Source organism: Aotus nancymaae, unplaced genomic scaffold (genome assembly GCF_030222135.1).
Source record: "Aotus nancymaae isolate 86718 unplaced genomic scaffold, 86718_ANA_hifiasm-v0.15.2.pri h1tg000040l, whole genome shotgun sequence".
Classification (NCBI taxonomy): Eukaryota; Metazoa; Chordata; class Mammalia; order Primates; family Aotidae; genus Aotus; species Aotus nancymaae.
Genome location: NW_026988454.1, coordinates 109375675 through 109638855, shown reverse-complemented (window position 1 = coordinate 109638855; position 263181 = coordinate 109375675). Strand labels below are relative to the sequence as shown.

The 263181-nt window shown below is 41.7% G+C and overlaps 8 protein-coding genes, 1 non-coding gene and 2 pseudogenes across 14 annotated transcripts; 2 read left to right on the top strand and 9 right to left on the bottom strand.

The window, feature by feature from the left end:
• Positions 1 to 7090: 7090 nt before the first annotated feature.
• LOC110567126 (glutathione S-transferase A3-like) lies at positions 7091 to 19297 on the bottom strand. Its single transcript, XM_021665460.2, has 7 exons — positions 19138 to 19297; positions 16844 to 16948; positions 13944 to 13995; positions 12939 to 13071; positions 10229 to 10370; positions 8168 to 8299; positions 7091 to 7293 (listed from the first exon to the last, which is right to left on the bottom strand). The coding sequence occupies exons 2-7, from the start codon at positions 16928 to 16930 to the stop codon at positions 7171 to 7173; spliced, it is 669 nt and encodes a 222-aa protein (XP_021521135.2). The 5' UTR covers positions 16931 to 16948; positions 19138 to 19297; the 3' UTR covers positions 7091 to 7170.
• A 17911-nt stretch (positions 19298 to 37208) lies between these two features.
• Positions 37209 to 67812, bottom strand: LOC105709611 (glutathione S-transferase alpha-4-like). Its single transcript, XM_021665458.2, has 7 exons — positions 67752 to 67812; positions 49634 to 49740; positions 48073 to 48124; positions 47040 to 47172; positions 43629 to 43770; positions 40916 to 41047; positions 37209 to 37492 (listed from the first exon to the last, which is right to left on the bottom strand). Exons 2-7 carry the CDS (start codon positions 49718 to 49720, stop codon positions 37370 to 37372), a joined length of 669 nt encoding a protein of 222 aa, XP_021521133.1. The 5' UTR covers positions 49721 to 49740; positions 67752 to 67812; the 3' UTR covers positions 37209 to 37369.
• A 6586-nt stretch (positions 67813 to 74398) lies between these two features.
• On the bottom strand, positions 74399 to 91264 carry LOC105709614 (glutathione S-transferase A4). 2 transcript variants are annotated; one of them, XM_012441587.2, is made up of 7 exons: positions 91202 to 91264; positions 90099 to 90203; positions 83912 to 83963; positions 82020 to 82152; positions 81018 to 81159; positions 79050 to 79181; positions 74399 to 75020 (listed from the first exon to the last, which is right to left on the bottom strand). In XM_012441587.2, exons 2-7 carry the CDS (start codon positions 90183 to 90185, stop codon positions 74898 to 74900), a joined length of 669 nt encoding a protein of 222 aa, XP_012297010.1. In that variant the 5' UTR covers positions 90186 to 90203; positions 91202 to 91264; the 3' UTR covers positions 74399 to 74897. The 2 variants fall into 2 exon arrangements, with proteins under 2 accessions (XP_012297010.1, XP_012297011.1); XM_012441588.2 differs by lacking the exon at positions 91202 to 91264 and having other exon boundaries at positions 90099 to 90528.
• Positions 91265 to 97269: 6005 nt separating this feature from the next.
• CILK1 (ciliogenesis associated kinase 1) lies at positions 97270 to 136615 on the bottom strand. 4 transcript variants are annotated; one of them, XM_012441590.2, is made up of 14 exons: positions 136414 to 136615; positions 133235 to 133289; positions 127921 to 128042; positions 126878 to 126957; positions 115035 to 115167; positions 114143 to 114314; positions 111865 to 112032; positions 109449 to 109769; positions 107795 to 107985; positions 107527 to 107675; positions 105086 to 105214; positions 102006 to 102128; positions 100842 to 100977; positions 97270 to 98715 (listed from the first exon to the last, which is right to left on the bottom strand). In XM_012441590.2, exons 1-14 carry the CDS (start codon positions 136512 to 136514, stop codon positions 98682 to 98684), a joined length of 1914 nt encoding a protein of 637 aa, XP_012297013.1. In that variant the 5' UTR covers positions 136515 to 136615; the 3' UTR covers positions 97270 to 98681. The 4 variants fall into 4 exon arrangements, with proteins under 4 accessions (XP_012297013.1, XP_012297018.1, XP_064217050.1 ...); XM_012441595.2 differs by having other exon boundaries at positions 97270 to 100977; XM_064360980.1 differs by lacking the exon at positions 109449 to 109769.
• LOC135268364 (uncharacterized) lies at positions 136544 to 155352 on the bottom strand. 2 transcript variants are annotated; one of them, XM_064360981.1, is made up of 2 exons: positions 155313 to 155352; positions 136544 to 136686 (listed from the first exon to the last, which is right to left on the bottom strand). In XM_064360981.1, the coding sequence occupies exon 2, from the start codon at positions 136661 to 136663 to the stop codon at positions 136544 to 136546; it is 120 nt and encodes a 39-aa protein (XP_064217051.1). In that variant the 5' UTR covers positions 136664 to 136686; positions 155313 to 155352. The 2 variants fall into 2 exon arrangements, with proteins under 2 accessions (XP_064217051.1, XP_064217052.1); XM_064360982.1 differs by lacking the exon at positions 155313 to 155352 and adding an exon at positions 154652 to 154953.
• A 3581-nt stretch (positions 155353 to 158933) lies between these two features.
• On the top strand, positions 158934 to 159122 carry LOC135268363 (uncharacterized). The gene has a single exon (XM_064360978.1). The coding sequence runs from the start codon at positions 158947 to 158949 to the stop codon at positions 159016 to 159018; it is 72 nt and encodes a 23-aa protein (XP_064217048.1). The 5' UTR covers positions 158934 to 158946; the 3' UTR covers positions 159019 to 159122.
• Positions 159123 to 160597: 1475 nt separating this feature from the next.
• On the top strand, positions 160598 to 195297 carry FBXO9 (F-box protein 9). The gene is given in 12 exon segments (XM_064360979.1): positions 160598 to 160624; positions 164644 to 164733; positions 167261 to 167419; positions 170726 to 170783; positions 172698 to 172797; positions 174867 to 174997; positions 176090 to 176204; positions 193772 to 193890; positions 194069 to 194159; positions 194793 to 194888; positions 195217 to 195236; positions 195239 to 195297. Coding segments are annotated over 12 exon segments (1050 nt in total). The 5' UTR covers positions 160598 to 160612.
• Positions 195298 to 195706: 409 nt separating this feature from the next.
• On the bottom strand, positions 195707 to 196341 carry LOC135268311 (SAP domain-containing ribonucleoprotein-like; annotated as a pseudogene).
• Positions 196342 to 230706: 34365 nt separating this feature from the next.
• GCM1 (glial cells missing transcription factor 1) lies at positions 230707 to 250620 on the bottom strand. Its single transcript, XM_012441524.3, has 5 exons — positions 250489 to 250620; positions 236809 to 237061; positions 234683 to 234795; positions 233510 to 233638; positions 230707 to 231583 (listed from the first exon to the last, which is right to left on the bottom strand). Exons 1-5 carry the CDS (start codon positions 250561 to 250563, stop codon positions 230843 to 230845), a joined length of 1311 nt encoding a protein of 436 aa, XP_012296947.1. The 5' UTR covers positions 250564 to 250620; the 3' UTR covers positions 230707 to 230842.
• Positions 250621 to 252309: 1689 nt separating this feature from the next.
• LOC135268429 (small nucleolar RNA U3) lies at positions 252310 to 252400 on the bottom strand (annotated as a pseudogene).
• A 5031-nt stretch (positions 252401 to 257431) lies between these two features.
• Positions 257432 to 257535, bottom strand: LOC135268529 (U6 spliceosomal RNA). Its single transcript, XR_010336842.1, has one exon. It is a non-coding gene; the product is annotated as a U6 spliceosomal RNA (small nuclear RNA).
• Positions 257536 to 263181: the final 5646 nt, after the last annotated feature.

The following is a 263181-nucleotide window of genomic DNA, read 5'->3' as shown; positions in this document are numbered from 1 at the left end:
CTTGTGGTAGTGAGTAAGTCTCACGAGTTCCCCTGTACACACTCTCTTGCCTGCAGTCATATAAGAGGTTCCTTTGCTCTTTCTTCATCTTCTGCAATGATTGTGAAACCTCCTCAGCCACGTGAAACTATGAGTCCATTAAACTCTTTTCCTTTATGTTACCCGGTCTCCAGTATGTCTTTATTAGCAGCATGAGAACAGATGAATACACTGGATTAACAGGAAGTTTTCAGTGAACGTTCAGGGAGGCCTGACTCATCGTTAACACGGCTTGCTTAACTCCTAGACTGCAGCAGATCCTTGGTTCCCAGGTTGTTTTATAACCTGGAAAAAGAGATGATTTATATTCCAGAAAAAGGCTCCCATACCCTGCATCTGGTGGGTATCTCTCCTTAGCCCAGACCCAGCTACCACTCACCCACCGCTCGGGGCAGTCTGAGCCTTTCCTATTGCCAGGCTCCCTTTGCATGAACTCCAGTCTTGCAAGTGGAAGCCCTGCTGCCTCTCTCCAGCTATTCATAGCTCTTGGGCAGGGTTTCACTCTTAACACTTGATGAGAACAGTCACTTTACACCATCCTGTCACTTACCTGAAAATGCAGACATTTTGCTGATCCTTCTTCAATTCCTTGTTTCTGAAGTATTTGCCTCTTTTAAAAAGTTTTGCTCAAACTACCTAACATATTAAGCAGTTTCAGTGTCGCAAGAAGTGGTGATGGCTTGTAGCAAAAAATATTTAGTCTGATTTTGTCCCTGTGCTAAAGGGTTTAAATCTAGTCAGAAAAACAGGCTTGTGGGGCCCGATGTGGTGTGGTGGCTCATGTCTCTAATCCCAGCACTTTCAAAGGCCGAGGCAGGTGGATCACTTGGGCCCAGGAGTCTGAGACCAGCCTGGGCAACATGGTGAAACCCCATCTCTATCAAAAATGCCCCCCACCACAAAAATTGCTGGGTGTGGTGGCACATGCCTGTAGTCCTAGCTACTAGGGAAGGTGAGGTGGGAGAATCACTTGAATCCAGGAGGTGGAGATTGCAATGAGCCTAGATCACTCCACTGTACTCCACCGTGGGAGACAGAGCAAGACTCTGTCTCAAAAGAAAGAGAAAAGAAAAAAGAAAAATAGAAGAGAATGTGTTCAGCAGTGACTTCACTTTAATGGGTTCCTAGAAATTCCAACCAAGGATCATGATTCTCTTAGCCAAGTAAATCAGAGCAAGGGGAGAAGGCTGCCAGGGTCAGACAGAGCTGAGGACCCTGTCTTTTCTGCCCAGGTGGGCTCCTTTTTTCCACAGTAGCATCTCAATCTGCAGGTTCAGTGGACTTTGCACCCGCCAAATGTCTGCTTTCCTTCAAAGTAGGATCACTCATCCGTATTTAAACATTGTTCTCTATAACCTCTTGCAACTGTCATTTCAATATCTTCTTACTTGGGTGCTATAGTTCTTTCCTGTGAATTCTTTTATAGCTTGCATAGTTCTTATATCTGGATCCAGAAAGAGGATCTCACTGAAACTCCTGATCTTCCTTTTCTTTTTTTTTGTTTTTTGAGACAGAGTCTCTTTTTGTCATCAGGCGCCAGGCTGGAGTGCAGTGGCATGATCTCGGCTCATTGCAACATCCGCCTCCCAGTTTCAAGCAATTCTCCTGCCTCAGCCTCCCGAGTAGCTGGGACTACAGGTGCACACCACCACGCCCAGCTAATTTTTATATTTTTAGTAGAGATGGGGTTTCACCATGTTGGCCAGGATGGTCTCCATCTCTTGACCTCATGATCCGCCCGCCTCGGCCTCCCAAAGTGCTGGGATTACAGGTGTGAGCCACTGCGCCCGGCCCCTGATCTTCCTTTTCTAACATCTTCTACCCCTCAATATTAAACATTTATTCCAGGCATTGTCAACTCTTATACTCTAATGACATCATACATTCTAGTCGGGTGCCTTTCTGTGCTTTTTAAAAACTAGTTGTATGCTCGAGTGACTATGTAGTTCTCCTATCAGGACTTCTAAGTTTAAACACTTTGAGAAGTCATGACGTCAAGTGATTCTCAACCAGGAGAGATTTTACTCCCCTATCCCAGAGGACATTCACCAATGTCTGAAGACATTTTTGGTTGTCACAACGTGGGGTTACGTCGTGCTACAAGATCAAGTAGGTAGAGGCCAGTGACTACTTGAAATGTCCTCTAATTAACAAGGCAGCCCCTGAGCATGAATAATTACCCAACCCAAGTGGGGCCAAGGGTGAGAGACTTTTTCTTAGCTATTTTCTAGGTTTGTCATGAGCTTGTTGAACCCCAGAGAGAGAAGTGACTTGTCATCCAGCTAATTAGTAGCAAAGACTAAATCAGATTCTAGTTTGCCTGACATTCAGAGACTGATTCATTCTAACAGGAGTAGCACTGCTGTACATTTTAGTGGTCACAGAAATTTCTCCAATTTCCACTTTTGAGCTTGCTTGATGTGGAAATTAAATAATATAGAAAAACTTAAATAATAGAATCATGGCAATGGATCAACCAATCCTGATTATCAGACTCAATTTTCTGCAGTTTAAGCAGAATTAATAAAGAAATGGGCTAAAAAAAAAAAGGGGGGGGGCGGGAATGGGACTGTCCCACTAAGTAGACACAGAAGGACTAAAGAAAGAGGAATTTGTAAAGAGTAGGATTTTTGGACAAATGTTTAACTGGGCAAAGGACAAGGATTAATAAATAATCATTGAATCAGGAATGTAAAAATTCACAAGAAGGGCATTCTTGTTCTTAATATTTTTCATCATAAAATTTTCATCATAATTTTTCATAAATGAAAAGTTTTTTCATCATAAATTTATTTTTCATCATAAATTTCATCATAACTCTTGCTATATGAAACTAAAAGTACTACAGTCTTAGATTAACCTGCAAGTGCTACACAGTGGCTCACAAAAGATTTTGCCTGCGATTTGGAGCATAACAACCTTAAAGAAATATTGAAAAGGCAGTGGCACCAACACTTGGCAACAAATCACAAAGCACTTCCCAAAGGAAGTACAAATGCGTGTGATATCTACCATCAAGTTGCAAATTAGAACTGTATTTGGTAGGTATTGGTGGCTCTTTTTTCAGCAGGAGACGGAGGTTTGGAGTAACAACTGCAGACATGGAACTGTGCAGATCTATGTCCTTTTCATGGGTCTTGGGAATCCCAAGTCTGTGATCTAGCCAAATTTCATTCACAACAATTGTGTATTGACTACTTGTCTAGCGAAAGCAACTTCAGCACAAATACCTATGTTTCCTCTGGAACTGCTCATATTCTCAGATTATCTAAAATGAAGCCATCACTTTTTTTTTTACCTTAGATCATTCACTTTTTTCCTATCATTACATTCTCATATCCTAGTTTTATAAATTCTTTATTTTTACATTTCTGTAATGACTATGAACATTATCAGAAACAAAATGAAAAGCTACTAATGTTAAGAAAACCTTGGCAAACAGAGCTGGAAAAGCCATGGAGGTAAGGTTCTCATTCTTTTATGTTGGGTAAGAAAAAAAGTTACCAAAAACATAATCTTGCACAAAGCTTATCACAACATTATACAAAAAACTTCTGCAAGGACATCTGATCAGTAACTGCCAGTTCAAACTTGACCTGGTGTCACCTTTGTTATTAATGTTTGTAGTGAATGATAAGTAATTTAGAACATTTATTTAATCCTTTTCATTTTTTTCTTTGAAAACTTTTGTCTTCCTTTATCTCCTTAAGTACATACATGGTTTACTGTGGTACACATAAACCCATTACAAAACTTCATTCCCACATAAACATCTTTTATTTTAGAGTCTCTTTCTGATTATTAAGTTGACACGATGTATCCAAAAGCAGCTGAATGTACAACTTGAACTCTTATCCAAGCACACAAAGAAGGCATTGATGTGAGTATTATATAGCTCTTTTAAATTGTGCTAAGGATACATTTAAAAGTATTTTTCTAGTGATCTGGATGAGAGGATATGAGGCAGTATGAGATGATTTACAAAATCAGTGTTTAGTTTGTTACAGGCTGTCACCCTCTTGGTTCAACAACTTAATTTAAGGTCCTGATGTGCTTATAAGCTGCATGTTCCTTTCCATAGCTCCCCCTCCATTGAGAGAGGTACAGTCAATTTAGCAAAAAGCCACTCCCACACATTTCAGGGCCACAGGACTGCCTACTAGCATCTAAGAAAAATGGCAAGTCATCCTCTTATCACAAGATAACTAGTTAATATGTTCCTTTTCAAGGTTGGCAATAAAAGTTTAACAAAACATTTCAGCAGATTTGGCTCTTTCCAAGTCTGTAGAAACTGGCTTTTTAAAGACGCTTACTTTTCATGGCTTGGAGGCAAGGACTAAGGCAGATGAGAAACCTCTGCTGGGAGCGTAGCTGGGAGGGGATATCTGTGAAGGGCAGGCCGATGGCACTCTGGAAGGCTTCTCTTACTGGGTTGCCACATAAAATACAGGGAACCTAGGAAAATGTAAAATTCAGGCAAAGAATTAACATCTTTTTAGTATAAGTATGTCCCAAGCACTGTAGGTAACATGATTATACAAAAAAAAAAGTATTGATTGTTCATCTGATTGTTCAAATAGATTGTTCATCTATTTACTTAAGTGTCCTGTATTTTGTCTGCCGAATCTGGCCACCCTATTTGCATATTCTTTCCTCTCTGCATCACTCAAATCACCCTTCCTGACATCTGGGTCTTTGCACATGGTAACTGTCCTGACTGGAAGGCGCTCCCTTCACTTGCTACTGTGTTTTCTCTACCGTCTTCTTTCCCTACGCTGTTTTGACATGATGTATTCAGTACCAGCTTCTCCACTAGACCCTGAGCTCCTGAGGGGAAAGCCTTCTTCTGTTTGATTCCAGTCCTCACGTTCTGGCAAAAACCTGGACATTGTAGGAGCTCCTAAAATAAGATAGCTTTTTAACTTACATGGAAAAATTCTAGCAAATACAAAAGTAGAGAGAATCACATAATAAAGTTGAAAGTACCCATGGCCTGGATTCATCAATTGACAAAAACGTTTCTTCACCTACACCATGCAGTGGGTTATGTGGGCCCCCATGGAAGATAGGTCCATGTCCAAACCCCCGGATCCTATAAATGTGATCTTATTTGGAAAAAGGCTCTTTGCAGATGAAGTTAAGGAACTTGAGATGACATCATCCTGGTATATCTAATAGGTCCTAAATCCAATGAGAAGTGTCCCCACAACATAGAAGACACAGACACACAGAGGCTGAGGTGCTGGAAGCCCCAGGCAGAAAGTAGAGTGACGTGGCCACGATCCATGAAAGTCCAGAAAGAGCCCCCAGAAGCTGTGAGAGTCGGGGAGGGATTGTTCCCTAGAGCTTCCAGGGACCAAGCCAGGCCCCTCCACCAGCACCAGTACCTGATTTCAGACTACTGACCTTCAGAATTTCTGTTGTTTCAAGCCACCTGGTTTATAGGAATCTGTGACAGAAGCCACAGAAGATAATAGCAACTTCCACCTTCTTCCCCCACTGCCAGGGGATTCTTTTGAAGCAAATTCCAGACAGCATATCGTTTCCCCTGTAAATAATAGGATTCATGTCTAGAAAGGAAGAACTACTTGTCTAAACACAATCACATTCTTTTCTTACCATATTAAAATTCTACAATCTCTTAGTTTCATTAAAGCTTCAGCATTCTAGTTTATGTGTCCCATACTCAAGCTCATGGGACAGTGGAGCAGATACAGTGGACCTCAGGTGTTATTAGAGGCTCACTGGACTCTGTGGGGAGCACAGAGGACAGCCCAGCGCTCCTCAGAAGCAACGGGGCAGACTTAATTGTGGGCACTGGAAGGAGCTTGCCAGGCAGGGCTAGCAAATGCACCCAGTCAGGAAGGCGAGAGGCCCTACAATGCTCAGAGGGTTGATTGGGCTGGAGATCAAGGAGTGAGGACGGGTGTGAGGATGCGTTCTGTATGCAAAGAGTCCTCACTGAAGAATTCTGTGATATTCAGATTTGCATTTTAGAAAACCTACTCTGGTGTTAAGTGGAGAAGAGATGAGAGCAAAGTGAAGCTGCAGGTAGGAAGCCTGTGTGTCTGTCTGCTCCCTCAGCCACCTTCGCCAGCTGTGGGAAAGCCACCGTCAGAGGAGGAGAGCTCACTTTGCAGAAGCCCAGGTGTCCTGGGAGGGATTAGCATTATAGGCCCAGTAGAGGCTGAAGCTAGGGAGCGCTCCTAATCCAAGGCACATTGACACACCGGGGAAAAATGATTTTGCATTTAGTTACTTGTATATAATTCACAGATACCATCTGTATCTTGGCAGCCCAGGCCTGAGTGGCACTGAGGGAACTGAGGGAAGGCTCATGCCCGGGGCCCCGCAGAGCCTTAAGGAGCAGAGTGAGGATGAGCCAGGAGCACATGCACTGTGAGGGACAGCAGGGTGGCCTGAGAGCAGAGGGCGGGTCTGCTTGCTCTTCAGTATTTCCTCACCTCCCAGAAAACTGAGGAAGCCACAGCAGATGGAATAGCTGTCTTGAAAATGTGTCAGAAAGAATGCTTTTATCAGACATAAAATGACTGTCCAGGAAAAGAAGAAAATGTCTTTAAGCCATTACCCAGAATGGTAGCTCTTTCCCTGTGCATACCTGAAAATGTCAGACGTACGTTTCTACACCTGACTTTTTAATAAATTGTATGACAAATGTTACAGGACAATTCTTGGAAAAGTCAAACAAACCACATAACCTACATTTCCCCCCTTTTTTTTTAATAGATGAGGTTTCACCATGTTGGTCAGGCTGGTCTTGAACTCCTGACCTCAGGTGATCCGCCTGCCTTGGCCTCCAAAGTGGTTGGATTACAGGCGTGAGCCACTACACCCGGCCCTTACATTTCCCATTTTTACTAAATTTTTAATTTTAAGAAAGAGACAGGATAGGAGGAGATTAGAAATCTGATTTCATATCAGATCCTAATGAAAAGGCTTAAATTTTAACTAAGTCAGCAAATAGGAGTTTTTTATTATTTAATTAGCATGTAAGTGGAAAGAGTTCATTAGCTTCACAACAGGCACAATCAACAGTTAGGTAAAGCACTTTATTGTTGCAAAGCTTTAGAATATTGGCCTTGCATATTCTTGGCCTCCATGGCTGCTTTATTAAAACCTCAAAATCTTCCTTGCTTCTTCTACAGATTTCGCATTTGTAGGAGGCTTCCTTGCGCTGCCAGGCTGCAGAAACTTCTTCACCGTGGGCAGATTGCTGATTCTGGTTTTCATGGCCTGTAATTCACAAAGCACAGCCTCAGAGTGAAGCCAAGGGCTGACATCACCGTTAACACCACCCAGGGAATCTGAGCCCTCCTGCCAAAGACCAAGTGAGTCCCCTCCATCAGCACCATCATGGAGGCAGAAACAGACACCCAGTGAGAAATGAAGAGAAGAGGAAGAACATGTAGCTCGCTAGCATTTTCCCCAAAGACGTCTTTAAGATTTTATTCAATTCAGTCATCCCTATCTTAGCCCTTACATATTAATCCTGTAGATTTGTGGCTCTTGTGTAAGACAAGAAAAAACAATGTGCCTGTGAGATATCAACACAGATCAGTCTCTAAGTAGAAGTGAAAATACGGAGAAAGGAGTTGGAAAGGAAAATAGTACAGAAAATGTTAAAGACGAACCATGGGACCACTTTTTCCCACTGAGAGACACAGTGTGCGGGGCCGTGTGTTGAGAGAGCTGTGCAGAAAGGAGCACAATGTCTGACAGCACGAGCCAGAGCCCAGGAAGGAACCAGATGGAAAGGGCCCTGCTCAGACACACTCTGTGTGGGAACACAAGGACACTCCTGAGATAAAGGGCATCACAGAGAACTCAGGAGCAGACTACAGAGGAAAGGGGAGGAAGATGCTGGGCCCTGGGTCCTTTCCGTGATAAAAGGCAAAATTCATGGGGTAGCATGCCCCACAGATTTCCCTGCTGTAACAAGAGTTTTTTCATGCCTCAAAATTGGGGCCAGGAAACTCATTTTGGAGACCTGGGAGCACTGAAGCCCTAAAGAAGGCTGGGGTCAGAAGATGGCCAGTCCAGAGGCCCAGATACTAGATCCCAAGATGGCAGATGTGGGGCTGCCTCTCTGGGTAGTGAAATGGGTCACCTGCAGCAGAGGGAAGCTGGAGATAAGGCTGGAGTCAACCTCTTCCACGTAGTAGAGGAGTTCCACCAGCTGAATGTCAGCCCGGCTCAGCTTGTTGCCAACAAGGTAGTCTTGTCCGTGGCTCTTTAAGACCTGGAGAATTTGAGGAATCAGATCAGGAACACATGCACAATCAGGCCGGGCCCCTGCTTCTCCCTGAGTCTTTCCAGCCTGACATTCCCACCTGTGTTGCCTAACTGAGCGACATAAAGGTCCAGGCCTTTGTTTATGTTCCCTAATTAAGGGAGGGAGCAAGAATGTGGCTCTGCTTACTCCTCGGTTGGAGCCCAGGCTCCCATTTTCTCTTCTCATTCCACATCACTGTGGCGTCCACACCACCCACCCAGCTTGCCTCTTCCACATGCGCCAGGGACTTAGCACCTGCTACAACATGTTCCGTCTGCCCCACGCCCTCCAGCGTGCAGTCCTGACATTCAGGATGCGGCTCTGCACTCTGCTCTCTCCCTCTCCAATCTCCCTTGGGCAGCAACTCCACCTTCATGACAGCTCTCTTCCCCAGGAGTAGGCGATTTCAGAGTCTTCATTTCTCCCTACGTTCCATAGACTCAACAGCAACCTCTAGTGTGATTGGGAGCCTTCCACAGCCCACGTTCTACTCACAAACATACAATTTTGTTGAATAGAGAATTCTGTATTGGGGTCTAGTAAATTGAAATTTTGCTGGAAAATTATAACTTGCGTATAAGTGGTATCAATTGTTCTGCCAAGTTTATTTTCATAAAATGCCTTGTCTGCTTTCCTCATTTCCTGCTCTATCTCCCTGGGATCTGAAGTAAACCTGGGTGAACTTGAATTCATCATCTTTCTTGCAACATCAGCTCTGACTATTAACCTGCACTGTTATAATCTGCAAGCTGAAGCATCTAGGAGTGAACTACACTGATGTCTGCAATTTACTTTAAAATGCGTTTAAGGCTGGGTGCGGTGGCTCATGCCTGTAATCTCAGCACTTTGGGAGGCTGAGGCGAATGGATCACGAGGTCAAGAGATCGCGACCATCCTGGTCAACATGGTGAAACCCCGTCTCTACTAAAAATACAAAAAATTAGCTGGGCATGGTGGCGCGTGCCTGTAATCCCAGCTACTTAGGAGGCTGAGGCAGGAGAATCACTTGAACCCAGGAGGCGAAGGTTGCAGTGAGCTGAGATTGTGCCACTGCACTACAGCCTGGGTGACAGAGAAAGACTCTATCTCAAAAAAAAAAAAATGTATTAAAAAAAATTTTCCTCTGGGCGGGCACAGTGGCTCACACCTGTAATCCCAGCACTTTGGGAGGCCAAGGCAGGAGGATCACCTGAGGTCAGGAGTTTGAGACCAGTCTGACCAACATGGAGAAACCCTGTCTCTACTAAAAATACAAAAATTAGCCAGGTGTGGTGGCGCATGCCTGTAATCCCAAATACTCAGAAGACTGAGGCAGGAGAATCACTTGAACCTGGGAGGCAGAGGTTGCGGTGAGCCAAGATGGCACCATTGTACTCCAGCCTGGGGAACAAGAGCGAAACTCCTCAAAAAAACAAAAAACAAAAAGCAGAAAACTTCCTCTGCGTCCCACAATCACTCTCTTTTTAAGAAATACTCATCTCTGAAACACTACAATATTCTATGGTTGGGAAATTGTTCTCCTGTCTTCCTACACAAGGTGCCAGAATATTTTCTGGTGGATTGCTTTCATCACGTTCATCTTCAAAGTCTATGTTCCATAGACTCAACAGCAATCCCTAGTGTGGTTCAGGGCCTTCCACAGCCCATGTTCTACTGACGAACATAAAATTGTTGAATAGAAAATTCTATATTGGGGTCTAGTAAATTGAAATTTTGCTGGAAAATTATAACTTGGGGATAAGTGGTATCATTGTTCCTCCAAGTCTATTTTCATAAAATGCCTCGAGAGTCAGAGTGCTGCACTGGTGTTCAGGAAGTCTCACAGGAATGTCCAACCACTATTTTTCTACTGTCCTCTAAACTCAGTGCCCCAAAATGCTGAAGAGCTTCACTTACTTTTTCAAAGGCAGGGAAATAGCGATTTTTTGTTTTCTCTTGAATCAAGGCAATCTTGGCATCTTTTTCCTCAGGTCGGCATAAGGGCAGAAGAAGGATCATTTCATACAAATCTGCCATACCTTCTGTATACATATCAATCCTGAAAGACAAAAACAACCAAAGGGTTAAATGCCTCTTGCTTTAGATTTTATAGGTATATAAAAACCTAAGAGAATAGAGTCTCAGGTGATGGCAAAGTATTTCACCTCCAATGGGTGCTGTTTATATTCTAGATATTATGCTCTGATTTTTGCATGTATTGTCCTTCCTTCCTTCCTTCCTTCCTTCCTTCCTTCCTTCCTCCCTCCCTCCCTCCCTCCTTTCTCTCTCTTGGAGTCTCCCTCTTTTGCCCAGTCTAGAGTGAAGCTACGAGATCTTGGCTTACTGCAACCTCCATCTCCAGGGTTCAAGCGATTCTCCTGTCTCAGCCTCCTGAGTAGCTGAGCACACCCAGCTAATTTTTGTATTTTTAGTAGAGATGGGGTTTCACCATGTTGGCCAGGGTGATCTTGAACTCCTGACCTCAGGTGATCCACCTGCCTTGGCCTCCCAAAGTGAGCCCCCACACCTGGCCGACATTTATTTCATTTTTTTTTTTTTTTTTTTTTTTTGAGATGGAGTTTCGCTCTTGTTTCCCAGGCTGGAGTGCAATGGCGCGATCTCGGCTCACTGCAACCTCTGCCTCCTGGGTTCAAGCAATTCTCCTGCCTCAGCCTCCCAAGTAGCTGGGACTACAGGCGTGCGCCACCATGCCCAGCTAATTTTTGTATTTTTTTAGTAGAGACGGGGTTTCACCATGTTGACCAGGATGGTCTCGATCTCTTGACCTCGTGATCCGCCCGTCTTGGCCTCCCAAAGTGCTGGGATTATAGGCGTGAGCCACCGCGCCCGGCCGACATTTATTTCTTAAATCTACCTATTGAGGTAGATAGATCTCTAAAGTTGTTCTTATGCACATGACCAAATATAGGTACAAACAGCATCAGTGACCTGTTTACAGTCACAGTCATAAGAGAAATTGGTGGAATCACTACCATTAACCACTGATGCTGTGCCGGGATTTTCCATTTCTATTGTGGTTTGTTCTGTGCATAAACTTAGTGTGAGTCAAATGGCCAAAGACCTGCCTCCTGAGTAATCCTAAGAGAGTCCCTGGCACAGCCATCTCAGCCATGTTCCTCGCCCTCTCTCATCATTTTACACCTCCCAGGCCCGCTTCTATGCCCAGTAGTAGCAGTTTTTCCAATTACTCCCGTGAAGCGTAATTCCACAGCCCCCTCCGTGTGCTGTTGCCCGGCTCTGGCCATGTGTGACTTACTTGACACCCAACCTAAAAGATCGTTTTCCTTGGTGAAATTCTTTATACAGTCACAACCAGGACATATTTTAGAAGAACTTTTTTTTCTTTTGTGTTAACTGGGTTTTCCACAGTACTTTTAAAAACAACAGTTTTATTAACATACAGTCACATATTATAGTTGTTACCCATTAAATTATACTATTCAGTGACTTTTAGTGCATTTACAGAATTCTGCAAATATCATCGCACTCTAATTCTAGAATATTTTTATCACCCTGATAAGGACATCTGTACTCATTGAGTATTCATTTTCCCCAAACCCCAAATAGCTTCAGGCAGCCACTAATCTACTTTCTGCCTCTGTGGGTTTGAGTATTCTAGACGTTTCATACACACAATCCTACAATATGTGGCCTTCTGTGTCTAATTTATTTTACGCAACAGGTCCTTAAGGCTCAACTATCTTGTAGCATGCATCAGTACTTCTTTTCTTTTCATGACTAAATATTGTTCCATTGTATGGCTAAGGCACATTTTGTTCCTCCATTTATTGGTTCATGGAGATTTGGGTTATTTCTACTTTCTGAATACCATGAAAATTGCTATTATTTGCACTGTACATTTATGTACAAGATTTGGTGTGGAAGTATTTTGATTCTTTTGGTGATATACCTAGTAGAGGAATTGCTGGTTCATTGGTAACTCTACATTAAACTTTTTGAAGAACTGCCAATAGTTTCACATAGGATGTTATTTGGAATCTGGCAGCCCTATTACGACAGCAAGGAGATCCCATGGCTTTGCTGGTATTCAATAAATCTGGCTGCCTTGACCTTGAATCAATGTGTCAAGGTAACCCCAGAGTTCTGGGTGCCAGCCTCTACTAGCCCTGCTCGAGTTGACCAGTCCATATAATGGGCTGGTAATTTGGGTTCCTGGTTATCATTCTTGGAATTACTGGGACCTGAGATTCAGCCGCTTTGCAGCCTTCCCTCCTCAGTCCTTCATCTATAGACTCCCAAACAGTCTATGCTTGTCCTAAGCTGTTGGCTGGAGTCCAGCCTCTGAAGGCCTGAGCACCTGGATTCATGATTCCCATCCTCCTCAGTTCATGGTTCATCAGTGTTTGGAGATCACTGTCAGGTGCTGGATCCACGGACTGCATCCTCTTCTAGAATCACCCTTGCCTGAACCCACCCCATGTTCACTGTTGCCTCATCTCCATGGGACTCTAAAATACTCGGCATACATGCCCAAGGCCCAGCCTGCTGCTGGTCATGATGCCCCTGCCATGGTCCCACCCACTCAAGGAAGGACCTAAGTTACTCTGTGCTCTCTGTTGATGGAAGAACAGAAAATATACCGTACAGGGCTCTCTCCTTTGTGTCTTTCCCATAGAGGTCGTATTTGCTGGCAATGTAGTTGAGAATGGCTCTGGTCTGCACCAGCTTCATCCCGTCAATCTCGACCATTGGCACTTGCTGGAACATCAAATACCCATCTTTAGAAAGAAAAAAGGAGCATGAAATTTCTATGAATCCCACTCTTTCAGGCTGAAAAGATAATGGTTGAAATGACTGAGGTGATAAAATGAAAATGAAATTATTGCCTGTTAACCTCCAAAATGAAGTAGCATTTTGATTTTAGCTTCCTATAGTTCTTTTTCTTATCTGATTTCTTTTACCTTTTAGCCTGTTATTTCATTTATGGTTTTTATTCCCCATTCAGATACATAGTAGGTCCCTTGTATTTTTCTTGTGTTGATTTATATTCATGATATTTTAGGAAAAAATTGAGACAGGTTACAATGGGAGTACCAGGGAGACGTCATTTAAAATGAGAACTTCCCAGGCGAAGTCTCATGGTGTTCATGACTTTTAAGGTAGGTTCTGAGACATGATTTTATGTAGCGGTCCCTTTCTGTGCTCTTCAAAACCTACGGCATTACCACAATATTACCTTGTCACATGACCCATGAAAGAAAACAACTCAAGGTAATGGCCATATCTATTTCTATTCTTTTCATCTTATTCATGCTCTTGTGTGTCCTTGGATGGGGAGGGCTGTGTGGGATCCCGAGCTGATGACCACAGCTCATTCATGGTGCCTGTAGCATGAAAACAAGGAAAGGGCTTTCTCAGGGCACTGGAGATGCTTCCTCTAGCAAATACTCTTGAGAGTTCTGGCCCTTTAGGTGGAGAGAGTTGCCAGACCTGTTCAGGGAGCCATATCCCTCCGTTTTAACCACTTTCTCCCTCTCCACCACCCCAGCTACCACCCTACATACACTGCACGTCGCCTGGTGCTAAAATCTTCAACTGTACCTTCTCTACTAGATACCCTCATCAGAGGCACTTAGAGACTTGATCTTACCATTTCTTAACTTTTCAAAATCTTCTGCAGATTCTAGAAATTTCTCTTCAAACTGGAAACAGAAATGGTAAACAGGTTCTTGTTAGTCCATTCCATAGCACTGTAGACTTGTGACCTTGAATGGCCCCCATCTGGTACGTAATTTGGAGAACATAAGATTTCTGAGTTTGGCAGGGTACACAGAAGAGGCTGGTCATGGCCGCTTGGAAATTTAGATTAGATCCCTCAAGAAAAGGGCATGGTCAGAACATAAAACTGTTCAATCTTTTTTTTTTTTTTTTTTTTCCGAGACAAGAGTCTCACTCTGTCACCTAGGCTTGAAGACAGTGGTGTGATCACTACTCATTGCAGCTTTGACCTACCAGGCCCAAGTGACCCTCCCACCTCAGCCACCTGAGTAGCTGGAACTACAGGCATGCACCACTACACCCAGCTAATTTTTAGTTTTTGTTTTGTAGTGATGAGGGTCTCGCTATGTTGCCTAGGCTCATCTTGAACTCCTGGGTTCAAGCAATCCTCCCCCATTGGCCTCCCAAAGTGCTGGGATTAAAGGTGTGAGCCACTGCTCCTGGCCTGCTTCATCTTTTAGTTCACTTCACCTTCCCATGATCTCACAAACGTTCATGATTAGGGAGGGAACGTCACTGGAGAAAAGGCACTGAGCCGCAGAGCTGACATCTGGGTGACAGTGAAACAGGGTATCTATTTGTACAAAGATAACAACCTGGAATGGCAGTGTGTGGATTTCTTGTGTGCCTGTTTCCTCATAGGATTGAGAAAGTCTGAGGCTAAAGTCTCAAGCCCTCGTGAAGCAATGGAGAAAGTGCCGTCCTGAGGCTCAGGTCCACACGGAGCTGTGAGGCTGAAGGGCCTCACTGGACTTTCCCTTCAGAGGGCGCCACCTCACCTGGAACCCTCCTTTTCTGCTGCCACGCGAGGGACAAGATCTCCTGAGTTCGTACATGACTTACTCTTCAGGAAAACCCTCAGGCAGTGACTGAAGGACTCTGGTCTGGACTGGGAAGTGTTTTTCTCAGTGACACCTCTAGAGGGCAGCAGTTAGCAGCGCTCAAAGACACTTCAAGCATTTCTTGCTCACTGGAAGGATGGCCTGGTAATGCTGGGGAAACTTGGGTGTTCTAGAAGCCTCTACCCTTCATTTTAACCACGTGTTTTTTTTTGTTTTTTTTTTTTGTTGTTGTTGAGACGGAGTTTCGCTTGTTACCCAGGCTGGAGTGCAATGGCACGATCTCGGCTCACTGCAACCTCCGCCTCCTGGGTTCAGGCAATTCTCCTGCCTCAGCCTCCTGAGTAGCTGGGATTACAGGCACGCGCCACCATGCCCAGCTAATTTTTTTGTACTTTTTTTTTTAGTAGAGACGGGGTTTCACCATGTTGACCAGGATGGTCTCGATCTCTTGACCTCGTGATCCACCCGCCTCGGCCTCCCAAAGTGCTGGGATTACAGGCTTGAGCCACCGCACCCGGCCTAACCACGTGTTTTCTTATCTGCATCCTCAGAGACATGTAGACTGCCTCAGGGTGGGGATTGTGTCTGCCTTGCTTACTGTCAATCCTCAGGACAGAACCTGGCACTTAATAGGTGTACAACAAAATAACTGTTGACTGAATATACTCAGTCTTGAACTGGAAGCTTGTTACAATCCACTCCCTCCCTGCTCTCATTGTGGATTATAGTTTATGCTTAATGACACTTAGTTTCTTATGTATTTACCATTTTATTGTATAAAATTTCTCGTATATATAAAAAATACACATTAAATACAACAGTCCTCTTCGTTTCAATCATCTAGCTGCAATAATTACCAACCCAAACCAGTCTTCCATTTGTATACCCAGCTTTTCTCCTCCTCTGGTCATAATATGAAACAAATCTGAGGTATCGTATTATCTCATCCTAAATACTTCAGTGTGTATCTCTGAAACTTAACAACTATGTTAAAACTAACAGAAATATCATACCTAAAATCACAAACAAAATCACACTAAAAAATTTAACAATAATTCTTTAATATTATCTAATATTCAGTCAATATTCAGGTTTCTAATCGTTATGTGTCATAAATTATATTTTATAGTTTGTTTAAATCCTAATACAAATAAGGTCCACTCATTGTGATTAGTTTATGATTCCTTTAAAAATACATTTTAGAGAGGGTGTGGTGGCTCATGCCTGTAATCCCAGCATTTTGGGAGGCCGAAGCAGGTGGATCACAAGGTCAGGAGTTCAAGACCAGCCTGGTCAAGATAGTGAAACCCTGTCCATACAGGGTTTCAGGTTCATAAAAATATAAAAATTAGCTGGGTGTGGTGGTGGGTGCCTGTAGTCCCAGCTATCCTTGAATCTGGGAGGTGGAGGTTATAGTGAGCTGAGATGCACCACGCACTCCAGCCTAGGCCACAGAGCCAGACTGTGTCTCAAATATACATACGTATGTATGATTGAACAACGGGAGTGTCTTCCTTCCTGACAGCAGGATTGTTTCCACCTGTAACTTTTGTCTGAGCTAGACAGGTCCAACACCAATGTGACTTCACATATATGTGTGTATGTATATATATGTATATACATATGTAAATATACATGAACAAATGTACATATATACATATATGTATATTTACGTGCACATGAACATATATACATATATGTATATATATATTTTAATTGCTCATGTGTTATTTTTCATGTGCTCTTTGATGGACAGATTTTTAAAATTTCATTTGGTAAAATTTGTCCATTAAAAAAAAAAATAACTGGGGATGTTTTTATTTAAGGCCAAAGTACTCACAGGTCATCGAGTATGGAAGTCTCTGCCTTACTAAAATATTTTGATATACTCAATTAGGTCTAACTTAAGATGACCTAACTCAGAACGTACCTCCACTCCAGCTGCAGCCAAGAGCCACCGGATGGGCTCCATTCTGCCCCGTGCATTGAAGTAGTGAAGCTTGGGCTTCCCCGCCATGGTATCAGTCCTTGGTTTCTTTAAAATGAATGAAAGAACGCATGAATGGATGGATGAATGAGTCTAGAGAAGCAAAGTGAACTCTAGTATGTATGATTCAACAAGGAATGTCTTCCTTCCTCACAGCACGATTGTCTCCACCTGTGAGTTCTGTCTGCGCTAGACAGGTCCGACACCAATGTGACTTCACAGGGTCCCTCTGAGATTCTAAGGCTTTCCTGTATAAGACCTTTGTTTTTATTTATTTATTTTTATGTTGGTAATTATTCCAGGCACTAGTGACTTGCGTTATGTTCCTACCTACGTGGTGACATCATATGCCTTATAAAAACTATATGTTCTACTGATATGTCTACCTCTCCCCTCAAGACTTCCCAAATTACAGAGCTAGAAGGGATCTAGCTAGTCCTTCCTCCAGGTTTGTGATGAGTACGTTGAACCCCCAAAGAGAGTATGTGCAATTTGCCAACAAGCTATTTATGTCAAAGTCTGGATTAGAACCTAGGTCTTCTGACTTCCGTTTCTTCCTGTTATGTCTTATTATCGAATATACAGCATGCAGAAGTTATCATTTTCATTTCCCCCAGCCCTCAGACTGTGAGCTCCCAGGAAGCAGAGAAGTTGTCATAGTCTTTAAGCACAGTGCAGTGCATTGCTTAAAGTTCAGCCTGTGCTTCATAAGATATAACATGGCTGGATATCGCAAGAGCAATCCTTTTTTGTTTTTTTTTGTTTTGTTTTGTTTTGTTTTTTGCATTTGCCTCATAGGGCTCACTATTTTAGAATACAGTAGTGTAGAGTAATTAAAAAAACAAACTAGGGCTGGCCATGGTGGCTCACACCTATAATCCCAGCACTTCCAAAGGCTGAGAAGGGAAGATTGCTCATGCTCAGGAGTTCAGGACCAGCCGAGGCAATTAAATAAAGTCTCTATTTAAAAAAAAAATAAAATTAGCTGGGTTTGGTGTTCCACACCTGTAGTCCCAGATACTCGGGAGGCTGAGGCAGGAAGATCACTTTAGCCCAAGATGTTAAGGCTGCATTGACCATGGTCACACCACTGCACTCCAGCCTGGGCGACAGAATGAGACTGTCTCGAAACAAACAAACAAAAAGCACACAAAAAACCAAGCTAGAATTATGACAGTGAAATAACCAATCCTGATTATGAAACCCAGCAATCTGCTGTTTAAAAAGAATTATCAAAGCAACCAAACTCTCCACATAGTATTAATATGACTACGCAAAAAAAATTTTTTTAATTGGGTAAGTGCTTTGGCAGGGTAGCCCAGGATAATACTTAATTTGGCAAATAGAATTTGCAGATAGAAAGAATCTGCATATTCTGCAGGACAGGGAATATGATAGCTGAAGAGGGGGGTGTTATTGTTGTTAGATCCACTTGCTTTACTACCCTAAAATTCCCATACATTTAGCTTCACATGCAATTTTGAGACTTTAAACCCTGTTCACCCTTTGGTCCCAGATGCATTGAACATGAAGGAGAAGGAGGAAGAAGGAAGAAGAGGTGGGAGAGGAAAAAGAGGGGGAGGAAGAAGGAGGGCAAAGGAAGGAGGGAAGAAGGAGGAGAAGAAGAAGGAAAAATAGGATGCTTCTTGGTGCTCAATCGCAAAGTCAGTTATATGAGCAATAAACTAATCTTTGTAAAAATCAGTGATGGAAGTGTAAATTTAGATCCCAATTGGCAAGCATGGATGATTGGTTTCTCATTTGGAAGCATCAGTTCTAGAGGAATACAACCCTCCAGATTTTTTTCTTTTCATGGATTAAGTCATGTTCCCAAATGTGTGACACTGACAACTGTAAATCTAGTGTAATTGTGTGTTGACTCCTGTATGAATCACACACAAATATATCCTTTTTAATAAATGGCTTTACCATAAGCAAGCTTCTGCATGAGACCTGGCACCAATACAGTTGTATTTTCAGATTGTCTACAATGATATCACTCTAACTTTTCTCATATTATCAAATTCGTTGCTCTTGTTTTGCTCTTATATGGTTGAATATTACTTTTCTTTACGGACATGTCCTTCGGGAACTAACAATGCTTAAATTGTCTCCTGAGCACACAGAAAAGCAGCAAGAACATAAAGTACTCACACAAAATCACACATGTAAAATTGTTTCTCTTAGTGAAGTAGACATGAGAACATTTATGAAGATTTTTAAAGGTCAGTACTAACCTAATCAGTCCAGCGGGTCTCTGTGCAGCTCCTCAAGGCCACCTCCTGATGTGTATGCTAGCTGCTTTAATACTATGCCAACTCCTGCCTTCTGAGGGTGGTGGAGTCTAATTGGGAATGGCCACTCCCACACCTCTTTAGTCTCCAGAGTTCCATGCTCTGCTAGGAAGAAAATGATAGCAATTCATTTCAAGGCTATTCATAAATACATGAAAAGAAGAGTTCAGATCTATCTGGCTGCCTCAGAAGGTCACTGGGGACCAGTGTCTTTTGAACACTGCTTAGAGGATCTTGTGAAATAGGCTGCTGATTTATGACAGAGGAGAAAACATCGTGGGGAGAGGAGGAGAGTGTCACAGGAGGGCGGTGTCAGGAAAGGGGACTTGATCAAGACAATAGGGAGATTGCCTTCTAAATTTGTTTAAAAAGACTAAATTATAAATAATGTCACCAAGTTTTATAGGACCAAAGAATCTGGCTGAGTTGTCCTTGCCCTGGGCAGACAAAAGGCTTCAGCTGTGTTTCCTGAGTTCATTTGTGTTTCTAGCCCAAGGCTCCACATGCTGTTTCTTGTTTCAAGCACTCTTTTCTCCCCTGCTTCCAGGCATCCTATGCTTCCTCTATCACGTCCGTCTTTCTACATTCCCAGCGTTATGTCTGCTCTCTCCCTGTTAACTGTGAGCTCCTTGAGACAGGGCTGCCAAGTCTCCATGGCTAACCACAGTGCTTAGCATATAGAAAGGGCTTAATACATGTATATGCAATTTCTAGTTCTCTAATGGAAATTGCCTAACATATATAAATATAGGAAGAACACTACAAAGCTTTGATGAACCCATCACCTTGCTTCAACAATTATCAACAATATTTAAAGCAAATATAGACTAAGCTTTTTTTTCCTCCATAATCTAATGCATATCTTTTAGACTTTTGTGGGGGAAATTATTTATATAAGAAAAAAATTGCAAAACTAGTACAAGTTTCCCAAATACCCTTCACCTAGTGTCCTCTAATGTTAGCATCTTACATTGTGACATGGTAAAATCCCCATAAACTGCATACCTCAACCATACCTCGACTTTCTGTTGAAACTGCTCTCTGTAACCCCAAATGTGACAGGCAAGCAGTCCAAACCCACGCCATCTTGGCCCCTGCGACTTATAATAAGTAATCAAGGTCTGTAATTTCTACCCTACCCAGACAATGTGTAAACTAATCTTGACTTTTGTGAACCACTTAAGTAACAATCAGAGTGACAAAAAATTCCCCTGGCCCTTGGAATGTCCGGAGCCCCTCACCCTCATCTCCACCCAGGAGGTGATTTACGGAATCCACTGGCCCTCGGAATGTCTGAAGCCCCTCATCCCCATCCCCACTCCTCACCCTCACTCCCGAGGTGGTTTTATGGGTATAAAAGGTCTTGACATCCTCCTTTTGGGGCCACGGGTTGGAGAGAGGCGAGTCCTCTGTGGCCGCTGGCAATAAAGACCCTGCAATTTGGCATACTTTTGTCTTGGTGTTGACTTTCTATGCTCGATTCAGTACAACATTTTGGAGGTTCCACAGTGATTTATCTTCATCCATCACCAGACGAAAGCCATCTTAGAGTCTCACCCGGGCAGCTGCTCCCACCTCGGGGACTTCTGGGGAGGTGCCCCCCGAGATGTTCCAGGGCCCCAGAGTTTCGGACCCGTGGAGGATGAATGACTACCTGGCCGACATTCACCTGAAATTCCTCAGGGTCCCGGGAACTCCAGAGGTAAGTCAGGTCTGGAAATCAGAGGACTGGTCCATCGGGGGGCCTGAATCGGGGGACCGGACTTGGTCATTGCAACTCTGACCAGGCAAGCCTACCATGAGATGTCACTGGAGGCTCGGGTTGCCTCACTGGAGGCTCAGATTACCTCACTGGAGGTTCCGGTAATTTAGTTTTCAGTTGTTTTCCATAACCTTGGTGTGAGTGAGAGAGTGAGTGTGTATATATGTAGTCCCACAGCTGGAAGGCTATGGGGCTCGTGTGGGCCTTCACCTGCGGTTCCACAGGGACGTCATAAGGCATAACGGTGATTCATCTCAGGACTGAAAATTCTGAGGTGACCAGGCCTGGGGTTTATAAGGGTACACTGTTGCCAAGACGCTCTGAAACATCCCTCCAGGGACGTGGCTGGGCAGGCATCAGACTGGTCTCCCATCTGGGGGGGCACCCATCCTTTGTCTGTCAATCCTATATGTGGTTCTGTCTTTATTGTAAATTCACCAGTTTTGTTAGACTCCTGTTGGCTGATATACAGTGGTTTAGACCTGTTACTCTTGAGGTGGATAATATTCTCCATTGGCTAAGTGACCGTTGACTTCAAGGAACTCTAATTGAGTTTACGTCCCTGAAAATAATTCTGTTCTCTTTCCTTTTCTTCTTCTTATTCTATCATTGAGGCCTTGTTCTTCCTTTTTTCATGTCCAAGAGAAAATTCTGCCCCCGACGACTTGGATGTAGTTTTTTTCTCTGTCTTAGGGAATCAAACTTTAAATAAGAAACTACCAGCCCTCTTTGTCCATTTAGGGTGAAAAAGGAGTAATTGTCTCTTCTGTCAAAAGAAACAGAGACAGGGAAGGAAAGAGGAGAGAGGACAAGAAAGTAGGGGAAGGGAAGAGGAGAGAGGAGGCAGAGAAGAGAGAGAGAGAAGAGAGAGAAAGAAAGTAGAGGAGAGAGGAGACAGAGACAAAGAGAAAAAAAAATGAGAGTGAGAAGAGAGAGAGATAGGGAGAGAGGAATTTAATGCTTTTTAGGGTCCCTGTGTCAAGGTGACCGAAAGCTGCAGGGGCGGGGAACTCGCAGCTGTCCCATCGGCTGTGAACTCAGTTTTAAACTGACACAAAAAGCATTTTTTTCTTTCTCTGCCGGCCGCCAGCCCTGCCTGGCTTTCAGGCAGGCCACACTGCTTCAGGGTGCAGTATTTGCATCCAAAATATGGCTTTTAAAAAAAGCTTTCTAACTATTCATAGTGCAAGTGACCTGTTAGCACAGTAGTTAAGGCATAAGGCCTGCAACTGCAAGGTTATTGGTTCAAATCCTCAGTGAAGCCAGTCTTAAATTAGTGAAATCCCTTGGGAGAAATTCAAAAGCTGAAGAAAAAAAAAACCAAATGGGGTCATCTAGCTCCCGGCCTTGTATCCCACTCCAATGCATGACGGTCAACTTTAAGGTTGGGTTTTCAGGCCAATATGGGGTAAAATTAACCCCTGGAGAATGCTGCTCTTTACATAAACTAGAATGGCCGTCTTTTGGAATTGGGTGGCCTGACACTGGGACCTAAGACTCAAAAAAAAAAAAAAAAAAAAATTACCCAGGCTGTATGGAAAATGGTCGCAGGAACTCCTGGACAGCCTGACCAGTTTCCATACATTAACCAATGGTTGGATTTGGTCCAACAATCCCCTCCGTGGCTAAAACACTGCATAAAACAGGCTAGACTTCAGGTCATGTTAGCTGGCCCAAAGAAAGCCCCTTCTGGGCCAGCCATTCTCCCCACCCCAGTGGAGGATCAGGAATTACCTCCACCCTACTCAAGGCCCTCTGAACCAGGGCCTTAGCACCCCCCTGGACAGTACTAGTAACCAAACCTTGTCCCCCTGCACACCCACAGCGGGGCTCCACACCCACCAGTAGTCCTTCCTCTCTGAGAGGCGCCCCCAACAGGAGAGACAGTTGGGATTGCCCATTCTTTGTTCACATCCCCTTCTCATCAAGTGGCTTATATAACTGGAAGGTAATAGAAATTAAAGAGAGGGCCGAAACACCAAGTGCTGGCACAAGTTTTATTAAGAGCAAGGGAAAAGCTGCCGGGCTGCACCCAAAATTGGCACACAGCACCCGTGGCATGGCAAAGGGGATTTTTACGGCCTGCAAGCTGGCAGATGCATCCAATGTGAAGGGCTGTGCAGGAAGGGAGGTTCTGGGGAACTGCTGAGTTTAATAGTTCCTGGGAAGGGTTCGTGCTGAGGAACTGCTAAGATGGTGAGAGAGGGAGGGTTAGAAACCTACTGAGATGGAAAGTTCCCCAGGAGGGGATTGTGCTGGGAGGCTGGGGAACTTAAGGCGCAGGCAGGGTTTTACAATGAAGTAAGTTCTGTCAGAAGGCTCAACATCCCCCGTTCTCTGAGAAGCCCCAGGCTTTGACAGTGCTCTTAAATCTGTACTCCAGACTCATCGCCCCACTTGGGACGACTGCCAACAATTATTACTGAGTCTGTTCACCACAGAGAAAAGAGGCAAAATTGGACAAGAAGCCCTGAAAGCCATCATAGGTCCAGGGCGAGGAACAGTAGAAACAAACAAACAAATAAAACCGGGACCGAATTATAAAGGTTTTTCCCTCTACCTGACCCCAATGGGATCCCAACACCTTGGGGGTCACCAGGCTCTGAACACTTTTCACCAGTATCTTTTAGAAGGGGTTTGGGGAGCGGCTCACAAGCCCATTAGCCTCTCCACAGCAGGGACTGTAACTCAGTGTCCGCAGGAGTCGCCGGCTGCCTTCCTTGAGTGTCTACAGGACACTTACTGAACCTACACTTCTGTTGACCCTGAGGCTCCAGAAGATCAGTGAGCCATCAATCTTGCTTTTGTTTCCCAGTCAGCCCCAGATATTAAAAGAAAGTTACAGAAGTTAGAGGGATTCCAGGAAATAAATTTAACTCAATTGCTAGAAATTGCCCAGAAAGTTTTTAGTAACAGGGATACTCCTGGAGCCATACAAAAAAAAAAAAAAAAGAGTTACTAAGGCAGTAATAGCGGCAGTTCAGAAGACACGAGTCATTCCACGAGGGCAGGGGGCCTTGTAAAAGGGTCCCCGGGGTCCCTGGCCCCCATTAGGAAGAAACCAAAGTGCGTACCGTAAAGAAGAGAAACATTAGAAAGAATGAGTGCCCCGAGAGAAAAAGACGAGTAATCACTCAGGAAAAGCCACCGAGGGCTATCTCTTAACCTTTTTGGGTGCTCATTTTTATATCCATAAAATGAGAGTTTGGATAAGAGTCTGGACCAGATGATCCCTACATTTCCTTTGGGCTAATTTGGATCTGCAAGTGATTCAAGCAAGAGCTAAGGCTAGCCAATGGATTGCCTATGCTGTGTGAGGCAGTGCAGGTCTAGGGCTGCCAGGATTTTCCAGTACTGGGGAGAAACAAACTATTTCCCATGGGGATACTGGGTTCATTCTGGACAATTCTGAAGGTTTTAGATCAGTGTTCAGCAGGCCTGAAATCTGGCAAGTGACCATTTGAACCTCTGATTCCAATGTTGGGTAGTTTCCAGAAATGTGAGAGTCCGGTTGAGAGAGAAAGCCACAAAATGACTCTGAAGGAGGCATCTCTCTGATATTTTTAGAAACATATGCCAAGGCATATGCAAACAACAGCCTGGTTTAATCACTTCTGCCTGTTGTGTTGAAAATTCAGCTTGTTTTTTCATATTACGACTGGGAACTAAAAATTACAAATTCATCTCAACAAAGTATTCCAAAGAGAGTGTTTATCTCAATTTATCCCGCTCCCAGTACATGATTCTACTTTGAAAATGCACCATTTTAAACTCTTTAATGATTAAGTTGCTATCTCTATCAAGGCCAACTCCCAGATAGCTTTATGTTGAGATTCACTGTCTGAGCTCTCCCACACCAGATGTGAAACATCACAGAAACTTTCTCTCCTTAGAACAAAATATTTAGAATCATACAGGGTGAAAGAGATCTATCAACCCTAAAGGAATGAATTAGTGGAGATTAGGAGTACTCATCCCTGGATTAACAATATCTATGTTGGAAAAAAAAAAAAAGAAACAGCAAGCTAAAAAGCAAAGCATCTTGGCTGAGAAAATATAAGCAGATGTGATTTTTAATCCAAGCTGCTCATTCTTATTATTTTGAAAGGTTGTTTCCTTAACTAGAACCTTGACCCCTAAATTGCATGCACAGCATTAGCAGTTTGGTACTGGGACTTGCTGATAATTCAATTTTTTTTTTTTTTTTGAGACGGAGTCTCTCTCTGTCAGCAGGTTACAGTGCAGTGGTGTGATCTCAGCTCACTGCAACCTCTGCCTCCCAAGTTTAATCGATTCTTCTGCCTCAGTCTCTCAAGTAACTGGGACTACAGTCATGAGCCACCATGACCAGCTAATTTTTGTATTTTTAGTAGAGATGGGGTTTCACCATGTTGACCAGGATGGTCTTGATCCCTTGACCTCATGATCCACCTGCCTTGGCCTCCTAAAGTGCTGGGATTACAGGCATGAGCCACCATACCCGGCCGATAATTTAATTTTAAAAGCAAATGGAACCTTTAAAAAACCACACTTCAAAATGGACACTTTACTTCTTTAACTTTTTTACTGTTCAACTATTATCAAGTATATAGCTTGTATAATATACCTAGTGAGAATAAAGATTAGATGTACAAATTAGTTTCAGATTTTTTTTTTCACCATTTGGAAAAAATAAATACTCCAGAAAAATTCAACTGTCCCTACTGAGTCACCAAAGCAGGGTGGGGGGTGGGGTTTGACTAGAATGTGTCTTCTTGCCTCTGCTGACCTCTAATGCACAGGAACAGTGTTTTTATTTTTTTTATTATTTTAAAAATTTATTTATTTTGAGATAGAGTCTCACTCTGTCTCCAAGCCTGGAATGAAGTGGCGTGATCTCGACTCACTGCAACCTCTGCCTTCCGGGTTCAAGCGATTCTCCTGCCTCAGCCTCCTGAGTAGCTAGGACTACAGGCACCCATGACTACACCTGGCTAATTTTTGTGTTTTTAGTAGAGACAAGGTTTCACTATACTGGCAAGGCTGATCTTGAACTCCTGACCTCAATTAATTCACCCACCTCGGCCTCTCAAAGTTCTGGAATTACAGGCATGAGCCATCATGCTCAGCCAGGAACAATGTTTTTAAAAGAAGTAAAGAAAACAAGTAAAATGCAAGAAGGAAAAAACAGAAGTACCTGCTCTTTGTGGAATGAATATATAATACCCCAAACATGTTTTAATTAAAAATGAATTTTTAGACCATCAAAACTAACTTTTTGAATGGTGATAGAAATGTACTGTATTCTCTCAAGCAAAAGCTTGCTATAATTGCAAAAATAATAAGCACATTTTTCTTGGAAGCAACTGGAGTAAAAGATCTCATCCTAAATTTGCAAATTGGGAACTGGTCAAATCAGAGCTGAATTAATGGCAGGCCAGGAAGAGATGCTAGCTGAAGAAGGCATTGTGTTGCATTATAAGCGCTGTTCACACCCAGTTCTCTGGAGCTACTATTGGAGAGGGGATGGGCCCAAGAACAGCAAGGCCATCCCTGCCAGGGGTGCTCAAGATCTGATTGTCAAGAGATGGCCAAGGGCCAACCATGCAGCTAGGAACGTTGAGCAAGCAGATGAGTCACATGGCAGGCAGTATCTACATGATGTGGCGAGTACTAACGTCTTCATTTTACAAATAAGGCTCACACAGATAAAGATTTGCTTAGTCATCCATCTCATAAGTGACACAGCCAGATCTCACATCTTTCCAATGCCAGAGTCCATGCTTTCTTTACTATGTTGTATATCTCTCCCCTAGAGTAAAAGGGAAGAAGCAAATTGTGATCTGGAGCTTGAAGAGAACATGAACAAAAGACACCTCTCCTGGAAGTAAGTGAGGGTCTCAAATCTGAAGCAGACAGAGATGTGGGTACAGATCCTATGGTAAAGACAGCAAACAGGGGATGGAAGATGAAAGAACATTCTCACACCCGGAGAGGACCCGAAACTGTGTTTGGAAAGATGAGTGATAACACAAGACAGTGTTGCAAACTTTAATGGGCACACGAGTCACCTGGGGATCTTGCCAAAATGCAGGTGCTGATTCAGTAGGGCTGGGGTGGGACCTGAGAATGCATTTCTAACAAGCTCCAAGGTGCCACCCAGCTGGTCCAGGGCCACACTGGGAGTAATGATTGTGAACCGTGTAAGCCAAATGGGTAGTTCAGACACAAGGGTTCTCTGCAGGTGAAGCCCTCCACACCAGGTGGTGGACAGAAGGTGCCTGTGGACAGCAGCTGAGGAATCACAGGGATCAGTGCTTCAGACACAAAGGCCTGTAGAATGCCTGTGATTTTCTGTTGGTGTTATAGTTCAACTGTGGGTCCTACTGGTTTACTTGGCAAAAGACATACAATGGTACCTTTGACCAGAATTGTTGACCTGGTAGTGTTATCTCTTTTCTATTGACTGAAATGTTTTAAAATTTTTAATTGTGGTTAAACTAGTCATGAGACTGCAGAGTATTTATTTACTTGTAGGCATTTGTGTTAAAGGATGGAGAGGCTCTCACTCTGCCTCTCCTTCTCCAGAGTAAAGGAACTCGTTCCCCACAATTCCACTTTTCAAAGCTTCATTCTTTTTGAATTACAAGGCGCAGGACTGTGGGACCAGACCTAGAGGGGCTGGTAAGAAGCAAATCCCAACTGGACCAGGCCTGAGCATGTATTCAGGAGGAGGGAGGCTTTCCTGCCCAGGACTAGCAATGAGGCTTCTATTGAATGTACCTCTGCTCCTGATTTGAAGGCCTCCGACATCCTATTTGATGACTTAGAGGCAGATACTGTCTTTAGGGCTGCCAGCAAAAGTCTCTGCTCCTCCTTTCTAGTTCTGGAAGGAAAGAGGAAGAACTGCAATTTATTGAAGGTCTGCTGTGTGCCAGGCATTGTGTCTAATCCGTCACTTGATTCACACACACGCACGCACGCACGCAGAAACACACGCACACACACGCGCATTCACACGCGCGTGCACACACACACATGCACATGTTGAAGAAAGAGTCAGAAAGCAGCCTCTGGTTTTTTATTTCTGTTGAACTCATTTCATTTGTGGGAATCAATGTCTTTCTTTAGAGTCTACAGATAAACCAGACTCTTCAAGGCCTTCTTGTCTTTCTTGATGTGGATGCCCTAATTAAACTGGAGATGGTTTTGGAAATTACTAGGTATGTTATTATCTTTTACATGGAAAAGGCTTTGCAATTTCATTCCCTAGAAGAGACTGGAGGGCTGCCCCCCCGCCCCCCGCTTCACCAGAGGTATCGCCACTGTGCCTTTGGTGTATCACCTGATTCAATGAGCTCTGGCTTCCCTTTCAGTCCTGGGGCTCCCCTGTCTGTATTTTTTATACTTCACAGGACACTTTTTACTCCATAGAGCTACTCTCTATTATACTTTCTGAGACGAAATGTAACTAAATTATAGTTTTAAATTCACCCACAAAGACCTGAAAAGAAAAACAACAGAATGAACTAGATTATTGGATCCTTGTTGCAATTGTAAAGGGAAATGGGGGCATTTAGAATTCTGGGAAACAGCAGCTACTTCTAAGTATATATTACAGCTCTGTGAACAGGTGACATGGCTTAAGTAACACTTGAGAAGTCTCCACATCCCCCCTCCCATTTGTACTGGCATCTTTGTTAATGCACAGTCTAGTGACAATGCAGATTCTTCCCTGACTTTTCTCTGCTGGGGTGACAACAGGCACCTGGAGCCAGGCAGACCTGTGCTCAACCTCCTTTCAAGCACTTACTGGCTCTATGATCGTGGAAAGTTACTTAACATCTCTGGGACCTACCTTATAAGGTAGTTGTGAAGATTAGGTAAGAGGTGAAAGCTGCTTAGTGCAAACCTAGGCACAGAGCAGGCCGCCAGTAAGTAGGCTTATTGTTTCGTTAACAATGGAAGAGGCAGTGGAAAGAGAATTTGAGAGTACATACTGAGGAGTGGAAATGGAAAGTGTGAAAAAGATAAACATCAAAAATCAAAATTTTTAATTAGAATTCTTTTCATATATATTTTCAAAAAATTTAAATGAGATCACTTAAATATAGCTAACATCTCAAAATTTGATTTGTGAAAAGTTAATTCTTACTAGATTTTAAAAATTTTATTTATTTATTTAAATCCTTTGCATGAAAATAAATTCAACTTTTGTATATTTGGAATACAATTAGTTTTTTTTTTTTTTTTTTGAGATGGAGTTTCGCTCTTGTTGCCCAGGCTAGAGTGCAAAGGCACAATCTCGGCTCACTGCAACTTCCGCCTCCTGGGTTCAAGTGATTCTCCTGCCTCAGCCTCCTGAGTAGCTGAGATTACAGGTGCCTGCCAAAATGCCCAGCTAATTTTTGCAGTTTTAGTAGAGAGGGAGTTTCTCCATGTTGGTCAGGCTGGTCTCGATCTCCTGATCTCAGGTGATCCACCTGCCTCGGCTTCCCAAAGTACTGGCATTACAGGCTTGAGCCACCACGCCCAGCCTCAATTAGATCTTTAGTCCTTTAGATGATCACTATAAATAGGACCCAAATTATGCAAAAATCATGTAGTTAATGATTTTTGCTGAAGTTAAGAGAATAAATTTTATGGAATAAAAAAAGAGACAACTAATGTATTAATTTGGTTAATAAATATTTTTAAAATTAAAAAAAGGTAATCTAAGTTTCAAAAATGAAATATAATAAAGATTTTTATACTTAAAAGAAAATAGTAAGTAGGGATGAAAGAGGTATGTGCCTCCACAGCCACTGGAATGACTATTGTCTGAGAACTTTCGAAGTCTGGCCAAGAAGCCAACCTGACTCCACCTGGCAGGTCCTGGGGGTGCTGTGAGGGAGAATGGGGCCACACACGCAGATCTACCACCTGGGGACTCTTGAAGTTATCCAGCACCACTACCTGGAAAGCAAACTGCTCCTATGGCCCCTTTCTGAGCCACTAGCCTGGTGGCCCTGACTGGTTAGAATGCTCTCACCTGGGCTGGGCCAAGCAGGGAGATCCTTGCAGGCCTGGATTCTTGAATGTTATCGGAGGCTGTGCTGGGAAACAAGGTGAAATACTCTCTCCAGCTGGCATCTGGATCTTTCTAAAGTCTTGTGCTTTACAGACGAGATCGGGCACGTTCAGGGTGGTATGGCTGTAGACAAAGTCTTGTGCTTTACAAATATTTGCTCTTGCCTCTGGAAGAGGAAGCTGCCTGGGGCCTGACATGAGTAGGCCTGGCTTCTCGCCCTAGTCCTGGTCATGTCTCTGGGAACCTAGGTCCCCAGCTTCTCAGCACCTCAATTTCCTCACCTGTACAAACTAGAATGATCATATGTCTCTTAGAGGGTTATTGAAAGGATTAAATCATATAATGAGTATAGAGTACCTGGAAGAGAGCCTGGTCTGCAGAAAGTGCCCAACATACGCTACTTTTTTCCATGACATTTGTCTAAAGCAATCTCTGTGTGGTGTAATTTCAGCATGAAGGACCCTTTATTTCTGATGCGACCATACCTATTTCCTAATACCTGAAATTCCTCTCAGAAAGGACAAAACTGTTAAAAAATAAATTAATTAAATATGAGGTACAAAGAACAAATTGTTCAGAGAGGTTCCATAAATCTGAGAACTAATCGTGAAAGGGAAGAGCATTGCAGTTAAAGACGCCGTAAAGAACAGACTCCCAGATAGCATCTCAGGCAAAGATGACCACTCCCGTTGGGCCGTTCAGCCCAGGGACTGTGTTTCAGCTCTGCAGATTTTGAAACACAAAGGGACAAAGTGCTTCTGGGGGTAACACAAAAGAAATCTTACTTTTATTAAAAACATCCAAAGCAGCCTTAAAGAGGAATACAATTCTATCACATGCCACAACATAGAGGAGCCTTGAAAATATGCAAAGTGAAATAAGACAAACACAAATATTGTGTGATTCCACTTACATGAGCTACCTACCATAGGCAAATTCACAGAGATCACAACTAGAATGGTGGTCCCCACCAGGGGCTATGGGGAGGAGAAAATGGAGAGCCATTGTTTAATGGGTATAGAGTTTCAATTTGATGTGATGAAAAAGTTCTGGAGATGGAAGGGAACGGTGGTGATAATTGCACAATAATGTCAATGTACTTAACGTCACTTACTGTACACTTGAAAATGATTAAAATGGTAAATTTTATGTTATGTATATTTTACCACAATCACATACATACATAAACACTAGACATATACAAATAGAGGTATCAGTTGTTTAACTGCCCAGAGAATAAGAAGTGCACCTGATGACTGGCCAACACACGCCCAAACCTGGGGAAAACTATGTAAGTGAGGCTGTGGTAAGTATGGAATCCAAACTAGCAAAGTGGCAGCATGCTGAGGATGGCTTGACTCATGAAATGATAAACTTGGGGCCTACCATCAGCCCTGCAAGAGCAAATTCCCAACCTTTCACAGATTGGCAGAGACAAGAAATGGTAACATGTGTGAGTCCTGGGTGTAAACCGGGAGGCTACTCCAGCTTCCCCAAGGGCTCAGATGATTGATACCTTGGCCTTCCACAACCCTTCCAGGACACACAAGCTCTGTGGTAGGAGCCCAGAATATTCATCCTGTGTAAGTGCTAGAATGGTTTGCAAATTCCAGCCCTTCAGCCCCTTTTCTTTGCACACTGCTGTACGAAACTGTTAAGTGAATTATAGCTGACTTTTGCATTAAATCCTGTTTTCTTGAGATCATACCTCAGAGTACTTAAACTGATCTAGGAGTCTCTGAAATTTTCTCCACAGCGCCTTGGTGATATGGTTTAGAGGTGTGTCCCCACCAAATCTCATGTTGAATCGTGATCTCCATTGTTGGCGGTGGGGCCTGGTAGAAGATGATTAGATCATGGCGGTGGATTTCTCATGAATGATTTAGCACCATCCCCTTGGTGCTGTCCTCATCATGGTGAGGGAATTCTCAAGAGATCTGGTCGTTTAAAGATGTGTGGCACCTCCCCCCTCCCTTTCTTGGTCCTGCTCTGGCCATGTGAGGTGGACCCCCTTCATCTTCTGCCATGATTGTAAGTTTCCTAAGGCCTCCTCAGATGGCAGAAGCCGAGCAGATGCCATCATGCTTCCCATACAGCCTGCAGGTAGGAATATGAGCCTATTAAGCCTCTTTTCTTTATAAATTACTCCAGTATCGGGTATTTCTTTATAGCAATGTGAGAATGGACTAATACACTGGGTGAACTCTCTTTGGCTGTTGCTGTCTGTGATGCCTTATTTCATTCACTGGTGAGAGATGGAGCTACAGTGTTAGAAGGGAAATTCTGCTGCACCTTCCTGATTCAGAAAGAAAAAGCCACAAGAAGAGGGCCCGGGAGCACTGTCTTGACATTGAGGGCTCAGGCCAGTGCTACTGTGCAGAAGCAAAATAGATGGGGACCAGAAGATCAGTGACTGCCTGGGGCTGGGAGTGGGAGCAGCAGTTGACAAAAACAAAGACACTTTGGTGGGGATGAGGAGACTTTTCCAAAACTGGAGTGAGGTGATGGTTGCATAAATATGTACATTTACTAAAAATCATTAAACATTGTATAATAAATAAATAAATTATACATAAAAAATGCTGTTTAATCAGGCATGGTGGCTCATGCCTGTAATCCCAGCACTTTGAGAGGCTGAGGTAGGAGGATCCCTTGAGCCTAGGAGGTTGAGACCAGCCTGGGCAACCTAGGGAGGGCCTGTCTCTACAAATAAAAGATAAAATTAGCCAGGCATGATGGCACATGCCTGTGGTCCCAGCTGCTTGGGAGTTTGAGGTGGGAGGATCACATGAGCCGGGAAGGTTAAGGTTGCAGTGAGCCATGCTCGAGACACTGCACTCCAGCTTGGGCAACAGAACAAGATCCCATCTCAAAGAAAGAAAGAAAGAAAAAGAAATGTAACATTTTTAAAAACAAAAGCAAGATTGAGCTATAAACTTAAGATGTGTCCCCTTTAGTGTATGTTTGTTTTACTTTGATGAAAAGGTTTATCAGAAAAATGCCTAAGTTCCAAAGGTGTTATAATTTGAAAGAAAAAAGTTGTATTCCTTGTAAGGTTTCTTTTTTTGTTTTGTTTTGTTTTGAGACAGGGTCTTGCTCTGTTGTCCAGGCTGGAAAGCAATGGCATGATCACAGTTCACTGTAACCTCCATGTCTCAGGCTCAAGCACTCTTCCCGCCTTAGCCTCCCAGGAAGCCGGGTTTACTGCCTGGCTAATTTTTGTATTTTTTGACAAAAATCAAAGACCAAAGAGACAGGGTTTCACCGTGTTGCCCAGGCTGGTCTCAGACTCCTGAGCTCAAGCAATTCTCCTGCCTCGGGCCTCCCAAAGTGCTGGGATTACAGGAAATGAGCTTAGGGAAAAAAATAGATATACAATAACTCATAGCATTAAAACGGCTGCAATGGCCAAGCACAGTGGCTCACACCTGTAATCCCAGCACTTTGGAAGGCCGAAACAGGTGGATCACTTAAAGTCAGGACCAGCCTGGCCAACATCGTGAAACCTTGTCTCTACTAAAAATACAAAAATTAGCCAGGCATGGTGGTGCATACCTACAATCCCACCTACTCAGGAGGCCGAGGCAGGAGAATTGCTTGAACCCAGGAGGCAGAGGTTGCAGTGAGCTGAGATCACGCCACTGCACTTCAGCCTGGGCAACAGAGAGAGACTCCATCTCAAAAAAGGAAAACAAACAAACAAGCAAAAACCAAGGCTGCAAGAACTCTGAGTGGAAACCACATTTTCAAACTTGCCACCCCTTAGAAACAGGAGAGACCTTTTTCCTACCTATTTCAAGTCTTCCAAGCTGAACACCAGGCTGCTGTCAGATATATTTTAAAACCATGAGTCCTGACTTCTGGATCCAGGCTCTGACTCAGCCACTCATTAACTTATGATCTTAGGCAAATTTACCTTTCTCCTCTTGGTCCAATTTTTCCTTTCCCTAAAACCAGGACGTGATCCCCGCTGGTGACAGTATACTGTAGGGTGGTGGTCATGGGGTAAGGCTCTCGCTGAGCCTCACTTTCCTAACTGGAAATTGGGGAGACAGTAGACCTTTGTGGTCTGTCTGCCCCTCTTTTCCCCTCCTCTTCCTCTGGTAATACCAGCCCCACTCTTTCGAGAAACTTCTTCTCCACGTGGTTACTTTTGGCTGCATCAGGACCTCCATGGCAGTAGCAGGGGCACCAAGAAGAGGGTGAGCCAATAACAGAACCAAAAAAGGACCTGAGGCCAACACAGATGTCAGAATGAGATACGGGCCATCCTGACCGTCTGAATGTCCCTGAATTCACACTAATCTTTTCAAATGTGTGTATATATAAACCCCCTTCTTTGCTTGAAAGTAATAACTACAATTTCCCTCTGACCTCCTAAGCTCCTGATAAAGAAAAATCAAAGACCAAAATCAAAGCCAAACTTCTTTCTCTCAATTTTGCTCAGGGCTGGCAGTCCAATGGAAGCAGACCGTCTCTGGTTTGGTCTTATCCTCTCCCTCTAGCCCTGTGCCAAGAAACTCATGCAGCAATCGCACATTTAAAGTTTAGAGAAGGGTCTAAAGGGAAGAGTAATTACCAACATCAAGGGGTCATTATGGAGGTCACTGCTCAGGTTTGAAATCTTTTTACACTGATGTCCAAACAATGACAAACATAGACTTTAATTGAAACAGGAGAGATTTATAGCCACCAAGAAAAAAAAAGAAATTTCCACTTGCCAGAGTGCTAAATGGAGGACTAAGTCTAGTAGCACTGTTTCCATCCCAGTATCTTCTGGAATAAAGGACCAAGGCCCTTTTGAGCCCCCAGCCCTCCATTTTGATGAGTATGTTGGGCTAGATGCTTTCACTTACCCTTCTCTCTGTTTAGAAGTAAGGCTCTCTGGTGACAGGGGTCATCATAGTGGGGCCTTGAATGTTGCTGTGTGCTGTTGGGGTCTCTGAGGCTCACTTTTCCTTGGGCACCCATGGTTACCTCTGCTAGTTTGGGTGAGACCCCAATCAAGAAGCTAGGCAATGGGCCCAAATAAAACCACACGGGGAAGAATTAAGAGATAGAGACTATTACGAGAAAGACATCAACTTGTACTTACTATTGGACAATGAAACATGCTTCTGGCACTGACTGGCTGGCTGGCTGTGTCTGTGGTCAGGTGACTTTGGGGAATTCTGTGAGAGCATGCCAGCATGCCAGGTTGAGGTCAGGCCTAAGGGCTTGTTTTCAAAACCTACGAAGTAGAACCCAAAGAAAACTGACTTGGAGCACTGGGAACTCAATCACACAGCACTTGGCAACCCACGGGAGGCATCCAGGCAAGGAGTAAAGGCCCAGAAGTGGCTGTTTTGAAAAGCAATTCAGAGAAAGGAGGATTTTCTTTTTCACTGAGCCTTTTTTTTTTTTTTTCTGAGGCAGAGTCTCGTTCCATCACCAGGCACCAGGCTGGAGTGCAGTGGTGCAATCTTGGCTCACTGCAACCTCTGTCTCCTGGGTTCAAGCAATTCTCCTACCTCAGCCTCCTGGAGCCTTTTATACTGTTTGAATTATTAACCAAGGCCATGCAATTATAACAAAAAGAAATTGGTTTACAGTTTTGAATCATTAGAAATGAATTTTTCTTTTCCACTCAATTCCTACAAGTTCATATCCTTGGCTTTGCTGGAGGTCAGGGGGAAACGTCATCCCACAAAGAAGCAAGGGCAGGATTTCCAGTGAAAAGCCTCTTCTCCCAGTCCATGTTACTCTCTCTTGTTCATCATCTGGTAGCTGGCTGGCAATGGCTTTCTCAGGGTGGGGACTAAGGTGGGACGACAAGCTGAATGCTAGTTTCTAGGTTGGAATTTGACCACTCTGGGAGCTGGAGCTCAGGTCCATATGGACTAGGGTGGGGTAATGCTGAGTGGCCGGGGTTATCAAAACTCTGTTAACCAGTCTATCATCCGAAGAGAAGAGGAAGAATGAATGGGGCAGAAGGTAGTGTAGGGAATGGTTATGCCATTTAGTGGCCCTGAAGAAATGGCATGAAGTCTGGTGGTCATTAAGTCATTTCACAAGGAAAAGCATGTACCTGGATACACACTCAGCTATTAATTAAGTGTGAAACCTGGGACAGAATGTCCCAGCAGAAGTGGGAGGCTGGTAGAGTTGTGTACTCCAAACCACTGGCAGATCGGAGATACTGCTTCAGACCAGAGACCACCAGGAACTTCAACTGTGCCTACAACATCACCCCAAATAGATGCTACATTACTAAGTCAGGTTTTCCATCTTCCACCAAAGAAGTCCAAATATGGGGCTGAGCTCCAAATTTTACAGTTTGAAACATAATAGATACCCTTAAAGAAAGTGTGTCGCTGTTCGAGCTTGCAGTGAGCTATGATTTCACCACTACACTCTAGCCTGGGCGACAGAGGACCCTGCATCTTTAAAAAAAAAAAGTGGCTGGGTGAGGTGTCTCACGCCTGTAATCCCAGCGCTTTGGGAGGCCTAGGCAGGTGGATCATGAGGTCAGTAGATCAAGACCATCCTGGCCATGGTGAAACCCCATCTCTACTAAAATACAAAAAATTAGCCAGATGTGGTGGCACGTGCCTATAGTCCCAGATACTCAGGAGGCTGAGGCAGGGGAATCACTTGAATCTGGGAGACGGAGGTTGCAATGAGCTAAGATTGTGCCATTGTACTCCAGCCTGGTGAAAAAGCAAGACTCCATCTCAAAAAAAAGAAAAAAAAATGTATCAAGGGTTCGGAGTCTTTTGTTCAGCTATCTTAATCTCCGTGCTACTTGGAATTGTTTCATCACAGCAAAACTCAGTCTTGGGTGGCTCTGTTAGGTGGAAGAGTGTTGTCTAAATATCCACCTTTTTTTCACGGTTTCAGAATGCACATTCTCTGTTCCCCACACATCGCTGTCAGATTTACTAGCATCAGCCAATGTCTAACTCCTAATTTGTCATTTGCCACTTTTTCCTATCCCAAGTACTCAACAATTAGAGTGAGTGTTGGAGAGATCCTTCCCCCCAAATTGTTGGTCCCTCTTCCCTCAGTGGTCCCAATCTTGATGCAGACAGCAGAACAGTGTTAGATGGGGCCCCTACCCTACATGTATCTGGCTCCCATTTACTTATACAGAACATTTATTTCATAAAAGTTGTAGACTACCATCCACAACTGACAAACTTTAAAAAGCCACACACATCCAAATGGTTTTATACTATATTTAATCAGTGTTGCTGTTAGTGGCATGGTTCTTTTCAGACACTTTACTCCAGGAATCTACAGTTTGCTTCTATTATCCTCTGCAGACAGCACATACTAGTGCTGTGACTGGATCATAACGTTTGCCATCATGCAACCTGCTGCCATTAGAACTGCAGTATGTTACTGACAAGGTCAACATAGTGGGCATCAGGGGGTGGCTTCCTCTGACTCCCAGGTTGCAGGAACTTCTTAATTGTAGGGATGTTGCTGACTCTTGTTTTAAATGCCTGAAATGAGAAACAGTAAAATCAGGGCCTCAATAGCAGTCACAACCTTTAAGAAAAATCTCAACTTTGTCATGAGCTGAGAGTGCTTAGACTTCAGTTTATGAAGCCCAGTGTGTTGAATCTATATTAATCCCTCAACAAGTGTTTGCTGGATATTCCTGGAATGGGTAATAATACAATTGCTGACATGTTTAACATGAGTTACATTATCTTACTAAAAAGGCACAATCAGGCAGTACATATCCCTAAAATATTCATATTATTATTAGTATTTTTTGAGATGGAGTCTCACTGTGGTGCCCAGGCTGGCATGCAGTGGCACAATCTCGGCTCACTGCAATCTCCATCTCCTGTGTTCAAGTGATTCTCCCACCTCAGCCTCCCAAGTAGCTGGGATTACAGGTATATGTCACCAGACCTGGCTAATTTTTGTATTTTTAGTAGAAACAGGGTCTCACCATGTTGACCAGGCTAGTCTTGAACTCCTGACCTCTAGTGATCCACCTGCCTCAGCCTCCCAAAGTGCTGAGATTACAGGCATGAGCCACTGTGCCCAGTTATATTCATATTCTTGACCTATCAATTCTTGTTTTAGGAATTATTATAAAGGAATAAGTAAGGGTGTGAGCAAAGAAATATCTATAAGAGGCTGAGTGTGGTGGCTCATGCCTGTAATCCTAGTACTTTGGGAGGCTGAGGTGGGAGAATTGTTTGAGCTCAGAAGTTCAAGACCAGCCCAGACAACATAGTGAGACCCCCATCTCTACAAACAATTTTTTTTAAGAAAAGAAATAGCCATAAGAATGTTAACAGGGGCCAGGTGTGGTGGCTCTCACCTGTTATCCCAGCACTTTGGGAGGCGAAGGTAGGTGGATCACAGGGTCAGGATTTCTAGACCAGCCTGGCCAACATGGTGAAACCCTGTCTTTACTAAAAATACAAAAATTAGCCTAACTAAAAATACAAAAATTAGGCATGGTGGCATGTACCTGTAATCCCAGCTACTCAGGAAGCTGAGGTGGGAGAATCGCTTGAACCCAGGAGGTGGAGGTTGCAGTGAGCCAAGATCACACCATTGCACTCCAGCCTGGGCAACAAAGTAAGACTCTTCCCCTGGCAAAAAAAAATTTGTTTAATGTTAACATGGTAAAAATTAGAAAGAATCTATGTTTCTAAAAAAGGAGACTGGTTATATAAATTATGGTACTTCTCTACAAGGAGTATAAACTAGTAATTTAAAATGCTTTTATGTAAGAGGAAAGAGGAAGGTCCTTCTATTGACAAGTAAAGATCTCTAAAATGCACAGTTTAATAATAATTTTTAAAACCCCAGGGCAGAACAAAATATACACTATTTTCTGTTTTGTGCAAGAAAGTTGGTAGTGGCAAAGAATATCACTATATATTCTGATTTGCTTTTATCTGCAAAAATAAGAACATTGGAAATTATACATAGGATGCCAATAAAAGTGACTATGGAAGCAAGATGGTGGGAGGGAAGGAGTGGGAATGAGACTTCTGAATTTATGCTCTTTTTACATAGCTCTGATTTTTTTTTTTTTTTTTGAGATGAGATCTCACTATGTTGCCCAGGCTGGAGTGCAGTGGTGTGATCTTGGCTCACTGCAACCTCCACCTCCTGGATCCAAGTGATTCTCCTGTCTCAGCCTTCTGAGTATCTGGGATTACAGGTGAGCACCACCACACCTGGCTAATTTTTTATATTTTTAGTAGAGACAGGGTCTCACCATGTTGGCCAGGCTGGTCTCAAACTCCTGACCCCTAGTGATCTGCCCGCCTTGGCCTCTTGAAGTCCTGGGATTACAGGCATGATCCATCACGCCTGGCCATAGCTCTGATTTTTTTTTAAGAAGATGTGATTCTATTGATTAATGAAAATAAAATAGCATACTATTGCAGAAGAATATTTATTGACCTATAAATATTTCATAATAATTGAAAAGAATGTTAAATGCAGGCCACAAAACAATCTTTAGTATAACCCTATTTGGAGGTAAAATGCAAAATAATAAGCCAGGAAATCTCATGCAAATAACGTTTGGCTGGTGAGATTATAGGTCTTTTTTTTTTATTCTCTTCTCCTCTCTTTTCTGTTTTTTGTTTGTTTGTTGTTTTTTGAGACAGAGTCTCACTTTGTCACCCAGGCTATAGTGCAGTAGTGCAATCTCCGCTCACTGAAACCTTCACCTCCCGGGTTCAAGCGATTCTCCTGCCTCAGCCTTCTGAGTAACTGGGATTACAGGCATGCACCACCACATCGGGCTAATTTTTGTATTTTTTAGTAGAGATGGGGTTTCACCATGTTGGGCAGACTGGTCTTGAACTCCTGACTTCAGGTGATCCTCCCAACTCAGCCTCCTAAAGTGCTGGGATTATAGCCTCCTAAAGTGCTGGGATTACTGGTCAATGTGCCTGGCTAGTCTTTTTTCTTTTCTTCTTTTGGTTTACACAAATGTCAAATGTAGCTACATGAACCTGTATTTCTTTTATAATAAGAAAAATTGTTAATTCTTAAACCACAAGATCTGTGGTTACCTATTAGATAAAATGTTTCTCAGGAATTGGAACAGAGGCCGGGTAAGGTCTGGCAGGAGTGGAATTCTGTTGAGGGCTGGGGCAATACAACAGGAGGCTGGCAGTGCCCCCTAAGCAGATGCTCTGAGCAACGGAGGAACTATGTGGGGCCCCAGCACCAGGGGGACTAAAAGCTGGCAGGGCTTTCTGGTAGGACCTGGAGGGAGAAGCAACAAAGACAGACTTGTCGGCTTTGCTTTGTCCAGATGAAAAGTTTTAAAAGCACTAAAAACAGGAAAGTGTTAAATGTTCATGCTAGACATCAAAATAATCAATTCTTTCCCCCGCTCATAAAGTTTTGTTTCCTCGCAGATCCTGTAAATAAGCAAGAGAAAAATAACCAAAATGAAGAAAAGAATGATTTTTAAAACAGTGTTCTTGGGCTGGGAATGGTGGCTTATACCTGCAATCCCAACATTTTGGGAGGCCACAACTAGGGAACTGCTTGAGGCTAGGAGTTAGAGGCCAGCCTGGGTAACATAGAGAAACCCCCATCTCTAAAAAAAACAAAAAAAAATAGCCAGGCATGGTGGCACACACCCATAGTCCCAGCTACTCTGGAAGATAAAGTGGGAGGATTGCTTGAGCCCAAGAGGTCAAATCTGCAGTGAGCCACGATCATGCCATTGCACCCCAACTAGGGCAACAGAGTGAAATCCTGTCTCAAACAAACAAACAACACCACCACCACCCACCACACACACACACACACACACACACACACACACACCAGTGTTCTTAAGTGTCTTTTGATTGGCCTAGAGGCACCTTTTGCTTCAGTCTTTGTTCATTTTTTTTCTGTATTTTGTGTGGATGTTAATATACTACCTTTAGCAGAGGGAAGTCAGAAAGAACAGAAGCATTGAGTTCTTCCACCATTAAAATAGCTTCTAACATCTGTATGTCTGCCCAGCTGAATTTGTTGCCAACAAGAAAATCCTCTCCATGGTCTTTCAAAATCTACAGAAAGAAAAATAATAAAGAATATCAGATGGCAGTAAGAAACCATTTTGTGTGGCTAAACACTTAACGAGCATGAAGCCTTTGTACTGATTCGATTTAATAAAGGATCTTAAAAAAAAAAAAAAAATCCAGTGCTGCTAAGAATAGGATGAAACCAACACTCTAATACATGCCGTAAACTGGCATAATTTTGGTGGGAAATTTTTCAGTGATTGTCAAAGCCTTTTGGGTGGTGAAATGCTGGCACTAGACTCCTGTTACAAACCTGGATGTGGCTAAGTAAAATTGTATCCACCAGTACAGAGAGACACAAAAGTTACAACTAGCTGAAGCCTGGTGGCTATCCCACTAACAGAAACAAGTGACAAATGTGATCCCAGAAGTCCAAACCAGAACCACATAGAAAGCTAATTTTTCACTATCCAGTGAAGAGTGAATATTTAGAAATCTCTCGGGTGCATCTTTGAGTAGCAGATGCATTAAATATGGGTTTACTCCATAAATAAGGAGCAAAGGTAAATTCAGGTGCTCTGTCTCTTGCTGTGATACATACAAAAATAAAAATAAATGTTAGTGTGGATGGGGAAAAATCGCCAGAATCACTGAATTCTATAGTATCTTACATAAAGCAAAGATAAAAACACTTGATGGGATATATCAAATAAATGAAATGGGACTTCTGCTATAGATAAACCCACAATTAAAAATTACACAGCATATAACGAAATCCAAGTCTTCTATGAGACAGAAGCAACAGATTTATAAAAAAGGAGAATTTTGAGCCACAGAGCCAAAAATAAGAGTCGATTCTGTAAAGGTTTAAAAATGTTTTTAAATGTTCAAAGAGATAATAAAAAGGTGTTGTGGGTGAGCAATGACTATCTGGGCTGGTGTCATAATGTTACTTAAAGGATAAAAACAAGGACAAAAAGAAAAATTGATTTATTATTCCCCTTTGAAGATACTAGATAATTCATTTTTTTAAGTGGTCAATCAAGTATTTGTCCTCTTTTCCTACATAAACTACAAACCAGAGCAGTCAAATATCTTATGAGGGGAAGATTCTTCTTATAAAAACTATTCAAGCTAATAAATGAAGAGGGACTGGCAAGGTTAGGACATCACCGTGTTGCATCTGCTCATAAATTGATGTATCTAGGCACTGATCATCAATCTCATGAATATCATAAGAGCAACAACCAGACAATTTGTTTGCTGATGACCTACACAGCACCACCTGTGAAACAATCTGGCCAAAATAATTGAGCCTGACCCTGATCAAGCTTCTACTTCTAACTTAACAACTATTAGGAAACCAGGAGTATGCTGCAGTGAGTAAAAGCCAGACCATAGGAAACTCTAGGATGCAAGATAAATGCAAGAGTAAAAAAGGAAAGAGAGAGAAAGAGAGAAGAGGGGTCCTAACAGATTAAAAGAGGCTTAAGACATGTATTGACCAATTACTATTAATGAAGTTGAGTTTCACCCTGATTTGAATAACTAAATAATTTAAAAATGTTTTTGGAAGTACTGGATTAGGTCATACACTGACTTTAATGCCAGTAGTATGATAAAGCACACTGAATACTACAACTCAAATAATCATCTGACTTATCTTAAACAAAAGGCATTTCAACAACACTGTACATTGTCTTTGGATAATCAGGAGCTTGCTTATCTAGTACTCTAAAGTACTGACCGAATAATTCATTTAATTTAGTCAATAACAAGTTGCTTTTTCCCAAGGCCAAGACTGAGGACATATACGTACAATTCTTTCATCCAGCAGAACCTTATGAAACCTTGTGCTAACAAGTGTTAGCGTTTTCCATGTTGCCAGATGTACTATGAGGACATTTGTTATTAGTATTTACTCCAAAATGACTTCACAGATTTTCCCTTTAAGAGACTTTGTCTTATGGAGGGGTGTGGTGGCTTGTGCCTGTAAATCCCTGCACTTTGGGAGGCTGAGGCGGGTGGATCGCTTGAGATCAGGAGTTCGAGACCGGGAGTTTAAGACTGAGGCCAACATGGTAAAACCCTGTGTCTATAAAAATACAAAAATTAGCTAGGTGTGGTGGCGCACGCCAGTAGTCCCAGCTACTCGGGAGGCTGAAGCAGGAGAATTTGTTGAACCTGGGAGGGAGAGGTTGCAGTGAGCCGAGATCATACCACTGCACTCAAGCCTGGGCAACAGAGTGAGACTCTGTCTTAAAAAAAAAAAAAAAAAAAGAGAGAGAGAGACTTTGTCTTTTGATTGAGCCACAATTAGCCTCTATTCTTAGACCTAAAAAAATACCAGACACAACTAAAGCCAAAGACATCACACCTTGGGCTGATGTCTTAATTTAAAAGTCAGAACAGAAATGCTGTGTACTTTCATTGTACTTGGTATATTCCAACTTCATTTTGTTGAAGGTTCCATAATTTTACCTGTAATTTGTTCTAGAATCCTTTTTAAAGTTTTGATTTAGATCAGTAAAGCTCTAACATGGCCTTTGACTGTATTTTCAGGTATTCACTCTTGAAATATTCTCAGAAACAGAAAATGTCAAAGCCCTGGATCCCTGAAGCCTACCTTTTCAAAGACAGGGAAGTAGCGGGTTTTCGCTTTCTGGAGGATGGAAGCAAGGGTCTCCTGTTTTTCCTCAGGGCGCTGGAAGGGGGCCAGCATTATCATTGCCATCAGGTCCAGGGTGCCATCAACGTACATGTCGATCCTGATAAAACAACCATTTGACCCTCAGGCAGAGAGGAGCTTTTGAGTATAGGGTTCCTAATCCAGCACTTCTCTGGTATAAATAGATGCAGAAGCAAATGATTTTTATTTTTCATCTTAAGCTTCCACTCTCATAAATGATTTCTAGCACCAGAACCAGCCAAGTGCCGAGGACATAGTAGAGTCTCTGGAAATGTTTATTGAATAAAAGGATGTATGAAAGAATTCTTGAACGCCCTTAAGTTGAAATCTGCCATAAACAAATAATTGGTTATCATGGCTTTAAAAACTAAACTCAATGCAGTTTATTAAAACTACAAAACAATTAGTACAGAACATTCTCATTTATTTAGAGAAGACAGATAATTTAACAGGTCTTCTGTTGACCTGGCAACTAAGAAAGAAAAGTTCAATTTCCTAGTCAGGTCAAACAGATGTATTTCTTTCTCTTTAAAGTTTTCCTTTCATTGCCAAGCACTAAATAAATAAACAAACAAATCATAGTATCTATATTGCCATTATTTACTGGCCTATTAGTACATTCCTGCTGTGCTAGTTACCTCTTCAAGGATGTCTTTGTATTCCCCATTACATGCTAATTGCTTAATAAATTTGTTTTAATGGTCGTCTGAGGTCTTTTTGTTTTTAACAGCATATAAAGAATAATGGAACCAGGTTCAGTGGCGTATCTATGGCTCAACTATAGCTCAACTATATGGGAGGCTGAGACAGGAGGATTGCCTGAGCCCAGCAGTTTGAGTCTGGCCTGGACAAAATAGTGAAATCCCATCTCATTTAAAAAAAAAAAAAAAAGGGCCAGGCGCGGTGGCTCACGCCTGTAATCCCAGCACTTTGGGAGGCCGAGATGGGTGGATCACGAGGTCAAGAGATCGAGACCATCCTGGTCAACATGGTGAAACCTCGTCTCTACTAAAAATACAAAAAATTAGCTGGGCACGGTGGCGCGTGCCTGTAATCCCAGCTACTCAGGAGGCTGAGGCAGGAGAATTGCCTGAACCCGGGAGGCGGAGGTTGCGGTGAGCCGAGATTGCGCCATTGCACTCCAGCCTGGGTAACAAGAGCGAAACTCCGTCTCAAAAAAAAAAAAAAAAAAAAAAGGTCTGGCATGGTAGCTCACACCTGTAATTCCAGCACTTTGGGAGGCCAAAATGGGTGGAATCACTTGAGGCCAGGACTTTGAGACCAGTCTGGCCAACATGGTGAAACCTGTCTCTACTAAAAATACAAAAATCAGCAGGGTACAAAATACAAAAATCAGTGGTGCATGCCTATAGTCCCACCTACTTGGTAAAGTGAGGCAGGAGAATCACTTGAACGCAGGAGGCGGAGGTTGCAATGACCTGAGATCATTCTACTACACTGCAGCCTGGGCAACAGAGTGTGACTCTGCCTCAAAAGAAAAAAAAAAGAAAGAAAGAAGAAAAAGAAAAAATTTGATAATATCCTTTCATTGTCCTGTGTGAATGACAAATAATTTTTCTTTCATGTTAGTGTCATTTAGCCCACTGGCTTTAGTCTACTACAGTTTATGCCTAACCCAAAGAAAAATAATATTAACACCATCTCAGGACGCATCTCAGAAAAAACCATAGAGATTTTTAAAGACCAGTTAAAAACTTTGCATCAAAACAATAAGAAACAGACTGCGTTTACGCATTAGTATTTATTTACAAAAGGATCATCTTCACACACTGACATTGCTTCTCTTGCCATATACCTTCAGAATTACAGCTTGGAATGGCTAACCCTGTTTTAAAGATGAAGCTATGGGAAAGCTGGGGTGAGCTGCTACTTGTTATGGACCTTGCTCATTCCTATGTTCTTTTTCTGAACAGTTGAGCCTGGGCTTCTCCTACCGCGTCTTCTGTGTATACTGACCACCCCCACTGTGTCCGTGCTTATGGTAATGACTGTTTAGGGACCTCTGGAAAGGCCCCATGACCCCAAATCAAGGCAAGAGTTTATAGTTGCAAGTCTTGGTTTTGTCTTAAGTCTAGTTATTTTTTATGAAATTAAACTATCCCAGTGAATAATTACCCAATCATTTTCTGCCAGGCCTGGCACAGTGCACAGCACAGCATAGATGTTAATGGTATACAGAGGCCAAAAAATGGCCAAAAACTTTACCCTCTTGAGGTATTTGTGATAAAACGTGGCAGCTCCTTCCATCAATAGATGGGGTCTATTTCCCAGTCTATTTGTGGCTTCCTTTAATGAGTGGAATGAGGTAGAAATGATGAGGTTCCAGTTCTGAACCCAGAACTTAGGAGGGCTGTGTGCTTTCACCCTCGTTCTCAGAACTCTGCCTCACGGCCATGAGAACAAGCTCAGAATGAGAGGATGAGAAATGCATGGTCCATTCATATCCCAGTTGATAGTCAGCCAACAACCACAACCAGAGCTGCCCAGCTAACTACAGACATGAGTGAGTGCAGCCTAGAAAAGTCAAGCTTGGCTCAGATAGGCCACCCAGATACTTGCTCACCCATAAACAGGTGAGCAATAACAAATGCTTGCTGATTCAAATCACTGTTTCAAGGTGATATGTTTTAGAGCATTATTTATAGTCAATAGATCATTGATACAATGCTCAATATGTGTGTGATGAATCAGTCATTTCCACCTTCATGTAGAATACCTTACCAGTTTATTTTCTAAGAACATATTTTGTTAGGAGTGGAGAGAGAACATGAGAAGTTGAATGTGGCCTTCGGGGAACTATGAGTAGTACACAGAAAAGGAGGAGTGTAGTTAATAAGTGGAGTTACTTATTAAGAATAAGTACCAGGTGGCTGGGCGTGGTGGCTCACACCTATAATTCCAGCACTTTGGGAGATCAAGGCAGGTGGATTGCTTGAGGCCAGAAGTTCAAAACCAGCCTGGCCAACATGGCATAACTGTCTTTACTAAAAATACAAAAATTAACTGGGCGTAGTGGTGCACACCTGTGGTCCCAGCTACTCAGGAGGCTGACGCATGAGAACTGCTTGAACCAAGGAGGCCGTGGTTACAGTTAGCTGAGATCATGCCACTGCACTCCATCCTGGGCAACAGAGTGCTACTCTGTCTCAAAAAAAAAAAAAATGAGTAAGTACAAGGCATGCCAGGTATAGCAAGCCATTTCCCCTTTGTTCCATTTGTCATTTTTCCTCAATCCAGGCTGAAAGGTACACCGGAACCAGGTCTCAGTTGGTGGAGAACTGAAAAAGCTTGGCTAAGAATCAAGTAGAGGCATGAACACTGTGGTACCTGACTCTTTCCTTCAGGTCCTTCCCGTAGAAGTTGAACTTCGCAGCAAGATAGCTGAGGATGGCTCTAGTCTGTGTCAGCATCATTCCATCCACTTCAACCAAAGGCACTTGGCCAAAAAGCAGGCATCCATCTGTGGTTTGAGCAAAGAGAGGTTAAGATACCGTTGTTCAGTGGTTACAGTAAATCTAAGGATGGTTCACTTCTATCTGTGATTTTTAGGTTCTATCTAAAGTGATGAATTAAAGACCACAGTTGTTGAGGAAATGGCTACCATTTGCTTCATGTAAAATCTGAGATTCGTAGGCTGGGCACAGTGGCTCACGCCTGTAATCCCAGCACTTTGGGAGGCCAAGGCGGGTGGATCATGAGGTCAAGAGATCGAAACCATCCTGGCCAACATGTGAAACCTCATCTATATATATTAAAAAAAAAAAATCTGAGATTCGTTTGGCAGTGTCATATATTTTGGTGTGATGGTTAACATAATTATTTAAGATTTTCCATGTTTACTATAACTATGTTATAGTATAAGTGCTTCTGGTTCTCAAAGTTTAGGGAGTTGACTGGGTGCAGCAGCTCACGCCTTTAATTCCAGCACTTTGGGAGGCTGAGGTGGGCGGATCACTTGTGGTCAGGAGTTCGAGAGATGAGCCTGGCCAACATGGTGGGTGGTGGGGGGCAGGTGGTGAGTGGGAAGATTCTTAAAGGATTCTTCAGTGAGAGGGGGAGAATTAAACCAAATTAGCGCTGACACATACAATTTCCATTCGATCCTCTTAACCAAGGTCACCGAAAAGACCTATTTGATAAGAGTTTCTGAAGACTAATTGGAGTGGCCTTTGCTGACGCAAATTAAGCTGTGTGTCAGGGACATGGCAAACAGTCAGGCAATGTTAGCAGTCATGCTATGTGCTTGCCTTTTCTAATAGTAGCCATTCTAGAGCTCCGTCTCTTTTACCAAAACAAGTACTTCCTGAAGCAGGTTTCCATTTTGCTCTAAGAAGATAATATTGAATAAATCTAGGCTTACCCTTCTGCAACTTTTCATATTGTTCTCTTGTTTCAAGAAATTCTTCTTCAAACTAAAAAAAAGATAAAGAGACATTATTACAACTTTAAAGTCCTCAAGAAAACAAAGAGATTTTGTTTTTTCTTTATTTTTGCTCCCATTCCTCTTTTTCCTTTTCTTCACCTAAGTTCTTCCCTCCTTCTAAACGCATGTCCTTTCTCCAAATTTCTCGATGATTTTTTTTCCCTTCTCTTTCTTCTTCCTCTTCTGCTATTCTCCCTTCATATAAGGACAAGTCAAATTTCTCTTTAATGCTCATATATTCAGAGAAAGGAAGCCAAAGACCATGACTCAGGTGAGGTTTATTTCATGATTTATTGATGATGTTTCTAAAACTTTTGTGAGAAACACTGATATTTTTTCATCCCCCCAAACCTTGAGATGTGGGCGAGCAGTGTAAGGGAGATATCCCTAAAAGGTCATAGAGAAAAACAAACAAGGCAATGAGTCCCAGCTCTAGAGGAGATGGCATTCAGATAGGGAAAAGGAAGCCTACATTTGCATAAAACAATTCCAAGGTGTTAGACTTTCCGCCGAGCTCAATGAGGAAACAGAGACCGGAGTGAGGAAATTAAAAGCCAATTTATTCAGCTCCCGGGCGAGGTTCTATGGTCCGAGAAGGGGCCAGAGAAGTCGCGCTTCTCTTCTTGCGGCGTGGGGTTTTATAGGGAATAGAGGTAGCTGATTGACTACGGGGGAAACAAAGACAAGGTAGTTCTATTGGGTATTAAAAGACTGGGGACGGGCGAGGTGAACAAAGCGGGGGCATTTCCATTGGGTATGAAGGGAGTGAGCACGGACGAGGGGCTGGCCGAGGATGTACGGGGGAGCTACCATAGGGCAGGCTCTTGGCAGGCCTTTTCAGAATTTATGGCAGGTGCAGGCTGAGATTGGAATGCGGAAATCGGAAAGGGGAGCCTGCGTGTAGAGGGCAAATGCTGAGCAATGTGCTCAGTATGATGATGTAGTTTTTAGGCACAGAGAGAGAAGGGCATGTCCATTCGGCTCCCAAGGAGGCACCGGCCTTACACAAGGCACTTGTGAAAAACCTATGGAAAAGTCAGTGTGGAGGGAATTCAGAGTTAAGGAAATATCCAATGGGGTAGATCTTTTAGGGAGGAGTTAAGGAGTTTAGCCAGATTGCAGCTGGGCCTAACATTCCCGCTGGCAGCCATGAGTACTACAGGCCTGGGTTGCAGAGGCAGAGCTGAAAGACCCCAGAAAATCAGCCGGTCCCAATGGAGAGAACGAGGCACATGTGGGTCCCCTCTCTCATCTTTGTCTTGTGATCCATGAAAATCTTTTCAGCCCCTGTGAAGCTTCCAGAACACCACCTCCCCCCACAGCTCCCCAAATTATCCCTAATCCTATGATTCCCTCCCTCACCTCTTGCAAGCAAAGACAATTGGAAAGGAGAATAATAGATACAGCCGGAGGCACCATTCCGAAGCTTGAAGGGAAAAGGAGACCACTTCATTCCCACCCAAATTACCATCCTTCCCCATCCCAGTCAGGAACCAACCTCCACTCCAGCTGCAGCCAGCAGCCAGCGGATGGACTCCATCCTGCCCCTGCCATGAAAGTAGTAGAGCTTGGGTTTGGCTGCCATGATTCCTGGCTCGGAGTTTTCTAAAGGATTAAAAAAAAAAAAAAAAAAAAAAAGAATTAAACAATGTACTGACAAGCCATATGGTATGTCCCTATTTATAGTAATTCCAAAACAGGTAAAGCAAAACTATTGTTGAGAGATGCATACATCGGAGGTAAAAAATGAAAAACAGCAAGAAAATAATTACCAAGGAAGCAGGATAATGGTTACTTCTAGTGAGGAGAATGGGGTTGTTATTGGGGAGGAGCATTTAAGGTTTCTGGGATGCCAACAATGTTCCATTTCATAAGCAGAATTAGTGGTCTTTATAATTAGTCTTAAAATTGCACATAAATACATTTGCACCCTACTCTACAGATGCTCTAGCTCACAATTTAAGAAAAAGGAAAGAACAAATGAAGTATATATATATATATTTTTTAAAAAACTCAAAGCATATTTTTCCTCTGCTGGAAACACACACACACAAAATCAACACAGAAGACTTTTGTGACCCCAAAATATGTGGAGGTTTCTCCCCACTGGCGAGCAAGCAATTAATTCTGCAGCAGACACCAGCTGAGTGTCCTCCAATTTAATTCCGACACTATCCACCTGGAGATAGCATCAGATCCCAGAGAGTGAGGACTCTGTCCTCTAACTGCCTCCCTTTTGTTAGTCGGGCCTCCAGAACTTCTGACCAATCAGCTTCAAGTTGGGATTCCCACAACCCCCTCTTTGGGTTTTAATTAATTTGCTGGAGCTTCTCACAGAACTCAAAAAAACCCTTAAGTGTACCAGTTTATTAAAAGGCTATCACCAACGATATAGAGAAAGAGACACATAGGGAGAGGTGCGGGAAGAGACGCGGAGCTTCCATGTCCTCCCCAGGGGCGCCACCCTCCAGGAACCTTTACTCGTTCAGCTGTTCACAAAATCCTGGAATCCCGTCCTGGTTTTTTACTGGGCTTCATTACGTAGGCATGATTGATTAAGCCATAGTCCTTCTTCCCTATAGAGGTTGGGGGTTGGGACTTTCAGCCCCAACCCTTTAACCTCGTCTTTGTCCTTCCAGCTGACCAGCCCCATCCTGCAACATCAGTCGACATTAACATACAGAAGACAGCACTGTGGAGTTCCAAGAATTTAGGAGTTGTATGTTGAGAAATACGAAGTTTATGAATATTGATGTGTATGATAGAATATGTAGTTTGTTAGGAAGAACGATGGCAAGGAAAACACCCCCCAAGTGGAAAACCACTTGGGGCATTCCAAAGTGGCAGGATAATGTATAAATATCATATACCAGTTAAACAATTCTTGGAAATATCTGACCCTGACCCCGTGGCTCCCTCATGGAGAATACCTTTTAGTTTGTCTGTAATCAGTGGCAAGCGGGTAACAGGTGCCTACCTAGCATATATTTGCGTTATGAGAAAATACAGAACACCTGTTTATTAATAATAATCACCTGTTCTAGAGACTACCCGGCTCACAATCTGCTCGGGGCCTTCAGCCTGGAATGCTGTCAGCCCCTGAGGCTCTCAGTTGGGAAGGCTGCTGGCCCCTCCCCCCCATAGACCCACTTTGCTGTACTGAGTGCCTGCCTCTCATTGCCTTCAACACTGCCTGGGTGGGGGTCTCTCCCACCGAGCTGGTACTCAGTAGTTGTATGTCAGAAAAGCAGAAGAACACCAAATATGTATTTCACAATACCACAGTCCGCCCTCCCCCACCTTTGAAACCCAATCTTACATTAAAAGAACATACAACTCAAAAGGTATTGCCATATTACTAGAATCCCATTCAATCAGTAATAATTAGTCCAGCCCATCATATTGTACTAATGTCCCCAGAGTGAGGTCACTCAGGTTTGCAGGTTTCCTTTCATCTAGTTCCAAAAGTAGGAGCAAACGTAGAGCTGCACCCTTTCAGACATCTGTTATAATTGAGCTATGAGACCCGTCATCTCTTGATCTGAGCCCCTTTCAAGGTGTTAGTGCAATGTTGGATTTCTCTCCATTTATAATCCACCTATTCATTCCTTTACGCTCAGCTACTTCTCCCCCTCTCCATTAATAACTAAGCTTTTTCACCTTTGGGAGGAACATTAGAATCGCCACTGTGCTGGTCCAGATTGCAGGCAGCAATAGTAGTCTAGCAAGTACCTACTCCTCAGTTGACTGCCATTCAGTCACATAGGTACAGAACTAGTGAGCTATTTCTACTACCAGGCACAGCTGCATTCATTCAGCCCCAATTTTGCTAGATGCGATGAAGGCACATCACTTCCCCATCAGGCCCTTAGGAATTCTGACACAAGGTCTGAAAAACACTGACAGTTTCTTGCTTAGAAATCCCTGCTTCCAGCATTTGTAGTTGCAGCCCCAGTCCTAGGACCATCGCCTCAGATAGGTGAGAAGAAAAATGTTTTTGAGGTGGTTTGGAAAACACAGAAAACATAGTCGTTATACAAGTGTACTCTTCCCTTGGCAAAAAATACACAGGCATGTCACTGAAATGGGGGTTAGTTGCCACGTGTAGAGTCCAATCAAACAAGAGTGAGATCTGATACCAAAAAAGGTGAGCTTATTCCGAAGCTAGCTTGGGAAAGAGGTGCAGATGTCCTGCTGTACCGCCTCACTTTGGGGCAGGAAGTGCACACCTTTTTAAGGTAAGGGAGGAAATGAGCAAGGGCAGGGGAAGGTCCTGCTAGTGTGGTGTCTTACCTATTAGACAGCTGAGTTGGCACCTTCTGGGGCAGAAGCAAGTTGTAAAAGTGGCCAAGTGGGCATGATGTGCCCTCTTGGTGGATAAAAGTTCCAAGGCAATCCCTAGAGGTGAAAGTTCTGTGGTGGGTCTGCTTTGGTCTACAAATTGACTGTCAAAACTCAGGAGAGCTCTGTCTTGAAGCACACAGTTAGAAGAACTTGCCCTGAAGGAATGTCTGGTCAAGTGGGAGTGAAAGGTTATATTTGCATTTCTGAAGGGCTAAGCAGGAAATGGGGAGCCCAAGGCAAAGAACAAAGAAAGAGAGAAAAAGAAATAATTAAACCACCGGGTGGAGTGGCGCAGTGGCTTACGTCTACCTAGTAATCCTAGCACTTGAGGAGGACGAGGCGGGTGGATCACAAGGTCAGGAGTTTGAGACCAGCCTGACCAAGGTGGTGAAACCCCAACTCTATTGAAAATACAAAAATTAGCCCAGGAGTGGTGGGCACGGCTGTAATCCCAGCTATTCAGGAGGCTGAGGCAGGAGAATCGCTTGAACCCGAGGGGGTGGAGATTGTGTAGCAGGAAAGGCCTTGGAAAACGGATCTCCTGAACACCAAATACAGGAGGAAGGAGTTTATTCAACAGGGAGCCTGAGCATAATTTGTCCAAAGCTCAGCTCATCTAACAAAAGAAGGTTCTGCCTTTATATAGGCTTATACTTTAGATATTACAGGTGGAAGAATCTTAGGTTTATAGCTTTAGAAATAACATGAATAGGGTCTCGGTTTACAGCTTCAGGAATCACATATGAAAGGGTTCTGGTTTATAGTTTTAGGACTCACATGGGAAAAGATTTCCGTTTACAGTTTCAGGAATCACATATGAAATGGTTCCGGTTTACAGTTTTAGGACTCACATGTGAAAAGCTTACGGCTTCAGGGATCACATATGAAAAGGTTCTGGTTTACAGTTTTAGGACTCACACGTGAAAAGATTTCTGGTTTGATCTTGTTTTAAGTAAAAATAGTGTCTTCTGGAGAGTTTCCCCAAGACCAAGCCTGCCACCTATAGGAAGGTGAAACAGGAGGCGCCAGTTGGTCAGCCTCTTCTATTGAAATGCAGTGATAGTCAAAGGGGAAGTTGATCTGAGATGGCTGGGTCTCCTTCTTCCATTGCAGTGAGCCAAGATTGCGCCACTGCACTCCAGCCTGGCTGACAGAGCAAGACTCTGTCTCAAAAATAAATAAATATAATGATAATGATAATAATAATTAAACCACCTCTAGAAAAGTGAAGGCACTTGGTTACAGTCATACCAGCATCCTCCCCACACACTCTTCACCAGATCAAACAGAAAAACCTAGTGGGGACACTCCTTTAGTCCCACTCATGTTGAGTGTGAGCTCACACTTGTGAAGACATGTAAGCCAGTCCTTCATGTCTTTATTTCCTTGTTTTAGACAACCAATGTTTTAATTGCCCCTTCCACGTCTCTATCAAAGTCTCACTCTTACATTATGGGTTGTACAGTGCGTTCCTTGGTCTGAAGAAATGACTCTGGCCATCCAAATCCATGCAATATTTTCCGTTCTATTTTTTAATGGCACTCTGAGTATTTTTGTCTTCCACTGAATAACCAAAGCCCACTCCAGGGTTAGTATTTTTTCTTGTCAAGACCCATTTGTAGCCCCCCAGGGCTACTAGCATCAGTCTCACTTAGCTGTGTCCAGGGCCTTCCCACCAGGGAATCTGCCCCATAGTCATCAACAGTCTCTGTCTCTCTTGCTGATAAACAGAACAGTTCTTATTAGCATTGTGTACCTGAGAGGGTAGAAGAAGAGCATGTCTAGATTCAGCCCATCTCTGCACTGCTACAGTACCACCATAGCCACTCATTTCATGGACCCAAGTAGGTGGCTACCTCAAGAGAACACACAGCAATATCTGTTTATCAATTCCAGCCCCTTCCAAACCTGGGAGTTCTTCTCATGGGTATTGACTTGTTCTACTTGAATGCACCCCTCACATTTCCATAGGGCCACGCTCCATATGAGCATCCTTTTCATCGTCCTGGTTTCCATTGCAGTCTTGCCGGCATGTATGGCTAGGCCATTGGTCACCGCTTGTGAGTCAGTAAAAAAACAAACACAGGGGCTTCCGCCACTGTTCAATTCTTCCATCACTGTTGCAGGCTATCAGCCCACTGGGCTGATCCGTTTTTATCTTCTTGGGTCAGAGTAGCAGCCTTCCAAACAGATGTTGCCCATTCACCTTGGAATTGCCATCCACAAACCAAGCCGTTCTCTGTTGGCCAGCTGAGAGGTATTTATAGGGCACTAAATCCAGCAGCTCCTCACACAGTTTGAGTCAGTCCTCGGGGAATAGAAGCTTCCTGTTTGTGAGTACCTCCTTCTTGCATTCCATAGGTAGCATAATCCTGTATAAATCATTTCCATTTTATTATGGAACTCTTTTGGGCCCTGCCATCCCCATTGGAATGTTTTATGTCTCTGTCACCCAAGATAGCATGAGTACTTCAGATGGCAAGACCACTTTATAACTTCCAGTCATAGGGGTAGCTTCAGTTAATGTTCCATAGTATGGTAGTAAATTTCAAGAGAAATTCTCTAGCCCAAAGTCCCAGTAGTCATTGTTGAGAGGTGCCCACAGGTTTTCATCGTAAGTCCCAGGAAATGCTCCAAGTAGGATTATCAAATGAAGAATATGTCCCTACCAGCACTTTAGATTCTACTCTATACTATGTGGGCTTGGACAATCAGACTGACTCCCATTTAGCATGTCCAATTAATGTTGTGTGAGGGGTGGATGTACACATCTTCTGTATTATAGTATTAGGCAGGGCAAACATTTCTCAGTCAGATATAATGTCCATTCCCATAATATAGTCAGGTAAAAAAGATGCAACCATTTCACATGAAGCATGTTCAAACATACCAACTTTCTAATTTGATCAACCCTTTCATTTTTATGTTCTAGTCTCAGGAACATAAAAATTCTCTTCTCCATCTTCAGGCCATTTTACCCTCCCTTGTGCAAAAAGCTTTGAGTCCCAGCCAGGGGTTGAGCCCAGAAACCTGGGCCCTTTTGTCAATCATTACCTGGATTAACCAGTCTAACCATTGCCCTAGGCAATTCCAGGTGGAGTTTCTCATTGTAACCTTTACCTCTTGGATTTTTAAATTTTTTCAAACTGGGGGAAATACAGCAAACTGGTTGAGGGCCCTTTAATGTAGGGGGACCAAAAGGGGCTCCCTTTGGTCTACTCCACCTTTGACAGTATTGTAGTAAGACCTTTGTTTTAACCTCGTCAATTTCCATTTTATTCATTCACTTTTTAAAAATAATCATCTAAAGATTTCTACCCTGCTGGGACAAGTCCCACGACTTTCCCTTTTCTTTGTCTTCTTAATTTGATCCCTATCAAGGTTATCTTTATTTATCTCTTATTTATTTATCATTTATTTATTTATTTTGAGACCGAGTCTCACTCTGTCGCCCAGGCTGCAGTGTAGTGGCATGATATCGTCTCACTGCAACCTCCACCTCCTGGGTTCAAGTGATTCTCTTGCCTCAGCCTCCTGAGTGGCTGGGACTACAGGTGCATGCCACCACACTTGGCTAATGTTTTGTATTTTTAGTAGAGATGGGATTTCACTGTGTTAGCCAGGATAGTCTCAATCTCTTGACCTCATGATCCGCCTGCCTTGGCCTCTCAAAGTGCTGGGATTACAGGTGTGGGCCACCATGCCCAGCCTCTTAATTTTAAATAACCATTTAAAAATTTCCACCTTCCTGGGATAAGTCCTTTGACTCTCCCTTTTACTTTTCCTTGTTCTCTTGTTAACTAAACTGTTTTTATTAGCATCTTTGATTCCTGAGTGACCACATGGTCACCCATGGCATGAAGCAATACTGTGTCGTGCTTGGTTACTAAAGATGAAAGTTACCAGTGGAATTTAGAGACACATCCAACTCCCAAGAAGTTGGTTCACTGGATGAATAAGGAAATGCAAACTAATAAGAAAAAGGCCCAAGAAGGGAAGCTGAGACAGTACATTTGATAAGGCATCTTGAACTCTTGTTCAATTTTGCAGAAGTAAGATCATACGGGTAACAAGAATTTTGCAGAAATAAGATCACCACAGCATTTACCATGACTTGGGTCACAGGCATATTCAGAGGGTGAATATCCTAGTCATTCCATGGTAGTCCCACATGGCTTGCATAGGAAGCGTATCAGCTGCCTCATCTGGGGTGCTCCAGTTGGCATTTATAAGTGGTGTCCAGCAGTCCTGCTTCTCAGGGTAAACAGACCTTACAGTGGTTTTATCCAGTCTTCCAGGCTGGCTGTTCTCTTGGGAATAACCTCCTGTGTGTCTGGATCATATACACCCCCGTCTGCGGTTTTTCAATAGTAAGCTATGAGTCCTGCGGCAACACAAACATGCTCTTCCACTCTGCAGCATTTAAAGCCAAAGACATAGCCCTTAAAGTAGTTACTGTCATAATCCATTTTAGGAAAAGTTCCACAGGAAGCTGAGGATGCCCATCTACAAAATGGAACAATTCTTTCACACTGTGCTCTGGTTTCCATTGTTACTTGGTTTTTCCCTTCCCCTATGTTGACTACCCTCTTGGTAACCACTCAGAAGTACTTTCTATTCCTGCATGATTTCACCCCTGGGCATGGCTCTGAGGCTAGAGGCTGAAGCTCAGACTCACTGAAAGTTTGGTGTAGCATCAGGGTTTGATCCGGCACTCTTTTAATTTCATTTTAGCTTTATAGATAACAATAACCAAGGGATCGAATATTTCATCTTTTTCTTTTCTTTTTTTTTTTTGAGACGGAGTTTCGCTCATTACCCAGGCTGGAGTGCAATGGCGCGATCTCGGCTCACCGCAACCTCCGCCTCCTGGGTTCAGGCAATTCTCCTGACTCAGCCTCCTGAGTAGCTGGGACTACAGGCACGCGCCGCCATGCCCAGCTAATTTTTTTGTATTAGTAGAGACGGGGTTTCACCATGTTGACCAGGATGGTCTCAATCTCTTGACCTCGCGATCCACCCGCCTCGGCCTCCCAAAGTGCTGGGATTACAAGCTTGAACCACCGCGCCCGGCCACCTTTTTCTTATTAGTTTTCATTTCCTCATTCATCCAGTGAGCCAACTTCTCGGGAGCTGGATCTGTCTCTCAATTCCACTGGTAACGTACCTTTAGAAACTAAGCATGGCACAGTGTTGCTCCATGCCACAGGTGACCATGTGACTATCCAGGAATCAAAGGTTCTTCCATCCTGTTTCCTCCCAAACCACATATTTCCCTGAGGCAGGGACATCCTAGCAAATCCCACTTCACTGACGTCAGTTGTTTCAAAAAAAAAAAAATCTCAAACCACTTTCTTCTCTTCTTACACCAACACAATTACAATCAAGACCTTTGTGACCCCCAAAATATGTAGGGATTTCTCTCCACCAGCAAGCACATAATCAGTTCCGCAGCAGATACCAACTGGGTATCCTCAGTTCAATTGTGACACTATCTACCTGGAGATAGCATCAGATTCCAGAGAGTGAAGGCTCAGTTCCCAAAACTGCCCCAGCTTCAGACACCAGTCACAGGTCTGGGCCTCCAGAACTTCTGACCAATCAGCTTCAAGTTGTGGTTCCCACAACCCCCTCTTTGTGTTTGATTAATTTGCTGGAGCAGTTCACAGAACTGAGAGAAACACTCAGATAAAATGATTTCATGAATCATCCTGCAAAAAACAAAATTTTTTTTCTAACAGCAGCAAGGATGTAGGCCTGTTGGGGTTGAAATATTCAGTGAGAACTGAATATTCTGATTTCTGTCACAAGACCTTCCTGAGTGCTGGGACAAGCACAGATGCAGGCCTAGCTGGGATGAGGATTCTGGTCCTTACACGGTCACCAATGAGCTGAGTAAACTTAGACCCAATTCACTAAACCGATGTCCGCCTTCATGTCCTTATCTGTAAGTAAGAAGACACTAGGTGATCTGCAGCCTTATTAAGGAGAGCGTAGTGATAATGGAAGCACGCTGAATGGCACTTTCTACCTCATTGTTGTAAGAGCCACAGCGGCTATTCTGTGAGTAACCTGCCTATCTCACAGCAATACTGAAATCAAACAAGATAAAATAAAGGTAAAGTGCTTTGAAAACACTAAAGGTCTAGACCAAACTAAAGGATAGTTGGGTCTCTTTTCTCACCTTTGACTCTCTCCCCACATACAACAATGTGTACTTCTAGGGAGCAGGAAAAATACCAGCTGGCATAGAGCATATGGCACTGAAGCTCGGTAGGTGCTTTGGAAGCATCAGGGGGAGCCATGGCCTGAGAGAGGCTGTGTGGCCTTAGCTGCCTTAGGGAACAGTCCCCATGGTCCTCAGCCTGGCCAGCAGCTGGAGTGCCAAATGTCATGCCCAGCCCGGGTGCAGTGGCTTTCGCCTGTAATACCAGCACATTGGGAGGCTGAGCCAGGAAGACTCCTTGAGCCCAGGAGTTTGAGATCAGCCTAGGCAACATGGTGAGACACCCCCATCTCTATAAAAAATCTTAAAAATTAGCCAGGTGTTTTGGCATGCCTGTGGTTCCAACTACTTTGTAGACTGAGCCAGGAGGATCGCTTGAGCCCAGGAGGTTGAAGCTGCAGTGAGCCATGATCGCACCACTGCACTCAAGCCTAGGCAACAGAGCAAGATCCTGTCTCAAAACGAAACCAAACCAAATATCACGCCCTCGCTGGGATTCAACTTGAAGATGTTGCCTGTGCTAATAAAACTCACAAGAACGTAAAAAACCAGCGAATTGGTAACTCACTTGATGATGAGAAATTTAACTGTTCACACTCAGTCATATGACAACAAGCCAATCAAGTTCACAAAGTCTTGCAGGTGTTTGGAAGCCATTCTTCCCTGTGACTGTCTTTTTCTCTTTTGTGTCAGATTTACAGTTTAACTCTTAGAGAAGTTTAATTCCTTTCTTGCCACAGTCTTGTCACCCTCTGGGCACCATCAATATTGGGTTGCTATTAAGATTCAGTCCTTTTACATTGACTCTGATAAGATAAAAGCCGCTGGACCATTGACAAGCGATTCCTTACTCAGAGGACTCCCCACCCCGATCTCCACCCTGCTGCCTTCTGAGAAAGATAAAGCAGCACAGGTCCCAACATGGTGGCTCATGATTGTAATCCCAGCACTTTGGGAGGCAAAGGTGGGCAGATCACCTGAGGTCAGGAGTTCGAGACCTGGCCAACATGGTGAAACCCCATCTCTACTACTAATAAAAAATTAGCCGAGCATGGTGGCATATGCCTGTAATCCCAGCTACTTGGGAGGCTGAGGCAGGAGAATCACTTGAGCCCAGGATGCTGAGGTTGCAGTGAACTGAGATGCGTCACTACATTCCAGCCTAGGTGAAAAGAGCGAAACTCCGTCTCAAGAAAACACACACACAAAAACAAAAAACAAAAACGATAAAGCAGCACCGGTGAAGTTCAGTATCAGGGACCCACTTGGAAAATGCCATCTCTCCACTGTCCTTTTAGTGCACAGAGCTCTGATCCATTTGATCCCTCTCCACCTGCTCTGAGAGACGGGATAAAGCTGTAAAGCTGGTGGGGGCTGGTCTGGTTAATTCCTGTAGTTCTGTGTCCCTAAAACCTTTATCAGACCAAATTGTATTTGAAATTAATCATAGGGTGAAAGGACATGGGCACAGGAAATACTGCTAAAACCCTTTATATAGTGGTTCTATTCTGCTCCCCCAGTTAGACACACTGACCGTTGTCCTTTGGTTTGTCCTGTGAATGCAGATAAGGTCACTTCTGGTAGCCTCCAGAAAGCTGTTTCTTTTCTTTCTTTCTTTCTTTTTTTTTTTTCTGAGGTGGAGTCTCACACTGTTGCCCAAGCTGGAGTCTCACACTGTTGCCCAACCTCTGCCTCCCAGGCTCAAGAAGTTCTCTTGCCTCAGCCTCCCAGTTAGCTGGGATTACAGGCACACACCACCATGCCCAGATAATTTTTGGTATTTTAGTAGAGATGGGATTTCACCATGTTGCTGAGGGTGGTCTCAAACTCCTGAGCTCAGGCAATCCACCCACCTTGGCTTCCCAGAGTGCTGGTGCTGGGATTACAGGCGTGAGCCACCACTCTCTGTCATAAAGCTGTTTCTAAGCAGTGGTCACTTAAATTGCAGGCTGGCTGGTCCTTCTTCTGTCTGGTTATTCTCTTAGTGATGAAAACTCTCAGCTCTGGGCTGCCCACAGGAGAAAGGTCCCTAATGTACCACTGAGTGTCATGATTTTCTGACTCCAGATAGTCTGTCTGTCCCAGAGACCTGGTCAAGAAGGTGAGATCGCAATGGCTGTGCTTCGAGCCAGTGACGGTGAAATCTCCCAGATGATAGGAGCGGCAGCAAAACGTCATTCTCAAATGAGAATAATAGGGCAAGCTTCTTGCTGGCATTGCAGAGCCAACACTCAAAGGGATGCAGAGATATGAGCCCTTGGATATGTTGGAATAAACTGGTGGGGTCTGGCAATATCAGACAAGTGAACATGAGTCTGGGTACCATAGACGGGATGCAGTTTTTCCTTTAGGAGAGCTGGAGTCACAGGGTTAAAGGGGAAACCTCTGCTGCTTGGATCATAACCTTTTGAATATGGGTTAATAGCTGCTCTGACTTCCCCAAGGGAATAAACACTGAGAAACCCAGGTGTGGATTCACTCCTGTTCATCTGCTCTCATGCCAAATACAGTACCATGTTCTGTACAATTCTCAAATGGAAGTGATAAGTGAGTGTTAATATCCCCTTCTTTCAAAGGCAGGTGTCTCTGGGCCTCAGGGGCATGAGTCCTCACTATAGCGATACAAGTTTATTCCATCTAAGCCTCAGTCTCCAAATCCTTAAAATGGGGGTGGTGGTTGAACTACCCACCTCGAAGGGTTATTATGGGGCCTGAGGATGGAAGCAAGCAATATGTAAAATACATACTGCACACTGTGCCCCATGTCAAATAGAGTCCTCCATGCCTCTTTAAAGGAATTACACACCGCTTTAGTGTTTTCTAGAGTATCTTGTACTAAGATTAGCTTGTCTGTTGGTTCTCTATGTCTTTTAAAAAACGTTTGGTTGCAAATGCAATTGATATTTTGTAAAAGGAAGCTAACACTATTGTAAATTTGACTTGATATTGCAATAAAAGGTGTGTTAAAAGTAAGATCTGTCCGGGCACGGTGGCTCACGTCTGTGATCCTAGCATGTTGGGAGCCCAAGGCGGGCAGATCACAAGGTCAGGAGAGCGAGACCATCCTGGCCAACATGGTGAAACCATATCTCTACTAAAATGCAAAAAATTAGCTAGGCATGGTGGTGTGCGCTTATATTCCCAGTCACTCGGGAGGCTGAGGCAGGGGAATCACTTGAACCCAGGAGGCAGCGACTGCAGTGAGACAAGACTGTGCCACTGCACTCCAGCCTGGTGACATAGCAAGACTCTGTCAAAAAAAAAAAAAAAAAAAGTAAGATCTGGAGTGACTTTTGCCTTCATTTTGTGATTTATGAGCATAACTGGAGAATTTTCATAGTTTGGTGCTTACGGTAGTGAATTTTGGAATTTCATGTGACACCTTGCATAATTTTCCCCACTCCACTCCTGCCTGCCCCCTGCATGTTCTCAAGGCATGTGGGAGATAGAAGGATGTAAATTTGAGGGCCAGCAACTCAAATGATAAGCAGTTACCACTTCTTGCAAAAATCTCAGCAAAAGTTTGTGTGCCCCATAAATAGCTGGCTCTGGCAAAGTAGTTGCCATACCTGATCTCTCAGCCATGGCTCTATGGGACTCTAAATTAGGCTCTCAGATTGCTTGAACCCAGAAGGCAGAGGTTGCAGTGAGCCGAGATCGTGCCACTGCACTACAGCCTGGGTGAGGGAGCCAGACTCTGTCTCAAAATAAACAAATAAATATAAATAAATTAGGCTCTCAGGAGGCATGATGAATGGATTGAACTAGAGGGTGTCCAAAAAGCCTCAGCAGGACTCCAGTCCCCACCTGAAACTCCTCCTCCCAGGAGGAGCTCTTCCTTGTAGAATAGCTGAGTGTAGAGAAGGGGCCCCATACATCTTACAATCTCATGCCCAGCCAAAAGCCACCTTCTCTCCCTGGATTCTACACTGCAAAATTCTGAGGAGGTGGCAGACTCCTGGAAGGCAGGGTCAGGTCATGTTTCATTCATCCCTCTGTGTTATATTGCACAGCAGCTGTGCAATATATGTGGTGGATACTGCTAATCTACTACTTTGGGATACTAGTTTCTGAATTTGATGATATTTCTGTGTTCATTTTTTTTTCTTTCAATATGAACATTTATTGAGCTCCATTTATTTATTTATTTATTTGAGGCATAGTACCACTCTGTCACCCATGCTGAAGTGCAGTGGCATGACCTTGGCTCACTGCAACTTCTGCCTCCTGGGTTCAATGATTCTTAAGCCTCAGCCTCCCGAGTAGCTGGGATTACAGGGGTGTACCACCACAATTGGCTAATTTTTGTGTTTTTAGTAAAGGTGCGGTTTCGCCATGTTGGCCAGGCTGGTCTCGAACTCCTGACCTCAAGCAATTCACCCGCCTCAGCCTCCCAAAGTGCTGGGATTACAGGCATAAGCCACTGAGCCTGACTGAGCTATGGATAAAGTACTAGGTTAGGTACTCTGGGCATGAAAGATAAATAAGATGTAGTTTCTGCCATCAAAAACATCCAGATTACTATAAGGTACGTCAGAATGAAATAAGTGTTTAATAAAGGTACAATATGGTATTAAGAATTGAACAGAGCCTTTCTGAATGAGTACAAATAGATCTAAATTTGTTGTCTGACCTGTCATCCTTCTCTTCCCCATGGCGTTACAAGCTAAGGGCTTAAACCAAGTCCTTTAATCCTTTTTCCTTGACCTCTAATGAATTTCAACAAAGATTAGGTTAAACCACAGCTTGGTAATATAGAAAACAAAGTTTGTTTATGCTTCAAAAAAAAAACCCACTTACTCTGATTGTTTAAACGTATACTATCCAAGCTTAAAAGAACAGGTGCAATGGAAATACATACCCCATCTGTGGGAAATGAAGAAACAGGGAACACAGGAGCAGTGCCTTCTGGATTTCATCCAAAATGCAAACACTTTGAGAACTCTGCTGCTGGAAGGTCCAGAGCCTTCGAAGCTAAGATACTCAAGCCCATCTCTTCACCTCTGGTTTTTCTGATGCTGATAGTGGCCAACAGGTGTGTCCTCACATGGGTCTTATGAAGTTCCAAGCCATCTCTCAGGGCTTGGAAACTTCACCTGTGTACAGCTTCAACTGAGATGAGCAAGCCGTGGGGCTGCATTCCCCCACCCACAGCCCTCAGTACATATGTAAGGTGGGCTGAGCAGAAAGCAGTGAAGACAGTGTGATGACCTTTGGCTAGTTGGAGAATAGCCTTGATTTAAAAGAAAAATAGACCCAAGATCTTTTAGGAAATGTGGAAGAACACATTTACCCTAACTCATTAATCTGAGTTAGGCTCTGGGTACTGGAAAAAAGACCCAGGTTCAAATCTCAGCTCTCTCTATCTCATGCAAGCAGGTTTCTTAATCTCCCTGAACCTCAGTTTCCTTATTTGCACAACGAGGCTAATAGTGCTTAATTCATTTGGTTATGAGGTTGAAATGAGATAATGTGTACAAACTGTTGAACATAGTGAGGACTCAAAAAATGCCGCATACACACACATACATCTCTAGATTGCAGCAACATTCACATGTAAGAAAAGCAGCCAAACTTGCTTCTGATAGAAGTGCAGAGCATTCTCTGAAAGTGTGATTTTGAACCAGCAGCAGTGGTGCCTGGCAGCCTGTTAGAATTGCAGGATCTCAGTTGAGTTGGAGGCCTGAGCCAGGCCTACTGAGTTGGAGCCTGTGTTTTTAACACCATCTGCTGGAGATTCATGTGTATATGAAAATTAAATTTGAGAAGCTGGGCTACAGTCAAAACCAATAACCTGCCTCTGAGGCTCAGTGTGCAGCCCTGAATTGTTCTTCCCAGGGACTGCTGGGCAGGCATACACTGCAGTATGTTTAAAAGGGCAGCTGAATAAATGAAGTACTGGAGTTTTATGTGCCTATGGATGGAGAAAGGAGAGGGAAGACTGGAGAATTAGAAATTCTTCATGTTAGATCATCTACATTAACCCTTGTTTAAGAGAAGAACACCTAGAATTCAAGGTCCCCCTTCTTTTTTTCCCCACCTTGAGAAACAAGCATTTGTGTTTCTCAAGGTGCGGGAGGTCAGGGCAGTCCAACCTACTAACCAGTACCTCTTGTGGTCTACCCACCTAGGCCAGCCGGACAAGGAAGGATTGGAAAAAGCATAGCTATGCCCTCTCCTCCCTGCTCTGACCCAGGGTGAGTTCCCAGGGAGCCAGAGCCTGATCAGTAAGAAGAAAGAAGTCAGCAAAGGACAGAGGCCAAGGAAGGAAGGAAGAAACAGAGCCACCAGGGAGACAGTCTTGGAGAGATCCCTCGGCCCTTCACTCTCAGTGAGGAGGGCAAAGCACCCCAAATGCAGCCCCACAAGAGGAACTAAGCAGGGGTATACTCCTGTCAAAAATCTTGTATGTAGGAGTGGGAGGTGAGGGTGTCCAAAGTCAAGAGCAACTCCCTCCAGAGTCAGTCCTTGCCCAAGGATGCTGGTTCAGCCTCCAAGCCTTTGTCTCCAAACCAAGTTCACACCAGAGAGCAGCCTCTGGCATGCCCAGATTCAGGGAATGGATGTGAGAGGACAAGGGGCCAATTGATTCTTTAGGAGCTGTCTTGTGGCAACTTCCAAGTCCAGTGGAAGTCCAGCCTTCATCTGCTGAGGTCTCACGTGCCTTCCTTAATCCATACAGCACTGGATCATTGGGGCGTTGCACTCCACCACCAACACACCATGGAGGACACGATCCTGAGCCCAGCTCCTCAACAGTAACCAAGCTGAGGAGGGAGCAGCTTCCCTCAGAGCTGCCCCGCCCAGCACTGGGCCCAGCCAGGGACAAGATGTCTGAGCTGGCAAGGCCCCACTTCGATTCCCAAATTTGACAATGTACCAAATGTGTAGGTTCCAGCCGTGAGAGAGGGTTAGAAAGAGATGTCAGTTTCCTCAACTATAAAATGAGGAATTGGTTTGAAATCAGATCATCTCCTTAGTTTCTTTCAGTTGTAATCGCCTCTTTTTTTTCTTTTTGAGACAGGGTCTTGCTCTGTTGCCCAGGCTGCAGTGCAGTGGTGTGATCATGGCTCACTGCACCCTTAGCCTCCTGGGTTCAAGGGATCCTCCCATCTCAGCCTCCCAAGTAGCTGGGACCATAGGTGTGTGCCACCACACCAGGTTAATTTGCTATTTTTTGTAAAGATGGGGTCTCCCTTTATTGCTCAGATTGGTCTTGAACTCCTGGGCTCAAGCCATCCTCCTGCCTTGGCCTCCCAAAGTGCTAAGATTACAAGTGTGAGCCATCACACCCAGCCATCAAGGGTCTTTATGATCTTGTTTCTCCTCCTGTGCATTCATACTTTGCCCTATGCTCTTACTTGCTGAATACACCTTGGAAAGGCAGCCAGTCTCTTTGCAGTGACATTCTACTGACAATGTGAACAGTCATTCTGGATTATTGAGACAAAATAAGCATGTTTTTCTCAATTATTTGGTTAGGCAAAAACAGGTTTTTAGCAAGTTTTCTGGATAATAAAAATTATAAGGAGCTAATTTAGAAGACTGCCAGTTTTAGCAATATTTTGGGCCAGAATATATCAATTCTAAATCTGTTATCAATAGAAATATCCTTAACCTTTACTTTAGCTTCACTATTTGATCAGAATGGCCTATCTTCATCACAACTAGCAGGTAAGAATTTGTCACTGGAACTAAAAACTCTCCTGGCTAGCCCTGAATTTAAATTTGCCAGTTTAGAAAGATGTAGTATCATTTTTGCTTTAAGTGTATAATACAACAGAGAAAGAATATTTTGAAGTTGGAAGATAATGTTAGTAATATAACCAAGGTTTCCAGTACAGCTTTAAAGTATAGCTTTATTGTAGTTTCAGTATAACTTCAAAGTTACAGTGATTATAAATTATTTCTCTCTGTTTTTCTGACATACGACATGTTAGCAAAAGACTGAACAATTTGGATTTGACATGTTACCAGCAAACATGGTCTCCTACATGGAACCAGCCCTTCCAAAACAGATCTCAACTATTTACATGGCACTTTACACAAACAACCAAACAATATTACTGTGGAGGAGGTGATGGTCACTTATGTTGTAAAATGATTAAGGAGGGAGGTCTATTGCAAGCTTATATAATAAGCATCTTCTCCAGAGAGCCCTATATTTCATTTTCAGAAACTAAATTTCCTTTCAGTTAGACTCTAATGAATTGATTCATGTTTCCAAAACTCACAAGAGATTGACTTATAACTCCAAGACTTATAAACGTATTTAGATGAAAAATATATCTGAGTCAAGAAAGAACTTTTATCTACCCAGGTTTTTGAAACTTCTTGGAGAATAAACAAAGTGAGCCATCACATGGCAGCTCATTGCTGCTGAAAGACTGGGGCGAGTCCTAGAAAAATTTGTGTCAGAACTTTGAGTTCTCATCTTGGCATAGTTCCCTGGGGATGTAGAACCCTGTAGGAAGACCCCAGGGTCAGATCATTTGAATTAAATCTTCCAAGCATACATAGAGTAGATCTGTAGGTGCAGGAAGACTTAGTTTACCCGTTAGACACCATGGCACAATGCGGCTGGAACCTATGTCCTTTTCAACTGGATACAAAATTATCTGACATTTGCTTGTGGTGGAAAAAATGTAGTGGTCCAAATAATACATATTTTTAAATTCTACTAAACATATTATTTCAACCAATCAACTGAAACACCACTTCTTACTTATTTTTGAAATTACATTTAATGTGATGTAGGTGTGGGGATATTTTAATATGTCTGATATTATATATATATTATGCATACACAATAAAAACCTTCAAAAGGCCTTGTCTACTAGTACATTTGCTCTTTTTCATTTACATGAACTACTCTGCAGAAAACAATATCTGTTTATTTTATTCGATAGACGCAGACTTGGAAATAATAAGCACTAAATTAACCACAACATTAAAATCGTTGCTGAGTATAAGTTGAAAATTGGGCAGCAAAATATAACTATCCAACCAGGCCCCAAAAAGAGTATATAAGAATTTCACCACTCACCTTATCTGTCCTAGACTCTTGTCTCCAGGGTGCTGGGGGGAGATTAAGTGAGGGTTTATAACCCTCTCCTTTCCTATTGAAAGCTCCACCCACTCAAAGGATCAACGACAGTCATTCCAATTTGGGTCACACCTCTGGGGTTTCACTTTACATTTTTTAAAATTTAAATGTTTAATAGCACATTGAGTTAACCAAGTAAGAAGAAAGTAATAGTCCACCAGCTCATTCAACAATTGTTTGCTGAGTACCCTTTTCTGCCTGGTATTGTTTTAGGATTTGGCTCTACAAAGGTGGGTATGACAGCATGTCTGCACTTGCGGTGCTTACATTCTAGAGGAGGAAGACAGTCAGGACATATTTTTTTTTAAATGTAGTTTGTTCAAAATAATAGCAACAATGTATTGGATGATTATAACTTGTGTATAAGTTAATGTATGAAAGCAGAATCATAAAGTATAGGAAGGAACAATCAGGAGCACTCTGTTAAGAGGTAGCTGCACTATTTGAGAAGTGATACAGTGTTACTTGAAAGTGGTCAGGGTTAGTTGTCAATATATACTGCAATTTCTAGGGCGACCACTAAAAATATGTTTAAAAGTATAATTGATTTGCCAAGAGAGGAAAGAAAATGGAATCACATAAATCATATAAGCATATGTGATGTTTAATACTGAGTGTCAACTTAATTGGATTGAAGGATGCAAAGTATGATCCTGGGTATATTTGGGAGGGTGTTGCCAAAGGAGATTAACATTTGAGTCAGTGGGCTGGGGAATGCAGACCCACCCTTAATCTGTAGGGCACCATCTAATCAGTTGTCAGTGCAGCTAGAATATAAAGCAGGTAGAAAAATATGAAAAGACCAGACTAGCCTAGCCTCCCAGGCTACATTTTTCTCCCATGCTGGATGCTTCCTGCCCTTGAACGTCAGACTCCAAGTTCTTCAGTTTTGGGGCTCAGACTGGCTCTCCTTGCTCCTCAGCTTACAGACAGCCTATTGTGAGACCTTGAGATCATGTGAGTTAATACTTAATAAACTCCCCTTTAAATATATATAAATTTATATATATATATAAAATCTCCTTTATATATATATTTATATATATATTATATTTTATATATATATCCTATATATATATATAATATGTATATATCCTATTAGTTCTATCCTCCTAGAGAACCCTGACTAATACACCATACAAATGGAAGACAAAAAAAGAAACAAAGGAGGAACAATAGGAAACAGCTACAAACTTGGTAGGTATACATCCAACTACATCAATAATTACTTTAAGTGTGAATGGTCTTAAATACACCAACTAAAAGACAAACACTTGCTGGGTTCAGTGGTTCACACCTGTAATCCCAGCACTTTGGGAGGCTAAAGTGGGTGGATCACCTGAGGTCCGGAGTTTGAGACCAGCCTGGCCAACATGGTGAAACCTTGTCTCTACTAAAAATACAAAAAAAAAAAAAAAAAAAAAAATAGCCAGGTGTGGTGGCGGGCACCTGTAATCCCAGCTACTCGGGAGGCTGAGGCAGGGGAATCGCTTGAACCTGGGAGGCAGAGGTTGCAGTGAGTGGAGACCATGCCATTGCACTCCACCCTGGGCAACAAGAGTGAAACTCCATCTCAAATAAATAAATAAATAAAAAGGCAAAGACTATCACGAGTGTAAGGTTTGTTCTTGCCGAGTTTAAAAGGAAGAAACTGAGGCCAACACACAAAGATCCAATATGAAGGGTTTATTCAGGCTCCCGGGCGAGGTTCTGCGGTCCGACGGGAGGGGCTAGAGAAATCGCACAGACTCCTCTCAGACGTGGGGTTTTATAGGGAGTGGAGGAGCTCAACTGGTTGTGGGAGAACAGGACTACTATTGGGTAAGGTTACAAGCCTTTGTTTGCATACAGGACTTGGCTGCTATTGGTTAGAATTACTCAGCTGCTATTGGCTAGAAAGACTCAGCTGCTATTGGCTAGAAAGACTCGGCTGCTATTGGCTAGAATCACAAGACCCCACTTGCATACTGGGTTCTTTAAGGGAAAGCCAGACTGTGCAAGAAAGGGGAAAAGGGAACAACCCGAGCATGTCCTAGCTTTCAGAAAAAAGGAGGGGGTGTGTGTCCGAGCTCCCGGTGAGGCAACCCGCCTTACAATGAGTAGATTAAAAAAACAAGACTCAACTGTGCATATACAAGCAAACCACTTCAAATATAGAGACACAGATTGGATTGATTAAACAAATAAGCAAGCCAAAGGGTGCTGAGTGCTGTGAAGAAAATAAAACAAGAGGATAAGAAAGGTATGTGGGGGCCAGCCACAGTGGTTCATGCCTGTAATCCCAACACTTTGGGAGGCTGAGGCAGGCGGATCACTTGAGGTCAGGACTTCAAGACCAGCCTGGCCAACATGGTAAAACCCCATCTCTACTGAAAATACAAAATTGGCTAGGCGTAGTAGTGCATGGCTACAATTCCAGTTACTCGAGAGGCTGAAGCACGAGAATGGCTTGAACCTGGGAGGCGGAGGTTGCAGTGAGCCAAGATCGCACCACTGCACTCCAGTTTGGGTGACAGAGTGAGACTCCATCTCAAACAAACAAATAAACAGAAAGAGGTATATGAGTATATGAGAAGCTCTGTAGATCTCATGGTCAGAAAAGGATTCCCTCACGTGGGGATGTTAGTGCTAATGGAATAAGACAGAGCCTGCCATACAATGTTCTGAGGCTTGTTATTTGGGTTGAAGGAATGAAATGCACATTCAGCCATGAGGGAACATCAGCAAATACAAAAGCCCCTGCTGGTTACTGTCTGTTGCAGCCCCTGTCCCGTGGGATTCACTTTCTGCTCTTTTCCATCCCCCAGGGAGGCTGGTCCCTGCAGAACTGCCTTGGCCAGGTGAGGATGGGAAGAAAGTCAGAGTCAGGTGTTTCTTCAGGCACGCAATCTGCCAAAACCTCTCTGAAAGTGTGGTTTTATTCAGGGTCCCCTGACACTTCTGTCCTAGACACCAGGGTCCCACACTGTCCATTTTTCCTCTTTTGTCCCAGATACTGAAAGCTCTGCAACTGCCCCATTTACGCATGGCTGTGCACTTTAACGCTGTTGGTTCACATGTCGTGGCTTTTACTTAGTGAGCCTCATGTCTTCCTTCTGCTCTTTCTTGCACCCTGTCTTACTCATGCTGACTTCAGGTTTAGCCTTGAATGCTCAGCATGTTGATATTTTTTGAGGATAAACGATCCTGTCCCTGACCTCTGACTCTATTATCAAAGTCTGGTAACTTGTGAAAATTGTTGGGGGTAATGGTGGTGATGGTTAGAGGTTTGAGACTAAAGGGTGGAAGTCTGCACCAAAAAGGGAAATCATGAAACTGAGGTAATGCACCTGAGGCAGAACGGGGCAGGAGGAGACTGGTTTCCAATACGGGAAGTGAATTGCACAATTTAAGGTCATGAACCATGAACATGAGAAACATGGGAACCTCTTTTTGTTGGAGAGAGCCCGGTCTCTTGCTTTTCTTTTCTCTAATCCTTTAATTCAATGCAGAAGCCAACCTTCCTCCCTGTTTTTTCCTCAAAGAACCAGATTAGGGGGCCCCCTCGTGTCTAAGAGAATTAAAACCCAGGCCCGGCGCAGTGGCGCACGCCTGTAATCCCAGCAGTTGGGGAGGCCGAAGCAGGCGAATCACAAGGTCAGGAGATCAAGACCACCCTGGCCAACATGATGAAACCCCGTCTCTAGTAAAACAAAAAATTAGCCCGGCATGGTGGCACATGCCTGTATTCTCAGCTACTTGGGAGGCTGAGGCAGGGGAATCCTGGGAGGCAGAAGTTGCAGTGAGCCGAGATGGCACCACTGCACTCCAGTCTGGCGACAGATGGAGACTCTGTCTCAACAAAAAAAACAAACAAAAAACAAAACAAAAACCAAACAGCAAGTACTCGCAAAATGGCTTAAGGTTTATATAGCCAGCCCTTGATTAAAATTATCAGGGAATGGTATTGGGTAGTAAAAATAGCAACACAGTAATACTAAATAGCCCAAATTTGCTGCCATCTCACAAAACTCAGCACAGGTTGAGTAGCCGTTATCCGAAATGCTTGGGACCAGAAGTGTTTCAGATTTCAGAATTTGTTTGGACTTTGCAGTATTTGCATTACACTTACTGGCTGAGTATCCCAAACCAAAAAATCCAAAATCCAAAACGCTCCAATGAAGATTTCCTTTGAGCGCAATATTAGCATTCAGTTACGGATTTTAGAGCACTTTGAATTTCAAAGCATTTTGGATTTCAGATGGTTGCTCCACCTGTAATACAGACCCCTGAGGATTGCAAGTCAAATATCTGGTTACCATGTGTAAATAATCTCTAAATGTGTGTAAAATATTTATCTTCCCTGAAGAGTTTAGAGGGAAGTTCAAGACCACTCTTAGGTGGGATGAATCATTCGAAGGACTTACAGAACTCACTGAAAGCTGTGATACCCATGGCTATGGTTTTAATTAATTATTGATTGATTGATCGATTGATTTATTTTTCTGAGATGGAGTATCGCTCTTGTGGCCCAGGCTGGAGTGCAATGGCGCAATCTTGGCTCACTACAACCTGTGCTTCCCAGGTTCAAGCGATTCTCCTGCCTCAGCCTCTCGAGTAGTGGGGATTACAGGTGTGCACAAACACGCCTGTCTAATTTTGTATTTTTAGTAGAGACGTGGTTTCTTCATTTTGGTCAGGCTGGTCTCAAACTCCTGACCTCAGGTGATCCTCCCATCTTGGCCTCCCAAAGTGCTGGGATTACAGGTGTGAGCCACTATGGCTATGGTTTATTACAGGGAAAGGATACAGATGAAAACCAGCCAAGGGAAGAGGTGCATGGGGCAGAGTCCATGAGGGATCCAAACACAGGCTTCCAGATGGAGTCATGGGCAGTGTTCAGTCCTCCTGGCAACACTGTGTGTCAATACACATGGAGTACTGTCAACTGTAAAGTTTACCCAAGCTTTGGAGTCTAGGATTTTTATTGGGGGACCATCAGGTAGGTAAGGGTGACTGCCCAACAGTTGATTCTCCTGAAAACACTGTGTATCAACACACACGGAGTATTGCCAACCACGGAAGTTAACCCAAGCTTTGGAGTCTAGAGTTTTTATTGAGGAGTCCATCAGGTAAGCATGGCTGACTGCCCAACAGGTGATCTGTTTTCACTCACTCCAGAGCTGAGCTGATACCACGTGACCCAGAGCTCTCACTCAGTATCACACTGCTGGTGTGGTTCAAAGCTCTCACCAGAAATCACATTGTTACTAGCTGGCTGACCCAAGACCCCCAGGCAAAGGAAGACACTCCTATCAGGCCTAGCAGTGAAAGGACTTAGAGACTCCCTTCCAGAAGCAAAGGCCAGGCCTCTGTTGGAGCAAGGTGAAAGTCTTTACCACACACTCCCCATTTTCTTCTTTTTGTTGGCTGCTGCACTCAGGGGCCTTGTCAGGGCTGGGCCTCTTTCTCAGAACAGCAGCCTAGGACAGTACTGGTCCTCAGGCCTGCCTCGGGGCTGCCCCTGCCACCTGGCTTTTGCTTTTGCAGGAATTTGAAATATCAGGGTGATAACAGAGGGCTCACATTGTGTAACTGTGAAGGCAAATCACTGCCTTGATGTTGGCGCTTGCTTTTCCCCAATGAAAACAGTGGGACTTGTATTGATTGCATCAGGCAATGATTATCTCCCACTTGTCTTTTCTTTTGAGCAAAAAATCCCTTCTGTAGTGAGAGATAAGTGAATGAAACTCCATCAAAAACTTGCCTTTCCTTGGTTTTTAAATTTCTGAGTGGTAGATACTCCAAAGGCAGCAATTCTCTCCTTTTTAAAATCACTTCTGCTGTTGACATGTTTATCTCCCCCTATCCTATGCTGAATTCTAAAGCACAGGCTTTGCTCTACAATTCTGCCTCCTGGCAAGTCTGCCTGGCATGTAATAGGTGCTTGATTAGTTTTTTTTTTTTTTTTTTTTTTTGAGACAGTGTCTCTTTCTGTCGCCCAGGCTGGAGTGCAGTGGCATTATCTCAGCTCACTGCAGCTTCTGCCTCCCAGGTTCAAGCAATTCTCCCACCTGAGGCTCCCGAGTAGCTGAGATTACAGGGCATGCCACCATGCCTGGCTACTTTTTGCATTTTTAGTATAGATGGCGTTTCACCATGTTGACCAGGCTGGTCTCAAATACCTGACCTCAGGTGATCACCCACCTCAGCCTCCCAAAGTGCTGGGATCACAGGCGTGAGCCACTGTGCCCAGCTGATGCTTGATGAGTATTTGAGCCATGAATGAACACCTGTTTAACGGCAACATTCTATTAACAGACCATACTTTGAGGTCTGAAATGCAAAAACTTAGAAGTCTACAAATAACCACTTGGGTAGCAAGAAGATAAAAATAATATATATTTGCATTTTCTTATATATGTGCCAAATGTAACTGGAAGGGTACACCAATAACAACTGCATTTTCCTGTGAGAAGCAGGACTTGGTTGCTGCGAAGCACGGTTGAAAAGACTTCCAAGACTTTTTATACTTTTTTTATTTTTGAACCATGCAAATGTAGTTTGTATTTCAAAAAATTTAATTAAAAATTCTAGCAACAAGGCAATGAGCAATGACTCATAAATTCTTTATTTTGGCTAATATTGATTGCATTCATTACTACCATTTTATTTATTACAGCTCAGAGGAGAGTTATTCACTAGTCATTCTGTTGTTAATAAACACTATGAATTAGGAAGACGCTGGAGGGAATAAGGATAAGAGACTAGGATAAGGAGAGCAGAAAGAGGCTCAGGGGAGAACATCAGATCCTGCCGATTCTCGTTATCAAGATGAACTGGCTACAGGACAAATGAGTAGCCTGGTCAGATCTAATTTAAATGACAGCCTCTCCAAAAGGTTTTCCAAAAAAGATCCCCTAACAATTATTTACAGGACAAAAAAGGTTGATATTTCTAGAAGAGACTATCTCTTTGACACAAAAGATCTGACTTAGGACCCAACTTAATACATAGCACCGTTACAGAGCTGGGATCAATTAAGACGTTACTGTGGACAGAGCCATCTCTAGCAACACGTTCTCAGTCACACATGGATGTGTTGTTTTATGGCCTAAAGATGTTGTAGACGGTTCTCACATAAATTTCATCAGGGGGAGGCTTCTTCTTGCTGCCAGGTTCAAGGAATCTCTTAATTGTAGGGATATTACTTAGTTTCACTGTGTACTCCTGAAAAAGGAAAATCCAAAAGTTTTAGGCTAACAACAAAGGTATTAGTTACTATGAAAATATGATTATGAAAAATGGTCCATCAAAATTTGTTTAATAAATAGTTGTTGAAAGATTCCAAGCAGAACTGAAATCCAGCATTTGTTTACCAGGGGTGTCCAATCTTTTGGCTTCACTGGGCCACACATAAAATACACTAACACTAATGATAGCTAATGAGCTGGAAAAAAAAATCCCAAAATGTCTCATAATGTTTTAAGGAAGTTTATGACTTTTTGTTGTGGCACATTCAAGGCTGTCCTGGGCCACATGCAGTCTGGAGGCCGTGGGTTGGACAAGCCTGGGTTAAGATCTGATTTCTATGACTATTTACAATCTGTGTCATCAATCACCTGTATCAAGATCAGGGTTTATGTCAATCTCCAGGTTCACAAAAAGATATGAACTCTTTCCAGAAATGGCAAAAGTAAAAACATACTCAGAATTCTGACACTTAAGGTGAAAAAAAAGGAAAGGAAAAACTCATAGAAAATACCTCAAGTGTATTTTTTTTTTTTTTAATGCTAGTAAAGCGAAGCAATGGGAGTGGAGTAGGAACAAAGAAAGCTGTAACTGGTTGTGATCAATTAGCTGTAAATGCCACTCTGACCAGCCACCTGAAGTGCATTGATCTGTTGGGAGAAAATGCATGAGACATTTAAGTAAAAGTGCTTTAAAAAGTCATCAGATGGTACAATTTATATTTTAAGATTCAGCTTCTTCAGACTTTTTATCCCTGTCAGTAAATGAATCCTCTTTCTGGCTATGTAGAGGAAATAGCCAGTTACATTTTTTTATAGACTCTGGCTTAGATACCAAATATTTATTTAAACTGGAATGGAAGAAAAAAATGTATTTTTCATTCATGGAGTCAAATCTTACCAATTTTCAGTAACTGAGAAGAAAAGCCCATTTGATCTAGTGAAAAATCCAAACTATGTGAAGAAACATATACTCATCATTTACAATTGTTCTAATAAAACCTTTTAAAGCTATTTAAATCATTTATTTAAAAGTGAAGAGGCCATTTTAAATAGCTACTATTTATTGCCTATTATGCACAAGGCACAGCCTTAGTTAAGCACACACACACAAACATACATACATGTCACTAATATTAACAAAAACCCTAATAATGATGCCAATTAATTATATATAAATATGACAATTTGCTCTTTTCATTACTTACTTAAGCTCTACTTATGTTATCTGATTTTAAATAGTATACCAAAATTTAGAAGCTTGTTCCAAAGGATGTTTGTTTCAAGATTTATCTGGGGTTCATAGTTATGTATAATAAAACTTTTGTTAACTTTTTAAATTCATTAGTCAACACAGGCATAACTCTTTAAAATTCATCATAGATCTGGTGTCAGATTCTGAAGTTTTTTAATATTGATGCTCAATCCGATCAGAGATTAAAACTGTATTTATACAGATAACGCCTTGGGGCTTAAAAAAGGGTTGTTATTGGCTGGGCATGGTGGCTCAGGCCTGTAATCCCAGCACTTTGGGATTTAAAAAAAAAAAGGGATTGTTATTATAGTGTCATGAATGGAAAATACCAGTAGGTCCTGGTGCTACAGCTTACCAAAAAAAGCTTGATCTCTATCATTTACCCTCGACTTTTTAGATCTTTTGTGTATATTCAATGAAAAGTACCTTACTGCCTGTGAGGTATGTGTGTATGTATACACAAGTATGTACATGCATGCCTGGAAAGATTTCACTTTTTTTTTTTTTTTTGAGACACAGTTTTCCTGTCATTCAGGCTGGAGTGCAGTAGCACGATCTTGACTCACTGCAACCTCTGCCTCCCTGGTTCTAGCGATTTTCCTGCCTCAGCCTTCCGAGTAGCTGGGATTACAGGCAGATGCCATCACGCCCAGCTAATTTTTGTATTTTTAGTAGAGATAGTGTTTCCTCATGTTGGTCAGACTGGTCTCAAACTCCTGACCTCAAGTGATCCATCCGCCTCAGCCTCCCAAAGTGCTGGGATTACAGGCATAACCCACCATACCTGACCTAGATTTCATATTTAATAAGCTTAGCAGTCTACCTACTTCTAGGTTCGGCATCCCACCTATTAAGGGATATAGGTACTTCTAGTACTTCTAAATAATCTATTTTTCAGAAACCACACAGACTAGCAGAAAGAGTATAGACTTAGATCCCAGACTCCTCTGTGGCTCCCAACTCAGTCATCTACAGTCTTGCAACTTTATGCAGAATGTAATGTTTCCAAGCCTGTAGTTTTCATCTGTAAAATGGAGATGGTGAAGCCCATCTCCTAGGTTATTGGGGTGGGGTTGAGTGGACAGATGAGCAAATGCATGTAAGTGCCTAGCAGACTGACTGAAATAAAGCCGGCACTCAACAAGTAGCAGATCCCTTCCTCTGATTCCCCTTCTCTGCTAAACAAATAATGTTTTTTTAACAGTGCAAAAGAAGACTTTCGGTGAAAAGTATCCTAAGTTCTGAATGAATAAAATCACATTAAAGAAAGTTGATCTCTGTGTCTGCAAGAGTAAATGAAAAAAAAATTGAAAAAAGAAGTATATAAACTATAACATCATAAAAGATATGGTGGTTTATTGTCTTGTTGAAGATTTTTATTCTCATTTTCTGGGTGTATTTATCACACTGGTGGTAATTGCCCTCATTAGTATATCAAAATATTTAATAGACTTGGCAAAAAATTGTTTTAAGTATGTATGTTACTCTGGAGACTTAGTGTGTCTCTCTTGGCTTTTGATAACTTGGTCAAGTATACAGCAATTTGGTCTGTATCAGGGATTGGCAAGCTTTCTCTATAAAGGACCAGTCAGCAAATATTCTAAGTTCTGCAGGCCATATAGTCTCAATCTGATCCATTCAACGCTGCTGTAGAAGCACAAAGGCAACCTTGGCATTATGTAAATGAGTGGGTGTGGTTTTGTTCCAATGAAATTTATGAATACTAAAGTTTGAATTTCATATAATTTTCATGTGTCATGAAATATTATTCCAGAGATATTTTTTCAACCATTTAAAAATGTAGAAATTATTCTTAAGAGCTGTACAAAAACAAGTGGCAGGCCAGGTTTGGCCCAGGGGTTAAAGTCTGCACATTGGAGATAAAAGGCTAAGGTTCACATTCACTGGCTAAACCAGCTATGCTGCTCATTTCTTTATCCTGGGTCTTTACTTCCTCATGTGAATACTGAAATCATCAAATGAGATTTTTTTTTTAAGGCTCGTCTCTGCTTTAAAGTTCTATGATCAATCCTGCCAGAATAACCCTGAGGGATAATTTCAGCCACACAAATCTTTCCTTGGAATTTCTCAGAAGGAGAATGGTAGGAATGCTTTGGGATGATGTTTAGGGTGCTAACATCTCTCAATTGCTTTCAGAGCTCAGGCTTAGAATTTCCTAACTTGAGACCATACTATTTCGGAGAAAGGGGGTCACAGCCTGATGAATGAGATGGTTTTGATGTTGATCTCACCCACTCTCCCATCAGTAGATACATGAGAGCGTGAGAGCACCTCACCTCTATGGTTATTTCTATGGGAAGTCCCCAGTGGCAAACTTCCTGTGTATGGAGTTTTTTTCCAGGAGTGCAGTTATGGAACAAAATTCTGATGGAAATTTCTGAGTTGGGAGTGCTGGCACACGCCTATAGTCCCCACTACTCAGGAAACTGAGGTGGGAGGATCTCTTCAGCCCAGGAGTTCAAGACTATCCTGGGCAACATAGCAAGATCCCATCTCAAAAAAAAAAATCTTTTACACATCAATGATCTTTCAACTTGAAGTATTTAAGAACCAGAAAAACAACTTCAGGTCCTCACTTTCATTTCATTTGTCAAACTTAAAAAAATTACACATACACACACACACACACACACACACGCACACACTCACACTCCCCAAAGCCAACGAAACAATAGGCACTGAAGGGAGGCCCAGGAGTTCTAGGCCAATCTTCTAATACATAGTTTTATTTACCTGGAGGAAAGGAAATGCAGACAGGATATTAGGAATTTTCTCTTCTAGAGCTAAAATGGTTTGGAGTAAAATCACATCTGCAAGACTCAGCTGATTACCAACAAGAAAGTTTTGTCCGTGACCCCTTAAAATCTGTAAGAAAATGGTTTGCATCAGTTATAATGTTCCACATGGAGAGACTTACGAGGCTGTTGAATCAGTGCAGTATCTGAGAAGAGGTGAAACTATGGTCTTGTCCTTAGTTTCATAAATAACATCAATTAAGAGGACATCCCCTATATTTGACAGAGAGAAAGAGACAGAGAGAGAAAGAGAAAGAAAGAGTACAAAACAAGGCATGAAAATAAATGAAAGCATCCTTAAATGTATGCTGTGGGTCTGAATGAGACATTGAAGTGGGGAAGGGAAAATTCCTTATTTTTGGATTTAGCATCTGGTGTTTTCAAAGGATACATCTACTCCAAAAATGTATCTACAGAAATGCATGCAGGAGGCTTGGGGAGGGGTGGGGTGATTTAAGAAGTCTAAGTGATAGATCATCTGCAAGAGGCCCACTCTTATTTCCCAGTTCTGTTGCTAGAACATCAAGACATGTAGTCATAAATGCAACCCAATTATAAAATTAGACTGCCTCTTACATCTCCCAAAACAGAGATCAAAAGCTTGAGTTCATCTTGACTCCCATTCTGAGGGTAAGATATAGGTAGGGGGCTTTATAGGAATCGATTGTGATTAGGGAGAGACAAGGAGTGGTGGCAGCAAAGGGGAGATCCCCTTCACAGTGAACTCTTGGATGCCCATGGGTGTCTGCGCTGCACAAGTGTGTGTGTGACAGGGACTTTGAACACAACTCAAAGTCAAATATAGCTACTGCAGCCAGAGTGGCATAGTATAATGCATCCTGAATTTGTAGTCAGAGGCCACAGTTCCAACCCTGCTCTCAAGCATCCACTGGATAAGCCACCTTGGCTGCTGACCTCTTTATCCTGGGTCTTTACTTCCTCATGTGAATACTGAAGTCATTAAATGAGATTTTTTTTCCTTGAAGAAAAATCTTTTGGTTTTCTGGCCATGTTACCTTTGACAGGTCACTAAATCTCTCCATGACTTCATTTCATTATGTGTAAAAGGGACAACAGTTCTCACCTCACAGGCGTGTTGCAAGAAACCCTGACACAGTCTGGGCCCCTGGGACCTAAGAATGAGAAGTGATCCTTCACCAAAGCACCAGCTCCTTTGTGCCCTTTTCAGACCACATTTCTGCATTATCCTATTTTACATTCACAAAGTGCCTGTGGGAAAGAGATCATAAAACCAAGCTACAGAAACCCCAGAAATTACCTCTCCTTTTTCCTAAATCTAATTCCGTGAAGATGGTCAGCGGAAGCTTGCCAGATAGGCCTTCCCATATTTTCACATAACTCTTCTTTAGTGTTTGCACTGAAACACTAAAAGCAATTCCTCCCAGTTCAGGAATAAAAATCTGAAGCTCAGAAAAGCAGATATAGCAAACAGAGAAAAACAACAAAACCAAAAACAAAAAGAGCAAAGGCAAGACAAATAAAATGGAAATGGTTCTTCTTCTCATATCAAATTATCAAGGAGGATGTCCGCTATGAGATAGCTGTTCAACAACTGTTTGTTGAATGAACGAATGAGGTGGTTTTGGCTTTTCTACATCTTCTGAAGTCTCTGCTGTACCCACACAAGGTGGGCACTTGGTGAATGCAAGGAACAATAAGGGACAAAGGTGGGAAGCCCATACTTTTTCTAGACGTCTGAATCATGCGGTCCTAGCAGAGTCTGAGGGGCTCTAAGAGACCAGCTTTGTGCTGTGGCTGCTATTAGCTCTTAGGTTAGTTAATCCAACTGGGCTCAGCTTTAAGATGCCCTGGGCAGAAAAGGGTGTTTGTGGCAGCTCCTTTGTGGTTGGGTTACTCTGTGTATGTAGGCATCTCTGCCACCTACCTTTTCAAACACAGGAAAGTATCTAATGATAGCCTTCTGGGCCATGTTAACCACTTCCTTTTGTTGATCATCTGGTTTTAAGAAAGGATGCATGATAAGCAGTTCCAGCAGATCCAGCGTCCCCTCTACATACATGTCAATCCTTAAAACAAAAAAGCAGTTGTCTCAGTTTCTTCTCCCTTCCAAGTCATCAGTTTCCACAACTAAGAATTCAGAGTGCTTTGTTCTTTTTTTTTTTTAGCGTGCTGTTAACTCACATTCCTAGAAGCATTTACCTATACCTGTCTCTTAAGCGCAAAGATATAAGGTCAATTCTAGTTGTAACTCAGAAAAAAATCTTTTGGAAATCTGTCACAGATCAGAGAGCTTGACATTCATGAGTGCTCTATTTCTGGGCATCCTACTCCTTCATCCTCACCCCAGAATCTACATTTGGGTCTCTTGGTATGGGTCAAACTTTGTATTTATAAAAATAGTGAATATCACTTATGGAGTGCTCAGAGTGTACCATGCATAGTGCTAAACACTCTCTATCCACTATCTCATTGAATCACATGACACTATGAGAAATGTACTATTCCCACTTTGCCCAGGGTCATGCATCTAAGGGGTGCAAGGACCAGGCTTTTAATTCAAATTGTAATCTAATGCTCTCTCTCCCAGGCCTTGAATGTCACAGAACCTCCTCATTCCTCATACTTAACAATAGTGAATTTGCAAGAAAGGGAAAAAGCAGTATCAAAGCATTTAAAAATTTGAAATCTGAAACAATGACACCCTAGATCTAGTATTCAATTTCTGAATCCAATTCTTTTCTTTTGTTTTACTCAGGCTCTCTCTACTGAAGTTTCAACTGGTCTTTGTGACCCTCCTGGGTTTTTGTTCCCTGATCTCACTAACTATGTAAGACATAAAGTAAATGTGGTGTGCTGCAGGGGGCTGCTAATCAGCTAAGGCATCAGTAAGCTGACAAGTGAGAACACTCAAGAGGGGCCACAGTACAGGGTTCTCTCCTTGAGGTCCTTGCCAAAGAGATTGTGCTTGTCTGCTATGTAGTGGAGAATGCTTCGGGTCTGTACCAACTTCATCCCGTCAATTTCAACCATGGGCACTTGTTGGAACAGCAGGTGGTTACCTAAGAATGGAAGCCCGGAGTTAGAAGTGATCTCTTCTTCCCTGTCCCCTAACCCCTAAAAAATGCTCTGTTGAATGAAAATAAACAGTGGAATCATGGCCTTAGGAAATAGTGTAAAGCTTCTGGATGACAGATAACCTTAACTTCATTCAGGAGAGCAGATTTAGCCATAAAAGAAGCCTGAAGGGGCCGGGTGCAGTGGCTTATGCCTGTAACCTCAGCACTTTGGGAGGCTGAGGCGGGTGGATCACAAGGTCAGGAGTTCGAGCCAGCCTGGCCAACATGGTGAAACCCTGTCTCTACTGAAAATACAAAAATTAGCAGAGCATGGTGGCTGGCACCTGTAATCCCAGCTACTTGGGAGGCTGAGGCAGAGAATTGCTTGAACCTGGGAGACCGAGGTTACAGTGAGCCGAGATCATGCCATTGCACTCCAGCCTGGGTGACTGCGCGAGACTCTGTCTCAGAAAAAAAAAAAAAAAAAAAAGAGGCCTGAAAACTAGCATTGTTATAAACCCTCCCTTTTCATTTTCAGCCCCGGAAAAATGCCTATTCACAGTGATAGGACTGGGGGGAATTATCTTCACTACCGAAGATATTTCTTCAGTCTACACTGGCCAATACAACAATCACTAGCAACATGCAGCTATGTAAACCTAAATTTAAATTAATTACAATTTTTAAATCTTAAAATTCAGTTCCTCAGTTGCACTAGACATACTTGTTGTGCTCAACAGTCACATGTGCCTAGTGGCTACCATATTGAACAGTGCAGAATAGAACGTTTCCGTCACCATAGAATGTTCCGCTGGACAGCATTGTTTTTAGAGAATCTGATCATGAAACCTAAGTAATCAGCTGAGACTCATGTATACTCTTTGGTTTCTATCTGTTCTGTGGCTACAGAACAGTAGCCACATTTACTACCAAGTTTGCTGTCAATGGTGAAAAAAAAAATAACCCACTGTTTTCTTTAACAAACCAGAATCCAACACTTTCCACATACCAAATTCTGGGGAGAGATGTAGGTATAGGGTGCAGCCTGGCCCTTGAGGAGTTTGGGCATTTGGGGGAGGTGAGGGGAGATGGGAGAGGAGTAGTTAGCACATGCCTAGTGACTTCCAGACAGCGTCACACACAAAAGATGGCTTTACAGCCCTGGAGAATTGGTACCACACAAGGGAGCCTTGAATTGGGCCTGAGGACCCTGCTGTTGCTGTGAGGAGGCTGCTCACAGGGTTAATGGGTGCATTCTTTATGGGTCTGCTAGTGGTTCCTGCTACAATGGATGGCAAGGAGGGAGCAGGGCTGACCAGGAATTAAAGCAGGGAGGGGGGTTTGTTGATTTCACTTCTGTATAGTATTTACTTCAGAAAGTCTCCCCATGTAGATGGGGATATTTATCTGCATACTTCAAGCAGGCTAGGATGCCTCAGATAGTGTGAAGGAAGTTATGGAAGATGAGAAGGAGGGAAGGGGCAAGAGAGAGAAAGAAAGCGGGAGGAAGAGACTGGAGGGGAGAGCGGAGAGAAGAAAGGAATGGAGAAGAGTCATTCACTCCCTTCAGCCAACTTTTATGGAACTATTGAATAAGAATTGATTTCCCGGCAATTTCAGCTATTTATTCCCTCTTGCTTTTTTGGTTTTGGGGTACTGTTCTGAATGTTCAGTGTCATCAAATATTTTTGCCCTTCCAAATAGATAGCATTTCTTAAAGGAAAATCAGTATTAGAGACAGTTGGTTCATTTTCATACTCACCATCCTGCAACTTGTGCAACTGTTCTTTTGTTTCCAGAAATTCTTCATCAAACTATATTTTAAAAAAAGAAATGCATATATACACAGTGGAATATTATTTAGCCATTAAAAAAATAAAATCCTGTCATTTTCAGCAACACAGACAGAAACGGAGGTCATTATGTCAAGTGAAATAAGCCAGGCACAGAAAGACAAAGACTGCATGTTCTGATTCATATGTGGGAGCTAAAAAAGTAGATCTCATGAAAATAGAAAGTTGATTGGTGTTTACTAGAGGCTGGGAAGTGTAGCGAGGAAGGGGATGTGGAAACAGTTTGGTTAATGGTACATAAATACAGCTAGACAGAAGAAATAAAATCTAGTGTTTGATAGTACAGTAGGGTAACTATAGTTAACAATAACATAATACATAGTTCAAAATGGTGAGAAGAGAAGAATTGGAACGTTTCACCATAAAGGAAAGATAAATGTTTGAGGTGGGTGATGGATATTCTAATTACCCTGACTTGATCACTACACATGATATGCATGTATCAAAATATCACATGCATCCCCCAAATATGTATATTATGTATCAATTTTTTAAAAAGCTATCCCCAACCTCCAAAAGGAGGTAAATATCATTACAGGTTCGGGACTGAAAATACCAAGTTAAACAGTCTCAAGAAGCAGAGAGAAAGAGCAGTCTTAGCATCCATATCTTGGTTTCTAAGTATCACTGCCCCCTGAAAGGAATTAGGGCTCCTATATTTTTATTCCTTTACTTTCCTAATAAACTTGCTTTTGCTTTGCACTGTGGACTTGCCCTAAATTCTTTCTTGTGCGGAATCCAAGAACCCTTGCTTGGGGTGTGGATTGGGACCCGTTTCCTGTAACATTGGGAAGAAGACACATGCTGATGTCTGCAACTTCTTTGAAATGATTCAGAAAAAAAAAAGGGAAAGGAAAAAGCAAATGAGGCAAAATGTTAACAAATGGTGAATTTAGTTGAAAAACATTCAACTTGGAGGGGTGGGGAGAATCAGGATCATAGGGTAGAGGCTTGGCTTCTACTACTTGCCAGGGTGGGTGCTCATGGTATGAGGAAAGCGTCCTCAGTGCTCCCAGAGATCTCCATCTAACGCTCATGAACAGTAGCCTTGGGACAACAATGCTCAGGACATTTATCCCAAAAGGTGGTCAGATGTGGTACAGGCAGTACTCCTGGGTCAATTGACAATTTGTATCTCAGAGAGAGGCAATTGAGGAATTTGTCCCTGGATATTTGTACTACAACATACTAAAATCAAAAGTCAAAACATCATATTAGTTAACAGAAATAACTAATTATTTATTTATTTTTTCTTAGAGTTCTGTCACCCATGGTGGAGTGCAGTGGCTCAGTCACAGTTCACCACAGCCTCAAACTCCTGGGCTCAAGGGATCCTGCCACACTCAGCCTCCCAAGAAGCTGAGATTATAGACTCAAGCCACCACATTTGGCTCAGAAAGTTTATCTCATATATGCAGGGACAAGGTGTTCAATTGACGCTCCTTGTTAATGGTAGAAGTGGTATAAATCTCCCATGTATCAAGGGGGATTTGCCTGGGTTTTGAGGGGTCTTTGGGCAAATAAAGTTCCAAGCATGGAAGAAACAAGCAACATATAGCAGTATCAATGATGACTCAAATTAAGTGACTGACCAACACTGAAGACTCCCTGAATTAGAACAGGCTGTTTTTCAGCAGGTTATAGTGACCTGCTTACTCAGATGTATGTGCTTCAACTTTAGGTCCAACCTAATCACGGAACATTGAGAATCATGGACTTGTCTGGACGCTGCCAGCTGGTTCCTCCTGACTGTCTCAGATCTATGTGAGCACAAACTTAACTGGCAAAGAGATGGGGAGGGGCCCCCTCCCCACCACCTTTTGGGAATTGTCACTGTAAACCATGTGGTTGCCCTAGGAGAGAACCAATCTAGCTTCCTCCACTCTGGTCTGAGGAATGGGCTCATTCCGCGATCAGCCTGTCCCTGTGATTGGTTTCAGGTAGATGGGTCAGATGACTCATATTATTTTTTTGTTTAACTTATTTGGGGTTGAGTTTTTATTACTGTAACCAAAAATAGTAGGAGGGGCAGGCTAGAATGAAGACAAGAAAGAGAATATTTGACAAAGGATTATACTGCATACATATATAAGACCTCCATTCAAAACCTAAGAAGTAAATCAAGAATTACAAACACAGACCCCTATGGGTATTAGACAAATGACAGACACAAGTGAAGTCGAGCAGGTTCAGGTCCTGGGACCATGAATGTTTTTCACTTTCCTCTTAACAGTTAACAAATACACCCTAAGAGGGGGAGGTGGGGCAGTCCTTATTCAGATCCAACAATTGCGGCCCTGTGAAAGCGAGAACTCAGGATCATCATATCTTCCAATTTCTAAAGACAAGTCAGAAATCAGAATTTGCATATGAAAATGATGTCAACTCATTTAGAAAATTGTAAAACTCCATGTGGCAAGTTATTATATGCAAAAAATAAAAACAACAAACATGAAACCCATAATCCAATAACTCACATTTGCCATCTTTGGAGGTTGCTAGGGTAACAATGCATTATTCTGAAAATCGATAATCAAGAAATTACCTTACCTTTCCTATATGAGCCATATTTTAAAGTAATTAATGAGTGACAAGTACTCTCTTATAAGAGAATCACAGTTCATAAACATAGGTGAAATGATGGAAATTAAAAGAATTGCCATTTTGTAATCCCTAACAATGATGATGACCAATAGCTGCTAAAACCACAAGTTGAAAACAAAATGGGAGACACTATAATGTGTGGATTGGCGTTGACACCCCAGGAACACAATGATGAAGCTCGGCATCACTGAAAATGAGACCACCAGATACCAGGCAGCCCCTAATGTAGTACAATAGAAATGTGTTTGTTCAGAGTATCTCCTCTGACAGCCTGGCAGGAAAAAAAAAAATTAAAGAGAAAGAAAAAAGGAGCCTGAAGTGATCATGCCTCTGTGTCCAGCTGGTAATTTACAGGAAGTACAGAGAATAGAGGCGCATGTTAAAATAAGGGTAGCCTCATTTTGAGGGATTGTATTCTTTTTCCGGGTTCATCAAGGGGCGTAGCTTTAAAGGCAAGAATTTCCTGGTGCCATGCCCCCCTCCCATCTCTCTCCATCCGGGAGCTTCAACAGTTTATGTTTGAATTTCGCGGGCGCGGGAAGAAACTAAAAGTCAATCACTCCAGCGGAAGTTCTAAGGAACTCCTTTCATTGGCCCAGGGTCTTGGAGAAGGTGGGAGTTTCTCCCAGAATAAAAGTCCGAGCTCCCTCACCTGCGCCAGATTTCCAGCTTTCTGGAATCCTCTCCCACACGGTGGGAGCTCCCTCCAGGATTTTCCCCTCTGGAATCCCCATCCACACTCTTCGTGGAAGGCTTTCTCTTCTTTCCTTCTCTTTTCTCTACCTAAATAAAATCACCTTTCTGCAACACTTTTTGGGTCCAATATTCACTTTACTAGCATACGGTCCACCTGCAGTGGCCCCACCGCTTATTCCTTAAGAGGTTGAAGGCCCAAAACCCACAACAGTCACTGGCATCCAAGAAAAAACCTGGTTGCAATTTTACCATGTTACCGCAAGGCAACACTTGGAGGGCAAGTAAACCAAATTCAGAATAGGAGAAACTCTACAGGGCAGTTTATTCCACAAATAAATGGCACTAGAAGCAAACGTAGATATCTAGCACCCAGACCTTGGCTGTTAATACTATTTTCTTTTCTTTTCTTTCTGTTTTTTTGAGATGGAGTCTCGCTCTGTCGCCCAGGCTGCAGTGCAGTGGCTCAATCTCGGCTCACTGCAACCTTCGCCTCCTGGGTTCAAGCGATTCTCTTGCCTCAGCCTCCTCAGTAGCTGGGATTACAGGCTTGCACCACCAAACCCAGCTAATTTTTGTATTTTTAGTAGAGGCAGGGTTTCACCATGTTGGTCAGGCTAATCCCGAACTCCTGACCTCATGATCCACCTGCCTAGGCCTCCCAAAGTGCCGGGATTACAGGCATGAGCCACCGTCCATCTTGTTAATATCATTTTCTATTGAAGAAATTACTGATTTTAGGGCTAGGGCAGGGAAAATATTAATACAAGATGAGCACAGAGCATTTTGTAGTGTCAGAAAGTGCTGAGAACAAAAAAGAGGCCAATCTGAAATCAAAAAAGCCAAACCTGAAAGAGCACCAATAGTGGCCAAAGCTGGAAGAATTTTGGCAATTTAGGTCATTGGACTATAACCTAAAGTATAAAGTCAATATACTTAGGTCTATAGTGATATAAAGAATTGAATAACTGAAGAAATGGGTGGAGACAAATCTTCCTTATATAAAAATTTCAAATGTACATACTACCTCATCCAGGAGGTAGAGCTTAATTCTCATCATTTTGAATGTGGGCCAGACTTCATGATCTGCTTCAGAAGAATACAGGGAAAGATAGTAACTGTACACTGGAGGAACCTGGCAGAGACTACCTTAACCATGTGATCAAGGTTAATATCGCCAGTGACAACTCGTGTTGATATGTAACCCCTAATATAATGAGGTGAGGATACCTCACCTCTGTGGCATTCTTTCCCAAAACCCATAACTTCAGTCTAAACACAAAAAAAACCAAGACGAAAGCAATCAGAGTCTACAAAAATATCTGACCAGTACTTTTCAAAACCGTCAAGATGGGTAAAATGAAGGAAAGACTGGGAAATTGTCATGGATTGTTGGCAACTATGGAAACATAATGAATAAATATAATGTTGGATCCTGGAATAGTAAAAGGACACTAGCAACGGGCTGGGTGTGGTGGCTCACGCCTGTAATCCCAGTACTTTGAGAGGCCGAGGTGGGCGGATCACTTGAGGTCAGGAGTTTGAGACCAGTCTGGCCAACATGGAGAAACTCTGTTTCTACTAAAAAAATACAAAAATTTAGCTGGTTGTGGTGGCGTGCACCTGTAGTCCCAGCTACTCGGGAGGCTGAGGCAGGAGAATTGCTTGAACCTAGGAGGTGGAGGTTGCAGTGAGCCAAGATTGCACCACTGCATTCCAGCCTGGGTGACAGAGACAGACTCCATCTCAAAAAAAGCAGAACATTAGTAGAAAAAAACAGTGAAATCTGAATAAAGTCAATTTAGGTCATTGGATTATAAGCTAAGTTTAACCTGTAGTTTAGTTACTTAGCAATTAACATGCACCAGTGTTAATCATGGTGATGTAAAATGTTACATTAAGGGAGACTGAATAAGGGACTGTATTATTTTATAACTTTTCTATAAATCTGAACTTATTCCCAAATATAAGTTTGTTTGTAAAAAAATGAAGAGGAAACCTACAGATTTTTAAAATACTGAAAGAAACATAACCATTTTAAATATAATATGTAGACTGGAACGAACTATAAACACAAACAAAAAACACCTGTTTGAGACAATCAGACTCTAATGAGGACAAGGAATTGTTTATTTTGTTGGGTGTGATAATAATATTGTTATGTTTTAAAATCCTCATCTGTTAGAGAAAAATGTTGAGGAACTCCCAGATGAAATGTTATGATGTTTGGATTTTGCTTTTACTCCCACAAAACAAGAGGGTGATAGATGAAACAAGATTAGCATAGAGCTGATGATTGCTAAAGTCCGGTGATGCGTGCATAGAATTCATGGCAATGCTCTCTCTACATTTGTTTATATTTGAAAGTTTCCATAATAAGAAGCTAAAACAAAACAAAAGCAGACACACACACATATGCAAGCAAGATAGATACCAAGGCTGCCAGTTCGAAGACACTGAAGTAAACAGGAAATTTACCCTAAGAATGTATAATTAATAAAAGCTCAGAGTAATTGGCAATTTTCAGGTAAATTTCCTTTCTTCTTATTAACAAATATTCATTGGTGCTAGATCAGAAGCTAATAATTAAGTAAAAGTCAAAAGGAAAGTAGACTTCCATGAACTACATTTTATTTATAAAGAGGAATCCCTTCCGGGAAGAGGAATCTGACTCAGTGAAGCATGTCTGTGATTTTGGTGGACGAGAATTAGGACTGAACTCTGCTTCAAAACGTATTTTTCTTTCAAAGCTCTCAAAAGTTCCATGACAAATCTGTGAAGAAAAAGCATATAAGGTACCTCCACTCCGGCGGCAGCTAAAACCCATCTCACGGACTCCATCCGGCCTCTTCCGTTAGGATAGTGGAGCTTGGGCCTTGCTGCCATGATAGCTTTTCAGGCTTCCTGAAAAACAAATGCAGCAGCAGCAGTAGCTACTCGCATACCAGCAGTCTTAAGTTCACGTCTTCAACCCAATGCTCAGGGGCAAAATGAATATTCAGGATTTTGGCACGGGAAACTGTTCTTTATTTTTGTTACTGCATTTTTCCTCACTCAAGAAAAACATACCACCATTTTAAAACAGGAAGAAGAAAAAAAAAAAACCCTTGGCTTTTATATGATTTCTATTTATGACTTCTTATCCTGGATCTTGGGAAGCTGGGGCCATTTGTTGTAAAAACACGTGCTAGCAGTACGGGATTTCACAAATTCAGAACATTATATATTTTGACCTTGAAAATTTCAGCTTTTCCAAATTCAGCTTGGGGGTAAGGGGTGGCAAGCGTCGGAAGGGGAGGGTCGCGAAGGAAAATCGCACAGCCACTGGAGCCTCTTCAAGTATTTATGCTTTTACATGCATCATCGTATTTTATTATCACGGCAACTGGGAGGTGGACAGGCCGAGTACTACTATTGCCTGCAAAACGTGCGTCCATAGTCACGCATGCGGTGGCTGCCTCCCGGGTCCCGCGTGTCCCCCACCCCTACTGGGAGATGAGTCCCGGGTCTTGCAGAATGAGCCGGGGCCAGGGCTTGGCCATCTGAGACTGCACTCTCCGGTGCTCCGCTTCCCCGCTCAGCCCACGCAGGGACGTAGCAGCCACCTGGCCAGGCCCGGGCACGATCCGAGCCCACCTTACACCAATGCATTCAGACTCCGCAGAAGGGGCTTTAAAAAAAATACGCACACTGAGCAAGAAGGACCCCAACCCCAGCCAAGGGGCCCACCTCTGCCCAGACTGAGGCTGGCGCGCAGAGGACAAGAGGGAGAAAGACAAGAGAAGCACTGAATTGGCGGGGGTGAGGGATGAATGCGAGAGTGAGACTCGGAGAGTAGAGGGGAGGGAAAAAAAGAAGAGGGAAAGGGCGGGGAAGGAGGGGACGGCAGGAGGGAGACAGACCTGGTGTCCGCTCGGAGGCCCGGAGCCGCACAAAGCGCCAGGCCAGCTGTCCGCTGCTATGCTGGACCACCAGGCGGCCCTAGCGCGCGGGAGCTAGGCGAGGCTCCGGGACGACCTCACCAATAGAGACGGCAGTATTTAGCATGCCCCACCCATCTGCAAGGCATTCTGGGTAGTGTCAAAACAGCCCAAAATCAAGTCCTTTTCTCTCAAATTTTAGCATTTTAGGAATAAATGATATTTGCTATACTAGTTAAATTTGTCTTTGATTAAAATTTCTTGCAGAAGCTCAAGTTCTAGGTCAAAAAAAAATAACCTAACCTCAGTGAAAAGTTGGAAGTTTCTTTCACTTTATATAGCTTGTGAGCCACTGTAGGAACTCGGATGTGAGGGCGATCTGGCTGCGACATCTGTCACCCCATTGATCGCCAGGGTTGATTCGGCTGATCTGGCTGGCTAGGCGGGTGTCCCCTTCCTCCCTCACCGCTCCATGTGCGTCCCTCCCGAAGCTGCGCGCTCGGTCGAAGAGGACGACCATCCCCGATAGAGGAGGACCGGTCTTCGGTCAAGGGTATACGAGTAGCTGCGCTCCCCTGCTAGAACCTCCAAACAAGCTCTCAAGGTCCATTTGTAGGAGAACGTAGGGTAGTCAAGCTTCCAAGACTCCAGACACATCCAAATGAGGCGCTGCATGTGGCAGTCTGCCTTTCTTTTGACCCTTGAATTTTTAGATGCATTTTTTTTGTTTTGTTTTGTTTTTGAGATGGAGTTTCACTCTTGTTGCCCAAACTGGAGTGCAATGGCGCGATCTCGGCTCACTGCAACCTCCACCTTCGGAATTCAAACGATTCTCCTGCCTCAGCCTCCCGAGTAGCTGGGATTACAGGCGCCCGCCACCATGCCCGGCTAATTTTTGTATTTTTAGTAGAGACGGGGTTTCGCCGTGTCTCGAATTCCTGAACTCAGGTGATCTGCCCGCCTAGACCTCCCAAAGTGCTGGAATTACAGGCGTGAGCCACGGCGCCTGGCCCTTAGATGCTTTTTAAACGGCGAGTACACAATGCTTTCCTAACAGGAATGTCAAGTCCCTCAGGAAATCCACATAACGATATTAAGTGGGCAAAGCACCACATACGGATTAAAATCAAAACAGTAGACCCTAATTTTTCTACTTTTGTGTATACATACATATACATGTATACATATATACACACATACATATTTTCTTCTTTCTTCATCTCAGTGGGACATCTCGAGATTTCCCTTCATTTTATCCAATTTAGAGATAAGTGCTCTATAGCAATGGCCTCAAGACAGCACACCGGCTTGGAAGGTGGTCTTTGGGGTTGGGGATAGTATTTTAAAAAAAAATTTGCTAGCAAGCTAGTTAAAAGATTAAAAATATATTAAAACTATCAGAGCTATGTTATGGAACAATTGCCAAATTGGATTTTAAAGTTTGAAATATATGCCTTCGAAAATACATCTTATTTTTAGAGGCAGCTTCTGCTGTTTCTCAGGCTAAAAATGTTATTTTCTTCACCCACGGGACGCTAGAGAGAATCTTGCTTGAGAAGCCTGTAGTGCTGAACAATTGCAACCGCTAACATGGTCAGATTTTATTTTAAGTAGGTTTCTCCCACCAAAGTGTGGCGAATGAATTGGGGCAGTAGGGGCAGAGAAAGAAACCTGTTGTGTCTGTGTGAATTAAAGTAGCAGCATGAATTTGAAGAATACGGGTAAGAAAAGGTGAAATACTAAGGAGATAGGTGGTAAAGGATTTACAAATCAGGTCGAAGGGAGGAGGAAGAAAAGTCTAGAATGATGCCCTGCCCAACACACACACACACACACACACATACAAAGACACACGTCTGTTTTTTATAACATTCATTGTCATCGAACAATATATTTTAACACACACACTTCTTGTCTATTTTTATAACATTTATTGTCATCTAACACAATATTTTTTATTTATTTCTCTGTAGATTCCTAGAATATAAATTCCATGAGATCAAGGATTTTGGGGTTTTTTTTGTTTTCCTTTTGTACATCTGGCTTAGTATACAGTAGGTATTCAGAGAACATTTGTTGAATGAATGAATGAATGAATGGGCAATGCTTTGGTTTCTAGCTCCATAAAGAGTGGAAGAGGAAGACAAACTTTGTGGAAAATGGGTTGATTTATCTTTTGTTGCAATCAGCTATCCAGCTGGAAATGCCTACTAGTTGAAAAAGCTAATGAGGGCCGGGCACGGTGGCTCACGCCTGTAATCCCAACACTTTGAGAGGCTGAGGCGGGCAGATCACCTAACGTCAAGAGTTTGAGATCAGCCTCACAACTGGTGAAACCCCGTTTCTACTAAAAATACAAAATCAGCCGGGCGTGGTGGCGCACACCTGTAGTCCCAGCTATTCAGGAGTCTGAGGTGGGAGAACCACTTGAACCTGGAAGGAGGAGGTTGCAGTGAGCCGTGATCATGCCACTGCACTCCAAGCTGGGCAACAGAGCAAGACTCCTAAATAACAAACAGAGACAGGCTCTCTAAAAGAAATTTATTTGGAAATAGAGTTTTGCAATAGGAATACGCATGCCATAGTAAATTATGTGTGTATTCAGGGAGGTAAAATGAAACAAAGATTTCTAAAGGACAAAAATGACGGCAGAATTGTTTTGAAATAATTTTCCTTTGCTACAAAGATGAATAACAAGGGTAGTACCAGCATTTGTTTCTATAAGACTGCAATGGCCTTTGTGGAAGGTTGTGGGTTTTATAGTCTTTTGTGAGAATTTGTTGTTGTTGTTCGTTTGTCTTTTGGAGACAGGGTCTCCTTCTATTGCCCAGCGTAATGCAATGATGCAATCAGGGCTCACTGCAGCTTCGACCTTCCAGGTTCGAGTGATCCTCCCAACTCAGCCTCCTAAGTAGCTGGGACTACAGGCTCACGCCACCACATTGGCTAATTTTTAGTTTTTGTAGAGAAAGTGTCTCACTATGTTGCCCAAGATGGTCTCCAATTCCTAAGCTTAAGTGATCTTCCTGCCTCTGCCTCCTAAAGTGCTGTGATTACAGGATGTGCCACTGCACCTGGCTCTTATGATTGCTTTTTTTTTTTTTTTTTTTTTTGAGAGAGAGTCTTGCTCTGTTGTCAGGCTGGAGTGCATTCACACCATCTCGTTTCACTGCAACCTCGGCCTTCCAGGTTCAGGCGATTCTCCTGCCTCAGCCTCCGGAGTAGCTGGGATTACAAATGCCCGCCATCATGCCCAGCTAATTTTTGTATTTTTAGTAGACATGGGGTTTCACCATGTTGGCCAGGATGGTCTCAATCTCTTGACCTCGTGATCCGCCCGCCTCGGCCTCCCAAAGTGCTGGGATTACAGGCATGAGCCATTGTGCCTGGCCATGATTGCTTTTATTAGACATTTAAGCCAAGCACTTGTCTCCATTTCCTTAGTTCCGATTGGTTGAATTATATACCAAATTGCTAATATCTTACTTTTTTTACCCGTAAAAAAATGGCAGTTTCAGATGTCCAATCTTATAAAATAGAGACATCATCCTTAGGGAAACAGGACTGTAGGCGAGCCAGGGTGACAGCCTTTTTTTTTTTTTTCTCTCTGAGACAGTCTTGCTCTGTCACCAGGTGCCAGGCTGGAGTGCAGTGGTGCGATCTCGGCTCACTGCCACCTCCGCCTCCCAGTTTCAAGCAATTCTCCTGCCTCAGCCTCCCAAGTAGCTGGGACAACAGGCACACACCACCACGCCCACCTAATTTTTGTATTTTTAGTAGAGACGGGTTTTCACCATGTTGGCCAGGATGGTCTTGATCTCTTGACTTCGCGATCTGCCCGCCTAGGTCTCCCAAAGTGCTGAGATTACAGGCGTGAGCCACCGCGCCGGGCCTCAGCCTTTTAAAATCAACTCCATCTTACAATGAGAACCCATAGACACAGGGAGGGGAACAACACATACTGGGGCCAGTCGGGGGTTGGGAGGCGAGGGGAGGGAGAGCATTAGGACAAATAGCTAATGCATGTGGGGCGTAAAACCTAGATGACAGGTCGATAGGTGCGGCAGACCATCGTGACACACTGTAATAAACCTACACATTCTGCCCTTGCTATCCTGGAACTTAAAGTAAAATTAAAAAAAAAAAAAATCAACTCCATCTTAAGATGTCTACAGCTGAGGAAACGGCTTAATAATACCTGCAAGGAAAAATTCCTATGAAAGGAGAATGTCCAGGTGTTCCAATATTGCATAATGCTATATGCCTTTAAGATAATTATAGTCATACTTTCACATACTTACGCATGAAAATGCCAAGGATAACTTTCTTTAAATTAACCAAGTACGAATATTTTCCATGCTGTTAGTACATAGACATTGCTTAGCTTACCTTTTAGATAGATAAGAACCCTATTGAAGAAAAAATAAAGAGGAGGCATTCTTCCTCTTGCTTTCTGAGGACGCTCTACTCTCTGAGTAGCTGTCAATAAACTACTGCTTCTCATGGCACTCTGTGACTCACCTTACATTCCTTCCTGTGTGAGATCCAAGAACCCTCTCTTAGGGTCTGGATCAGACCCTAATTGGAGACCATCCTGGGCAAAATAGTGAGACACTTTCTCTACAAAAACTAAAAATTAGCCAATGTGGTGGCGTGAGCCTGTAGTCCCAGTTTCTGGCAACACTCAGTCTTGTTCACCTGAAAGTGTAAATAAGGTAGCAGCATGACTCTGTTATTACACAGGCTTGGGGAGAAATGAAAACTCCTGTTATAATAGTTCTGGCATTTTATGACAGGTATACCCCAAAGCCATTTTTTCCTTTGAAGCCCCTGACATCATCAACCTGCTTGTTCTTGAAGACCCTTAGAGTTATCCTCATTCTGAGACAGTCTTATTCATTTCATCTATCTATTCTACCTACCTACCTACCTGGTACATTTTCAGAGGCCCTGAGAAGTCTTCTTAGCCTCAACCCTTCACTTATCCGCTCAGTAGTAGGTAAAATTGCTTGCACGAAGATCAAGAGCTTCCAATCTCAGTTTAAGAGCTTTGCATACTCCCAGAAGAGGAAAACATTTGTCTTCAATTCAGTCTTAGCTATAAGTGATTAGTGTCAGAGTCTACTCTGACAAGTGGGTTTTCTTATCAGGAAAGATGGTTGAGAGCTTGAAATGGCTTCTTCAGGGTTTCTGAAGGGGCAGCATGAGCCCAATGTGATGCCAAAAAGTTAGACAAATGCCCATGATTACACAGTAAAGTGACCATGTTCTGATGGCGAGAGGCACATTTAGGGATTCACCAATGCAAGTTCGATTGGTAGGTCATGTTTCTACAAAATCCTGTCAAGGAGTCAAAGAATGTTTAGAAAATGAATTTCCTGTGACATTCTTTATGAACTTACGAACTATGACATTCTCATGAAGTTATGAACTTCTTTTGAAGGTTTATGTTGTATATGAGAATGTGCTGTGAAAAGCCAAAAGACATACAAAGCAGGTCAAAATGATGAAATCAGGAACAAGAAACTGTTCCCACCTGCTTTTTTTTTTTTGATACAGGGCCTTGCTCTTTTGCCTAGGCTGGGGTGCAGAGGGGTGATCTGGGATGACTGTGACCTCTGTCTCCTGGGCTCAAGCAATTCCCCTGACTCAGATCCCCAAGTAACAGGGACCACAGGTGCGCACCACTACTCCTGGCTAAATTTTGTAATTTTGGTAGAGACGGGTCTTGCCATGTTGCCCAGGCTGGTCTCAAACTCCTAGATTCCAGGGATCCTCCCTCTTCTGCCTCCCTAAGTGCTGAGATTAGAGGTATGAACCACCACTGCCAGGCACCTAGTTTCCTAAAAGCTAAATTTAAAAAAAACCTCCATATTGCAGGGTAACTCTTCATTCTGCTACTCTTAAGTGTATGCTTCTAATTTCATAGCAATAACACAATACTAAGCATTCAGAAGTTGTAAAACATCAAAGTTCCAAATGAACTAAAATAGGACAAAAATTAGAAAATACTAATGGAAGAACATGAAAACAAAAACAGAACACTCAAATCAATTTTTCTTAAACTTCAACTTTATTTGGAGCAGGAAATTTTTCCTTACATAAGGTTGACATTTTTAAACACCTTGGGACAAACTATTTAAAAAGCAACATTTTTATTTCAGAAGGGTCTTGCTTAAGTGGTTTTCTGCCTTCCTATCTTCTCATTGTTATGAAAACTTGCTTTATAAATAAATATATTGTCAGTTACTCCATTGTAATCAAATCAGGTGACTAATTTCTATCTGTACTGAGATATCTGAGATCAGAAGACTTGATTCAGGTCATTTAAAATTCACATTAGCACAGTGTCTATGAGAAACTGGTAATACAGATTCATGTGATATTTACCTCCAGTCTGTCTTCCTAATGGTTTCCATGAGAACATCCTCACAATAAATTATATAAAAGTACAGTACATTTGGTCAGAAATAGTAAAAATAATTCTAAAAATTAGCTACATATATTAAACAAACAAATTGCTACAGTATGCTTTAAATGATATAAAATAATGAGTATGTCAAACATCTTCTTATAAACATATTGCTTTTGGTCATACACTGAACTGAAATGTACAGCCTAAATTCCTTTTTTTCCTCTTTTGAATGGCACAAAACAATGGCTTGATGGTAGGGAAATGCTACTTCATGAGAAAGCATGGTGCCCATTAACTCCAACAGTACCTGTAGTTGCACTTAAAAAGAAAATAATTCTTATTTTGTGCTGTCTTGATTGTATACAATTTTTGATAACTCCAGAAAATGATACAGTGTTACTTTATTAGATGTATATAGTCCTTTAGGTAAGAGATATACTTTAAAAATTATTTGAAAATCAAGTTTCTTCCTACATAAAACCTATCATACATGAGCTGGGTTGAGGGCTTGGTAATAAATGAAATTTTATTGTAAGATGAACAAGCATGTCAAGAGTAGTTTTATGCAAATGCAGTTTTCCCTGCTCTGCTCGCTCTGCGTGGGCCACATCGGTACCCCCACAGCACACCTTCGTCACTGAACTTTTGTCTCATTTCAGCATGAAATGAGAACCAACCCTGTATCATTTCCTGATGTCCCAGTAAGCTTTCTGGTTGTAAATGAGGTATGGTCCTGATAGGTACAGTTACAGGTACATCATTTCTGTTGGTCTTATGTTACATTTTATAATTCTATAATAACAAAAAATATAGCTAACAAGTAGCATTCATTTTATTTTCATGTAACAGAATCTCAGTCAGAACAAAAACAGAAAGAGACAAAAGAAATGGTTAATATTCCCTTCTATAGTGCATAGCTTGTATACACGATTAGTCCTTTACCCATTTCAGAGAGGGGGAGGAAGAGTCCTTCATAGCATTTGCTAGTTAGAATTTGTTTTTTCAGTCCTCTAGTTTTCTCAACTGCACATCAGCTACTTGACTTTTTTATGAATATGGTTTGGTTTCCCCAGGAAGTTGTCTGCTGGTAAACAAAGGAAAGCATAAAAGGAAGAAAGTGAAGTATTTTCTGAATTTGGGCCCTACAAAAGTATTAGAAAAACAATTTTATAATGTGAAATAATTAAGTAACTAGGTTTTTCAATTAAAAAAGTGTAATGACCTTATATAAGCTAGATTACCAAGACTATGGTATTAAACAATCCATTTGCTCCTCTAAGGAATATTTACAATTTAAAACCTGCTTTCCAGCAAGCTGAGCAAGGTTTCAGATTAATTTACTCTTTATATATAATACAGAAAAGGAAAATAAATTTTAACCTTATAGTAAAGGACTCATCTCTGAAAACACATTTTCTGATGCTTTAGATAATGAGTTGAGAATATAATACAGAAATGAATTCAGCTTCAAGTTATGCTTGCATGTATATTTTCTGAAGCTTTGCTGCCAGCTTGTTAACAGGAAAAGACCACCTATCACATCCACATGTATTATGTGCTTTTCTTATGCCCCTAGGGATCATGGTGCTTGGTCAAGTATATTTTTGAATCAGATTCTCCAAAGCATAAATTACTCTCTGATTTTGGGTTAGGGCCCTTTGGAAGCCATGGTAATTCGTTCAGAATGCAACATATTATTAATATACCAAAGCAATTATTTATCAACTCATTTGGTTGAACCATATGGAAGTGTCTATATTCATCTCACCTATCATTTTCACCTATAAAAATGATCATTACATATGGTTCAACCTGCCATTATCCTGGAACCCAGAACCAACAGAGAGTAGTTTGAGCCCTAAGAGAATATGAGTCAATACACTCTTGAGATTACATTGCATTCACTGATGGCTACATTCCCTCTTGCCTTTAAGGTAACCATGAATGAGGCAAAAGCACCATATAGAGATGGATGAGACTGGACCTTTTGTCTTTTTCTGTCTCCAAACTGGCTTTGTCATTTTCGAAATTGCTGTAAACATTCCTCTCAATGGAACAGCCTCTGCCCAACATATAAAGTTCTCACTCTTGAAAGAAACTACACCAGGGTTAGGAGATCAAATGTGGCATGTGACTGTGACTTCGCAGATGAGTGGAATCTCTACCATAACTCTTTCTGCTCCCCAAATTGTCCTGAGAATTTGGCTAGGATAGATCAGTCATTGACTGCTCCTAGCCAGATCTGGAGAACTGAGCCAGGCGCAAAATTCCATCTCAGTTACTATCATCGAAAACCTTCTGCTGCTTCGATACTTAGTTTTTTGGCCATGCATCTTGGCAGGAATGTAAGTTTGATTGACTGTATTAACCTTTATGTTGAGAGCCTTTTGATGCAGAAAGCTCTCCTTTTATTGGTACGCATACAATTCGATTTCAAAAATAGAATAAATGAGAATATAATAGCATAGTATGATTAAGCCTGGTTTCATTTGATATCTGCAAACACATTAAAGGGTGTTGGGAAAATTTTTAAAAATGTATTTACTTAGTCTTCTTTCATCTGGGGAACAAAAATAAAACAAAGCCAATCATCTAATAGTTCTTTTAGAACAGCAGCAGAGTGGTACCCAAAAACCAAACCAATGACTTATTAAGAAAAGCAGAGGATCACTTTTCTAACAACAGTCCAAGAAAGCCTGAAGTACCTAGTGAGCCATACTTAAAATTTAACCACTTCGTAAATAACTGCACACACTGAGCCTTTATCATATAGCCTTAAATTGCACCCCTGTTGCAATACTGCATTAATATTATTACATTTTTCAAAATCTGTATAAAATACTATCTGGAACCCCAAAGGAAAATCAATTAATCTTTAAAAAGTTCATTACAAAGTTGACTGTATAAAATGCTAAAACATAATCCATATATACAAAATGCTGTTGTTTAAGAAAATAATGGGACCCAGTTTTAGAATAAAATAATTTTATACAAAAAAGCATACTGCATTCAAATCAATATTAAAAAAAAAACTTTAAAAAAGAATATTGACATGTCTTAGTTCAGAATAACTATAAAGTGTTGATTTGCTTTTATGCCCTCTGCACGTCTTGCAGGTAGAACATTAGTCAGCTGAGAAAAAGTGTCCTGCTTCTCCCTATGAAGAGATTCATCACCAAGGCAAATAGTCATCGCCGAGATGCGTACTTGGAAGCCCAGTCTGTCCGGCCATGCACTGGCTGGGCGGCTGGAGGCCGTGGTATCAACCCAGGAGTGCTTCTAGGCTGTGTGTGGAAGAAAGGTCGCCCAGCATGAGGTCTCATGGCCTTCAGGGAAGAATAACCTGCAATGAAAGAAAAAGGCTGACAGGACTGATATGGGGCCAATGCAAGCAAAGTGCAAATAATTGCATTCTGGTGACAAAAACATGAGAAAATAAGGAGTTCAAGAGAAGCATCTTGTCTCGTTCTTATAATCTTCTCTACTGCAGTTAAAGACACATTTTAAAGTTGTCAGGCCAAAAATAATGGCATGATTCTTGGCTCCTCTTTTTTTCATGTCCCACATATAGTTTGTCAGCATATCCTCTTAGCTCTACCTTCTAAATAATTACAGAACCTGGTAGCTTTTTACCAGCTCAACTATTACCACGCTGGCCCAAGCCAGCATCACTTCTTGCCTGGATAATTTCAACATCCTTCTAATTGGATTCCCTGCTTCCAACCTTGCCCCTGCTTCAGTCTAATGACAACAGCAGCTTGGGGGAGCCCGTCAAGATAGCTGTCAGATCACCTCACTTCTGGACTCAAAGCCCTCTGGGGGCTCCACATCACTCAGAATCCATGACAATGTGCTTACAGGCATCTTACCGCCCCTGACCTCGTCTTGCTATGCTCCCTCTCACTCATGTCACTCCCGCACTCTGGCCTCTTTGCTGCTCCTTGAATTTGTCAGGCCAGTTCTGCCTCAAAGCTCAAGCACAGAAGAATCTCCTGTCTGAAAAAGGCTCGCTCATACTGCATGCTTGCTCAATCACCTCCTCCAGGTCTTTACTCAACAACTCCTTTGCAGTGAGCTCTTCTTTAGCTACTCTATCTAAAATTGCAACCTGTACCCCACACTCCAACCCCCATAATCCCTACCTCCTGTCTGCTGTATTTTTCTCCTTAGCAGTAAGTCAGTAAGCATCTGACTTACTATATGTTATATAGCACTTATTCAGCTTACTTATTATCTGTAGAGGGCAAGTCTCATTTATTGGTGGATCCCAAGCCTACAACATGCAGTTGTAAGATGAACAATCATGTCAAGAGTAGTTGTTGAGTAACCATTTGTTGAGTCAATTCATGAATCATTTAAAATAGAACTCACCAGGGGAAGGGTCTGGAATAGGTGCCAGGTGTACCCTCTGCATAGCAGAACCAATTTCTTTTTTCAGAAAAGAAGGGACATAGTTTCCAGTCAGTCCACTAGAACTTGTAGAGCTGGAACCAACTGATTTGCAAAAGCAAAAAGCTCTTTTACTACAAAGACACGGACCCAGGACACCAAAAGGTTAAATGACAGCACTGCAGAGCGATAACAAACTAAGTTTTTACTTTGAGGGAAAATAGCAAATCGTGATAAAAACGAATTCTGAGCCGAGCATCCCACCACGCCTGGCTAGTTTTTCTGACCCTGTCAGGAAGACTGTGAGGGTCAAAGACAGCGCTGCTCCTGTAGGGGGCAACCAAATACAGGGTTGGTTGGCTGTGACATTTTTTATTTCCTTTTGTAAAAGTAGCTTTAGACTGTTCTAAAATTCGCTTTCTTCACTCCATAATATAGAATAGTTATCCTTCCATGTCAGTATATATATATTCTAGAGTATGGCTAAACCATAGTCCATTTAACCATTTTCTTACAGATCAACACACAGGTTATATTAAATTATTTAGCTGTGACAAGTAATAACACACTAAATATTCTTATCCACATCAGAAAAATCAACCATTTTAAAAAATACTAAATACATTCACTTTTTATGTCATTTCCACTTGGGAGAGCTTTAAAGGCAGGGACTGTATGCTACTCATCTTTGTACCATGGGGAGGATAACTCAATGCCTTGCATATAGCAGGCGATCAATTAATATTGGATGGGTGAATGAATATCTATAATTCTTATTATTAAGGCTTGAAGGTACACATGGAATAATGAAGACTGTCATTATTGCCCATTATAGAAATGGAAGTTCCATCCACTAAGAAAAGTCAGTAAGTGGTAGAGTTGCTCTGTTTCCACAACACAGAGGCTTTTCAGCAACTGCTTGAGGCAGAGTGGGAAACACAGGCTGGAATGCCTGTGCGAGGAATTGTGTTGGTCAGCGGGAGTGCATTTCACACTTTGGCGAATGAAGAAAAATGGGAAGAGAATTTGAATAGGTAAGTCACAAAAGAGAAAAAACTTACAGTCAACAAACACAAGAAAAGATGATGAACCCCATTAGTAAACAGGACATGCAAGTTTAAACCACAAGAGGACACCATTTCACACTTGTCAGACAGTACCAAGTGGCATCAAGGATGCAGAGCAACTCCCATATCCCGCTGGAGAGCAGTTTGGCAGTATCTGTGAAGTTGAAGATGAGCACACCCTTTAACCTAAAATGTTGACTCTGATGGCTCACACCTGTAATCCCAGCATGTTGGGAGGCTGAGGTGGATGGATCACCTGAGGTCAGGAGTTCTAGACCAGCCTGGCCAACATGGTGAAACCCCGTTTCTACTAAAAATACAAAAACAACAAACAAACAAACAAACAAAACACCTGGGTGTGGTAGCATATGCCTGTAATCCTAACTACTAGGGAGGCTGAAGCAAGAGAATTGCTTGAACCCGGGAGGCAGAGGTTGCAGTGAGCCAAGATTGTGCCACTGCACTCCAGCCTGGGCAACAGAGCAACACTTCATCTCAAATAAAATAAAATAAAATAAAATAAAGTAAAATGTTGACTCCTATTTATCATACCCAGAGGAACCCTGACACTTGTGCATAACAATAGGGTACAATAATCATCTCAGCTCTCTTTCTAGTAGCAAAAATTGCAAACAACTTACATGTTCATCAAGAAGAGAAGGCATACATAAATCATAGTCTACATAAATAATAAGTTATGGTATTGTATAGATACATATATATGTTATATAATATATATCTCTATAATTGCTACACACATATTTATTAAAATGCATGAAACAGTGATCCAAGATTATGTTCAAATAAATTTTAAAACCTGCAAAACCACACTATGAAGTTTATACAAACCCAAATAAAAACTTGATCAGGCTGGCATGGAGGGAGGTAAGGGGAAGCAGGGAGGATGGGAGGGAAAGGCCCAGACACTGGGCTTTATGTGCATTTGCCAAGTTTAACTTTGTTTGTTTGTTTGTTTTTTTTTGTTTTTTTTTTTGAGACAGAATCTTGCTCTATCACCAAGGCTGGAGTGCAGTGGCACAACCTTGGCTCACTGCAACCTCCATCTCCCAGGTTCAAGTGATTCTCTTAACTCAGACTCCCGAGTAGCTGGGATTACAGGCCCGCTGCCATCACACCTGGCTAATTTTTATATTTTAGGTAGAGACAGGGTTTTGCCATGTTGGTCAGGCTGGTCTTGAACTCCTGACCTCAAGTGATCCACCTGCCTCAGCCTCCCAAAGTGTTGGGATTATAGGCATGAGCCACCTTGCCTGGCCAAAGTTTGACTTCTTAAGCTGAGTGGTGGCTACACAGGCATTGCTATACTATCTCTTTCTTTTTTGTATTCCTTAAGATAAACAAACACCTAATGGATGAGGGCAGGGAGAAGTGAAGCCCAGTTAGCAGTGCAGAGGGGAAGCAGCACATGGCAGGGGCTGCCTGCGTGAGGGAAAACTGATGTGGGAAATGCTTCTACTGTGAACAGGGTTGGTCAGCATTAGGACTCAGGAAATTCATTCATCCATTTAACAAAAAGAGTGGGGAGGGCCTTCCAAACTCTCCACCTTCCAACTAGAAGGGATCTTAATACTGGGTCTGCAGTTGGGTCATCAGAAGGAGGGGATGGGCTGGAACAAGGCAGACACAGCCAAGGGTGACTTCCACCACAGGAGGAGGGTGCCCGCTGCAGCCAGGGCCTCGGCCGTCAGGCCTAGTAGGAGTCTGTCAAGGTATTTTTGTTTTTCCCTTGAGCCAGGGAAGACTATGCTCTACTCCCCAGCTACCCTTGAAGGCAGACTTCTATGGGAGCTGGCCGAGTCCCCAGGGACTACAGCCAAGAAGAGACAGGAGGATAGGGCTGGAAAAGAGGCCTGAGCTTTCAGACCACAAAGGCCCCTGTGCTTCCAAAGCTCGTCCCATGGTTCCCCGTGCCCACCTTGCTGCATCCAGGGAATTTGCTTTTTGCAAATTTGGCGGTTAATGATCATTACTCACCTGAATTTACTTTGCTGATTACTGACACCGTCCCTGAAGATTTTCCAGACAAGCCAGAACTAGACCATGAATTAGGTGGAATAAAGTCCTTGCCTGGATTTGAGAGTATGCCGTTTCTTATATTTATCCCTAATAGAGAAGAAATGATTTTAAAATGCAAAATACACATTGAATCTTACACCAGACTACAAAGATGAAATTAATGCAGAACACAATTTGTCAAAAACACTCTATGATGCAATAATCAAAGCAAAAACTGAGTGTGATGATGTCATCTGACAGATGTCAGAGGAAAGATGTCTCACTTATAGGTGACCAAGAGAGGCCTCTTCCACTTCTACCAATGGATCTGTTCCACATCTTGACCCTCTCGTGCCATCCTGGGCTTTGCAGCTGCTGGACGTTCTGTTCTTCCCCTTCACAGACCACTTCCTTTCAGTCACCTTTTCAGTTTCTTCTCTATCCCAAACCCCCAGCCTCCAACTCTGCAGCTCTCTGCTCTCCTCGTTCTGTCTTGTCCCCAGGGTTCCATCTTCTCACCTGACCAGGACCATCACTACCCTCACATGCTGATGATGACTCTGGTCTGTACAAGGAACTCTCACCGACTGTGGTCCCTCACACCCAAGGCCTCCCAGAGTGAGGCTGCCTTGACCTTGACCTCAGGACAAAAGCCACTTTTCCTTCAGATCACTCCTATTCCCACTGGCTATTTTTCAGAACTGAAAGTTTAAATTCCCCCTTTATCCTTCTCCTCCTTCCTCTACAACCAAAATGAAATAAAAAGCTCTCTGATTCACTCCCTGCTCCTTTCTGCCTGTGGTTACTGTAATTCAAGGCTTGGCCCTTCCTACCACATCACCCTACACCTGTTATCTGAATCTCTCTTCTTCTGGATCATCCTGGGGCCTGTCAGGCCAATCTTCCAAGACCAAAATGTGAATCTTGATGAAGTTTAGCAGTATTTAGACGCCACATTCCCAGACGGTGAGGAATTTCACGCATCAGGAGGGCCTGTCATTCCCACCCCATCCCTCCCTTCTGACTGCACCCCCGCCTGTGCCTCCATCCCCCTCACCTGGATGACAGCTACAGCTTGCCGGCCCCTCCCCTACTCAGCACAGAGGTGTTGATACAACCATATCACTCCTTCAGTTAAAACCCTTCAAGGACTTCTCATTGCTCATGAAGTAAAATCCAAATTTCTTACAAGGCCCCAAAAGATGCCTCATACTACACATTACGTCCCCTCCTTTCTCACCGTGCTCTGGCCACACTGGCCTCTGCCGTTCCTCTCACAGGACAAGCCCGCTCCTGGCTCCAGATCTTTCACTCATTGTCCCCGTCTCCCTGCTGTGCTCTGCCCTCAGCTCTCTGCACATTTGGTTCCTTCTCATTCATTAGGGCCCAGCCAAGTCACTTGTTCAGAGAGGCCCTACCTGACCATGCGTTTACGATCTGTGATTACTGTGTGTCTATTTGTTAAAGTCTCTCTCCCACTGCTAGCATATAAGCTGTGTGAGGGTGAGGATGTTGTTTGCAAAGCTGCTGTATAAAACTGCTGTGTAGACTACAATGTGAAGGAATCCCCCAGAGTTGTGCGACCTAGTGGCTCTGCTTGGCTATTTTGTTTGCAATAATATTCCCAGTGCTTGGCATGTAGTAGATGCTTGATACATATGTATTGAATGAATGATTCACTAATGTTGTAAGTTTGGAATATAGAAAATCAAGAGAAAGGCTTGGGAACCCACCAAACTATAGCACTGACGTTTAACCCCCATATTACTGCCAGGATGGTGTGTCTAAGCTCCTGCCCTGGTTTCCCTATTGGCAATTTCCCCTAAACCTGGTCTGGTAGAGGGGCCTCAGACACGCCACCCAGCTCTTGCCAGTTCCTTCCTCCCTGGAGGCTGGACCCAGTTTCCTATACCATATTTTGTATCTTAGGTGACTATAAAACATAAAAATATGAGGCCTGAGGCTAGGCGCAGTGGCTCATGCCTGTAATCCAGCACTTTGGGAGGCTGAGGCGGGTGGATCACTTGAGGTCAGGAGTTCAAGACCAGCCTGGCCAACATGGTGAAACCCCATCTCTAGTAAAAAATACAAAAATTAGCTGGGCGTGGTGGTGGGTACCTGTAGTCCCAGCTACTCGGGAGACTGAGTCAGGAGAATCACTTGAACCCAGGAGGCAGAGACTGTAGTGAGCCAAGATACCACCATTGCACTCAGCCTGGGCAGCAGAGCGAGACTCCGTTTCAAAAAAAAAAAAAAATGTGAGGCTTGGGCTTCAGCAAATACTTCTGTGATGTGTCCCTCAGTTCTGAAGGGAATCCCCTAATATCTGCCTTCTAAAACAGAACCTTTGTGAGTGATACGTGATTCCAAGGACAGGATTTCTTATCAAAAGTCAAAGTAAAGCAAGTCATTTATATTACCAGGCAAGTATCGAGAGTGCTTCAAATAGTGCTGCTTGGCTGCAGATCTCAGGGTGGGTGTGTCTCGCTGCTGATATGACGTCTGAGTGAGGGCACTGTTTCCTGTGCCCATGGGCTCAGAGGGTTTCAGGTCCAAAACACTCTCAAACCTGAATGAAGAGAGCATGGCTTGGATCAGCATGAGAGACAGCATATATCCTCAAATATGTACCAATAATCTCGCAAATCCCAGCTTCAGTGTGTTTATGAATGTGAGCAGCACACTTGCCTGCAGAGAGTGTCATCACTCTGTCTTTTCTTGTTTTTCAGGTCGATCCTGCTGAGGGATGGACTGAAATCCAAGTCATCCAAGTCAGCCCAATCATCTGAATCCTTTGCTGACCTGGAAATAAGACCCCACCTTCTCCTACTCTTTGGCTTTATCTCACCATTTTTGTGTTCCAGACCAGCTGTGATTTTCTGTGTAAACAAGTGGGGTGGGGAGGGGGAAGCAATACTTGGCATTAATGGAACTCATCCATGAGTAATCTCCATTCTAAACTTCCTCTGCTATGCAAAGGAGGCTCCTGGGGCATAACATTGCTGATCTGAGGGGCAATTGTGGAAAACACATTCCCAATCTTTCTGTCTCACTCATCCTGCACGGATCGCGTCAGCTGCCATCCACTGAAGACATTAAAGTTGTATAAAATAAAGATAAAAAATGTTTAAGATACTTCTCACATACCAGAAAGGTGGCTAGATTCACACACGGTCTCATCCTAGATGAGTTCATGTGATTTCTACTGTTATAAAAATGGATGTAAGAAATTAAGGCTAAGATGTCAGCTTGCCTGCCCTTTTACAGAAATCAATGCAGATAGTGCTTTTTTTTTTTTTTTTTTGCCTTCTCAGTAGATATGGTTACTATCTCTTAGCTATAAAGAATTAGCTACAACAGGACATTTCCATACACACACCACTTCGAAATTGTGTGCTGGAATAAAGTGAACAGGCCAGAGAGGCCGCCCTGATCTGGCAATGTCTCACACCATGGTGGCTGGGAGCCAGCACTCAGCAAATACTAACTGACACAGGAAGTGCCACTTTTTCCTACAAGTGATAGAAAGTTGGCCTCTTCAGACAGCACTGCAAAGCTAGTAAAAAACAGAACCCCTTGTCAGGTTATTATTTTATTAAATCTAACACTCATTGTTTCCTTTTGAAAACCAGCCCAAGAGGAGCAGAAGGATCTGGGCTCAGTTAATAGCCCAGCATTAACAGTACTGATTAACAGCAATAATATGGATAACAATTTGTAAATATTAATATGGTGCTTTTATGCTTTTCAAAACATCTTATAAATATCATGACCTTTGATCTTCATGAACAACCCTGTCTGGTAGGTAAGATGTGCACTATACTCTTCCTTTTACAGATGAGGAAACTGAGTTCACAGGGATTAATGATAACAACTACTAACCTTTACAGAGTTGTAACTAGGTGCCAGGTATTATTCTAAATTCTTTTCAAGTATTAACTCCTTAGTCCTGAAAGCAATTTTAGCAGTTAAGTACTATTATTATCCTTACTTTACAGATGAGGAAAATGAGGAACAGAGAGGCCAGGTAACTTGCACAGGTATCAAGCTATTAAACAGCTGAGATTTGAACCCCTGGCAGTCTGGCTGCAGAGGCCAGCTCCCAACTACTACCCTACAGCTGTCCCCATGAGTGACAATATTATTAACAGGCACAGCCAGAACTTGAATTTAGATCTTTCACTCCAAAGCCACGGGTCTTTTCACAATTCCATGCTGTTGCAAACATAAATCTACTGTGATTAGACTCTGTATATTGAAAGAGAAAATATGTCACACAATAAGTGGGGTCAGAAGAGGAATAAGCAGACACAAAGCTCACTGGTGAATCTGGGCTGCTCACCGACTGGGGATTCTTGTTGTGGAGGGATGGGAAAAGCAACGGGCTTGGCTTGTCCTCCTGGAGATGGCTCGGGTGATCTGTCCTGGAGACCTCTGCTTTGTAGGGGTACGTGAGATGCAGAAGGGGCTGGGTGGCTTGATGTTGTCGTGAAGAAATTCGTGTGTGTGGTTTGGTTGGCGGCTGGGCAGGAGGGACTGGCTTAATATGAGGAGGTGGGCCTGACTTTTCCAGGATGCCTTTCTGTGGTTTTCCTGAATCCTGAGGGTTCTGTGTGGTGCTGCCTAGTGGGTGTCCAACCTGGAAGTAAGGATATCGAAGTGCCTGGAATGACAAATAAGGCTTTAGGAGAAAAGTCTAGCCAGGAAAGTTACTACTAACTTGATTACTGGGCTATATTTCATTGTGACCAGTTTACTACTGTTTCTTAGCCCAACTAGAAAACAGCTCCTGAATTTGTAACACCCCTTGTGATTTTTCTTATCTAAGATACCATAAAATATATGTAATGATTACAACAAAGAATCATTTCTATATAGTAGCCAGTGACACTGCTGTTACCCTGGCTACTTCTAAAAAGCATTCTGGATCAACACAGATCCTGGTTTTGTAACTCATTTGCTATGTGTCTTAAATAGGGTACTTCATCCTTCTAAGCCTATCTTCTCATTCCACAGAAGAAGAAGAAAAAAATAATAAAAAACTGAAAGAGCCGAACATAATGATCCTGGAAGACTCTGAAGAACTGAGTACAAAATAAGCAGGCACATATGCTTTTATCCCGAAAGTGCCAGAAGTGTAAAACATGATATAGTTAAACCTTCTCTATCAAGAATGAAACCTTGTCAGTTGTTCTGGATAAGTGAGTTTTCTATATAGCCAAGAGATAACTTAAAGTTTGGGGGTTTACAATTCTTTCTGAAATATTCCCTGTATTCTCTTGTCTTTTTGAATGAAAGGCATTAAGCATAGCATAATCTTTCTTAGTGAGCCTGGGACAGTTATAAACATCTGTGATTATTATTTGCAAGTGTAGATACAGAGGCAATTAATGGGGATAACCTGGTAGAGGTCCCAGACATTAGCATCTATTATAATTTGAAAGCCTTCTCTGTAGTTGCAGACATTTTTGCAAGTCTTAACTGATTTGGGGGGGTATTTTTAGCTTTTCACACTATTCTTAAAAGCATACATTCCTCTCTTGGTTCCTGGTTACAGAATCTTTTCCTTTTCATTTCTTATAGGCATCCTTTAAAAAATTGCGTTCATTGAAAAGCCGCTTTCCTGCCCTGAAGCAATTTGTGAATTTCACCACCAGGAGTACATTTCTGAGAGCCTTCCAACTCTTGAGCCATCCAAAGTCTTATGACACCAAATTGTGGTTATTTCTTCCTTGAGCTTTTGGAAAATTGCTTTTCTACACTCCTTAACTATTCCTCCAACCATCATCTCCCCTGCTATCACAAATTCTACCACCATATTGGCACTTTCTTCAAATATCCTCACCACTCCTCTTCTGAATCATCTTCTCTGATTAGAATTGGTCACTTATTTGATCCTCTGAGCGATGTAACTGTCAATGAGACAAGTTGAGAAGGGGCCAGACATAACTACCACAATAGGAGGCTTGCAAGAGGCTTGTGAGTGATAAGAGCCCACAGCATTACCACACCTCTTTTGGGTATATTTCATTATTTAAGTCTAAGTGGTTGGGAAAGCAGGAGCTATGAAGTCAGAGAACCTGACTTCATACTTTGGTTCAGTTGGTTGAATTGTAGTTAGTTGCACTATTTGAACTAATTAGTGGATGAGTGATTAGAGCAAATTGCTTAAACTTTCTGAGATTGAGTTTTCTCACTCACAGAACTGAAAACAATAATGCCTGCATCATGGAATCTTCATTGGGTTAAAAATCATATAAAACATACTCAAGCATTTGCACACCGTAAAGTGCTATGAAATGCTAAGTGCAGTTACTCCCCTAGCTCTGCCTCATCTGTCAATCTCTTTAGGTCATGAGTCAGTTGGACTTTACATGATATGAAGTTGCCTTTTAACAACCAGTACCGGCTCATAAACAAACTACTATATAATTGTAGCTCATAGAGAATAGATTTGAAAACATTCTCCAAAGACAGAAAAACATGTTTATTTCCATTTCCATACAAATGGTGATGTATCATGTGAATTATATGCCAATTTTCAAAGCAACTATATTGTTTACATCTTAATTACTTTATACCCAGTAAGTTTCAAACTATTTTAAGTTCTCATACCTTACATAGTAAACCATTAGTGGTATTCTGTACTATTTCTCACACATGATACTAAATATTTCCTACACAATTTGAAGAAATTATTCAGAGTTAGATATGAACTTCATAAGAAGCACACCAAATAGAAGAAAATGGAGGAAAACCTGACTAGCTGTTGGTCGTTTCTTGGGATCCCACTGAAGCATGTCTCTCAGGAGCTGAATTGCTTCACTGCTAGCATTGGGAATCAAGGTCTTTAAGTTATCAGGTACACACTGTGGCCAGCGGAAGTTCATTGCACTTGAAAGTTGGTAGCCTTCAGGCCAGTCCGTCTGAAAGAAGGAAAAGACAGAAAACCTTGCTCAGCCAGTTGCTGTGATATAAGTTTGTATTCTGGTGTGTGTGCCCCAAATGGAAAGGCAACCATGTCCTTACCCACTCACATTCATTAACCACCCACATTCACTACCATGGCACTGTGTGGAATGAGAAATAGAGTTGTATAAATAGAAAGATTACCAAAACCATGAAATCTGGGGAGGAGTGGAAAAGATATCGGATTTGCCAACTTGTTTTATAATCTTTATGTAAGATAGCCCATCTCTTGAGATTCTGGGATTGAACCAAGTTAATATATCCCCAACTGTGTTCCATGAGACAGAGGTTCTGGAAACTGCCAATGAGATATTCTTTGCGGAAAAACAAAATAAAACAAGACATCCTGTTCCTGGGCAAATCAATTTGTGAAACTCTACTTATGATATCTTCAACTTGATGATTCAAGGTATACATGTGGAGAAGACCAGCAGTAAGGAAAGGTGTTTCATCCAGTCTCAAAAGTGTCAAACTTTCCACTTTTCCATGCATCACTTCTGTGGGACACTAAATGCTGGAGTGAATGATGGAAAATGCGAAAGAAATGGTCTTTACGGTTCCTTTGAGTTCTAACACTCTACTATTTTATAACATACAGGCTAAGGTAATTTTTCCCCCACTCTTTTTTAAAGCCAAGTGGCAATATGTATAGCTTTTATCATTCATTCACTTGATAGTTCTGGAATGCCTCCTATATGCTTAGTATTGTTGGAGATCCAATATAAATCCTGCCCTTAAAGGTATTACTGTTCTTGAAAGAGAAAAGAGGGCATTTAATTAAAAACAGAGTAATAATGCAGAGTAAAAAGTGACAAAAGCTGCAAGAGAGGTACAGGTACAGATATGCAGAGGAGAAAGATTCCAGCAGTGGACTTGGGAAACTTTCTTAAAGAAGTGGCATTGGTAATTCATTCAAATGATTTAAAACAATTTTTGAGGATTTAGTTTGTACCAGCAATGGTCCTGGGACCTGGGAAAATAAACATACAGCAAATCTTTGTTCTGAATGAGCTTATGGTCCAGGAAACAACTATTAACACAAATAATTATATTAATAAGACAGAGCACAGCTGAAGATGGGGAGGAGATTAGAGAAACATGAGGAAGAGGATTACTGATGGCCATGTGACAGACATCACTCAGGCAGAGGGTGTATGTACAGAGCACAGAAGCAGGGAAATTCCAGGGCACGCAGCTGTTAGGTGTACAGGTGTGAAGTGGGGGATAGGAATAGGAGTTACGAGGCTGGGCAATGGGGAGTCAACCAATACTTTTATAAGGGGAAGACAGTACCAGGGCTGTCCTTTATGAGGTTGAATCTGGCCACAGACTGAACAAAAAGCCAGGGTGAAAATAATTGAAGGCAGAAAGATGGAGAAGATACCATTAGACACAGGTAGGTGACTGTGGTTTAGTCTGTGATGGCAGCAGAGGACTTGAAAGGACGGGAGCTATGTGAGACATGTAACGTGGCAATATTCAACAGCATTTACCCACCAACTGCTTGGATCAAGGAAAAGGGGAGTAAGAGAAAGACAGAAGGTAAAGCTGAAATTCAGCCTCAAGGTTGGGGGCTCTGGGATGATGATCAGACCACAAACAAAATGGAGAATGCAAGAAGGAAGCTAGCAGGATGGTAAACAAAAGGCAATGTTTCAGACATGATGAGTTTGAGGTGATGGTGAGGGAGTCAGGAGAAAATCCCATAGAGAATTGTAAACATGTGAATGGAGTAATAACGTAGGGAGTCAGGGGCTAAGCATCACGGTCAAGAGACGTCTGAACAGGCATGAGTTGTAGCAATGAGAACCGAGAAGTTCCGCAAGGGAGGTGAGATGATATAGAGAGGAAGGCAGAAGGAGCCATGACAGATGTCATACTTAAGAATAGGAGGAAGAAGAGAAGCCGAATGTGTCTGAGAACATGGGCAGTGGAGAATGACTGAGGTCAAGACAAAGAGTCTAGAATGGGCAGGTGCCCAATGGTGCCAGTGCTGAACAGGGCTGGGCGGAGGGAGCATGGGAAGCTGTTGGCTTTGGCCCACTGGCCTTTGTTCTGTATCATTACCTTTTTTGGTGTCCCCAGCACTTGGCAAATTTTGAATATCATGTCAATTTCACTGGCCCCAGGGAAGAGTGGCCTGAGGGTGTACACCTCAGCCATGATGCAGCCCACAGCCCAGACGTCAATGGGGGAGCTGTAGTTGGTAGACCTCAGGAGTACTTCTGGAGCCCTGTACCTGGAGGAACAAAGGCGAACTGCTAGCTATTGCTTCCACTGCTCAGACATTAAATTAAATAACAATCAGCTCTCAGTGAGGGGATGGGTATGTTTCTATTTTCTCTCTCGTTCACTGTGGTGTAATGGAATTGGGAGAACTTCACAACTGCCGTGGGCTGCTGTTGACAAGTAGTGCGTCTCTCTAGTTCACAATATTTTCTATTGAGCATTTCTCTAAGGAGTCTTCTCTATGGCATCTTTGAGAAACATAGAGAAAGTAAGAATTAGGAAAAAAGAGAAAAAAGAAAGAGGAAGGAAAATCTAAGAGAGAAAGGGAGAGGGAGAAAAAACCTACAACTTGTGTGTAGGCTACTCGGTCATAGCAAACTGCTTAAAATCAAATTCCTAGTGTCTCAAAGTTTTCACAATAGCAATTGGATGGTTTACAGACAGGTCTTTGGAGAATATTTTACATAGTTCTTTTGGGAGACTGTCCTCAGGAAGGCCTATATATAAAATTTTATTTACATTTTAGAAAAGCATAATAGGTTTTCTTTTAACGTGATTTATAACACAAAATTTTAACCTTGTACACTACCAACATATCTATAAATATATGTTTCAGACTGCACTGTTCCTTAGTGAAAAGTTAATGTTTGTGACTTTAATATTATCCTCAGCTTAATGATATCTTTTTAAAGAAGTGCAAATAAATAATTTTGAGAAGAACAGTATTCACCATCTGGTAGATACATAATCTGTATATGGAGGTTTTGATCGGATTTCTCGGGCCAAACCAAAGTCTGCAATTTTCACAAGTTCTGGTCCCATGCAGAGGAGGTTCTCAGGTTTTAAGTCTCGATGGAAGAAGCCTATAGAGACAGTAGAGGAGAAGAAATCCAAATGCAGGTTTGCTTCTGTATTACTCTTTGCAATTGTATTGCTCTTTTCAAAATAGTTTTAATTTAAAAAGTAGTCTGGCATGGCACCAAAGCCTTCATGCATTCATCCCACAGGTAATGTAGAGTCCCTTGAACTTCTCATAGGATTACATTCATTTCCTTTTGCAAATCATTGAAAGGTGATCTTCATGATTTTCTTACAAGAGAGAAAATTTCTTTTAAAATATCAGACTGGATTATAGGCTGAGATAACGTTGCAAAAAGAAACCGTCACTCAAGCGGAAAATATTACTCCTACCCTGACCAAGTTAGACAGAAAGAATTTCAGATTAAAGCCATCGTAAAGGACAACTGTCTTTTATTTTTATTTTTTAAGTGATGAGGTCTCATTGTATTGCCTAGGTTGGAGTACAGTGGCACAATCATAGTTCACTGCAGTTGGGGCTCAAGAGATCTTCCTGTCTCAGCCTTCCAAGGGCAAAAACTATGGTGCCTGGCAATTTTTTTTTTTTTTGTAAAGACAGGGTCTTGCTCTGTTGCCCAGGCTTGTCTTGAACTCTTGGCTTTAAGCAATCCTCCTGCCTCAGCCTTCCCAAGTGCTGGGATTATAGGCGTGAGCCACCATGCCCGATCCAGATAACTGTCTGATGGGAATTGAGAGTTTATACCACAGCAGAAACACAATTATAATTTTTGTTTAAGAAAGAATTTATGAATATAATCTCATATCTGAGATTGTGGCATATGATGCAACATATATTTAAATGTTAAGTACTTATGGCCAGGCGTGGTGGCTCACACCTCTAATCTTAGCACATTGGGAGGCCGAGGTGGGTGGATCACGAGGTCAGGAGTTCGAGACCAGCCTGGTCAACATGGTGAAACTCCATCTACTAAAAATACAAAAATTAGCTGAGCGTGGTGGCAGGCGCCTGTAATCCCAGCTTCTCGGGAGGCTGAGGCAGAAGAACTGCTTGAACCTGGGAGGTGGAGGTTGTAGTGAGCTGAGATCATGCCAGGAGGCTGAGGCAAGAGAATCATTTGAACCTGGGAGGCAGAAGTTGCAGTGAGCCGAGATCATGCCATTGCACTCCAGCCTGGGCGACAGGGTGAGATGCCGCCTCAAAAAACAAAAAAAGATAAGTACTTATTACTTTGCCTCATGAGGAAGTACAGTGGTACATCTGCAGCTCACATGAAAGGCAAAGATAACTCATCACATGGGAAGCCTATCTCAGTATAGCAGAGCTCTGGAGGTACAGGCAGGGGATAGTCAACATGGCAATCTTCCAAGCTCACTCAAACACCCAGTGATTTGCAATATGTCTCTGAAAACCCCAAACCTCCCACTTCCTAAGAGTATCACTAACCCAGACATTCAATGTGGCTCTAAATCCCAATGGGACACCAACACTGCAAGTACAACTCAGCTGCTGCTGCTGCTATTACCTGTTACGTGCTATCATTACAGGCTGAGTATCCCTGATCTGAAAATCCAAAATCCGAGATGCTCTAAAACTTGAAAGTTTTTGAGCACCAATCTGACACTTAAAGAAATTGCTTATTGCAGCATTTTGAATTTCAGATTTTTGGGTTACGGATATTCAACTGGTAAAATATAATGCAAATATTCCAAAATCTGAAAAAATCCAGATTCAGAAGTACTTCTGGACCCAAGCATTTCAAATAAGAGATATTCAATCTGTATCAGTGTTGTGAAAATGGATTCTAACTAGCACATTATGGGAGAAATTAATAGCCATCACTGCAGAACTACGTGACTCCTTGACAACCTCCATGTTGACAATGCTCAAGTCTACATTTCTAATGTACCTTCTCTACCCTTCCGAAGACCTAAATCCCTATTTGGATAGCAACTGGAGGTCACTATCATCCCTATGTTAACTTATCCAAAACCACTTCTGTCCTCTCCCAAACCATCTCTCCTTCCCAAACTTTGGATAAGATTGCTAGATTGCTAGGTACTTTGTGGTTATGTTGGATTCATCCTTCCCCAGTTATGAGATTATGTCGTATTTCTATCAAAATATCTCATATCGGCCAGGCACAGTGGCTCACACCTGTAATCCCAGCATTCTAGGAGACGAAGGCAGGCAGACCACTTGAAGGTCAGGAGTTTGAGACCAGCCTGGCCAACATGGTGAAATGCCATCTCTACTAAAAATACAAAAAAAATTAGCCAGGTGTGGTGGCATGCGTATAATTCCAGCTACTTAGGAGACTGAGGTGGGAGAATCACTCGAATCTGCAAGGGGGAGGTTGCAGTGAGCTGAGATCATGCCACTGCACTCTAGTCTGGGCAGCAAAGCAAGACTTCATCTTGGAGCAGGGCAGGGGAATCTCATATTTATCTCTTTCTGCTTTCTCACTGCCCCCTTCCAAACTCTCATTCTCAGTGCCTATGCCTGCACTGCCACTTTCTTGCAGAGCTTCCTTACTCCATCTTCTCTCCCATAATCCTGACCATTTAAACACTATCTTTCCCTTGTCACTCTGTCATTCACCTACAAAAACCATTCATGATTCTTTTTTATATTATTTAACAGGGCTGAACTCCTTTCATTCTACCTAAAGAGACAGACTTATTTTCCAACACTTATCGATACATGTAAAGCGTGTTCCAATCAGGTACAACTCCTCATTCCGAGTTCGCTGTACAGTCATGCATTGCATAACGAAGTTTCAGTTGATGATGGACTGCATATATGATGGTGGTCTTATAATATTATAATAAAGCTGAAAAATCCATATCATCTAGTATTTATTACACTAAACTTTTAATTATTATTTTAGAATTATACTCCTTCTACTTACTGAAAAAAAAACAGTTAACTGTAAAATGGCCTCAGGCAGGTCCTTCGGGAGGTACCTAGAAGAAGGCATCATTATCATGGGAGATGACAGCTCCCTGCGTATTACTGCACCTCAAAACCTTCCAGTGGGACAAGATGTGGAGATGGAAGGCAATGATACTCGTGACCCTAACCCTGTGTAGGCCTAGGCTAATGTGTGTATTTGTGTCTTAGTTTTCAGCAAAAAAGTTTAAAAAGTAATAATAATTTTAAAACAAAAAGCTTACAGAACGAAGATTTAAAGAAAACATTTTTTGTACAGCCATATAATGTGTAAGTCAAATGTCATTATAAAAGAGTCAAAAAGTTAAAAAAAAGTATGTTTATTAAATAAAAAGTTTCAGTAAGCTAAGGTTAATTACTGAAGAAAGAAATTTTAAAAATCTAGTGTAGACTTGGTGTACAGTGTTTATAAAGTGTCCTAGGCCTTCACACTCACTCACCGATTCACCCAGAGCCACTTCCTGTAAGCTCCATTCACAGTAAGTACCCTATACAGATGTACTTTTTAAAAATCTTTTATACTATATTTTTACTGTACCTTTTCCATGTTTAGATACACAAATACTTATGACTGTGTTACAACTGCCTATAGTATTCAGTACAGTAACACGCTGTACAGGCTTATAGTCTAGGAGCAATAGGCTATACCATATAGTCTAGGTATGTAGTAAGCTATACTATCCAGGTTTGTCTAAGGAAGTGTGCTCTATGATGTTTGTACAACAAAACCATCTAACAACAAATTCTCAGAACATATCCAGTCATCAAGTGATGCACAATTGTATTTATTTCCATTAATAATGTGCTCGTGCTCCTTTTTGTCTACATCAGTCCCTACTTCTTGCCACCCTTCAACACCTGTTTTGAGTTTCGCTTCTTCCATGATGCCATTCTAATATGTTAGCATTCATTAATTCATTCTACCAACAAATTTTCACTGAGCATCTACTCCATGTCAGGCAGAAGATTAGGTTCTAAGGATTCAGAAACAATGCAATGGACATGACTCTTGCCCTCATGGACATAATAGGTCCTGCCCTCTAAGTCCAGTTAAGTTAAGCTCTATCATCTTCAGGTATGTTAACCATTTTTCATGAATTAGATGGAAGCACTTTAAGGGCAGAGGCCACATTTATATTTCTTTTGAATGCCTGGCACAGTAGCAGGAGTATAGTCATCTCATAATATATTCTTGTTGATTGAACATTGAACAGCTTAATGGTAACACATCTACCTGAGCCAAGCATCAGGGTCAACCAGAGAGCAGACCAGAGCTGAAAGGAGGATGGAAGGGAGGAAACCCCATGAGACAGCACTGAGAACTTAGAAGAACAATGACAATGAAGTAGTGCAGGGGACATTGAGGGATCAGCGCTGGTTATTCTTGTGACAGAGGGAGTTGTGTTAGTTGAATGAATGAATGAAGGCAGGAACTCTAGTAGGACTAAATCTATTGGTCAAGGTTGTTTTCCAAAGACTGTCTCTGCTCTAGAGCAAAGGGAGGGTGATTATGATATGGTTATATGTGAAAACATACTAACTGCCATTATCATGGAAAGGAACAGTATTTTAATAAAAGGACAATCGTCTCTGTTCATCATTCTAAAGACAACAGTACTTAATACTGGGTCAAGTTCCAAATGGATAGTATTATACTGTGGCATAATGGAGAATCTGCAAGAGAAGTAGCTGGCTTAGATGGACAAAGTGAACATAATTACAGAGCCTAGAACCCAGTAAACACAGAAGGGGATGAAGGTATAGGAGTGATCAGTTACATACAAGAGGGCATAAGTGAGAGGAGGAAGTACTTCCTTCCCATCATAGGGTTGCTTCTATTTTCCACAATCCAAGGCATTGACAAGATATGGGTTAAACCAGAGACAGGCACAGCAAGTTTGCTATTTTACAGCACATGCATACACGGGTTTGTATGTATACTGTGAAATACATATGTATATATATTCCACTGTTCGTTCTTTATCCTGCCATTGTACTAGTATATACCTAACCAGTACATATAATTCCTTGAAATATCCTAGTGAACTTACTAGTAAATGAAACCAAAATTATAAGAACCAAACTTGAGGTTGTCAACTCAACAAATGCAAAGAGCATTCAGTATCAGTCAAGAATGGCCTTTAAAATTAAAGAAAAGATTTCTGATATGGACACATTTGGATGCTTATTACCAACCTAATTAAATAAAGATTTATTCATGCCCACCACAGTGGTGACGTCTCTAAGGCTTCACCCAGTATAACTGGGTCATTGTGTTTGGACCCTCCATTCTTCAGAGCATCCTCCAGCTTGCAGAAGGCCTGATTGTGTGTTTCCATTTTGGAATTGGCTTAAGAATGTGTAGGGATACAAGCAGTGATTACAGTGATCTTTTGTCAATGCACCTGCGACCTCTGAAAATATATGAATTGTGAGTCCATGGTTTGTCTTCCTAAAAACTCAGGGCGTTCAAAACACTCCAATAAAAAAAAGGAATGGCAGGCATCGTTTTCTTACTGAACAGATGGGAAAATTGAGTCATGGTGGCAGGGGGCGGTAGATGAATTATTCCCAATTCCACCAAGAAATGTGTCATAGCTATTACAGCGTCCAGCTCTACTCTCCCTCTAAATCCATACAGCTAATTTTTTTTTTTTTTTTTTTTTTTTTGAGATGGAGTTTCGCTCTTGTTACCCAGGCTGGAGTGCAATGGCACGATCTCGGCTCACCGCAACCTCCACCTCCTGGGTTCAGGCAATTCTCCTACCTCAGCCTCCTGAGTAGCTGGGATTACAGGCACGCGCCACCATGCCCAGCTAATTTTTTTAATTTTGTATTTTTAGTAGAGACGGGGTTTCACCATGTTGACCAGGATGGTCTCAATCTCTTGACCTCGTGATCCACCCACCTCGGCCTCCCAAAGTGCTGGGATTACAGGCGTGAGCCACCATGTCAGGCCCATATAGCTAAATCTTGATTTGTTGTTTTCGTCCTCTCAAGTCTAGATTAATGGTGTTTCTCCTCATAGACTCCCTTTTTCTCATTTAGTTGGGGTAATTATTATTTCCAAACTTATGTGGCAGTTCCCTTATAATGAGGCCTCTGTCCTGCAGCCCCTACCCACTAGGGCAACTCCCTCTGGCATCATCTAGAACACCCACCACAACAAACTCGTGTCTTCTCTCTGCTCAGTTCATCCTATCATCAACTCGTACTCAGATGCAAGTACCGTGCTCACACTCCAGACTGCGTTCTCTGCTTCCATCCTAGTCATGCTCCTGTAAATACTGGCCACCCCTCCTATGGGCCAAGCTTTATCCTCTCCCTCATTGCTAACTCTTCTTTAATCTTCCTTCCACACTAATGAAATGAGAGGGAGAAAGATTCCGATTCCCCACATATCCCTTTAAGCAGCTTCTCTTTTCACGGGTCCTACTTCAGGCTCAAAACAAGCAGAGAGAAAATGGCTGAGAAAGAAAATTAATTGCGAACAGACTCTAAAAATGACTGATGAAAACTGTATCTGTCAGTTGACATATGCTGTATTTGTTATGCTGTCTTCAACTAGAAGCCTTTATAACAAATTTGTGAATATATCTGTAGACATCTAGCCCTCTGTTAAGTACTGAATAATATAGCAATGGGCCATTATTGGCTTTATACACATGAGATCAATACCTGGTAATTAAAAGTTTAAGATCCTTATGTTATGTAAAGTTACTTTTCATGTCTATTTTAACATTACGTTACTATTTCCTTATGAGTGGCAATTCCGCATAGTGGGTAGGTGTGCAGACCAGCCAAGTTGCCTGGTCAAATCATAATTCTGTTACTCACTTACTCACTGGCTGGAAAGTACTTATCTTTCCTGTGCCTTGGTTTTCTTATCTGTAAAATGGGGAAATAATAGCATCTACCTATTGGGGTTGTTCTGCAGGATTAAATGTGTTGCATTTGTAAAGCTTTTTTTTCTTTTAGACAGAGTCTCACTCTGTCACCCAGGCCAGAGTACAGTGGTGTCATCTTCACGGCTCACTGAAACCTTTGGCTTCTGGGCTCAAGTGATTCTCCTGCCTCAGTCTCCCGAGTAGCTGGGATTAGGCCCAGCTACTATTTTTATTAGAGATGGGGTTTTGCCATGTTGGTCAGGCTGGTCTCGAACTCCTGACCTCAGATGATCCACCCACCTCAGCTTCCCAAAGTGCTGGGATTATAGGCATGAGCCACTGCACCCAGCCTGTAAAGCTTTTTGAGCAGTGCTTGCACAATAATACTTTGTAAAAGCTAGTCATTAACAGTACTACTACTATTAACACATTCTCTCATTTCACCCTCCCATAACCTGTTAAAGTGGGCAGGCAGACATGGCTCCATTTTTGCTAATAAAAATTACATCTGGCTTGTCCCATTGGTAAGGAGGTGGTACTAAAACTCTAATTCATAGCAGGGTTCCTGTTCTGCTGATGTGTGCAATGTGACCTATAACAATAAGCCTACTTCTTCCTCTGGGCTTCTGATTCACAATGAAAACCCTTTTAGCTGGGGTCATTCAGAGATCATGCAACAGCCAAGTGCTGTTATGATAAGAACCTTCCTGTTCAAAACTGTTTGACTTCCAGGAGACAGGAACAGACCTTCAATTTAATTTCAGAGTCCTATATGCCAGTTGAATAACAGAGGGATTTTCTTTCATCCTGGAAGAAAATGTGTGTGCTTATTTTTTCATTAATAACCCTTGGGCAAGGAAAACATCAAGCCACAAAGAAGGCTTTCTCCCCTCTACCACATTTTGTTATTGATGAATCAGATATGAATACATGGAAATAACCAGAGAATAAACACTATGAATTTATATAGCACACTTTCCTGCTGTGGAAACTTTAATTTCACAGATATTATTGAATTCAAACCTACAATGTTTTCATCAAGAAGGCTACAGGGACTGCAACGCATAGAAAGGCAAAGGACTGTCTCAAGGTCATGCATAGCGAGACAGTGAGGAAACACAGAAGCAGAGAACCATCTCTTGGTGCAAAACATTGTCCTCCAGACTACCCGATGCATTTCTATTTCTGGCACGGATAAGTGCGACCTGGATATTTGTAAGGTCAAGTCAGAGTTGAAACAGACCACTTACATTAATTATTTAATTCCTGCAAAGGACATATGCTTTGGCATTGCTCAATCAGCACCAAGTAGAGCTGTGTTTTCATTGCCCGTGGGAGGAAAATACTCAGTGACATGAAGTATGGCCATAGCAACAACCTGCAGCACTGTTCTCCCCTCTCGGAGGAGTCTATTCCCCAGAGGCAGAACGTACCTCCTCACAGTGAGAACGGGCTACCAGAGAAGAGGCTGAAACTCACATGACTAATCTTTGAAGTGCTTTAAGTGCTTTTTTCCATTGCTGAAGAGGAGAGGAATATAGAAGTACATGGGCACTTAACCAAAGTCAATACCATACAAAAACCATTAAACAGTTTCTAAAAATCATCTATCAGTGAAAATGGGATGGGGCGAAGTGCAGTGGCTCACTGCTGTAATCTCGGGACTTTGGGAGGCCAAGATGGGTGGATCACTTGACACCAGGAGTTCAAGACCAGGCTCGCCAACATGGTGAAACCCCATCTCTACTAAAAACACAAAAATTAGCTGGGTATGGTGGCACACACCTGTAGTCCCAGCTACTCAGGTGGCTGAGGCATGAGAATTGCTTGAACCTGGGAGGTGGAGGCTGCAGTGAGCCAAGACTGTGCCACTGCACCTCAGCCTGGACAACAGAGTGAGACTGAAATTAGTATCCATACCCCTTACAACGATTATCATTTTCTTCACCTCTTACTCTCTTGTTCTCTCTGAGCACAGACAGGTTTTCTAATTAAGCATAGCAAATAGGCATAGGCTATTTGAACTAATCTCCATTCAACCACTTTATTGCAATGGGACCTCTGGCAGGTTTTTGAGCCTCTCTGAACCTCAGTTTCCTCTTTTTTAGAATAGATATCACCTATTCTTTCTACCTGATAAATTGGCAAGGAAATAAGTTAACAGATAAAATGTTAAGCTCAAACTAGAACTGGACACCTAATTGCTGAGGAAAGGTGTCAACAAGAATCTCTGGTAATGGCAATGGTGTTGAGGTTAAAAAAGCTGAGGTCTGACCTTCAACATAAACTGAGCCTTCCCTTGTACCTTGTGGTCCGAGTGTCTAATGCATGGAGGGAAACACAGTGCAGAGTTCCAACAGGCTGTTTTGACACAGTAATATATGAATGCTAAGTTATATACTACAGATGAATATTTGTGAGTGTAGGATGAATGCATATGTAGGTATATATGCATGTGGATATATGAACATACAGATGTTTGCATGTGTATGCACATGTCTTGGGGTGCATATGTGTACTCTATGTGTTTGTGTGTGTGTACATATATACCCACACATTTGATTAGGTAGAGGCCTGGACAAAAGGCTACTTTCTGGCAACAAGTATATGGGTCTCAAGAATAACAACAAAAAAGAGAAAGAAGAAAAAGCCAAAGAATATTAACTTTTGTTTAAGTCCACCACTCAGTTCCCAGTACTCAGAAAATAGTCTGAATAACTGAGACATTATCATTGGTCTCTATCTGAAAATGTGCCATCTCTTCTGAGCATCCCATTGAGTTCTCATTATTTTTTTTCCTGAGCTCTTAATCTAGTAAGTAACCTTTCTCCTATTTGTCCCTAAGATACCACGCCAGAAGCTTTTAATGTTTTGCAAATTCCCACTCTTATGAATTCTTTGAATAAAGGACAAAGTGTCAGTTCTACAAATGTCAGTGGAAACAGAGAAAACCTGTACTAGAAACTTTTGACTAGAACTGGTTCACGATTTGACTCAGTCTTGCATATTACATGCTGATTAGTCAGCATGTGCCTGAGGCTGACTAGGATTTGCAGATAGCCTAGGTTTGTCTATGTGTCATTTAGTCTCTAACTATAAGGGGCTAAAGAACAGGCTGGTAATGATCCCAGATGCACTATGCCACCTTCTCCAGCACAAAGTCTTTTCTCCTCACTGCCAATTTACATCAAATCTAAACTATCTACTCAGGAGGCTGAGGCAGGAGGATCATTAGAGCCCAGGAGTCCAAGGCCAGCCTGGGCAACATATTGAGACTTTCTCTTAAAAAAAGTTTAAAAATCTAAATTAGCTCTATTATCAAAGGGCTTCAACCCAGTCTGTCTCCTTATTGAGTAATAAAACTCATTTGTTGGTACAATGGCAACAATATCCTCAGACTGAGAGTAAATGGATTTCTGCCTATGCAAGATCAGCTTGGCCCGTCTGTCTGTATACTACAATGACTTCAAATGACCTCCTGAGAAGACTTCTGGCCCCACCTGTGGATATGTCCATCTGGTGGCTCTGTGCTCACAAGAAGTATTGATCCAACCCCAGCTAGGTCTGTGTCTAGTTAGTAACAACCAGCAAACTCCAGGTAGTTGCTGGAGAATATAACCTCAAACTCATTGCTACTTAATACCTTTCAAAAGCTCAGCTAAGAACAAGAGTGATGGGGGATTTCCAGAATGGTATGTGGTCATCATTCCTTTGGATCCTCTAAATTTCTCCCTAGCCTAACTAGACCATCTGTAGAGCAAATCAGACTGGCCCCTGTATAAATGTTTTCTCTGATTAGGTGATGTATTTGGCCTCCACTGAGGGATATGACATGAAACTGCCCTCTAAAACCCGTAACTCTGCTTATGAAGTCATATTATATACCATCCTCTCTGAAGGGTCCATAAAAAACCTGCTCTCTGGTCTTAGTATCAAGAATAGCTCTGCTTTTCTTGGGCAACTGGTCTGCTCTTAACCTATGTGTGTTGTCACTGGTCATATTTAACATTTTGCATGGTCTGACAATGAACTCACAATCAAATCTTAGCCTGCTTCTTCTACTGAAATAAAACTTGCTGGCGGCTGGGTGTGGTGGCTCACGCCTATAATTCCAGCACTTTGGGAGGCCAAGGAGGGCAGGATCATGAGGTCAAGAGATTGAGACCATCCTAGCCAACATGGTGAAACCCCATCTCTACTAAAAATACAAAAATTAGCTGTGCAGGGTGGTGCGCACCTGTAGTCCCAGCTACTTGGGAGGCTGAGGCAGGAGAATCACTTGAACCCAGGAGGCAGAGGTTGCAGTGAGCCAAGATCATGCCATTGCACTCCAGCCTGGCAACAGAGCAGGACTCTGTCTCAAAGAACAAAAAAACTTGCTGGCATGCATTTTGAGGACTAACCTCACCTCTGGCAATATCCACATCTTGTTTTGCCTTTCTGTCTTTGTTTAGTATGCTAATTTCTAATTTATTTTATTTTCCTGTGTTACATAAATTTTGTTAGACTACTTTTAAATTCGTTTGAAAGAAATTGGAAAATAAATACACTGGAAAAATGAGAAGTCACAGTGAAGCACTGTTAGTGGATCAAACATAATACATGAAACTTCTCAGAATTCTAATCTTAGGTTTCTCATTTAACACACTAGTTAATGGTCAGGAATCATATTTATATCTATAACTCCAAGCTTAATGTTAAAGCCTACAGAACAAAAACATACAGACGTAATAAGTAATGAGGGAAATTCAGAGATCAAGTTATAAAAGTTAATATATTTTAAAATCCATTGTCAGCCTCTCATTTCTTCAACCTTTTCTGGGGAATCAGCTAAAAAAATATTAATGTTTGCTACAACTTCTACTTCATGACAACACTTCACTACTATTTAAAAGCACAACGCTCCAAATCACCTACCGTGTTTGTGAATAAATGCAAGTCCTTGTAATATCTGATACATGATATTCCTTATAGCAGACTCAGGAAACAACTTATTTCTGTATGAGGCAGAGGAAAGCAAAGTTATAAATCAAAGGCCAAAACCTTTGATAATAAATACTAAAGAAAAACAATCATTTGTTTATACAGGGGAGCTACCTTATAAACACCAAATATATTCACACGTGTTACAAAAACGAAAAGATTAAACATTTGATAGTAAGCCAAAAAAAAAGTTTTTCCTCCAACATAGTATATAAAACATCAAAAAATCTCCTCTCTCCATGATATAAACTAAACCTTAAAAAATTTTGGTGAGGAAAATTTGAGTTCTTCCAGATGAAGCCCTTATGCAACACAACGGCTAACATTTTCCTCCTGGCTGGGCAAAGCACACAGCAAACTGCTGTTATTGTCAATAAAGATGGTATTTGCTCACTCAGAGGGGTGCTGTGAATGGCATTCATTTTGCCACAAAGAAGATGTGCTCAAGAGGCTCCACATGGTTCACCTTTAAAGTTCAAAATTACCGTAGCAGGTAAATTTCTTATTAGCCTCCTCTTCCCGGCATGCAAGCACCTGAGCACTGCAGCGAGAGAGGAACTGAAACAAACCCAGGACTTTTCAACAGAGCTCTCAAAATCCATGAAGCTGTGTCCACCTCTGACTTCTAGTTGCTCTGCCCATATGTCCCAGTGGGAATGGGAAACGGCAATGTCTATTACATCTGAGCTTCTTTGGATGAATAACTCTTTAAAACAAGAAAATGACTGCATTGAGAACAGCTTCCCTGGAGCTATCAGAGAGCCCCCAAAGTAGAAATATGGGTGGGCCCCACTCCTAACTGGCAGCTTTCAGCATTAAAGCCCAGTAGCGTGAATGTTAAATGACTGGAGAAAGAATCAGAAGAATGCAATAAGAAAATAAGAGAGAGAGAGAGAAAGAAAACACAAAAGCAGAAAGAAAACACATCTGCTTTGCCTATTTATTTCTATAATAAGATAATGATGACCAAACTGTACCTTTCTTTAATGAGCTGGTAAAGATTCTCCTTCATGTATTCGAAGATAAAATAAAGATGATCATTTTCCCTGATAACTTCTTTTAATTTGACTACGTTGGCATGGTTGAGCTTCTTTAAAGACTAAAAGGCAAGAAAGAAAAAACAAAACAAAAAAATTAAATTAGAGAGAATCTGTTGTTGAAAAAGAAAAGTAATCCTACATAAACTTGGGAAGAAACATCTAATTTTAGAACCACAGAAATGTCATAAATTGTTTTATTGACAATTTAATAAACAGTATATCTCTGAAATAGATAGTAACTTTACATAGGAAAACTACTTCGATGAACTGACTAGAAGGTGTGTATTTGACCAGTAACTGGTATTTCTGGCTGCCCCCAGCAGCAGGCAATGTACCAGGGCTATTTTGGGCCCACCCCCTCCAGATGATGGAATTCAGGCTGTGGAAGTAGCCAGAAGGGAACCAATAAAAGAAGCTTAGATTTTTCTAGCACTGGAGAATGCAGCTGTGTTGGGCTGAGATCACCAGCTAACAGTCTGCAGACACTTTGAATAGGAAATTGTTCAAAAAGACAAAGGGTTGATGGCCTGCTCCTCTTGACTTTTGTCTGACTCGGGTGTTCATGAGGCGTAGAGTGCTCCTTCTTACAATGTGAGTTTGAGTTACAGAGGACCAGGAGACACCTTACTGGAAGGACCCTGAAGTAAGAGGAGAGAAATCCCTCTGCTTCCAAGAACAACAAAGGCAAAAAGTCAGGCAGTGGATGAGGAATGAGAGGGTGGCTCCGAAAATGGTGCGTGGCCTTCCAATTACTCGTGTACTTTTTCTCCTCCCGGAACACGTGCATACATGTGAGTATAGCCATGTGCACACTGTTTTCCGTTTGCATCATTAGTTCTGTCGACAGTGAACAAATCACTTTTGTACTAGTGAGCATCATCCCTGTTTTTGTACAGCAGACACACCCAAAACTGTTGGTTTGTTTGGATAATCAGAATCTGATTGTCTCCTTCATGGAAGCCTCCAAGTGTCACTTTGGCCAGTGAGATGAGTCCTTTAATTCAAATAGCCCTTTCTCATACATAAAGAAGGGAGTCCAATATTAAGTTCTTATCTTTGAATTTCATTAAGAAGAACATTCTTTTTATAAAACAAAGAAAACATGTGAAGAGGAAAGTGTTAAAATGAATATCCTCATCTAGAAGAACACTCAGTGAAAAAATACCCAGGGTTCAGAGCTTGGGAATGTGTAATATGATCAGTTACTTGAAGCAGCTGATAAGAGAGAGGAAATATGGTCAGTGAAAGAGAGCAAAATAAGACTCATTGGAGCTTCCTCTCCAGAAGAACAGTTCCTGCCAAGATACTTCTCTGGCAGGGAATCCTCAGCTGTTTTGGCCAACTGTTTTGGCCAGATCCTTCTAGTATGGACCAAAAGGGCTGATTACTCCCTTTAGTTGGGTTGGATTCTTGGTTCTCCACAAGTAATAAACATAAACATTGCTTAACTTGTAAGTATTCACTAAACTCTCAGTGATCGCAGCTATCTTTTATGCCTGTTTGCTTAAAATGCATCACAAGCAATGGCTAAGGTAGCTAGTGGATGAGCAGCATTGGAGAAAATTCATTCAGAGGAAAATGAAGTTGTTTTTAAAACTTTTCTGCAAGACAATTCTAGGGGTGCCTCCAGCTCTTAGCCTGAAGTGTGTTTGGAGCCATGAATTACTGGCCCAACTCTACAGCGGCTCACAACTCTTGTTTCTAGGTGAGGCTCATGAGCAAGTTAAAGTTCATATTAGTTTAATATAAAAGGAATTAATTTTATGTGGGGGACTTCATGTGACTGGCTTTATGAAGATGTATTTCCAGGAAGAGGCATCTTATCTTGGCTCAGGGAAGGATTCCATAAAAGAGAGAGAGGCAGGTCAGTTGTGTCAGAGTGGAGAAGCAGAAGTAGCAAATGAAGCCTGGTCAACAGTCCAAATGGGGACTGTTTCTCCTCATAGATGAAGCTTTCAGCTGGATATTACCAGTGTTGTCCACATCAGGGACTGATCAACAGTTTCAAACTATTAAAACAACAATGTACTGGGCCCCCAGGGTATCCTGGGGCTTAAGATGCTCTGCTTGCTCTTAAAAGGCAAACAACCTAATTGGAAAGTCAGGACATCGATACAAAATACATGTAATAAAATAAGGAGGATCATATTAAATGTCAAGGGAATGACAGAAAAAAGGACCATCAGAGATGTGTCACGGAGTAATCAGCAAACCCTGAGTGGTCAGTGGGAGCATCACTGGGATGTGACTTAAAGGAAGAGTGACACCCAGACAAGCTCGCTGGGAGGGAGCGGGCACAACAGGAGGGAAGCCCACTGCAGGTAAGGCATGGAAACTGAGTGGAGGATTCTGCGTCTGAGGGATGAGAGATGAGAATCACCCCAGTTTAGTTCTGAGGGAGACTCATCTGGAAGACTGGCTGGAGAAGTGAGCAGGGGGCAAACCATTTGGATGCCAGGTATATACCTGCTGAGCTCTTCTGGTGAATCCGTGGCCTTAAGCAGAGTTGCAGAGGGAGATGCCTGATTCGATGAGGTTGAAAAGTAAATGGTGTGTGGGAAAGCTGCACTGAAGAAAGAAGTTTGGAAGGTAAAGTAAGAAAAGGAAAGAGTTGGAAACTCAAGGGGAGAGGGGCTTGGGAATGTTTTAGGTTAGAGAGAATGGCTAGCACACTTACAGAGTAAACAGAAGGAACGAGTGGGGAAAAAAAAGAGTTTAAAGATATGGGAAGGAGGGGGAAATTATTGGAGCAAGAATCTACAGACATAAAAAATTAATATGGCTAAAAAAACCAAAACAGCAAAGGAACACAGTAGGCAAGATACAGGCAGCCTATGGTTTCAAGATGGTGTCTAGAACCGCATAGTGCCATGTAAGACTATGCTTCTAAGAAAAATAGCACTAGGTGCCATTCCCCCCATGACATCACAGGAGCAGGGATTCCCCTCCCTGCAGTGGCCATAAGGTGCAGAATCTCCCTGAAGTCCGCAGGGTCTTCACAGGCAGACACGGAAATATACAGGCAGGTGGCAATGAGGAGAAAAGAAATGAAGAAGGAACAGAGGCGTGGTGAGTACTCAGGATTTCCCTTCAGTTCCCTTTGCTGCTGGAATGAAGCAGCTGACAGGACACAGGAAATGATGGTGACAAGAGGCCTTCAGTGACCTTCCTTTTCCTTCCCCTTCTGAGTCAGCAGGCATGAAAGAAGGACCTCAGCAAGGAGGAAGGGATGAGGAATCTTGTAAGGTGCCCACTTTCTACCCGCTTCTGCCATCCCTTCCCTCTGTGTTCAGGGCTGTGGCCCAGTGCTGATAAGTCTGTGTGAGGCTCAACAAGCGCGGGGGTGGATGGGGAGGATCCCAGCTGGTAGCCGATCTGGCATCTGTGCAGGCAAGGAAAAAGAGTGGGAGTCGTCTGGTGGTCATCAGCTAGAGGAGCAGTTTCTTCAACGATCTTGCTGAGGCAGTCACTTGCTTCCTAAGATGCTATGTGTCCACAGTTTTTTAAAACTGTGTATATGAGCAATCTCTTTTGCATTAGAACTAATACACAATTCGCTGTACGGAAAAATAAAGGTTTAACATCCAAGCTATGGATATTTCTCAGAACTTCATGTCACAGAGAAAATGTCCTTAGATTATCTTTGTTGTTGTTGTTTTTTTTGTCCCTGATGTTTGTTTTTTTTATATCTGGTGTTTTTGGATCATCTTGAACTTTTATTCTCTACACCAGAGGTTGGGAAACTATGTACCATGGGTGAAATCCAGCCCACCACCTGTTTTCATATGGTCCATGAGCTAAGAATATTTTTGTTGTTTTTGTTTTTTTTTTGAGACTGAGTCTCGTTCTGTCGTTGAGGCTGGAGTGCAATAGTGCAATCTCAGCTCACTGCAACATCTACCTCCCAGGTTCAAGGAATTCTCCTGCCTCAGCTTCCTGAGTAGTTGGGATTACAGGTGCCCACCATAATACCCAGCTAATTTTTGTATTTGTAGTAGAAATGGGGTTTCACCGTGTTGGCCAAGCTGGTCTTGAACTCCAGACCTCAAGTGAGCCACCAGCCTCAGCTTCCCAGAGTGCTGGGATCACAGGTGTGAGCCACCGCACTTGGCCCAAAAAAGATAAAAAATAATATTTTTATAAATGAATGGTTGCAATTCATTGATCAAGGTACACCTGTATAATGGATCTCTTATATCAAATATTTCAATATAAAGAAGTTGAATGTGTTGATTTAGTGATGATAGGAAACATTAACTTTGTTTGATGATAGGGAATACTAACTTTGAACTCCAATTAAGTTAAATATTATGTCCCCTCAAAAAGAATATCATTCTTCTCATTGAAAAACCTGTAATACAGAAAATTATACTATATTATTATTACATTTTATATCTTATAAAAATTTTATGGAAATTTGTTTTTGCTCTTGTTACACATGTACCTATGTAACATCCTCAATGTGACCTTTTGGTCCTAGAAGCATAAAAGACTGACTATCTGGCCCTTTACAGAAAACGTTTGCTGATCCCTGCTTTAGGCTTGTAACCCTACTTTCATGTACAGGACTCCTTTGGAGGAAAAGAAAGGGTGTTTTCCAATATTCTATTAGGTGTTTCAAACAGGGCTGGGCAAGAGGACTAAAATTAGATGAAGCACCACTCCACTGGACAAGGAAGCGAATGTAAAACTTAATGTGGTCAATCTACTCTGACAGAGAGAAAAATTGGAACAAAATCAATAGAAGAAGAGGCAGGGGGAAAGGCAGGGAATAGTGAATCCAGTCAGAAGCCTGAATAAAAGTAAAGATCTGTGCTCCACAATGCTTGACACAGGTGTACCTTGATCAATGAATTTCCTCATGGAAAGTAGAGTGCAAATTATTAGAGCAAGAAACGGAAGTAAGTACTGCAATTATGTCTGGGAAAAATACTCAACAAATAGATTTTCCTTTATGTTAATAATCAAGAAAATAATTAGGCAATAATAATTCACAAAATCAACACATTCAACTTCTTTATACTGAAATATATTGATATAAGAGTTCCAATAAAGATGAAAGCTTTCTAATAACAGTATATGCAATTACATCATAATCTTCTGCTTCAGCTATAATGTTATCATTTGCCTCTCTTTCCAGCATTAGTGAAAAAATTCAAATGAAATGAGTATATCAACTATAAATCTAAGCATGTACAAAGCTATTTTCATCATCCATTTATGAATTATTCCTTGGCATATTAATAAATACCTTAACCTCCCGAAGGTTCATGCATTCCTCCCAGGAATAAAACTTTCTTTTCATTCTAGAAGAGAAGAAAGAAACAAACAGCACACTTATTCTCAGCAATAGGATAAACTTTGCTTTTAGAAAAAAATGCTTTCATTCTGAACCTAATTAACAGTACTTAAAGTGGGTTTAAATTTCTACCAAATATTATACTATCCCAAACCAACATTTATTTTCAAATGGCAGTGCGATCATCAATCCTAAGTCACAAACTTTGCCAGTAGCAGTGGCGTGGTGCAGTTCAAAGAGGCCTGGACTGCTGTCTTGCTCTATACTAACTAGCTAACCTTGCCCTGGAAGGAAATTGCTCAGCCTTCTTCTGTCTAGACCAGAGCTGGCCAGTAGAACTTTCTATATTGGTGAAACTGTTCTGCACTGTCCAGGGTGGTAGCCACTAGACACAGGTGGCTACCGAGCACTTGGCATGTGGCTAGTGCAATGTGGGAACTCAATTTTAAATTTAATTAAATTTAAATGCCACATATGGTTACTTGCTATCATACTAGACAGCAGAGCTCTACGCCTTCTAGTGCAGGAGTTAGCAAACTATGACCCATGGGCCAAAACCTCCCCACCATCTGCTTCTATACAGACTATGAGCTAAGAATGGCATTCACCTTTTTAAATTGGGGTTTGATGAGTCAAAAGAAGAATAATATTTCATGATGTGAAAATTTTGTGAAATTCAAATTCCAGTTTCTATAAATGAAGTTTTATTGGAACACAACCATACTCATTCATTTATACACTGCCTGTGGCTGCTTTCAAACTACAACAGCAGAACTGAGTAGTTGCAAGAGACCATATGGCCTGTGAAGCCTAAAATATTTCCAGCCTGGCCCTTCATAGAGAAAGTTTGCCAACCCCTGGTCTAGAGCCTGAATGGAGAGAAAGAAAACACCATTAGTTAATCAGAAATCCAAGTTTCAAGGTTATATTTTTCAGTGAATTTCAATCACATTGTCTCATTTGTCTTACAGCAGCCCTGTGAAACAGATAAGGACAGCTCAGGAAACTGAGAAACAGAGAAGGCACACGACTTTCCCGAGGTCTCACTGCTGGCCAATAACAAACTGCCCATCTCTCCAGCTTCCTCTGTCCTTATCACTGTCTCCTGGTAGAGTGATCAAATTCTTTATTCATGCCCCAAGTATGATTTAGCCCCTCCTATGTGGTACAGCAGGTGCTTTGTCAGCCACTGGCGAGACAATGATGAGAAAGACATCCTTCATGAAACTGCCATCATGGCCAGAAGGTCGACAATAATTTTTTGTACCAAGTGCTGTGAAGAAAGGAAAAGAGCCTATAAAAGTGAACCTGCCAGGGGCAGTGGCTCGGCCAAATGATGCAGCAATTGGTAGGTCACATTAAACATTTGGGGCTTCATCTTAAAACTGACAGGAAGACATTGGAAGCTGTCTTAGTATGGATTCCTCCAAAAGCAGAGCCTGGGCAAGAACTTGGGTGCAGGTAGTTTATTTGGGAGCTGATTCCAGGAAGCCAGGGCAAGGAGCAGGAGACTCAGAAAAGAGAGGTAGGGAACCCAATAAGGGGTGTATGAGCAAGCCAATACCAGGGTTGGCAAATGGCTCAGGCCTGCTAGGGACCTTTTAAAGAGTGGACAGAATGCACCTTGGTTGAAAGTCTCCCAAGTGCACTTGGGGTGGGGTGCTGGTGTGGGCATAGAGCTGTGTACTACAGCTGCACTGACATCAGGTGGGACTAGGGGATATGTTCAGGCAACACAATGAACATTTGGTCAAATGGTTTTAGCGGATTAAATTTGTATGTTTAAAATAATCCCTTTGGTCTGATATGAATAAGGGAAAAAAAGCCAGGAGCCCTACAGAGGACCTAGTGGTGGAGGCGGTTAAAGGGTAATGGGTTGAATGGAGGTTAGCAGTGGGAATATACAGAGGTAGGTGGATCACATAACTATTACGTAGAATTGATGGGACTAGATGACTAAAGGTGAGGAATAAGCGGGAGGGAAGGCAGGAGAACTCCCAGGTTTTGAGGGGATAGTGTCATTTATCGACGTAGGGAATACTGAAGAAGAAACAAATTTGGGATGACAGTGAGATAATATGCTGAGTCGGAGTGTAGTTTTGGATGAGTTTGAAATATCTGCAGGGCATTCAAATAGAGATGCTGAGAAGGCAACTGGATAGAGATGGGTGTGGCAGTCTCCAATGTGGTTCCCAGAGACTCCCACCTCCTGCTACCCAGAACCTTTTAGAACCCCCTCTCCTTCAATGACTTGCTTCTAACCAATAGAATACAGCAATTTGACAGGAATGTCACTTCTGTAATTAATTTACAAAAGCAAGATATGACTTCCATCTTAGTACAAGTCTCTCATTGCCTTCTTGACTCCCATGTCTTGATGAAGCAAATTGCGATGTTGTAAGTTGGTCTTTAGAGGCCCATATGGCAAGGAACTGAGGGCAGCCTCCTGCCAACAGCCAGCAGGGAACTGAAGCCCTCAGTCCAGCAACCCATAGATCAATGAGCTCAGAATTGGATTCTTCCCCAGTCCAGCCTTCAGATGAGACCCCAGTCTGAGCCAATACTTTGACAAGAGCCTCATGAGAGATACTGAGGCAGAGAATTTAGCTAAGCTGTGCCCAGACTCCTGGCCCAGAGAAACTGTGAGATAATAAATGTGTGTTGTTTTAAACAACTAAGTCTTGGAGAAAATTGTTAAACAGCAACAAATAACAAATACAATGTGTCTGGACTCAGGTTGTAAAGGGCAAGTGGGGCAGGAGGAACAAGACAGCAGTCACCAGACCACCACATGCATGTAAATGACCCAAACTAAGTCACTTAATTTCTTGGGTTTCAGTTTCTTCTCATGTAAAATGATGTTTATTAACCTGCTTGTTACTACCACACAATATGAGAAAATACTTTGATAACAAGTACTAGTGCTATGTGCAAAGTAGTAAATCTAAAGTGGAAATGTTTTTAAGACCTCTAACATGGGTGTTGCAGAGTCAATAATCACCTAACCCACAGAAATCATTATCTAAGGTTCTTCTCCAGGCATCCCACCCACTCCCCTTTAGAACTGTTTCAAAGATGGGGAATGGTGAGGGTAGAGTTAAAATTATCACAGAGTGACAGATCAAACTTACTTTTTAATAGCAATCAGCTCCCCAGACTCAATGCTTCTTCCCAGCAGGACGGAACCGTAGGTTCCATCCCCGAGCTGCCTGATTGTTGTGTATCTATTCATGGTGTGCCTGCTCAGGCCAGACACTCATCTCACGGCCGAAGCGGTTCAGTCCTGCAGCGGTAGCAGCCCTCCCCAGAGTGTAACCAGATTTTTCGATGGCAGCACCAGCACAAAGTATTCAACAGGACGTGACTATCTTCCAAATACATATTTTCAAAAATCAGTCTTCTGCCTGCAGAGAAAAATGAAAGGCAAGGATAAATGGTAAAATACATTTTGAGTAGATGTATTTTTATGAGTCTCAATCTGTGTTTTATTGGAACGCAGTCATATCCACATACTTGCACACCGTCCATGACTACAATCGCAGAGTTAAATAGTTGTGTGATGCTGTATAGCCTGCAAAGCCCAAACGGCAGCAAGTTTTGGAATAATGTTGTTCCATTATAATGTTGATGAAGGAAAAAAAAACTTGATTCCCGTCTGGGGCTGCTGTGTGTGTGGAGTTTGCACATTCTCCCTGTGCCTGTGTGGGTTTTCTCCAGCTGCTCCAGTTTCCTTGCACATCCCAAAGATGTGCACACTAGGTGAAAATCATGTCTACACTCTCCCAGGCCTGAGTGGGTGTAGGGGGTGTGTGTGTGACCTGCAATTGGTGTCTGTCTGGGGTTGGTTCTCACTCTGGGCCCTAAGCTGCTGGGATAGGCTCTGACCACCCACAACCCCAAACTGGAATAAGCAGGCAAATAATTACTTTACTTTTTAAAAAATCTTTCTTAAATGTATGTGTAGCTCACATTTATTTCAATGTTTAATATTCAAAGTGTTTTGGTTTTTATTTAGAAGTTTGGTGATGTTTTTATGACTAGAAATATGCTGTAGGAACTTAACTCTTGTTTGTATCAATTAGCCTACGGCAAAATTGGTTTTGTTTTATGTTGTTTGGCATAAAGTCGCAGTTTCCAAAGAACCTATGGATGAGCTAAGTGAGGACTTAGTGTATTGACCATATGGCCCTTTACACAGTTTACTAACCCTAGGTCTAAATAATGCTCTTTTCTAATTTCTTATACAACTAGAGATACTATGCTTGGAAAGTAAATTTGTCACCGATTCAGAAATAAATCAGCTCCAATTCAATGCTTTTCTGCTGACTAACCATTCTGGGCAAACTCTGAGAGCCAACTGTGGTCGATGAAAATTGCCAGGCTATGAAAATTTCTGCTAAATATACTGTGTTCTGTACACTTGAGCTACAATTAACAATGTAAACATACAAAAGCTAAGAAATGCTAAATTGAAGTTCTCCTGATAAAGAACTTATGTGTGCTCCATGAACTATGTGTGGCTAAGCATCAATGGTATTATTTTCACTGTTAGACATTCAGAAGCTAAAGAAAGAACTAGGAATTCAAGGCCTATGTGTAGGGTGTGCTCCTTTTAAAGTCACTCAGTTTGTGTCTTAAAAATAATGTCGCCGGGCGCGGTGGCTCAAGCCTGTAATCCCAGCACTTTGGGAGGCCGAGGCGGGTGGATCACAAGGTCGAGAGATCGAGACCATCCTGGTCAACATTGTGAAACCCCGTCTCTATTAATACAAAAAAATTAGCTGGGCACGGTGGCGCGTGCCTGTAATCCCAGCTACTCAGGAGGCTGAGGCAGGAGAATTGCCTGAACCCAGGAGGCGGAGGTTGCGGTGAGCCGAGATCACGCCATTGCACTCCAGTCTGGGTAACAAGAGCGAGACTCCGTCTCAAAAAAAAAAAAAAAAAAAAAAAAAAAAAAAAAAAAAATAATGTCACTGATTTTTCATTTATATAATTCAGTCTGCCTATAACAAAGAAACTGTAGTAATAATGTAAAGTGATTACAATGTCTTTAAGCAAACATTAATAAAAGGTAAATGCTGAAATAACAAAGATGTTTTGAAATATGGCTATCAAACTAGTAATTTGAAAAGTCAAAAGATCAGAAAATAATGATTGGCAGGATGTGACACTCTGCACCTAAATCAAGTCTATAAAGCTTCTCCTTCCAGGAGAATTCCAGTTAATAAATGTAGAAGGAAAGAGAGAACTAAGAAATTTCCCTATTAGGTAAACACCACAAAAAGGTTTGTTATAGGCAAAGTTCACTCATGAATGCGAAAATTAGTGGATGGAAGTTTAAGGAGAAACAGCATATTTGCATAGATCCCAAGTATCTAAAGGTACTTATTAACTTTGAAGAGAAAGATGGGAACTTCACAGGGAGAAATCCAGGAGAAACCTCCTTATCAGAGTAATCAAGTTCAATATCGCCAGCAATGACTTTATGTATTCTGGATGTGATGCACTTGAGAAGGGTATGTCATCACTTCTGCAGTTTTCCTGTCAAAAAGCCAGAACCTCAATCTAACCATGAAAAAATATAAGACAGATATCAACTGAGAGACATTCTATAAATAACTGACTAGTACTCCTACAAAGTGTCCAGATTACAAAAGACAAAGACAGACTAAGGAGCTGTCACAGATTGGAGGCAATTAAGCAGACATGCCAACTAAATGCAGTGTGGGATCCTGGAAGAGAAAAGGACATTAGTGAAAAAGTTGGTAAAATCTGAGTAAGATCTGTTGTTAATAGTATTGTGCCAATGCTGATTTCCTGGTTTTGATCATTGTTCTATGGTTATATATTAATACTAGGGAAAACGGGGTGAAGAGTTTCTAGGAACTCTGTACAATTTTTGCAAGTTTTCTGTAAGTCTAAAATTAGTTCAAGATTAAAATTTAAAAATAGGCCAGGCACAATGGCTCATGCCTGTAATCCCAGCACTTGGGAGGCCGAGGCAAGTGGATCACCTGAGGTCAGGAGTTTGAGGCCAGCCTGGCCAACATGGTGAAACCCTATCTCTACTAAAAACACAAAAATTAGCTGGATATGGTGGCATGCACCTGTAGTCCCAAGTACTCAGGAGGCTAGGGCAGGAGAATCATTTGAACCTCGGAGGTTGAGGTTGCAGTGAGCTGAGATCACACCACTCTACTCCAGGCTGGGTGACAGAGTGAGACTCTGTTTTAAAAAAAATGAATTAAAAATATAAGTAAGTAAGTAAGTAAGTAAGTAAGTAAATAAATAAATAAATAAATAAATAAATCCAGACTATGTTCTCCTGAGAGCTGTGTGTGCGCTTGAGAAATCTTAAGGAATATAAAGGTCCTGCCTGATTTCACCACACTTTATCACAGAATCAAGCAAGCTTTTAGAGATCAAGCTCCACTCTATCCACTCTAGACTCATTCCCCTAGAACCACTGTAAGGCCCCTGGATGGACAGGCATTTTCCTTCTTGAAACTCTTCAGAATCAGACTCCCTACAACCTCCTTCAGGAGCTCTTTAGGGTGATGTATTCCATTGATGATTAATAAATATTTATAAAGCACCTCCTGTGGAACAGATCCTGTCTTTAAGCTCTGAGAATACAAAGACCAATAAAATATGGTCCCTTCTTTTAAAGAGCTTAGAGTCTCCTGGCAGAGGATGGGGGTGTGGGTGGGAGGGGAAAAGCAGATATGTACCAGTCATGAATGCAAACTAAGGTATTTCAAGTATGCTAAGGGCACAGGATGTGGAGGGGAATTAAGAAGAAAGTCCTCTTGGTTTCTAGCTGGGTCAATTCCATCTGCTTAGGGAGGGCAGTAAAAATCTTCATAAAAGATTATCTTAAAAAAGAGAAAAGTAGGTATTTTGTAGGGCAAATGGGGTTCTAACGCTCCAAGAAGAAGAAACTAAGAGGGGCTTGAAATTGGGAAGTGGAAGTGGGGAGCTTGTGGAAAGAGTTGGTAGACTACTGTTTATGGAGGAAGCCAGATGCCATTTTTTTAAAATACAGGCTTTGACTGGTTTACTGGAAGAGAAGAAAATGCTATAAAGCAGGGGTCCGTGAACCAGGGGCCATGTTAGGAGCTGGGCCGTACAGCAGGAAAGCAGCGGGTGAGTGAGCGCTGACGCCTGAGTTCGCCTCCTGTCAGATCAGTGGTGGCATTAGATTCTCATAGGAGCGCGAACCCTATGAGTTTGTGAACTGCCCATGGGAGGGATCCAGATTGCCTGCTCCTTAGGAGACTCTAATGCCTGATGATCTGAGCTGGAACAGTTTCATCCTGAACCATGGACGGTAGATTGGATACAAATACTTATCTGTGTTACAGTTACTATAGTTGTAATTACTATCCTGTGATTCAGTAAGAACATAGTTTCATTCTTGGGAAATACACTTTGAAGAATTTACAGGTAAAGGATCATGATGTATGCAATTTATTCTCAAGTGGGTAGAATAAAAATTTTGTGTGTGTTGTGTGGAGAACAAATGGGGTAATATGTTAACAACAGGTAAATCTGGGTAAAGAGTATACTATGGACTGAATATTTCTCCTCCAAATTCACATGTTAAATCCTATCCTCCAATGTGATTGTATTTGGAGAGAGACCTACAAAAAGGTAATTAGGCTACAGAGGTCAGAAGGGTAGGGGTCTGATACAAAAGGGTTAGCGTCTTGTACCTCTCCCCCACACTTCCTACCAAATGAAGACACAGGAAAAAGGCAGCTATCTAAAAGCCTGATGCTTTTTGCAATGGCATTATACTACTGATTCATATCAGTTACTAATAATAAAGCCTTTTTTTGGATAATGTCCCTTCCTCATCCACTTAGATTGTACAATCTCACCAGAAACCAAATCATTTGATCTTGGACTCTCCAGCCTCCAGAACTGTGAAAAAAATAAATTTCTGTGAAGACACCCAGTCTATGATATTATGTTATGTATGGTAGCCCAAGCAGACTAAGACAGGATATATGGGTATTCTTTGTGCTATTCTTGCAACTTCACTGTAAATTAAAAATTATTATAGATTAAAAATTTCAATTATCCCTAAAATGGGAAAAGAAAGGAAATTTTAAAAAGATACAGGGATCTTAAATGTTTTATTTTAGCTTAAAAACAGACTTTAATACAACTTGTTGAGAAGACAGAACACTATCATACACCACGGTTCCTTCATTTCATGATTACTGTATTATGGAATAGATTGGATTCAGGCTGTGTCTTAACCCAAAAACTACATTTGGACCACAGCACAAGCAATTTTGGCTCTGTGTTTATTTTCCCCTTTTTCTTCTTAATGTTTATCTTCAACTATTTTTTTCACATGGCATACACACAGTCCCCAACTTATGATGGTTTGACTTACGATATTTTGACTTTACAAATGGCGCCAAAGCTACATGCATTTAGTAGAAATCAAATTTCGAGCATCCATGCAACTATTCTGTTCTTCATTTTCAGTGCAGTATTCAATATATACAGGAGATATTCAACACTTTATTATAAAATGGGCTTTGCGTTAGATAGTTTTGCTCAACTATAGGCCAATGTAAGTGTTCTGAACATGTTTAAGGTAGGCTAGGCTTACAATGATGCTCAGTAGGTTAGGTATATTCAATGTATTTTTGACAATGATATTTTCAACTTACAGTGGGTTTATAGGGATGTAACCCCACTATAAGTTGAGATGCATCTGTATATGAATTCTCCCATCATACATTATTTCCTAAAAAAAAAAAAAAACACTGTAAATAATGTCAACTAGTAAATATTGTCCTTTTTTTTTTTTTTTTTAAGGAGGCTTTGCCCTAGAGACAATGGGAAGTCAATTAAAGTTTTGTAACTAGGGGACTAACATGATCAGATCTGCATTTTGTAATACAGTTAGAATTTTTTTCTTCATGTCCAACCAAAACTTGCATATTCTAATTTAAGCAAATTTCTTCATGCTTAGTTTTCTGTGGATATTAAGAAGCCATGCCATAAAAATGTCCATGCACATGAAATTAGTAATCAAGCATGTGTCTGTCAGTCTTCTCCTGTCTTAATTACATGACCTTTTCTCAGAGGATGCATTTTCTACTCCTTTAATTACCTTTGGCATTCATCTCTGAACCCTCATACATTCTCCATCTCCTTGATAAACGATGGTGACCAAAACCTAATAGCAACCTCTAATACAGTAGCATGTGGCTTCCCTCATGCTTTTTGCAATGGCAGTATACTACTGATTCATATCGGTTACTAATAATAAAGTCTTTTTTTGGATAATGTCCGTTCCTCATCCATTAGATTGTACAATTGGAACAACGGTTTCCTAGATTATCACTGAGAAAACTATTTGTGAAAGAATTAAGAGCTTCATTGAAATCCAGATAGATTGGGTCATTCATTCAATGCACAATCACCCCAACAATTCCTCCTTGTTACAATCTGTCATATTATCAAGGAACAAAATCTAATTACTCTGGCAAGATATGACTCTCACCATAGCATGGTAGTTACTTTCTAATTTCTTATGCTACTTCAGGTAACTACCTAACAACTGTACAATGGATCAGACTAGTGTCTCTTCAAGCATTGATGGCAGATGGTATAATTTTATTCGAACTTTACTGAGATGCTAAGCATTATGCAAGACTCTTGAGCACATTAAAGATAAGGTTAGAGTCTCTCCTTTAAATCACTCACAACTGACAGATACACAAAAAATGTAGAAACTGCTATGAGAATGCAGTAGAGAGCAACCAACTCTTGGGAGGACAGCAATCTGACACTCCTTCAGAGAAGGGGTAGTATTGAGATGTTAAAGAATGAACATGGTTTTCTTACACAGAAAAGGAGAGAAAGGAATTATAAGTGGAGGAAAGTGTAAAAATGTTGGCGAATACAAGAACTTGGTATATTCATAAGAGGACAGGCACAGCCTATTGTTTCTCACCTTGGTTGAGCACAGAATCACCTGGAGAACTTTTAACATTTACTGATGCCTAGCCCCAGCCCCAAGAAGCAGGTAGGGATGGGGGTTGAGCTTTGAGAGTTCTGAAAGCTTTCCAGGTATAGTGTGAAACTAGGGCTGAGAAGTACAAGACTAGGATAAAACCAATCCAATGGACGGCAGTGGAGGAAATTGTAGGAAATAGCTAAAAATTTAGGGTGGGCCCAATTATGAAGGGGAATGTGTATCATGCGGCAGTTTTTTGTTTTTGCTTTTGTTTCGTTATTTTTTTGAGACAGGGTTTCAGTCTGTCACTCAGGCTGGAGTCCAGTGGCACAAAATCCCAGCTCATTGTAGTCTTAACCTCCTGGGCCCAAGTAATCCTCCCATCTCAGCCTCCCAAGTAGCTGGGACTACTTGGTGTATACCACCAACCAAACCTTTTTTTTTTTTTTTTTTTTAGAAATGAGGTCTCTTTTTTGCCCAGGTTGGTCCTCCCACTTTGGCTTCCCAAAGTGCTGGGATTACAGGTGTGAGTGCACCCGGCCTTATGCAGGAGTTTGATATTTATCCTACTGAAGGGAGTTCTCCAGAGTTGTAGGCAGAGAAATGGCATGAATAAAATCCTTCTGGAGACTACATAGATGTTAGAATACAGAGATCAGAGGCAGAGACTAGTTAGGAGGCTACTCCAATAGTCTAAATGAAATATGATGAAGGCCTGAACGAAGGCACTGGACTGGGTAAGTCTTAGATACAACAGGAGAATATGGGTTTGAGATAGGGAATGTGTACGTATGTGTTATTTGGACAATGTACAGAGATGTGGGTTCTGTTTTCTGGGGTGCTGAATTTGAGATATGTACCAAACCTCTCACTGGAGATGCTCAATAAGCAAATAGCTCTAAGATTGTTTTATTTTTCCCCAAAGAGAGAGTATTATTGGAGTTCTTATTGGTAGCACAGCATTCAGACAAGGCTGATACACTGTATAAGTCCAGGTTACTCCATTCACACAGAACACAAAGTGAAAGGTGCCCACTGGAGTTGTTTAATAAGGCAGCCCTGGGTTCACAACAAAAGATGCAATAGTCCCATCATACCCCTGGTTTACTGCTCCAGATGCCAAACTTCAAGAGAAATATTAAAGAACATAGTGAGAGGTCTAAACGAAAGTACAAGAAGGGTAGTTGAAGAAACACAGGATTCTGGAAGCAAAGGAGATTTGGAAAGCCATGATAATTGTTCCAAGTATACACACATCGGAGAGAAGGGTTAGTTACACTAGGTATGGATCCAGAGAACAGAACCATGACCACTGTTTGAACTTTCTATTATTCACATTAGTGAATTATTTCCCATAACGAAAAAAATGAAGTGGTATTAGCCACACTAGCATTAGACAAGAAGCACCAGTCAGCTCACATATGCACAGTCAAATCTGAGCATATCCTAGCAGGATGTGGTTAAATATACTTGAGATCGGTATTGTTCAGTTATTCATCCTTTTTGTGGTGGCCCAAATAGGATGACTCATGTCATAATCTGAAAGTAAAGAGCAAAAACTTACTGTTGCTCTGGGAAAACAATAGGGCGATGGACAATGCACTAGAAAAAAGAAGGGAGCCATGGTAGACACCATCACTGGTCCACTCCATAGCAATGCTCCCTTCTTGCTTAGTTTACAGAACGCTGATTTTACTCAGGATTTGACATACTCAGCCATAGCAGCCATCCCAGGGCATGAACTATGATAGATCTAATCCAAGCAAAGGAATTCTAATTCTGTACTAAAATCTGTTTAGAAGTGGTGCTATGGCTCGGACTTACGAGATTGAAAGGGAAGTGAGCTGACGAGGAAAGAGAAAAGCTTCTGAGAAGAAATCTACTCCCTAATAAAGACAGTTGACAAAGAAGCTGCATTGAATGTGACTGTGTAAAGCTGTGATATTTAGGGCTGAGGCAGAGATGACTATGAGACATCAGCTGTAAAGATGAGAATCCCATCTGCGAAGGATGTATTCATAGAAAGAGGTTGAGTCCTTGATGACATCAGTGGGCTGCTGCTTGAACCCTGAAAAATATGCCTTTGGGTTTCTTGTTCTACAACATAATTGAAGGTCTCTGTTGAAGAAGTCACTGTTAATCTATCCAGTACAGCTAAAGGCATTCCTGATACAGTGAGCTACACTAACTTAGGTACAAAATGCAAAATTCTCTATGGGAGGTGACAGATAGACCTTTATGGTTAGCACAGTTTTGAAGACTGAAAGAGGTATACAGCTGGAGACAAATTAGAAGTAACTCTCCCTTCCATTATCTGCTTCCATTTTGAAAGAAAGTATCACACAAATAAGATACAAACCTATTGTGGTAGAAGAATGTCCAAAAATGTCCCCAGTATCACTCTGGGTTGCTTGGACAACTAGCTAGCTGAAGCTGGGTGACTTTGTGGAATCTGGTCATGTGCCTGTAACATGGCAGGTGGGAAACATGAAAGGATTCCACCTTGCATGACAAGTGGAGCCCAACATGCGGATCACTCTGTATGTCACTGATAGTGACATTTACTACAGGTGGCCACAGAGCTTCAGTTGAAGGCAACCAAGGCAAGCACAGAGCTCTCAAGCTGAGTTCTTTTTTTCTTTTTTTGAGACAGGGTCTTGCTCTGTCTCCCAGCTGGAGTGCAGCTGGTGTGATCAAGATTCACTGCAGCCTCACGGGCTCAGACGATCCTCCTAACTCAGCCTCCCGATTGGCTGGGATTATAGGCAGGCACCACCACACCTGGCTAATTTTTGTATTTTTTGTAGAGACAGGGTCTTGCTATGTTGCCCAGGCTGGTCTTGAACTCCTGAGTTCAAGCACTCTGCCCACCTCAGCCTTCCAAAGTGCTGGGGTTACAGGTGTGAGCCACTGTGCTCAGCCTCAATCTGAGTTCTAACAGGAAAAAAGGTTTCAGCACTCTAATGACTATTTTTATTATATTAATATTAATACATCCTTCTTTGATACTTAATGGGAGACATTTACATCTGTAGAGTCAGTGCTTCAAAGAAAGAAGCAGGCAAATATAAAAAATTTGATACATGACAAGATATCACAAATCCAGCCTGAAACCTCTGAGTATATGACATTAGCATACAAAGATTTCACAGTGTGTAGACCAGAGACCACACACCGGCAGCATAACATTTTACCCATAAGTCACTCCATTGAGACCTCAATCCAGAAGTAGAAGACAGTTTCTAAGTCAACTCTTGTCTTTTCTATGGTAATAAGAAGCTGAAGAAACATCCCTACCCCTTCAGGTTGGCGTGTGCTCTGCAGCTCACCACAGTCCCTATTCTCCCTGTTGTCACTTGCCATTTTTTTTTTAGCTGCCCTTTTTTTTGTGTGCCTTCATGGCCGCATGTTTTACTGGATGAAAAATATTTCTCTGTTCCTATACCTGTATCAAAAGTGACAAAGTAAAAGCCTGGAAAAAAAAAAAAAAAAAAAAAAACCCTTATACTTAAAGAAAAAATGGAAGAGAAGGAAAATTATTCTTTTTTAGTAAAGAAGAGCAATTTCTCACTCTTTGACAAGCACACACCCAGCTTCCTTGAGTCTTTCATTTTCCTCCTCTGCCCTGACAGCATTTAAATTCAGCTTCTGGTACAGATAGTTAACACTGCTTGAGAAGTGAATGGAATGTAGCATCCTGTCCATTACTTTGAGAATTAGCATATATTTCTAACTCCTAGTATTTCTAAATTCTGCTTTGACTCCAGGAATTAACTTAGATAAATCATTCATTATAACAAATCCACACTTAGCAACCTAATATCAAATATGCCCAAAACGTGATAATAATTTTAGTATCTACTATGTGCATAGTACTATAAGTGCTTTTGCATACATTAGTACATTTAACCCTCATAACTCTACCAGGTAGGTACTATTACTATTATCCCTATTTTACAGAGAAGGAAACTGAGACACAAGTTACATGTCTAGGTTATACAACAGACGTGGCAGAACTGAGACAGGAACCCAGGCTGACTGTACCAAACTTAAGGGAATGGTTTCAACACATCATGAATCTTTGGAGGATCTGAGAATGAGAGGAAGAGAAGTAGTACTTTGTATCTCAAGGCCCAAATATGGAAACCAGTGATACGGCTGCGCTCTAGTTGGCTTCATTCTGCAATCAAACATCAGTGAATCTATTGGAGGCATTAGCAGCATCAACATGCCCACAGTGGAAGCAAAGTGAATGTACACAAAGAGGGACAGTTTCCACTCAGCGCTGACCTGCTGGGCCTCAGGGTGTCTCTTGGTCCTTGGGTTTACTTTCGGTGAATCAGGGCATTGGACTTGCTCTAAGGTGGTTTCTTCCTCTAAAGCTGTGTGATTCTGTGGCTCTGTATGAGGAATCCAGCTAGAATTTGTCTAAGGAAAAAAATGGATAAATGTTTCTGCTTTTTGTATCACGTGAACAAAGGTTAGCGGAGAAGACAGTGCCACCGAAGGACCCTGTATGCTACACATCTCTCTTTCAAGAGACGCACAAGTGCCCCAGTGCCTCGGCCAGGCCCCAACGAACATTAAACATCGATTCCTTCTCTTCCAAGCTCACACATCACATCTTCCAAGCCTCCTGCCCCTACCCACACATGTAGACCCAGAGAACAGCCCTCTCCCTTGATGCTATAATGCCTTGTCCTCACCTCACTGCCAGCCCCTTCCCCGTGGCAGTGACCTGCAGGTGCACCCTCTGCTTCAGCCTCGACACTCTCCGAGATTCCTTCATTCTCGTGCTCTCACTCCACTTGCATTAGCAAGTCCTTAAAGATTATTTGAAGAGCCCAAATTTGAATTTTAGTCTTTGCTATTTATTTTCTGTACAACCTTGACTAAGTATCTCAAAATTCTCAGTGCTTCCATTTTGTCATACACAAAATAAAGACTATTTTATTTATTGGGCCTGACTCAAAGTTTTGAAGTTCTGAAGTGGAAGAACAGTGAATACCAGAGAATAGCTAAGGCAGGCAGGCAGCCTGGGCCCTCCCACAACAATGCCGGGATGACTGAGTCTCAGAGAATCACAGAAAGTTCCCCTTTATACGGTCAGATCAAGCCTTTGGCCTTTGGGTAAGGCTGTACCCAATGAACAAAGAAAGACAGATTTATCTCTCTATCAAAGAGTTCCAGCACACCTTTGAAGTCAATGTTATGATGTTCCTGGCTAGGTGACAATGGGGAAAACCTTCCTGTGATTTGCCCCAATTCCCTCCCCTCAGCTTCAATCCTTGGTGGAAGCAAAGCAGCTCACATCGGTGCCTTGCTCATTCACAGCCTAAAAAACAGAGGCTAGGGGCAGGGAAAATTGTAGTTCATTCTTTAATTTGAAACCTTGATCAATGAATTAATGCCATCAGTTAACATTTTCTAAGACAGGAGACAAAAGATTACATGCAAACTTGGGGTTCTCTAGGAGCTGTGATTTACCAGGCCCACTGACACCATTCAGATCCTTAGGAGGAGCTTGTCTCCCTTCGCATTAATTATCTTACATGGAAAAGATTCTGTTACTTTCATTTATCCTCCTAGGAAAAGTGGATTCTGTGCAAAATCATTAGATGACTCTTCTCATGGTACCTCTGTGTTCCATTTTACCTTTACAGGTCTATAATTACACTTTGTATTCTAGGTTTCAATGTGTCCTAACTTTACAAGAGTCAGTGAATACTGTTAATTTCTTTTTAAAAAGTACTAGAAATAGTGCATCTGGGTTTATATTTTTCTCCTGGACCTAATTCTTCTGCCCCTATGCATTTTAGCAAGCAAATCTTGTAAGCATTTTGCCTCTTGGACTACTGCTTTTTTTCTGCATGAGGAATAGCAGTTACAAAGCCAAAAGGACCTTCCTTACATGGGTCTTGCTTTGTCTTGACCTTGACAGAGGAGTGAATTAAAGATGCATTCAGCTATTGCATCCACTGGATGTTAACAAGAACCAGTTACATGGTGTGCCTTCTTCTATGCCCCAGAATCTGTTCATACCTTTACCATCCCTCTCCCCTTTCACTCCCAGCTTCTGAAAAAAGAACTCCCCCTGCACAAGGTCCTTAATCCCATGAGAAGCTTTCACAGCTCCCTGTCGCTTCTCTTGCAATATCAAAGGTGCTCCTGCCTTGAACCTTAAAAAAAAGTCTTCAGTCACTTGCAGATGATTTTTAAACTGGGACACTTGGTTGGCTTTGGTGAACTGTAAAGAACTGAAGTGAAGGTGAAATGTTAAACAAAAAAAGCCAGAAAAAACAAACCTTTACCCTGCCATGTTTGAAACTGCAGATGAGCTAAAACGAGAGTCCCCAGCTAGTCCCCAGCTTAAAGAAAACTGCCGAGGGTGGCAACAGTCCTGCTTGCCTGTGTTTGGGGGTGGGCAAGATGGGGGACAGTGAAGGTGGGGGATTGACGAAGAGCATATCACATACAAGTTCATGTAGATATTACCTTTCGTGGTATTGCAAAATAAGCAGCTGGACATTACCCAATAATATTTTACCTTTCTGGTTCTAACACATTATCTTTTATGCTAGTTACAAGGACAGCCACATGTTATCAGTATCTCTAAACATATTACAGCACTTTTGACTAAGGACCTAACCTCAGTGTAAGACGCTTTGCTAGCATGTATACAAAAAATGAAAATGCGTTCAAGTAAAGGAAGTAAAGGCTTAATGTAGAAATAAAATAGGGCAGGGATCAGCACACCATTTCTGTGAAGGGCCAGCAAACAGGTTAGGCTTTGCAGGTTCTCCATCTCCCTCACAACTCCACTCTGCCGTTGTAGCATGAAAGCAGTCAAAGACAATACATAAATACGTGGGCATGGCTGTGTTCCAGAACTAATTTATTTACAAAAACAGGCAGCAGGAAGGATTTGACACACAAGCCATAATTTGTCAAGCCCTAAAAATGAGGAGACCCCCAAATAAGTAGAAGCACTTTAGTACTCTCCATAGAACCCTCATTTACCCCTAGGTTTCAGGGCTACATACAAAGCTGTGCTTATCCCTAGAATAGAAGCTCTGTGAGGGCAGAAACGTTGCTATGTTCACAACTGTATTCCCAGAACCTAGAAGAGAACCTGGCATAGTTGGCACAAGTAGGTACTCACAATAAAGATGTGTTTAATGAATTAACTAATGAATGAACAGTTTATGGAGCTTTAAAAGGCAATTCTGACCCTAGGTGATTTTCCTGTACTACCAAATCCACCCTCACTGCCATCCTGTCATGCCCCACTTCTCTGCAAATTGGACAACTGTATTGGAACTAGGGTACCAAAATGATGACTCCTTCTAAAAACCTTTACACTAACTTAGGAAAAAATTTGCTTTTCAACAGGTACGATAACATGAAGCCATGTATATCTTACACTTTTCTCACTCACCTTTGTTTTAGTTAAATCATTCTCTAGTAAATTCTCTTTCAAAGCAAAGGCAATGTCTAAGAGGGCAAAACTATTAACAACTATCTTCCAGGAACCAGAAGTTCATGCAAATGGTAATTTTCGTGATATTGCCAAATACGTAGTTGGGCAATACACGATAGTACTTGACCTTTCTGGTTCTCAGGCATTATCTTTTATGGTAGTCACAAGGGCAGTCACAAGTTATCAGTACTTTATCACAAGTCATGCTTCACCTATAGAAAGGTAAAAAACAACTCACATCCATCTCTCCTAAAAAATATGTGATTCTCATAAGATCTGGGCCATTAAGTGAGTACTAAGAGTTGTTGACAAGGTGGGAAAAGCACTAAATGAAAAGTGAGGCACTATTGTGGCCCTTCCAATTCAAAAAAAGTGAGTTCAGACGACCATCATCTGCTAGGAACTACAAGTTCACACAGATAGTGACTTTTAGACATCGTCAAATATAGTTGGACATTACACTATAATACTTCATCCTTTTGGTTGGGAGGCATTATCTTTTATAGAACCATGATTAGCTACTAAAATCTAGGAAAAATTTAAAGATAAAATATAACTGAGTGCTAATTAATATAGATTTGAATGCTATATGCAATAGGATCCACATTCAAAGCTTAATGTCGAAGAAACTTCAAACCATAGAGTTAGAATTTTTTTTTCTGTAAAGGTCCTTAATGATTATTTGACATCCTCACTTTATAGATGAGATCCAGAGACCCAATGAAGAAGAACAGAATCCTTGTTATCTTCAGAGTAGCACAGCATATTTTTTAAATGTGTAAATATAATACATGTTTTATAGCCAACTAAAGATGTATCAAATGTTCTCCATGTATCCCTTTGTAAAAAGCATATAAATATTTTGCTAATCCTGAGCCCATATAGTTTTTAAAAAGGGGGAGGCAGATGTTTGAAGATGTGCTATTCTCAAACTCAAACACGACTTCACACGTTAACATGTGCTGGATTTGATTTCAGCTTGCACAGGTAAGTTTCACAACGAGACACTCTTCCTATCCAGGAAGACTTCAACTTTCAAAGCACAGCGAGTCAGGTACTTAATGTGCAAGGATACTTCAGTGTCCTTGGAAGAAAATCAGGAATAGAAGCCTTCTGTTTGGGTTGAGTGTTTCCCTAAAACTTGTTGAGTAGTAGTTTTTCCTAACATCGGACAGCACCTCACTAGGAGCAGAGAGATTGAGCGAGGATGCTCAAGTCAACTTTAGTTACCATCTAGAGGTAGACCAGAGCTGCTGCTTTTACTTCTTTGGCTGCAGTCAAAGGCATCTCTGATTTTCTTCCTGCCACAATACTTCCTTGGCATTTTAATGCAATTTGTCCCAGAAAATGATCTGTTTCACCAAATTCTTTTACAAGATAATTTTCTAGAACACATGTGTTGTTATAAGGGAGTTAAAACTCGATTTCAAAGGTAAGCACAACCACAAACTAAGACACAATTACACTATAACCCCAAAACCTGTGTATAAGTCATCTGGCACACACCTCTGTTTGCGCATTCTCCCAGTCAACCACATCAACCATAAACACTGAAGTCCACAGATAGGAGATTTCCAATACTCTAAACATAGGCCCTTCTCAGAAAGCCACAGTCAGCAAAGACCACAGGTGAAAGACTCAACAGTAAAGTGAGATGCTATTCACAGGCTTTCAGATTAACATATACTGAAAGGTCATTACACCCAGATTTCTGCCAAGGAATCACCAGGCAAATACACACACTCACACAGACCCCGCAAGCAGAAAAATGCATTTTATAAGGGTAGACATCAATAGAAGGGTTAGGTACAACTCTAACTCTGCAAGATCCTACAAAATGAAATGGAGGAGATTGCTGCAGGAGCAGCAGCAAAAAAAAAAAAAAAACACCACATTTTTTAAAGCAAGTAGTGTTCTTGGCAAGGTTCAGATGGAAAAACAGCAACAGATCCCAGAAGCAGAGCTGCAGCCAGGAATAACCTAAGCTCAAGCCATTTTAAGTAAGGGCAGGATAATACTTACTAAGGATTCGCTGCATGGTTACACTGGTTCTCTAGGCCTCTAGGCTGAGTGTTCAGGGATTGGATTTTGTTAAGTTACTGTCAAGGGATAAGCAGACCTTTATCACGTATATGCCAGTAAGCACTATAAACCATCTTCATACCACAACAGGGGAGTGAAGCTGGGGGGAAGCCTTTTCCCTATTTTGCACATGAGATTAATACTAGGAGAATTACAGAAGGCCACATGACTAATAAGTGGAGTCATGCCCTTTCCCCTATTCTGCCATACTTCAAAGCCCACGATACCACATTACCAGGCATAAAATATGGTTCCTGCCCTAAAGAGGCTTAAAATAACCTAAACCAATTAGAGATCAATACAGCCAGTATAATGAAGGTTGAACAAGCAAGTATCTTGAGAAACAGAAAGAGAAAATATTATAAAAGAAGTAGACTTAGGCTCCTCTGAGAATAGGTAGGAGTTGCACAGGAGAGTGAAGAGAAGCGGGGGATCGGGGGGTTCTCAGGAAAGCACTATGAGCAGTGACACTGTGGTGGGAAGGAGTCTGGCCCCATTAGCAGGATAGCAAGAAGACCAGGCTGCTTACAGTGCAAAGATGCATGCTGAAATAAAAAGAAGATTTTAGATAGGAAGAGTGAGGCTGATTATGATAGGCCTTGAGAAGTCAGGCATATTATTTCAAACTTGAGATAGTACATAATGAAGAGAAACTGAAGGTTACATGTCCAGAAGAGTGAAGTGATCATTTTAAAGATTACACAGGCAACATAACTCTGAAAAGATCAGAGGGAAACTTCTCATTCATTCATTCATTCAGCAAACATTTAATGAGAGCTTAGTAAGAGTCAGGCTTGGGAGGCTGTTGCAGTACTGCAGGAGAGGAAGGGTGAGGACTAGATTAGAATATAGAAGGAGGGATCTATATAAAACATATTTCAAAGGTCTTGATGACTCATTGATATAGAGGATGAAGGAAATGAAGGAAAATATGATTAAAGATAATTCCAATGTTTCAAGATTAACATAATTTCCACTGTACTAGGAACCTCGAAAAGCAATGAGAATAACAAACAATAAAGTATAAAAAGGGCTCTGATGATATCGAACAGTCAATAAATAAAACTTCTAAATGGCTTGTTTGATGTCCTAGTAGCTCATTTATACTTAGTCTGTGGAGAAGAAACTTCAGTGAAAAGACCTTTTCTTTGTGATTAAATGCTGAGTTCCCTTGGCAAGGACAGCAGGGGTCTGCCTAATCAGACAGGCCCCATCAACCCTCCAGCACACCCCTTCACCATCTGAACCTAGATTGGTTTCATTAGGAAATGTGGCTGCCTCCCTGCTGCCTGACCACCAGTTTTGACTTTGGAGAAGGGGACAAGGCAAAGTGAAAAGAGGGAAATAAAAAGTGGGCAGAGTCACTTAGAGAGTGGGGAATGGTACAAGATGTCATTTTAAATAAAGGATCCCAGTACTGCTTTCCTTTCTACACCTACTTCCTAGTGTTTTAAATTCCTGGTCCTCAAGTATATAGGAAAGCCTTAAAGAGTCATTACCATATTGTAGCATATTGTCCAGAAACTATTTCAAATGTGCATATTTATGCATATATTAACTCCCAGCACAGTTCAGCATATGATTGAGACACAAATTCTTCTTAATAATTTATATGTTGGCTACAGAAATTTAAAGCTCATTTAAAGTTTATATTCAGTAATGGTGCCATTCACTATTGAAGCATACCCTGAAACCCCACTCACTGGGAAATGTGAGAAATGAAAACTGTAACTATCAAACTTCTGTTACTACAAAGAGTGCTCCCGGCCAAAAAAAACAAAAAACAAAAAACAAAAAACCCACAAGCCCCAATACTTTATACCTTAGAGAAGTCCAGTCCCGCTTGTCAAATTCAGTGTGGAATTCCCTCAGCCTAGCCCAGCTCCAGTAAAAGCAGGTCTTACTTAGTTATAAGAGGAAAGGAATATTCTTCTCTGCAGAATGATGCATCAGCTACCTTACATATAAGTCCTTAATATTAGTGTCAAAGTCAAACTTTAAAAGGTTAACATTACAAAAGAATCAGTTGTTATGGAAAATCCTTCAACATCCTTCTCATAACAGCTACTCAGTTTAATGAGAAAGAAATCAGAGCAGAAAGAAATCCAATAAAAAATGGTTGCAAATAAGTATGCGAGGATTTTTGCTCAGACCCCTTGTGGGACAGCCAAGGGCCTAGTCAGGGAAATTCCAAGAGCAAGTCCTCAATGTGCCCCGCAAAGAGGCTTCAAATTGGCTAGGGTCTTCCCCCTCTTTAAGACTAAAAGATAAACACCCATCAAAATCCTCCAGGTTCCGAGTTTTCATGCCAGGAAGGAGAGACCCACATGATCGCGGAAAGAAACTGTAACCCATTAGCCTCTTCCTGCGCCTCCGATCCGTCGCGGGGCCACCGGCCAGGGCTCCCCCGGCCGCCCCAGCCCAGCAGCTACTAAAGTGACAGGTCGCCCGGCAGAAGCCCCTAAACCCCGAACCCCACTTACTGGCGCCGCGAACACAGGCGGGGGCCCGCCCCTGCGGTGAGCGCAGCTCCTCGACGAGCCGGGCGCAGCCGCCCGCTCGGGAACTGGAAATGGGGACAAGCCCTGCTAGGACCGGCTGAGGGCTCCGTGCGGGGACGCCCGCGAGGTCCGGCGAGTCGCACGGGCCGCACGGCGCATGGTAGTGCAGCAGGAACCCGGTCGTTTTCCAGCCTCCGGCAGGAAAACAAACAAAAGGCTGGGTGGCTTCTAGTGGGGACGACCGGCCGCTTTCCCTGGGAAAAGTTACCCTGCAGCTCCCCTCGCTGGCCCTGCGCGTCCCTGCACCGCGTCCCGTTCGCCCTGGCTCGCCCAACTGGGTTGCGCGGCGCAGCTCCGGGCAGAGGGCGGCACTGCTCCCAGGGACCCCGAACGCCAGCTGAGCACAAGGCGATCTCCGACTCCAAACGCACTCCTAGTTGCAGATCGGCTCGATCAACCATCAAGACTTAGAAATGGAGGCTGTCGATGGACGTTCTGAGCACATTTAATTAAAGGTAATCGTTGTAAAAACATTTTTCTGATTTGCAAAAACGTAGCTGAGGTGGCACGACATTGTGAAAGTAATCAATGCCACTGAATTGTATTCAAAGTTGTTAAACAGCAAATTTCATGTTACCTATACGGAAAAATGCGATGAAAACGCACCTGATTGCCTGGTAGCATTCCTTTGAACGCTTAAGAGTTTTTATATTGTTAGCAAGTAGTTGTAAAAACTGGACTCTTATCCGGGTGAGAAACTGACTCTAGTCAGATATCCTCTACACAACAATCGTCCTCCCTCTGTAACTAATTATAAGGAATCTAACACATGTAATTTTATAACACATTCATTTATGTCATAAGTGTAGACATTACCTAAAATCATCCTTATGAGGCTAGAGCGCTTTGAAAAAAGAAGTTGCTTCCAGGTGTCTGATTTTACATTTACATAATTGTTCTAAGCCAACAGTTCTTAAACATTAGCTAGAAGCATCAGAACCACATGGAGGACTTGTTAAAACAAATTCCTGGGCTGCACTCCCAGAGTTGCTGGTGCTAATGCTGCTGGTCACGCTGCCTTAAGCAACACAGATTTAATTAATAAAGCAGAAACCCTTTAACACTTTGTGGACTGTTCTCTGAGTTTACAATTCCCTGCTCATCATCGTATCAGATTTTTCTCACTATTTTTATTTTCGAATTCTACAGACTGAAGATTGTTTTTTACTGAAAGATTCTATACTACGGTCTGAATCCTTTTCTCCTCTTGATCTTGTGGAAGAAACATGCAAGATATAAGATAGTCAAGCTTCTTTAGATTCCCTCTCCCAAATGGAAAAAGGCCATCTGGTCATTTGACAGATGTTTAACATTTGTATCTACCTTTGTTTTTACCTATTTAAAAGCCAGCCCATATGGCAAAGGAAAATGGAAAATCATTATCAGTGGAAAGATAGAGACACAAGAAGGAATCTAACAAGTCATGTACTACTCCCATGAAAAGCAATTTCTAAAGTAAAATGATCAGTTTTAGTCAAATCAAATTGTCTCAGCAGGTCTATGTGGCAAACTGAGGTACTGTCTTAGTCTACCTTTAGCAACAGTCTGCTAGGCTAGTAAGTAGCTTAGATCAGTAGTTTTGGCCTCAGGAAATTATAATCCTGTAAATACAGTATGATGAAAGAATATAACCTTGTAAGGAGGTCTAGTGGATACTGTGGAACTGACTGAAAATAGAAAATTAGTAGCTATGAAACATAATAGTTTTTTAATGCTCAATTTATCTTTACAAATATTTTATTAAGCTTTAATTACTTGCTAGAATAAAGGAAATCATCTGTGCTAATTGACCAAGCTATTTTAAATTAGCACTCAACATTTTAAATGAAACAGATTTGTTCTGAAACTATTTCTTCATTCTCAGTTTGTAAAACTTATTAGCATTCAAGAGTCACATTTATCATTTTATTCTATTATAAATCCTTAGATTTAACCCTTCCTCCCCAGTTTAAATTTCAAAATCCAGTTTTAAGGGGTTCATTGGGAGGAAATTTATCATTAAAATGACTTAAGCCCTAGAGTCTCCTTTTAAACTAAAAACTTACATTTTTGGCCCCTTTTAAACACGAAGGTACTATAGGTAGCTGACTTAGGGTGCAAATAAAATTACACTCATCCGAAGGGTGAAGCTCAATATTAAAACACTGCAGGCGGGCGCGGTCGCTCCTGCCTGTAATCCCAGCACTTTGGGAGGCCCAGGCAGGCGGATCACGAGGTCAGGAGTTTGAGACCAGCCTGAAATTAGCCGAGAGTGGTGGCGCGTGCCTGTAATCCCAGACACTCAGGAGGCTGAGGCAGGAGAATCGCTTGAACCTGGGAGGCGGAGGTTGCAGTGAGCCGAGATGGCCGAGATCGTGCCACTACACTGCAGCCTAGGCAACGGGGCATTTGGGACTTCCTTATTGTAGCTGGTACTCTCTCCCCTCCCCCAGCACTTTCACCTCCACTTCTCTGCCAAAGATGTACTGCATTTTTAATCTCCAGAATAGAATGGATTAGAAGTTTAAACTCTGTAAACTAGTTGAATGTTTGGAACCCTATTAGTTCCCGTCACCAATAGAAACTTTAAAAACTCAGTCAATGTTCGCTAAATGAAGGTAATAGCCTATGAAGGCTGTCGGTTTTCACATAATAGGGAAACTCGTAGTAAAAAAGATTTAAACTGTGGAAAAACAAAGTATCATCTGATAAGTACATTCACTTGAGATGAAATCAGGTAGTTTGAGCTTTAAGAGGTGGGGCTGAGGACCAAGTGTAAGTTCCGGTGCTGAAACCTGAGCGATGGACTACAAATCCCAGAGAGCCTCGCGAGCGCTGTCTCCACGGCACTTGGGTTTCAGGGCCACGGAGTCGAAAGCCCTCCCCCCCCCATTGCATTATGGGATTTGTAGTGAGATGTGCTTTGCGTTGGCTCTTGCTTTCCTCCTGTTGGGCACCAAAGCGCGTCTTTTCCTCAACCTCCAGTTTGTGCTTTCAAAAACATAAGTTGTTATAACAGCTGTGACTGTTGAGAAGTTTCACTGTTTTCCCAAATTCCTGGCGCAGGACTCTAGCCAGAGTCTCCGAGGACTTTGTAGCGACTGTCCCAAGCGTCCAGTTTGATGCTCTTCTGGGCGGCTTGCTTTAGGGACTTACCCCTAAATTTGGGTTGTAAACATTTTTGAGATAATGCTTGTTCAAGTTCGCTTAAGTGTTCACTCAGCCGAACACACGGGTTGGGCTTGAGGTTTGGCGCTCGGGCAGCCTTAGCCCTGCGCCTAGCGCGCGCACACTGCCCGGCCGCGACCCCTCGTCCACCACGAGGCAGCCCTAGGGCTGGGGGGGCCGGGCAGCGCACAAGGACAGCGCCGACACTGCGCATGCTCGGCGCGTCGGCGCAGGGTTCTGCAGCTGAGGGGCAGCTCCGCAGCGGCGTCCGGGGTCTCCAGTGGGGCGGACGCTCGGGTGCTCGCACAGTCCCTCGCCGCGGCTGGCAACGGGCGTCCCTCCACTCCCCGAGTCCCTGGCCGCCGCCGCCACCCCAGCGCGCCCGGATCTGGCCCCCTGCCCCGCGAAGATGGCTGCCGTACGCCGGGCCCGCAGTTACTGCCGCTGCCTGGTGCGCTTCTCCGACCGAGAACTCTGCTAAGCCCCGCTGCAGAGACAGGCAGGAGTAGACACCCGGACACCCGGCACCCCTCCTCCGGGGGCGGTGCAGAGGGGGCGCGGAGAGCCGCCCTCGAGTGCAGCAGGCCGCCGCGCCAGCATGGTAACCTGGCCAGGGGGCTGGAGGGTGGACGCTACGGGCCGGGAGCGCGGTGTGCAAGGAGGGCCCGGGCCTAGGGCTGGGGGTCGGCAGGGACCCTAGGAGGAGTGGGAGTTGCACGGCTGCCACCCGTTAGAGGGCCCTGGCCTGAGAGGGAGTGAGTCGGAGGGCGGGAGGGTACCAACCCTGGTCTCTCCCTAGAGTTCCTTTCTGCTGAGCCTCCCCAGCCCCTGCTGGGCTCGATGTGAGGAGGGGGACGTTTGCAGGACAGCCGGGGAAAATGTCCCTTCTCGGCTCACTGAGTATATTGAACCAGTCTCGGTCCTCTCGAGGGATTATATCAGAAGCATTGAGCATAGACCGAGGTGAGCTGTCGCAGCTTCTGAATTTAGGAGGGAGCCCTGGCAAGCGAAGACACTTGTTGATTGCTCTTCTGCTGAAAAGCTGAGCCCACCGACAGGCCCTGCCTGCACCTTGAGAAGCCCTGAGTGTAGGACGCGTCTGCCCCACGAGGCGTCAGTTCCCTAGGTAGGATGTTGGCAGGCGGTCCTGGCAGAGTGGGGTTGGAGGGTTCGTCTCCGCGGCGTCGGTGTGGTCCAAATGGAGAGACTGAGCTAAGTTGCAGAGTTTGACAGCGTAGATTCCAGGGAACTGTTTCGTACTGGAATACGTAGTTTCTGTCCTGTGCTTTTCTTTGGTTTAGAATAAGTTGTCCATCTGAGAATCTAACCTCTGGCTGGGGCTGAAAGAATCAGGGATGAAATGATTCCAAACGAATTAATTTATAGTAGACTCATATTTATTGCATAAATGAATGGCTGAATTTATTAAATTAATCTGGAGGATAGAAAAGGCATCAAATGCCCCGATTCTAAACTTTCAGAAATAGTTCTCTGACCAAGATTAAGCATTTAGCCTTTATAGTTTGTTAATCCCACCTGTGAAACAGGAGTAACAGGATGAAGACATGGGTTACTCATACACATGAGCTACTTGAGGGTGATATTTAGGTCAAACTCGATTATGAAAAATAAAAGGAAAACCTCCAGATGGCAACTGAGGGCCTACTTATTTCAGGTGGTATTTGAGTTGACCAAATGTCAGCTCAGCCAGATCCCAGATATAATAGTTTGTTTTTGTGATCATACTGTCAAAATCAAAGTAAGAATGGTTTAAAACTCCACTGTAACAGGGAAGAAGAAAGATGCCATCTATATTACACTTCTCCCATTTCCTTTCCTCATCATTCAGATTTTGAGTACTTATCAACCTGGCATAGTGTGATACTAAGGTACATTACTAGATCTTCAATATAACTAAACCTGCAAGGTGATTTATAATAAACTTTTAATCAAAGAATGTCACATATGAAAAGGGACCTCAGTAGATCACCATATCTCTTTGCAGATGTCCCACAGACATGACAGCTGAGGCCTAGACAGGCCTTTACTACAAATCAAGCAATGTGTTTGGCCTTATGGTTACAAAGGTAACTGAGATGTGTTCTTGTCCTCGATGCCTTAACTCTAGTGAATGAAACAACTAGCCTCAGTACAAATGTTGTGATAAAAGTAAGCACAGGTATTAGGGGAACACAAAAGAGGCAATCAGAAAGGTTGAAAAATGCTTCTGACTAAGATGAACCCTGAGCTGCATCTTGAAGGATGAATAGAAATAGCTAAGTGAGGAAGAAGGCCTTCCAGATAGAGCAAGCAGCATATGCAAGCCAACTAGACAGCAGGAGAAGCCCTTGAAGTCCGTTTAGAATGACTGTTAGGCAAGAGTTAAAAACTAAACTACAAAGGATGCCCCACAGAACTCAGGTCCCCTCCCATTACCTGTACTTAGAGTTTACAATAATAAAGCAGACTCTTAGAAGAGAGAGAAATACACTTCTCAGTGGGATTTATACATTCAGTCTTTCATTACATATTTTCCTACTAGTGGTGTTCTTAGTAGGAAAAGCTCCAACTTAAGAGACTAAAAAAAATGTATTTGATGATACATTAATCCTTTTCCATTTTTCTGGAAATTGACCTGAGTTATTGATCTCATATATTGCTTCACAGAGTATGCTTTACAGTGTGCCCAGCATTTTACCATATACTAACTGGTCAACTCTGAAAGGCACCTCTGGTTTGAGTCTGCTTGCCAGAGATAAGATAAGAGGCAAGGCTAATTTATGTTCTGTAATATAGTGCAAGTATGTCTGGTGGCTATGTTAAAGACGTGTGTTAATATAAACACCCCCCACCCTGAAATAACATACAACTAAAATTTGCAAAATTGTAAAACTTACCATCTTTGGAACTAGTAAAATTAAATGGGTTTATTATCTAGCTAACCTTTAAGGTCATTTCCCTGATTGCCACATTTCTTTACACAAAGTATTGAGCAAGTTTCATTTGCTGAAGTCTGTTAGCTAACAGACTGAACTGAGACAACATGCCATTTTTGCTGTAAGGTAGGATTCAGTTTAATTTAGCAAACATTTATTGAGAATGAAAGGATAAAATGAAAGACATCTGACTGAGACCTCTATTAAGCCTCAGGTCACACACAGTAATTCCAGTCTATCTTTATTCCACTGAAGCCAATCCAATATATAAAAATGGGATTTGTAGACAGATAAAATTGAAGGGGTTTCTTTATAAAACATTTAATATGAAAAGTCTTTGACTAAGCAGCTTTCCTAGTATATATAAAACATTAATACACAGAAGTCATGTTTGCATAGAACACATTTAATAACATGCTAGCTGTATAAAAGAAGTGACATCATTTTATGGACTGTATTCTTTTTTTTTTTTTTTTTTGAGACAGGGTCTCGCTCTGTCTTCCGGGTTGGAGAGCAGTGGTGCAATCTTGGCTCACTGCAACCTCCATCTCCCAGGCTTAAGCGATCCTCCCACCTCAGCCTCCTGAGTAGCTGGGACTACTGGCATATACCACCATGCCCTGCTAATTTTTGTAATTTTTGTAGAGACTGGGTCTTGCCATGTTGCCCAGGCTTGTCTCAAACTCCTGGGCTCAAGCAGTCCTCCTGTCTCAGCCTTCCAAAGTGTTGAGATTATAGGCATGAGCCACTGTGCCCTGCCTGGATTATATGACTATATTCTCTTAAGTGATCCATGAAACAAAAACCATCTGCTACAGTCAGGCATGGCCACATAAGCCTGTAGTCTCAGCTTCTCAAGAGGTGGAGCAGAGGTATCTTTGGAGCCCAGGAGTTTGAGGCCATCCTGGGCTGCATAAGGAGACTCTGTCTCAAGAAAACAAAAACTGTTAGCTGAACTCCATAGGACAACTAAATGTTACTGTTTTCTGAAACAAATCTGTGTTTTTAGCCACCCAACGATACATTTTCAACTAGAGTCCAGTGGATTTGTTTATTCTACAGTATTGAAAAAATTGAAATATCAAGTGACATCTGATTGGTGTCATTAAACTTACCTGTGAGGAGGATATCTACAGAGAAGCAATGTTGTATTACATTAACATGAAACATTATAGTATTTTCTGTTTGGGTACTTGTAGAAATTTATGGACACTAAAATTATTTGGGCTTTTTGTGTTAGACTCGATTATGTTTGGAACATCTGTCATAGCACCTTGTCAACTGCATTCTAGAACATTTCTGCTTCCGATGGAAAATACAACATGACCTATGAGGCAGTCTTGCAAAAGAAAAAAAAATCGTAGGAGACTTTAATCTGGCCTCTCAAGATCCAGCTACAATTTACAGGAAATAAGAGTAAGAGGTCAAAGGAACACATTTGTTGACACCTCATAAAATCTAGCTTCTACGGAAAAACGACCCAGTTTCATCCTAAATAAATTATAAGAAAAAAGAGAGGATTACAAAAGGCTGGAGACATAGCAACCAATTACAATGTGGACCTTATTTGAATCTTGATTTCACAAACTGTGAAATATATGTATTTTACATATGACACCTTGAGAAATATGAATATTGTGATTTGGTGTTTGATGCAAGGAATTATTACACTGATAATTATTGAAATTGGATCATGAATACTTGGGGATTAATTATTCCTGTATTTTTCTCATAAAAAGTTAAAAAAAACTTGTAGAACTAAAAGAGAATACCAAAGATGAACCTATTTTAATTCATTTTTTCTAAGAAAAAGTGATAATTTTTTTTCTTTTTTCTTTTTTTTTTGAGACCCTCACCTTGTTGCTCAGGCTGGAGTGCAGTGGTGCAATCTCAGCTCACTGCAGCCTCCCAACTCCTGAGTTCAAGTGATTCTCCTTCCTCTGCCTTTTGAGTAGCTAGGATTACAGGTGCCCGCCACCACGCCCAGCTAATTTTTGTATATTTAGTCTTGACCTCCCAAAGTGCTGGGATTACAGGTGTGAGCCACCGTGCCCAGACATTTTTTTTTTTTTTTGAGATGGGGGTCTCTGTTCATCCAGGCTGGAGTGCAGTGGTACAATCTCGGCTCACTGCAACCTCCATCTCTCAGGCTTAAGCAATCCTCCCACCTCAGCCTCCCAAGTAGCTGGGACTACAGGCACACACCACCACACCTGGCTGATTTTTTGTATTTTTAATAGAGATGGGGTTTCACTATGTTGGCCAGGCTGGTCTTGAACTCCTGACCTCAAGTGATGCTCCTGCCTCAGACTCCCAAAGTGCTGGGATTACAGGTGTTAGCCACCGCACCTGGCCAGAAAAAGTGAAAATAATTTTTTATAGATTATCAGTAGTTATATATATATATATGTTAATGAAGGATTTGGCTTCTTTTACCTAATTAGATTAATTATAAATTATAAATCATTTATGAATAGTAATAGCCTTGAATTGTTACTTTTTATAATACAGTTGGCCCTCTGTACCTGCAGGTTCCACATCCTGGGATTCAACTGTGGATCAAAAATATTTGGGGGGGGGAAAAAAGCAATACAACAATAAAAAATAATACAAATTTAAAAGCAGTATACTACAAGAACTGTATACATGGCCTTTACATTGTATTAGTTATTTTAAGTAACTTAAAGATGACTTAATGTAAATGCCATGTATACAGTTTTTGTAGTATACTGTTTTCAAATTTGTATTATTTTAAAATATATGAGAAGATGTGCATAGGTTATATGCAAATATGCCATATAAGGGACTGGAACATCCAGGGATTTTGGTGTCCTGGAGGCTCCTGGAACCAATCCCCTGTGGGACAACTGTAATTAAATTGATTTTTGGTTGGACAGAACTGATGTTAAGTTTTGGGGGAAAAATGTTAGGATTCACAGTAATGTGAGTACTGTGGTTTGGAGTAGAGAATATGCTTTTCAGACTCATTTTCCTTTGGGAATTAAAAGTAAGGTCTCAAGGGCACCCTACAGCCTTGCTACTCAAAGTGGGTTCCATAAACTGTTGACAGTGTGGATATTAAATAGCAAGTGGCTGAGTGGGCAATATTGATTACAGAGGGCAACTGGTATGTGTATATTCCTGATGTTATTTGGGTTTTTTTCCTTCAGGCAGAAGCTGAGGAAGATTGTCATTCTGATACTGTCAGAGCAGATGAAGATGATGAAGAAAATGAAAGTCCTGCTGAAACAGATCTGCAGGCATGTTTCTTCAATTACATCTTTAATTTTTATTCCATTGTTTCTCATATGCAGAAATTGGTCATAATTATGGGTATTTGTAGGTTATTACAGTTTGCATTGAATTTAACTGCTTCATACTGGTTTATAGAATAATTAAACAATGTGATGGCTTTCTTTGTAAAAAGAAATATCAATAATGGCTGCTTGTAGTTTAACATATGGGTTTTAAGTATTCAAACTAAGGCTTAAGCATGACTCAGAACCCATAATCTTAAAAAGGTTGATGGGTTTGACCACCTAAAAGTTTACAACTTGTGTATAACAAAAGGTATCATAAAGTTAAGAGAAATAGCCAGTTGGAAAAACTGTTTACTATATGTGAGCATAGGGTTCATCATCTCTATATAGAGCATTCATATATTTGGAGGAATAGAGGATAAAAATCTATGAATGGAAAAATAATACAAATGGCTATTAAATACTTGAAGAGATAATTAGCCTCATTGATAATTTAATCAGATTGGTGAATAATGTACATCGATGTCCAGGCTGTGAGAACACTCATGCACTGTACATGAAAATGCAAATTGCTGCAACTTTCTGGAGGGCAGACTGGTGGTATGGATCAAAACGAAAAACATGCATTCCCTTGATACAGCAATTCTACTTCCAGGAAATGAACTTTAAGGAAATAGTGGGGAAATAGTAAAGTAAGTAAATATGCAAGTATAAAGATGTTTAGTATAGCATTATTTATCTGGAAAGCATCATACACCTAAATATTCATCACTTGTTATTAAATAATGATGCATCCATACAGTGAAAACACTACAGCCATTTAAAAGGATGAAGTAAATCTTTATGCATTAAAATAGAAAAAAAGTTGCTGTAACTAGTTAAGTGTGTCTCACTGCACTTGTAAGGTTAATATTTATTTGGAACAGATGGTCTAGTAGACACATGGAATGCTGCTAAAGATTCTGTAGGTCAGAGCTATATGTGTAACATGTTGGAAGCATAGCAACAAAGCTGTGTACAGAATATAGAGAAAAATTATTTTTAAAATATTCTAGATACGGCTTTTTAAAAAAAGGAAGTCAGGAACAACATATGCAGCCCCGTTAGCAGTGGCTGTGTTTGGGCAGAACGTGTAACCCAGCTTGGGTTCCCCAGGAAGCAGACTAGGTGAAGATTGCTGTGCAGGAAGTTTATTAAGGAATACTTTTGGGATCAACACCTGTGGAAAGAAGAGAGGGAAACGAGTGGGCAGGGAGAAGACCAGCTGCAATGCAGTCTTAATGGACTGCTTAGCCATCCTCGAGGGAGTTCTGAAGAGGCAATACCCTTTCACAGCTGACCTGAGTTGCAGACAGAGAGCCAAGCCTTTATTAGCCATTGATCAGTCATCAGGTGGGGATTGAGAAGACAGTGGTTTTGCTGAGGCAATACCCAAAAGGGCTGACAACAGATTGAGGAGACAGTGATTTTGCTGAGGCAATACCCAAAAGGGCTGACAACTCAAGCTGTTTTTCAGCTAGAACTCCCAGCAATTTGAGTAGCAAGTTCTTTATTTCTGAAAGTGAATCTGGGCAACACACCAGAGTCTGCCTTACAGGGGGACTTCACTTTTTATGTGCTTCAAATTTTTCTTTTTTTTTTTTGAGACGGGTTCTCGCTCTGTTGCCCAGGTTGAAGTGCAGTGACGTGATCTCAGCTCACTGTCAACCTCTGCCACCCAGGTTCAAGCAATTCTCATGCCTCAGCCTACCGAGTAGCTGGGGTTACAGGCGCCTGCCACCATGCCCAGCAATTTTTTTTTTTTTTTTTGTATTTTTAGTAGAGATGGGGTTTCGCCATGTTGGCCAGGCTGTTCTTAAACTCTCGACCTCAGGTGATCTGGCTGCCTCAGTCTCCCGAAGTGCTGGGATTACAGGCATGAACCACTGCACCCAGCCTCAAAGTTGCACATTTAAATTTTTAAAATATTTGAAAGATATTTTCTTTCTTAAATACAGAATGTTAATTAAGAGAAAGACTTTGGGCTTACCTACAGAATTTTTGGTAACACTCTGGCTGGGCGCAGTGCATACCTGTAATCCCAGCTACTCGGGAGGCTGAGGCAGGAGAATCGCTTGAATCCAGGAGGCAGAGGTTGCAGTAAGCCAAGATTGTGCCATTGCACTCCAGCCTGAGCAGTAAGAGCAAAACTCCATTTCAAAAAAAAAAAAAAAAAAAAGGAAGCTTATAACTTCAGTCTGTAAGTGATGGCTTATATTTTCAATTCTAATTAAAATTTGGTTCTCCAGTACCATTCAGCTTTTGCTGTATTGACAGAGGTATCTTATGCAAGTTTTCTTGATTCTTTGTTTTGAGTAGAAAGTTATTTTAAACGATTACATGTATTTAATGGATATTTAGTAACAGCTGTTTCTGGACTTAGAATAATAAGTATATACATGAAAGTAGATGTTGGACATACTGATACATTGTTCCAGAATTGAGCTACCCTTCCTTGGTGAGTCCTACTGTGCTCTTCTCCCCTTAGGCACAACTCCAGATGTTCCGAGCTCAGTGGATGTTTGAACTTGCTCCAGGTGTAAGCTCTAGCAATTTGGAAAATCGACCTTGCAGAGCAACAAGAAGCTCTCTCCAGAAAACAGCAGCAGATACCAAAGGAAAACAAGAACAGGCAAAAGAAGAAAAGTTAAGTATTATAGATGTTGTAACAAATTACCTTTTTTTTAGTTTTGGCACATGAAAATTTTCGCTGACACAGTAAGCATTGTAACCAGTCTTTCAGGATGTAAGCACATGACATGTAAAATAAAAATTTTGGGCCAGGCACAGTGGCTCACGCCTATAATCCCAGCACTTTGGGAGGCCGAGGTGGGTGGATCACAAGGTCAAGAGATCGAGACCATCCTGGTCAACCTGGTGAAACCCCATCTCTACTAAAAATACAAAAATTAGATGGGCATGTTGGCGCAAGCCTGTAGTCCCAGCTACTCGAGAGGCTGAGGCAGGAGAATTGCTTGAACCCAGGAGGTGGAGGTTGCAGTGAGCCAAGGTCACGCCATTACACTCCAGCCTGGGTAACAAGAGCGAAATTCCGACTCAAAAAAAAAAAATTTTTTTTTGACTAGTATATTAGTTTATATATTTCTCACAATTTCTTCTAGATACTTTGGATGGTACCACAACTCCTGAATGGCTTTTTTCTCTGTAGGTAAACTATCTTCATTGAGCTGTCTTTTGTTAATTTATAGACCTCTGGGATTCATGTGGTCTCTGAAAGATTGATGTCTCTGAATTTATTAACAGAGCCAAAAAGAAAAAAAAAAAGATTGCTCACATGTTAACATCTTTCCAGAGGTCTTAATTTCATGCAGTATTTTGTTATATTTTGAGTTGATCAGCTTACAATAATGCATTAATCATTTCCTTATTCTGGAAAATTTTGTAATATTTTCACACTGAAAATGCTTTGAATGCTGTCTAACATTCACATTTCTTCTGGTACTTACACAGAGTAGGCACAGCATACCATTTTGTTTTTTATTCTCTTTTTCCATAGAAGCTGCCATCTTTTTACCATCAGATCCAAGTTTGTGTTTTCAATTAGTCATTAAATAATTGGCATTACTCTGATGACTTAAATCTTCTATCTCCTCTTATTTTTTATTTTTAAGTAATTATAGGTCCACAGGTTCAGGCAAGTCCCGTGTACCCTTCATCTAGCCTCCTCTGATGGTAACAACTTGCATAACCATAGTACAGTATCAAAAACAAGGAAATAGTCATTCAAACAATCCGGAGAGTTTATTTGGATTTCCTGGGTTTACAAGCACTTTTCTGTGTGTATGTGTATAAATAGTTGTGTGCAGTTTTATTACAAGGTAGCTTCATGTCGCCAACACCACAATCAAGATACAGAACTGTTTTATAGTTACATACTCCCTTTCTCTAGCTATTCTTAACCACTGGCAATCACTAATCTGTTCTCCCATTTTGTAATTTTGATATTCCAAGAAGTTGTGTAAGTGGCATCATACAGTATGTAACCTTTTGAGATTGGCTTTATTCATTAAGTGTAATTCCCTCAAGATCAGTCCATGTTGTTATGTATCAGTAGTTTGTTCCTTTTTATTGCAGAATAGTACTGCATGGTATGGATATACCCCAGTTTGTTTAACCATTTATTGGTTGAAGGACATTTGTGTTGTTTCCAGTGTTTGGCTATTATGAATGGAACTATGGAAATATGTGTGCAGGTTTTTGCATGAACATAATTTTCATTTCTCTGGGATGAAACCCCAAGAGTGCGGTTGCTAAGTTCTATAGTAAGTGCATGTTTGCTTTTAAAAGAAACTGCCAAAGTGTTTTCTAGAGTATCTTTCTTTTTTTTTTTTTTTTTGAGATGGAGTTTCGCTCTTTGTTACCCAAGCTGGAGTGCAATGGCGTGATCTTGGCTCACCGCAACCTCTGCCTCCTGGGTTCAAGCAATTCTCCTGCCTCAGCCTCCCGAGTAGCTGGGACTACAGGCGTTTGCCACCATGCCCAGCTAATTTTTGTATTTTTAGTAGAGATGGGGTTTCACCATGTTGACCAGGATGGTCTCGATCTCTTGACCTCGTGATCCACCCGTCTCGGCCTCCCAAAGTGCTAGGATTATAGGCATGAGCCACCGCGCCCGGCCTTTCTAGAGTATCTTATAAGTTCCCACCAGCAGTGTATGAGTGATCCAGTTCATTCTTATCAGCATTTGGTGTTGCTACTTTTTATTATTTATTTATTTAAAGACAGAGTCTTGCTTTGTCGCCCAGGCTGGAGCGCAGTGGCATGATCTCAGCTCACTGTAACCTCTACATCCTGGGTTCAAGTGATTCTCCTGCCTCAGCCTCTTGAGTAGCTGGGATTACAGGTGTCCACCAGTATGCCATGCTAATTTTTGTATTTTTAGTGGAGACGAGGTTTCACCATGTTGGTCAGGCTGGTCTCGAACTCCTGACCTCAAGCAGTCCACCCACCTCAGCCTCCCAAAGTGCTGGGGTTACAGGCGTGAGCCACTGCACCTGGCCTTTAATTTTATTAATAGCCATTAATAGAGCTATATAGTGGTATCTCATTGTCATTTTAATTTGCATTTCCCTAATGGCTTATGATGTTGAACATCTTTTCATGTGCTTATTACTTATCTATTAATATATATTCTCTGAAATACCTGTTGATATCTTTTCTAATTGGATTGAGTGTATGTGTGTGTGTGTGTGTGTATACATTTTTTTTTTTTGAGACAGAGTGTCACTCTCTCACCCAGGCTAAAGTGCAATGGCCTGATCTCGGCTCACTGCAACCTCTGCCTCTCAAGTGATTCTCCTGGCTCAGCCTTCAGAGTTGCTGGGACTACAGGCGTGCACCACCACAACTGGCTAATTTTTTTGTATTTTTAATAGGGATGGGTTTCACCTTATTGACCAAGCTGGTCTCAAATTCCTGGCCTCAAGTGATCTGCTGACCTGAGCCTCCCAAAGTGCTGGGATTATATGTGTAAGCCACCATGCCCAGCCGGATTGCTATTTTTAATGTTGTGTTTTGGAAGTTCTTTTTGTATTCTAGATACAAGTCTTTTATTGAATATGTGGCTTGTAAATATTTTCATACTCTTAACAGGCCATTTCACAGAGCAAAAATTTTTAATTTTGACGAGATCCCACTTATCCATTTTTTTTTAATGAATGGTGCTTTTGGTGTCAAGTATAAGAACTCTTTGCCTAGTCCTAGGTCTCCAAGATTTTCTTTGTTTTCTTTTCCTCTAAAAGTTTTATGGGTTTTACATTTAAGTCCATGATCCATTCAAGTTAATATTTATGTAAAGTATGAGGTTTAGATCAAGGTTCATTATTTTGCCTATGACCAATTATTTCACACAATTTATTTAAAAGACCCTCCTGCCATCCTATACTAATTTTTATTGCAGGTTTTCAAAAATTTTTACTTTATATTTTTATAGGCTCGAGAACTCTTCCTAAAAGCAGTAGAAGAAGAGCAAAATGGAGCTCTCTATGAAGGTAAAAATTCAGAGCACAGGATCATATCATCATAACATTTCTGAATAACAACTGTTACTAACCATATTTTTTTAAATTATAACATATTTGGTATAGAACATCAGTTTTCTTAATACATTCTTCCTTCAGTATTCATTGGAAATTGGTTCCAGGACCCTTTTCAAATACCAAAATGCTTAAGTCCCTTATATAAATGGTGTAATATTTACATATAACTTAGGTAAATAGTTGTTATACTGTATTGTTTTTTAAAATTTGTATTTATTTTAAGTATTTTTTATCTGCAGTTGATTGAATCAGAGAGTGTGAAACCTATGCATACAGAAGGCCAACTGTATTTGAAATTGTTTTTTAAAAAATAAAAAATAGAAATTTTTTCTATATAACCTGTCTTTTTGCAAAAAATGTTGCTGGGAAACATGATCATATTGGTAGGATGAGCAAAATAACACTTTCTTTACATTTAGCTTTAGTTATTCTTCATTAATAAAGTATTTAAAAATTGTTCATTTTAAAATATGCTCTTTTTATAGGTGAAAATTACTTCAGATGATGGGAATATAAAGAATTGAGGAAAAAATACACATTTTCCTTTCTAAGTTATAATTTACATATTACCAGCAAAAATATGTGGTAATATGTGTGTCAGCTTTGTGTCTTTTATTAAACCAATAGAAATGTGTAAATAAACTGATAGGACTATTTACCATATTAAGTTTGTAATTACACTTTCATTTTGTGATAGTAAAGATAATAGTTGAGGCACAGGAAAAATCTTTGTGCTTGAATCATTTGAAAATGCCTCAAAAATAACATCATTCAGAGTTACTGCATTTATGTGCAAGTTTCTTCCAGTGATATATTTCTTTAGATTTTAGAAAGGCCTGATTGGTGAAGTCCCTGTGCACCCTTCATTGGTTTGCGAAATTCGCATCTCCACTTAGTGTATGGTAATTCATCCAGAATAATAGAATGTGGCAGAAATATGTTGAATCATAAACTTCTTCAAAGGAAAAAAGAACTAGCCTCTACAGTGCCAAGTTCTACTGGTATATCTCTATGGGGAGAGTTATTGAATATCATAGCTCTTAAAGTACCAGACTAGTAGATTTGCAAAAAAAAAAAAAAATAAGTCTTGAAGGTTACTTAGCTAAATAAGAGGCAGTGGGCTAAAGGAAGTAAAATTTAAAGGATAATTTTAAAAAACAAACTATTCTTTATTCTACTCAGTAGGAAGCATTTAATTTTCCTCAACTCTGTGTCTTAGAAAAGTTTGCTTAGAAGTATTTCTGACCAGGCATGGTAGCTCACGCCTCTAATCTTAGCACTTTGGCAGGCTGAGGTGGGAGGATTGCTTGAACCCAGGAGTTAAAGACCAGCTTGGGCAACATTGCAAGATGTTGTCTCTACGAAAAATTTCAAAATTAGCCGAGTGTGCTGGCTGGCGCATTCCAGTAGCCACAGCTACTCAGGAGGCTGAGGTGGGAGAATTGCTTGAGCCTGGGAGGTGCAGTCTGCAGTGAGCCGAGATCATGCCAACTGCACTCCGGCCTGGGCAACAGAGTGAGACCCTATCTTAAAAAAAGAGAGAGAGAGAAGTATTTTTGTTGGCTATAGCAATTGTATCTTCAGAGCCCAAAGAAAGACAACTGTTTAAAAATCATGATATATGAGAGGGTGAGGAAAAAGATGGGCTAATATATGAGTAAAATACAACATCTTAAGTTTAGGGAAAAGGTTCTTTCTGAGCAGTAAGGTTTGGAAATAATTTTGTGTCACTGAACTACTGTTGCATGTAGAAAAACAGAACTTGGCTGTGAAGAAAGTTACCAAATTAAACCACAGTTAAGGGTAATCAAAGGAAATGACAAAAATGTGTGGTCATAGCTAATTTAGCTTTATTTCTTCTTTTAGCCATCAAGTTTTATCGTAGGGCTATGCAACTTGTACCTGATATAGAGTTCAAGATTACTTATACCCGGTCTCCAGATGGTGATGGCGTTGGAAACAGCTAGTGCGTATATAATTTGATAGACAGTAATGCATAGAGTTTGTTAAAGTTAAGCATCTTTGCCCTGTTGACTCTTAACATAAGAAGATGGTGCTAATTCTGTTAAGCTCTATATTCTTTAGTATATCTTTGTTTATAAAGTTGAAATTTTTTAATTAGGGAAATTGAAAGGTTAACATAGAAATGCACCTTTTAAACAGATATAAAAATAATAAAGTGAAAACGGTTTTAAAAAGCAGTAGTTACTGAAAGGAGTAAATTAAAGGACACATTTCAACTTTCTGAAACCTGTTTGAAGTAGAAAGTTTTAAAATGTAATTAGGCTAAAGTTTGCAAAATGTTAATGATGGTTAAAATTGAGTGATGGGTACATGGGATTTTGTTACACTAGTTTCTTTTGAATACATTTGAAATTTTACATTTTAAAAAAGGCTTCTAATTTTATGAGGAAAATGCTGAACTATAAAAGACATTATTTTCTTAATGTTTGTTAGTAGAACATTAAAACTCTAACATTTATTTAAAAGCACAGGTGCAGAATATATTCCTAAAAGAAATCATGTTTCATTGTGTAGTTGCCACTTGCATCAAATCATGAAGTTGCATTGGTTTTATATGGATAAATATCAAGAAAAATATTTTTAAGATGATACTTTTGAAGCTGTTTGTAAGACAATTATAAAATTGTTTTAGCTTAATTCCAGTGTCTCCCAAAACCCAATTTGCTGATATTAGAAGGGAAGGGGGTCTGTACCCATGAGAGAATGTCAGGTTAAAAATAGACAATACGGAGGAAAAAAAGAGTTTGATAATGAAATATCATATTAGCTATTATATTAATATATTCCCTCTGTCATGAAATAATTGTCACCTTTATTGATAACATATGCTTATTGCCAATGTTTTAAACTGCATATGGTATTAACATGTAAGCTTTGGATGAGTCATATTAAAAACATCCCAAAGAGGTCAATATTAATTGCTTGTTTAAATTTTCAGCTAATAATATTGTTCACCAGATTAGAGTTAACAGTGTAAGGTAGTTCATACTTAAAATGAATCATTTGGGCTTTTTCTAAATCTTCTTTAAATTTGGGTAATTTAGATTCAGCTCTTAGCCAGTTTTATAAATACATGCCAGATGCTATTAAAAAAGATTATATTAAAATATTAAAGAGGCATTTCTTTTCATTCCCATTTTTTTAATACAAACCCAGATGCTATGAAAGTTCTTTAAGGATACAATCTTTTTTTTTTTTAAATAAGATCTGATAAGCCCTAAAAGTTTGCCTTTTTTTTTTCTTTCCTGTAACATGTTTGTAGAAAAGCCATTGAGTCAATCTAGCCTCAACCACACTTAAATTTTATTGTATTATAAAATGCCCTTCCTGGTTTTTCATTTCTTTCTTTTTTTTTTTTTTTTTTTTATTTAAGTCTGCATCACTTGAAACTTCGTGGTTTTCTAACTTCATCATCCATGCCTTTTTGTAAGTCTGATTATCTTTAAGGTTTACTTCAGTAAAAATAGAAAGCTCAGACTTTTTTTTTAATCATCCTTAACTACACATTTGTGTATATTGGTAGATGATTTGTGCACCCTAAGATGTTTTCAAATTAGGTATTTTCCTCTCTAAAGGTAGGCTGATAAGGCAAATCTGTTAGAAAACCCTTGGTAAGTAAGTACCTAAAATGACATCTGTAGATTTGGTTTTTATCCAGTTAGAATAAATTAAGGTTACTTAAAGAACTTACTATGTTAAGATTTTTGAAATCATTTGAAAGTTTTCACTAACTCATAAAATCTCTACTTTACAATAAAATTAATTAGTTAAGTCTCAACACCTATATTCAAAAATTCTAATTCTTTCTGGATAATTACTGAAGCTTTTTTCTTTGTATGGTTTTCCTTTGTAAGGCAGGATAAATTCATCACATTTAAAAATGTTATCACATGTTGAATAAGCTTTAGGTGACTTTTTGTAAAGCAAATTTGAAAATGGTATGAAAAATCAGTTTCTAAACTATACGCTTGTAGACTGAGGCACTTAATTTATTCACCTCCCTTTTTTCAGCATTGAAGATAATGATGATGATAGCAAAATGGCAGATCTCTTGTCCTACTTTCAGCAGCAACTCACATTTCAGGAGTCTGTGCTCAAACTGTGTCAGCCTGAGCTTGAGAGCAGTCAGACTCATATATCAGGTTTGAATACTTGTTTTTTATAACTCAATGAGAAATAGCTTAACCTTAGATTAAAGATTTCCAAATTTATAATGTCAGATAATTTGCCAGATAACTGCTGCTCTAGTTTAGAATATGGCAGAAGATCTAGTTATAATTTGCATATACTAGTAAGCTGTTTTAAAATCTGAAGCAGAACAGTTTTTAGTGCTGTTGTTTAAGGATGTCATACCTTTTTCAGTAAAGATCTAACAGGTGAGTCTGAGTTGTTGAAGTAACCCTAAGAAAACTGGAGGAATACTGGTATCATGAAGCATTTCAGCCATGTTGGACGACTGTCCTGAGACAGCCTGAATGTTTAGAAATTAGTGTATTTTTGGACAAACGTGGTGGCTCATGCCTGTAATCTCAGCACTTTGGGAGGCTGAGTTGGGAGGATCACTTAAGGCCAGGAGTTCAAGACCAGCCTGGCCCTGGTGAAACCCCATCTCTACTAAAAATACAAATAGTAGCTGGGCGTGATGGTGCATGCCTGTTGTCCCAGCTACTTGGGAGGCTGAGGCATAAGAATTGCTTGAACCTGGGAGGCGGAGGCTGCAGTGAGCTGAGATTGCACCACTGTACTTCAGCCTGGGCAACAGATCAAGACCTTGTCTCAAAAAAAAATTAATGTATTTTTTAATATGTGAAATATTGTTTAGTTTGGGGCTTTTTCAGAGAAGGACAGTTGAAAATTTTCAAGGAGATGAAATATGGATAGATGAAATAGATGCCATATGGATCACACACAGATTATTTTTCTAAAACATTTAATATATTTCTAGTAAAATAATCTTAGGGAAAAGGTTGCTTTATATAAAGTAGCTTCAGATCTATACTGAAAAAACAAAGATATTTATGTCTTGATGTTAGGAACCATTATTATTATTTAGTAGCTGAATACATTCTTGCTGTAGCTCTGAGCAATACAGAGGGTATGATTTATAAATTTCTAGGAATGTATACTTGTACTGGGAATGTAGTTGTGACACAGGAATTTCTAGGAATGTATACTTGTACTGGGAATGTAGAATGACATAGAGGAGAGTCACTGAGGGTGATTTTCTTTTGCAGTGCTGCCAATGGAGGTCCTCATGTACATCTTCCGATGGGTGGTGTCTAGTGACTTGGACCTCAGATCATTGGAGCAGTTGTCTCTGGTGTGCAGAGGATTCTACATCTGTGCCAGGTACTTAGTTTTTGTTTTTTAAACAACTCGGGCAACGGTGAAAACAAAGATTATGGTCCTTTGCCAATTTTGATAAAATAACTTGATTGGTGTTTTGAGTTAAAACTTAAACAAGTTTTGCTAAGCTGTACTTAACATAATTTTCTCAAATAACTTAGTTTTTTGTTTTTTGTTTTTTGTTTTTTTTTGAGACAGAATCTCGCTCTGTCACCAAGCCTGGAGTGCAGTGGCGCAATTTCAGCTCGCTGCACCTTACACATCCTGGATTCAAATGATTTTCCTGCCTCAGCCTTGCGAGTAGCTGAGACTACAGGCGCATGCCACCACGTCCGGCTAATTTTTTGGTACTTTTAGTAGAGACGGGGTTTCACCATGTTGGTCAGGCTGGTCTCGAACTTCTGACCTCAGTGATCCACCCACCTCGGCCTCCCAAAGTGCTGGGATTACAGGCGTGAGCCACCATGCCCAGCTTTAATTAGGACCTTTTTAAAGCTGAATACCCCTTTTAAAAGTCATCACAAGGTACCATAAGGACTTGGAGGCCTTGTCTTTAGGTGGAGGGGAGAGGAAAGAATCTGAGGGAAGGGGCCAGAAAGGTGCCTGTTATCTACCCAGAGAGTGATTCTCAGTCAGTCATGGCTTCATGCAGTCTAAAATGCTGGGATTATAGGCGTGAGCTACCATGCCTGGCCAAATAACTTAGAATTTAAAGGCTAGAATATGCTGGGTTTCTAGGGTATAGAATAATATGTAGGACAGATGTAGTAACCCATACTACTTCCTTTGCATGCTAACTTAACTGATTTGGGAAAAGAAATTATATTAGAAAAATATATTTAAGCCATTCTTACAGTAACTGCAAACCCACGGTGGTAATGGTTTAGATTAAAACAGCTCTAGAATTTTCTTGTGGTTAAAAGTTACTCTGTATTTTGAAAATTTTGCTATGTGTGAGAAAGGACTCTATTCAATAAATGGTGCTGAGATAACTGGCTAGCCATGTGCAGAAGATGGAAACTGGATCCTTTCCTTACCTGATACACAAAAATCAAATCAAGATGGATTGAAAACTTAAATGTAAAACCTAAAACTATAAAAACCCTTAGGCTGATCACTTGAGGTTAGGAGTTTGAGTCCAGTCTGGCCAACATGATGAAACCCCATCTCTACTAAAAATACAAAAATTAGCCGGGCATGGTGCTACGGGTCTGTAATTCCAGCTACTCAGAAGGCTGAGACAGGAGAATCGCTTGAACCCAGGAAGCAGAGTTTGCAGTGAGCTGAGATCATGCCAATGCATTCCAGCCTGGGTGACAGAGCAAGACTCTATCTCAAAATAAATAAATAAAATTTTATAAGAAACTTAACAAGCAAAAAAAAATCCCATTAAAAATTGGGTAACACTTTTCAAAAGAAGATATTATGTGGCAAACAAGCATATGAAATAATTCTCAACATTACTAATCATTAGAGAAATACAAATCAAAATCGCAATGAGATACCATCTCACACCAGTCAGAATGGCTATTATTAAAAAGAAAAAACAGGCTGGGCACAGTGGCTCACACCTATAATCCTAGCACTTTGGGAGGCCGAGGTGGGTGGATCACAAGGTCAAGAGATCGAGACCATCCTGGTCAACATGGTGAAACCCCGTCTCTACTAAAAATACAAAAATTAGCTGGGCATGGTGGCGCACGCCTGTAGTCCCAGCTACTCAGGAGGCTGAGGCAGGAGAATTGCTTGAACCCAGGAGGCAGAGGTTGCGGTGAGCTGAGATCACGCCATTGCACTCCAGCCTGGGTGAGAAGAGTGAAACTCCGTCTAAAAAAAAAAAAAGAAAAAACAGATGCTGGCAAGGCTGCTGAAAAGGGAATGCTTACATGCTGTTGGTGGGAATGTAAATTAGTTCAGTCACTGTAGAAAGCTGTTTGGTGATTCCTTAAAGAACTTAAAAGAGAAATTACCATTTGACCCAGCAATCCCATTACTGAGTATATACCCAAAGGAATATAAATCATTCTGCCATAAAGACACATGTACACATATGTTTGTTGCAGTACTGTTCACAATAGCAAAGACATAGACTCAGCCTAAATGCCCTTCAACAGTAGACTGGATAAAGAAAATGTGGTGTATATATATGCCAGGAAATACTACACACTCATAAAAAAGAATGAGATCGTATCTTTTGCAGGCCAGATGTGGTGGCTTACACCTGTAATCCCAGCACTTTGGGAAGCCAGGGTGGGAGGATCAGTTGAGCTCAGGAGTTTGAGACCAGCCTGGGCAACATGGCGAAACCCCATCTGTACAAAAAAATATAAAAATTAACTGGACTTGGGGGTGTGCGCCTATAGTCCCAGTTACTTGGGGGACTGAGGGTGGGAGGATTGCTTAAGCCAGGAGGTTAAGGCTGCAGTGAGCCATGTTCGTGCCACTGCACTCCAGCCTGGGTGACAAAGTGAGATCTTGTCTCAAAAAAAAAAAAAAGATAATATTCTTTGCAGCATCATAGATGAAGCTAGATGCCATTATCCAAAGTGAATTAACATAGGGTCAGAAAACCAAACACCACATGTTCTCACTTATAAGTGGGAGCTAAACGTCTAGCATACATGGACACAAAGAAGGGAACAATAGATACCAGGGCCTACTTGAGGGTGGAGGGTGAGAGGAGTGTGAGGATCAAAAACTACTTATTGGGCACTATGCTTATTGCCTGGATGACAAAATAACATATACACTAAACCCCCTTGACACACAATTGATCCATAGAATCAGTCTGCACATGTACTCCTGAAACTAAAAAGTTAAAAAAAAATTTCTTTTTTGCTATGTGAAGAATAATGCTAGTTTAATATAAGGTCATTTGAGACTAGTCTTTCATGGCCATCTTATATAAAAATATATACTTAGTCCTTATATAGAATTTTTAAAGATAACTTTTGGTCTTAAAATTCAGATGCATTATTTTTAAATAAATGAATTCCACTTGGCATCTTGTACTTTTCATAAAACATTTGAATTTCTTGAAGATTCTCTTTCACAATGCTATTTGCTAGTCTGTTTAACAAGTACCTATTAAACACCTAGTGGATTGCCACTAGGGTCTCTAGCACTGTCGTCAACCTAAATAACAAGCAGAGAGACTCTCTATGAGAAATTTGAGAATAAAACATTGCAATGGGAATACACATGCCATAGTAAACTATTCAGGGAAACAAAGATTTTTAAAAGAAAGAGTGAGGAGGATTACATAATTGTTTTGAAATAATTAATCCTTGACTACAAAGATCAGTAACAAGGGTGATGCTAGTCTGACACTGGACAGGCAGTTTCTTGACCAGATGTCCTAGCAGCAAAAATATTTTTTGTATAAGGTTGTGATGGCCTTTGTGCAAAGTTGTGTTTTTTTATAGTCTTTTTTGTTACCAGGCATAGAAGCCTGAGAACCTTCTCTTCATGGACTTCCTCAGCTCTGTTTCTCAGGGTTTTCTTAACATTAGTGACTCCATTTTTATTTTAACAACTTTCATATTTTCCCCTTTTGATCAATATCTTTATCTGATCAGTCATCGTGTAGTTGGGTTTTGACATCCCATAATACCAGGCTGGACTTATCCTGGTTGCTAGTCTCATCCCATGTTGGGGAAAATGATTAGTGACTAGGAGTCCATGTCAAAACCATTTTAAGCCACAGTTGAGCAAGAAGGGACATTTGAAGGGAATGACTCTCAGGCTGTGTCTACCTGGATTCCATTATTAAGCTTGATTTTTGTCTGTTCCATAGTCTTTTGTTATCTCAAAATGCTGGGCTAGCATTATTGTTCGGTGTGATACTTCATTTAACAAATAACAGATACAAAGTTAGTAGTTAATATGACAATTCCAATTTGCATAATGGTTTTGAGCCATGAACCTAGGCTTAAAGACAACTAATTGAATAGATCAGTGACCATAGGGAATTAGGTGAGATCTTTTATGATCATGTGACCTGTTTTCTTATTTTATATACATGGGTCTCAACTTTATCAGAGGCATTTATGTAGGTACAGCATATAGTACTAGCAATAGCACAGATACTTTTTTTTTGACCAATGGATACTAAAGGATTTCTTGGGTTAGATTCTGTTAAGTTACCAGCAGAAGCTATTGATTATGAAATTTTAATTACACCATTATTCTGTCAAGTGAAAAAAGTAGCATTAAGTGGGGGTAAAAGTCTTATTATGATGTGGTTCTGCTGTCATAGGAAAAACTGTCTACAGCTTTCACAAAAACATCAGCTTCTCCTGATTATGTTTGAATGTCTCTGGTCATGATATTGTTGTGTGGCTCATATATCAGGCATGAAACTTGTTTCTGAAAATTTGAATAGAGGGCTTTAGGAGTAGAATAGCTTTTGTTTTTAGTTGGAGTATTGTAGCCCAATACTGCAGGGAACTAGAAGAATTCAGGAAACAGTTGAGTGTATGTGTGGATAACAACAGGTGTATTGTAGTTTTTTTAAGAAATTTTTTCTTTCCTACATTGGTCATATAGGAATTTCAGATTTAAAAATCTCTTAAGGCTAGGAGGTCAAAGAGAGGCAGACTTTAGACTTCACTTATGGTCTTAAGGTTCTTGGGCCTGCTAGGAAGTAACAGGTTTTATTCACAATAAGGCCCTTGAAGCCAGATATTTTATGCACATTCTTAAATATGACATTTTCAGGCAAAGCCTTGGTAATATAACTAATGTTTCTAATTGTATCCTTATATAAAGAGAGTAGATTTTCATTGAACTTAGGTAAATAAAAATAATACAAATAGTTTCTCAATTTTGGAGGAATCAAGTAGGGAGAAAAAGCAAATACTTCCACCTTTGTTCACAAAAGTCTTCTAAAGTCATAAAGACATTCTCTTCATCAGTTACATCAGTTTTGTGTAATTTTTTGTTTTGCTGGATCTTTATTAACAGTTTTATGAACCCATGAATTTATTAGAATTCGGGAAATTTTTATTGACTCCATTGTTTTTAAAGTTACCAAAAATCTTGGTTCAAGAGTACTGCTAGAGTCTTTTCCATGAACAGCAGTTTTGGACTATAGCTGATTGCAAATGTTTTTAGAGAATTCAAAATAATAATTGTGATGACAAAAAGAATAACCATGAAAAATCTGATGAAAGTTCTCAGTTGACAAGCAAATTTAGTTTTTTCTAGTATACATAGCATTTGAAGATAACCAGAATCATAACTGACAGTGTCACATCAGGACTATTAGACTTTTATATAAATTTCATCTATTCTCTAGAATACTCACATTAATAACATCTATACAAATATAACTTTAGAAAATATTTGACATAATAGAAATCTATAACTGATAGCATATTAGATTTCTATGAGTTTATGTAGTTTTTGGAACATTTATCTCAGTAGCATACCCATAAATGTAACTGAAAGAAGATCTAATACTTAATTAACAATGCCTCCCATACAATTTACCAAGTGAGGCTAATCATTTGATACATCTACAGAATGAGAGATCCATCCTTTGAGGCTCTCCAGGAGCCCAGCTAGAAAATCCCAAAGTTAATTTTAGATCAGAAAGCCTTAATTTGGGATCTTGATCATGGAGAAACCTGCTGGAGATACCATATCAAAGGTTCAAAACATTTGATCAAAAAATATTGCTGGCCACTGTTAACTAATAGTTACTCATTTAATTGTACTGATAATCAAAAAATCTTAAAAGCAGTGCAGAAAGTTACAAGGATGTAAAAGCCTTAATCCTTTTAAAGCTCAGTTTTCTTAAATAACCAAAAACCTAATAAGGACAGCACAGGCATTATATTGATAAAACGTCAAATGTTTTTTAGGCCAGTTGCCAAAAAGATAAATATCTTTGTAGTGTAATTGCTTCTTCTTGTGGGAAACCTGTTTAGATAAATTGGAAGTTAAACCTGATAAAAAGAGTACTTGAATTTAATGAGGGACAGCAGGTATCCAAGGCTATGTGTCTACACTACATTAGAGAGGAATATAAACAAAAAAAAACTGATACCTTGAGCAGAATACATGGCTCTTAAATAGCGTAAGAAGTTTCCTGGTTACGTGGAATGATTCCAATATCACAAAAAGCCAAGAGTACAGAATCAAGTTATACTGGAGGAAAACATTGCTCTTCCAGACCTGTAAGATAAACATTCAAGCTGGACATGGTCACTCATGCCTGTAATCCCAGCACTTTGGGAGGCCAAGGTAGAAGGATTGCATGAGCTCAGGAGTTCAAGACCAGCCTGGACAACATCTCTATTAAAAAATAAAAAAAATTAGCCAAGTGTGGTGGTACATGCCTAGCTACTTGGGAGGCTGAGGCAGGAAGATGGCTTGAGCCTGAGAGATCAAAGCTGCAGTGAGCTGTGATCATGTCACTTTAGCCTGGATGATGGAGTAAGACCCTGTCTCAAAAAAAAATCTGGTGCAGTGGGTTGGGCCCAGGAGTTTGAGACCAGCCTGAGCAACATGGCGAAACCCCATCTCTACAAAAAATAGAAGAATTAGCTGGGTTTAGTGGTGTATGCCTGTGGTCCTAGCTACTCAGGAAGCTGAGGCAGGAGGATCACCTGAGCCCAGGAGTTCAAGGCCGCAGTAATCCATGATCATGCCACTGCTCTCCAGCCCAGATGACAGAGTAAGATCCTATCTCAAAAGCAAAAAAACAAAAAACCATTTCAGTGTCAGACTGTTAATGCAGAGCTAGAACCAGAGGGAAAAAGTTGGAGTTGACAAAAAGGTTGAAGGAGAGAGTTATCACCCTCAACCAAGCAAAAAAATATGCTCTTTCAAGGGGAGAAAGAACAGAAGGCAAAGGTGTATTACTTGCAAATCATGTGCAGGAGGGGTACAGCAAAAGTTTAACTTCTGATATAAATCTGAGAAGTTTCAGAAAGAAAAATTTTACCTTGAGAAGTGAATTTCCAGTCTGAGTGAAAAAGACAGCATTTCCAACCTGGAACCAAGGAAATTAATTAGATCCCAGGAAGAAGTAGAAACTAGTTTTGCAGATGGCTGTTTGATAGGTTTTAGAATTTAAAATCAAAACCTCTTGCAATTTTATTAGTACTAAGAGCAAATACATACTTTAAGAAAACCTCACTGTTCTAACAGAGGACCAAGCTTTTTAGTTTTGTATTAGTACATTTCTAATAGCAAAGCTCAATATTTAGACTTATAAACAATTCTCTTCAATTATAGCCAACTTGACCACACACAAAATTTCTTTTATGAACCTTATCACAACTTACATTGATAACATGCTTGGACTTTCTGCTCTTATATACCTTCCTCTTTCTGATCTAGTCTTTTTACTTTAGGACAAAAATCTACCCTACAAGATTCTGTTTTGTGCAAAATTATTCTCTTTTTAACCTTTTTCTAACCAAAGATATATCTTTGTAACTTTCTTCACATCTCTCTCTCCTACTTACTGATTTATTTCTTTCTTATTCTATATTTTGAAATAAGCTTTAAATAACCTGCAAATTACAAAAAATTCTTCTTTATTTAATCTTGGTTTACATGTCCTAAGCAGTGAGTTTTATTTCAACATGAATGGAAAAGTCAGCATTCAAAATATGAAGAAAAAATAGAGAACTTAGACTATATATTCTGTAGTTGCAGGTTTTTGATAATAATCTGAGCTCTAAATTTTTCTTGATGTAATTTCGCCCATCAGTTTAAAAATGTGCACAAAAATAGGCTATAAGATGTAGTCAGTTGGAATCCCAGAAAACCTGGCATGTTTTAACCTTTGAGAATCCCATTCTGTGACTTACTAATTTCTCGAGGGCAAAGAAAATTCTGCAGATCTTGTCAGGGAATGTCAGGACTTTAGACTTGTGTTTTAGGTGATGGTGACTCCCCAAGTGGTTTTTCTTTTTTTTTTTCTTTTTCTTTCTTTTGAGACAGTCTTACTCTGTCGCCCAGGCTGTAGTGCAGTGGCACAATCTTGGCTCATTTCAACCTCTGCCTCCTGAGTAGCTGAGATTACAGTCATGCGCCCATACCCAGCTAATTTTTGTATTTCTGGTAGAGATGGGGTTTCGTTATGTTGGCTGGGCTTGTCTATAACTCCCAACCTCGGGTGGTCTGCCCACCTTAGTCTCTCAATCCTCAGTAATCCCTGGGATTATAGGCGTGAGCCATTGCACTGGGCCCTCATGGTTTTTAATTAGCCATCTTATGCCCACCATTCAGAATCTTTATTTTTGCTCATGGAAGATTTTCAGAAAGCAGCAAGGGAAAAGAGTCAAACCAAAATAAGAACATTCACAAATATTTTAACCTAGGCATGCAGATCAAACAAAATATTAAACTGAGTGCACAGACAAAATCAAAAGTAAATTGACTTCTTTACTTTTGGAAGACAGGTGGACAGAATGTAAATTCTGTAGAAACCAAGAGTACCCATTCTAAAAAGACACCTTTCTTTGCACCAGAGAGAACTTACCAGGAAAGACAAAAAGTTTATCCTCTCAAAAGGGATGTATGTTCCTTTATTAAGGTGACCTTATCCAAACCAGATCCTAAATGATACCAAAAAGCCTCTACCAAAAGGAAGGAGGCTTAGCCTGAAAGAAGATCCACCAGAGCAGAAAAGGCAAACCGTGGAAGTATAGTGCTTTCAGTTAAGTACTGCACACTGGCTCCAAGAATCTCTGATTCCTTCCGGTAGTGATCTTTTTCAGATCCCACTTCTGACACTTCTCTATGTTAGCTTAAACAATAAACCACCTAAATACCAAATTCCCAAAAGTTATCTGGGGCTAGAGGCGGTGGGAATACACATGCCATAGTAAACCATGTGCTTATTCGGGAGATAAAGGTGGTTTTTAAAGGAAAAAATGAGAAGGATTACTTAATTGTTTTAGAAATAATTATCCTTGGCTACAAGGGTAATGCCAGTTCAAGTTTGCACAGGCAGTTTGCTGGGCACATGTCCTTGTAGAAGCATTTTTTGTATAAGCCTGTAATGGCCTTTGTGTAGGGTTGTGGTTTTTGCAGTCTTTTTTTTTTTATCAGGCATACAAGCATGAGAACCTTATTTTCATGGCCTTTCCCCAGCTCTGTCAGGATTTTCTTCACATTAGTGATTCATTTGATTTTGACAACTTTCATAGTTACTCAATTAACTTGCAATTATATGTGAGAAAATACTATAAAGTAGGAATTGGGCTGGTCTGAGTGCAGTGGTATTTACATCTAATTGATCACAACCAGTTACAGAGTTCTTTGTTCCTTCCCCACTCCCACTGCTTAACTTGAGTAGCCTAAAAACAAAAACAGAGTTGGTTTAGCAAATGTTCAGGAATAAAACTTCATGTGTCATCATAAAAGTAATTGTTAAAAAGCAAACATTTTAAATATACATTTTAATATAAATTTGAAGGGACTTTTTCAATCTGACACTGATGTAAGTAGTTTTTGCTTCATTTACTTATTTTTGAATGAATGAGACAAGGTCTCGTTCTGTCGCCCAGGCTGTAGTGCAGTAGTGCCACCATGGCTCACGGTAGCCTCAAACTCCTGGGTTCAAGCCACCCCCCCTGCCTTAGCTTCCTGAGGAACTGGAACTGCAGGCATGTGCCACCATGTCTGGTTAATTTTTTTTTTTCATTTTGTATTTTTGTCTGGTTAATTAAAACAATTTAAGAGACAGGGTCTTGCTATGCTTCCCAGGCTAGTTTTTGCATCTTTGTAACTGAATACTTAGCTGGCTGTGGTGGTGCACATGCCTGTAGTCCTATCTGTTCAAGAGGTTAAGACAGGAGAATTATTTGAGCCTAGGAGTTCTGGGCTGTAGTACACTATGCAGATTGGGTGTCCACATTAAGTATCAGTGTGGTAAACTCCCAGGAGCTGGGAACCACTCAAGTTGCCTAAGGAGTCGTGAACCAGCCCACGTTGGAAATGGAGCAGGTCAAAACTCCCATGCTGATCTGTAGTGGGATCATACCTGTGAATAGTCTCTGCACTCTAGCATGGACAACATAGTGAGACCTCATCACTTAAAAAAAAAATGAATATTTTAAGTTAGAGATGGAGTTAAAAATATTTTAAGTTATAGCAGAATCATGTCAATTTTTAATACATCTTTTACTTAGCTTTTTGCACTAATTTTTTAAACAAAGTTCTGTTGGTGCTGCCTTCAAAATTTATCTCCAGTCTGATCATTTTACCACTTCTACAATAACCCTTCTGACTCAGCCACTGTTCTGTTTGCTTTGGGTTACACCGTGGCATCCTGCCTGGTCTTCCTGTTTCCACTCTTAAAACCCTGGAGCATATTCTTCATAAACCACCAGAGTAATCCTTTTTTTTTTTTTTAATTGTACTTTAAGTTCTGAGGTACATGTGTGGAACATGCAGGTTTGTTACATAGGTGTATGTGCGCCATGGTGGTTGGTTGCATCCATCACCCCTTCATCTACATTAGGTATTTCTCCTAATGCTATCCCTCCCCTGGCCCTCTATTCCCCGACAGTCCCTGGTGTGTGATGTTCCCTCCCTGTGTCCATGTGTTCACATTGTTCAGCTCCCACTTATGAGTGACAACATGTGGCATTTGATTTTCTGTTCTTGTATTAGTTGGCTGAGAATGATGGTTTCCAGCTTCATCCATGTCCCTGCAAAGGACATGAACTCATCCTTTTTTATGGCTGCATAGTATTCCATGGTGTATATGTGCCACATTTCCTTTATCCAATCTATCATTGATGGGCATTTTGGTTGGTTCCAAGTCTTTGCTATTGTGAATAGTGCTGCAATAAACATACATGTGCATGTGTTAACAATTGATAATTCTTTGGGTATACACCCAGTAATGGGATTGCTGGGTCAAATGGTATTTCTGGTTCTAGATCCTTGAGGAATTACCACACTGTCTTCCACAATGGTTGAACTAATTTACACTCCCACCAACAGTGTAAAAGCATTCCTATTTCTCCACATCCTCTGTAGCATTTGTTATCTACTGATTTTTTAATGATTGCCATTCTAACTGGCTTGAGATGGTATCTCAATGTGGTTTTGATTTGCATTTCTCTAATGACCAGTGATGAGCTTTTTTTCACGTTTGTTGGCTGCATGTTTGCTTTTGAGAAGTGTCTGTTCATATCCTTTGCCCACGTTTTGATGGGGTGGTTTTTTTCCTGTAAATTTGTTTTAGTTCTTTGTAGATTCTGGATATTAGCCCTTTGTCAGATGGGTAGACTGCAAAAATTTTCCCTTATTCTGTAGGTTGCCTGTTCACTCTGATAATAATTTCTTTTGCTGTGCAGAAGCTCTTTAGTTTAATTAGATCCCATTTGTCTATTTTGGCTTTTGTTGCCATTGCTTTCGGTGTTTTACTCATGAAGTCCTTGCCCATGCCTATGTCCTGAATGGTATTGCCTAGGTTTCCTTCTAGGATTTTTATGGCTTTAGGTCTTCTGTTTAAATCTTTAATCCATCATGAGTTAATTTTTGTATAAGGTGTAAGGAAGGGGTTCAGTTTCAGCTTTCAGCATATGGCTAGCCAGTTTTCCCAACACCATTTATTAAATAGGGAATCCTTTCCCCATTGCTTGTTTTTGTCAGGTTTGTCAAAGATCAGATGTTGTAGGTGTGTGGTATTATTTCTGAGGCCTCTGTTCTGTTCCATCAGTCTATATAACTGTTTTGGTACCAGTACCATGCTGTTTTGATTACTGTAGCCTTATAATATAGTTTGAAGTCAGGTAGTGTGATGCCTCCAGCTTTATTTTTTTTTGTTTTTTGTTTTTGCTTAGAATTGTCTTGACTCTGAGGGCTCTTTTTTGGTTCCATATGAAATTTAAGGTTTTTTTTTCCACTTCTGTGAAGAAAGTCAGTGGTAGCTTGATTGGGATAGCATTGAATCTCTAGATTACTTTGGGCAGTATGGCCATTTTCACCATATTGATTCTTCCTAATCATGAACCTGGAATGTTTTTCCATTTGTTTGTGTCCTGCCTTATTTCCTTGAGCAGTGGTTTGTAGTTCTCCCTGAAGAGGTCCTTCACATCCCTTGTAAGTTGTATTCCTAGGTATTTAATTATCTTTGTAGCAATTATGAATGGGAGTTTACTCATGAGTTGGCTCTGTTTGTCTGTTATTGGTGTATAGGAATGCTTGTGATTTTTGCACATTGATTTTGTATCCTGAGACTTCACTGAAGTTGCTTATCATCTTGAGATTTTGGCCTGAGATGATGGGGTCTTCTAAATATACAATTGTCTGGGTGCGGTGGCTCACACCTGTAATCCCAGCACTTTGGAAGGCCTAGGCGGGCGAATCACCTGAGGTCAGGAGTTCGAGACCAGCCTGATGAACAGGGAGAAACCCTGTCTCTACTAAAAATACAAAATTTGCCAGGTATGGTGGCACATGACTGTAATCCCAACTGCTTGGGAGGCTGAGGCAGGAGAATTGCTTGAACCTGGGAGGCGGAGGTTGTCATGAGCCAAGATTGCGCCATTGCACTCCAGCCTGGGCAACAAGAGTGAAATTGAAACTCTGTCTCAGAAAATAAACAAATAATCAATTATGTCATCTGCAAGTAGAGACAATTTGACTTCCTCTTTACCTATTTCAATACCCTTTATTTCTTTCTCTTGCCTAATTGTCCAGGCCAGAACTTCCAATACTGTGTTGAATAGGAGTGGTGAGAGAGGGCATCCTTGTCTTGTGCCAGTTTTCAAAGGGAATGCTTCTAGTTTTTGCCCATTCGGTATGATATTGGCTGTGGGTTTGTCATAAATAGCTCTTATTATTTTGAGATACGTTCCATCGATATCTGGTTTATTGAGAGTTTTTAGCATAAACGTTGTTGAATTTTGTTGAAGGCCTTCTCTGCATCTTTTGAGATACTTGTGGTTTTTATCTTTGGTTCTGTTTATGTGATGGATTATGTTTATTGATTTGTGTATGTTGAACCAACCTTACATCCCAGGGTTGAAGCTGACTTGATGGTGATGGATAAGCTTCTTGATGTGCTGTTGGATTCAGTTTGCCAGTATTTTATTGAGGATTTTTGCATCGATGCTCATCACAGATATTGGCCTGAAATTTTCTTTTGTAGTTGTGTCTATGCCAGGTTTTGGTACCAGGATGATGAGCCTCATAAAATGAGTTAGGAAGGATTCCTTCTTTTTCATTTGTTTCGGATAGTTTCAGAAGGAATGGTATCAGCTCCTCTTTGTACTTCTAGTAGAATTTGGCTGTGAAACCATCTGGTCCTGGACTTTTTTTGGTTGGTAGACTATAGTTGCCTCAATTTCAGACCTTGTTTTTGGTCTGTTCAGGGATTCGACTTCTTCCTGGTTTAGTCTTGGGAGGGTGTAAGTGTCCAGGAATTTATACATTTCTTCTAAATTTTCTGTTTTATTTGCATAGAGGTATTCATAGTATTCTCTGTTGGTAGTTTGTATTTCTATGGGATTAGTGGTGATATCGACTTTGTACGTTTTTTTTCATTTTTTATTGCATCTATTTGATTCTTCTCTTTTCCTTTTTATTAGTCTGGCTAGCGGTCATTCTATTTTGTTGATCTTTAAAAAAAAACTCACTCCTGGATTCATTTTTTTTTTTTGAAGGGTTTTTTGTGTCTCTATCTCCTTCAGTTCTGCTCTGATCTTAGTTATTTCTTGTCTTCTGCTGGCTTTCGAATTTGTTTGTTCTTGCTTCTCTAGTTCTTTTAATTGTGATGTTAGGGTGTCGATTTTAGATCGTTCCTGCTTTCTCTGTTGGGCATTTTGTGCTATGAATTTCCCTTTACCCACTGCTTTAAATGTGTCCCAGAGATTCTGGTATGTTGTATTTTCATTCTCATTGGTTTTGAAGAACATCTTTATTTCTGCTTTCATTTCATTATTTATCCAGTAGTCATTCAGGAGCAGGTTGTTCAGTTTCCATGTAGTTGTGTAGTTTTGAGTGAGTTTCTTAATCCTGAGTTCTAATTTGATTGCACTGTGGTCTGAGAGACTGTTACGATTTCCGTTCTTTTGCATTTGCTAAGGAGTGTTTTACTTCCAATTATGTGGTCAGTTTTAGAATAGGTGTGATGTGTTGCTGAGAAGAATGTATATTCTGTTGATTTGGGGTGGAGGGTTCTGTAGATGTCTATTAGGTCCACTTGGTCCAGAGCTGAGTTCAAGTCCTGGATATCCTTGTTAATTTTTTGTTTTGTTGATCTAATATTGACAGTGAAGTGTTAAAGTCTCCCACTATTATTGTGTGGGAGTCTAAGTCTGTTTGTAGGTCTCTAGGAACCTGCTTTATGAATCTGGGTGCTTCTGTGTTGGGTGTATATATATTTAGGATAGTTAACTCTTCTTATTGCATTGATCCCTTTATCATTATGTAATGCCCTTGTCTCTTTTGATCTTTGATGGTTTAAAGTCTGTTTTATCAGAGACTAGGATTGCAACATCTGCTTTTTTTTTTTTCTTTCCATTTGCTTGGTAAATCTTTCTCCATCTCTTTATTTTGAGCCTATATGTGTCTTTGCACATGAGATGGGTCTCCTGAATACAGCACACTGATGGGTCTTGATTCTGTATCCAGTTTGCCAGTCTGTGTCTTTTAATTGGGGCATTTAGCCCATTTACATATAAGGTTAATATTGTCTGTGAATTTGATCCTGACATTATGATACTAGCTGGTTATTTTGCCCATTAGTTGATACAGTTTCTTCCTAGTGTCGATGGTCTTTAAGATTTGGTATGTTTTTGCAGTGGCTGGTACTGGTTGTTCCTTTCATGTTTACTGCTTCCTTCAGGAGCTCTTGTAGGACAGGCCTGGTGGTGGCAAAATCTCTCAGCATTTGCTTGCCCATAAAAGATTTTATCTCTCTTTTGCTTATAAAGCTTAGTTTGGCTGGATGTGAAATTCTGGGTTGAAAATTCTTTTCTTTAAGGATGTTGAATATTGGCTCCCACTCTCTTCTGGCTTGTAGGGTTTCTGCTGAGAGATCTGCTGTGAGTTTGATGGGCTTCCCTTTGTAGGTAACCCAACCTTTCTCTCTGGCTGCCCTTAGCATTTTTTTCTTCATTTCAACTCTGGTGGATCTAACAATTATGTATCTTGGAGTTGCTCTTCTTGAGGAGTATCTTGTGGTATTCTCTGTATTTCCTGAATTTGAATGTTGGCCTGCCTTGCCATGTTGGGGAAGTTCTCCTGGATAATATCCTGAAAAGTGTTTTCCAACTTGGTTTCATTCTCCCCTTCACTTTCAGGTACACTGATCAAACATAAATTTGGTCTTTTCAGGTAATCCCATATTTCTTGGAGGAGATGTTCATTTCTTTTCACTCTTTTTTCTCTAATCTTGTCTTCTTGCTTTATTTCATTGAGTTGATCTTCAGTGTCTGATATCTTTTCTTTTGCTTGATTGATTTAGCTATTGAAACTTGCGTATGCTTCACAAAGTTCTCATGCTGTTTTTTAGCTCCATCAGGTTGTTTATGTTCTTTTCTAAACTGGTTATTCTAGTTAGCATTTCGTCTTTTTTTCAAGGTTCTTAGCTTCTTTGTATTGAGTTAGAACATGCTCCTTTAGCTTGGAATAGTTTCTTATTATCCATCTTCTGAAGCCTGCTTCTGTCAGTTCATCAAACTCATTCTCCATCCAGTTGTGTTCCCTTGCTGGCCCGAAGCTGTGATCTCTGGAGTTTTCAGCCTTTTTGTGCTGGTTTCTTCCCATCTTTGTGGATTTATCTTCCTTTGGTCTTTGAAGTCGGTGACCTTTGGATGGAGTTTCTGAGTGGACGTCCTTTTTGTTGATGTTAAAACTATTTGTTTGTTTGTTAGTTTTTCTTCTAACAGTCAGACCCCTCTGCTGCAGGTCTCCTGGAGTTTGCTGGAGGTCCACTGCAGACCCTGCTTGCCTGGGAATCACCAGTGGAGACTGCAGAACAGCAAAGATTGTTGCCTGTTCCTTCTTCTGGTGCCTTCATCCCAGAGGGGTACTCACCAGATGCCAGCCAGGGCTCTCTTGTATGAGGTGTCTGTTGACCCCTATTGGGAGGTGTCTCCTTGTCAGGATACACAAGGGTCAAGGAGCCACTTGAGGCAGTCTGTCAGAGCTGGAACACAATGTTGGGAAATCTGCTGCTCTCTTCAGAACTGCCAGTCAGGGACATTTAGGTCTGCTGAAGCTATACCCACTACCGCCCCTTTTCCCAGGTGTTCTGTTCCAGGAAGGCTGATGGGCTGCTGCTTTTTTTCAGAGATGCTCTTCCCAGTGAGGACATCTAATGAGACAGTGCCTGTGGCTGCTGAGCTGTGTTGGGCTCTGCCCAGTTTGGCGTTCCCCGGCAGCTTTGCTTACACTGTGGGGTTGAAAGTGCCTACTGAGTCTCAGCAATGGTGGATTCCCCTCCCCACACTGAGCTTAACCAACCCCAGTTGATCTCAGACTGCTGTGCTGGCTGCAAGAATTTCAAGCCAGTGGATTTTAGCTTGCTGGTCTCTGTGGGGGTGGAACCCACCGAGCCAGACCACTTGGCTCCCTGGCTTCAGCCCCCTTTCCAGGGGAGTGAACAGTTCTGTCCTGCTGGTGTTCCAGGTGCCACTGGGATATGAAAAAAAAAAAAAAAACTGCTGCAACTAATTTGGTTTCTACACAAACCGTTGCCTAGTTTTGTACTGGAAACCCAGGGCCCTGGTGGTTGTGTAGGCACCGGAGGGAATCTCCTGGTCTGTGGCTTGTAAAGACCATGGGAAAAGCACAGTATGTGGACTGGAGTGCAGTAAACAGTCCCTAATGGCTTCCCTTGGCTAGGAGAGGGAGTTCCTTGGCCACTTGTGCTTCCTGGGTGAGGGGATGCTCCACCCTGCTTCGGCTCACCCTCCTTGGGCTGCACCCACTGTCCAACCAGTCCCAATGAGATGAACCAGGTACCTCAGTTGGAAATGTGGAGATCATGCCCCTTCTGTGTTGATTTCGCTGGGAGCTGTGCACCAGAGCTGTTCCTATTTGGCCATCTTGCCCGGTGACCAGAGTGATCTTTTACAATAGAAGCATAAATCATGCTCAGAACCCTCTGGTGGCATCCATCTTATGTAAATAACCACTCCTGCCTACAAGATGCCACCTCACCTGCCCTGACTGCCTCATCGTATATTTCCCTCTGCACAATGCCCACTTTGCCACAGCTGTGTGCTCCTTCTAGCTCTGGCTGCTGCTTGGGATACTTATCCCCATCACTGTGATCACCTTCCCAGAGAGGCATTTCCTGGCCTCCCTGAGATAGCCTCTATTTTCTCATCACCATTGTTTCTGTCTGCTGACTCTTTGTTGGTTGATTTTTGCACTAAGTATACTACCAGAAGCTTTTCTCTCAATTTGCTTTCCCACAGTAAAAGAGCAGGGCGTTTGCCTTGTCCGTTAGTTTCTCCTCAGAACAATGCCTCCCAGATGTTCAACAAATACTTGTTAAATAAAAGATGGCTGATAGCAAAAATATTTATTCCTGTGTATAGGGACTTAGTCTTTATTGATAGTGTGCTTTTATTCCCTAGAGACCCTGAAATATGGCGTCTGGCCTGCTTGAAAGTTTGGGGCAGAAGCTGTATTAAACTTGTTCCTTACACATCCTGGAGAGAGATGTTTTTAGAACGGCCTCGTGTTCGGTTTGACGGTAAGCTGGATTCTGTAGAACCCAACAGAAATAGTGATCTATAATGCTGATTTTGATAAATACGTCCTTTAAATTTTCTGTGATGAACATGAGTACTATAAGCATGTTTAAAGGATACCACAGTAAATATAATGAAATGTCTTAATATGATTATAACTTTAAAAAATTATTTTCTTAGGAGTGTATATCAGTAAAACCACATATATTCGTCAAGGAGAACAGTCTCTTGATGGTTTCTATAGAGCCTGGCACCAAGTGGAATATTACAGGTACAACTGTAGTACACTGAGTGAGTGGAAAATTCTCTCTCTCCATGTATTAGTTATATGGACATCTGTTCTTTGTTGCTTTTGATTGACCTTCAGAATGGCCATCAGCATTTTTATCTAGTACTACAATATAGGAATTGCACTCAAAAAACCAATAGGCTAATATAAATTATAGAATTTCTTCTGGTCTCTTTTAGATTTCTCCCTTGTCTTTTGCCCTGGGTATGCTTATTTGCCTTTTCAAATAGCTTGTGCTTTTATTCTCCACCAAGTATTACTATCATTTAGAAAAAAATAGACATGTTAATGACTGTGTGTTATTGGCTCTCACTGTTTGAAATTGTTGCTTTGGGAAAAGCACAGAACTTTAATAAAACAATATTTAACTTTATTCAGTGAGTGAAACTTAAAAGTTCAACAGTTCCCCCTGAAGAAGATGATAATGTATCTTTGGTTCTTTGTTGCTGGACTAACAGATAGTCATATTTGTTTAGTGTTTTAGCAGTTCTTTAGCCCATGGTATTTTAGTGTTGGTTTCATAGATACGAATAGGCCTAGGTACTGATAGATAAGGACATGTTTTATACTTTGTGTATGGGGTATGTTTTGGTCTCCTTTTTTTTTATTATTTAGGTACATAAGATTCTTTCCTGATGGCCATGTGATGATGTTGACAACCCCTGAGGAGCCTCAGTCCATTGTTCCTCGTTTAAGAACTAGGAATACCAGGTAGTATTTTTTTTTAATGGCTTTCCATTCAGTCTACGTTTTATATGGTTGCTTGCAGGTTAATGTAACCCAGTGCTTCCTTCACTTAATACTAGATGATTTTTAAAGCAATCATTTGGGGACTTGTGAAAAATACCAATTTCTGGGCTTTTCCTTAGAGAATCTACTTCACTATGTCTTTGGAGCCTTGGAATTGAGGTTTACTCAATTCTAGCTGGTTATTTTCAAGTAAGAGTAAATACTGTTGTAATTTATTACTTCTTAGATTACTTAAATCTACCTAATAACTGATTTAGATTCAATTTGTTTGTTTTTGTTTTTGTTTAAGGACTGATGCAATTCTACTAGGTCATTATCGCTTGTCACAAGACACAGACAATCAGACCAAAGTATTTGCTGTAATAACTAAGAAAAAAGAAGAAGTGAGTATATGAGGTGGAATTAATAATTTTCTCATCTTAATAGCCTATTCATTCAAGCATTCTCAATTAGAACAACAACAAAAAAACCCTATCTGATTGTTTATACTGTTATACAAAATGTATATTAACTTCTAGCAATCACTGAAGAAAACTGAAGAGTTTTCTAAAATGTTTTTCTATTTTTATTAACAACATAATCAAAAACAAAAACACAGCTTTAAAGCTGAAACAGCAGTAAGTCAAACTGCTGCTGCAGTTCACGGATGTACCTGGTAACATACTCCCTCATTGCAAGGCAGGACATAGACACGTGACTGTGCATTTAGGTATATATGTGACCAAGAAGAATCAAAGAAATGGAAACACTGGAGAACAGGAATTATCAAGAACTTTTCATCAGGCAATCCCAAAGCACTCTGCTCTTTTCCTCTTCTTTGCCTCTGTATTCTCTGTGGTTCCAGTTCCAGCTGAACTTGTGACAATTCCAAATCGCTTTTCTCATCATCATCAGATTTTCTGGAGATCTGATAACAAACCTATGGTTAACTTGGATAAGCTGAAGGAAGGAGTTCAACTCCTTCCTTCAGCTTATCCAAGTTAACCATAGGTTTGTTATCAGATGACAGCTCTTTTGTTAGAACTGAAGAAATCTCAAACTTATCTGCCCGAGCAACTTTCTTGCTCTCCAAGCTCACAGGTACATTGACTCGTTTGGCCCTCTTTTGCATTCTCTCAGTCTGTAGTATTTCAGATGTGATTTTCACCACTTTCTTCTCTGCTGCCACATCAACAGTTTTTTTAAGGGGTTCTTCCTCTTTGATAGGGAGCTCTATGAGCTTTGTTTCTTCTTCCTCTGTTTCATCTCCCAGTACATCATCTTCGTTGGCCGCTTCTTCAGCATATTCTTCAAGATATGCCTGGAGTCTGTGGATAAGATCTTGCTTTATTCCCTTGGTCTCCAAACCACAAGCAAGAAGTTCAGCAAGCTTCAGCTTTTGGAGCTTCACCATCTTGGTCGCCATCTTCTTACCCCTCCCTCCACCAGGCCCCCACTGGCTGCCTCTAAAATGTGGTTTTTATTGGATCAGCTTGTTTTTTTTTTTTTATCAGATAGTTTCCTTTTCTGGTCCAATGTTTTTTTACATATGAAAATGTAAAGCCAGAATCTCTTGTGAAATAACTAGTAAAATTAAAGCTCAATATGGTTTTGGCTCTTCTCATTTTGAATCACAGGGGTCTTTTCTTCCTAAATTAGCTTATTTAGATAATTCTTTCTATAAGGATATTCTTCTTTTTCTTTTTTTTTTGAGACAGAGTTTTCCTCTGGTTGCCTAGGTTGAAGTGTAGTGATGTCATCTTGGCTCACTGCAACCTCCACCTCTCGGATTCAACCAGTTCTCCTGCCTCAGCCTTCCAAGTACCTGGGATTATAGGCATATGCCACCATGCCCAGCTGTCTATATGGATATTCTTAGAACTTCAGTTTCTACTGGAAATAAGCTAACTTCAGATAATTTTCTTCTTCCTGTTCTTATGAGAGAAAAAAAATGCCAAGCAAATAAGATTACTGACATTATTACATTCTAGAGTGCTTTAAATTGTCTTAACAGATGGGTAATCTAATTTTTTCACAACCTTTCTCCATATGCACTTTTTCAATTTTGGGTAAAACCTGTTATATGTACCCAAGAAGCGGTAGTTGGAAGAAATATTAATATTTACTTGTTACCTATATAATTAATACAGCTTTTGAAGGGTATTTCTCTTGTATGAAATCCCCTTTTCTCTAACATCATGTATCAAGTTCCCTCTGATGACCATTTGGAACCTGAGGAGCAGCAGCCTGAGAGACAGACAGAATTGCTTTGACTGTGACTGTGGGCTTCCTGAAGTCAAAATTGGGGATTTGGAAGGCCTTAGTTGCTTAGGTTTTATCTAATAAAAGAGTTTAGGAACTCCCATGTAGAATGTCAACTTTATTTTGCTATTTTACTGTTATTGCAAAAGATAAGTTCTACTCTGTGCTTTTTGTGCATCCTTCACCAGTTTATCACTTTCCCTCTTAAAAAACTTTGGTTACATAGTAGTTTTACCTCCCTGGATCTTCATTTCTTTAGCTATTAAATAGAAATAATGCAATCATATTTAACACATGAGGTTATCGTGATGATTAACTGAGATAATGATAGAGAAAATCCTGATACTTTTAGAGTAACAGTTTTTAAAGCACTGATACTTTCTCTTGATATTCAAAACAACTCTACTGCCTGCAATATTGTTGCTTTTAGTGTCACTATTGCATAATATTTCTGTAAACATATAGGTTTCATTATAGCTTATGCATCTTTTCTTTTGCAGAAACCACTTGACTATAAATACAGATATTTTCGTCGTGTCCCTGTACAAGAAGCAGATCAGAGTTTTCATGTGGGGCTACAGCTATGTTCCAGTGGCCACCAGAGGTTCAACAAACTTATCTGGATACATCATTCTTGTCACATTACTTACAAGTAGGTGAATGCAATAAAAATAGCAAGCTTACACTATAAATGTATACTTCATATCCAGCTTAAGAATCTCAGATATGTTTCTAATTTTTCAGAGGTAATACTACATTACGAACTAAAACCAATACTACTACAACCAAAGAAAATGGCCCAAATGTAAGCATGCTTAAGGAAGCAGAGCATCTGGAACACTCATATAGTATCCATTGGAATGGGAATTGGTACCACCACTTTGGAAATGAAAGTAGCATTCCATGGGGAGAATAGTACTTAGTCAGCTGTGAGCTGTCCATGCATACTTAAGGCCATTTAAAAATAGCAGATTATTTTTCTTTTCACATAATTTAGTTATTTTTTGCTTTATTTTCATTTGTTTTATCTTAAGGGATCATACACTGATTTAATAAAAATGTAGTTAGGAAAGTAAGTCTACTAAAAAAATAAGATCGCAGATATTCCAAAGCCAAATCTGTTAGAATTCCTATTTAAAACTCTTTGTTCTATGCAGTAGCATTTAACCTGTACAGCATAATTGGGGAACTGAAGAGGGGAGGTATGAGAAAGGAGCCATACAGAAATAAGTAAAACTTAAAAAAGAATCAGGGAAGTAAAATATCAATTCCTGTGAATATTAATGTTAGCTCTTGTTAGATCTGCAAGTATATTGGTATGTGTCTGAAGGCTCTTTGTTCTGATTGAATCCAAAATTCTAAGAGAGAAGTTTTGAGGTCAGCTTCCATTAGCCTCTTTGCTACCTTAACCACATTGTTGAAAACTTTGTCACATTTCTGATTTACAAATAACTTTTCCCTGCTCATTTGGAAGGCCCTGACAACAGAACATTTTTATTTCTCACCTTTGCCTACCAGTTCTACTATATCTCCTTTTTGCTTTTCTCTGTAATGCTGTGGAATTTTTTTTCTACTTTTTAAAGAAACCTGATCAGATATGAAGGCTTATGCGTGTAATCCCAGGACTTTGGGAGGCCAAGGCAAGAGGATCACTTGAGGCCAGGAGTTTGAGACCAGCCTAGGCAAAACTGGGCGACCCTATCTCTACAAAAAATAAAAATATTAGCCAGGCATGGTGGTATGCTCCTTTAAGTTCTGGCTAATTTGAAAGTTGAGGTGGGAAGATCACTTGAGCCCACAAGTTCAAGGCTGCAGTGAGCTATGATCACACCACTGCACTCCAGCCTGAATGATAGAGCAAGACCTTGTCTCAAAAAAGAAAAAAATTAACCAAACCCTGAAGTAGAACTAAGCAAATGAACAATGGATGATTATAGTTTATACTTGACCCATTAGAAATATCTATATATATGATAAAAAAAAAAAGACATTACAATAGGCATTATTTGTAGCTGCTAATTATCACATTGACTTCCATATAATATAAAATCACTTGAATTATCTGCTTTTGTTTATTTCTCTCTTGGAAGGGGAGGATTAAAAGTCAGTGGTAGCATAACTTACCACCTACTTTCCCTCCCCTGTAATTATGTAAATATTAAATAATCAAATTCTCTTCTAGGAATATAGTTCTTCCTGAAACATTTTAACAAGAACCTAATGTCTATACCTTCTGACTTAAAAATTCTACTCTTAGAAATCTCTGAAGAACATCAACATCACATTATTTTAAATTGAGAAATAGTAGACACAACCTAAATCTCCAATTAAGTAAACTGTGGTACAAGCAGACAATGAAATACCATCCTGCCACCAAAAATAGTTTCTGAAAAATAATGGTGTGGGGAAAATGCAAATAATTAAATGAAATAAAAAGCAGAATTACTAAGTTTGAGCTCAAGAAACACTAGAAAATATCCTTCATATGGATCTGTGTGGGTGTTAGAATTGTAAGTGATGTTTCTTTATACATTTCTAAATTTTTCAAGTTTTCTACAATATGCCTATAGTATATAGAATTCCCTAAGATGGATTAAAAAAAAAAAAGGCTAAAGCATATAACACCCTTCCCCAAACACACAAGGATTTTAGTTGAAATTTCCTTGTACTAGTAATTTTGTGCTTTCTTTACAGATCAACTGGTGAGACTGCAGTCAGTGCTTTTGAGATTGACAAGATGTACACCCCCTTGTTCTTCGCCAGAGTAAGGAGCTACACAGCTTTCTCAGAAAGGCCTTTGTAGAGCCTCAAGTCCAGTCCTCTATCACTTTTGCATGAATAGAAGTATATAGCGCAAAAGAGCACCTAAGTTATAAATGTACATATATATATATGAAATTGGAACTTATTTTAAATTGTTGGAGTTCTTTTAAGAAGAGTATAAATTGATTATTTTTTTTATTTAAAGGGATAGTTGATTCTTGGGGTATTTTGAAATTAAGTTGGAATTATAAGTTGCTTAAGCATATTTATGTTGTGAGAAACCTTAATAAGAGGTTTATCATGCCCTTTTTCAAGCAGATTTATGAGCAGATTTCTGTCACATAAGTTGTCTTCTGCCTGAGCATTCTAATATTTAAATGCCTCAGGGGAGAGCTCCACTGGATAAGCATTTTATTTCCCGCATGGCATAATGTCTTTGCACTAAAGGCTCAAAGTGTGAGAACCTTTTCTGGATTTGTTTGAAATTGTTTCACCAATAAAGATCATAAATAAATAAATGTTTCTTTCAAGAAAATATATTTGGGTGGCCTTTTAAAAATAACAGGATATTTAATAAGAGTCCTAGATAGCCAGCAGAGACTTTAAGAAGCATTGTCCCTAGTTGGGTGTGGTAGCATGTACCTGTAGTCCCAGCTGTTTGGGAGGCTGATGCAGGAGGATAGCTTAAGTCCAGGAGTTTGGGAGTTTGAGTTCAGCACAGGCAACATGGAAAGACCCCATCTCTTAGTAAAAGAAAAAAAATCATTTCCTCATTTTATCATTGGTCTTTACATGTAGCCACAGACACTAATCTCATCTAGGCACCTTACCAATACATGACATGAAGTAAGAGTGAAGCCCTTAGGACTGGAACACTTCAACAGGCTCAGCCAAATGACTCATTTATCATTGTTCACAAAAGAATAGTAAAGGATCATTTAAACCTGAGCCTAACTCTTGTTCCAGTATGAAAGTTGGGGGAGAGCACCAGCCACCAAGGAAAACTGTTATCTTTTCACTCAGAGGATTCCCCCTTCCCAGTAACAGTCCTATTAGTGTTTACTTTCAGAGTTTGTGTCTGGTAGACCTATACCTGATTCAGATTTGGTTTTGATGTTTAACCATAGTTAGGGACAAATTCTCATGTATTTTCAGAAATCAATATCTGTAGTCACTGTTACTTTTAATTGACATTAAAAGACGCTTCATAGATTCCCACAATTCAGTATGGGACAGGCTTTTTAAAAAGCGAATACACACCAGGCGTGGTGGCTCATGCCTGTAATCCTAGCACTTTGAGAGGCTGAGACAGGCAGATCACCTGAGCTCAGGAGTTCAAGACCAGCCTGGGCAACATGATGAAACCCTGTCTCTACCAAAAAAAAAAAAAAAAAAAAAAAAAAAAAGCCAGGCACAGTGGCCCACACCTGTAGTCGCAGCTACTCAAGAGGCTGAGGCAGGAGAATTGCTTAAGCCCAAGAAGCAGAAGTTGCAGTGAGCCAAGATCATGCCATTGCACTCCAGCCTGGGTGACGCAGTGAGACCCTATCTCAAAAAAATAATACTACATGTTATGTTAAAGGTGAAAACCATATATCAAGTGTATGTACAGAAGGAAGAGAGTTGGCCAGGTGTCGAGGCTCACACCTATAATCCCAACACTTTGGGAGGCCAAGGCAGGAGGATTGCTTGAGGCCGAGTTTGAGACCAGCCTGGACAATATAGCAAGACCTCATCTCTTTGAAAATTAAAAAAAAAATAAAAACTAGTTAGGCGTGGTGGTGCACACCTGTGGTCCCAGCTAGTTGAGAGGCTAAGGTGGGAGGATCGCTTGAGCTAGGAGGTTGAGGCTACAGTGAGCCAAGTTTGCACCACTGTGCTTCAGCCTGGGTAATGGAGTTGAGACCCTGTCTCAAAAACAAAGAGTTCTTAGTTGGCCTTTTGTAGCAATCTAAGAAGTGTGTTTTTCAAGTTGGAAAAAAGGGAGAAAAGCAACTTGCCTAAGATAAGGTAACTGTTCATGATATGACTATTATTTCTGACATGCAAATAAATAGAACATAGTTAGGACATAGTCAAATATAGCTAGAAAAATATATAGCTAGAAAATATACAGCTAGAAAAATATATTCCTAAGGAAAGTGAGATTTGAGGAGTCCCTGTTGTTCTGCAACCTCCCTATATTGAATGATCTGTTGCAAACGGTGGATACCAAGTTCAAATTTAAAGATTTCTTTGTAAGCAGTAAAGTGACTTTTACTTATTTAGCTTGGAACTGGAAAAAGTAACTTTTTTCTAGATTACATTTTCTGTATATTTTTAAAACATCTTTTAAAAAATACAAAAGGAATATGTATTGTGAGAAAATTAGAAGATACAGATAATTTTAAAATAAAATTAAATAATCTTAACACCAAAGATAACCAGAAGGAAATTTTTGCTATGTGACATTTTTCTTCTGTTCTCTGCAAATCCTGCCATAGAAGCTTTTTTTTTTTTTTAAATGGAGTTTTGCTCTTCTTGCCTAGGCTGGAATGCAATGGCCTGATCTCAGCTCACCGAAACCTCCGCCTCTTGGGTTCAAGTGATTCTCCTGCCTCAGTCTCTTGAGTAGCTGGGATTACAGGCATGCACCACCACGCCTGGCTAATTTTGTATTTTTGTTAGAGACAGGGTTTCTCTGTGTTGGTCAGGCTTGTCTTGAACTCCTGACCTCAGGTGATTTGCCCGCCTCAGCCTCCCAAAGTGCTGGGATTACAGGCATGAGCTACCTCACCCGGTGTCATCGAAGCTTTTTTTTTTTAACTTCAGGAGTGTCCTTCCTTTGCTCTATTAGGACATTACAGAAACCAATACTATGGAAAGCTGACAGCAGTATCTGGATTAACTTTTTAAAAACAATGAAAGCATCTACAAAGAAATTTACAAGAAAAAACCCCATCAAAAAGTGGGTGAAGGATATGAGTAGACACTTTTCAAAAGAAGACATTGATGCAGCCAACAAACATGAAAAAAAGCTCATCATCACTGGTCATTAAAGAAATGCAAATCAAAACCACATTGAGATACCATCTCATGCCAGAGGGAATAGCGATGATTAAAAAATGAGATGAAAGATGCTGGAGAGGATGTGGAGAAATAGGAACACTCTTACACTGTTGGTGGGAGTGTAAATTAGTTCAACCATTGTGGAAGACAGTGTGGCGATTCCTCAAGGATCTAGAACTAGAAATGCCATTTGACCCAGCAATTCCATTACTGGGTATATGCCCAAAGGATTATAAATCATTCTATTATAAAGACCCATAAACACATATGTTCATTGCTGCACTGTTCACAATAGCAAAGACTTGGAACTAACCCAAATGTCCATCAATTATAGACTGGATAAAGAAAATGTGACACATATACACCATGGAATACTATGCAGCCATAAAAAAGGATGAGTTGATGTCCTTTGCAGGGACATGGATGAAGCTGGAAACCATCATTCTCAGCAAAATGACACAAGAACAGAAAATCAGACACCACATGTTCTCACTCATAAGTGGGTATTGAACAATGAGAACACGGACACAGGGAGGGGAACATCACACACCAGGGCCTGTCAGTGGGTGGAGAGCTAGGGGAGGTATAGCAGGGGGTGGGGGGATTGGGGAGGAATAGCATTAGGAAAATAATATAGATGGGGTGGTGGATGCAGCAAACCACCATGGCATGTTTACCTATGTAACAAACCTACACATTCTGCACATATACCCCACAAGTTAAACAATTTTTTAAAAAATCCTTTATGAAAAACTCAAAAAAACAAAGCATTTTACCGAAATTTCATTTCATATCCTGCTGGAACTGCCTGTGTTCAGGAGAGATCCTCATAGGAAATCTGGCCTGAGCGGCATCATGTCTAATTGCCTTCACCTGTCTTGCATTTTCCTCCCAGCCCCCTTCCTACCCCTTAGCAGAGGGCCAGGTAGGAGTGCATGGGGCCCCCAAGGAAAAGCATTAGCCTTGAATTGTCAATCCTAAGCCCTATAATAACCACTCTCAATCTATGGTATTTATCTTTTGATATTATTCTGTGCATCTATTAAAAAGGGGATTATATTGTACATAATTGCTTTGTAAGCTTTCCCCACATAAGAATGCCATATAAACATTTTGTTAAATATTTTTAATGACTTTAGAGTCATTGGACTTTAGGGTCCAACTTTATACTCCTCTTTATGCATGTTGGTTTTCTAATGCTAGTGTAAATGTTTTTGGAATAAACATTCCTATGGCTACATTTTTACACACTTCTTCAATTATTACCTTAGAAGGCTTCTAAGAAGTAGAACCACTGAATCAGAGTGAACATTTTAAAATATCTTAAAATACACATTTTTGGTATATGTATATATACTGTAGATAAACGAAAATAGATGAGCAGACAGAAGAAAATGTAAATCACCTGTAGTCACCTCACCCATTATTCACTTTTTAATTTTAATCGTTCTGGCCTTTCACATATATGTGTGATTTTTCAGTCATACAGTGAAACACTTCCAGTTCTGCTTCCTTTATCTGATGCTTTCATGCTCTGGATCTTGAACCCTGGCCAATCATTTCCCAAGTGATGGATGCTGAGTGTCAGCAACAGCTCTAGGTAAGGTGGCAAGCATGACATATATGGGCTAAGGCTCGAAAGGCTTCTCTGGCTATAGAGAGTCTAATTGGAGTCAGAGCAGAAACAGAAGCCAAGGCAATGCAGTAGAATCCCAGGTTCACAATGACCATCCATCAGTCACTGTGACCAGTCATGATAGCCTCTACATCCAAAAAGTGATTTCAATCTTTGGTTATGCATGGTTCACATTTATCTCTACTGTCTCCTGAAACTCCACTAAAACAGCAGTAAAGAAATAGAAAGGGCTAGGTATGGTGGCTCATGCCTGTAATCCCAGCACTTTGGGAGGCTGAGGCTGAGGGATCACTTGAGTGAGGGCAACATACGGAGTTTGAGGGCAACATAGGGAGACCCCTGTCTCTTAAAAAAAAAGAAAAGAAAAAGAAAAGGCTTAAGCCCTTCAATACAGGGAGAACAGAAGTGCTGAAAACAGACAAGACAGGTTCGAATTTGGAAAACAGAAAGCAGGGCAAGTGGTAAAGTTAAACTTGGGCTCTGGGTTCACGTGCTGGATCCATGACTGAGTTTGAGCAAGTTAGTTAACTCTCCGTGTCACAATAAATTGGTGGAAATATTATCATAGTACCTACTCACAGAGTTGAGATGAGTCACTGATAACACTTCATGTTAATTGCTTAGGACAATGCCTGATCGAGTTGGTGCTCAATAAATAGCAGCCATTATATGTATTATAACTGTTGCTGTTCCAGAGAGATATGAGACCTCAGTCAGAAGCAAAGGAAGCTAAAAAGTGCAAATCAGCCTGGGCACAGCGGCTCACACCTGTAATCCCAGCACTTTGAGAGGCCAAGGTGGGTGGATCACAAGGTCAGCAGTTTGAGATCAGCCTGGCCAACATGGTGAAACTCCATCGCTACTAAAGATATAAAAAAATTAGCAGGGTGTGGTGGTGCGCCCCTGTAATCCGAGCTACTCGGGAGACTGAGGCAGGAGAATCACTTGAACCTGGGAGGTGGAGGTTGCAGTGAGCCGAGATCGCACCATTGCACTCCAGCCTGGGCGACAGGGCACTCCTCAAAAAAACAATTAAAAAAATTAAAAAATTAAAAAGTGCAAATCAACTCAACTGGCCTTCAACAGAAGGTAAAGCACCACATGGAAACAGCAAGACCCTGCGGGAAGGATCCCCAGCCAACCCCCAGAACTTGTTACTAGACTCACACCATCAGGCAGGAAAGTGGGGCTTCCCCTCTAGGAAAGGCATCCTCCCCTGAAAAAAAAAGACCTGCAGATACTGACATTTAGGAATCAACAAAATGGGTCCTCTTCCACACCACAGTCAGCAAGTACCACCTACCCACACAGGGTTTCTAGTCAACATCATAGTGGCTCATTCTTGGATATCAATGGACAAGCAAGGAACACCAGGCATTTGACGAGAAAGTCTAACATGAGTGACAGAGATCAGACTTTTTAAATAAGCAGAGAAAGGGGATGTAACGGAAATTGAAAAATGCAGGTAGTAGAAGGAATCTGAAAAACAAAATTCTATTTCTTCAGGGACATGGAAGAAGAAACAAGAACAAAAGGCTATTAGAAAACTTTGGAAGACAGATCCTTTGAATAATACATATGCAATAGCCACATTTTTAAAAATGTCAGATAACACATAAGATGTCAAAGATGGAAGTTTCCCTAGAAGTTATTTATTGACCAACTATCCCCATGTGGAAGTGAGGAAATGAGGGCTTACGAAGGGTGAAGTTGTTTGCCTCACATGGTAAAACCAGTACCCTCACAAATTAAAGGCATGTATTCATGCAGAGGGCCTGGCAGTTGGAAACACTCAGTAAATTGTAGTCTTAATAATGTTTATTAAGAACTTAGATGTTACTGCATAATCTTACTTATTTGTAAAACCAAAAAAAGTAAAACCAATCGAAGAGAGTAGAGTGGTGGTTACCAGGGGCTGGAGGGAAAGGTGGATGGGAAAATGGAGATATTAGTCCAAGGGCATGTAACATTTCAGCTAGGCGGAATACATTCTAGTGATCTATGGCACTACATGGTCACCGTAGTTATTAACGCATATTTTTAAATGACCAAAAGTGTGTGTGTGTATACACACACACACACACATACACATATATATATATATATATATCTTTATTAATTATACTTTAGATTCTGGGGTACATGAGCAGATCGTGCAGGTTTGTTACATAGGTATACACGTGCCATGTATATTTTAAATGTTCTCATCACAAAGGATATGAGGTGACGGATACGTTAATTCGTCTGATTTGCTCATTTCACAGTGTGTACATGTATCGAGACGTCACATTGTACCCCACAAATATGTACCATTGTTTGTTAATTTAAAAATGCAGAGAATAAAGAACTTATATGTTCAAACCTGGGCAACGTAGACCTCATCTCCAGAAAAAATAAAAATAAAAACAAAATTAGCCAGGTGTGGTGGTGCATGCCTGGAATCCCAGCTATTCGGGAGCCTGAGAGGTGGAGGCTGCAGCGAGCCAAGATCACCACACCACTGAACTCTAGCCTGGGTGACAGAGTCAACCCTGTTAAAAAAAAGCAACAACAAAAAAAACAACAAAAAAAAAAACTTATATGCAAGTAATTGTAAAGCTGTTTAAAAACTTTAAAAGATCATGTGTTACGTATGGGCAGAAGGCTTTATTTTATGTGTTATCTCATTTGTGCTCACAACACACAGGTATTATTGTTTATATTTCATAAATAAGAAATTTGAGGTTAAGAGAGTTTAAATAAACTTGTCAATTTCCGAGTCGTGGAGCAAGGCTAACTCCAGAATGCTTGCTCATGGCCAGAGCCAGTAGTAGGGTCTAGTTCTAAAAAAATAAAATAAAATAAAATAACAAAACTCCAATGTTACAATATTAAGAACTTACAATATAAAGAACAATACCCACTGAAGCTTAGACCAGCGCTGCCCAGTAGAAATATAATTTGAACCACATATGTAGTTTTTAAGTTTCTGGAGCCATTTTTTATTAAAAAGATGAAATTAATTTTAATAATTTATTTTAATCCAATACTATCCAAAATAGTATTTCTACATGTACTCAGTATAAAAATTATTAATGGGGGCCAGGCGTAGAGGCTCATACCTGTAATCCCAGCACTTTGGGAGGCCGAAGTGGGTGGATTACAAGGTCAGGAGTTCAAGACCAGCCTGACCAACGATGGTGAAACCACCATCGCTGGGCATGGTGGCGCACGCCTTTAATCCCAGCTAGTCAGAAGACTGAAACAGGAGAATCACTTCAGAGGTGGAGGTTGCAGTGAGCGGAGATCACGCCACTGCACTCCAGCTGGGGCAACAGAGGGAGACGCTGTCTCAAAAAAAAAAATTATTAATATATTAATAATTTTTTACACTTTAAAAAATTCTAAATCTTTGGAATCTGGAGTGTAATTTACACTTCCAGCACACTTCGATTGGCTTAGCCATGTTTCAAGTGCTTATAGCCACATGTGACCAGTGACTACTGCAATGGACAGTGCAGCCATCAACCAAAGAGTGCATCATCAGAGAGAGAGTCAGTGGATGGTCTGTGCCAAGTTCAACCTCACAGTTTCTCCCCTTGTGTAATTGGCATAGGGACAGGTAAGCCCAGTGGGGAGCTAATTCCCACTTAATTGTTAGGCTCAGTGCCTGTGTATGCTTTTCCTGATTCTACCAGAAGGTGTCCCTTGTCTGTCTCCAAAATATTCCACATCGCCTCTATCCCAACAGTTATCACACTCCATGCTAATTTTGTTTTTACATGCAAATTCCCTCTGTCAAACTGTGTGTTATTTGAGGGCAGGGCCCATTTCTCTTAAATCTCATTCCAAAGCATCTCTCTGGTGTGAATGTGAGATGAAAGAATCCCTGTAAAGCCCTGGACACATTTAATGGGCTCCTGATGCTCTATTGGAAGAAATGAACAAAAGCATGCTTTTGTCACTAGGTGACACTCTTGTCCCAGCCTTTTCGTTTTTGCTCTTATTCTTCGTTGTGTTAGGGGGAGCTGGTTTTCATATTCACAAGAAAATAGGAGCACCCCAGGTCTTTGTCACTGACCTTCAAAGCTGTAAGTGACAGGATCTAAGATGTAAGGTGTGTATATTCCAAAGGAAATCCCATACTGGCAACAGTGCCCTAACTCCTGCCACGCCAACTCTTTAGCAAGTAGTCCAGAAATCTGTTTTCTTGGCCAGTTTTTTTTCTTCTTTTAAAATCTGGCCAGTTTGCCCTAGCTGTGTGAGGAAACTGAATATCCTGCTTTGGAATGAATAGGAAAGGGATCCCGGGATGAGTATCTGGGGTTGGGGTTGTTGAGAGCCAGAAGAGGGGCCAACGTGTCCCCATTTGACAAGCAAGTGGCCTGATTTGTGACTGTCTCGGGAGGCCCGCAGCCCCTCTTGCTGTAGCCTAATGCTCAGTACAGAGTTTTTAGGAGATCACTGTGAAATCCACTCAAGGCTTCCATATTTGCACCTTCTTATGAATCCAGTAAATATTTAGCAGCAGAACTGAGATTCAGAAAACTGTGCAAGACTATCCTGAGAGTCCTGGTCGATCCTGAACATGGTGTGCATGTGTGTGTATGGTGGATTGAAGAAGGATAGTGTGGAGATCGCATCAGCAACACAGGCTTCTTTCTGCTGAAATGGCTTTTCTGTGCCGACTAACTTTTCCTCAAGTCTTGGAAATATATCCAGCCCAATTTATTGTATTCAGGCCAAAGGAGCTGTAAATTGAAACCGGCTATATGGGTAGGGTGATCATATAGTCAACTTATTGTCAAAATCAGGACATTTTTTGGAGGAAAGAGTAATGTTTTTTTTCTAATTGCACTGGAACAGCAAGCATAAACCAGGAGACTCCTGAGCAAACTAGGATGGATGGTCACTATATAAGGAGAGGCCAGTGCCCTACATTCAGCTTTTTGTCAGATGTAACTCAGAATAAAGTTTATCTGTTCTGTTCTGGCTATATTTCTTCCTCAACAGAAGAGAAGAAAATACCAGTGGTGTTTCCTAGTGTACAATGAGTAGAGTGACTACCAGTAGACCTCACTAATTTCCATAATTTTACCAGGGAAATCACTTTGCAGAAGGGTCCAACATATCTATTGCCTTGCAGTGGATTCTGGAGGCCCTCAGAATGCTAATTTCTGCATTTAGCTAACAGAGGCTTTGATATCAGGAGTTCCCAACAGCTTAAAAAAGTGAATCCATATCAGATATCAGTTTCTACTTTTCTCATGATCTGTTCTTTATTTCTGTCTGATTTCTTTAATGACTAGCTAATTTCCTCCAGGCCTGGACCTGTAATCCCAAATTAATGTGGCCAGTTGCAGAGAGAGATCTTTCTTTGCCTTATAGTTTGTATGTCCTTGAAGTGTATGGCTAAAAGCAAAGTCTCCTCTCCTTGCTTGTTCCTCCATCCACATCAGGAGTGTACCTCTGCACGATCTCCTGGAGGACTGGATTTATTCTGAGCACTGTGATATGATATGAAAAGCCAGCTGCATAGTGTGGTGCAGATACCACCAACTGGATCAGAAGACACGAGCTCAGTGAACTTAGCACAGATTCTGACCCTAGTAGATGCTCCGTAAATGTGAGCTGATTCCCAATCAGATCATTACAGTTAACCATTGGAGGGGAGCTTCTGTGCCCTTCTCTACCAACACTGCATCAGAGGAGTTCTTTGCCTGGGTGCCCCCAATTCAGACGTCCACTGGCAGATACTAGGACCATTCATAGCAAGTAAGATCTACCAACACTGAGGCCTCTACAGATCAAGGATCTTTCAGTTATGAATCCTTTAAATCTTATTTATTTATTTGAGACGGAGTCTCACTCTGTGGCCCAGGCTGGAGTAAAGTGGTGCCATCTCAGCTCACTGCAACCTCCGCCTCCCAGGTTCAAGCAATTCTCCTGACTCAGCCTCCCGAGTAGCTGGGATTACAGGCGTGTACCACCATGCCCAACTAATTTTTGTATTTTTAGTAGATAACACGGTTTCACCATATTGGGCAGGCTGGTCTCAAACTCCTGACCTCAGGTGATCTGCCTCCCAAAGTGCTGGGATTATAGGCACAAGCCACCACACCCGGCCAGCCCCGAGTTTGATCACCCACCCTTACCTGCACGTACTTAATCAAAGTGGCTCCACACCTGGAGCCTCCTTTGTAACCTGTAATGATGAAAACTACCCCCAGAGTTGCTGCAGCAATAAAGTACTACAGAGGCCAGTTAGGTCTCAGCACATAATAGGCTCTCCATATGGAATCTATTATTATCTAAAAGGACAGTAACACTTAGGGTCAGTTGAGAAAATAGCTCTATACTAACAAGGGACCAATAACTGGGAGATGCCAGAAATAAGACCCTAAAATCATAAATCTCAAAACAACAACAACAACCCTAAGACTGTACTTGTGACCCATTTCAACTATGTAGTTTATATGAGAAATTCCTTTATGCTACGGCAAGTAAGCTTCAACTTAAATCAATGGCTGGACTTGATCCATCAGTAGTGGTTGTCTAAAGTGTTGGTTAAGAAAGATTCTGCTGCTGAGTCAACTCAATAGGGAAGTGTGTGGTGGCTGACTGATCAGCGATGCCTGCTCTGGCCACAGGATTGGGAAGCATGGGCAAGCATACCATGTAGTTACACTGTGTTCTTCACCCACCAGCAGAGGAGGCTGCCCTTAATACAGGGAAGAATTTGGAGGTCTAGAATAGCACTCCAGCTTTGGGCAGCTTGGGGAAACAAATGCAAGGTAGTGATGTTCCAAACACTGATGCAAATAGGAAGGTTTGGAAGATTGTGGGAAATCTTGACAGTAGGTAGGCAAATTTCAAGGATATCCTAACTCTACTCCGGAGCAGCCCCATAAGAGTAGTCAAAAGGGCCTGGGCAATTGCCTCTAAGAACCAAGAGAAAATTCTCAACATTGGGAAACCCTAAGTCAGTCCAAAGAGCCCAAGTTAAAGCACAGGAGGAGACGGGAAGCACAACGGAGTGTAAGGTAAAATAAAAGCAAATGCCCAAACTTGTCTTTGGAAACATTCGTTTAAGAAGCACTAGTTTGGGCTGGGGGCAGTGGTTCATGCCTGTAATCCCAGCACTTTGGGAAGCCAAGGCGGGTGGATCACCTGAGGTCAAGAGTTCGAAACCAGCCTGGCTAACATGGTGAAACCCCGTCTCTACTAAAAAAAAAATACAAAAATTAGCTGGGCATGGTGGCACATGCTTGTAATCCCAGTTACTTGGGAGGCTGAGGCAGGAGAATCGCTTCAACCTGGGAAGCAGAGGTTGCCGTGAGCCGAGATCACACCATTGCACTCCAGCCTGGGCAACAAGATTGAAACTCCATCTCAAAAAAAAAAAAAAAGAATTACCAGCTTGGAAACTGCCAAAATGGTCGAGGGCAAGAAAGTCTTAAATGTCCCACAAAGTAATGCTCCTTTCAAAAATCTAATGGCCTTCTTGTAATTGTTGAATGACGTCCCAATCATCTATGTCGAGAGCTCTAATCTTGAGCAGAATTGAGTAAGAAAAAGTACAGCCTGGTTCTTTCTTAATGATAGAGTACAAAAGATGACCTTTATAGAGGTCATGGAGATTATAAATAGCAAATTCCTATTCCCAGCCCTGTGTGGCCCGTGCCCCAGCTCAACAAGAAATAGCAGCATTTGAAGCAGACCTTCTGAGTTAGGAAACATAATCCTGAAGAACTTGAAGAGTCAGGAGAAAAGTAAAGATCAAGAGCCTTAACTTTAAGAGGAACAAGTTTTGGAACAGGCTCTTCTCCTACCAAGGCTGTCATTAAGCAGGTTTCTCTTGACGTGAGGACAGCTGCTCGTGTGGCTACTGTGTTGCTTGTACCCCGAGGGTCAGCTGCATGGAGGGGTGTGGTACAGCTCTCCCCCTAATTTCTTTTAAAGTTTTTATTAAAAAAATTTTTTTTCCAAGCACAGTAATTAAATATTGACTGCCAATGTAACTCTGGGGAGTTGTGAAGAATCATTACAGAAAAAAAAAAAATTTAATTTTGGTACCATTCCTACTGAAGTCTTTCTGAGACAGCCAATATTCTTTTCTCTTTTCTTCCTACATTTTCCAATGGCACAGCAGACTGGGAAGCACCCGTGAGTTTTTCAAACTTTGTGGCAAATATTGCCCAAAGGTAGAGTTTACAGAACCTTACTCAGTTGGAAAAGATGTAGGTTTAGACTTGCTTTTTTTTTCCTGTATTTTTTTGGGAACTACATATATTTTTTCTGATACATAATTAAATTAATACATCATTTAGGCAAATACAGAGAGGCATTAAAAATAAATTAGGAATTACCCATAAACTTACTGCCAGAGATAACCTCTGTTTACATTCACTAGCTTAGTATATATCATTCACTAATGGGTACCCGGGTCATCCTTCTCCAAGCGTTCTGTGGGACATTGGTATGTTAGGAAGAGGTTCTTAGTGTCTCCTTGCCACTTTTTCACCAGGAGCAGTACTGGCCGGGTTTGGGATGGGGAAGGCAGAGAAGGGAGACAAAAATAGTGATCATCACAATGCTGAGAAGTGGGGGAACGGGAAGATTTGTGAGCATGGTGCAAATTTAATGCATTATACCTATAGAGAGGGCAACTCTAATGATTGAAAGGGGGAATAATTTGGTGACAATTAGCCTTCTCTGATGTGTTCTGGCAGGTGGAGAAGTATTTCACTGTTTGAGAAACACTGTTTTTCAGGGTTTGAGAAACATTATCTTTCAAGGCCTAATTTCCTCACTCCTCAGGTGTCGAGACCTCTGTTTACACCAGATCAATTGTGCAAAGTTCCCTGCAACCCAGAAATGAAGCAATTATTTCAGACCTATTTATGGCAGGACACGCAGTGAGATTTTGCTGATAGTGCTTTTAAATCTCAACCTTGGGTTCCATCCCTCTGCCTGACCACGTTTCTCTAGGTAATCAGTGACTGCCTGATTTACCTGGATTGATAGGGGTGATGGGGGAATACAGAGGGAGAAATACTCATTAGATGCTGTTCTAAGATTAGCTCTTGTTCCTGATCATTGAAGTAGTCTTTGGAATTCTCTGCTCAGTCCTGGGAAGATGTCGTCAAGGGGATAATTGTCAGAATGGTGCAAATACTGCAGGAGAAACAGTAGTTACACTCACCGAAAAGATAAGGAGGTGTTTTCTAGAAAGATGCCCCCTTTGCAACTGATGATTATTCAAAATTAAAACTACCTCCTTTCAGTTACCCAAGTAACTGCGATTCATTAATGCCTGAGTTGTGGTTGTATCTGTGTGCGGAGAAATTGACCACAAGACTTTCAAGACTTAGAGGACTGAATTGAGGGGTGTCTGCCTCTCAATGAGGAGTCAGAGGAGCAGGGTTTCTTCCTCAGGACTCTCCAGGAACAATAAGGACCATGTGGTGAGATTGGACCCACCTGGATAATCTGGGCTAGCCTTCCCATCTGAAGGTCCTCAACTTAATCACATCTAGAAAGTCCCTTCTGCCACATAAGGTTTTGTCACAGGTTCTAGGGATTAGGACGTGGACATCTTTGAGGGATCATCATTCTGCCTCCATAGCCATGACTTCCTGGACTACATCAACACTGCTCAAACTCTATGCCTCCACTTCTAGGGATCTGAACACAGGTCATGAGTTCAGAGTTTTTAGAAGATGGTGTCACTAGGGCAGATATTAACATTAGCCTCAGCACAATACCAGCATTTTGGCACCCATAATTATACCAGCAAGCTTCATACACCTAGTCTTCCTTCAGACACCTGTAGACATTTGCACTTTGCCACTTCCATCAGCTCCCAATCTCTTTCCCCTGGCTAGCTCAGAAATACATAGCACCACGCTTGACCCTCTGGTAGGAAGGGCTAAAGAAAGGTCCACTCCCATTTTATCCCTTCACTTTCCACCACAGGTAGCAATCCAGATGGATTAGGGTCAACTGGTGTGTCTTCCTATTGGCAAACACCATGGGGAGTGAGCTGTACCAATTCTCTTGCCACATCCACGCTATGTCTCCCCTGACTCCTCTGCAACTCCCTCCCTCCAATTCTCTCCTCATCATATGATACCTGGGACTGTAGACTGGCTTATGAAAAATGTGGATAATAATGTGCAAACAGCTGGGTATGGTGGCTTATGCCTGTAATCCCAGCAGTCTGGGAGGCTGAGGTGGGTGGATCACTGGAGCCTAGGAGTTCGAAACCAGCCTGGGCAATATGGTGAAACACTGTAAAAAAAAAAAAAAATTAGCTGGGTGGTGATGCACACCTGTAGTCTCAGCTACTCAGGAGGCTGAAGTGAGAAGATTGCTTGAGCCCAGGGAGTCGAAGCGGCAGTGAGCGGTGATCACACCATTCCACACTAGCCTGAGTGACAGAGCAAGATTCTGCCTCAAAAATAAAATAACGTGCAAACACACAGCATTTTCTATGTGCTAAGTGCATTATTCACATTAACTCATTGAATCCTTGCAGCATCCTTGTAAAGTGAGTGGAATCACCTTTTCTTACAAGTGAGGAAACTAAGGCACAGAGATATTTAGTAACTTACCCAATGAGTGGTTATGATGGGATTCCCATCCAGATAGGCTGGCTCCAGAGCCTACACTCTATCCCCAATGCTAACACGCCTCTTAACAAATATAGATCCAGTGATAATATTCAGACCATCACTGGAAGTTGAAGTACTTTCTGCTACCTTCCTAAATGTATTTACAGTTTTCAAGAGCACAGAGAGGGATGCTTTGTGTCACGCAGAGGAGTGCACCCTGCCCGAGGGAGATGGATTCAGACTGGGACCCCAGGGGTAAAGATTTGTTCTGGTTCTGCCATTTTGCTGGCTGAATGGTTGTAGACAAATAATAGATCATCTCTGAGTCTCAATTTCTTTATCTGCAGAATGAGGATGACAGTCACTATACCAAGCTCACAAGGTTCTGATGTTGAAGTGTTATTCACTCCCTAAAATTACAGTCATTTTTTTTTTCCTTTTTGTTGAGACAGGGTCTCACTCTGTCACCTAGTCTGGGGTGCAGTGGTGCAATCACATCTCACTGAAGCCTCAACCTAGCTAAGGTAGTATTTTTATTAGAGCATGGCTTCAAGCTTGTTGAGAATGAATCTGAGACCGAGAGCTTATCAGCCCTCAAAGCACAGCACTGGGCAGCCCCTGCCCCTTCTGCATGTAAGGCCACCTCTTTATTTTCATTCACTGCCACTGCCTGGGCGAGGAGCTCCCCACCTCCTGCTTGAACCTACAAAATAGTTTCCTATCAGGTGTTCTGCCTCCACTCTCGGCCCTGCCCAATCAAAACGCTAACCTCAGAGTAGTCTAACTAAGGCACAGCCTTCCTCTGTTATCCACAAGTTGTGACCTTCTAAACTTTCTACAGCCTGCTTTCTCTAGCAAGGGTGATAAACTCCAACACCTATGAAAGTCTGAAGGGCACCACAAATGAATCAGGTGGACCAGGTGTGCAGAGAGCGGCAAGCCGGACCCTGTGTCTCTTTTCTGAAAGGGAAGGGGCTACTCAGCTTTCGTTCGCAGATTCTCTATAAAGCCTGACCTTCCCATTTTTAAAGAGAAGCTGGAAATCAGTGTTGCACGTGAAATGCTGTATTTTTAAGCAAACTCAAATGTAAAGGGGAAAAAAAAAAACACTATACAGGTCAAACAAAAGCCATCTGCAGGATGAGTGAAATCGCCCAATTTTTGACCTTTGGTGTGCAGGTTAAAGCCAAAATCATAAACTTTGCATTCTAAGTCTGACGGGTTTGACACTGACCTACCTTTCCAGCTCTCCTCCTGCTGCTCCTCCAGGTCTGCTGCTAGCCAAGAGTAGTTCTGGTTTCCAGGACACCCAAGGAAGCTCCCTGCTCCTGCCCCTTTGCTCTGCTGGCATCTGGAATGCTCTTTCTCTCACCCTCCCCACCTTCCGCCTCCTTCTGGAAGTTCCACTATTCCACCTGGAGGCTTTCTACAGTTTAACTCCAGCCAATGAATGATTAAATAATTACACACAATCTGTTCCCCCTGGGCCTCCAGGATACTCTCAAAGAGCTCTATTTTACTTGTGCTTACTTTCTAACATCTTGGCCTGTGCCACAACTCAGAAGGCTTCAGAGAAAAATTGTGACTAATTGACTTGTGTCACTTCTCTCTTACTATATCATAAGCAACTTGTCTGCAGAGCCCCCGACTGCCAGCTCCCTGCCCCAGCTCCTCCCACGACCACCATGCCCAGGACAGTGCCTTATAGGTGCCAGATGACTGTCAAGGCTTCTTGAAAGCTTTGGCTCTAAGGGATTAAAGTGGAAGACTGCAGCTGATTAACTCACTGGGTTTGAGTTCTTGGGCTTGCTGCAAGCAGAGCAAAACCTTCCTGTCTCTCTGCAGCCCCTTCTCAGGCCTCTACTCTCTTTGTGGGCACGGCCAGCATCTCTTAGCTGCATCCTGGGTCACTCAAGGTCTCAAGCTAGGAGAGCTGGATGCACAAATCACACCCTCACCCTCCTGGGGAGTAGACCCAGGTGCTGTGGAGAGATGCCAGCATCACCTGGAAGCAGAAAGTTATACCCTAAGGGAGCTGTCCCAAGTTTGACTAATCCAAATTTATACCCCTATTATCTTACAGTGTTAGAGCCATGAGAGGCCATAGAGCCATTTAGACTGAAGGAGGACACTGAGACCCAGAGAAGCATGACTTGCCCAAGGACAAGGTAAAGGTGAACTCTAGATAGGATCCAGGACGTCTAACTCCAACCCAGGAGGCTTTTTTCCACTAAGCCAAAGATTTGCTGCTATTATTTGAAGTGTTCTGATAAAAACACAAGTGAGATATCTCAAGGCTGCATTTTTCGAACACTCCATCTCACAGCTGTGCAAAAACGGGTTGCCGATTTGTTTTTGTCCTTTCTGCTTCTGTGAGCGTGGCATTTGGAGCGTGACATTTGCTGCTCCAGTCGCTTCCCACCTCAGTGTAGTTTCCTTAGCTTAGGAAGATGTGTGGTATGCGTCTATGTGCTTGTCCCTATATTTCAAACTCCCAGGAGAACATGTGTCAAAGAAATACACAAAATGAGAAAATGCTCAATGAGAATTTGCTGCAGTGTCTCTTGGTCTGCTTTCTGTCATAGCTTATGAAGGTTGAAAAGAAATAATTTTTCTCAACCTTCATAAGTCTGTAGTTGGGACAGACTTCTGCAACAAAGGACAGATTAACAAGAGAAGGACAGTCCAGCTTATCAACACGTACAGGGCACATCACATGGGAGAAACCTCAGTGAAGAGTTAACTCAAGGCAGTGTTTAGGAGTCTGGCGTATACAGTATATCTAACAAAGAACAATACATTTCAGAGAAGTGACAAGACAAAGGAAAGCAGTCCTGGCCTTCCAAAGATGGGAAGCTACGGGAAAGAAAATACATGGGCAAACACTAACGGAGGAAACTGCTCACAGGTCCCTCTGGCACCATCTCTGAGCTGATCAAGAGCTGTCTCCAGTAATGACGAATATACATCTTATCTTTAGGTAAGAAAAGAAGCAAGGAGGATGAGAAGACCTTTGTCTCTGTAAATCTCTGTCCTGCTTTTAGGCAAGCAAAGGGAAGACACAGAGCTCCCCTGCATCTTAATTATCTTCAGCTCAGCAATCCTTCATATTTTGAGGAGGCATATTCTGGTCTCCCGCAGTTGACATATTTCCCTGGGAACGTTCAAATGAGGAAGAGCTGCCATGTAAGTCAAGAAAAGACATTTTGGGAGCCTCTCCAAACCTATTCTGGGCCAGGGACTGCCTGGTTTAAGAAAAAAGGGAGACAGAAAAAAAGAAAAGATCGTTTGCACTCACGCTACTTTTTCAGAATAAGAGATTATTCTGTTTATTTTCATGCCCATCACAGGAATCTCTGCTGAAGAGTAAGCCAATGGAGGAAGGGATCCATTGAAGTGCTAAGACAAGGTCATTACCTTCATTTTACAGATAAGGAAACTGAGGCTCAGGGCAACTCAAACTAAGCACCTACTATGTACCGGGTTCTGTTTTAAGGACTATTTATTTACCCAGTTAAGATTTACAGTGACACTATGAGACTAGTGCCAGTATCATCACTCCTATTGTACAAGTGATAAACTGTGGCTCAGAAAGAGCTAATGTTCCAGTTGCCTTTAGAATTTCAGTTGCCTCTAGAATAATATTCCATGTTGCCTCTAGAAGCTCAACACCCTTTACATTTGTCTTGTTAGTTCTCCACAAATTTATCACCCTTTGTTAAAATGGTACATACATCTCCAAGTCTGACCGTGTCTTTGGGATTTTCATTTTATTTCTGTGAGGTACCTTATATGCACATAAAATACGTTTTTTTCTCCTGTTATTATGTCTTTTGTCTGTTTAATTTCCAGGGCCACAGCTGCAGAATTGAAAAGGATAGAGGAAAAAATTTTCCCCTCCTCTACAAAATTTCCTGGCACTTAATCCTATGCCCTTTTCACTTCATGTTGATACCACGCTCCTGAGTTAGCAGTGAATGACGTTTCCCAGATTGCTTTATTCTTAATCCTCATGTGCTCCTTTTACCCAAACCTGGTCTTCTCACAACTCTGTCTGCCTCCCAAAATGGGCTTTATTTTGTGACATGAGGCTTGAAATCTCAGTCTTCATGGCCAGCATCTTGTAGGTTTCTTGGCAGCGTCTTTCAGGGTCAGTAGCCCAAAGCAATCTGTGGCCCATATCTCATCAACATTGTCATGATGTGGCCCAACCAAGGGAAACCGAAAGCCAGAGAGAGAGAGAGAAAGAGAGAGACAGAGACAGGTTCAAATTGTGTTTTGTTTACAATTTCTTAGCAACACAAACAATGCCAACTTTGATGGTTTCTAAGAAATGGAAAACATTTCTACAAAAACTATCATTTAAAGTCAACCTTTGACCTCTGCTCATGCGAAGCATGTTTTCGTATCTAGGCCCAGAATTCTTCACCTCAGCCCAGACTGCCATGTCTTCATCCTAAGCCCTGGCAGCTTCTGCTACTACAGAAGCAATAAAGTCCAGCTGGAGATGCCACAGTACTAGTAGATTAAACAGGCCGAAGGAGATGAGGTGACAACCAATATGCAAAAAGTTATGTGTTTATCGGAACCTTGGGGACACCATGGAATTTAAACATTCTTATTTCCAAGTATTAGAGAGGGGGCTTTGCTGGGCCCTAATGGTGGGACCTCGGTAAGTGGCACTGGATGTTGTGAGCACCCATCTGGCCACAGTGTCTGAGTCCCTAAGCACTGTGTGACAAGTGTAACCCAGGTATGCCTCAGGCTTACCTGCCTGAGTGTCAGTTATGGTTGGTCACTTGGTAGTTACCCTGAAGTCTGCTCCACCTATTATGTGGCATTCCAACTTTCTTCTGCTTCTTAAGCCAGGGACCCCTGCAGGTGGTCAGGAGCTCTATGAGAGTGAAATCAAATTCTTCCACGGCTGGAATATAGGTGTGTACAGATATGAATGAGGGACTTGAGAGGGTCAGGAGGCTTGTGGCAAGTGAGGCTATAGGGAGGAAGAGTGGGGATCCTAGTGGGGAAACTCCATGACTGCTAAGGAATATGGCTTAAAGGCAAGACTCAGCAGCAAGACCCAGGTCCTCAAAGAAACTCTGAGGGCAGCACACCCCAGACATCACTCCTGCCACTGACTTGGCCTTCCAGCCCAGAGTGGATGTCACCAAGACACAAGCATCTCTGCAGTGGGACTTCTCTGGGAAAAGTTGTGTGTGAGGAGAGGGTCTGCTTCTATTCTAGGAGAGATTGCTGAGTACTGATGACCAGGAGCAGGTGGTGAGGTAGCCAAGTGCTGATGCTTCATGCCCTAATGGCATCAGAGCAATTGTTGGAGGTATGCACTTCTCCTCTACCCATTAGCAATGCCTCTTCCTTCCAAAGGCTTTTGACATCATTGAGGTTTGAGGGAACATCAGCTTTGAGCACAACTATCTGGGTCCAAATCCTGGCTTTGTCAAGCTATGAACTACATACTCCTGGGAATATTAGTTCTTTCTGAGCTGCACTTTATCACATGTGCAATGAGAGTGATGATACCAGCACTAGCCTCATGGTGTTACTGTAAATCTTAAATGGATAAATGAATATATAGTCCTTAAAACAGAGCCCGGCGCCAGGTATGGTGGCTCATGCCTGTAATCCCAGCACTTTGGGAGACTGAGGCAGGCGGATGGTGAGGTCAGGAGCTCAAGACCAGTCTAACCAACATGGTGAAACCCCGTCTCTACTAGAAATACAAAAATTAGCCAGGCGTGGTGGTATGCACCTGTAATCCCAGCTACTCAGGAGGCTGAGGCAGGAGAATCGCTTCAACTCAGGAGGTAGAGGTTGCAGTGAGCTGAGATTGTGCCACTGTGCTCCAGCCTGAGCAACAGAGAGAGACTCTGTCTTAAAAAACAAAAAACAAAAAAACAACCTGGCTATATGCCGGGCGCGGTGGCTCACGCCTGTAATCCCAGCACTTTGGGAGGCCGAGGCGGGTGGATCATGAGGTCAAGAGATCGAAACCATCCTGGTCAACATGGTGAAACCCCGTCTCTACTAAAAACACAAAAAAATTAGCTGGGCATGGTGGCGCATGCCTGTAATCCCAGCTACTCGGGATGCTGAGGCAGGAGAATTGCCTGAACCCAGGAGGCGGAGGTTGCGGTGAGCCATGATGGAGTGCATTTTGAAGAGTGCCTGGCAGTGAAAAAAATTTTTAAAGAAGACAGGAGGCCGGGCATGGTGGCTCATGCCTGTAATCCCAACACTTTGTGAGGCTGAGGAAAGCAGATCACTTGAGGCCAGGAGTTTAAGCCCAGCCTGGCCAACATGGCGAAATCCCATCTCTACTAAAAAAACAAAAATTAGCTGGGTGTGTTGGCGCACGCCTGCAGTCCCAACTAGTAGGGAGGCTGAGGCAGAAAAATTGCTTGAACCTGGGAGGCGGAGGTTGCAGTGACCTGAGATCGCGCCATTGCACTCCAGCCTGGGCAACAAGAGCAAAACTCCATCTCAAAAGAAAAAGTCTACCTCCCACTCTTGTTCCCTACCTGCCGAATTCTCCCCTAAACACACATCTCTCTCTCTCGCTCTCATACACACACAGACACACGCACACATACAGACACCATCTGTTTTCCTAGTTTCATATGTATCCTAGTTTTTTTATGCATAATCAATCAAATCGGAACGTAAACTTGTTTTCATTTTTTTTATTCACCATGTAGCTAGCATACAATACATGCTGTTTTTGACCTTGTCTTTTTCTCTCTTGACAATCTGCTCTGAAGTTTCTTTCCATAAGAATATGTTGAGAAGTTTTCTCATTCTTTTCCACAACTGCTTACTATTCCATTCGATGGTTGTATGAAAATACACTTAACTGGTCTCTATCAATGAACATTTGGTTTATTTTTAATCTTCTACCATTCAAAGAACGCTGCAGTGGATAAACTTGTATACTGGTCATTTCCCACATATGCCAATGTACTGTAGAATAAATCTCAAAAGTGGAATCGTTAGAGCAAAGGGGAAATCCATTTGTAATTTTGATAAATATTACCAAACTTCCCTCCCTGTGGTTGTACCAATGAATACCCCCACCATCAATGTATATCAGGGTACCTGGCCACCAGGCTGTATGGTCAAAATCGTGGATTGTTGCTAGTCTGAGAAGTGAAAAAGAATCTTAATGTAGTTTTCCTTTGTACTTCTGTGATTATAAGGTTCAATATCCCGAAAAAAGTTCAAAAGAGATACTGAAGTAGGATATCAAAAATAAACTTGTGTGATTCAGAAATCTATTCCAGGCTAACCTTTAAATAAATAAATAAATAAATAAATATATACATACATATGCTCTATTGTGCAGGTATTTGGTCTATTGCTCAGTCTAAAGTGCAGTGGCACAATCATAGCTCACTGCAGCCTCAAACTCCTGGGCTCAAGCCATCCTTCACCTCGTGTACCACCACACCAGGCTACTTTTTGATTTTTTGTAGAGAAGGGGTCTTCCTGTGTTGCCCAGACTGGTCTCTAACTCTTGTCCTCAGGCAATTCTCCTGCCTGACCTCCCAAAGTGCTGAAATTACAGGCGTGAGCCCGTGCTTGGCCTCCAGGCTAGCCTTGAGCACAATTACTTGCAGCAGCAAATACCCCTGCCACCTCTTCTTCAAGCAAAGACTGCCTTGAAAATTTTTCCCAAAATTGAAAAGAAAGGCATCTGGGAACTCCATCCACCCCCTCACACACACACACATACAAGGCAGTATTGCCTGGTTTGAAGACTGAAGTCTCATACTCTTAAATAACCATTACTCATACTCTCTCTTAGGCATCCTTCTAAGTTACCTCCTTGTATCTCACAGATCAGTTTCCTTGTTTGTTAAGTGAGGAAAACAACATGTTCTTCATCATCATTATAAGGATTAAATAATTATATAAAGCATTTGGCCCAAGGTCTGCCACACTCCACACTTTCAATAAAAAAGTATCGGAATATTGAACCTCCCGTCCCAACCTCCATAGAAACATTCAGCATCTCAAAATGGAGTTTCAACAGCTCAGAGACTTGAGTTCCTCAAATGAATGTTCTCCAGCTGTCTTATGTTCAGAGCAAATACCAGTGGGTCCAAAAAGCCTGGAAAAAAACCAGTCCTGGTCTATCGAGGGCACGTGAAAACTTGCTCTATCTAGTTCCCTGGACTGACAGGGAACTAGATACAAGGTATTTATTATCCTCAGAGAAGAGGATAGCAATTCTGTTTTTGTTGTACTCACAAAGAGAAAAATGCTGGCATGAAGTCCTACAAAAGGAAGATGAAGAAACAACCCTCAGCCTTTTACATCTTCCCCTCCATCAGCCCCCCAAACCCTACGTTTCTAGATTACCATCCAATTATCATTTTATTTTAAACCAAAAGGAACACAGGTGCTCTGTGACAAATCAAAAATCCCAAGGCATAGCAGGGAATGTTTAGATTCCAAAATCACTTTTTCCTGGCAAGGTAAAAGACAGCTAGGAAAAGAACTCTCTGGAGATGTATCTTCTCTCCTGGTTAGAAAAAAACTGTTGTGGAAGTGGCTTCTATGTAAATATTGCAGAATGAGCAAATAAACCACTGAAATCACCCAGGGACTGACACTTTCTCTCTTCCCAGGACAATGCTCTAAATTTGAGGGAAGGATTCTAGTCAGTATCTGAACTTATATTCCTTCTGTTTTGAACATCAGAATTGAAGTTTAGAAGTTGGTTCTCGTTTTAAAATTTGTCCCGTCTTTTTTCCCCTCTATCACGACATATAATTGTTTAGCTTGTACTCTGTCTTCCCCAGTCCTCCCCTCTCCCTGCTTTTGAAGGTCTCTTTCTCTCTCACTCGTCCCAGGAACTTGGGAGGACCCATTTGACCACCAAGACAGCATTTCCACCTACCAACCCAGCCCAGATGTCCAAGTCCAGTTTAGCTTTGACCCCTCCTGGTGGACTCTATGGCAGAGGCAGGTGGACAAAAGCAATGACTGTTAAGGTGCCACCTGGGGTCAAGGCCACTTACAGTCTGGCAGCACCTCAGCCAACCGTCTTCACCCCCATCCTACCCCATTGATGAGGCCAGGAATATCTTCTCCCTTGCCTCTCAGCTCAGTCCTCTCCATTTACCCATTTCCTGATTAAATAGTACCCACAAGTGGAAGCACTCCCCTAAACGGAGGACCATTAGTGCCCTTGGGATCAGCTAATATGTCAGTAGTTTGTAGAAAAATACTGAATAGTAGCACAGCTGTTACTATTTGTATATAAACACAAATGTTGGCCGGGCGTGGAGACTCAATCCCAGTGCTTTGGGAGGCTGGGCGGGAGGCTCCCTTGAGTCCAGAAGTTTGAGACCAGCCTGAGCAACACAAAAGACTCCTTTTTCTACCAAAACAAAACAAAAACTCTCCACAAATGTTATTAATCATATGCAACTAACAACATAAGCCATTAAAAATATTTGTGACAAATTTACATTAAATTCGTCTAGTGATTATTTCATTTTTGTTGAATTTTTCAATAAAAAACATTTGTACATGGTAAAAAAAAATACGACAGTACAGCGTTTATACCAAAAAGTACGGCCCACTCAATGCTCCCCAAGACACAGCAGATTTAAACCTTTTCTAACTTTGGTTTTCTGCGGTAACTCTGATATTCTAAATCACATGCTTATTCCTCAATTTCTTATCAAATCTAGATCTCTATTGAATGCCCAGGATAAAAAATGAGGCTTTAACTCACTTGCGTTGTTACTCCTTTCCCTGCCTCTACCTTCTCCTTCTTGACTTTTTGCAGTCATATGCTGTTGTATGATTATTCTCCATGCCTCTGCTGCATATATTTGCAACTTAAAGTAACATTAAACCACTGTTTATTATTCTATCCTTAGTCAGTGTCTCTTGATTCCCTCCCACACAAAGATGTGTTGATCCTACCCAAATCCTCTTCCACGTTTTTTCTCTTTTACCTCTGTCAACTACACCTTTACCACACTGACATTCTGTGCTGGAACTATTATGGGGTCTTCTGTATTTCATCTGCAGTTAAATTAAAAAGTTGCAACCCGATTATTGTGTCTACAAAAATAGCTTAGGACACGGCTACATAGCAGCAAGGGCCATCTTTTCTTAACTGTGGCTCTAAAGTTTACAGCATCAGGATCAAATGTCAGACAGATGGTGGCTTTAGATCTTCACCTCCAAAATGCAACAACAAAAAGTACTTAATTCTAGGGAACAAGTACCCTAAGAGAAGCCTTAGTTCCCCTAGAATAGTTCATTTAACTTCTCTTGAGACAAGTCTTACTTTTATTTTTATTATTTTTTGACCGTTTTATTCCCTGGGATGCATGTTTGGGTGAAGTCCTAACTGGCAGCAGTTGATCTGCAGAAAGACTTTTAAGTATTGGTCCTGTTTCTGGTGACCATCTCTTCTCATTCCTACTCTTCAGCTCAGTGACATCAGCCCACAGCTTTTCCAGGGTCCTGCCTTTCCATTTCACTTCTTTGTGACTCCTCATTATAGGTCAATATACACTCCATCCACTTCTCATCTCCCAGAAATTTGTTGACATTTCTGATGCACTTATTATGTTCTCTTGGCTCATTTGTTTTTATACTTCATTACTGACATTTAAGATCTCCAGCAAAGGCATACATTTGGTCTGCCACCATAAGCTAAATAATAAATGACTTTTTATACTAAATAGGCAGTGAAACAAGTCCCTACTTTGGATATCTTATTCATACTACATTTTTATTAAGATCAGAATAATAGTTACAACAGTGGGTTTTTTGTTGTTGTTGTTTGTGTTTTTTTTTTTTTTTTGAAATGGAGTCTTGCTCTGTCACCCAGGCTGGAGTGCAGTGGCATGATCTCAGCTCACTGCAACCGCCACCTCCTGGGTTCAAGCGATTCTCCTTCCTCAGTCTCCCAAATAGTTGAGACTTCAGGTGCACACCACAACTCCCGGCTAATTTTTGTATTTTTAGTAGAGATGGGGTTTCCCCACCTTGGCCAGGTTGGTCTCGCACTCCTGACCTCAAGTGATCTGCCTGCCTCGAACTCCCAAAGTGCTGGAATCACAGGCATGAGCCACTGCACCTGGCCCAACAGTTGCTTTTGATTGGGCTTTGATACTTCTTTACATCTGGGCCATTCTGAGGCAGTTATACACACAGCCTCTCTAGGAGCCTGGCATTGAGCCAGGTACTAAACAGGAGATGATTTACACATACAAATCAAGACGGTATCAAATGTAATACATTTTAGTGCTGTAATAATATCCATGTTCCCATTTTATTTGCCTTTCATATTTTTTTTCTTTTGTTTTTTTTTTAAGACAGAGTCTCACTCTGTTGCCCAGGCTGGAGTTCAGTGGGATGATCTCAGCTCTCTACAATCTCCACCTCCCAGGTTTGATCAATTCTCCTGCCTCAGCCTCCCAAGTAGCTGGGATTACAGGCATGAGTCACCACACCTGGCTAATTTTTGTATTTTTAGTAGAGACGGGGTTTTACCATGTCAGCCAGGCTGGTCTCAAACCCCTGACCTCAGGTGATTCACCCACCTCGGCCTCCCACAGTGCTGGCTCACAGGCGTGAGCCACCATGCTCGGCCCCTTTTATATTTTCCTATTTGTATTTTATCTTAATGTTAACAGATTTGAATCCTTACAGTCAGGTGTAATATCCTGTAACATTCTCTAGACCCAAGTGTGGTTCTTGCCCTCAGTCAATGCTCACTGAACAGAGTGGATGCAATTTTGCCTGGCAGAGCAGCCCACACAATCACAGTGCCCAGGATGAGGGCATTCTTAGGTGCTCCATGAAAATTTGTTTAATATAATACCCATCTGAAAAAAGTTCCAAAAAGACAACCAGAAAAAAGAAAGAAAAAAATATTTTTGAAAAATATAAGAACACATCTAAGAACTAAAAAATATGAATTATTATATTAAAAGCCTCAAGGCCTTATACAATGAATAAGAAATGAAAAGGCCCATCCCAAGGCTTATTGTCATGAGATTTCAAATAACAAGACATAACAAAACTATCTAAAAGCTCCTAGAGATAAAAAGCAGACCACATTCAAAGGACCAGAAATCTAAATGACATCCAGACTTCTCAACAGCAGCTCTGAAGTCTAGAGGACAGCGGAGCAGTAACTTCAGATTTTTGAATGAATTTTTTTTTTGAGGCAAAGTTTTGCCCTTGTCACCCAGGCTGGAGTGCAATGGAGCGATCTCGACTCACTGCAACCTCCGCCTCCCGGGTTGAGAGATTCTCCTGCCTCAGCCTCCCCAGCAGCTGGTCCTACAGGCGTACCCCACTACACCCAGCTAATTTTTTGCATTTTTAGTAGAGAAGGGGTTTCACCATGTTGACCAGGCAGGTCTTGAACTCCTAACCTCCGCCTGCCTTGGCCTCCCAAAGTGCCGGGATTATAGGCATGAGCCACCGCACCCGGCCATTTTGAATGCAAATTACTTTCAACCTAGACTTCTAGTCTCAGGTAAACTCTGTGCCAAGCTAAAAAACAAAAACAAAAACCAAGTGTATGATTAAGACATTTCCAGACATTCAAGGGCTCCAAAAATCCTTTCTCAGAGAACTAGTGGGGAGTGTGCTCTATCAAAACGATGGAATACACCAAAAATGAGAAAGATACGAACCCAATCGAGAGGAGAGGAATGTAAGCCCAAAGATGAAGGAGCAGCAGGATCAGACAGGAGCCTGCCCACACTTGTTCAGCGATAAAAGCCTCCAGGAGTTGCTGGGGGCTGGGGATCCCAGAGGAAATTGACTGAAAAAGGCACAACAGGACTTTTCAGGGAACTGCCATGTTCTGTATCTTGATTTTGGTGAGGCTTCATTGTATAATGACCACATGTACAGTGTTCAAAACTCTGTAAAATGATTTGAGTTTTTTTTTTTTATTTTTTGAGACGGAGTTTCGCTCTTGTTACCCAGGCTGGAGTGCAATGGCGTGATCTCGGCTCACCGCAACCTCCGCCTCCTGGGTTCAGGCAATTCTCCTGCCTCAGCCTCCCGAGTAGCGATTTGAGTTTTATTGTATGTAAACTGTACTTCAATACAACTGATCTTTGTAAATTGCTGGAAGAATGCATGCGAGGAGTGGTGCGTATGTCCTAAATCCTAATCTATGGTCAGAAAACAATAGATGTATAAAACCAACAGTGAGTGGGATTGGAATCCACAATCAGGGGACCTTCTGTAATGCCAGTAGGTCCTATTTCTTGGTCCAGATGATGTTTACCCAAGTATGTGCTTTACAATTCTGCTAAACTGAATATATAAGGTTTTTTATTGATTGATTGATTGAGACTGTCATCCAGGCTGGAGTGCAGTGGCACAATCATGGCTCACTGATTTGATAAGCATCGACTTCCCTAACTCAAGTGATCCTCCTGCCTCCCAAGTAACTGAGACTACAGGTATGCATGATGACACCCAGCTAATTTTTAATTTTTTGTAGAGACGGGGTCCTGCTATGTTGCTCAGGCTGGTCTTAAACTTCTGGGCTCAAGCGATACACCCACCTTGGCCTCCCAAAGTGCTGGGATTACACGTGTGACCCTCTATGCCTGGCCACCAATATGTTTTATGAACAAATCTAAATGTTTATCAATAGGGACTATTTAATTATAATCGTCATTTAAGGCATAATGCACCATTAAATTTGAAGCAGCTGTGATCCTATATAAGAACCTAATGCTCAAATTGGGTCCTAAAATGACAAAATTCCATGTTAGAAATGAATCATGAATCTGATATGATACCACGTATGTCGTCTTTCTCTCTACATATATACATATTTTATATATATATATACACACACACATATACACACACACATGCATATATATAAAATACGTGTGTATGGGCCAGGCGTGGTAGCTCACGCCTGTAATCTCAGCACTTTGGGAGGCCGAGGCAGGTGGATCACCTGAGGTCGGGAGTTTGAGGCCAGCCTGACCAACATGGAGAAACCTTGTCTCTTCTAAAAATACAAAATTAGCTGGGCATGGTGGTGCATGCCTATAATCCCAGCTACTCGGGAGGCTGAGGCAGGAGAATTGCTTTAATCCGGGAGGCAGAGGTTGCAGTGAGCCAAGATCGAGCCATTGCACTCTAGCCTGGGCAACAAGAGCAAATCTCTGTCTCCAAAAAAAAAGTGTGTATGTATTTTATGTAATATATTTCACACATATTATATACAATTATATATGCAGAGAACTTCGCTAATATCTGGAATAATAGACAAGAAACTGGTCAGTGTTGCAGAGAGGAGACTAGAAATAGGAGACTTCTTTTTTTCACTTTTGAATTTTGTATCATGTGCATCTGTTAATACTTTAATAAAGGAGAAGGGATCATTTACTTTGAAAATATTTGTTTATTACATGGTTCTCTCCAGGTTTTATGTCTAGGCTTACATTTATTATAAAGTACTTCAGCAAAGAAGAGAAACTGACATTCAAACATGGCCGGCCAATCATTGCCAGGCTAATTGCACAAAAACTTCTCTAAGCAAACATTTCTCACCTATTACAAACCCCACATTGATATAGGTGCCATAAAGAATAAATGGAACAAAACAAAAGCCCCTGTAAAAGGAGAAGTCAGTGAGGAAGAGGGAAGGAAAGGGGAGGCGAGGAGACCACGCACATCACTAGTATTTCTCTTCATATGGCAATTTAACATTGCTGTTCTTTGTCTTTATGAAAAATGGGGTGACGTCGGGTTCCTTGTCTTCACAAGTCTTAGAAATCATCTAGAAAACATGTATTTTATACACTAATCTCAAACTAGACAAAATATTCAGTACTTCAGTGGTGGAATCTTCAGCTTTTCACACCTTAGGCAGTTCTTCCACCATCCATTTCTGTTTCTTCATTCTCAGTTCTCAAGAAGGCATAGAACAGATCCTAGGTAGGTGGGCGTTTCACATGTCGGCTCCACTCGATTTGCAACGGTGACAATGAAAACCCAGCATGCAATGCAGATGAAGTGCTACTGGGAGCCCCAAACAATGTGGGGGAAAAAGCAGAGGGCATTTCACATCCTAGACGGGACAGGTTTCCATTCCTTACCAAGGGTGGAAATACTACAGTGAAGGAGAAGGAGCCAAAGGATTACTCATGTTAAGAAAAAATTCTTGTCAGCTGGGTGCGGTGGCTCATGCCTGTAATTCCAGCACTTTGGGTGGCTGAGGCAGGCGGATCCCTTGAGGTCAGGAGTTTGAGACCAGCCTGGCCCACATGGTGAAACCACGTCTCTACTAAAAATAGAAAAATTAGCTGGGCACAGTGGCAGGTGCCTGTAATCCCAGCTACTCGGGAGGCTGAGGCTGAAGAATTGCTCGAACCCAGGAGTCAGAGGTTGCAGCGAGCTGAGATTGTGCCACTGCATTCCAGTCTGGGTGACAGAGTGAGACTCTACCTCCAAAAAAAAAAAAAAGCCTTGTCTACTGCTTATCATGATTCTCATTTATCTGTGGTTATGTTTTAAAAATTATTTCCTAAGGAAATTCTTTCAGCCCTTCCCCATTTTTGAGGGTCGAGGGCGCACCTAGTGGAAGAGTTGAGTCATCTTAAAGGACACAGGTTCAGAAGCATCTCATTGTTGCAGTGATCCAAACCCAAGTATGTCATTTCTTCCTCAAAATCCCATTTGCTGCTCTTGCTTGGCAGTGAATATTGCTGGTGAGGATGAGAGGTGTAGGTGAAGAGAAAGGGGTCTTCCTGAGGTGAATGGTATGCAGGGGACTGGACATAGCTGTTAAAATCCACGTGTACCTTCTCTTCATAAAGATTACCCCCTGGATTTGGCCATAATGGGGGACAGCCAGTTTTGGCTGCAGATGGCTCCAGTGGAATCTGCTGGTAAAAGGATTCTGAAGAGTTTTGGGAAGAAGAGAAGTTGCAAGACCAGCTGGTCAGAGAAAAAGGATAATTGGAATAACAGTTGTCATTAAGAGGATTTCTCCCCAAAGCAGCGTTTTTACTCCACGTTTGTAGATCGCCATGATCAGAGTAGACTCCGGAGGCGGAAGGAGGAAGCAGGTCTCCACTACTGTAGGTTCTGCTACTGGACAATTTGCGCTTTTCATAGAGCTTCGTGGGGTCCACAGGGGAAGTCTGGTCAGTCAGATCTGTGATTCCTCCCAGACCATAACTCTTGGAGAAGGAAAAGCAATCGTTTAGTGAGTTCTGTTGAGGAGTGTTAGCTATCAAATGTCCACTGTAACTACCAGGCAATTGGACACCTTCCTGGAAAGACCAAGTCAAAGGTAAACTCCCCTGACTTTGTGTTTCACCTGGAAGAGACTGGAAAGGAAAGCGAAATGCTCCTGTTAATAAGTTAAGCAAATCAAAACCATTACCATAGGCATCCATGAGTTACTCTGCACAAATAAGAGCTCCATCAGACTTTCCTCATTCCTTACATATTAATACTTGACATACAAACATATGCAGCAGCTTGACCACAACCATGAAATGCTTGAAAAAAGCAAAGGCAGCCAGGCACGGTGGCTCATGTCTGACAAATCCCAGCACTTTGGGAGGTCAAGGTGGGTGAATCACCTGAGGTCGGGAGTTCAAGACCAGCCTGACCAACATGGAGAAACCCTGTCTCTACTAAAAATACAAAATTAGCTGGGTGTGGTGGTGCATGCCTGTAATCCCAACTGTTTGGGAGGCTGAGGCAGGAGAATTACTTGAACCCGGGAGGCCGAGGTTGCGGTGAGCCAAGATCGCACCATTGCACTCCAGCCTGGGCAATACAGTGAAACTCCATCTCAAAAAACAAAAAAGAAAAAAGCAAAGGCTGCCTCTGTTTCCATGTTAAAGCTTACTAACCAGTTAAGAGCTGAATTTCTCTGCCCTCTGTAGAGACATGAGTGTGTTTAAGATGTTTCACACTCAAACACAAAACACAAATCTGATATCCTAATTGCCTTTTTTTCTGATATCCTAATTGTCTTTTTTTCTCGCTTTGTTGCCCAGTCAGGCTGGTGTGCCGCGGCACGATCTCGGCTCACTGCAACCTCTGCCTCCTGTGTTCAAGCGATTCTCGTGTCTTAGCCTCCCAATAGCTGGGATTACAGGCGTGTGCCACCATGCCCGGCTAATTTTTATATTTTTAGTAGAGATGGGGTTTTGCCATGTTCAGGCTGGTCTTGAACTCCTGACCTCAAGTGGCCCACCTGTCTTGGCCTCTCAAAGTGCTGGAATTATAGTCATAAGCCACAGTGCCTGGCTCCCTTATTGCCTTTTTGAGAGACTTATAAGGAACTATTTACAAAAAATCAAAGTATAACTACAAAGATTTACTTTATACTCAGTACAGATCTGAGGGGTCTCTCACTCATCATGTCCTCCCTTGACTTTTCTATTTCTCAGTGCTGGTTGGAGGGTGAGAAACCATAGTTGCTGCTGCTGTTTTCTTTTTCCTTTCCTCAAGAGATTTTTCTCTGAATTCATGGGGATTTTGTTGAACCATAAATCAGACCTCTAGAATACGAGTGGTAGTTTTTTCTAAATGGAGGAAGTATATTGTTCTTTAGTTAATCATTAACAAAAGAATCTGGTTGAGAATTAAGTTATGCTCTTGTTTAGGTAAAACTACTGCCTATTAAGGAGATAGTTTCAGGAGCTAGAGAAAAAGGGCTGTGACCAGGTAGAGTGGATGAGGGACTGAGATGCCCCTTGACTTGTCCTATGGCTGGGAGAAAGGATAAGGGAACAGCCATTTGGGTTTGGGGGACTCACATTTCCCTGCAACAGACCCAATTACAATTTTTCTTTATAAAGTGCATTTAGAGTCTCTAGGAATGGACCAGCTCCATCTCTGTTCTCCCAAAAAGAAATGTGCAACTTTGAACAGTAGAAAAAGTATAGGAATGCAGACAAACGCAAAAACCTATGACCTGCTGCCCATAAAGCCGTGGCCTTCGTGTCACAGTTCGTCTGTAGGGAGTAGCCTCCACTCCACCATTGCCACCCTGGGATAGCCATCATTTTCAGAAACTGCTTGCTTATTTCATCTTGGTAGAGTGTGCTAAGAAAACAATCTGTTTGAGGATGTCTGGAAATTCAGGAGGTGGGTAGAGGCGAGTAGTGAAATGCAGGTGCCTGATAATCCGTGATTTCTGGCTTTCACGTGTCAGCAAGGTACCCGGGAAATCTACTGCCCCCAGCACAGGTGTGGCAAGCTACTACATGTGTTGAACATACATGATGAAGGGTTACCCTGGTCTCTGTGCTCCCTTTCAGGCTCAAGGAGACGGAGGAAGGTGTTGTGTGCACTTTCTTCATGGCTCTTCTTGCCTCGGCTTCCAACTTGGTTTCGGGTTTTGGATGATCATGCTCTCCCTTTGACTGAAAGGAGACAGGGAAGTAAAAAGGAAACGAGGTAACACTGACTAGCCTGTGCTTCATGGTGCATCCATTGTTAGTGTGTCCTCCTCCTGGCTGGTATGGCAGTTGCCTATTGTAACAGGACTCGATGAACCTCTGAAGAAGCTTCCAAGCCCACCGTGTTCCTGCCTGCCGGCCTCTCACCCACCCAGCAAAGCCATAATCACAGTGATAAGTAACACTTATTGAATGCTTCCTGTAGTATGGGCAGGACACTGATAAACACTCTGTGTGCCTTATATCTCATTTCATCTTCAGCACAACCCTTGAGGTACATACTATCATTATACTCCCAATTTACAGAACAGGAAACTGTTATGCCCGCTGGATAACCTCCTCCAGAGGTGAGGGAACTAGGATTTCCCTACCTGGAGCTGTCCAAGCTGAGAGTCAATAGTTAAACATTCAGGAATTTTGCAGGCTGATTTTTAAAAATGACTGCTGGCTTGAAATCAGCCATGGTGGGAATATTTCCATTACAGAAGTTGGCAAATGCTACAAATCAGGACATTTTATTTTCTGGAGAGCTGGTTTACCAGCATCCCACTAATTCAAACCCAGGCAGTCTGAGTCAGGGTCCATTCTTCACCACCGTTGATGCCCCTGCCCCATTAGTACTTCTTACACATTCTACAGAAACCTGGGACTTGGAGGAGGAAAGTCACCTGCTCAGTCAGGTTTACAGAGCGAGTGAAAAGTCAGAGCTGGTATTCGAACTCAGATTTGCTGAAGGCTACCAGCGGCAAGCAGCATGCTTAGAAGCACAGTGCTAACCTCAGTGTGACTAGATTAGCTGCCACTTCTCCTGAAGAGTGGAGGCAGAGACAGCCAGCTCCCCTTCTAGAGCTCCCCAGCACCTCAAACATCTATTAGAAGTGCGGGGGACAGACACTTGCTGTCTCAGAGTGTGAGCCCTCAGGCTTCGTGCAGGATCTCATTCATCTGTGCATCCTCTAGTGAAACTCCTCAGTAATGAAACTCCCATAACTAACTCAAAAATCCAACCTGGAAAAATATAAAGCGTCCATCGTGTCTCCAGAAGTTGGTGACTGGGAAGCCCCCGTGACCTCGGCATGGGATGAGCTTCAGAGGCCCGTCACAGTTGGGACAGCGTTTCCCTACAAAAGAGCAGAGGAAAATGACCACACCTGGCTGAAACATGTCAGCTGACTTCTGTGCAGCCCTAAAGATTTTAGGCCTGACTCTAGGATGGCAGAAGATAAATCTGGGCAGAGTTTTATGGGCTTCCATCCACTAGATATTACCCCAGGCCCTAGGAAGCCTGGACTTCAAAATGGCCAAAATGGGTCTCACACATGGATAAGGGAAGTGGTTGCCTCCCAAGTTGGGTATTTCACAGGTCAGGGAAGAGCTCTTCTGTGCAGAAAACCTCTCCCTACTTATTTAGTGATATTTGAAAAATTCTGGCTGGCATGGTGGCTCACACCCATAATTCCTGCACTTTGGGAGGCTAAGGCAGGTGGATCCACTTGAGGCTGGAAGCTTGAGACCAGCCTGGCCAACACAGTGAAACCCCATCTCTACTGAAAATACAAAAATTAGCGGGCACGGTGGCAGGTGCCTGTAGTCCCAGCTACTCGGGAGGCTGGGGCAGGAGAATCGCTTGAACCTGGGAGGTGGAGGTTTCAGTGAGCCGAGATCACACCAATGCCCTCCAGCCTGGGTGAGAGCAAGACTCTGTCTAAAAAAAAAAAAAAAAAAGAGAGAGAGTGAGAAATTCTTTCACCTCTTAATTAGAACTAAGGGTCTAAGGGTCAAGAGGCCAGGGTCTAAGGGTCAAGGAGCCAAGCCACATGGGAGAGTGAATGCAGCTACTAAATTTTCACAGAGGTATAAATGACTGATACCAGGTCCTGACTGAGCAAGTTTTGAAGACAAACTACTAGGAAAAACATAAAGTAACTTGAGGTTTGACGTGGGCAAGGTACAGGGCATGCTGAATATATCTATTTCATAATCCAGTGAATTTGTTTTTAAAAATGAACAAATATCTCAGCATGTGATTACGATGTGAGCCTAAATGAATGGAATTGAGTCTAACCTCTCATTTAGTCTCACAGCTGCCACTCCACATTAACGCACACATTGAGATCACTCAGGGACCCATAAGAGGTCCAGTGGCAAGTCCAATAAACTACTTTCTTCTAAATTTTACATCGGTCGTTGATGAATTAACATTAACACCTTAAGTGATACATTTTTCCTTTTTTTTTATTTGGAGACAGTCTTGCTCTGTCACCCAGGCTGGAGTGCAGTGGTGCAATCTCAGCTTACTGCAACCTCCACCTTCCGGGTTCAAGAGATTCTCTTGCCTCAGCCTCCTGAGTAGCTGGGATTACAGGTGCCCATCACCATACCTGGCTAATTTGTGTGTGTGTGTGTGTGTGTGTGTGTGTGTGTGTGTGTGTGTGTGTATGTTTTAAAGTAGAGATGGGGTTTCACCATGTTGGCCAGGCTGGTCTCAAACTCCTGACCTCAGGTGATCCTCCCACCTTGGCCTCTCAAAGTGCTGGGATTATAGGCATGAGCCACCACACCCAGCCGTTTTTCATTTATTTTGGAGTCAGGATCTCACTCTTGCTTGGGCTGGAGTGCAGTGGCTCCCTTATGGCTCACTGCAGCCTTGACTTTCCAGGTTCAACCAATCCTCCTGACTCAGCCTCTGGAGTAGCTGCAACCACAGGCACATGCAACCACACCCAACTAATTTTTACATTTTTTTGTAGGGATGGGGGTCTCTTTATGTTGTCCTGGCTGGTCTGGAACACCTGGGGCTCAAGCAATCCTCTCATCTTGGGATCCCAAAGTGCTGAGATTACAGGTGTGAGTCACCACACCTACCATCTTCCCTTTAACAGGAGCCTTGAATCTGGTGTCCTAACCCTTTTGGTGGCGGGCATTCTGGGTATGGAAAATATGTGAGGTCCCTGCTGGGGCACAAGAGGTCTGGTTGGTTACCCTCCATTTGCTCCATGTCAGAACAGCCTTGGCCTCCACTACACTCCAGGGTGAGCATTGCATCCTTGGGCGGTGCTGCGATACAGTGACCCATCTGGCAGGGGCATCTGATGGATGCCAGCTTTTTGCTGGTGCTACCAAGCTCTACTCACTCTGCTGCTTCTGCCGGGCCTTGTCACAGATGGCAGGTCTCAGGTAGATCTTGCGCCCCTCCTCTGCAAGGCAGTCGCGGCCACACACCACCACACCAAGGCAGGACTTCTTGAGGATGCGGGAGTTGTGGTTGTTGGTGTTGCGCATGGCCCAGCTGCTCAGGTGCCGCTGCGCATTCTTGTCCTCCGAGCTGTAGATGTGTTTGGCATAGGAATCTGGCCACTCCTGGAACCAGTCGGTCTTTTTCACGTTCTGATGGAAACACAACAAATACGACTGTAGTTTAAGCTGGAAAACACAGCTGTTATCTGACTGGGTGCGGTGGCTCATGCCTGTAATCCCAGCACTCTGGGAGGCCGAGACGGGTGGATCACGAGGTCAGGAGTTCGAGACCAGCCTGGCCAAGACGGTGAAACCCCATCTCCACTAAAAATACAAAAAATAGCTGGACGTGGTGCCTCCGAGTAGCTGGACCTGTAATCCCAGCTACTCGGGAGACTGAGGCAGACAATTGCTTGAACCCAGGAGGCAGAGGTTGCAGTGAGCTGAAATCGCACCACTGCACTCTAGCCTGGGTGACAGAGTGAGACTCCATCTTAAAAAAAAAGAAAGAAAGAAAAAGAAAACACAGCTATGACCTACTGTGGAGTCAGTAAACAGGAAGGATGTTTTGGCACTCAGGAGCTGGGCAAGAGATCTTTGGCAAAAGCCTCCCTACATTTAATTCTGACAGTGGGATCAGTGAGCCGAGCACAACAGCAGCAACTGAGTGCTGTGTCCATCAGGCATCAGGCCTCTGGGCCACGAGCGGTAGCCCCTGTGAGTTCCATTTGACTGACGTTTCTCTAGCCCTCAGTGACACAAGTAATGACCATTTCTCAGTAGGACTTTTTGAAGGTTAAGTAATGCTATGCTCTTGCACAATAACTGGAAAACAGGGCCCTGTGTGGTGGGGTGTGCCTGTAGTCCTAGCAACTCAAGAGGCTGAGGTGGGCGGATGGCTCGAGGCCAGGAGTTCAAGACCAGCCTGGGCAGCATAGCAAGACCCCTTCTCTAAAAACTCGAAATAAACTGTGGAAAACACTGTGGCAGGATAGTGAGATATTACCTCATACCATGCTGTGGTTACCTTCTGGGAGTCATACAGGTTTATGCAATGTCACCAGAGAAAAGCAGTGGGAAGGATAAAAAGCCCTGGTTCAGAGAGACCTAAGAGCCAAGTCCTCCCCCAGAGATTGTCTTCCTTTTTCTTTGCTCCTGCATTCACATGCCTGAGAGGTAGCAAGGGAGTGAGAAAGAGCTTGTTCTGACTGGAAGTGTCTCTGTTATTGCCCAGGATTGGCACTATGCCCTGTGTATGAACATCTGACTAAATTCTCCTTTAAAACATCAGAGACAAGGGGAGTTGTCATTCAATGAACATAGTTTCCATTTGCAAGATGAAAATGTTCTAGAGCTCTTTTGCACAACAGTGTGCACACAGTTACCATGACTGAACTATACACTTAAACATGGTTAAGATGGGAAATTTTAAGTTGTGTTTTTGATCAAAATAAAACAATAATTAAAGGAAGGTCGGGTGGGTGCTGTGGCTCATGCCTGTACTTCCAGCACTTTGGGAGGCCAAGGCGGGCAGATCACCTGAGGTCAGGAGTTCGAGACCAGTCTGACCAACATGGAGAAACCCTGTCTCTACTAAAAATACAAAAAAGTAGCCAGGCGTGGTGGTGCATGCCTGTAATCTCAGCTACTTGGGAGGCTAAGGTAAAAGAATCGCTTGAACCTGGGAGGCGGAGGTTGTAGTGAGCCAAGATCGCGTCATTGCACTTCAGCCTGGGCCACAAGAGCAAAACTCCATCTCAAAAAAAAAAGTCAGGGACACAGGACACTCAGTCCTTATAGCACACATTATTTTGCTCTCTGCGCCTCTGTTTGTTCATCTGTAATATAGGAATAATGAGACCTGCCTACCTGAAGAGTTCTTCTAAAGATTAAATACGATTATATATATTAAATACTTAGCACAGCACCTAGCATGCTGTAAGCTCTAAATAATTGTTAGTGTGATGTCGTGGCTCATATTCCAAGGCCCTACATTGGTGCACAGATGCTGCATTTGACCCATCCTGCCTGGTTCTTAGAATGAGAATCAGCAAGCAGTGTCAGCAGTCAAACTTAGGCTGTACCCATCCCCTACGGCTTTCAGAGACTTGGCCTGGTGTAAGAATATTTTTCATCTAGAAAGTCCTAGAAGGTCAAAATAGAAGATTCTAGAAGGTCCAGAAGAAGCAACTAGGGTGCTTCTTCTTTGCTTTCCCAACCAGAAAGCACAGCCCAGAATATATGTTAAAAAAGGACAAATTTTAGAAAAAAAAAAAAAGTAAATATCAGTGTCAGGCTAGATGGGCTTTTATTGAGTTAGACTTCAAGTGTAGAATGTGCCAAAGAACTTTGTAACTTGAGACTCTGGGCAAGTAACTTTGCCTTTAAAGCCTTGTTTAGCTCTTCTCTAAAACCGGGACATTGATTAAACCCGCCTCACAAAAGTGCTGTGAAGAGCAGATGTGTTGTAAACTATAGATCCCATATAATGATACTTGTTGAATGGAATGTCATGGGGCCTGAGGTGGTCTGAGGAAATACAAATGAGAGAGTTTTATGTAAATGACTGAGTTTTATGTAAATGACTGAGTTTTATGTACCTGCAGCGTAGTACTATGTAGTGGTTAAGAGCTGCAGTGTGCAAACTAGGGCCCATGGGCCAAATCCTGCCCATTGCCTGTTTTTTGTAAATAAAGTTTTATTGGAACACATCTATGTTCATTCACTTCAGTGTTGTCTATGGGTGTTTTTACACCACCGCAGCAGAGACTATATGGCCCACAGAGACTACAATATTTACTATCTGGCTCTTCACAAAGAGTCTGAGACTCCTGGCTGCAAGCTTGGACTCTGGAGGTACACTGTCTGCCTGGGTATGAGTCTTAAGGAAGTTCTTTTCTTCTCAGTGCCTCTGTTTCCTGCTCTGTAAAATGGGGTAACAGGAGTACCCCACAGGGAGGTTTTGAGGACTTACTGAATTAACACAAACAATGCACTTGAAACAGTGCCCTGCACACAGCGGGTTCCACCTCAGTGTTAACTGTTATTCTACCAGATCTGGAACCACCCTCAGTCAGTCAATGAGGTTGTAAGAGTCACTGGCTTTCAGAAGAGAGAAGAGGTCTCTTCATGCTTTTAACCTGGCCAAGCTGAATGCAAGATAAGAGTCCAAGTCCCGGCCGGCGCAGTGGCTCATGCCTGTAATCCCAGCACCTAGGGAGGCCAAGGCGGAAGGATCACCTGAGGTCAGGTGTTCGAGACCAGGCTGGCGAACAAGATGAAACCCTGTCTCTGCTAAAAATACAAAAAAATTAGCTGGGGCAGGGTGCCTGTAATTCCAGCTATTTGGGAGGCCGAAGCAGGAGAATTGCTTGAACCAAGGAGGCGGAAGTTGCAGTGAGCCAAGATCGCCACTGTACTCCAGCCTGGGCAACAGAGTGAGACTCCATCTCAAAAAAAAAAAAAAAAGAAAAGAGTCCAAGTCTCTATAAAACAAAAACTTAATTGGTACACCTATTGTTCTACAACCTTCCTTCTCAGGGCACGACAGTGGCTGGCCCTTTGTGTGCTGTGCTATAACTACTGTGGTTTGGGAAGGGGAAAGGGTATAAATAATAGGAGGGTGGCATCTGGAGAAGTTCCTTGTGGTCCATTAGGCAGCTACAGCAGAGTTTTCTGGATGGCCAGGCCAGGATGCTGGTTGGACCATTTGCTTTATCCAGATCGTCCCCTCTGCTCCCCAGTTCCCAGGTAATTCTAGGCCTGCTAAGACTCAATGCCTGGGGTGAGAGAAGCTCCCTCCCTCCCTTCCTTCTTGTGACCCAAAACTGCAAACAACGCCCCCTTTTTTTTCTGTCACAGAAATACCATAGAAAGCATAATATTTTATCTTTTGAAATAATAATGTAGGTTAAAACATTAAAATGTATGCTTTTGGCCAGGAATAGTGGCTCACCCCTATAATCCCAGCATCTTGGGAGGCCAAGGCTGAAGGATCACTTGAGGCCAGGAGTTCAAGACCAGCCTGGGCAACACAGTAGAATCCACGTCTCTCTACTAAAAAAAAATTTTTTTTGAGTGTACTTTCCTCTAATAATGGACTGTAAAAAACTACTGGTGCACTTGAATGATTCCAATAAAAAGCACAGTTGTCAGGCTAGCAGAGATGAGGTCAAGGTGGACTTAGAGGAGAGCCGAGATTTTCATGCTTTAAAGGTGAATGGCCTCTTTAGGCTGGTCAGAGCCATAGACCCCATGAACCAGAAGGGGTGGAATATATCTGTGAGAACATCTCAGATGTTCTGATTCAAGCAAAGGCTCCTTGCCTATAGAGGAAGAAATGATCTCTACCATCCTTTAAGCTTTTTTCCTGAGAGTCCCTCCACTGGTACCTTAGTTCTCCAGTTATATTAATAATGCAGTAATGCTGGGTGTGGTGGCTCACACCTGTAGTCCCAGCACTTTGAGAGGTCAAGGTGGGTGGATCACTTGAAGCCAGGAGTTCAAGACCAGACTGGCCAACATGATGAAACTCTGTCTCTACCAAAAATACAAAAATTAGCCAGGCACAGTGGCACATGCCTGTAATCCTAGTTACTTGGGAGCATGAGACAGGAGAATTGCTTGAACCCGGGAGGCAGAGGTTGCAGTGAGCCAAGATTGAATCGCTGCACTCCAGCCTGGGTGACAGAGTGCTTTGTTTAAAAAAAAAGAAAAGCAGTAGGCCGGGTGTGGTTGCTCACGCCTGTAATCCCAGCATTTTGGGAGGCCGAGGCGGGCGGATCACGAGGTCAAGAGATCGAGACCATCCTGGCCAACATGGTGAAACCCTGTTCTACTAAAAAAATACAAAAATTAGCTGGGTGTGGTGGCACATGCCTGTAGTCCCAGCTACTTGGGAGGCTGAGGCAGGAGAATTGCTTGAACCCGGGAAGTGGAGGTTGCAGTGAGCCGAGATCACGCCACTGCACTCCAGCCTGGCACCTGGTAACAAAGCAAGGCTCTGTCTAAAAAAAAAAAAAAAAAAAAAGCAGCAATAATTTGGACAATGTATGGACTGAGAACATCACTAGGAGTAAATATACTCACATCAAGCTAGTCTCTGGGTCATTTATTCTTGCCTAATCTTTGACCTGGATGGTTAGTGAGGTCTTTGATGTCTTTTTACATTGAAATTAAGAGAAAACCCAGATCTCAATAATGCAAAGGAATCCAAGTGTCGGATGATTGTGATCTCTGAAACCTGTTAAACCAAGGCCTCAGAGAGGTAAAATTTAATAAGAAAGAATAATCATTTCTTCATCATGTTTAGCGAATCCCCACGAAATATTTTCTTCTTTTTAGATCCTTTGTTTGTTTTAATTTCTAACTTTTCATGAGTAACTCTTTGTTTTTCCTCTTAGTTAAGAAGTTTATAATTGAAAGGGAATATTTCTAAGGTTTCCAACATGTAGACCTAACTAATTTATATTTTATAATCTCCTGGGTAACATCATGGGGGGGGGGCGGTTAACTGATATTTCTATGACTTTTGGGGATAGTTTTTTACTAACGGAGTTAATCCTCTAAATCAAAATCTTTGTAACTCTATGCAGTCTTAGAACACCCTTCATCCACACCTCATTCTAATTTATTCAACTACTTGAAGTTTTAAGAGGATACCTGAAGAAGTATGTATTGTTATATAAAACTAATAAATTAGAATGCAAATTCTGAAATAAAGTATCAAAAATATCTACATTATCATATGATCATATTCTGAAATTGATTTTCATTCAGAATATAGTCTGTCCTCATATAAAGTAATTATCTTCCAGGTTTTCATTAATTATATAAATAGCTTATTCATTGCTTATAAATAAATGTTTGCAAATAGAACAGGAATAGCAAACAAACATACTTTAAAGCAAATTATATAGAGGTAAAAAAAAGTCAGATATCATAGAAAACAGGAACAAAAATTCAACCAATGTTTTGATTTATACACAACTTTTCAGAAACTTACCTCTTCTGGGCCAATTGGAAATAAAACTCCAAGTGCTACTGTGGAAAGAATTGCAACTCAACAAAATGCTTTTGTGTTTATTCAAGAATTACTCCTTAGGGCAGGCATGGTGGGGAATGTCTGCAAGCCCAGCTACCCAGGAGGATAAGGCAGAAGGTTGCCTGAGCTCAGGAGTTCAAGATCAACCTAGGCAAAATAGTAAGACCCTCATCTCAAAAAAAAAAAAAAAAAAGAATTACTGATTACTCATTAGACTGATCCTGGTATTTCTTAGTTAAGCGATCAAGACTCAGGACAATGTTCCTTATTGACTCTGAAAACACTAAGCTAGGCCAAGTTACCCCAGCTTTCAACCTCTGTCTCTCATCTACCTGTCTTCTCTTTTCCCTTCCATTCCTACTCCACCCAGCTAAGCAAGGGGCCTGCTGCAGGGTACCAGAAGAGTCCCTGCTACCACAGATACAATAATGCTCCTAACTGCATCACACCAGAAGCACAGAGTGGCAGAATTCTGGCCCAAATAGCAGAGGCCCCAGTGATCATGGGAGCCCATATAGGTAGAGCTGTCTCAGGGAAGATCAAATGATCTTGAGGTCAAGGAGAACGTGGGGCAAAGGGGACAAAGTCACAGAAATCCCCATCAGAACAACGACAATGTGACCTGCTCATGCAGGGAGAGAACAATTGACAAGAAATCTGGTTTACCTGTTAGCTCCCTAGCACCAAGACACAACTGAGGACTACAACTGGCTCGTTATGACTTCATGTGGCCACATGAATTCACAGAGAGAGCTCAAATATTCACGTTTACTCACAATTTTGGGCTTATCTTTTGCAGAGACAAAGGAAATTTGACTGGCTAAAATCATAGTCCAGAAATGAACTAATCAGAGCTGTGGTCCCTTCGCAGTTGACCCTGCTATTCTATACTAGAGAATGTTTTCTCTATTAAAAAAAAAATGTACTTACACCTTGTAATTGTGTGAGTTAATAACTTGGTGTGGCTTTGGCCATGGGTTTAATCTGCAAACTGCTCAGTGTGTAGGAACAAAATGATCCAGGGTGTTTGTCCGCTGTGGTGCTATTGGAACAGACTGAATTCAGAGAAACTGGCTAGTATTTGAAACAGAGTGGGTGCTCTCCTCTCTCTAGTGAAATAGGTACTGTTTTAAACTAAGAAAGTAATTCTTAGAGATTCAACGTTCTCTCAAGGATTACAATCAGTATTAATGAGAGTGTGACACTCTCCAGGACCATGTAATCCACATTTAAAATCAAGACTAAATCCACACCAGACATTTGCTGCTTGGATCAAGCAAACCTTAAAGCAATTAGATTTAAACTTTGTAAGTAAAAATGTAATTTAAGGGAAATAGGAAGGGAAAGCTCAATTGGTGCTTCCCTTACATTGGCTTGAAATAAAGACACTTTTATCAATGATGGTTTAAGTTGGCCGGGTGCGGTGGCTCACACCTGTAATCCTAGCACTTTGGGAGGCCGAGGTGGGTGGATTACCTGAGGTCAGGAGTTCAAGACCAGCCTGGCCATCATGGTGAAACCCCATCTTTATAATTAAAAAAAAAAAAAAATTATATATAATGGTTTAAGTTGGCCAAGCACAGTGGCTCATGCCTGTAATCCCAGCACTTCGGGAGGCTGAGGCAGGCAGATCACTTAAGGCCAGGAGCTTGAGACCAGTCTAGCCAACATGGTAAAACCTCATCTCTACTAAAAATATATATATACATAAATCAGCCAGGCGTGGTGCTGTGCACCTGTAGCCCAAGCTACATGGTAGGCTGAGGCATGAGAATCGCTTGAACCCAGGAGGCAGAGAGGTTGCAATAAGCCAAGATCACACCAGTGCACACTCCAGCCCAGGCAACAGAGAGACTCGTGTCTTAAAAAAAAAAATGGTTAAGTTGAATGCCCGCAGTTCTGGGCTGGCTTCCCACAGGTTATATTGAAGAGAAGTGGAATAAAAAAAATAGAGGAATGGCCAGAAACAGGGGAAATGAGGATTTGTAAAGACAAATGTGCCAGGCGCAGTGGCTCATATCCCAGCACTTTGGGAGGCTGAGGCAGGTGGATCACCGAGATTGGGAGTTCAAGACCAACCTGAACAACATGGAGAAACCTCATCTCTACTAAAAATACAAATTTAGCTGAGTGAGGTGGCGCATGTAATCCCAGCTTCTTGGGAGGCTGAGGCAGAAGAATCGCTTGAACCTGGGAGGTAGAGGTTGCAGTGAGCTGAGATCGTGCCACTGCACTACAGCCTGGGCAACAAGAGCAAAACTCTATCTCAAAAAATAAAAATAAATAAAAATAAAAGGTGGATATCATAAAGTATATACATTTTAAAAAAGACATATGCAACATAAGCAACATACAGGAAACAAATACAAGAGAGGAAAGGTTTACTGAGGGCAAGTGGAGTTAGAAGAATTGAGGCCTTTCTAAGCCCTAGGATTTGATCTTGACATTTTCCAGCCCAACAAGACTAATGGCTTTCCACTACCTATAAAACAACCGAGTCCTCTTAGGATGGTCTGCTTCCAAACCACCAGTAGCCCCCAAAATCTTTATGCTGAACACTTGTGCACAACTCTCTAAAGTGGGAACATCTGAGTCTTCAGACCCTGGTTCCCTACAGTAACCTTAATAGTCAAAGCCCTTGCCAGGATGGTTATATGAAAATGCCTTGGATAATATCAAGCAGAGAGTAATGCAACTCATTGCATTATGTTTCTTTCCTGCTGTCCAGACCAGCCTGTTTCCTAAATTCAGATCATTGCTATAGTTAATGACATAAATCACAGATGATTGTTCTAATTTTTTTTCCTCTAACCTTACACAAACTCTTCTGGCTTTGCTCCCCATGCCAGAGTCATATTGAATTACACACTCCCTCTTTCAAACTCTTCTAGCATTTTTCTAAATGGCATTGATTCTCTATTTGGGCAGTGATCTTGTTCCACTAGCCCAGAAGATCATGAGCACTTCCATGGAAGTTAACGGAGCTTAATGGCCCCAGTATCCCTGAGCCTACGACAGTGTCTCCCACAATTCAGTTTCTCAAAAATGTCTGATATCTTAGTGAGGACATCACTGCTCACTATTGTCAAAGTTAACCCATAAATCTTGATGTATCTGAACTATTTAAAGACACATGGAGTTTCTCAGACCAGAGATGCAATTAGAATTTGGGTAATCATTTTGAAACCTGAAGGCCAGGTACAGTGGTTTACACTTGTAATCCTAGTACTTTGGGAGGCTGAGATGGGCAGAACTCTTGAGTTCAGGAGTTCGAGACTAGCCTGGGCAACATGGCGAAACCCCATCTCTACTAAAAATACAAAAAATTAGATGGGTGTGGTGGTGCATGCTTGTAGTCTCCACTGTTCTGGAGGCTGGGGTGGGAGAATCACCTGAGCCCAGGAATTCAAGGCTGTGGTAAGCTAGGATTGCGCCACTGCACTACAGCTTGGGTAATGAGAGTGAGACCCTGTCTCCAAAAAAAGAAAAGAAAGAAAAGAAAAGAAAGAATGAGAGAAAGAAACTTGAAACTTGAAGCACTTGAAAAGATAAACGGAAAAGGAATTTTCCTACATGTTGCATAAGTAATAATTCCAGCAAGAATAAAAAATTATGAAATATAAACTATAAGTGATCTGGATAGATGGGACAGAGAGTGAAATTAGAGAAATTTATAATCATAACAAGCCATTGCATTTGATCCTCTGAATCACATTTTTTAAATGCCAAAAAGGTAGTCTGGGGAACATCAACCACCTGAAGAGCTTCAGGAAAAAAGTTTCATGGTCAAAAATAGGTTGGGGTAACACTGCCTAACAACAGCCTCCTTGGGAGAATCACCAGTGCACAGGAGGATGAAAAAGACTCCAAGCCTGCAGTCAAGAAATCTGTTTAACCTTGTTGAACCTCGTATTGTTCTTTTGCTTTCTTCATAGTACCTATTAAAATTCCATGTAACTGCTGGGCACAGTGGCTCACGCCTGTAATCCCAGCACTTTGGGAGGCCAAGGTGGGTGGATCACGAGGTCAGGAGTTCGAGACCAGCTTGGCCAACATAGTGAAACCCCGTCTCTACTAAAAATACAAAAATTAGCTGGGCAGGGTGGTGTGTGTCTGTAGTGTCAGCTACTTGGGAGGCTGAGGCAGGAAAATCACCTGAACCCAAGAGTGGAGGTTGTGGTGAGCCAACATCGTGCTACTGCATTCCAGCCTGGGCAACAGAGTGAGACTTTGCCTCAAAACAACAACAACAACAACAACAAAACTCCATGTAACTTGTACTCTACAGAATATATTTAGGGAACACTACTCTAAACATCTTAGAGATTGAGGCAGGATATGTGGAGAATTACTATTTTCATTCTACAGGAGGTAACTAAGACTTAAGAAAATCAATTTCTCCAGACTCACACAGATTCTAAACAATGGAGCCATTCATTAATGAATTCCATATTCAACATTTGTTGTTTCATACACGTCAGGCACTGTGCTAGGCACAGGTTAACATTTCTAGAATTCTAGACTATTAGAACTAATAGGTACATACCAGACCATTTGGCACAACCCCCTCATTTTCAGGGAGGAAAGGAAGTTTCAGAAAAGGTAAACAACTCAAGGCTCTACCAAAAAAAGGAGTTGGAACTAGAATTCAAATCTAGGGCATTCGTCTTCAAGTCCTGTGCTTTTCATAGTACACTCCTCTGCCTCCAGACATGCTCACACAATACAAAATCTAATGTTTGAAAATCTTTCCAAGAGCTCAATTGTTTCTTGATCCAATGACAAAGCCAGCACAAACCCAGAGGAGGATGGTATTCTCTCTACCCAGAAAATATTAAGGAATATTTGCATTTTTGATAATTTCCCCAGTATATTTAACAAATTGTAAGGCACTTAGCTACTTCCATGAGCAATCTTAGAACTTTTTAATGAACTGTAAATACATTTCTAAAACCAAATGTGTATTTTTGCTATAAATTTCTTAGTTTAATTTCCTAGGTAGCTGCAAATACTTTTGGAAATTCATGTTGGAACGTGAACTTTTGTGAGGCTCAAATTTCCCTATAGGAAAGAGCTTCTTCATCTCTTGTTTATGGATCTGATGAAGAATTCTGTCCCAGAAAAAAACTACCTGTTAAGACACAGTGTCACCACCATTTCACGGGGTTCTCAAGCTCACTAAAACTCTTGCTCTAGAACGTGACATTGTAAAGTCTTCTATGTATCTGTTTACTTTAACTCTTGATTTTGTGTCTGTCCAACTTCAGCTTGGGTGCTGCAATCACTAAGTTAGAAATAGGTGAAAATATAGGTCCTGGAACCAAGAGTAATTAAAGTTTACTTTAAGGTTTCCCCACAACAGTGACAATAATTCTAATACTAATTAGGAGCAACAACAAACACAAATCCCTAAAATAGATATTTGCATGATTCAGCTGTGGTTTATAGAACCATTCATAAATGGATGGAAAGTGGGGCACACTTTTTGTTCTCCAGCTCTGTCCCAAGACCTGTCAGGAAAGGATATATAGGAGTGGTAGGGGGCAGTGGGAGGGGTGGAGGGGATGGGGTTGGAATTTAAGGAAAAGCATAAAGAGAAACAAAAGGAAGTGTTCATTAGAGAGAAATTCTGGAACAGTTACAAAGATAAGGAAATCTCTGTTCCCTCTTCCCTGCTTCTGATAACTCAGATTCCTTATTACTCAGAATCGGGTAGACCGAATTGATTTTTTTCATGACTTGATACTGATGATGTCCAGTCCTAGCCTTCTCGGCACCTTTTCAAACAACTTCCAGGGAAAACATCTTAAATGTTAAGAAAGGAAAACAAGGAGGTAAGCAATGATACATGTGTTAAACAACTAATGAGTGTTAAACAACTAATATGTGCCTATAATTCCAGCTACTTGAGAAGCTGAGACAGAGGGTTGTTTGAGGCCAGTAGTTTGAGACCAACCTGGGCTACATTGTGAGACTCTCCACTCAAAAAAAAATTTGTTTTTCCATTAGCCAAGTATGGTGGCATGTGCCTGTGGTCTCAGCCTTTTCAGGAGGCTGAGGCAGGAGGATCACTTGAGCCCAGGAGATTCAAGCTGCAGTGAACTATGATGGTGACACTGCACTCTAGCCCAAGAGACCAGGCAAAACCCCATCTTAAAAAAAAAAAGCCAATTTCCAAAGAAAATGTGAAATCAAGTCACAGTATTTCAGTGCATGTATGGTATTTACAACATAGAAATGGCCAGGCTGTTTATGCCTATAATCCCAGCACTTTGGGAGGCAGAAGTCAGTGGATTGCTTGAGCCCAGGAGTTCAAGACCAGCCTGGGCAACATAGGGAACCCCTGTCTCTACAAAAAAAAAAAAAAATTAGCTGGGCATGTCTGTGGTCCCAGGTAGGCAGGGGGATCGCTTGAGCCAGGAGTTCAAGACCAGCCTGGGCAACATGCAAAACTTCATCTCTAAAAAAATACAAAAATTAGCCAGCTGTGTTGGCATGTGCCTATGGTCCTAGCTACTTGGGTGGTTGAAGTGGGAGAATCACTTGAACTTGGGAGGCTGAGGCTGTAGTGAGTTGAGATTGCGCTACTGCACTCCAACCCAGGCGACAGATCCAGACCCTGTCTCCAAAAAAAAAAAAAAAAAGAGAGAAGAAAGAAAAGAAAGGAAGAAAAAAGAAAAGGAGAAAGAAAGAGAAAGAGAGAAGGAAGGGAGGAAGGGAGGGAGGCGAATGAAAGGAAGGCGAGAAAGAAGAGGAAAAAAGGAAGAAGAGCATGCTGTATTCCACAAGAGTACAATATCATTTGGATTTTAGCACATTCCAGTTAGACATGAATCTGAGTTAAAACCGTCACTACAGCAAATAAGGTTGTATGAGGACTTGTGCATAACGAAGTCAATTTATGGCCAAATAAATCATCATGGATTTTAATCATACCATGTAGCCAGAATGAGTACAACCTGAGTCAAGCCAACTTTGAAAGAGAGGGGAAGTAGCAATGTCTTTGCATGAGTCTAAAAGTGTGGGAGTCTGGTAAGTAAAGACCCACTCAAATCATAGGTCTTGCTGTCTCCTCTTAAAATCCCTCAGGCAACTGTCTAGCTGAAGCTCTGGGGGAGAGGAATTTACCCAGCTGGAACCCTCACCAATTTCCTTCCAGGTCTCTGTACATTAATAGTCAAGACTTCCTAGCCCAATGTTGAAAACAGATTTTCTTTTTCTTTTGAGATGGAGTTTCGCTCTTGTTGCCCAGGCTGGAGTGCAGTGGCGCGATCTCAGCTCACTGCAACCTCCGCCTCCTGGGTTCAAGCGATTCTCATGCCTCAGCCTCCCGAGTAGCTGGGATTACAGGCATGCGCCACTACGCCCAGCTAATTTTTGTATTTTTAATAGAGATGGGGTTTCACCCTGTTGGTCAGGATGGTCCTGAACTCCTGACCTCGTGATCCGCCTGCCTTGGTCTCCCATAGTGCTGGGATTACAGGCATAAGCCACCACGTCCAGCCGAAGGCAGATTTTTTTAGCAAGTACATACCTGTGGAAGTTTCACATCATTAATATCCCAGGTTAATATTTCTTTGTCTTCAGAATCAAAGTCATCAGGTTCCATGATAAGGTCAGGCCAGCCGAGGTGTCACCTATTTGACTCAGAAGTGCTTGAGAATCAAAGGTTCTTGATAATGGCTGGATCGGCCCACTCAAGCACCTTAGACCAGGAGATTGTTTTCTAAGGCTAAAAAGTAAGTTATATTAGTATTGACCATTAAAGAGAGGGAAAAAAAAATCAGTGCTCCTCTGCCAGAAAAACCTGTTTCACTGACATTTTTGCAAGTACCAACATACTAATAAAAAACAAAACGTAGGAGCCATGAGTGATTTTACTTAAAACTTGACTGTCAGGAGTTAGAAGCATGTGATCATTGCTTTCACCCTTGGGTTTGGGCTTGCCTTCTCATTGCAAGATCTAGGTTGAAAAGGCCTTAGCAGAGACAGTTGTCATCTGTAACCAATGGCTAGGACCTTTTCCTGCTAAGGCAGGAGGAAAAGGGCTTGGAGTTGTTTCTACAGAAATTCCTTCATAAATTAGCTAATGTATGGCTGAAGTTGCAAGAGGGGAACATCACATTGGATTTATCTAGAAAAATATATATTTTAAAATCAAATCACGGTAAGGATTAGTTTTGGTCTCTGCAATAAATCCTGTATGCACTATATATCATCAAATATTATCAACTAATATGCTTATATCTGATTCCTCTGAAACAGGGTTTCTTAACCTTGGAACTATTGACATTTCAGACCAAATAATTCTTTGTTGTGGGGAGCTATTTTGCATGTTGTAGACTTCTTGGTAGCATCCCCGGTCTCTACCCATGAGGTGCTAGCAGCCTGTAATCCCAACACTTTGGGAGGCCAAGACGGATTACTTAAGTCTAGGAGTTCAAGAGAAACCCTGTACAAGAAGTACACAACACTGCTAGCTGGGCATACTAAGCCCAGGAGGTCGAGGCTGCAGTGAGCCAAGATTGTGTCACTGCATGCCATCCTGGGTGACAGTGAGACCCTGTCTCAAAAAAAAAAAAAATAAAATAAATGAATGAGGAAATAAAAGTTTGTTCAAATGGCATTTCTTTTTTCTTGAGAAATATTGCTCTAATTTCTAACTATAATTGGTTAAAGGAGATTTACAAAGAAAAAGAGAAACAAAATTTGAAATCTTCTACCCTGAGGAAAAAAATGAATAATTTTGCAGATGAGAGGTGCTTGTTAGTAGGATATGAAGTGAAACATGTTCACATGTGTAACATTTCCATTTACTGGTACTCTTATAACAAGAGACATAATGATGTTATGTAGAGCTATTTAAAAGTGAACTCAAACCACAAGGTTTATTAATAGTCTAAGCTTTGGCAAGACCCGAGCTCTGTTCTCTGTTCTTTAGTTTTTGGTTTGCTTTGTTTTGAGACGGAGTCTCACTCTTGTCACCCAAGCTGGAGTGTAGTGACACAATCTCGGCTCACTGCAGCCTCTACCTCCCGGGTTCCAGCGATTCTCTTGCCTCACACTCCCGAGTAGCTGGGATTACAAGCTCACACCACCACGCCCAGCTAATTTTTGTATTTTTAGTAGATATGGGGTTTCACCACGTCAGCCAGGCTGGTCTTGAACTCCTATCCTCAGGTGATCCACCCATCTCTGCCTCCCAAAGTGCTGGGATGACAGGTATGAGCCACTGTGCCTAGCCTGTTCTTTAGTTATTTAATGTTAAATAATCCTAATACTTGTCAATCACTGAACTCTACTAAAGGAAAGTGTATGTATATAAAAGACTGTTGACCTGACATATAAATGAAGTTCTTTGTTTTTCTTTTTCTTGTGTGCCCTACATGTCCAGAGAAATTTCTCTACTAACAAACTATAGAAATGATCCCTGAAAGTATAATCTTTAGAAATAGAGTTCTTGACCATTAAATAACAAGCTAATCTGAGACTCTTCCTGTCTGTTTCACATACCCATACTGAGCTACAGCCTAGGGGTCGCAGAGCACGAAGTTTCTGTTCCCCAACTGAACGTTGACTTTCAAGACAAAATCCTCATGGATTTTAAGTAAAGTTCTATGTTTAGGAAACAAACATTGTGTTACTGAAGAAATGATGCTGCAGATTGACTCTAACTCAAAGGACTTAAATAACAGGTATAGAAGACGCAGATGTCAAGCAGCAGTTCCAACTACTTAACCTCTCAACAGTAACGCTATTGTCTCTGATGGTGCAAATTTTGTTATAACTAATTGGAATAGGTCTACTTTTTAAAAACCTTGGGAAATAAGGTTCATATTTTCAAAAATCAAAAACATTGTTATAAAGCCTGGGCAATACAGACACGATTCTTTTGTTTTCAGATTAAGAGAAGGATAATAAAGGAAATCTTATCACAGAACAACTACGTGGTTTTTTAGATTTTTCTCCCGATATTAACTTTTGCTAAGTGAATGAGCATTAATTTAATATTTCCCTAAAAAGTTAAGAACAAAAAATAAAAAAGAAGGAAAGACCATATTACAACCTTAAACAAGTAAACTCTGTTTTCCTCTTCTAGGATTGAAAAACTAAACTTGTCAAGACTACTTTTTTTAAAGCAACTTGCGCAAATGAAACCCTGTAGGAATGGAGTGGTCATTACCGCCTCCCTTACATTTGCCTCTCCATGGGATTTCTGGCTTCCTTACCTTCGGACTTCTTATGGAGAAGCAGACAGGACTGTGTCGTGAAAATCTTATTGCTGGTTCAAGTCCCAGCAGGTTCTGGTCATTTTCGGAGCAGACGCTGTTCCCTATTCCAGGTCAGGGTACACTATGCTAATGAGTTCTGGCAATGGTCCAATCAAAATCTAGATGCTCTCGGCTCCAGATAGGTAAGAGCAGCCTGGGAGTCACTTAACCAGCCCCATTCTTCTCAGAATGCCAGCAATGTGATGAATATTCTATGATGTGTCTCTGAACCTCCCCCCACCCGACCCTGCTTTATGTTATAAGTACATTTGAACTAAAATGGACATTGAAAAGAACCTCACGAGGAAGTACAGATGTTTTTCTTTTTGTAATGTTACAGATTGGGCCCCAGGCAGACGATTCACAGTAGATCCTAATTCTCCCACTATTTACTCGGCAGGCAATAATTCTCTCTCGTGTGTGCAAGAGAGAGAAGACAGACAGCCTGAGATAGAGAGATATTACAGTGAGGAAATTTACTGGAATAGACAGTAGATAGCCAACATCCTCTATACCAGAAATACCAAAATGCTATCTTAACCCTAGCAATGATTTCTCACTAACTCTGAGTGTTCTAAGCCCCTAAAAATATATAATTCTTTCTTCTAGAGATACTCTCAGTGCTATTCTTTCTTTTAGAACCTTTTGCAGTACAGCCCAAGTCAGTTCAGTTCATCTGTTTTGTTCTAGGTAGTCTGCTAGGCCTTGGCAACACAAGAGAGAATGAAAGCTATTATAGAAGTTCAGTCTAGTAGGAAAGATGAACAAAGCTACTAAATAAGGCCAATTTTGGCTGGTCATGGTGGCTCACACCTGTGATCTCAGCACTTTAGGAGGCCGAGGTGGGTGGATCACCTGAGGTCAGGAGTTCGAGACCAGCCTGGCCAACATGGTGAAACTCTGTCTCTACCACAAATATTAAAAAAAAAAAAAATTAACTGGGTGTGGTGGCACATTCCTCTAGTCCCAGCTACTTGCGAGGCTGAGGCAGGAGAATTGCTTTAGCCCCAGAGGCAAAGGTTGCAGTGAGCCAAGATCGCACCACTGCACTCCAGCTTGGGCTACAAAGTGAGACTCCATCTCAAAAAAAAAAAAAAAAAGGCAATTTAATTTGATGTATAAAATAGAAGTAATATAAATGAGAAGGCTATTAAGCTGGAGGGAGGAGAATCAGAGGAAATCCACCTAAATAGTGCCTGATGAGCCTTTTGAAAGACAAACAGATATTTATCAAGGCATGAAGGACTGGAAGAGGGTGTTTCAGGGAGTGACAATATCCTGGACAACATAACCAGGGATCAGTACCTGTCAGGAAGGTCCAGACTCTCAGGAATGAGGCTTAGGAGGCAGAGATGAGCAGGCCAGAAGGCAAAAAGCTTGGACAGCCTTAGTTGCATTGGGTGGCCCCTAATAGCCCTTTGGCAATGCTGAGATTTCTCATTTGTCTTTCAGTTCATGAACAAACCCCTCTTCTGTCTGAAGTTTAATACCCTGCTTAATATATATATATTTTTTGAGATGGAGTTTTGCTCTTGTTGCCCAGGTCGAAGTGCAGTGGCATGATCTCGGCTCACTGCAACCTCCACCTCCCAGGTTCAAGCAATTCTCTTGCCTCAGCCTCCCAAGTAGCTGGGATGACAGGCATGTGCCATCACACCCAGCTAATTTTGTATTTTCAGTAGAGACAGGGTTTCTCCATGTTGGTAAGGCTGGTCTCGAACTCCCAACCTCAGGTGATCCGCCCTCCTCAGCCTCCCAAAGTGCTAGGATTATAGGCGTGAGCCACTGAGCTCAGCGGATTTTTTAAAAAGTCCTATTCTCATCTCCCATCGGTTTCCAATGTTAACATGTCAGTCACATCCTTTCAGACTTTTGTTTTTTCCTGCACATACAACAAAAGATACTGTTTTTATTTGCATAATTGTAATCCTATTGCACTTGCTATTGCTTTTGTTTTGTTTGTTTGGTTTTGTTTTGCTTTTTTTGGAGATAGAGTTTCCCTGTGTGGCCCAGGGAGGGCTCAAACTCCTGGGGTCAAGTCATTCTCCCCACTCAGCCTCCCAAGCAGCTGGGACTCCAGGTACCCACCACCACATCGGGCTATTGCTTTTCACTGCTGATGATTGTTCATCCTGGCTCCCCAGCGAGGCTGCCAGTTCCTTCATGGCCAAGTTGGGACCTTCCACTTTCCCTCTCCTCATAGAAGACCTGCTGGGTTTCCAGCGGCACCATCACAGCCATCCTGGTCCCAAGCACCAACCCTGCTCGGACACAGGAGGGCGCTGAGAAGCTCTGGTTCCACACTGATTGAGCTGTGACATGATGTCCCAGACTAGTAAGGGTATTTTTGCTTTCTTAAGGCCAAGGTCCCAACTTATTACCCAAATTCTCCTAATTGTTTTTTGGGTTTTTTTTTTGGACACAGGGTCTTGCTCTGTCACCCAGACTGGAGTGTAGTGGTGCAATCTCAGCCCACTGAAGCCTCTTTCTCCTGGGCTCAACCCATCCTTCCACCTCAGCCTCCCGAGTAGCTGAGACCACAGTCACATGTCACCACACTCAGCTAATTTTGAATTTTTTTTTGTAGAGACGATCTCACTGTGTTGTGCAGCCTGGCCTCAAACTCCTGGGATCCAGTGATCCACTGCCTCGGCCTCCCAAAGTGCTGAGACTACAGGCATGGGCCACCTTGCCTGGCCAAATTCTCCTAATTGGATCTCTGTCATTGTTATTAATAACAATAATTATAGTAGCTTCCCTTGACTGCACACGTACAATGAATCAGGTGCCATGCTTAAATACCTGTCTGTATTATCACCCTTAATCCAGACAGCATCCCTATCAAATAGGTACTATTCTTATTATGCCTCTTTTATGGAGAAGGAGATCAAGGCTCAGACAAATAATGCCACACAGTAAAGTATGTAGCAGAGCTGGGGTAGAACTCAAAGGCATGTCTGTTGACCACGGGACTGCATGAAGACCCCTATATGCTCAGCATCTGGAGTCTTTGTCTCCACTCCTGCAAAATCCGAGTTCTACGTCACACTTTCCCCTCCTCCTTAGGAATCCTGCCTAAAGCTAGAGGCCCTATTACTTGGTAACTGACCTCAACTACTAATGATTGGATTTCTCAGTATCTCTGCTCTTGCATTCCCTGACACTCTGGGGCCTGCCTATTGAGATCATTCTGGTTTTTTTTCATCAATAGTGGTGCTTTAGGCATTTTAGGCAGGATAATTATTTGGGTCAGACTGTCCCATGCACAGAATTCCCAGACGCAAGATGCCAGCAACATCCCATCACAGTATCAACCATAACTCACGACACCTTTGTATTTTTACATGTTCGGGAACCCAGGAGGGAGGAGTATTGTGCTGCCTCTGGTTTGGGGTAACCATGCCAGACCCTCGGGGCTGACAAGTTTGCCTAGGCTATTGCCTATGGTTTCCAATTCATAGCCTACAGATACCTTGTTTTACCTAATGATGAATGTCTACACCTACAGTTCTGTCCTCCTGGTATCTACCCTAGCTCAATGGATATTCCAGGCCCTAGTTTCACCCATTTGCCCAGTGCCCAGTTCTTCTACTGTGGACTTTTTTTTTTTTTTTTTTTTTGAGAGAGTCTCGCTCTGTCACTCAGACTGGAGTGCAGTGGTACAATCTTGGCTCACTGCAACCTTCACCTCCTGGGTTCAAACAATTATTGTGCCTCAGCCTCCCAAGTAGCTGGGACTACAGGCATGTGCCACCATGCCCAGCTAATTTTTGTATGTTTAATAAAGACAGGGTTTCACCATGTTGTCCAGGCTGGTCTTGAACTCCTGATTTAAGGTGATCCACCCGCCTTGGCCTCCCAAAGTGCTGGGATTACAAGCATGAGCCACTGTGCCTGGCCATTCTCCTGTGGACTTTTATTGTCCATTTATTGTGTATCTGGCATTTTCCCATTTAGTCCTCACAACCACTTCATAAAATATAGTATCAATTTTAGTTGTACAAATTTGTTGGGTATGTATGATATTTTGGCTATATGCATAGAATGTGTAACGATCAAGTCAGAGTATTTGGAGTGTCCATCACCTTGAGTATTTACTATTTCATGTGTTGGGAGCATTTCAAATCCTCTCTTCTAGCTATTTTGAAATATACAATACATTGTTATTAACTAGAGTCATCGTACTCTGCTACTAAATATATTAAGAAATATATGGAATACTTCACTGACTTGCATACCGTCCTTGCACAGGAGCCATGATAGTTTTCTCTGTATCTTTCCAATTTTAGTGTAGGTGCTGAAGGGAGTACTGGTATCATTAAGCTATATGAGTATGAAATTAGTACAAGATAGCTGGGCACAGTGGCTCACGCCTGTAATCCCAGCACTTTGGGAGGCTGATGGGGGCAGATCACCTGAGGTTGGGAGTTTGAGGCCAGGCCTGACCAACATGGAGAAACCTGGTCTCTACTAAAAATACTAAATTAGCTGGGTATGGTGGCACATGCCTACAATCCCAGTTACTCGGGAGGCTGAGGCAGGAGAATCACTTGAACCTGGAAGGTGGGGGTTGCGGTGAGCCAAGATCTCACCATTTCACTCCAGACTGGGCAACAAAAGCAAAACTCCATCTCAAAAAATAAAAAGAAAAGAAAAGAAATCAGTATAAGGAAACTGAGGCACAGAGAGATAAATAGCTTGATGTTTACAAGATTGTGTCACCAAACTTTTGGCATCAGCAAACTGACATAGGTCAAAGGAAAAATATGAACTGGAGAAGAATGATGTTAAAAGTCATTTCCTTCGTGGGAGAGTATGTCTATCTAACATTCTGATCCCTGCTGGTGTCAACATTCCCCTGCCTCCTTACCTCACCATTTTTTAGGAAATTGTTTTTCCCCCGAGGCTGTCCATTAGAACGTTCTGTCCCTTCTGACATGGAGCCTGACCTATTCAGTCTTTCCCTGGAATTTTCCAAATTAGAGGTGGAGGAATTGCTCTTTCATCTCAGATGCTAAATTGTAAGCCTGACCTCAGTCTTGCTGATGGTCATCTCTGCTGCACACGGCACAATCTGAGAGAATGGAGACAAGAGAGAGAGATGGACAAAAGGAAGGAAGGAGAGAGCACTGAATACAGGCAAGCCCGAGGCCAGCTCCAATCCTCTCTGTTTCAGTTATGTGACCCAACAAATATCTTTTATGCTTTCATTCCTTAGAACTGGGTATCTTCAACTTACCCCTATTAGAGATCTACTAACACACTTCCCACACTCTTAATAATCTAGGTAAGCCTGCATCTCGTCCAGACTTCAAAGTAAACCACTTACCTTTTCAATGATGCTTCAATGAAAGTGAAGTGGGCATCAAAAGCGACTTGTCTGACACTGCTTAAAATTGGAAAATTCTCTGTAATGTCTCACTGGAATCAATGTGCAGGACACAGGGAGCAGTCATTGTAGGCCTCAGTTTACTCACCCAGCGCATGCAGTTGCTAAAGCAGGTAATCAAGGTAACGCTCAGAGATCACTTTTCTGTGTTGGGTAAAACTGAACTTTGGATTTTGCCTTTAAGGTTTCTCAATTTGGAAGCCATTTGTGGCTCTCATATGGAGTTTCTACAAGTTCTGTATAATTTACTTCAGTGCTAAAGACCACACTACATCATCTTAAATCGGATTCTGAGCTGTACCTTTTCTGAGAAACAAGAAGTGTTCTCTTTCTAAATCTCTGGGCAGACAAGACAAGCCTGGTTGACTGTGAAAATCCCTAGTTGATTGTGGGAATGTTCCTGAATGTCATGGTCCTCTTTGGAAAATATTGTGAAACGTTAAAATATTTAATTATAAGACTTGAGAACTGTTTTACCCATAGAAACTATGACTAACATATATATATGCAACATCAAATTCAGGGACCATGAACCCAACAGTCAACCCCCAAAAAGGAAAACAGAAAACAAGCTCCCAAACTCGTAGTGGTAGATTATTTCCAATTTCCTGTATATACTTTGCTGTCCTTCTGTTTTGTGCTAAAAGACAAAAAAATGGGGTATCCTATAATAAAAACGCAGCTAAAATCAGAATTGATTCAATTTCTTAAATAATTTTGCAAACTGGGAAATCAACACCAACTTTTTAAAACTTAAAAACCATGACCAAACAAAGCTATATGATCCTACCATTTCCATGAGGGAATAAGTTACACAGCCCTGGCTATTTTTCATACAAATATGATTTATAATATAATGGGTTGTTACTGTTACTTGAGATGAATTAATATTTCAAATTATTTTTTCTAATTTCTAGCACAGTAAATATAGATAAAGCCATATAAGTAAAAGCTTTTGAAGTCCTCATGAATATTTTTTTTTTTTTTTTAGATTAAGTCTCACTCTGTCGCCAGACTGAAGTGCGGTGATGTGATCTCGGCTCGCTGCGACCTCCACGTCCTGGGTTTAAGCAATTCTCCTGCCTCAGCCTCCTGAGTAGCTGGCACTACAGACATGCGCCACCACGCCCAGCTAATTGGTCCTCATGAATTTTTAAGAGTAAAAACTGGTCCTGAGACCAAAAAAGTTTGAGAACTGGTGCTATAAAGTACTAAGTACTAAAGTTTTTGTTTTTGTTTTTTTGAGACAGAGTCTCGCTGGGTTGCCCAGGCTGGAGTGCAGTGGTGGGATCTCAGCTCACTGCAACTTCCACCTCCCGGGTTCAAGCAATTCTCCTGCCTCAGCCTCCCAAGTAGCTGGGATTACAGGCGTCCACCACCACATCCGGCTAATTTTTTTGTATTTTTAGTAGAGACGGGATTTCTCCTTGTTGGCCAGGCTGGTTTCAAACTCCTGACCTCAAGTGATCCACCCATGTCAGCCACCCAAAGTGCCAGGATTACAGGCATGAACCACCGCACCTGGCTCTAAGTACTAAAATATTAAACCTTCATTATCAAAGGAGAGGGCTGTTTCTGATGATATTCAGTGCCCTGAGTGTAAACTGTCCCATCTCCTGCCTTCCATGGGCTTCTGTCTCAGGACTAGAAAGACACAAGAATGAAAGGGAGGAAGACAAGGAAAAAGAGGTGTTTAAAGTGAAACTGCACACTATCAGTACCTATATGACAACATTTCAATCAATGGGAGGGAGGCCCTGCCCACGGCAAGTCTTTGGGATACCAGGACTGATTCCAATAGACACAGCACCCACCACTCCCATAGTCCAAGCTCCCACCTATCAGCAGTGGAGGCACCCAGCACAGCCCATAGGAGGTGGCACCACCAGTGGTAACTGAGGTATCTCCTTTGGCAAGCCAGTAAACCTTAGCAACCAACATCACCAAAGAGGGTTACAACAGTAGAAGAAGAACATGGTGGATGCTACGTGGTAACTGAGAAGACTCATCGACAAGCACATAGGTATCCACTGAAGACACAATTTAAAAAACCTGGAACAGAGCTGAGGTCCTGAAGGTGGATCCTAGAGCCAGCAAAATACACTCTAAACTTCTAATGTCACCCTAATTTAAACTCTGAAGCCTGGTTCAATTACAGGTTAGGTGTTTACAATCAAAGAATAGGAAGAAAAATGCTTTAAAAATGGTATCTTGGCTGGGTGCAGTGGCTCACAGCTGCAATCTCAGTACTTTGGGAGGCCAAGGCGGTGGTCACTTGAGGTCAGGAGTTTGAGACCAGTACCATCTCTACTAAAAATACAAAAATTAGCTGGGCGTGGTGGTGTGCACCTGTAATCCCAGCTACTCAGGAGGTTGAGGCAGGAGAATTGCTTGAACCTGGGAGGCGGAGGTCACAGTGAGCCAAGATCACACCACTGTACTCCAGCCTGGATGACAGAATGAGACTCCATCTGCCAAAAAAAACAAAACAAAAAAAAGTACCATGTTCTTCACATGATGGGATTACAGATAATATTTATTTCCTTTTTTATATTTCTCTACAATTTTCTAAATTTTCTATAAGAAGCACACACCCTTTTTAATAACGTGATGCTTTTTAAAAATCAATGGTATAAAGTAAAAATATGTACTATTTATATGGTACCTTATAGCAGCAGTGCTTAATTTTTTTGGTCTCAAGATCAGTTTACACTCTTGAGAGCCTCAAAGAATTTTGTTTATGCAGTTAAATCTAACAACATGTACCATATCAGAAATGAGAATTGAAAAAAATTTTTAAAAACAGTTTTTAGATTATTAATCTAAAACAACAGTAACAACACATTACATTTTAACATAAATAACATTTTTATGGAAAATAGTTTACCTCCAAAAGAATTAATGAGTAAAGTAACAATGTTTAACATATTTGCAAATCTCTTGAATTTCTGACCTATTAGAAGACAGTTGGATATCTTCTATCTCCTTCTGCATTCAATCTGTTACAAATATCACATGTCTCATAACTCTGGAAACTCCGTTGCATACTTGTGCAGAAAGGCAAATAGGCCAGGTGCAGGGGCTCACATGTACAGTCCCAGAACTTTGGGAGGCTGAGGCAGGAGGATCACTTTAGTCCAGCAGTTGAGACCAGACTGGGCAAGATAGCAAGACCCCGTGTCTACAAAAACTACAAAAAATTAGCTGGGCGTGGTGGCACTTGCCTGTGGTACCAGCTACTTAGGAGGCTGAGGTGGGAGGATCACATGAGCCTAGGAGGTTGAGGCTGCAGTGAGCCATGATCATGCTACTGAACTCCAGTTGGGGCAACAGAGTGAGACTCTGTCTCAAAAAAATAAATAATAAAATAAAAAGAAAGGCAAATAACATCTTGGGGCCAGGTGCAGCGGCTAATACCTGTAATTCCAGCACTTGAAGGTCCAGGCGGGATTGCTTGAGCCCAGATTGTTTGAGCCCAGGAGTTTGAGACCAGCCTAGGCAACATGACAAGACCCTATCTCTACAAAATATACAAAAGTTAGCCAAGTGTGGTGGTGCACACTTGTAGTCCCATCTACTTGGGAGGCTAGGGTGGAAGGATCACCTAAGCCTGGGGAAGTCAAGGCTGCAGTGGGCTGTGATCACACCACTGTACTCCAGCTGGGGTGACAGAGGGAGCCCTTGTCTGAGACAGGTGGATCACTTGAGATCAGGAGTTCAAGACCAGCCTGGCCAACATGGTGAAACCCCGTCTCTACTAAAAATACAAAAAATTAGCCAAGCATGGGGGTGTGTGCCTGTAAGCTCAGCTACTTGGGAGGCTGAGGCAAGAGAATGACTTGAACCCAGGAGGTAGAAGTTGCAATGAGCTGAGATTGCGCCACTGCACTCCAGCCTGGGCAACAGAGTGAGACTCTGTCTCAAAACAACAACAACAAAAAAAACTTCTGATCTTGGAAACTTCCTGCAAGGGTCTGGGGGCCCCCAAGACTCACTGGGCCACACCATTGCTTTATGCTCTACAAAATACATATACAAATTTCATTCAACTCTCCCCAAAATATTTTAGTTGGGCATGTTTTGAAACAGATGAAGAACCTGAGATTTAGAAAGATTAACCAGTTCATCCAGATCACATGCTCAGATTTCTGTGTTTATACTCTGAATCTAGGCCTGGATTCCAGATAACGACTACATCTCCCCTGTAAAAGCGTTTTGATCACTCACCTTTACCTAGATAAGCAACTGCCTGGGACACTCAAAGAATTTTTGCACAATGATTAGAGAATGGCTAATATTTTAACTCTAGAATGTGGTAGAAAAATAGAGATCCAGAGAAGTTACGTAAAACAGAGCATGACAACAGAAAAAAAGCACAGGTCTTGGGAGGCAGGAGCCCTGAAGTCTGGATGCCAGTCCCCCACTTGCTGTGTGACTTGAGACAGGTGGCTTTACCTCTCTGGGCAGTAGGATTGCTTAATCTGAAAAATGAGCTGATGATCTCTTACCAGCCTGAAGGCATGGGCTGGATCAGATGATTGCCCAAGATCCCTCCCAGTGGAAGGGC

Coding starts and splice junctions, on each gene's coding strand:
- LOC110567126 (XM_021665460.2), bottom strand. CDS start 16,930: ATGGCGGGGAAGCCCAAGCTTCACTACTTCAATGCACGGGGCAGAATG. Junction 13,996..16,843: donor TGGCTGCAGCTGGAGTGGAG/GTACGTTCTGAG, acceptor TTCTGTTTCCAG/TTTGAAGAGAAATTTCTAGA. Junction 7,294..8,167: donor CCAGCTTCCCTCTGCTGCAG/GTGACCCATTTC, acceptor TGTGAATTACAG/GCCATGAAAACCAGAATCAG.
- LOC105709611 (XM_021665458.2), bottom strand. CDS start 49,720: ATGGCAGCCAAACCCAAGCTCTACTACTTTCATGGCAGGGGCAGGATG. Junction 48,125..49,633: donor TGGCTGCAGCTGGAGTGGAG/GTTGGTTCCTGA, acceptor TCTTTTTTTTAG/TTTGAAGAAGAATTTCTTGA. Junction 47,173..48,072: donor ATATGAAAAGTTGCAGAAGG/GTAAGCCTAGAT, acceptor CTCAAACCACAG/ATGGATGCCTGCTTTTTGGC.
- LOC105709614 (XM_012441587.2), bottom strand. CDS start 90,185: ATGGCAGCAAGGCCCAAGCTCCACTATCCTAACGGAAGAGGCCGGATG. Junction 83,964..90,098: donor TAGCTGCCGCCGGAGTGGAG/GTACCTTATATG, acceptor TTTAAAATATAG/TTTGATGAAGAATTTCTGGA. Junction 75,021..79,049: donor CTGCATTTCCTTTCCTCCAG/GTAAATAAAACT, acceptor TTCCTTTTTCAG/GAGTACACAGTGAAACTAAG.
- CILK1 (XM_012441590.2), bottom strand. CDS start 136,514: ATGAATAGATACACAACAATCAGGCAGCTCGGGGATGGAACCTACGGT. Junction 112,033..114,142: donor TGCTGGGGACACCAAAAAAG/GTAATGATACAG, acceptor TCCTTCTTTCAG/ACGGACTGGCCTGAAGGCTA. Junction 107,676..107,794: donor AGTGATGACACTCTCTGCAG/GCAAGTGTGCTG, acceptor CTCTTCATTCAG/GTTTGAGAGTGTTTTGGACC.
- LOC135268364 (XM_064360981.1), bottom strand. CDS start 136,663: ATGTATTTGGAAGATAGTCACGTCCTGTTGAATACTTTGTGCTGGTGC.
- GCM1 (XM_012441524.3), bottom strand. CDS start 250,563: ATGGAACCTGATGACTTTGATTCTGAAGACAAAGAAATATTAACCTGG. Junction 234,796..236,808: donor GGCCCGGCAGAAGCAGCAGA/GTGAGTAGAGCT, acceptor GCTCTTTTGTAG/GGAAACGCTGTCCCAACTGT. Junction 233,639..234,682: donor GACGCTTTATATTTTTCCAG/GTTGGATTTTTG, acceptor GTCTCCTTTCAG/TCAAAGGGAGAGCATGATCA.